The following is a 288,358-nucleotide window of genomic DNA, read 5'->3' as shown; positions in this document are numbered from 1 at the left end:
GCTGCTATACCCAAGTCCCATGAAGTAAGAGTAAAGCATTCTTGATATGCATGTAAAAATGGTAGCTCTCAAGAAAGAAATAGAACTATAGAAAAAATGTTATAGGAAAAAACAAAATGACAATTTATGATTGGAAAAAGATACACACTGGAAATTGAAAAATTCACTAAGAAGGATCTATAGCACACTGGAGATAATAGAGACAGTACCTAGTGTCTTTAAAATATAGATCAATACAAATCATTTAACCTGAAAAAAACAAAGTTTGGAACATATTGGAAAGAGACTCAGAGATTTATAAGATAATAGCAAAAGACCAAATGTGCATGCGGGCATCAGAGTCCCAGAAGAGAAAGAGATTAGGATGGAAAAAATATATTTCATGAAATGATGTCTGAAAACTCCCCAAATTTGGTGAAAGACATAACCCAATGGATAAAGGAAGCTCATCAAATGTCAAATAAATTAAACTCAAAGAAACCACACCCAGGTATATCACGATTGAACTCCTGAAAATCAAATATAAGGAGAAATCTTAAAAGCAGACCAAAAACTGACACCTACTACATGGAGAGAAATGAAGATTTGGAGATTTCTCCTCAGTCACCAAGGAGATTTCTTTAAAAAATAAAATAAATAAAATTTAAAAAATAAAATATAAAAAATAAATAAAATTACACCCAAAAGAAAGATGAAAATTTAAAATAACAATATGACGTACAGACAAGGATCTGTAACAAATGGAATTCCATATATTGCTTTGGGAATACAAAATGGTACATTCACTGTGGAAAATAATCACTTTGACAAATTCATCATAAAATCTGTGCATATATATGACCTGGTAATCCCAGTGTTAGTTATTTACACTAGGGAAATGAAAACATGCTTTTACAAAACCATATACTCAAGAGCATAGTAGTATTACTTATCACTCCCAACTGGAAACAAAACAAATGTCCTTCAGTAGATTAATGGATAAACAAAATTTGGTACATTCATACAATGGAGTGCTACTCCATATAGCAATAAAGAGGAACAAACTATTGATATATACAACAACATAGATGTCAAATAAGCCAGACTTAAAAGGTTACTTACTGTAGGTTTTCATTCTGGAAAAAAAATCTCTAATGATAAAAAAAGATCAATGGTTTCTAGGGGTAAGAGTTGCAGGTAAAATTTGAAGTCAAAAGACCCGTGAAGCAAATTTTTTGTTTGAAAGAACTATTTTGTATCTGGATTGTATTGGTGGTTACCTGACTCTATACTTTCATTAAATTTCATAGAACTCAACAACAAAAGTGTGAATTTTTAGTACATGAATTAAAAAAAAAATTAAAATAAAATGTTAGTCATTAATACTAGATATCAGCTTTTACCCACTAATGTCACACCAGGGCCTTTTCTCATACTTGATTATATTCCTGTGGAACTCTAAACTCATTGGGTGGCCATGCTCAGTAAAGAAGTTTTATAAACACTGCATCTCTACATATCAGAGAGTGGAGCCATTTAAAAAAAGCTCCCTCATAAGGCTCACATGCCTGAGTTTGGAGGAATAAAGCTTGACTCTTCAGCATAACAGCATGGACATTTCCAATCTATTTCTAATCTGCTATAATCTAGAGCATGCCAGAATGCAATGGTTATTAACATGCTGTTGTTAAACTATTTAAAACTTCTGTAACAATGGGCAAATACCATCTGCTCCTAACTCTGCAAGTGTTCATCATCACCTGTCACCTGACTACTTCTCCAGATCTCCTTGCAATCCAGCAACTAAGAAGTTAACTAACGTCTGACACAGTAAGGACTAAAGACTGCTCCAGCAGAAAGGCTGAGTCTACTGTGAGCAGTGCCCAAGCCAAGCCAGGTGTTAATTACTTTCATAATGACTCCTGGCTCAACCTCTGTCCGATGTATCGTAAAGGTCCTAAAGCATGATAGATAGTTCTTTTTATATTGAGCAGTCTTTTCTACTGGACATGGTGCAGAATAATGTTAAGAGATGAAGCAAGTTGAGGTCATAATCTGCTATAATCCTGAAACACCATTCTCTCTGTAACAGTTCAGTTATGGTAGTGTCCTGAAAGGAGAGAAAGGTGCCCAGCAAAGTCTGATTACTCCTCTGTCAAATGCATTACTATGCTGAGGATGACTGCCTTATTCTTTGTCTTCAGTCCACACACCCATCAAGTATTCAGCTAATGCCTACTGAGTGAACTAATTGAAAAATATTGAATAGAAATATCTGTACTTTTGAAAATACAAAAATATTTTAATAGAGACATTTATAAGTAGCAGAAACACATTGATCACTCAAAGTACGCAAATATATAATATTTTATTATATATACTATATATTATACAGACAAATAAGTTTGTCGTGCTACTAAGAAAAATTATTCAGCACATTATTTTTTAGTCTGTATCCTAAATCTGCTTTAGTAGAATAAAAGTTGTCATACAAGAGAATTTTACAAATATATTTTCATGATCACCTGTGGTGTTTATATACAGAAAAATCTATTTGTTGTTTAGGATTCTTTTAACAGCTTTGTATAACTGATACACAAAGAACTGCATATATTTAATATGTACAATTTGATGAATTTGGGCATTTGCAAATACCCACAATACTATCATTAGAATCAAGGTAATAGACATAGCCAACATTTTCCGAAGTTTTCTTGTGTCCTTTGCTGTTTTTTTTGGGGGGGGGGGCGGATTTCATCTTGTATGTGTGGTAAGGATACTTAACATGGGGATCTACACTCTTAAATTTTAAACTGTACAATATTGCTAACTGTATTGCTAACTGTAAGCACTATGTTGTACAGAAGACCTCTAGAATTTAGTCATCTAGTGTAACTGAAACTTTAAAACCATTAGAATTTTAAATGAATGCTCAATTTATTTGTTACAAATTCAAAAATTTAATTTTCTTTGAGCCTGGAGTGTACTGTGCATGTAGTATTCTATTTATAAATCTAGTAAATTTTAACAGTTAATTTCAATAGTGGTCCTTGGTTAATATTTGTCAGTTCAAGTTAAATGAACTAAAGCCCCTTAATTAATTGTTTCCATTTATAACTAATTTACATTTCCTCCAACCTGACTTGCCAAGCGAAATCTGTCAATATTAAAAAAGAAAAAAAATCACATTAAGTCTCATAAATTAAATCAACTGTAAAATTCAAATTCTCCCATCATTCTAATATCATTTAAAAATTTAGTACAATTCTTATACACCTTTCAACTAAATGTCACAAACTTAAAAATCAGTCAGAGTTTACAATGGAGCAGTAAAGCTAATTTATTAGACATTTTGTTAGGCCCATTTATCTCATCCATTTTAAATGCCAAATATATGCAAATTATTCCCAGACTTAGGGTAGAATCATTAATGCCAAGATTTTTAAGATTTTATTAACTACATTTACTTCTAATACTTTCCCTGGTTTGACATTCATTCACCCCCTAAGCAAAAGTTGTAATCATTTCAAATAAATTGATGTCACCATCCTAACAATTGGGAGCTATCATCTTAATTTGGCTGACTGCATGTAATAGCCATATATATTCAGCAAAGTAATGAGGTTAAATAAAGGGTTTTTATCCAGAGATTCTATGACCCATCAGTGTTTGCCTCTATAGTTGCTATGAAAACATAAGATTTAATTTTAGATTCTTCAAGGGAGTTTGTTCCACAACTCATCTTCTTATTCAATTTTTGCCATAATCTGATTCTTTTATCTGATTTTTTAAAACAAAAATCTGTGACCTCCTACTCATAATGTTGAAAACTTCTTTCATCCATTCTCTAAACACAGCCAAATATGGTACTGGCATAATGATGGACATATAAACAAAGAAATAGAATTGAGGGTCAAAAACTCATACATCTGTGGTCAAGATATTTTTAACAAGGATGCCAAACCATGCAATGGAAAGAGCAGTCTTTTCAACAAACTGTGTGAGGAAAATTAGGTAATCATATGTAAAAGAATGAAGGTGTATTCCCTACTTCACATCATTTTTAAAAACTAGCTCAACTTAATCAATAACATAAATGAAAACAGAGGCATAAATCTTTGTAACCTTGGATTATTCAATAGTTTCTTTTGACATCACCAAAAGCACAAGCCACCAAAAGAAAAATAAATAAAGTAGATTTCGTCAAAATGTAAAACTTTTGTGCTTCAAGGAATACTATCAAGAAAGTGAAAAGACAACAAAATGGATGACAATTATAACATTTGCAAATCATATACCTTATAAAGTACTTGAATCTAGAGTATAAAAAGAATACAACTCAATAATAAAAAGCAATTAACCCAATTAAAAAGTGGACAAAGAATTTGAATAGTCATTCTTCTCAAAGAAGATATACAAACAGTTAGTGAATATATGAAAAGATGCTTGACATTATTAGGCATTAGGGAAATGCAAACTGAAACCACTATGAGATACCATGGTACTATGAGGTACCATGAGATACCACCAGATACACCTGCAGCACTGGTTTTAATCAAAATGACATACATTTAGTGTTGGTGAAGATATGGAGGAATTAGAACGCTTCACCATTGCTGGTAAGAATGTAAAATTGTGCAGCTACCTTGGTTTGACAGTTCCTCCAAAAGTTAAACATTGGGGTTACCATATAACCCAATGACTCCATTCCTAAGTATATACCCAAGAGACTGAAAAATATGTGTCCACACAAAAATGTATACACATATGTTCTTAGCAAAATTACTCTTAAAAAGCAAAAATGTAGAAACAATCCAAATGTCCATTAACAGATGAATGAATAAAGCAAAATGTGGTAAATCCATGAAACACAATAATATTTGGCAATAAAAAAGAAATGTTGATGCATGTTATAGCACAGGTGAACCTTGAAAACTTCATGCTAGTAGAAAAAAGCCATGCAAAAAGCTATATATTGAATTTATATTTATATAAATTTATATGAAATGTCCAGAATAGGGAAATCCATGGAGACAGCAATTAGATTTTTGATTGCCAGAGATATGCTGAGAAGGTGGGGTATTTACTCCTCATGGGTTACAGAGGGTCTTTTTGGGTGATGGAATGTTCTGGATTTAGATAGTGGTGATGGTTATAAAACTTTGTGAATATAAGGGGAAAAAAAACACTGAATTATACACTTTAAAGGGGTGGATTTTATGGCATGTGAACTATATATTTCCATGATAAAAGGGAAAAAAACCCATAAACTAAACTGAAGAAGTTTGAAGACAAAAGGATAAGAGAAGCCAACACTGCTTGAGTGGTTCAAGTAGACCAGGAACAGAGTTATCCATGGCAAAAGGTAACTATTACACTTGCTCTACTTTTTGGAAGCACTGAGCTTCAGCATAATGGAAATGGAAATTTCTAGCTAAATATGTATCCCTCTGGCTGTCTGTACAAAGGAAACTTAGGTCCAAAGCAATTTTAAGTTCAGCAGACTACAGTTAACACTGAAATTTGGCCATTTGGAAGCAAACTGCTGTGACTTTAAAAATACTTTTGTGGGAGTGATTTGTAATTATACCCAAACATATTGTCATCAAGCCAGAGAAGAACTATAACACCTTATAACCTAAAGGTTAAGTTCAAGTTATACCATAAATATTAAAGTACTTTCATTTTTTTCCTGTGCACTAGTGCAGGCTTTACTTATTTTTTGGCACTTCAATGACCTAAATTATAGTAACTGTTTTGTTCCAGTTGTCAAAGATATGCCTTTATGTCTATCTTCACTGAAATGTATTTAGACAATACAGTATTTCCACTAGCCACAATGTTAATTATATTTTTGTCTTCATGTAAATGTGGTTTGTAGACTTTTAATCAAACAGAATATTTTATCCTTATCTTAAAACTGGAATCTTAAGTTCAAACAACTACAAGAAACATGCATATACTAGTAAGGTTAAAAGAGAGATAGAGAAAGAGAGAGTAGGCAGAAGTTAAAGGTAGAGAATGATGAGGTCTGTGATGGAAGGGAGAACTCAGGCCCATCCAGGGGAATTCCTTTACCCAGGTGCAGCTAAGTAAAATAAATTTTGCCTAGTATAACCAGATTTCCATTTTTTATTTTTAGGAAGGAGAAGAGGAAGTCCAGAATTATAGTGTTTTCAATGAGAAATCTGTTTGTTTTTTAACATTGGATACAGCTTTTGGAAACTGAGCTAAGAACCATAACTGTCACATCTTATTTTTTATTTCAAAAAATATTTATTTTATTTAAGGCTCTTATCCTTTCTGAGAGAAAACTGGTATTTGTCTCTGGTGCTCCAGATTCTAGATTACCATATTTCTGTATTAGACTTCAAAGACCTCTGGTCATATTGCTATATCATTCAAAGCTAAGTCATCTAACTCTAGATGACTGCTCAATTGTTTACCAGAGCAGCATCAGCCTTTATATTTCCTGTGTGATTAAATTTACCTGAACAAGATACTGTCAATTGGCTGTTATACTTTAAAGTTAATTCCTTTTTTTTTTAATTTATTTTTTTATGGCAAGAGCTTAGAATATTTAAGAAGTAAATTGTTACTATCACTCTGAATTTCCGACTAACCAGTAATTCCCCTCTGGAAGTCTATGAAGTATCCCAAAATCAAAATGTATAAAGAATAATTAATGTCTTCATCATCATGTTCCCCATTTCCGTTTGACTCAACATACCTCATAACCCTCTTTAACTTGCCTTACCCACAGTGCTGTTAGGTCCCATTTAATCAGCATGGTGAAATAGTTCTCATGTATACCATTGTCAGCAGTATCACAATCCATGTTTTTTTTTTTAACCTTATATGTGAACAATTATAATAACCTTCAAAATCTTCTTTCTAACCCCTATCCAGCTATCTACTTTAGGAAGACCAATACTCCTGAATCATTATGCCAATTGGTTGACTCTCCTACTCTAAAAATTCAAGGAGTCTTCTTGTTCATAAAACAATTAAATTCTGTACGAAGGGGAGAAACACATTCTATGGGTGTGGATAATAAAATAACCTTTGAAGTCTAACAAATATGGGTTCAAATTCTGGTTTCACATTTACTAGAATACCTTTATTGAGATACATCCCATAATCTCAAGCTCCTTAACTATAAATATACACTTAACACCTCTCAGAAGAGGTGTTGTAAGCATCAAGTGACATAACCTCTGTGAAATAGTTAACACATTTCTGGTTCTTTGAACTGTGCTTCCAGTAAGAAACCAGATCTCGAATTGTCGCTTATTCCTTGGCTTGGTAGGGATGAGAGTCAGTTTTCTGGTTCCAGGGCACAGAGGTCAGATGAACAAATGTCTACTGAAGACAAACCAACAAGATTCTGTATAATGTGGAATTCATCAGTGCAACAATGTGGATGTCACTCCTCACTTCATTTGGCAAACCTGAAAAACCACAAAGCAGTGCCCTCTTGCTCTGAGCATGCTTCCAAATCATGTTCCAGAGGAGATAACTCTTTTGTGTAACCTGTTCACCTGGGAAGCAAACATTTTAAAAGCAGAAATGGGGCACCTGGCTGGCTCAGTCAGTTAAGCATCTCCTTTCAACTCAGGTCATGATCTCGGGGTCTAGGATGGAGCCCCACGTCGGGCTCCCTGCTCAGCAGGGAGCCTGCTTCTCTCTCTCCTCTCCACTTATGCTCTCTCTCACTATCACTGTCTCTCTCTCGCTCTCAAATAAATAAATAAATAAATCTTAAAAAATAAAGTAGGAATGGGGCGCCTGGGTGGCTCAGTGGGTTAAAGCCTCTGCCTTCGGCTCAGGTCATGATCTCAGGGTCCTGGGATCGAGCCCCGCATCGGGCTCTCTGCTCAGCAGGGAGCCTGCTTCCCCCTCTCTGTCTGCCTGCCTCTCTGCCTACTTGTGATCTCTGTCTGTCAAATAAATAAATAAAATCTTAAAAAAAAATAAAGTAGGAATAACTTCATAAGGACACTAACAAGAACAAAGCAAATAATAAATATGTCGTTAGAAGATGGAGTCCTGGAATGTTGGCAAAGATTGTTGAGTTTAGCCTTTTTCCAATTTCTTAGTCTTTTATCTCTACTACACATTAAACTTACTACTTCACAACTTTTTCCCGAGTTTGCCCAACATATGGATGAAAAACTAAAATAGCAGTTTCTATGTTGGAAACTTTCAGTAGGTGTTGGAATCTGCATTTGCATTTGCTGCACCAACAGTTTAAGATTACTTTTCCACATTTCTTTGCTGGCAAACAAATGCCGTGTGGTAATAATAATGTCAGATAATGTCTCATTGTTAATGTCCCTTGTATTATGTTATGGTGCAAGTAGAAGTTATGTTCTGTTCTCTTGCTCTGAGAAATATGCTGAATAGCCTGCCTGACTTTAGAGGAAGATGCCATGGCAGAAGACAAATGTGCATCTCTTTCAGCTTTCATAAGAAAACTAGCCAAGCTTTTACAGATGTAGATTGTGGTCATGTGACAGAACAATGATTATCAGGTCCTGTTGCCTGCCTTAAGCTGGGTTTCCTAGAAACAGACCCTGAGAAAAGAACTATGCATAAATGGATTATTGGGGGAGGGGTGCTCTTGGATGTTACAAGGAAGTAAGAAAGGTAAGACTGGGCAGACTATAAAGCTGACTTGAACTTCTGTTGCAACCAAGGATTTAGCCAATTCTATGGAGAGCTCTGAGGCTGGGATAGTATTGTCCCAAGTTAAGAAAATGTGGCTGGACCTTTGTATCTTTGCACTATCAGCAAGGGTACCTCCTGAAATAACCTATAGCCCCGACTGAAGCAGCTCCTTATGCCTGAGGGAAATTCCCAGTAAAGGATAGTGTTGTATCAGGTGTTAATATTTCCAGAGGTTGGCGGGGGGGGGGGGGGGGGGGGGGGGGGGGGGGGCGGGGAATGAGTGTGTCATCTCTGAAGAAGAGATCTGGAAGTTACTGTAAGTTCCCAGAGAAATTATACCATATGTTTACAGACTCATTGGGTCTTGTCTACTGAGCTAACCAGTCATGAAACTTGATCACATTACAGAAGGAATGAAGTTAACCAGCTTGTTTTACTGCTCAGAGCACCACTTAATCTAGTTAAATTATACAATTCAGTGAGAGAAGAAAAACATGAAGAAAATGAAACTCTTGGGGCGCCTGGGTGGCTCAGTGGGTTAAAGCCTCTGCCTTTGGCTCAGGTCATGGTCTCAGGGTCCTGGGATCAAGCCCCGGTGGGGCTCTCTGCTCAGCAGGGAGCCTGCTTCCTCCTCTCTCTCTGCCTGCCTCTCTGCCTACTTGTGATCTCTGTCAAATAAATAAATAAAATCTTAAAAAAAAAAAGAAAATGAAACTCTTGAATTTTTTATGGACATAAGGTGTTAGGGAGTAGCATCGGTCTTACTTTAGGTAGTCTAAATACAACTTTGTTTGATAAAACAAACAATCAATATGAATTAATCCAAAGTGCTTAGGCCTCACTTCAGTGTGGGGACTGATTTCAATATTTTGCTCACCAGTATTGCAGTATCAACCCTAATTTGAAGCACGTAAATAAATAAGATTGCTCTTACAACATATGATTATTTCAGATTTTGGTAACCAGTTTCTTTGCATGAAAGAATCTTACAGATGAGTGTTCTCAGGAATAGCACATGTGAGGGGCAGGAAGCTGGATTTCTCACAAGTAGAAGTTATACTTCAATGTAGTTGTAGCAAAGGCTTTGGCTGATACCAAGAGAAGCTTGTGGCTGAGATGCTATACAGAAATGTATTGAATTTAGTCAGAGGAGTAGGCCACATGCACCGACTAGCTATCATGTATGGACTGTCCTCAGCAAGAAAGTGTAACTTTGAATGAGGTAGTTCCTTTAAGCCATAGACAATTTCTATGGATGGACTCAGCTGTGAGCCATCAGTATGCAATGCTTCTAGCAGCTGAGGAAATGAGTTCCTTAGACTTGGAAGAGGAATCTAGATAAAACAGAGTAGCATCTGCTAGAATCACACTTGTATCACTTGGATCTACTTTTTTTCCTTCACCTTCTTAAGGAAAGGTTGAAGGTTGGTTGACTGATTTTCCTGGAGAAACTTGCAAGAATGTTAGTGATACTGGTGCTTTGGCTGGTACCAATCACTCTCTCTTCTGTTCTTTTTAGGTCCCCCTCAACTTTAGCTAGCACTTCTGCTGCCCGAGGTGGCTTTCTAGGTGAGAAAATTCAAATCTTCAATGACTAAAATGAATGAGCCCCTGCTCATAATCAGTACCTATACATAATCAGTACCCTATACAATTTTACCAATTTATACCTATACCTATACTTAATCAGTACCCTATACAATTTTACCATCAAAATTTGTTAGGCAAGAATAAGAGATGTTCAGGTAGATGCCCTAGGTGGAAAAAAAAAAAAAAAGTGTCCTTTGATCTCTTGGGAAACAGCTCAAATAAATTAGGTGGCATCCATAGCTTCTAGTTTGAGGAAACTCTTGCTATGTTCCTTAATGAAATCATTCCAACTCTGAGAACAAGGAATACTAGATTTGCAAAGAATTGAAGACCTAGAATTGAAAGGGTAGGAAACACAAATTCCTTACATGGTTCTCTAGGAGTGATGCTACCTGGAATATATTAGATAATGTCTATCAGAGGATGAAATCACATAGTAATTTAAACAAGAGTAAAAATAACTCTAAATAATATAGGACAGACATAGAAAACTGTCACTACCTGTAGGTATAATGCCTTTTCTCAAATACTGATGCCTGGAAATCTATCCTGAGGTCACAGAGACTAAGAAATCTGGAGGTTACTTAAATCCTTAAGTAAATATAGCATATAAATAAGTACTATGTGCTCAAGACTGGTTAACTGATATTGCTTTTCTACAGCTATTTTCCTATCTACTAAAGATAAGAATAGTAACTCACTTCATGATACTACTTTAAAATTGGGCTTCTTATTTAAGTAGCCTTATACAAAGCACTTGAAAGTAGAACCATTCAAATATACCCTGGGGCTTTAGAGGAAAAATATCTTTAAGAGTCTTTATGGATATTCTGGTTATGCATTGTTGCATAATAAACCATCTTAAAACTTTGTTGGGTTAAAATGAAATTTTTTTGGGGTACCTGGGTGGCTCAGTTGGTTAGGTGTCTGCCTTTAGCTCAGGTCATGGTCCCTGGATCCTGGGATTGAACCCCACATCAGACTCCTTGCTCAGCAGGGAGCCTGCTTCTCCCTCTGCTCCTCCTCCAACTTGTGCTCTCTTTCTCTCTCTCTCTCATATAAATAAATAAAATCTTTTAAAAAATGATAATTTATTATTATATGTCATGTTTATGAGGATTGACTGGGCCCAGCAGGGTGGTTCTCATTTGTGTCTGTTTTTCATTTCACACAGTTGCAATCACATAACAGATGAAGCTGTGGTCATCTGAAAAGTAGACTAGGCTGAAGGTCCAAGAGGGTGCACTCACATGGCTGTCTGCTTTTGCTGGAGGTCTGTGAGCTTAACTGGAGTTGTTGTCCAGAGATCCTACACACTGTCTCTTTATGAACTTGTGTTTCTAACAGTGGGGCAGATATGTTCCAAGAGGGGGTGTTCCAAGAGGCAGGGAGCTGAAGCTGTCAGTCTTCTTAAGGGATTTGAAAAAACTGCATTGTTCACTTCATTCAATTCTTTTGCTCAAAGGAGTTTTAGGGTCTGCCCAGATATCACAGAAGATAGAGAATTAAACTCCATCTCTTAATAGGAAACAGTAAATTTACATCACCGGAGACCATGTGAATACAATCAGCAATAATCATTTAATTCAATAAAATCTGTGACAAATGGTACTTACTTAAATTTCATGAGCTACTTTCATGCAAGAAGCAAATTTCAGGACATTTGCAATCTGTTTGCACAGAGAAACACTTTTCTGGTATGGATTTTGACATATTTCACAAGAATCATCAAATTAATTGGTAGATAATTGAAAATGTTGTCATCTAAGAATTCAATTTTTTTTAAAGATTTTATTTAGTTATTTGACAGAGAAAAATCACAAGTAGGCAGAGAGGCAGGCAGAGGGAGAGGAGGAAACAGGCTCCCCACTGAGCAGAGAGCCTGATGCAGGACTCAATCCCAGGACCCTGAGATCCTGACCTGAGCCGAAGGCAGAGGCTTTAACCCACTGAGCCACCCAGGCGCCCATCATCTAAGAATTTAAAGAGCTATACTTTCCTTTAAAATCAGTGTATTTCAGTAGAGGCTCCATATTTAGATCTTTTCCCTGTGAAATGTTCTCTGAAAGAAGCTAGGGCCTGAAATGACCATGAGAGGCAAAAGGCTACATAAGCTGAATAAATCACTCAATGAGTAGAGGATGCAAAAGTGCTGTTATCTTAGAGAAAACACATAGATCATTACCAAAGCAGCACATTGTGGTTAGGAAAGTAGGCTTTGCAGTCATTCAGAATTGGTTTTGAATCTCTGTATGCCCTGAGACAATTCCCTCTTTTGAAAAATATGTATATTACTTCAACATATCCTGGCAAGCAATAAATGACACGATTTTTCTTATTTACAACTTTTATTTGTAGGATAGGAAAAAATCACCACTCCAAAATGTTTCTCTTTGGCATGTGGATTATCTTATGCTAATTACTTTTAAGAAACAGAAGGCTCAGGAAGAACTTTTGACCCTTCCACATAACTGCCTAAAATAATTTAGATGGAGGATCTGCTCCAGGAAAGGTGCTATCAGATTATGATCGTTTATCAGAAACTAAATGTCATAAACAGGGAGGAACTTAGCAAAGGCTGTTTATAAAAGAAATTCCTCTCTATGTCCCATTATTTTTGAATGTCCAGGCAAAACATTTGTTTACCAAATTTTTACTCTTTTGCATCTTCCTATGAATTGCTTTCACTCTCTTTGAAGTCCCAGACCACTATTCCCTTCTCCATAGTTCAAGATAACATACCTCATTTTGCCTGTCCTTAGAATCTCTCATATTTATGTGGATTCCCTATATATGCATAATTATATGTTATTTACTCCAGTTAATCAAATGTATCTCATCTCAATTTAATTCTTAGACCAGCCAGAAGAATCTTGGATAGTCTAGAAAATTTTTTCCTTCCAGACACATTATAATGCTTTTTTCAAAAATTATGTTTTCCATCATCTTTAGTGAAGAAGTAGTTCACTCATACACAGAACACCATTTTATCTATTCCTTATGTGCCTTTTTAAGCAGTTTCCTTGTGAAAACCATTTTTGTGGTTCTATAAATAGACGTCTATTTCTAAAGAGTTTATTTTAAAATGGAGAGTATAACATCATTGCATTTCTCTAACTAAAGCTAATATACTTATGAGATAACACATCCTATATTCTCTTTATTTTCAACACTGCAATACTTCTTAAGGCAGGACTCACAAGTACCTTGTAGATATTAGACCTTATATAAATATTTATTAATTTAATAGATTTTTAATACAATAACATTCATCACATCAAATTGTACACTTTAAGTGACCATTTTGTTTCTTCTAGTGAAGGACAGAATTATGCTGCTAAAAGAGTCATTACATCTGAATCATTTTAATATCTTCTAATAATTCAAAGTTAATTTAATCTATGTCATTAAATTACCTTAATGGTTTCAGTCACTAATTGCCTCACCCCTGTTCTGCTGTCATTCCTTAGCATTATCAATCAGGTATCTGACCTTACACTCAGACAGAAATAACACTTGCTAAAATTGTGACTGGCATGTCTTAGTGCTAATGAGGGTTCCATAGCCCTTTGGGGACAGACAAATTTCAGTTCTTATTACTGATGAAACCAATCCTATAGTGGTCTGGCAAACTATATTTTGGTTTGAAATAAGAATCAATGGTTGTATTTATATAAGTATTAGCAAAATCTCTTTCAGCACACGGCAGGCAGACTAAGCTTTAAGAAAATCCTCTCCTAAGAAAACTTGGTACAAAATTAATAAGGTGAATTTCAATAGCAGCATATGAATAATCCTACATTCAGATTCAAAATAAATCCTACAAGACGATTTAAAAAGAGATCCTTTTTAAGATCAACTCATAGGAAAAAATTACACAGAAATTTAGCTACAGTCAAGATGTTATCAACACATTCAAAATTGAATTCTTAGGCCATACACCAAGAAATAGACCCTTGCTTGCCCAGCTTTTAAAAACTTAAGAATGCTAACAACTTTATATCTTTATAATTTTATAATCATATTTTATATAATATATGTAATATGTAATAATATGTAATATATAAATAATAATATAAATTATATGCAAAAATTATATATTTGCATGTGTTATATATAATATATAATAAAATATATAATTATGTTTATAATTATAATTTTATTAATTAAACTTTATAACCTTATAATTTCATGAATATAGACACATAAACTTATGCAAAGGAAAACAAATGAGGATGATAAAGCCAGCAGTAGGAGGGTTTCCTTTCTGGCCCTGATAGAATAGTTGATATCTGACCTGCCATGCTGCCAAAAACAACCAATTCACCTGACTATACACATGGCCCTTGAACAACACAGGCTTAGGGGTGTTGAACCCTGCACATATAGCTTTGACCCCCCCAAAATGTAACTACTAATAACTTACTTGTGATTGGAAGTCTTACTGGTAACCCAAAGAGTCTATTAACACATATTTTGTATGTTATATGTACCACATACTGTATTCTTATAATAAAGAAGTTAGAGAAGATAAAACATTATTAAGAAAACCATAAGAGAAAATATAGTTATAGTATTATATGATATTTATTGTAAAATTGCACATAAGTACACCCATGCAATTCATATCTGTGCTGTTCAAGCATCAGTTATATATATTTGTGATACCATTTGAGTGTTTGAAGGCACTGGACTGTGATCAACACTAACGTCCTTGAGAGAAGAGACAAGCAATAGGTGATCCACATTCATTCTGGCTTTTTCCCTCAAGATGTTTTTCAAAACTATGGTGCAAGGAATTAGAACACAGACTAGAATATAGACTGAGCATAGAAGTCTTTCAAGGCATTTGGGGGCAGGTTACTACAGAAGAGAGACCTGTAGAAAAGGAGCCCGGAATATTTCCCAAAAAAAATATTTACTTCAGTTCTTTGGATGACTCCCACCTGCACATGCACAGGAAAAGGCTTCAGAAGGCTTAGCAGGGAACAACCCCTGGGAAACTGGAGAGATGAAATAGATTTCAGAGATCTCAGCAGGATGGGGAAATACTGAAATTTGGATATAGCTAGATGGGGAGACCTTGGTGAACAATCTGGACTTCCAACTGAGGTTCCAATGGAAAAAGTAATGCTCTCCAAGTAAAACCACCACCTAGGGGAATAAAGTCTATTGTGAAAGCACCAGGTGAAAAGCAAAAGTTATAATCTTGTACATTGAGCACTGAACACAGCAGCAAAATGTCCTTGACCATGGGGTCTAAGGAAGTTAGGTTGGGGTCTTTTAAGGAAGTATCTTATTGTGGCTAGTGTGGTTTACAATACATTTTTTGGCTTTCCAGAAGGGGAAATAAGACTTAGTACTATTGGCTTTTATGAAGATGGTGCCTAAATTTAAGAAGGAAGCCCCTGGGGACGCCTGGGTGGCTCAGTTGGTTAAGCAGCTGCCTTCAGCTCAGGTCATGATCCCAGCGTCCCGGGATCGAGTCCCACATCGGGCTCCTTGCTCATCAGGGAGCCTGCTTCTCCCTCTGCCTCTGCCTGCCATTCTGTCTGCCTGTGCTTGCTCTCTCTCCCTCTCTCTCTCTCTGACAAATAAATAAATAAAATCTTAAAAAAAAGAAGGAAGCCCCTGTCCCTCCCAAAGCCTAAGCCAAAGCAAAGGCTTCTGAAAGGCATCCACGGGCACAAAAAAAGAAGATCCACACGTCATCTATGTTCCAATGACCCAAGACTCTGCAGCTCCAAAGGAAGCCCAAATATCCCTGAAAGAGCACCCCCAGGAGAAATACGCTTGATCACTATGCCATCATCAAGTTCCCCCTGACTACTGAGTCAGCCATGAAGAAAATAGAAGACAGCAACACACTTGTGTTCGTGTGGATCCAGTTAAGACCAACAAGCACCAGATCAAATGGGCTGTGAAGAAGCTCTGTGATTTTGATGTGGCCAAGGTCAACACCTTGATCAGGCCTGATGGAGAGAAGAAGGCATGTGTTCGACTGGCTTCTGACTATGATGCTTTGGATGTTGCCAACAAAATTGGGATCATCTAAACTGAGTCTAGCTGGTTAAATCTAAATATAAATTTTTTTCACCATAAAAAAAAAGACAGTGCTATTGGTCAGTTCAGAGAGAACTTAAGGTTTTGCAAGCATTTTGATTGAGGCAAGGTTTGAGGGGCAAGTGGTTAGGATTTCAGAAAAATAGTACATTATTCTAATAGGGTACAAAGGATAGATTAATTAGAGACCTTTTTGTAAATTTTCCCCCAGGTTGACAGTCACCTTAGTCATTTCTCTTCTGGTGGGCAGGGAACCTGAGGCAGGGGGAGGAGGAATTGGAATATCTAATAAGGTTGGGGTTCATTGTCTCCTTCATTGTTCTTTTGGGCTGGGGTGACGACATCTGAGGCACTGGTGTACTTGGGGGTAGTGGAGGCCAGCCTAGGGTCAGGGGGCAATGTAGCCTTCCAAAATGGACACCCGTGAAAGGCAGGAGTGGATGGATGGTGTTAGATTCTGAGCACATATGCTACAGACCTGGCTTTATGTTAGAATTACACATAAGAGCTTTACTGGTAGTGGTCTGTAACTGAGTTTTATGAGGACACCATCCATAATGTATACAAATTCTGGGAAAATTGATGAGTTCATTGTAACGACATTTTTGTGGATGGCAGTTTTATAATCTTGAAATTGCTTCATTAAAATTATAGTGGGATCATTAGCACACAAACCTGCCAGCCAGATGAGTCTGATTTGGTTACATTGGGAGGGCCATTCTGCCTGGGATATAATTTGAGGCATAATATAAGGAGGGAGCAATTTATTTAAGCATCATTCCCATTTTCATCATTTAATGTAGAGGGAGGTGAGCTCTGGTACAGCATCCACACCCAGTGATACTGTGGCTGAAATCCTTCTCATAGAGCCTGCCAACACCAGCCATCCTGCAGTCCAGTTATATACAGGCTGAGCTCCTTCCAGCACATCTTCTGGGACTGGGTTAAGCCTGAGGGGTCTACTAGCAACTTTATTAATCCAGGTTGTATACAATAACAGTAATAGCCACAACAAAGAATGATATTTGCATTTGACTAGCTTGCAAGGGCTACCTTCAGAGTTTGTAGCTGGATACTGACTAAGGGAGGAATGTGGTTGCTTCAGGGAACAGGAGCATTTGGTAGGAATCTGGCAGCACCTACTCATAGTGACACTGGATTCTGGGATTTTTTTTTTTTTTTTTTTTTTTTGTATAGGGGAGAAAAAGTAATTTTCCCTCTACCCTTCAGGCTCTTGGCTGAGACACCCTAGTAAGAAAAAGACAGATTAACAGAAGAAAAACAAGTCTAATAACTTATATACTTCCTGTACAAATGAGAGATACCAAGAAAAACTCCACAAAATGGCTCATGCCACCACTTCCAATACCATCTCCAGCTAAAGACCAAAGATGTTGGGATTGGGAACCAGTTATGGGAGGTTTCTAGGAAAAACACCATAAATGAGTATATGGTTATACAGATTTAAGTCTCTCCCTTCCCCATTGATGATAGTTCCCAAAGATTTAGTCATCTTTGTTGGGTCTGCAGCTCCGGGAATGCAAGAGTAACAATAAAAATGGCCACTGGGCCGTCATCTTCCAGGCCACCCTCTTCCTTAACCCATGACTCTCTCACCCGAAGGATGTATGCCGAGGACACATCACCATAAGTAACCCAATACCTATGCAAGAAACAGGAATATCAGGACTCCCCCCAACCTTCCAATCCCCGAATACCTTACCTTATATGGCTGTGAACCTATGCCCAGTCTTAACCCAGATAAAAGACCCACTCAACCCCCTCCCAGCGCTACTTCCGGGACTCTCCTCTCCAGAGTCGCGGAACCTCGCCCGTCAGCCCCTTTAATAAATCTTGCCTTGCGCCTATTTCGCCTGGTGTTGTGTTTATCTTGCCTGTAAAACCTTACAATCTTCCTCTTCCTAGTACAGAGAGGAAGACACCCTTACAAATGGAGATTTCCTTCATAAATGTAAATTTCTCTTACAAAAAGGTAACTTCTAGTCAAGTTTTCAGAGCTCCTCCTGTGTCTGCTGTTTCTTCAAAATAAGCCTAAATAGTCCTTATGCCAAAGGGGCATATTTTGGGGTGGCAAATTCTGCTCACCTTCAGTGGATTTCATTTCTTAATGTGATTGACATCCTCCACTAGGCAGAGGACCTCTTTTTCACCCTCTCTGAGATCCACATAGTTCCACTAATGGGTTCTGAGGCTAGAATTCCAAACTCTTGCAAAATTTTTTGATGAACTTGGTTTAATTAACCAGGCTTTATAATCCAGATAGTGAGGCAGAGCTGGTTGCTTAGCAGGCCATTGTCTGAGCCAATACAATCTGTATAATCATGATCTCTAAGCAATTTGGAAGCTGTTTGTCTTCCCCTTGAGCCATTATAAAGGGGTCATACTGCACAAAGACACAAGTCATAAAAGATGTGGTTTTGGAATATAGATGAGGTTCAGTGGGTTGAAGTCCAGAGACAATGACCAAGAAAGAATTCTTGAGATATCTTTGGTGCAAAAGTTAGTTTATTAAAGCATGGTGACTGGACCTGTGGGCAGAAACAGCTGCTACATGGGATTGTGAGGGGTTATATACTATGTGAGCTGATTATGTACTATGGGGTTGGAGGAATAGTTGGAAGCTTCTTGGAGGAACATTACACTTTGGCTTGCTTCAATATCTGTCAATAGGCTACAGATTATAAGGACATTTAATTGTATTTACATTCCCTTCTGGAAGCTAGGCCATTGATAGAAACACTTTGTTCTTGTAAATTGCTAAGACTTTTGTAAACTGAGGGAGATTCATGTCCAGCAAATTGTGATCTCTATAAATGAACTATTTGTTTTTCCTTTAGGGCAGCCAGAAGTGCCTGAGGAATGTCACCTATATCCCATTGGCTGAGGGGTGGGGGGTAAGTATCAGCTTCTGCCTGTCTTCAGCTAGCCTTCTTCTCCCTCATCACTAAATATCTGTTGCAGTAGTTTCCTTTTAATGTTATGTTGAATTACAACAAATTCAGTGGCTTAAAAATACCAAATTTACGGTAATCTGCTCTGGTTTGCTTTCGGGAGCTTTTGTTCCCTGAGCGCTTTCCGTAGCGTTCTGGAGGACAGGAATGAAGATGGCAGCTTCCCAGTCTCTGGTCCGGAAGAGCCGAGAGCCCGGGACCCCACTCCTCAGTGCGCCCTCAGAGAACAGCGCCCAATTACTCCCGTCTCCCTGCCCTCCGGCCGCATTCTGAGCTGACCGAGCCTGCGACCGGTTCAAGGTCACCATAGAAAATAATGACACATTAGAGTCACTCTGTGAAACTGCTGAAGTGGGGATCCAGGGAAGCTACTGGTCACTGGATGCATCTGACTTCTGTGTACTACAAAAACTGAGCACTGAAGAGGCTGCCTGTGTACAAGCGCTGGCAGGAGGAAACTGTCCACACTGTAGGAGTGGACCCTGATAAAGCCTAATGTGCTGCAGGAGCTTGCAAAAAAAAAAAAAAAAAAAAACATCAGAACCATGAATGTGAGTTTCTGTTTCCTGTATTTATCTCTATCACTCTGCACTGACAAAGCTTTATACCTTGCCATCTGACAAAGGAAGAGCATTTAGAAGTTTTAAATCCCTTTTTGTAATCATGAGTGGATTTGGAGCTGAGATACAATAAATTAAAAACTATCACAAGCAAAAAAAAAAAAAAAAAAAAAAATACCAAATTTACTATCTTACAGTTCTGTAGGTCCGAAGTCCTAAAATCAACAGGGCTAATATGCTAAGCAGTGAACACAGCAACAAAAGGTCCCTGAACGTGGGATCTAAGCAGGTTCAAAATCAAAATCAAAAGCAATTAACAGGGCTGTGTTCCTTCTGGAGTCTCTAGGAGATAATCCATTTTCTCACCTTTTCCAGTGTCTAGAGGCTCTCTTCATTCCTTGGCTCAAGATCCACTTCTGTCAACACCAATTTCTGTTTTTGCCTTGACATCTTTTAATGTGCCTCTAACTCAACTGCTCTGCTCTGGTAGGACACTTGTGATTATGATGGAGATATCTGGATAACCCAGGATAATCACCTTATCTCAATATCCTCAATTGATTCACATCTACAAGGTCTTTAGCTTATTCATATATGTATAGGTTCTGGAGAGCAGGACAGCAGGATATGAACTTTGCAGGCTGGTGGGGGGAGCATCATTCAGCCTGCCACACCCTGTAAGTCAAACAGTCATAAGAGACACAAATGATAGTGTAACATAACAATTAGCAGGTCCTAAGTGTGGCAACATGAGGGTATACCTCTAGGATCTCCCTTCAAGAAAGAACTTACAAGATGGGCCCTTAGCTGGTAGCCTTTAGTTCCATCTTCTCTACAGCCATAACAGAAATAACATTTTGAGCAAATGTGAGGCTCCTCCTGGATGACCTCCAGACAATGAGCACAGGGAGGATCCCAGAGCCTGGCCATTTCTGCCCAATGCAAAGTTCTTCTATCAGGCATTGTTTTTCCTGATTCCGTTTTCTGCTGGCTGACAGTGCCAGATCTGCACCACAGTCCAGATTTCCTTGTCCTCTTCTGATTCTCCCTCTTTCTTTTCAGAGATGTCAGATCTACATCACAATCTGAGGGCTTTTCCTGAACCACTTTGTATTCTTCCTCCATTATCTTTTCCAGGCATAGCCCCATCCCTACATTCTTCACCGCATCTCTGTGTCTTCTTGCTCAGCTGACAAAAATCAGTGTAGTAGGAGCTCCTGATAGACCCCTGGACTTCATGTGGTTTAGAAGAAGGTGAAGGAACAGAAACTTCTAGAATGGAAGAATCTGGTAGAACTTCATGGGGGGACACATTGCATGTGTATGTAGAGGCTGAGAGAAGATGAAGCAATTTTGGTGGAGGAGCACAAGAAAAAGTGGGGAAAACAAGGTATTCTGAGAAAACAGGAAATAGGACCTTCCTGAGGAGTTCCATTGCTGAAAGTTAGAAGTGGATAGGCTTTACAAGTAACTGTTATGGGAGTCCTGATACCAGTGTCCAAGATGTGATAGACATCTTGGACTGTGAGCATCATTACGGCATCATCCTATGGTCCAATACATTTATTTTTTTGTATGTATTGCAACCTTTGATTTTGTTAATTCAAAAGAGGAAGCATACCTGTTTGTTTTTAGGCAAAAGTGATTCAACCTTTTTCTTAGCTATTACCTTGACTGGAGAACATTATATAATGTCCTTTGAACTCCCTTCTCTACGGAATCTTAGACGGAGACTTCATTGTGTGGTTATATATTTCCCTCTAACAGGGCACAGGTAAAACTTTTTTTTTTTTCATCTCTTTTCACTGAAGTAAGACCATAGCCAATCTAACCTGTAGGGCTTTAAACTGTGAGGGGGAAAAAAAAATCTCACTGGGCTAAGAATTCATTTCTTGGATATTCCTTTTAAATTCAGGAGTTAGGTTCACAGCTATGTTATAGATGTGGAGGAAATGGACACTTTTGTTTGAGTCTGAGCTTTCCTATTCATGGATTCTTCTCAGACTATATTTTCAAACCAGTATATTCCCTGCAGTAAAGCATCCTTTTTAATTGCTTTTTACTTTGTATTAATATCAAATGTTTGTGTTCTATCATCCCCTGCAAGCATGACCAACCCCCAAAAATGTAAAATTATCTTCTCACCCCAATAATTCTTACTGCTAGTGAAAAAGAGAAGGAATTCAGGGGCAAGCCGGAGAAGTCTTGGTGAGTTACAGATTTCATTTTAACCTTAAGAACAAGCCTGAAAATTATTCTCCAAGTGGATAAATTGAGTCCCAAAATAGTAACACACTTGTGCTGACAGATGGAGCTACGGATAGAGGAATGTGTACAGCAATTGCTGCTTGGAGCACTTCCATCTGTCACCAGGTCTCTGCTCTGTCTGTATAATCAAAACGACTCTGTCCACTAACAGGCAACTGCACATGCTTTCTTCATTCATTTTGCTATGATCTGGACCAAATTGTTCACAAGGATCTCTGAAGCAATAATAATTAAACTATAGCTAGAGGGTTCTACCTATATGGTACTAAAATGTTATCATTTAAAGACACCACCACCTCTTGTGGTTTTCCCCAGACAACACATCTAGGAAACAAGGAAGCAGATGAGTGGAATGAGAAAGGGAAGGGGAAGGAGAGAAAAATTTCCCATTCAAGTGTCAAGAAACTTGCTTTCTTTCCTTAAAACAAAACAAAACAAACAAACAAAAACAAAGTAGTTTCCTCATTCTCTTCCTCTCTATAGAATAAAGAGTAGCCATATGCATGTTAAGACCTCATTTATTGTTTTGGTTTATAGGCAGCAGAGTAAATATGAACCCAGAGTCTGAATCCAGACTATGTCAATCCAAGAACTTCTCCACCACCAGCACTGGGAACTTGGGCAAATTTCTGAACGCTTCTGTGCATCATTTTTTTACTCGTGTAAAAATAAGGGTTAATAAGCAGAATTATCCCCTTGGTTTGATGACAGTTAATATACATGTAAAGCTCTCAAAGCAGTGCCTGGCACATGATAAGTTCTGACAAACCTAGCCTGTTGCCACCAGTGCAGACCTGTTTGGGCCCACAGCTTTCCCAGGACTTGACATAAACACAGCAGAAGCTTCTAGTCCCTGTAACCTCAGGTCACTCCCCGTGACCACAACAGAGAATCTCCAGCCTTTCTGACCACAGGCCCCTATTGTGGCCAGTTAATCAGCAGCGTCCAGCAGCTCTGCTTTCTTCATACAAGATTTTCATGGCCTTCTGACCTTGAAACACCTATTTCATTTCTCCTGCCTGGAACTTCATCCCCAGGGTCTAAACTCTCTCTCCAGGCTCCAAAGTAAAACTGCTCCACTCAGCACTCAGGCTTTTTAACCCCTTGGTATTTATTTACTTATTTTAAAACTAAATAAAGTGTTAGCTTTTATTCTTTGAAGATCTATGGTGAAAAAAATTATTAGAATCAACAAAATTAAGAGTAACTGGAATAGGTAGGTTTGAGTTTCTCACCTGGGAAACACTGATCACAACAAGTAGGTGGTGGAGAAAACACCAAGATATCTGTGCAGTTCTCAATCTATTGAATTATATATAACTGAATAAACCCTATAGTAGTGTTTTGTATTTAAGAAATATTTTTAGAGGCTCCTGGTGGCTCAGTGGGTTAAGCCTCTGCCTTCAGCTCAGGTTGTGGTCTTGGGGTCCTGGGATCAAGCCCTGCATCAGGCTCTCATTTCAGCAGGGAGCCTGCTTCCCCCTCTCTCTCTGCCTGCCTCTCTGCCTACTTGTGATCTCTGTCTGTCAAATAAATAAATAAAATCTTTAAAAAAAAAAAAGAAATATTTTTAGAAATAAATTTGGTTTATTTATAATGTGTATTAGATTTATTTCAAGAAATTTTTTTTAAGACGTATTTATTTATTTACTTATTTGAGAGAGAAAGAGTGCAAACTGGGGAGGGCAAGAGGCAGAAGGAGAGAGACAATCTCAAGCAGACTCCACACTGAGCACAGAGCCCAACTCGGGGCTCAATCCCACAACCCTGGGATCATAACCTGAGCCAAAATCAAAAGTCAGACAATTAAAAGATTGTATCACTCAGGTGCCCCAAGAAAACATCTTAGAAGAAGCATTCCCACTGATTTCTTCCAATGAATATCAGATGTATTTTTTAATATTTGAGTTTTGATCACCTGTAATTTCTTTTAATGAATCAAATGCAATTTTTTCTTATTTTTATAAATGGCTAGTTACATATACAAGTGTTAATAATTGATTAAATTCATGTTTCACCAATTATTTAAAATATCGGTCTTTATATGTAAAATTTTCATATAGTCATATAATGGTGAGAAGTCTCTCTTTGTTCCATTGATTTGTTTCTGTTTCTTCTTTCCAAGTATCTTCATTAATGTAAAATTTTAATATACTTTAATATCTAATCAAACCAGGGCCCTGTGCCTATGACTGCTTATTTTCAGAGCAATTTTGGACATTATTGAATGATTCTTTTTACAAAAAATTCTACCTTCAACGTCATTTCCTGAAATCCCACAAAGCAAATAATCCTCTATAGTCACTTTAATTGGGATGGCTTGAATTTCTAGGCCAATCTATGGAAAATTACATCTTTACAAAAGAGAATTTTCTATTCTCTGATCGAATACGTTTCCCAGTGATTTCCACAATTCAGTAAAAACACCATTTAAGGGGCACCTGGTGGCTCAGTCAGTTGAGTCTGCCTTCTGCTCAGGTTGTGATCCGGGAGTTCCAGGATCAAGTCCTATGTTGGGCTCAATGGGTCTGCTACTCTCTCAGCCTCTGCCCCTCACCCTGCTCATGCTCTCTCTCACCCACTCTCTCTCTCAAATAAATAAATAAACTCTTAAAAAAAATGCCATTTAACTGCAGCCAAAGCAGGACTTCCCTGTGTCCAACTCTGTTTGTGTTTGGGGATGAAATGAGCAACAAGAGCCTGGAAATCCACCTACCTATGAGATGCATTCTGTGAAGATGAAGTTGGTCAAGGACTTCTCTAGGGTTGGCAAAATAACTAATGAAAGTGGATTGAGAAATATTTCAAAGACAAATTGTGGTATAGGAAGACATGGTTTCTCTTCGTGTGTGAAGCAGTAACTCATTCCCATCCCTAAAGTGTGGGGAGCTCCTCCCTTCACAGTTGGTTTGAATGTCACTGAATTATCCACACTTTGCCACTTGATTCCAATTAAGAACAAAATGCTGTTGTCAAGAGGCTGCATGTGGCTTGCCTGGGCAGGCAGCTTGAGGCCATGGAACTGTTCCTAATGGATTGGCCACTAAGGAATTAAGCTGATGCCCTGGCCAGCAATAACTCTATTCTCTAACAAGCTAAGCCAACCAGCCATAAGTATCTTCTATCTAATTTTCTTCTCATTATTTTGATACCACCTAGAATTTTCTAAAATAAGATGAATGCTGAACTCCTTTGATCCATATTCATGTTCATTCAGAAATGTAAAGGTCAGTAGATTCAGGAGGATGCACTGAAACATTTTTTAAATGTCACTCATCGGAATTAGAAAAGCAACACATGCTTATTTTAATAATTTAAACAATAATTTGAACAATGCCTTAATAATGAAGAAACATCTGAATTAATGCCAGCCCTCTGAAGTAAGCATTACTATATACTTGATTCAGATGCCAAAAACATATAAACATATATGAAAATTTGTGGATTTTCTGTGGATTTTATGGGGCAACTGTCTGGTTTCTCACCTCTGAACCCTTCATTTTTGCACACAACTGAGGCAACCACCTTTATCCACTGCAGTGCTAGGCCAACACCTTAATAGAACATTCAACATGAAGTCTTTTATGGCATTTTCAGAGTACTGAGGAAAGGTATACATTCTCTTCTTTAAAAGAAATGACACAGTTGGGGCACCTGAGTGGCTCAGTCAGTTAAGCAGCTGCCTCTTGATTTCATCTCAGGTCATGATCTTGGGGTCCTAAGATCAAGCCCAGCATGGGGCTTCACACTCAGTCTTGAATCTGCTTGAAGATTCTCTCCCTCTGTGCCTCCCCCTGTTGTCTCTCCCTCTCAAATAAATAATTTTTAAAAAAAGAAAGAAAGAAAAAAAAAAAAAAAACACGGTCAATCAACAACAGCCTTTCTTATTGTAGAATCATTATTTTCCCTCCAGGTTGGGAAAGTACTGCAGAAAAGCAAAGGTATAATCCCTGCTAGTTAGAAAACTAAGACCCCCTCTTGCTCCTTCCTTCTAGAAGTCCAGGTGCAGTATTTCTGAAGTTTGACTTGATTCTTTCCACCCACAAGAACCCATGACATTTATTGTCTCTCCCTACCATTTGACATTTGTTCTCAGTCTTTTGGAACTGCCTGCATTATCAATTTTAATGTTATTTACTATTCTGCATATCTTGTCTCTTTAACTAGCATACAAATTCCCTGAGAAAAAGGACTTTGTATTTTATTTCCTTATATCTATCACAAAGTCCAACATGCCATTAGGATCATAACAGACACTCGATTAAAAAGATACATACAAGTAAATGGTCTCAAAGTTTTACACATACACAGGTACACAGCTAGGTTTGAGTCCCACTTTGGCCAATTATGAGCTGTGGAATGTTGACAATTTCCTCCTGGATAATATTGGGATAAAATACCCACTTCAAAGAATTGTTGTCAAAGCTAAATATTACATTTACTACTTGTTATATAAATGTGAGGCACAAATAGTGTTGATAAATATTTGTTGAAAAAATACAGAGATCCTGGTTTGTAATTATTAATATAAAAAGAGAATGAGATTTGAAAGTGATTTTAGAGATTATCTATCCTAACCTTCTTTTAGAGACAAGAAAACACACAGAAGTGATGTGTTTCAAGACTATTCAACCAGGCTATTACTATACAAATTCAAAAAAATTTTGTTAAAGCCTTACACCTTCAAGTGCAAGCATTCTTAGGATAATTAATATGCTTCAAGGAAATCTTTTATTCATAATTAACCTATAGTTGATGATTATAATCACTTTAGTAATCTCTCTGGTTAAAAAAGAATACCTTTGTCTTAAACTGTTACATAAATACATAAAGCTAGGAAATATGAAGTTACCTGATAGTGAGTTGAAAACTGTGTTCTCATAACATCTAATTTATGCAGATTTAAACATGTATACTGTGAAATCAGCCGTATCTACCTGATGTTGAGGAAGAAATACACGAACCGGATTAACAATGCCCTATAGAATACCCAGCTCCTCGTTATATAATAATTACATAACTCATTATAATACTGAAGTGAAAAAAAAAATGAAGAAAACTAGTGTCCATTTCTTCTGAATTTGAGGCTGACAGCCCTAGGCAAGGCATGCCGGCCAAGTATGGAGATGCTAGGCCCATTGAAGGAGGGGCAACTGTCCACCCATCTTGACAATTATCTTCATTCTCTTGCTTACCCTGTATTTAAATCTGTATGATTAAAGTACAAGCCTGTCAATGGGAAAGGGGGGGCCAGAAGTTCTGACAACCTTGCTCTCAACCAGCCAGCAGTGATGGTGCATGCCACTGTTCCTGTCAGCAATGTCACATTTACCAAGAGAAAGGGTAAGAAAACTGCACTTTAAATACCAAGCTCAGAAATCATTAGGCATCAGCCCATTTTAATAAAGAATAAGCATGCTTTTTCCAAGGAAAAACAAAGCCTTCATCTTGGAATTTGCATTTTAAAACTCTAATGGGATCTTTATAGGGAATCTGTTACAACACCTCATAATGCTGGCTTCTGAAATAAGACAGAATGGAGTTACTGAGACAATCACTACCATGTGAATAACCTTGCATAAACCAACTCTTCCTGGGCAGTTAGGCTGTATTCTTCAAACCCGTACACTTTGAACACAAGAGGCATAAATGCAGTTAAAAACCTCAGTGGGTTAAAGCCTCTGCCTTCCGCTCAGGGGGATCGAGCCCCACATCAGACTCTCTGCTCATCGGGGAGCCTGCTTCCTCCTCTCTCTCTCTGCCTGCCTCTCTGCCTACCTGTGATCTCTGTCTGTCAAATAAATAAATAAAATGTTTAAAACAAAAACAAAAACAAAAACAAAAAACCTCCAAAGGATAACATTTAGGAAGAGTCTCCCAACCAAAATTTGCTTCCTACCCTAGCTTCCTGCTGCATGGCTATGGAATCTTTTTGCCTTTTCTTTTCTTTGTTTTCATAATTGAACTTGAGTATACCCGAGTGATCTTTGGAGAAGAAAAAAATCCAACTGTTGAACTGGAACTGGACTAAGGATATGAATAACTGATAGTCCATCTACTTCTCTCCCCTACCCCTTTTTTGAAAGACAGGGCAGTTAAGGAAGCACTTAGTGGGCCTGGCAAGGAAGTAATGGTTTCCCAGACGGGAGAAACAGCTTCTGAAAAGAGTCACTGACAACCAACCCCGCAGTCCAGTGTTGCCCTATTTGGCTCACAATTTCTCTCAGACCTGTTGATAATACTTATTTTCCTTCTATAGAAGAGTCTTCTTTTCTGTGTTGAACTGAGGATGAAATGATCTCAAAAAAGTGGATAAAGGCAGCTGTCCTGTGTTTCAGCACCATGATTTCACCTTCCAAAAACAGGTGGTAGTTACTAACTGCAGCAATCTCTCTTTCTTTAGCCAGAGACAAATCTGAAGTTCAACAGCATAGACTTTCCTTCATTCTGAATTTGACAGATTTATTACATAAGCAGGTAATCTTCCCTGTTGTAGTTAGAGGCATAAATATCCAGATGCTGACATTGTGAGACTTCCAAGTCAGAAGCTTAAGGGGTTATTTCTTATGGAAATAGCAGCACACCCCTTCCTTTCTGCATTTCACTCAATATGAATTATTTATAAGTATAAAATACTGAGATTTATTTTTCAACATGAACACACACACACACAAAGAGGGAGGAGAATGTATTCATAAACCGTTGAATTTACATATTTACAAATAGCTTGAGATCTCAAAGGATTCTTAAGTGAGAAAAACAAGACAATTTTAACATGTTTTTTTTACGGAATCTTTCTACAGAAACTTCTGGGCAGCTCATCGGTGTAAACAGATTCACAGAGGAAATTAGTTCTTTGTACCAGAAGTGAGATCAGACAAGTGTCAGAAAGCATGGCAGGGCTTTTCATGTTTGTGTGGATGAAAGAAATAGAAAAAAAAAGAGTGTCTGAATCCTGTCACTCACTGTTAAGCCAAATTCTTCTTTTTCCAGTTATTTTATAGGGTTTTGGTACAGGTCACATGAAAAATTCCTCCTGAGTTCCTGCCTCAATACTTCTGGAGCTGTGCCTGGCAATGTGTTCCACAAGGGCCTCTGATAATTTTGGTGCAGTGGACCCCTGGACCAAATTCTCAACACCTCAATTGGCTAGGAAGAGCTTGAGACTTGGGTGCTATTTGCCACAATCTTTATTTTAACAAGACCTTCCCAGAGCTTAACACAGATGGCACATTTTGGCAAAAGCCAGGATCAGATCCAACTAAAGTGAGGGGTACCAGCATCACAAAGTTCTCTGCTGGTTGCAGGGCCAGCAGTGGTAATGGTGCTGGCGTTGGCTGGGGGGAAGGTGCATCACTGATGACCGTGATTGTGAACTGAAACTCCTCCTACCTCTCAACACTCTGTCACTCTGGCCAATGGCACACGTTGCCTTATGGGTAGAAATGCTTACATTGGTATAAAAATCCTTTATAAATGGAATTCTGCAAAGCACTGTAAAGCTGTCTTAGACTTTGTGCCACTGAAGTGCCAAGGTCAAGGGATCAAACCTTAAAGTTTCAATATCTGATAATTCAGAAGTCAATCAGAAATGAATTTAGCATATTAAACGCCTGGGAAATTTATCTTGTAAAGTAGCAGGACCAACTTGCCTGGAGAGATTAAAGAGTTGAGATGCACTTATTTCTAGGCTTTAAGATTCACTTTACAGACTTCTATTCGCTGCTTAGGCAGTGACCACCCTTCGAAGGAGATGCCACTTACCTAAAGTTTTCCTTCATTCTGGCTTCTTTGAGCCATTTCTTTCCAAGATGCTTGTATTCCTAACCTGGCCACCATGAAACTCTACGAGGGATCTGAAATAAGCCGATGAAGATTAACATTAGAATTTCTCTGCCTGGATTATTTCTTCTTAAACAGAAGCAAACAAGGTGGTCAAGAAGGTAGGTGGCACAGTCAATTAATGGCATTTCTGTCTTTGAGTTTTGTATTTAGGGTAAAAGTGAAATGGTATCCCCATGAGAAAAATTTAGAGGAACATCATCTTTAGGTCATGGCTGTCTTATTAGGGGGGCACTTGAAAAATTCAAAAACCTGTTTAGCAAAGTACGACGAGAACAATGGATGTCACTGTTCAAGAGCTGTGTGCAGCTGTGTGGAAGGTAAGGAATAATTGATACAGGTTTTGTTTTGTGGTTAAATGGGACTTTCTCTCCTCTCCCTACAGTTTTATTTCCTGAATAAGAGTCAATATATAAGGTAGTGGGAAAAAAAGACCAATTAAATTATTTAATGCTTTAATAGACTAAATGCGCGTTGGGTTCTTACTACGAGCCAAGGGACTTTTCTAAGGACTGATTGTATCAGTGAAGAAAGCAAGAAAGAAGATATTCCTGCTTTTGTGAAATTTACATGTTAGTATAAGGATACAAAAAATACACATAGCAGGTACATGCTATGCTATGTGAGAATGTGGTTAAGTACTATGGAAAAAAATACAGCATAGTTATGGAGACTCCATTTAAGCAATAGTGTCTTTTGACATTCTCTGTCAGGTACCGTGTTATATATAAGAGATCCAACAGAGTCCTGATCTCCAAGGAGTGAGAGCCCCATGTTGTGACTATCACACTCCAGTGCTGGCCAAGAAAAGGACTTGTGGATTGCCACTCAGGTTTACCTGGCCATGGAGCATATTCCTCATAGACCATGGCACTACTTCTCACTGGGCTCTATAGTTCATCTCAATACAGTGTTCCAGGCAGTCTCCACTGATGAATCAGAGCTGGCCCGCAAAGGGAACCAGTAATGGTATGAAATTAGACATGTAACCCAACTATACTTCAGTCCAGCTTGCTCCTCTTTAAAGGAAGTGAGACAATGTTTTGAAAAGTTCTTACTAGTTCTGAAATATAGTACTTCTCAGGGAGCATATAATATCTACCAAATGAATTGTAAAGAAACTATCTAACATAGGACATCAGAATAAGGAAAAAAAAAATCCTCATTTGCAGTTATAAAATTAGATTATCTCCTATCACTGTTGTTCCTATAATCTGTTTTCTAGAATATTCCTGCAAGATATTCCATGGAAGATGTCTAAATTTTATCTCTTAAGGTTCCACACAGCACTTTAGTACATAAATGCTCAGGAAAAAAACAAAAACAAAAACAAAAACAAAAATAAAACTGTGCTTATTCTTGTTCTTCAACTGGGTTTCATGAATACAACATAGATAAGGTAAGATGTGATTAAAAAGAGGACATCAGGAAAAATCAAAGTACAACCTGAAGATTCACTAAAGACATCTGGGAATAAAGACTTAGAAAGCAGAACAGCAGAGAAGATGTAATGTTTCACCCTCATAGCATTGTCATAGTCTGACCCCGTAAGGCTAATACTTCGGGTTTTTTTTCATGTTTCACTGATGAGTTTTTATTAAAATTGTACCTTGTTCTCATACGTAAATTTAAAAAATTTTCTCTTCTCTTAGTATCCATGTTGTTATCTTTTAATAATACCTATAAAAGCTTTCCTACAATTATTTTGTTACATATTAAATATTCTCCTAAAATCTTGTAATTTCTCTCCTATCTCTCTGTCCTAGATTCATGCCTTGCCATCACTACCACTTTTTATGCATCTTTAATCCTTTATTCCAGAGAAGCATTAAGACCAAAAAAGATTTTCCTAGATCCACCATTTTAAAAAAAAGATTTAAAAAGGAAAAGCCAATGGCAATATTTGATATGATATCGAAGATTCTTGCTAATGAGTCTTCCCTATAGTGGTACACATTTTTAGGTTAAAAAATAGAGTGGAAGGGGCACCTGGGTGACTCAGGCCATTAAATGACTACCTTCAGCTCAGGTCATGATCCTAGGGTCCTGGGATTAAGCCCCACTTCAGGCTCCCTGCTTAGCAGGGGGCCTGCTTCTCCCTCTCCCTCTGCCACTTGTCCTGCTCTCTTTCAGTCAAATAAATAAATAAAATCTTTAAAAAAGATCAGACTGGAGAATAACTTCCACTTCAGGTCAAGATGTACTAACTGTGACTAGATTTATCCTCCTGCCTAAACCAACTAAAAAACTGGACAAAATATATAAAGCAATGGTTTAAAATATTGGTATGGGGCAAAGTAGGACAGGGGTCACTGAGGGGAAACAGAGATGTTCTATAACTGCTCCAAATTACTGTCAAGTCATAGCATGGGGTTGAAGGGTGATGGGATCTCAGCATAGTGGTTTCCCTGAGTTGAACAGGTGGAATAAGCAATCAAAGGAGATGAAGGTGCTAAGAATCTGCCAGTGAGAGTGCCTGAAAAGGAGAGAACTGCACAGAGAGGTCCCGGGGTCTTCAGTTTTCCCTTCAGTTTTCAGTTGAGTATGATTAAGTCCATGCCTGTGAGTGAAACCTCCTGTGGGCAGACAAAGAGCCACTCATAAGGATTAGGTGAAACAAGATCCAGAGATCACATCTGCTGGAAGAGTTAGCATCCCCATCAACCAGAGTGGGACAACTTCGCAATTCTCAGTGCATGAGCTAAAGTGCTCAGTAAAGTAATGACCAAGCATTGGGGTAAAATTAGCTCCTGGATAAAGGCAGTTCTAATCCCACCTGACAAATCCTTTAAAGCAAAATATTAAGTTATTTGCATGTAGCTTAATTGCAGAAGAGTTAATGAAGAGCAGAAAAATATTTATAGTAGTACAAAATTATCCAGCAAAGAATAAGGTAAATTTAACAATGTCCACAATCCAATAAAAAATTCAAGGTACACAGAGTAAGAGGAGAAAAGTCAATCAAAAATGATCCAAAAATGATGGGTGTGAGAATTAGAAAAGGACATTAAACGTTATAATAATTAGGGGCACCTGGGTGGTTTAGTAGGTTAAGCTGACTTCAGCTCAGGTCATGATCTCATGGTCCTGGGATCAAGCTGGAGCTGGGCTCCCCACTGAGTGGGGAGTCTGCTTGTCCCTCTCATTCTCCCTCTGCCCATCCCCCTGCTCATGTTCTCCCTCCCTCCCTCTCTCTTAAATAAATAAATAAATAAATAAAATCTTTACAAAAAAGCCATAATAATTGTATGTTATATGTTAAAGAAAGTAGATAAATTATGGGATATATTAAATAGAGACCTAGAATATTTTTGAATATTTTTATTTTGAGTTAATTTTAAGTTTATATACAGTTGTAAAAAATAACACAGTGAGATCCCATAGAAATTTTATCCTATTTACCCCAATGGTAACATATTGCAAAACTATAGTAAAATATCATAACCAGGACATTTGAGATTAATGTAGTCAAGTCTATCACCACAGGGTTATAACAGCATGTTATAGGCACCTGTTATAGTCACACCCATTTACCTCCCAATACACCCTCTTTTAGTCCTAGTAATATCTGTTCTTCATATCTTTAATCCCATATTTCAAGAGTGTTATATCAACAGAATTATATAGTTTTAACCTTTTAAAATTGGCTTTTCTCACCAAACCTAATTCTCTCAAGATTATCCAGGCTGTTGCTTATATCATTAGTTCATTCACCATCATTATATCATTAGTTCATTCCTTTTCTTCCTTTTCATTGCTGAGTAGTGTTCCATGGTATGATTGTTAGAACAACTTAACCACTCATCACTGAGGAACATCTCTGTTGTTTCCAGTTTGGGGTTATTATGAATAAAACTGCTACAAACATTCATGTAAGAATTTTGTGTGACTATAAGTTTTCATTTTTCTGAGTTAGATGACTGGCAGTGCACTTACAGCTTCAGATGACCCAGCTGCCAGTTGTATGTTTAGTTATTTTAAAAACCTCCAAACTGCTTCCTAAAGAGGCAGTGCCATATTACATTTCTACTAGCAATAGATGAGTGACCCGGTTCCTTCACAACCTTATCAACTTTTGGAGTATTGATAGGAAATGTATATCAATTTGGAGAGAAAATCTTTGCCGTGTTGAGTCTTCCAATCTATGAACATGGTACATCTCTTCATTTATTTAGATCTTTGATTTCTTTCATCATGATTTTATATTTTTCAAGATTCAAATCCTGTACATGTTTTATTAGATGTACACCTATGTATTTCATTTTTTGTGTGATTGTAAATGGTATTTTAATTTTAATCTTAGTTCATTGTTAAAATATAGAAATAAAATCCTGTAAATTTGCTGAAATTAACAGTTCTAAGAAAGGAGTTCTAGGATTTTTTTTGACAATTCCTTCAGATTTTCTATATAGAAAATCATGACATCTTGAAATAGAGACAGTTTTATTTCTTCCTTTCTGATCTATATGCCTTCTCCCCCAATTTCTTTTCTTGCTTTATTTCACTGGATAGAACTTCCAGCCTCATGATGAATAAGAGTGGTGAAAGCAGACACCATAATTTCTTTTCCAATCTTAGGGAAAAAGTATCAGTTTTTCATCTTTAAGTACAATCTTCTCCATAGGTTATTTATAGACTTTTTATCAGTTGAGGAAATTCCTCTCTATTCCTATTTTTCTGAGACTCTTTATCATGAAGGTGTACAATTTTGTGGAATACTTTTCTTACATCAATTGATATATCACATAGTTTTTCCTCATTCGAGTGTTAAAATGGCTTCTTACACTGATTGGCTTCCAAACACTGAACCAGGCTTGCATTATCCTAACAAACCTTAGTTTGCCATGCTGTTTTATTCTATTTTATATATTTCTCAGTTTTACTTGCTTAAATTTTGTTGAGGATTTTTCTGTCTTTTATTCATGATGTATGTTATGGTTGTCTTTTTGTAAGGCATTTCATTTTGGGGGGTAATACTGGCTTCATAAAATAAATATTCATTCCCTTTCTATTTTCTGAAAGAGATTGTGTAGAGCTGGTGTTAATTCTTCTTTAAAAATTAAATAGAATTCTCCAATGAAACCATCAAGGTTTTGAGGTTTCTTTTTCTTGAAGTTTATTTTTATTTTTAATCCACTTTCCTTAATATTTATAGAGATACTCAAATTATTTCATTTTTAATGAGTTGTGATAGTTTGTATTTTTTAAGGAATTGTTTCATTTCATCTAAATTACCAAATTGACATGTACTTAACTGTTTGTAATAATCCCTTATACCTAGAAAATGTAATAACCACAAATTAATACTAGAAAAGTAGAGACTAATAAGAATACATCGTCAAAGTCCCTGAACAAACATTACACCAAAGAAGATCATTGGGTGGCAAAAAAAACCCACATGAAAAATGATGTTCAAAATTCTCAGTCATTAAGAAAATGCAAATTTAAATCACAGGGAGGCAGCATTTAACCCTCAGCAGCTGGCTAAAATCAAAAAGACTGACTACACAAAGCATTGGTAAGAATATGTCGGAGCTTAAGAGTGGGAATGCTCATTTACTCCTACTGAAATTGTAAGATGGTACAACTACTTTGGAAAACAGTTTGGCAGTTCCTTATAAATTTGAACATTTATCTATCATTGACCCAACCATTTTACTTCTAGATACTCATCCATTAGAAATGAAAGCATGTCTCCACACAGAATATTGCACACAAATATTCATAGCAGCTTTTTGTGAAGCAACCCAAATATCCATCAATAGAAGAATGGATAAGCACAGTGTGATATGTATCTACACACTGGAACACTACTCACACACAAAAAATCCACTATTGGTCCATACATTAACACAAATGCATTTCAAGTTAATTATGCCGTGTAAAAGAAGCTAGTTTTTAAAAAGTACATAGTGTATAATATCATTTATATAGTGTTCTAAAATCCAAATTAATCTCTACAGACTGAAAATACCTCAATGATGGTTTGTGGATGATGGCAGTGGGTGGGGGAGATTAGGGATGGAGGGATTACAAAAAGATACAAGAAATTTAGGGTGATGACTATGCTCATTAACTTGACTGTAATAATTATTTCCTCTGTGTGAAAATATTAAATTAAATTTTGTCAAACTGTACACTTTTTAAAATTTTTTAGAGAGAGTGTATGTATGTAAGTGGTGGTGAGGGGTGGAGGGGAGAAGGGGCAGGTGGAGAGGAAGAGAGAGAATATGAAGCCAGCTCCATGCCCAGCACAGAGCCCCATGTGGGGCTTTATCCCAGGACCCTGAGATCATGACCCAAGCCAAAATCAAGAGTTAGAAGCTCAATTGACTGAGCCTCTCAGGCGCCCCAAACTGTACACTTTTAATATGTACAATTTATAACATTTTAATTATACCTCAATATAGCTATTAAAAACACTAGAAATAAAGAAGAGTACTTCAGGAAGTTTACATTAATTTGTACTAGTAGCTGTTCATAGCCAGATTCTTTTCTTCATGGAAAATTTGTGTAAATTTGGAGCTTCAAAAGTTATCAATTAAAAAAACAAATAAAATGCAAGTATTCATCCCTAAAGATTAACACTCTAATCGTCCTAAGATGAAACATCATGTAAGTAACACCTACAAGAGAGGCTGGTCATACTTTCATTGAGTATTGTGATATTGTGATATTTGTTTGTGGGTCTTTTTTTTTTTTTTAACTTGGATAACAGCAAGATACAAACATGAGGATGGAGGGTCTTGACGAAAATTTTTACTGAAGATGATATTTTTATAGTCTGGCATCAGACTTTGACGCATGTATTCTCTGTCAGCAACTTAACAAAGTTGGTAACATTCTTAAAACACCATGAGTGCCTTGTCAATCAGTGTTTCAAAGTATAGGGAAGGCTGAAAGATTTCGGAGAAGATAAAAGAAAATGCAACTGAACTTGTGAAAGCAGCATTATCACATTTTTATTTCAAAGATCAACTATGAAAAAAAAAGCTAGTCTTTATCCAAAGGGTTCTATTAACTAGCTTTCAAAATGATATATATATATATATTTTTTTTTTTTTTAAGATTTTATTTATTTATTTGACAGACAGAGATCACAAGTAGGCAGAGAAGCAGACAGATAGAGAGAGGTGGAAGCAGGCTCCCTGCAGAGTACAGAGCCTGATGTGGGGCTCGATCCCAGGACACTAGGACCATGACCTGAGCTGAAGGCAGAGGCTTTAACCCACTGAGCCACCCAGGTGCCCCAAAATGATATATATTTTTAAATAGCCCATAAAACTTCTACCTTTAAAGGCTGATGGGGAGTCCATCTTACATTTCTATAGAGAATATTTTTCCTTTAAAAGGAAAGTTCTTTTGAAATTAGATATCATATTGTTAACTGAAAATATGAATACGTATTTTGAGTACCCAAAAAATAAATAATAGAAGAAAAGCCCTGTTAGCCAAGCTCAATACTATTCATGCATTTGAGGACAGACTTTAAACTAAAGTTCTTTGGAATCATGTAGAATAAGTGATTTCCTCTGTCAAACTGACGCCATATTCTCCCACAGTGCATTTCACTGGCTGTACATTAAAGCTGACTAATAAATGTCTTCCCTTCAGTTATTAGCAACTTCACTTTCTTCCACAAAGATTTTCATATTTCCCTAAATCACTGCCCTCACCTAACGGCTCCATCTCTTCCATATCCAGATGGTCTTTGTATTGGGCTGGAGGAATACAACCCCAGCAAATTAAATGAATCTTAGTTCCTGAAGAAGTGATTTTATGCATATCAGGACTCCCATAATCCTTTCTCAAGATGTTAGCCCTCTTCATACATCAATGATTCAGTGGGATTCTCAGTTTTTTAAATCTATGTAAACAAAACAAAACAAGGGGTGCCCAGCTAGCTCAGTTGTTAGAGCACTAGACTCTTGATCTTGGGGTTGTGAATTCGAGCCCTATGCTGGGGTAGAGATGAATTAAAACAAAACAAAACAAAAAGAAAAGCAAAAAAAAAAAAAAAAACCCTCTCTAACATTTGATAGCTCCTTGCCCTAAGGCAACATTTCTTAAAGTATACGCTAATCATCTACATCAGACTTGATCATTTCTAATCACAATATGCTGATTTCTAGATCTATCACTAGTCTCAAAGTCATTGCCTATTTTTAAGTAGGATGGAGGTGATTATTGGGCATGCTCAAGTCTATTGTCCTAGGAAGCTGAATTCATTTTCTCACATTCTCACTCCCACCTGATTCTACTGTTGGCCACAATTACTAAGGGCATTTTAATGTCAGAGAGACCACTGTGCAGTTCGGTGCCAAGGGTATTAATTCAATTGAAAACGAAACTTGAGAGGGGCCCTTGGGTGGCTCAGTGGGTTAAGCATCCAACTCTTGATCTCAGTTCAGGTTCTTGGTCTCTCAGGGTAATGAGTTCAAGACCCACATTGGGCTCCATGCTGGTCATGAAGTTTACTTAAAAAAATAAATAAATAAAATGTGGCAGCAGGAAGGGAATCCATAGTTCTTAACATAGTTTTGAATGAAGTAAAACAAGAACATGATTCTTTAATGTCCATCACATTTTTTTTAAAGATTTGATGTATTTATTTGACAGACAGAAATCACAAATAGGCAGAAAGGCAGGCAGAGAGAGAGGAAGGGAAGCAGGCTCCCCACCAAGCAGAGAGCCCTATGCGGGGCTCGATCCCAGCTGGGATCATGACCTGAGCCGAAGGCAGAGGCTTTAACCCACTGAGCCACCCAGATGCCCCAAGTCCATCACATTTTTGAATGTGCTCCAGGTAAGTATGAAATGATAGTAAGACAGTGCTGGACTATGAGTTGTCTCATGTATGAACTGGATAATGCTATAGCAAAGGGAAGAAAATGTGATAATGAGTGGAAAGATAGTTTAGAATACTTTAAGACTTCCAAAATGACACATTTTCGAAGAGTGAGATTTTAAAATGTCCTTTTCACTTTCTTATTCCAAAGATTAATTTTTAATCTTCATATTCATTTTTTTAACACAAATTCTGTTTCATTCATACAAATGGCAGGTCTCTGCACTCAGCCACTGTAGTTAACAAAAGCTTGGACTATGGATCAAGATTATGACTCAGTCTCAGCTTTTCCACTTAAAACTATATGAACTTTGGCTTTTTATTTCAACCAGTCTAGTTCTAACTTTTCACAATAGTAAAATAAGGGTGTATATTATTTCCTAGAGTCATGGTAAGGACGAGGTATGTTACTATAGAAAAGCAACTACAACAGCCCTTGGTATTGTAGACACTCATTCACTCTTAATTCCTTGTAGAGCTGTTGTCTCCTCCTTTGTGCAGCATCCTGTAATGACAATGGAGAGAAGCACTTCATGACTGCTATTTTTTATCTTATATGAAAATCTGTAGTTGTGAACTAGATTTCAAAAGATAAACTGAAATAATGGCTTTTCTCTCCTCCTGATAATGATACTGAATATGCTGAGATCACAAAACTGTGCTTGACTATTGGTTGCTTCATGAATAAGAACCCAGTGAATGATGGTGTCTCTTTAACTTGTGTTATATATTCCAGGATCACAATTAGAGCTGAGGTTGAATATTTTAATTGGAGAATTTGGAGCTATTCTAGACGCTCTCTGATATTTAGTGAATAAAGATACATTAAGAAATGTTATGGGTTTAATTCATGCCCCTACAGTGCCCAATTTCAAACTCAACCCAGAAATCAAAGTTTATTATTTATATCATAATTCTCATACTTGATACCTAGAAGAAATAGCTTTTCTTCCACTGAATAGGGAAAAGAATAATTTTTCTTTTAAGTATCCATGGTCCAAAAACTTTAGGCCTTGGCTAGACATGATATAAGGATGTACCATTTGGAAAGTGATTATACTAATTTAATTTTGTAAGCACCAGGTAAAATTTATCCTCTGCTTGTTAGGTGCATTCATTTTTTTTGCAAATTGAGCAACCCCCCCTTAAAAAAAACAAACATAAAGGAAGCAGTAATCGCCTTTCCAACTTAAACATGAGGAGTCCTTACACCACCACTTTACGGTATTAACCAGCTTTGCTTTAAAAAAAACAAAATACAAATGTACATTACTGGCTTTCATCATAGCACTACCTCCATCTCCTTTTTTTTTTTTTTTTTTTAGGATTTTATTTACATATTTGACAGAGAGAAAGTACAAGCAGGGAGGGGCAGAGGGAAAGGGAGAAGCAGGCTCCACACAAGGCAAGGAGCCCAAAGTGATCCTAGGACCCTGGGATCATGACAGCTGCTCAGTTGATTGAGCCACTTAGGGGCCCTACTACCTCCATCTTCTGAAATACTTTACCTCAAGTTCTGACAATTTCATGTCCCTTTTCTATTAATGTTTTACTTTTCATTAGCCTCTTAAACACAATGCCTTGGCCAAATGTCATGACCATCACCTCTTTACACTGATGCCAGGTAAAATAATGTTTAAGAATTAGCAAAATGAATATCACTCCCTAAAGTTAATATATTATTCTAGCTTTTTAGTGCTTCTCCAATGTCTGATAGAGATACTAAAGTTTTGTCAATGTTTTGTCTTATTTATTATACAAGTCATGGGTCAATGACTTGTATAATACAAGTATAATATAATATATTATATGTAATATATAATATAATACATTATATAATATAATGTATAATTATAATATAAAATCACACACAAATCAACCTGAAATCATTACAAAATAAACTTGAAATATTTTGATAAACTAAGTACGTAAAATGTAAGAATCACCCTGGATAGTTTTATTATTTACATGGTAATCTACTATTATTTACATGGAAATCTACAGAAAAAAAACACAGCAAGCCTGGGCTGCTATCTTTCAAAGAGGTTGCTTTCAAGGTTGGCTGTTAGCTAACTCTTGGCTAGCTTCTGGAACTTTCCCTAACTGATAGGGTTGTTTTCTTATGCTTGTACATACAACATGATTTATCATTAACATTTCCTGCAAGTCTGGAATTTTGCTAGTTGCTAGTAGAGAATATGGTATATGTGACCTGCCTCAACTGGGCTTCTCTGGGCAGAAAAATCATACACACACACACACACACACACACACACACACTGCTGCATTTTTGCTACTAGAGGCTAGAGGGAGAATGTGCTCTGTGTAACTGCTTATAGGAAAGAGAGAACATGGGAAGGTGAATGTGCTTTGAACCACACAACTCCTGTATTCTTTTCTCTTACAGAACCAGCTGTGTCTGTGTACTGTGTTGATGTAATTTTTACCTCCTTGCTGACTTCTGACTTTTTTCTAGCAAATCACTGAACACATGGGTAGTCTTGGAGACCCCCTAAAAGAGTCACCTAATTATATAAAATACTAATTAGTATGAAATAAAATAGTAAAAGTTGCCTTTTTCAAACCCTCCAGAAACAACTTCTCTTTTCTCATAGCACATATGTTACTTCGCTGCTTAAAAATCTGTCATCACTATGCACTGTGTTTAAGATCCTAATTCTTCATAAACATCTACCAGTTTCCTCCCCAAACTCCTCTCAATTCCCTTGTTCCCTTGCTCTCTAGAATTTGGCCATGTTCTCCACCCTAGAAGAGAATCATGCATTATATCCAGTCACCAAATGGACCTGCTTCTCTCCTCCATGCTCCTAATGCCATTACAAATCCATTGCTTGGCCATAGCTCCTAAAAATCACTTAATCTGAGGCACAGAAATGTGGGCATTGGATAATCTCCAAATTTGGTACTTTCTTCATAATTATTTATGAGCCATTAGATGCCTGAAACTAAGTTTAGCTGGTAATTCCTTTATAAACCATTTCAGTGGGTATGCTGTTTGCCAAAATTTCAGCATACACAGTTCTTATCCCTTAAGATGTGTTGACTAAAAATAAGGTCACCTTTGACTACCTATGACTGAAACTACAAGGATATTTATTACAACTTACCTACCAAGAGCTCTGGGTAGGCAACTTCCAGGTCTGCTCAGGAGCTGTGCAGTATCAGACCACTGAAGTGACATTTCTGCATTTCTCTTAGGCTTCCCCTTTTAGCTGCAATCTGGCAGCTGCTATCACAGACATCACACAACTAACTGTATTCACACAGAAATCAGGGGTTAGGTGATGTGTTGGTAGTAAAATAGATTTTTCTTCACAGGCTGGCTCTCTCTTTTATCAGAAAGCGGAATGTTTCCCACAAAAGAACAGCTGGCTTCTCTTATAATGCATTACTGGCCAGAAGTAGTTGGCATGCCATCCCCTATAGCAATCCTGGTGAAAATAAATAGAAGTCACAAGACCGCCTCAGACCAATCATAACTTGATCCCAGTGACGGCCGGAAAGACTTCAGCAAGTTGCTACTAAATGAAGCAGGAATTAGTTAGCAGTAACTATTGGATAAGTCAGTGGTTAATCTAGAGTACTAATTAGAACACAGATCTGGAGGGCCAACCACCTATTTCCGCTTTAGTTAAGTCTCACGTGGAACCCGAGAACCTACATTTCTAATGACTTCCTACGTGACACTGCTGCTGCTGCTGCTTTGATAGGCAAACGTCAGCCTCTACCACACAACTCCATGGGTTCCAGTTGTGGTCAAGTGTTATCAAGTTATTTACACAGTTAGGTAAGGATTAGTGCTGATATCATGTACTGATATAGACAAGGTTTACACTTTGATCTCCCATACTAACGTAGACAAGAGTTAGTACTAGCCCACCAATCAGAGTAAGAATATAAATTGCATCAATTCCAGTTGTCATAGTTTTAAAATCAATTTTGTGATGTGCTTCATCATGTCAAACATATAAGGCAATAAACTATAAAAAAACACACTCTTTCTTTGTGCAAAACAAATCAACTCTTTAAGTCAAAATATTGGCCAGTCCAGATTATTCAAAATAATAGGAATTCTCTTACGAAATTTAAATGTTACATAGTATTGTATTTTTCTCCAAACACCTGAATGTATAAAAATGGGAAGGTTAAAAATGTTTTACATTTTCTAAAAATATTACATCTTAGGAAATAGAATCTTGACATGGGTTAATGTCAAACCAAATAGAGGGCTAGAAAATTAGCCTGTTGAACACACTTTTATTGGTGGAGATTAAGAAAATTGACATAATCATGTTGAAGAGACTGCAGAACATATGCAAAAAAGAATGATTTGAATACATTACATAGAATAACTTTTGAACTACAGTAGGCAGATATGAATGTAGCAGGTAACGTTATTGAAAAGTGTCTATTGGTACCATATGCTATCAATATGGACTTGTTGATTTATTATGTATCTAGGGTGGCAATAACGTCCTGTTATATGTTTGTAAACAATATATAGAGGCAAAAACTTTATCCACATGAAGTGTCTAAGCAATAAAGAAAGGTACAAGGAAAGGGATATTTCAATGGCCATAAGCCCAAACACTATGATAAAGAGTTTGCACATGGCCTGAAGTAGATGGGAAAGACTCCACAGAGGAAAGTTCTGTCTCAGGTTATTCATCATAAAGGGAAAAGAAAGGAATTTTAAGTTAGGATAACAGAGGGGGTTAAGAATATTAAAAAAAAAAAAGTTGGAGAATAAGGAGGAAGTTTGATTCTAGGGTGAGAATTATAAACAATTAAGAAGTATACTGGCTTTTGAACTCATTGCTTTATCCTGGTGACCTTCAAATGTGAATAAATAAGCCTAGGACAAAAACTGATTCAACTAAGCATTTTCACAGGGTAGATTTCTGAGGTTAGGATTTCAAGATTAAAGAACTACTGAGTGTAAAAATAAGTTCTATATAAAATAGAGAAATACTTTGCCATGCCATAAGGGATAATCTTATAAACACACATCACATTTTACGTGTATGAGGAGCCAAAAAGGCCCATCTGTGCTTCAGATATTATTTAACCATCTAGAAAGAACTCAGGCTCTCCCTGAGCCTTATATTTGGATCAACACTTATGATCTCATATAACTAATTGCTCTTTTGTCTTGGGTACTTTCATCTTTCTCTTGATAATCCCCATATTTTTGTTAATTTTTACTAGCACTTCCTACACATTGCCCGTATTCTTTATGTAAGAAATCTGGGCTAATATCATAAAGTTGCTTTAAATGTTATTTCAAAGAAAAGAATTTTTGGAAGAGTACAGTGAGGGGAAAATGCTTTCTCTTTTTACTTCATGCACCTCTGTTTTACTCAAAAATTTTAACAAGCATTTACCATTTTTGATAAATGTTTAAACTAATAACTTTTTATTGTGGTAAAATATGCATAGCATAAATTTATCATGTAACGAATTTCAATGTACAATTCGATGGCATTAAGTACATTCACTTTGTTGTGCAGTCATCATGCTTACACATCCAGAACATTCTCATCATCCCAAACTGAAACCCATTAAACAATAACCCCGCTCCCTTCTCTTCTCAGCAACTAGATACCATTATTCTATTTTCTGTCTGTATGAATTTGACCACTCAAGGTATCATAAGTGAAATCATACACCATTTGTCTTTTTTTGTCTGCTTTATTTCACTTAGCATAGTAGTTTCAATATTCATCCATGTTGGAGCATGTTGCAGAATTCTATTCTTTTTTAAGGCTGAATATTCCACCATATGTCTATACTACATTTTGTTTATTCATTTCTCCATCAGTCCATTCATCCATGCAAGCAACACCTGGGTTGCTTCCACTTTTTGACCATTACGAATAACACTGCTATGAAATGGGTGTTCACAAAATGTTTGTGTTCTTGCTTTCCATTCTTTTGAGTGTATATCCAGAAGTGGAACTTCTGGATCCTATGGTAATTCTACGTTTAAGTTTTTGAGGAAGCTCCATACTGTTTTCCATAGCAGCTGTACCATTTGACGTCCCCACCAGCTAGGCGTAAAGTTCCAGTTATCCCACATCCTCACCAATATTAGCTATTTTCTGGTGTTTTTTTTTGTTTGTTTGTTTTTATCAGTAGCCATCCTAATGGAAGTGAAGTGGCATCTCATTGTGGCTTTGATTTGTATTTCATTAACAATTCGTGAAGTTGAGCATCTTCTCATGGGCTCATAGGGCCATTTTGTATATCTTCTTTGGAGAACTTTCTATTCAAATTCTTTGCTTATTTTAAAATTGGATTGTTAGCTATTTTGTTGGGTTTCATCCTTTTGCATGTGGCTATTTGTTGACAAAATACTCTTGGCACCCTTGTCAAAAATCATTTGACCATGTATGCAGAAGTTTATTTCTGCACTTTCTATCCTATTCCATTGGTCTATTGGTATATCTTTATGTCATTACCACACTGATTTGATTACGGTAGGTTTGTAGTAAATTTTAAAAACAAGAAGTTTGAGTTCTCTTAGTTTGTCCTTTTTGAAGCTAGCTTTGGAAAGTATATATTTCTGCCACTTTGCTATTTGTTTTCAATATACCTTATAGCTCTCTTGTCCTTCATTTCCTGCATTACTTTCTTCTTAGAATTTATCTGATGTTTTTATAGTGAAATTTTTAAGTTCCCTTCACATTTTCCTTTTAAGTATATTCTCTCGCTATTTTCTTTGTGGTCACATCAGGGATTACACTCCTATTTGGATTTACCGCAGCTTGATTTCAACCACATACACAAACTCTGCTCCTTCACAGCTCTGTCAGTTACTCTTTCTGTAACTGATGTCATAAAATTCTACCTTTATGCTTTGTGTGTCCAAAGCATATAATAATAATCTTTAATGCATCTGTCCTTTAAATCATGCAGGAAACAAAAAGTCAAATTACAAAAACCAAGATTATAATAACACTAATTGACTCTAATATTTACGCTGAGGATAAATCTAAGCATCATTTATAAGTTTTCTAATTTAGAAAATGTTGGTATGAATATATATATTAACAATTAAATATAAGATGGCAGCTGGATCTTATAGCTATTTATACATTTAGTGTTTCACTTGAAGTTATACATGTAATAGAAAAACATTAAATTTTATTTACAGTATTTCCATAGAACATATTTTTATATAAATAATGGTTGGGCAAATCACTCTATTAAGGTAAATTGATATATTTTAGTTTTAAATCTCTTCTTACAGGGTAATTGATTTTTGTGCTTAAATTTCAAGATTAAGACCTGCAAAATGTTTTCAATTCTGTGATAAATGTTTTCAATATGTTTTGAGGTCTTAAGAGCAAATAATAGAAAAATATATTAAATAATAGTCATGAGGAAAGCAGAAACACTGAAATACATAACATATTAGAGCTCGAGCTCAGAAGGACAGTTCTGCCTCAGGCCAAAGTATTTCCACCTAAAATAAGCAGTTTGTTGTGTTTTTTTTTTTTTTTTAAAGAAGCTCTAGTTTTAATTTACTTGCACCTGTTAAAAAGCCAAAAAGCTTTGTTTCACAGTCTTTTCACTGTACTTTAAAACACAACAGTATCTATAGCTTAAAGTGTTTTTATAGACTTCTGGTTGAAATACATTTATTTAAACCATTTTTATTTTAGCAAACTGCATGGTTTATGACAAAGTAGAGAACTGAGTCCTAATTTTTATTCAAGCATTCCTTACATGAGTAGAATTGGAAGTGAACTATAAAATAAAATCCTAATCCAGGATGAAAATATGAAAGGAAAAAGAAAAATATATATATACATTTTTGAAGGGAAATGAAAACAGAAATGATTCTATCACTAAATCAAAATTTAAAAAATCAAAAAGCATCTAAAAGTTAAATAATTTTCATACATAGTATTCAAATCATATTAAGATTGTTAATTTTAAAAATTCTTATATTCAAAAAAGAGAGCAAAATATTAGTGGCACATAGCAAAGATTATTACCCAGACCCACACTTAAATATAATAAGTGGTGTGCCAGCCACAACCACAACTGTTTTCTACAGCTGAGAATTTTGCATGAAGGGAGAAATGCATAAATGCGGTTAAGGTTCTGGGACCAAATTCCACCATGAGTTAGGGAGGTTTCCACACACATCCAAGCGATTCTCTGGACACCAGCTAGATAGCTTATAATTCAACTCAATTCTGACACTATCTAATTGAAAATAGCATCAGGTCCCAAAGGCTAAGGTCTCAGTCCTACAAGACTGCCCCCCACTTCAGACAGGAGTCACAAATCCTGGTTATAAACTGTGCTTGTTTTTTTGTTTTGTTTTGTTTTGTTTGTTTGTTTTTTAATGGAGGTTTCATTACATAGACATGATTGCTTAAATCATTGGCCAATGGTGATTGATTCAATCTCTAGCCTTCTCCCCTCCCTGGAAGTCAGGGCATGGGACTAAAAATTTCTACCCTCTATCAAAATGTTGATTCTCCTAGTAACCAAAAGGTGTGTTACAAAGTCACCTCATTAACATAACAATAAGCACCTCCCCCACTTTCAAAATTGCAAGGGTTTTAGGAGCTCTGTGAGGGAAATGGAACAAAGACCAACTATGTATTCCTTATTATAAACCACAATATCACAGTGTTACTGGGTAGTAATTAAGAGCAATTAGCCGGAGCTATTGGCAAGTGTGGGCCTTTTTTGCTCTAAGACCTCAATCAAATTTCTTAACCATTTTGTGATTTAGCTTTCTTGTTTGTCAAATAAACTTAACAATAGCACCTCAAAGGTGCTAAAGGTATTGAGAATTCATTAGTCAATATTTGTAACATACTTAGGTGCGTAGTATACATATTCATGTTTTAAAAATGTAATTTGTAGTGATGATGACGATGATGTTGATGATGTCTGAGGTAGGGGAGAAACACTTAAGAATGGAAGGGTATACGATGTTACAGGTTAAATTGTGTCCCCTAAAAATTTACATATTGAAGTCCTAACTCCTGCATGTCAGAATGTGACCTTATATGGAAATAGGATCATTGCAGATAAAATGAATTCATTTGATAAGTCACGCTGGTGTAGGGTTGGACCTACTCCAGTATGACTGGTATCCTTTTAAAAAGGAGAAATGTGGACAGAGACATGTACACAGGAGAATGCCATGTAAAGATGAAGGAAGACATTGGGTACTATTCTGTAAGCCAAGTCATGCGAATTATTCATAGCAAACCACCAGAACCTGGGAGAGTCATGAAACAGATTCTCTCCCGCAGACCCTAGAGTCACCAACTTTCCAACACGTTGATCTTAGACTTTTAGCTTCCAAAACTGAGAGAGGAAATTTCTGTTGTTTAAGCCATCTAGTTTGTAGTACTTTGTTATGGCAGTTCTATTAAACTAATGTGCTGGTATGTTACTGGTAATATATAAATCCATCCATATTCTTGATTTTCTGAAGTAAGGGTACAGGGAACAAAAGGAAAAATCTCCCTGCTGTATCCACCTGTGTTTTTACTGTTTGGTAAATTGTTATACACACCATGTTGTTTCATGAACCTCATAGAGCTGTTGAGAGGGTCTCTAAGAGAACCCTTGAAAGAGACTGTGATTACCAGGAGGAAATGAAGATTGGCCTTTATCTACTGGCTGAAATCCTGAAGGACTGCAGAAACACATCCACCACTTGAAGCTGCTATGGACACAGCAGTAGGTGTGAGCCCTTCTGAGAAGCCAGTAACACTTTCTGGAGTTTGAGATTGCATATGAGCTCTAGACCCTTGCCTCTTTCTGTGGCGAACGCCCTGGTATTTTACTACTTTGACGTGTTTTTAGAGAGGCAATGTATTAAAATGTTTAAGGAAAGCTGGCTCTGGGATCAGATTCCCCCACGTTGAAACTAGAGATGTTACTTTGGGCAAGATACTTAACATAAATTTCCACATTTTGCTTAAGTGGGGATTATAATGATTGCACTTCTTTTAAATTTTTGGAGAAATTAAATATAATGTAATGTGTAGGATAGTGTCTGCATATAGGAAGCATTCAATAAATATTAATTATTATTATTATTCTGTAATATAATTTTTAAACATGTCTGTATTCAATAAAATGTGAAAAGAATCTCACAGCCAAAACTTAGTCAAATAATTCTCATGTAGATCTTTTGTGTTCAACATGATGGCTGAGTAGAAATACAGTCTCGTGGCAGAAGATATAGGATCTGCATAGTTTCAAAAGAGGTAAGAAAATTCTCCTCAAAACCTCCTCCTCACTTCATCATACCCATTTTTTTTCCTAATATGATCTGGAGTCAGATCAAGGAGTTGGGACTGAACAGTGAACAATCAGGGAAGCAGAGTTATCCTTAGGGAAATGCCAACAGTACTTAATTATGGAAGAGCCTTAAGAGATAGTTTATAAGGAATTTGAGTCTTAGAATCCCATACCATGTCACAGTAGAGAGGAAAGTAGAAAGAGACCCAGATTGAGTATGTTCCTTGTATTTACAGAGCACAGAAAGCACTTTTTAGAGAGGAGTTATAACAATTAAAGCTTACAAATCTTCCACAAATGAAGTCCAAACCATAAGTCCACAAACATCAAGTACCAAGGAAGACAAACTACTATACATGAGAGCTAACAAATATAAAATGATGTTCTTATTTCTTCAAGGATCACAGATATTGGAATTGCCAAGTTCAGCTATGGGTGCATATATTATGGAAATAAATGATTCAAAGATAAGCATGCAAAGGAGATCATCAAGAATATAATAAGAGTAGTTATTTAAAAATAGAATCTAGGGGTGCCTGGGTGGCTCAGTGGGTTGAGGCCTCTGCCTTCAGCTCAGGTCATGATCCCAGGGTCCTGGGATCGAGCCCCGCATCAAGCTCTCTGCTCAGTGGGGAGCCTGCTTCCTCCTCTCTCTCTCTCTGCCTGCCTCTCTGTCTACTTGTGATCTCTGTCTGCCAAATAAATAAATAAAATCTTTTTAAAAAATAAAAATAAATAAAAATAGAATCTAGTGAAACAAAAAATTAAATTTTGAATTAAAAAATTCAATAGATAGCCTAAATATCAGCTTAGAAATAGTTGAAACATTTAGTGAATTAGAAAATATAGAATTAGAAGATGTATCAGAAATTATACAGAAAGACAAATTCTGGATGATTTCTCTTATATGTGGGACCTAACATCCCACCCCCTCAAAAAAATAAGCACATAGAGAGAACAGATTGAAGATTGCTAGAAGCAGGCTGTGGGGGTGGGAGAAATAGGTTAAGGGGAGCAAAAGGTAAAAGAAAAAAAAACTTTTAGTCGATGCAATAGAAAGCTTAGGAAAAGGAAAAATTAGCTACTGAGAACACACAGCAAATGTGATACTTAGTGGTGTAAAAGTAGTATTCCCACAAAGATAGGTGTCAGATGGTATTATCTTCGACCTCTTGCTATTCCGGGGACTACTTAAAGAGTTGCTAAATCAATAAATTTGATATAAAAAGGATTATAAAGTTTGAAAGAAAAGGTTCAATTGAAATTGAGTTGAACTCCAATTCAATACAGTTATTTATTAACAATATCATTGTCTAGACAGAAAATGCAAGAAAATCATATGAGAAATTATTCATAAGTATTAGACTAATAAGTGAGATTAAAAAACAACACCAACAACACCCAGGACCCCATTCATCAATGACACACACAAAAATTCTAAAGTACTTAGGCATAAATTTCAAAAACATAAAAGATATAAAGAAAATTATAAAAGTTTATTGAAAAACTAAAAGAAGACCAAAAGAAATGGAAAGACATTTCTGAATGAGGTTTGTTATTGTATAGATTTTCCCTCAAATTAATCTATAAATTCAATTCAATCTTAATCAAAATTTTAATGTAATTTTTTGGGTAGAACTTGATGAATTTGTTTTAAGGTTCATGATTAGGGACTACTTAGAAGGGCAGATAAGAAAATAATAATATCAGTTGCCTCTCAAGGGAGAACTAAATCATTGACTATAGGAGGAACACTTATTTAGTTATTCTTTACCCTCCTGTGTTTTTGTATATAATATCATGTATATTTGTTCTCTAGACAACAAACTAAATAAAATTAACTATAGGCTGTGTGTGGGGCAAATCTATTTTTAAAAAAAAAAACAAGACTTTTTAACAAAATGTAATAATGGCAAATAGGAAAATATATAACAAATAAACCCATAATTAAAGGTTTTGGTATTGAGGCAGAAATAGTTGAATACATCAGTTGAGCAGAATTGAGAGCTAAAAACAGAGTCGTTTGTATATGGTGATTCTCATTATGATAGAGGTGGCATTTTAAATCAATGGGTAAAAGAATGGACTATTAAATAAGTATTGAGCCTCTCAGTTCCCTCTCTGTAAAACGAAGATAGTGACTTCATAGGATTCTTGGGAGAATTAGTTCAAATAATGCAAAAAAAAAAAAAAAAAGAAATTTTGGAAAAATAAATTAAAAAAAAAAAAAAAAAAAAAAAAAATGAAATGACAGAGAATGCATCACATACAAAGTCAAGAAAATGGCAAATGTAAATAAATCTTAAAAGATATGGAGGATAGACTGAGAATTAGGTACATATATCCAAGAGCAGTTTCATAAGAAAAGAAAAGAGAATATTTGAAAAGAGAAGTAATATTTGAAAAGATAAAAAATGCAAATATTCTAAACTGATGAAAACACAAATATATGTATGTGATAACTACACACTCATGATGATAAATCCTGAAACTAATGACATAAACATTGGAAAAGAACAATTGGAAACTAATTAAACTTTTAATTTGCAGATGATATAATTACCTACATAAACCTCCTAAAATCTACAAGTTCTTAAAATAGTAAATTTTATTTTTAAAGGTGGCTAAATATAGGATAAATATGTAAAGATTAATTACATTTCTAAATTCCAGCAATAAACAGAAATTTTATTTTATTTTATTCTATTTATTTTTAGAGAGGGAGAGAGAGCAGGTAGGGTGGGGCAGAGGGAGAGGGAGAAAAAGAATCTTAAGCAGGCTCCATGCCCAGGGCAAGTCTGATGCCAATCTCTGCCTCACAAACCCGAGATTGTGACCTGAGCTGAAATCAAGTTGGACGCTAACAGACTGAACTACCCAGGCACCCCAGCAAAGAGAAATTTTTAAAAAGATCCCATTCATAACAAAAATAAATGAAATGAAATGAATCAAAGAATTCATCAAATAGGCATCATTTATATCAAGAAAGTCATATAATTTTATTTAAATATATTTAAGAGACTCAAACAAATAGATATTTTATTAGGTAGAATGATTTTTCAATTCTTCTTAATTTGCCCTAAGCAATATAATTTCAATAAAAACTCAAATGCATTTTATGCAAAACCTGACAAAAATATTTGAAAATGTATTTGGAAAAATAAAGGGCAAAATATACTCAAAGCAATCCTAAAAAATAAAGATAAGAAAATACAGCTTTCTCTACCAGACATAAAAACGTATAAAGCCATTATAATTGATAGAGTTAATTTTGGTGCAGGGACTCAGAGTCCAGGAAAGGAATTACAATATAAGATAAAGATAGCATTAAAGATCATTAAGAAATGAGTAATTATTCAATACATGAAAAGTAGATAATAGGATGCACCATAGAAAAATACATAAAGGATATGAAACATATCTTATGTAGAGGAATAAATACATATGGCTGACATATGAAAAGATGTTCAATCTCATTAGTGATCTAAGAAATGCAAGTAAAGATCACAGTGGGATGCTCTCTCACATCCATTAGCCTGACAAATACTTAGGAACCTGACAAACATCAAATGTTGCTATGGATATGGAGCAACAAGAGCAACATATGCTCTTGTGGAAGTTGTAACTGGTACAACCACTTTGGCAAACAGCTTACTTTCCATTTTGTGGAAAATGTAAAGAGAGACGTATCCATAACCCAGTAAATTCCTGTCTTAAAGAAACCCCTGCATATTGTACACCATGAGAAGGGTACAAGAATATCCAAATGTTTAGGGGAGATAAAAGTCCATCTACTGGAAAAAGAGACAAGTCAATTTTTGTATAATCACCATGTAGTATTATACAGCAGTGAAAAAAAAAATGAGTCTCATTTCCAAATGACTGAGATGAATTTTAGAAATATCAAATTGAGTTTAAAATATTAGGCCTGGAAGACAACATATGAATTTCACAAAACATATACACACAAAAAAACCTGATTATTGTATTGTTAAGCATAATTACATATGTGCTAAAATTATTTTTTAAAACAGGGAACTAATAAACATAAAATCAAAATATTAGTTACATGTAAGAAAGAGCCAAGGGAGTGAGATGAGGATCCCACACAGAGATGAAAGTTGTTATTCAAGCATATTGATTATATACTTATGACTTACAAGGAAGAAAAAAAAGCCTCTCATTTAAGAAAACTGCATATTGAAATCCCATTCCTAAACATAGAAAATAGAGTTAGTATTTGGTCCTTATTAGGCACTCTGGGAATCTCAGCCAAATGTTACAAAAACAAGAAACCATCCTATAAAGTGGATATATCTGACCAGTCTCATTCTGTTATAAGGCATAATAATATAGAAATACCAAAACATTCAGGGAAAAAATTCTTTCCTTCCCAGAAAACCAACTTAAAATCATAGCATTTTCCTAGTGATTTGGTTGACTTTCTAATTGGAGGCCATATGGTTTTAAATGGCAGTTAGTTTTGTCAAAGTGTGCTGGTGCAAGGCTGGCATTATGAAGGATTACTTGAGGATATGTACATTGTGATGAAAGACAAATAGAAAAACATGTGGTGACTCACTGGGTTGGCCAGAAACATCTGTCACTGAAATAATAGAATGTGGGGAGATGGAATTCCTCCAGAGTTAAAATTAAAATTTTCTATGGTCTTAAACAGGAATGTGTTTAGAATACAGTTGAAATGTCAGTCTTTTTTGAACAAATTTATTTAACCTATTAATCATTTCTGATTCAAGATCAGTATTAAAAACTTGGATTTCAGGGAGAGAAAGGAAACAAGGGTCTAAGTATATATGTGTTGAAGACACTGGTTGATCCAACTTCCTTGTATTTCTCTCATAGTTGAGGTCAATTTCTTCTTCCTCTGTTATTGCTTAGAAAATCATCGGGGATTGTCCCTTATCTACCAGGTCGGGGATCATGGTTTTCCTTCTGCCAAAAAAAATATTTATTTTAAATCACTTAGTGAACATCTAGGCAGATATTTTGTTAGGCAAATAAAACAATAAAAAGTATTATTAGTCTCAAAAAAATGCACAAAATTTTTAACAGTCAACAGTAACCATAATATGGAACAACAGTTTCTTTTTAATATAAATTCCTAAAATTAAGATTAAATTATTGAAAGCTGGATACCTTACAGGCGGTGGGTTTCTTACCCATAAAACAACACTTAGAAGTCATCCCACTTTATAGATAAGGTAACCCAAGCTCAGAAAGATAAACAACCTGTGTTCAAAGAGTTTATGAGTATAAAAATGTGTTTCAAACCTTATTTCAAGACCCATGGTATTTGTTCCAAAATTTAGAATGGTTGTCTACTTTACACGTGCTTACCCAACATAAGCCTCTGTAGGACTCATTTCCAACTCTGCTCATTTTCTGTTCATTTCATTTATTTGTTCCATAAATACATATTCAGCACTTTCTCTCTGTAAGGTCTCCATGTCATGGATTGAGTTAGAGAACCAAAAATTATAGTCTTTAGGGTTAGAGAGTAATTCTGGCTAATCACTGGAAAATTGCTAAGGAGGGAGACACCTGTACATATAGTTACCCAGAGACAACAGGCCATGGCTGCCCAGCAGATGTCAGAGGACTGGAAGCAGGTATTCTCCAGGCAATGCAATCAACTTGAATAATGGCTGTATATACCAATAAGCAATAACTAACTACTAAGGGCAGAGGGATAAGGAAGTTAGAAAGGTTGGGTTTGGAATCAGAGCTCTGTCATTCACGAGCTGTGCAAACTTGGGCAGTTTGCTGAAACTTCCTATGTTTGTTTCCTCAACTGCAAAGCAGGAAAATAATAATAACCAACTTCTTGTAAAAATTAGATGAAAACATATAAAGTGCCAAACATACAGAAGATACTCAAACACAACATTTACTACTATCATTTTCATTGTACTTAAACTTTCCCATCACATACACCAAACTTACTCTGATAGAGAAAGGCATCATCTATTAATTTAAAAGGACAAAAAATCACAATAAATTGCTACCAGTTTAGAATTTTCATTTTGGAATTTAACTATAAATAAATGTTTCTTGAAAATTAGTTCTCTTTTAGAAGCTGAAAAGCACAATAAGCACATTCAAAGTGGGTTATTGTCTTTTAAAAAGTGTAAGAGCTCAACTAAGTTGGATTTTGTTTCATTCTGCTGTCATCAGTCAGGTCCCATACATGGCTCACCTCCAAATTGAGGCCTCTCTCTTTCCTCTCGCCAGAAATCCTCACAATTGGTTTCTCATTGAAATCATCTGCAGAAGTTTAAAACCTACTGTTGTCTAGTTCCTCCTTCCCAGATATTCTAATTAAATTGTCTGAGATGAAGGCTCAACATCAGGATTTTTAAAGCTCCCCAAGCAATTCTATGTGCAGTCAGGGTTGAGGGTCACTGCCTTGCCCATCCCTAAATAGCTTCATGATACACCTACCACTGACTAATTAAAATTCGATCTGTGGGTTGGAGTAGAAGAGAAAATTAATGAACCATGTAATATGGCTGAGGGAATTACCAGAATGAAGCACAGAAAGAGAGAGCAAAAAATGAATGCAAGATTAACAAACATGGAGGATAAAATGACGGGATCAACGTGCTCTGTGTTTCAGAACAAGAAAGAAAAGATAGTAAGTAGGTATCAATATGGCTAAGACTTGTTAATTCTTTTTTTTTTTTTTTTTTAAAGATTTTATTTGTTTATTTGACAGAGAGAGATCACAAGTAGACAGAGAGGCAGGCAGAGGGGGGGGGGAAGCAGGCTCCCTGCTGAGCAGAGAGCCCGATGCGGGACTCGATCCCAGGACCCTGAGATCATGACCTGAGCCGAAGGCAGTGGCTTAACCCACTGAGCCACCCAGGCGCCCCGACTTGTTAATTCTTGAAAGGAGAATAAAACCCCTCAATTTGGAGAAGCACATCAACTTGGAAGGGGGGAGGTGCTCAAGAGGACAGGATTTGGCATCCTGAGATACATTTATATCCAAGAGGGGTCAATATCTAGATAATAAATGGAATATATTTGTAATTTAGTTATGAATGAATGATATACCACTAAATTCAGTAATAAAAATGGTAATAACATCTGTGACAGACACTTCATTAGATACTTATGTTTTCATATCTAGTAAAAACACTATGATAAATTCATTATAATTCCCATTTAAAGTTGACAACACTGAGATTAAGAAACATTAAATATTATAGAGGTTATAGAAGTTCAACATGGCAGAGGCATCATTTAAGCCTGGGAATATCTGGCTCCTGCAGCAAATGAACCAAAGAATTAACTTCACGCTGAGTCAGGGAATGGATAATGTCCTTTGGGAGACCATTGGTCACATGAATCAAAGAGAAATTGTATTTTCTCATTAAGTCATCCACGCAACTCTTTGGAAAGCGGCAAGCTTCCACTCTTCTTGTCATATATGCTAATCTCATATATGATGGCTTAGAAGTTCTTTTATGGCAGAACACACATTAGGCAGATAATATCAGGATAGAGTAAAATTAGGATTGCATATTTTACTCTGCATATTTATTAGAAAGTTACATACCATTCAGGAAACACACGTGGGCTTTATTATGATTTTTTGGCAATTCTTGCAAGGAAGGTGACATGTAATAAAATGTTCTCATTTTAATACATCAAAAAGAATTGAAAGTAAAGTGTGAATAAATAATCTCAACAAAAAAAATACAAGAAAATAATTCAAAACATTACAGGGAGGCTGTCTGTTAGGTTGTAGAAGTGGATGTGAGGATGGTTTTATTTAGTTTTGAGAATCCACTGCATCTAGACTCTGCATTTTTGTAGTCCTGAGAACTGGATTGCATGCATAAATGTTTTTGCATGTGTTAAAATAAGTCCATGTGTTGGAATTTCCTGTTGATAGCGATAGCTAATAACGTGTGCATCCAGAACAAACAGATCAACCACAAACTATTGTAAGCGTAAAAACTTTGCCCTAGTAGCTTAGCTATCTGTGAGATTTCTCTCACAACAAAACTCTTTCTCCCTCATTTCCTTGGGTATGGAGGCAACCTAGAGCTCTTCCTGCCTCTTCATCACCTGTCCCAAGGCTGCTGCACTACACAGCCTGATTTGGAGAAGGAGGGCCACTACTCACATTTGAGTTGTGCTCCAGAGGTGCCCTTTATATATAAACCATGATGTGAAGGTCCTTTTTGGGATTGTGCCACCTAGTAGCCCTAACCTGGCCACCTGCTTACCTCCCCAGCCTCTTCTGGTACCACACTGGCTTGTCAAACATTTGCCATATTGGCCTCCTTTTAGTTGTCCAAACATGCCATACTTACTCTTCCCCATAGGCTCTGCACTTAAGCTCCCTCCCTCATTCATTCAACAAACACTTTATTTTTTTTTTCAGTTTTTAGTTTTTTACTAGAATTCAACATCCATTCTTTATTAACATATAATGTATTATTTGCCCCAGGGGTACAAGTCTGTGATTCATCAGTGTTACACAATTCACAGCATTCACCATAGTCCATACCCTCCCCAACATCCATCACCCAGCCACCCCATCACTCCCACCCCCTCCCCTCCAGCAACCCTCAGTTTGTTTCCTGAGATTAAGAGTCTCTTATGGGGGGCACCTGGGTGGCTCAGTGGTTAAAGCCTCTGCCTTCAGCTCAGGTCATGATCCCAGGGTCCTGGGATCAAGCCCCACATCGGGCTCTCTGTTCAGCAGGGAGCCTGCCTCCTCCTCCTCTCTCTCTCTGCCTGCCTCTCTGCCTACTTGTGATCTGTCTGTCAAATAAAAAAAAAAAAAAAAGAAGAAACCTTTAAAAAAATTAAAAAATTTAAAAAAAAAAGAGTCTCTTATGGTGTGCCTCCATCTCTGGTTTCATTTTGTTTCATTTTTCCCTCCCTTCCCATATGATCCTCTGTCTTATTTTTCAAATTCCTCATATCAGAGAGATCATATGATAATTGTCATTCTCTGATTGACTTATTTCACTTAATGATACACTCTAGTTTCATCGATGTCATTGCAAATGGCAAGATTTCAGTTTTTTGATGGCTGCATAGTATTATATTTATATATATATATATATATAAAATATATACACATATATCTCACAGATACTATATATATGGTGTGTGTGTATGCATATGCATATATATATATATATATATATATATATATATATAATCACATCTTCCTTATCCATTCATCTTCAACAAACATTTTTAAAGTGATTTTATTATGTTTTATTCTGTGCTGAGTTGTAGTACAATAACCAGGCACTGACAAGTTTGAGAAGAATTATTATTCATTTCTTGCTTGCATGGTAGAAGTATCATCACCATGGAAAAGCAGAATACTTCAAATAAAATTAAACATCACTCATAGCATAGAATGGAACACTGTGTACTTTTATATTTTCACCTGTGTCCACTGAAAAAGAAAGAGCATATATGATCATTAGAACTCTGAGTCTTTAGTAACAGAAATCCATCTTAAACTGGTTTGGCAGAAAAGTGTCGTGGTGAAATGCTCAGATAACTGGGAAACCCAGAGACCATATCTGAGACCCAATAAGACCCAGAAGTCCAAACATTACATTCTGAACTTTCCTCTTCCTCTTCTTTCCTTTTTAATCTATGAATTGCCCTTTGGGTGACCTTCTCTTTTCCTCTTGCATTATTCCTTTCTGCTTCAGGCAAGCTTTTGTGGGATTTTTGTTTTGTTTTGTTTTGTTTTTTGGAAGTTGTGATCTGCATCTTCAGAGACTTCGACCCAGAAAGAAGAGAGAGGCTGTCTGTCAGCAAGCATCTATCACATGTATGGCTAGACTGCTTGGTTCAATCACTGAGTGAAGGGGGATAGGATACCATTCTTAACCAGGCCAAGGCCACATGCCTACACCCCTGAACTAGAGGCTGACAGTTCTTTCAGAAAAACTAAGGTAGAACATGAGGGGCTTCCTTTTAGAAAGTGGACGTTTTATCAAGAGTAGGAAAAGGAAAATGTGTACTGGATAATGAAAACTGCAGCTACCTGTCCTTATTCTGATTACCCTCAAGAAAGAATCTAAGACAAGGCCTTGGGTACGGATTGTGCCAGGAAACACAAATGAGGAAACGTAGAAATGAAGGGAGATGAAGGGAGAAAAGCCGTAAAGAATAAATTAATAACCAGTTTCCTGGTAATGTGATTAAGGCTTCATCCCACTTAGAACTCTCCAGAGACCTACTGGAGTATACCTGAGAACTGGCCTCCAGCAGAAAGTGGGTGTGTTTATTCACTGATGACCATTCCCCTTTGAGTGAAGTTTGTGCTGGAAAGGTGTTAACTCTTCTTACTTTCAGTGGAACAAGAAAGGTCTCAGGAAGACAAACAGGAGACAGGTGGGCCCTGCGGTGAGCAGCTGTTGCATACCAGGAATGGTGTTGCAGGCAGCCACAGGGATATGAGACAAAGTATCAGCAGTGCCCACTGTGCTACCACAAATCAATACAACATAGAAAGAAACATTCAAACTAGAGCAGGGTGTGTGAAAATTTTAAATTTGCAATAAGATACGGGAAAACCAAAATGAGAAATTCTTAATGTTTTTCTTTTGGGGCCCTCAGGAAAAAATAAATTTTCTTCTCTGTCCATTCTTTAAGAAAATAAGAAATAAACTAGTCTCCTCTAATATCTAATCTATAGGCTACCACTGTGACATCCCTCAGTCTCCTGTGGTAAGCAAGGTCCACTGTGGGAGGAGAAAGGACTCACATAGAAACAATTTCTCAAGGTGCCTTCTTATTTCCTCCATGCTCTGGGCATTTGAAGTTATTGCAGTTTGCGTGTGTCTGGCTAAGAGATCTACAGATAATATTATTAACTAAATTGACACTCAAAAAATGGAAAGTGATTTACGGAGTTTGCTTTTTTGCTTTTCCAAAAGAACATCAGATGGATGATCACGATTATAATATTGTAACATAAGAGAGCAAGGAAATGCAGAGGTGAGAATCCTCTGGAGTAAGAGAACATATGCTATCATACATATGATTTCATTCCCATGTAATTTATTTAAACTTATATTAAATGTGGTAGATTTTGAACTAGATTTGAACTAGGTAGATTTTGTGGATGATTGAAAAAAAAAAGGTGTGAATTTCACCGTTGCTCATGGCACTATTCTGTTTACATATATTTACTAAGTCAGATTTTCCAACCAGTTCAAACCAGTTTTAACTTCCTAATTTTTTGACCCTTAATTCTGTTGCCACTGAGAGAAGGCTTTTTAAAATCTCCCATTAAGTTTGTGGAAGAATGTGTGTGTGTGTGTGTGTGTGTGTGTGTGTGTGTGTGTGTATTCAGATTTTTGGCACATGGCTTAAAATATGATCTGATCCCTACCACTTCTGACATGAAAATTAATTCATCTATTTGACTTCAAACATGCTAAATAAATCATGATATATAATTATATTTATTTTTTCATTTAATTCTATTTCAAAATGATCTGATCCATTCTAGTAGATGGATACAGAGAATTCTCATAAAAAAGAATGCTTCATCTTGGTAAACAAATTTCCTATAAATAGATGTTCTCAATGTATTTTTGTATGTAATATAATTGTTGATTCATCAAGTCTCAGTAGCAGGTTTAAAATATTCAACAAAATGAAAAAGTTTCAAAGCACTTAAAGAATTATTTGTGCATATTAAACTTACAATTTGAAAAGAACATGAGAATATAGCTTCTAGAAAGAAATAAAAAGCAGAAGTGAGAGGGAACAGGTAGTAAGGAAAATACATTGGAGGATAAATAATTATCTTCTAATTTTCCCCCAAATATATTCAAAGTTGTTTAGCTTCAGCATAAAGAAAAATCATTTTGCATTTTAAATTTGAAAACCTAGAAAAGAAAACATATTTCTTTTTCTATACAAAATATTCGATTATTCCAAATGCAGGTGTTCATTAACTATAAGGCAAGACTAAATAGGCATTTAATGGAATCGTGATGACACAGAACTGACACTCAATAAGCATTAGTTGAGTAAAAGAAGAGCCAGAATGAAAATAATCTAATGGCTGTAGTAAATAAAAATTGTTTGTAGTAAAATCCAGAAGTATCTGACTACATTTCGGTGAAAGTTCAAAATTTTAAATGTATGTCTAATATTTGGACAAATGTTTATCATCATTCATGGATAGGAACAGTGATACTTCCAGTTTCTTTTTTTAAAGATATATATATATATATATATATACATACATACATACATATATATATAGCACATGCGCACAAAGTGGGGAGGAGCACAGGAAGAGAGAGAATCCCAAGCAGACTCCAGGGAGCAGGGAGTCCAAAGTGGGGATCAATCCTATGACATTGAGATCATGACCTGAGCTGAAATCAAGAGTTAGATGCTCAACTGACTGAGCCACCCAGGCACAACATCACTTCCAGTTTTGACATTCTACTCCATATTCTTCAAATCATCAACATGTCTGTAAAATTATTGTACTTGGACATCCCAAATACATTTTACAAACTATTTTATTGTATAAAAAATATTTATTTGGATACCCCCAATATTTGTTTTTAAAGGTTGATCATTGCTTGAATGTCAAGAACAAAATTGTAAGCCCCTTAGTAGAAATATAGATGAATATGTGTTACATCTTAAGTAGAGAAAGATTTTTTTAAGCAGGACACAAAAAACATTGACTAAATGGAAAAGAGCAATTGTTTGTGTTAAAATTAACTTCTGTTCATTGAAAATGCTTTAAAGAAAATAAAAACACAGTTTATAAACTTGTACACACAACCAAGAAAGAAATAACTCTAAGAGCTCCAATACTCAATTTAAAAAGCATAGATGGCCCAATAGAAAGGAAAGATACCTTGGAAAACAGTCTTTTCAACAAATGCCATTGGCAAAATTGGACAGACGCATAGGGAAGAATGAAACTGGACCACTTTCTTACACCATACACAAAAATAAATTCAAAATGGATGAAACACCTAAATATGAAACAGGAATCCATCAAAATCTTAAAGGGAACACACACAGCAACCTCTTTGACCTTGGCCACAGCAACCTCTTGCTAGACAAGTCTCCAGAGGCAAGAGAAAAAAAGCAAAAATGAACCATCAGGACTTCATCAGGACAAAAAGCTTCTGCACAGCAAAGAAAACCATCAACAAAACTAAAAGGCAGGCTGTGAAATGGGAGAAGACATTCACAAAGACATACCAGATAAAGGGCTAGTATCCAAAATCTATAAAGAACTTACCAAACTCAACATCCAATAAAAGAGAAAATCCAGTCAAGAAATGGGAAGAAGATATGAACAAATATTTTTCCAAATAAGACATACAAATGGCTAACAGACACATGAAAAAATGCTCAATATCACTTGACATCAGGGAAATATGAATTAAAACCATGATGAGATACCACCTCACACCAGTCAGAATGGCTAAAACTAACAACTCAGGAAACAGATGTTGACGATGATGTGGAGAAAGGGGAACCCTCTTACAGTGTTGGTGGGAACGGCTGGTGCAACCACTCTGGAAAACAGTATGGAGGTTCCTCAAGAAGTTGAAAATAGAGCTACCCTATGACCCAGCAATTACACTATAGGTATTTTTTCAAAGGATACGAAATAGTTATTGAAGGGCCCCTGCACCCCAATATTTATAACAGCAATGTCCACAATAACCAAACTATGGAAAGAGCCCAAATGTCCATTGACTGATGAATGGATATAGAAGATGTGGGGTGTGTGTGTGTGTGTGTGTGTTTATATTTATATATAAAATGGAATGTATAATGTGTGTGTATATATACACACACACATATATATACATATATAATGGAATATTATTGAGCCTTCAAAAATAATGAAATCTTGCTATTTGCAAGGGCATGGTGGAACTAGAGGGTATTATACTAAGTGAAATAAGTCAGTCAGAGACAAACAAATACCAAATGATTTCACTCATATGTGGAATTTAAGAAAGAAAATGATGAACATATGGGAAGAGAAGGTAAAATAAAATAAGATAAAAACAGAGAAGGAGACAAACCATTAGAGATGCTGAACTCTAGAAAACTGAGGTTTACTGCAAGGGTGGTGGGTGAGAGAATAGGTTAACAGCGTGATGGGCATTAAGGAGAGCACATGATGGAATGAGCACTGGGTGTTATACGCAAATGATGAATCACTAAATTTTACCCCTGAAAATAATAATACACTATGTATTAACTAAATTGAATTTTAATTTTTTTAAAAAATAAAAAATGTAAAATAAAATAAATAATTTCAGGAAAAAAAATCATCCCATTATGCCAAGAAACAAATGAATGGATTTTTAACAACATTAGTGGAAAAAAGACAATATAATTGCAATGATGTGTAGTCATTTTACCAGGTACAAGTCCATGCCATCCGACTGGCAAATTTTAAGTCTGAAAAAACACAAAATTTTAATAGGATTTTGAAACACAGGCTCTACTCTGCATTGCTATTAGAAGTGCTAATTGGTGCCAGCACTTTGGAAAACATGGCACCATTATCTCCTGAAGTTTCACATTCATATATCTGAGGCCCGGCAATTTCACTTTTAGGAATATCCCAAAAGAAACTCTTGCACAAGAACAACAAGAGTCAATAAGAGAATATTGATAATAACACTGTTCATGTTGGCAAAAAAACCTGCAGAAAACAAAAGTGTGCACTGAAAGAGGGTGAGTGAATAAACTATTCTTAAAATGGGATACTACAGAATGGTCACAATTAATGAAATATAACAATATGCAACAACATGGAGGAATCTGGGAAAAATAAAAGTGGATAAAAAATAAATGAATCCCAAAAGATCAAAAGATTTCATACCACATACCATTTTCATAAATTAACAGGTAAAATAGATATGCTTACTTTCTTAAGGAGTGTGTATAGATGCAATCAGACTAGACAAAAATGGAAGCAAAGTGATGATGAAAATGACACCCATGGTGATGTTTGTATCAGATGGGGGAAGGCAGGATGAATTAGAGGGTTACATGTAAATTACATCAAGATCTCTGCTTCTATTTGAATGATGGGCTTAAGGATGCTGACTACGTAAATAAAAAGGGGCCATGTAGTGACCAAACAAAGAGAGGGTATCATGACCATGGAATATATGATTACCCAATTCCGTGCACCTCATTCCAAAGAAGAACAAGAAATCAACGTTATGGTCCTTGTAGGGGTGGAAGAGACTAAATCTCTCAACAAAGAAATGGAGTAGCCATTCCAAACTGAGGGCAATGTGGGCTGCTAAGGATGGCTCTTCCAGATTCTCTGTAGTAATATGACCAGACAGCCTTTTGTTCAGTATCGGTGATGTACCAGCCATGCGAATGCACATATTTACATCCATTGTCTCATTCAATCCTTGTTATTAGATATATTTTCCCTTGGACAGAGAAGAAAACTGATGTTCAAAGAGTTTATTGTGTCTAAGGATCCAGCCCAATGTAGCAGAGTTAGCATCAGAGGGACAGACAGGCAGAGCAGGGGTCTTATAAAGAGATCGCTGAAAACAAACAAACAAACAAAAAGACAAAGAAAAAGACAGAGTCCCAGCTGGAGACAGAAGGCATTTTCAGCTGAGACTGTGGCTCGAACTTGATAAATGGGATACTAACAGAATTATGGGCAAGGAAACCAACAGGAGATGTGCCGGGGCCAGCCTCGGCAGGTCCAGGTGTCCCCGAAGGAGGGACGGTGTCGGCGAGAGGAATGAGAGAGCCACACAGCGAGTTCTGGTCAGTAGTCAGGCATCTCCATCTTTATTCTGATTTTAGAGCTTCTTATATAGGCAGTTAACTTGGGGTAGGGGGTTACATTCGTGCAAAGGACATTAAAGGACTCAAGCACTCATCAGATAATTTCTCTTTGTTCAGCACATATTATTCTAGTTAAGCTATAATGGGTACAGACTGGCGCCTGGATTGGGGGACAGGGTCTTGCTTCTTGAGTAATCATGTCCCTCAGAAAGCCATGGGAGGTAGCACAAATATGTGCCTTTTGGTAACTTACTCTGGGGTCTGCAGGAAAACAGGATTTAGGTTAATGGAAAACGAGAAGCTTTAGGGATAAACTAGATAGTCAAGAACTATAGGAAAGCAAGAGATAGGTTAATGGAAAACGAGAAGCTTTCTGAAGAAACTAAGTATATAGGAGAGAAGTAGGAACAAGAAGTCATCACCTTTGCAGGAGGCAGGGTGTGTTTTAATGGCTCGGCTTGTGAAAGCCTTGGACACACGTCAGCCCAGGGAGGAAACCGTCTGTTGCGTCTGTTGCGGTACACATCCAAAGTTCTCCATTGTCCTAGGTACAGAATACTTCATCTCCTTGAAGTTGCTCGGGCCCATAAGCCTGAGAGATGTTTGCAGCAGATTAGCAAAGGGCTCTTTATTTGAGAGAGATAAGGGGATCAGAGGAAAGGGCAAGAGGCTATCAGACCCTGCTTATCTACAGGGCTATCCTGCCTTCAGCAGGATTAGGTCTGCATAAGTTCAAACCTTAACCTAGTGGGGCCATGCCCTCCACCAAGCCTCATGGCTCCCAACAGGGATGTTAAGTTTCTCTGGCCTAGCAAGCTCTCCCCCTGGGAGTGGGGAGAGAGAGAAACTCTGACAAGAGTAGGAGCCTTGGAAGGGTGGGACCATCTGACTGGCATTGTAGTCAAAGAGAGACAGCTCCCACAGCAGGCACAGACCTCTCCCGCAGCATCTCCTATTAGCTGAACATAACATGAAGCAAGGTCCAGAGATCTGGATCCAGCAGTATATAGATGTCAGTCCCCTTGGGGCCCTGGTCTTGAGAGATCTCAGGAAGAGGGGAGAGCAAATGGAGAGGAACAGCACAAGCACCTTTACAAAGCGGCCATATAGACCATATTTTGAGATTCCTTTTTTGATGACTATGACAAACACATAATGTTTGTCCAGAAGTCAGTCATTGGTGGATCAAGCTTGTTCCCTTTCTTTCTCCCAGGCACACACAAAGAGCATGGTCTATTACTTGAAAATACATACTCAGTTCATAACACATATTTAAGCAATATTTTCCCTTTTACTTTTAATCCTGATCCTAAAGATCTCTACCCCTTCTTAAGTTCTCCTATCATCCTATTACTAGACAACTATATGATGATTTACAGCATTGCACTAAAAAAGGGAAGACTAACCTGTGACAAAACATCATTGGTGTATTTTAATTTAGGCATTTATTTTATGCTTTGGGGGGGAGTAATTGATATGAAATTGGAAAATACTTTGCAGCTTTTGTAGCCATTTGGTTGAATAATGATCATTTATATGAAAAGGCATCATATTTTTCCATTTTTGGGTGCAGTCCTGCTCTGTCATTTCTTTCTTTTCCACCTCTTGATGACATCTCCAGTGGATCCTTAGTTTCTGGTCACTTCAGGTTATAGTTATCTTCCTTTTGTGATTATGCCACTTTTCAGATACAAAAAGGTGCATTCATCTAAATCAAAACTTTCTTTGCACATTCAGTTCAGCCTGGTAGAGGGCAGAGGCAGTGGAATATTCTGAGCGAGGAGATGGGAGCAGTCTGCCTGACATGAGGGCAGTAATGAAATGAATTGAAGGACTATCACCGTCCGTAGGCAAATTTAAACAATGTCAGCAAAATAGTCCTCCCCCACAAAAAATCTTTTATATAATCCAACTTGTAAACAATTTCCAAGGCTACTGTTGAATATTAAGAATATCATCTAAGTTTCAAATGAGCACATTTATCTTACTTTCCCTTTAATAAATGTGGTATTCTACACTGAGGCTAATTTTGGGAACTTCCAGTAATGGAGTTGACCCTAAACACACACCATTAGCCACACATTAATTTCAAGAGTAAGTTAGCAAAGTCTCTGAATCATTCAAACTTGATAAGGCACAGTTCATGTTACCAGCCTCTACATACTCTTGGATGTACACAGGATGTAACAAACTGTAAAATGGTGAGCAAGCAGTGATGCTGTATACAGTTTATCCTTTCTGAGTTATTTTTTTCTGATGTGAAGTTTTAGATGAAGCTAATCAGCCACAAATTTGCAAAACAACCGGAATCAAACTTGAACAATGTACAATGAATGATAAACTGGGCTTTAAAACTGCTCATTGTAGAGAATGTCATTGACTATGCATAAATAAAATGTAAGGAAATAGACTTTATATAGTGAAAAAAAAATAAAAATTTAAGGAATACTATGAGAAATGACAGAAAACAACGACTTGTAATGCCAGAGACAATAAAAAGACGGTATTTGAATGTTCTGATCATTTTCACCAAGAGCCACACTTTTTAAAATAAGTGAATCAAGTAAAGCTATTTAGCCATTTACTTTGACTTTTGCAGAAGAAATAAATTTCAAAATTTCTTCCAAATATAACAGAAGTCTGTGTTAAATTTTCTGTTGAAGATATTTTAGTGGAGATATTTCAACTGTACAGCTATTTCATTGCCTCTAGAATCGACTCAAGAAATAAAGATCTAAATAGTGTTGCAATTTCTGGAATTTATTATGAAATGATATTTTTATGAATTTCTGCCAAACTTAACCTTATGTTTAAGACTTTGGTTAACTATATTTAGATCTGTTGCCACATGTGAAAGAAACATTTCACAATTAAAATGAATAAAATTTTTCATCAATCAGATATGAGCATATCAATGCAAAGAACAAATTTAACAGTCACAGGACTATGTGGAGAAAACAGATTATATTATTCATGGTCGTGGTAGATTAATATATTGGTATAGGTTTTTTCTTTTAAAAGTATAACAATGCAATTTATAAGTATCAATCCATTACATTTTCCTCTTTTTACCTTAACACTTATGTTATTTTTTAAATATTAACTTTATTTAATATTATTAAATTAAATTAATTAAATTAAATATTATTAAATATTTAATAAATTAAATATTTAAAAATATTTAATTTAAATATTTAAATATTTAATAAATTAATATTTAACTTTATTTTCATTTTAAATTTCTTTTAATCTTTTACTGACATGAGTGTGTGTGTATATACACACACACACACACACACACACACACACACACACACACACACACATATATGAAGTTCAATTAAAGAAAATTTCCACCATCTGTATTTCTTTTCTTGCCATAATAATTTTTTCAAGATGATTACTGAAAGTAATCTTTTCATATAAAGGATGGTTTTAAAAAATATGATCTGGCCCAAGTGTTAGTATGCCAGTTACATCACAGACAAGAGTGTGTCTTTCCTCTCAAGAATTATTCCTCCTTGCTGTTTCTTCTTCCATCCTTTTATTTCTAGTTCCTCCAAGGGGTGAGAAAGAGGGTTAAAGAAAAGGGCCAAACATCACTGTCTGGATACCTGTACTGCAGTTGGAGTCCCTGCTTGATGTCTGATGTCTTCTGGAAAACAATGGTGTTTTATGGGCTCCAGGACTTGGTTTCCTCGAGGAGACCCTCTGGGAGCTCTACTCTGGAAAATTCCCTGATGTGGCTGATGTGATTTTACCACTATCCCATCTTGGCTTGTATTTGGAAATACATCCTACAGACTTGCAGAGTGGCATCTCCTTATGCTGGCAGACCACTCTTGGGGAAGAAACCAGCTGTGTTTTATTGTGTCCATCAAACCCAAGGAAAACCCACCAATTCTTGCCATTCCAATCAGCAGGAACAAGGGCTGCCTAAAAGTTACCCACTCCTCTCCTACTTAACAGAATTCTCCAAAGCATCAGGTATGTGTCTTGCTGTTCATGCACACCCCAACCCAAGGATGTGCCCTAAATTCCACACACAGCATGTTTCCACATGACTGTCCCAATGGGCAGAGGTGATTTCCTATGGCATGAGTTTCTATGTGGAGTGCAATCCTCGTCTCCCATTCTTGCTTGCAATTCCAGTCTTGCTCAGTGTTTTATTGTTAGTTCTGTTGTTGGTTTTAGCTTTGAGACCTTAGCACTCAGAAGTGCAGAAAAGTCCCTTCCACAGGGACAATAATGGCAGTCTGGACTCAAGCAGACTTGCAGGTTTTTCTAGGGAAGAATGGAGAAATCCTACTTTCATTATTTCTATTTTGTCTATGAAATAAAAGATGAGACTATGAGAGGTACAAGAGAAGATAGAAAGGGAAAAATAAAATAAGACAAAAACAGAGAGGGAGGCAAACCATAAAAGACTCTTAACTACAGGGAACAAACTGAGGGTTGCTGGAGGGGAAGTGGGTGGGGGGGTGGGATAACTGGGTGATGGGCATTAAGGAGGGCACGTGGTATAATGAGCACTGGGTGTTGTGTGCAACTGATGAATCACTAAACTACGTCTGAAACTAATAATACAGTATGTGTTAACTAAATTGAATTTAAATAAACATTTCTAAAAAAATAAAAAATTTAAAAAAATAAAATGTGTAATACATTTACACATAAAATGTGTAAAAATGGGAGAGCAAGCTAATATGCAAGAACACATCTAATTATATAAATTGTTGAGCATTTACTATATACAAAATACTACCCGTCAGGGAGGGAGCACACAGGCTGAAGGATGACAAAGATAAACCAACATTGTCTGTGTAGATGGGTTGATCATTCATGTAACCATATATGGAATTCCTGAGATTTTTCACTCAAATTATCTCCAGACACTTCATTTTTGAAATTAGAAAGATAGAACACACTGAGGACAATAAAATTAAGTTTTAGTGCTCACTTTCAATAACATAATGTTCTTTATCCTTCAATAATAATATGGGTTCTTAGATACCTCTCTATATACATATATATGTGTGTGTGTGTGTGTGTGTGTGTGTGTGTGTGTGTGTGTGTCTTTATATATTTGCATAAGTTTATGTTATACATTTATTTATTCCTGTATGCATATTTATATATGGTTCTCCTACACTATATTTAAAAATTAAAGTTCCAGGGGCACCTGGTTGGCTCAGTGGGTTAAGCTAGCAACTCTTGATTTCCGCTCAGGTCATGATCTCAGGGTCGGAGTTTGAGCTTATCAGGCTCTGAGCTGGGCGTGGAGCCTGCTTGAGATTCTCTCTTTCTCCCTCTGCCCCTCCCAACTCTCCACCTCACTCATGCACACGTGCACATGCTCTCTGTTTCTCTCTAAAAAAACTTAAAAATAAATAAAAAATTAAAATTAAAGCCTCCAATATGTTTTAAGGAACATATCACATAGCTTAAAAACAGAAGTTAAATGAATCTCAGGTAGATAATTTGAAGAAAAGGCTCTAGTTTTTCAAGTCCAAAGGATAATATTCACATAGACCTTCCATTCTGCTACCTCAGAGGTATTTACAGGACACATCATGATCTCTTCCTAAACAAAGCCCTTCGCCTCCGCTATTTTTAGTTCCCTAATTCTCCTTCCAGTTGCTCAGTCCACAGCTTGACACATCTTTAGAAATGATCCCTTGGTGGGCTTAGTATATTCTGTAAGGGAGCAAAAAAGGCCTTTGCTTTCTTGTTTCATGTGTGAGATTCCCACATCTCACCTCCGAGCAAAGAACAACCACTTTGCGTGCTTTCAATGCACATGATAGTCAGTGTTGTCCTCATTTGCTTTTCATTAACCATCAGCATGGCATGTTTTTGAAAGGAGAGCTATCTTATTTTCACACACTAGGAAGGATACACAGAACTTTGATGTTGCTTTCTTTTTTTTTTTTTAAAGATTTTATTTATTTATTTGACAGAGATCACAAGTAGGCAGAGAGGCAGGCAGAGAGAGAGAGAGGAGGAAGCAGGCTCCCCGCTAAGCAGAGAGCCCGATGTGGGGCTCAATCCCAGGACCCTGGGACCATGACCAAAGCCAAAGGCAGAGGCTTTAACCCACTGAGCCACCCAGGTGCCCCTTGATGTTGCTTTCTTAAGTGACAAACGTGACTGTTATAGAAAGGCTATTTGTTCTTGGTTGACTTCCTTTGGTTTACAGGGAAAATTTTCCTCTGTGAGTCATCTAAAATGCCCCACACATTACTTTCGTTTGACATCTCATGTAAAAGACTGTAATTCCCATTTTCACAGAGGAAAAATTTGTAGAACAGTTTCCTAAGGGTACAGCAGTTTGCTTGTAAACCTCCTACTGACAGGTATGCTTTCTTTTACAGTGGGCAGGAACATTATCACAATTGCTTGTGGTTTCTCTTTCTAAAATTGTCTGTTATGTGTGTCCCCAAACAGGAATAAATAGAAATGAGAGAACCGATCTTCCTTTAAGGAAGGAAGGCAACCAGAGCTATTCAGTTGAAAGGAATGATATAATGTATGGCAGAATGAAGAAGTGGTGTCAGGGGGAAAGGCTGAGGAAACAAGTGTAAGAATATGGGCCCAGAAAGCATAAAAAGGGGTATTGCTTCCTGGAGGCATTTAGGAGGAAAATGGAGCCATGACCTTCCACCAGATGGCCTTGCTTTGCCACTTGCTTTGAAGCAAGGGGCTAGTCAGTGGGCAATTTGAAAGGGAAATGCCAGAGAAGAATTGTGTCAGCCTGGCTGGTGTGGATCAACTACCACCCCAACATCCATGTCTCCATGTGATTCCCAGAACCTACCTTCAGGGATTGAGCTCTGGTCCTGGATGATATAGTAAAAAAAACCCAAAGATGAAAATCTACTTCTAATGTTTTAGATCTTGATTTGAGAGGTGGCTGGAGAGCTGTATATATTTGTCAAAACTCATTAAATTTTACCCTTGAAAGGAGTGCATTCTTATTTGTGTATTAGAAATGCAATAAAGGTAATGTCAAACCTATTAACTATAAAAATAACAGATTTTATGGAACATTTTTGTAATACAGTGCTATTTTATGACTTTTTATGAAGATATTATTTCACCTTTAGAGTGGAAAAGAGTTGCTTGAAAAAGTATGCCTGAAAAATGTACCATATTCCTGATGTAATCTAGAGTGATAAAATTATCTCTTCTGGTAATTAAAAAGGTTTAATATTAAGAACTTTTTAAAAAGCAAAACTAAAGTTTGACTCTAGTTTTGGTATTACCATTGAAGTTACTTTCTGACTTTTTCTTTCCCCATTCATAAAATGGGAATCTTATCTGTTTTACTAAGATCACAAGGTGGTTGTGAATATAACAAAAAATAATGTGTTATGAAACAACTTTATTAAGTGACTTATAAATGTTGAAGTTTAAGTTTGTAACCCATTTAATGCTCTACTTAGTCTCAAAGTCCTTCCTTATTGTAGGCTGGATCTTATCCACATTGTAGCCTCCAACAGCTATCATAACACGGTGAGCATTCACGAGGTGCTTAATAAATATTTGTTGATTGAATAAATTAGTGTAAGTGAGTATCAGCTATTACCAGAGGTTATAGCAGGCCCAAAAGGAAATACACATATTCATCAAATAAAGATCCAATGTGAAAAAAAATAACACATATTCATATAATTAATAGGGTAATTAGTCCTCCGAAGGAATGCCACTTAAACAACAACAAAAATTCATTAGCATGGAAAGGACCTGGAACTTCTTGGTTCTTTGGTAGGGAAATAATCTTTAGAGGAAAAATGTAATAATATAAGAGGAAAGAGGATTGAGTTACCCAAAATGAAAATCGATTATAAAGACCAGAATGACCATTCACTTGTTCAATACTAGAGATAAATCTCTCTCTCTCTCTCTTTCTCCATACATACACATACACTTATTTTCTCTGTATCTCTGAATCTGTATATTTTCTTTGTATCTTTGAATAATACTGAGAAACATGGACAGGAAAAAGCACTTAATTGAGAAAGTATTAGTAAACTATTGATTTAAAACCTTTTTGATTCGCCAGGGTCTTCAAATCTCATATAAATATTGTCAATAGGTTTTTTTTTTACAAAAAGAACCTCAAGAAAAAAGAAATTATCTTTCATTTCCATTAAAAAACAAAGCATCTGGGTGCCTGGGTGGCTCAGTTGGTTAAGCATCTGCCTTCGGCTCATGTCATGATCCCGGGGTTCTGGGATTGAGTCCCACATCAGGCTTCCTGCTCAGTGGGGAGCCTGCTTCTTCTTCCACCTACCACTCCCCCTGCTTGTGCTCTCTTTCTTTCTCTATCAAATAAATAAAGAAAATCTTTTTTAAAAAAGCGTCTTTTTCTTTTTCTGGGAAAGAAGGAAGTCCTTCTGGGACAGAAGGAACATTTCTCTTATACCTAATGTGTCCAGATATTGGGATCCCTTGCTAAGGAAGAGCTGAGGGCTTGCTGGATGTAGGTGAAGTAATCCCTGTTCTCCTGTGAGGACATTAGATTCAGAGAATGGCTTCCTTGAAGCCACCAGATAGATTTCTACCAAGGAACTTATGAGGGTTTAGAAACCACAGAAGAGTGTTCTGGCATACAGTAACAAATTCCAGGAGTCCATAAACTCCTTTATTTAGTGTATTTCCTAAACTTGAAAAAGTGTTATAATCACTCTAAATATTGCTATACCCAGAGCAGTCACTCATTATGTCCTACATTTGGTGCAGCCAATTAGTAAACCTAACCCATTATGCCCAGTGGGGACTCCAGGGCTAAAATTATTTCTTAAAGCATGTGATGAGGTTTCTATATCTTTTCAATCTTTGTAAAGCTGATTTATTTTTCTCACTAAAGATCAATTTACCTGGTTGCCCTATTAATTTGGAGGAACCCTTAGATATATCTGCCTTTAAAAGTACATAAAACTGTGTTTTATGATAGGTTGCATTATATCAATAAAAAAATGTTCCGGGGCACCTGGGTGGCTCAGTTAGTTAAGCGGCTGCCTTCGGCTAGGGTCGTGATCCCAGGGTCCTGGGATAGAGCCCCGCATTGGGCTCCCTGCTCTGCGGAGAGCCTGCTTCTCCCTCCCCTCTGCCTGCCTGTCTGCTTACTTGTGCTCTCTCTCTCTCTCTCTCTCTCTCTCTCTGTCAAACAAATAAACAAACAAACAAAAAAAATCTTAAAAAAAAAAAATTCCCAAAACCAGTGGGAACATTTATCCATTTCCTCTGATTTTTTTTCTACATAAACTGAGGAATGCCCTTATTACCAAGAAGATCTAGCAGCAATTGTCCATGGTTAGCTGTGATATGAGCAAAAGTTTTATGTGGAGTACAAATCTTTGCATCCTGGTCTTCTAATAATTGACTGCAGGGTGAAAAGTTTTATCACTGTTATCTCAACAGACTACCATCTGTGCTGGAAGTTTTTTTTATATTGGTCAGCAGGTTGTGCTCCCGAGACAACCTATTTATGTCAGCACAAATGTTAGGAATATCTCAGACAGCTATTGAAAATCTGAAACTGTATGCAAGATGAGGCTATGTCATTTGGTCTATAACCCACCTGCCTCATGGAAATTATCTTCCTTTATCTTCTTGTCCTTTAGTCATAGAAGGCAGTTTTGAGGCTCTGGTATCATTTCTTTGTCAGAAAAGAAACTAAATCTGGGATTTAACAGGTTGTTCTCTGAAGCAAACCTGCATTGTAAATTAGGGAATGAAAGTGGTTTACAAATATGCTAGAGCTGACACAGGCCTTTTGGGTCCCCATCAAGGACATTGGGCTTAAACATAAAAGCCTGAATTGAATGAATTCTCTAGACTTCTATTCCCAAGTATCCTGCTATTCATGGAGATTAACTCAGGTATTTTGTAAAAACATTCTAGCATGATCACTCAGAGGACATTTTAAAGTGTCAAGTGTGGTGATTTACAAGCACTTTTCACTTGAAGTCTCCTTTTCATCCCCCTCCTCCAACAAGAGACAAATGGCAGAAAAAAATGCGTATTGGGCATGTGGTTATCTCTTGGGAGTAAATTTAGTTTGGTTAAATGTTCATGAAGCTGAAAGTGTCACAAAATGAAATGCATTTACAAATTAGGTTGGAAATCTTTCAAGGATAGAGTTTGGGCAAAGGCTTCTCACACCTCCTGATTTGAATAAATTGGGAAAATCTGCATGGGCTCACAAATGTCATATAAGAACAGTATATTATACTCTTCTTTTCTGTGGAGTCCATATTTCTTTACAGTGGACTATGTGAATTTCAGAGTGGACAACACAACCTTCTACCTTGAGTGGCCGAGAATAATACTCTCACTCAAATTTCCATCTGAAGACTTTAACTGCTTAAAAGGTAATATCTCATTAATTTCCTTTGAAGGGGAAACCATTTAAAGGAATTTGAGGGATGTCTATTGTGATAATTTTGGAGGGGGAGAGATGAGGAATCAGCATTGTGTTGACTGTTCCTTGAGACTCTTATTGTCTCCACAGTCCCTTCTAGTTGATTCTTCTTGTGCTGGATATTCTGATAGTAACCCCAGCCTCATCTTCAGCCTCACAGAAATGCCTGTACACTCTCTCATCCTGTCACTGACCACTAGGCTGTACAGTCCAGAAACATCATGACATATAAGGTGACTTATTTTCTTATGTCCACTGTTTACCAGGTGCCAGAAAGTAGGTATTTCACCTAACCACTTTGATATTCAGTCTTCTCATTCATTCCTTTGTTCCTTTATCTATTAAACACATAGTCATTGAGTGTCTACTCCAGGCCAGGTACAGTGTTAGGTAGTTACAATAAAACAGTTTCTCTAAATAGATTGTAGTCGCTGGCCCCCAAGATGGCCAATTTCTTCCCTCCCCATATGTTCAATCCTTTTTCTTATTGTAAGCAAAAGTTGATTTCCCCTCCTTTTATTTTAGGTAAGGGACTGATTTGACCAATCAAATACAATGGACTTGATATGATGCCAGTTTCCAGGACGGCTTTGGGGGACCACAGGTTTCCACTTCCTGTCTCTTGGAACACTTGCTTGTGTGGAATCCTGAGCTCACTGTGCAAGAATTCCAACTATCCTGAAACTGCCCTCTGTGAAGAAGCCCAAAGCTAGCCATGTGGAGAAGAAATGGGTAGAGAGAGAGGGGGGAAGGCAGTTCAGGCTTGGTCAGTCTCTCACAGTTCCAGCCCCAGCACCCTATTATATGATGTCTTAAAAATAAGTCCAGTCTCACTTGACATTTAACTTTAATTATGAAAAGGACCCAGGTGTCAGTTTCCCAGTACAGCCCATCAATTCTCCAAACTACAGAGAATAAGAACAAATAGGTCTTCAAAGCAACTAAGCTTTAGGATGGTATTTACCTAACAATAGATATGGAATACATACTCACTGCCATCCCGGAGCCTAAAGTTTTAAGCAAACAGAAGACGACTGAGCAAATGATCACAAAATGAGTATAAAGTTACCCTGCAATTAATGTCATTGAGGGAAGGTATATGGGGCTGTATATATAAGAGGGAAGCAGAACCACATTTGGGGTCAGGGAAAACTTCCATGGGCAGTGATGTTGGGTTGCAATCCAAAAAAGGTATTATGTAACTGAGCAAGGAGAAGAGGATCTTATTTGTATGAGGATAGTGTTGTATGCAAAGGGAGTGCTGTGTGCAATGGCCCTGACTCGGGGAAGACCATGATGTATTCACTGGGCTGGAAGATGGCCAATGTAGCTAGCTAGCAATGAGTGCCAGATGATAAAGTTAGCAGGAAAGGGTAGACCAATCATGCCCCACCTTCCACAGAGTTAGGAATGTTTCTGAAGCATCTGACTGATTTTAATGGGAAAGTAATAAAATCAGTTTGGTCATTCATTGAAAAGTATACTTCCCCAGAAGGATTGCTGCTTGCCTCAAGTGTTATAACATATGGAAACACTTTATAAAACCAAAAGCATTATTAAAATGGAAAACATTGTAATTAATTATTACAAAAAATAATGATGACAGAAAAATTTTAGTGAGTTCACAAAGAAAAAAGCCAATCCAGAGGATTTTGATCAGTACATTTTCAAGAAATATTCACAGTGAAGGAAAAATCTAATATTAACCTAATGGAGTATGTGGTTAAAATCTATTACAGGAAAAGTAAAGCAAAACTACAAGTAAAACAGTTTAATAATATTTTCTATTTGGTATGGTATGATCAAGGAATTAGAAGTCAGAAATTGTGGTTTTTCATGTCAACAATTACCCATGTGACCTTGGGCCAGTCTTTAAACTCTATAGACATCAGTTTCCCATCTGAAATAAAGAGATTATATTAACTGATATTTTTCCAGCTCTATGATTCAAATTATATCTACTGTCTATAAATTTATTACATGTCTAAGAATGTGTGAACATATAAAGAGAAAACTCTTGTATTACATATTTTAGAATCTCTTACAAATCTTAAGTCAAAACTGTATATTTATGACAGTCTTTGCAATAGTTTATCACTCATAAACTGTTTCTTTCAAAGACTAACTGTCCTTAGCAAAGTTACCAAGTACTTTGTTCTTTATTTTTTAAGGAAACACATAAGAACAATTGATCACTCTGAGTCTTATTAGAATAAAATGTTAATGCAGTTTATAAAAGGTTGGTTATTTCTGCTGAAACTAACTAATTGTCACATTCTGGGGTTAATTAAAAAAACTTTAAAATAATCTATTGTTTTATATCTACTATTTGCAAATCTCATACAAACTCTTTACAGATCTTTTTGTGAAGGGAGATGAGAGTTAACAAGCTACATTATGTAGCTTAAAATTTTGTGCCTTTATAATATCCCCAGTTTAGGTGAAATTTCTGGCTCACAGAACTCCACCATTAGAATTTACATGAATATGTATGAATAAATAGAAATGAATTTCTGTAGCACCGTCTATGTTCAAGTCTGCTAGCTAGATGAAAGTGGGATACATACGAATAATACTTGGTCTTTGTCTCAAGTAATTTGTAGTTCACTTAAAAAGCAAATACCCACACAAATAAGTATACAGTAAATTTGATGGTATTATACCATGAAAAGAATGAAGTGGATTTCCCAGCAAGATAGCATATTAATGACAGACTTCCAAAGACTATTTCCCACTTATCACTTCTGAGTAATATCTTTAGGCTAAAAGAGCAGAGATGAAATTAAAGGAAGTTATCAAAGGGGAAAAAACAATATATCAAGGTGGTTTTTAAAAATATGTTTTGTGTTCATACACAAGTAGGTTAGTTTTCCCACTTAATATCCCTGATAATAGGAGTCAAGATGGCGGAGAAGTAGCAGGCTGAGACTACTTCAGGTAGCGGGAGATCAGCTAGATAGCTTATCTAAAGATTGCAGACACCTACAGATCCAACAGGAGATCGAAGAGAAGAACTGCAATTCTAGAAACAGAAAATCAACCACTTTCTGAAAGGTAGGACTGGCGGAGAAGTGAATTCAAAGCGATGGGAAGATAGACCGCGGGGGGAGGGGCCGGCTCCCGGCAAGCGGCAGAGCAACGGAGCACAAAATCGGGACTTTTAAAAGTCTGTTCCGCTGAGGGACATCGCTCCAGAGGCTTAACCGGGGTGAAGCCCGCGCGGGGTCAGCGTGGCCTCAGGTCACCAGGGTCACAGAAGGATCGGGGGTGTCTGAGTGTCGCAGAGCTTACAGGTATTAGAACAGGGAAGCTGGCTACAGAGAAGAGCCAAGGAGTGAGCTCTAAACTCCGGGTTACCTTGAACCGGTCGCAGGCTCGGTCAGCTCGGAGCGCGGCCGGAGGCCAGGGTGAAGGGAGTAATTAGGCGCTGTTCTCTGAGGGCGCACTGAGGAGTGGGGCCCTGGGCTCTCGGCTGCTCCGGGCCGGAGAGTGGGAGGCCGCCATCTTCCTGTCCTCCGGAACTCTACGGAAAGCGCTCAGGGAACAAAAGCTCCCAAAAGCAAACCCAAGCGGATTACTCAGCCCGGCCCCTGGTAAGGGCGGTGCAACTCCGCCTGGGGCAAAGACACTTGAGAATCACTACAACAGGCCCCTCCCCCAGAAGAGCAACAAGAAATCCAGCCAGGACCAAGTTCACCTACCAAGGAGTGCAGTTTCAATACCAAGGAGAGCAGCAGAATTCCAGAGGAGGAGAAAGCAAAGCCAGAGCTCATGGCTTTCTCCCCATGATTCTTTAGCCTTGCAGTTAATTTTTTTTTTCTTTTTCAATTTTTTTCTCTTCTTCTGCTAAATTTTTTAAACTTTTACCCATTTCTTTTTTAACGTTTTTTAACTAGTTTATCTAATATATTTTTTCCTTTTTATATTTTTTCTTTATTCATTTTCTTCTTTAAATTGTTTCATTTTTTTTTTCTTTCTGCACCTCTTTTTATCCCCTTTCTCCCACCCTCATGATTTGGGATCTCTTCTGATTTGATTAAAGCATATTTTCCTGGGGTTGTTGCAACCCTTCTAGTATTTTACTTGCTCCTTCATATACTCTTACCTGGACAAAATGACAAGGCGGAAAAATTCACCACAAAAAAAAGAACAAGAGGCAGTACCAAAGGCTAGGGACCTAATCAATACAGACATTGGTAATATGTCAGATCTAGAGTTCAGAATGACGATTCTCAAGGTTCTAGCCGGGCTCGAAAAAGGCATGGAAGATATTAGAGAAACCCTCTCGGGAGACATAAAAGCCCTTTCTGGAGAAATAAAAGAACTAAAATCTAACCAAGTTGAAATCAAAAAAGCTATTAATGAGGTGCAATCAAAAATAGAGGCTCTCACTGCTAGGATAAATGAGGCAGAAGAAAGAATTAGCGATATAGAAGACCAAATGACAGAGAATAAAGAAGCTGAGCAAAAGAGGGACAAACGGCTACTGGACCACGAGGGGAGAATTCGAGAGATAAGTGACACCATAAGACGAAACAACATTAGAATAATTGGGATTCCAGAAGAAGAGGAAACAGAGAGGGGAGCAGAAGGTATATTGGAGAGAATTATTGGAGAGAATTTCCCCAATATGGCAAAGGGAACAAGCATCAAAATCCAGGAGGTTCAGAGAACCCCCCTCAAAATCAATAAGAATAGGTCCAAAACCCGTCACCTAGTAGTAAAATTTACAAGTCTTAGTGACAAAGAGAAGATCCTGAAAGCATCCCGGGAAAAGAAGTCTGTAACATACAATGGTAAAAATATTAGATTGGCATCAGACTTATCCACAGAGACCTGGCAGGCCAGAAAGAGCTGGCATGATATATTCAGAGCACTAAACGAGAAAAACATGCAGCCAAGAATACTATATCCAGCTAGGCTATCATTGAAAATAGAAGGAGAGATTAAAAGCTTCTAGGACAAACAAAAACTGAAAGAATTTGCAAACACCAAACCAGCTCTACAGGAAATATTGAAAGGGGTCCTCTAAGCAAAGAGAGACCCTAAAAGTAGTAGATCAGAAAGGAACAGAGACAATATACAATAACAGTCACCTTACAGGCAATACAATGGCACTCAATACATATCTCTCAATAGTTACCCTGAATGTGAATGGGCTAAATGCCCCAATCAAAAGACACAGGGTATCAGAATGGATAAGAAAACAAAACCCATCTATATGTTGCCTACAAGAAACTCATTTTAAACCCGAAGACACCTCCAGATTTAAAGTGAGGGGGTGGAAAAGAATTTACCATGCTAATGGACATCAGAAGAAAGCAGGAGTGGCAATCCTTATATCAGATCAATTAGATTTTAAGCCAAAGACTATAATAAGAGATGAGGAAGGACACTATATCATACTCAAAGGATCTGTCCAACAAGAAGATCTAACAATTTTAAATATCTATGCCCCTAATGTGGGAGCAGCCAACTATACAAACCAGTTAATAACAAAATCAAAGAAACACATCAACAATAATACAATAATCGTAGGGGACTTTAACACTCCCCTCACTGAAATGGACAGATCATCCAAGCAAAAGATCAACAAGGAAATAAAGGCCTTAAATGACACACTGGACCAGATGGACATCACAGATATATTCAGAACATTTCATCCCAAAGCAACAGAATACACATTCTTCTCTAGTGCACATGGAACATTCTCCAGAATAGATCACATCCTCGGTCCTAAATCAGGTCTCAACCAGTATCAAAAGATTGGGATCATTCCCTGCATATTTTCAGACCACAACGCTCTGAAGCTAGAACTCAATCACAAGAGGAAATTTGGAAAGAACCCAAATACATGGAGACTAAACAGCATCCTTCTAAAGAATGAATGGGTCAACCAGGAAATTAAAGAAGAATTGAAAAAATTCATGGAAACAAATGATAATGAAAACACAACGGTTCAAAATCTGTGGGACACAACAAAGGCAGTCCTGAGAGGAAAATATATAGCGGTACAAGCCTTTCTCAAGAAACAAGAAAGGTCTCAGGTACACAACCTAACCCTACACCTAAAAGAGCTAGAGAAAGAACAAGAAAGAAACCCTAAACCCAGCAGGAGAAGAGAAATCATAAAGATCAGAGCAGAAATCAATGAAATAGAAACCAAAAAAACAATAGAACAAATCAACGAAACTAGGAGCTGGTTCTTTGAAAGAATTAATAAGATTGATAAACCCCTGGCCAGACTTATCAAAAAGAAAAGAGAAAGGACCCAAATAAATAAAATCATGAATGAAAGAGGAGAGATCACAACTAACACCAAAGAAATACAGACAATTATAAGAACATACTATGAGCAACTCTACGCCAGCAAATTTGACAATCTGGAAGAAATGGATGCATTCCTAGAGACATATAAACTACCACAACTGAACCATGAAGAAAGAGAAAGCCTGAACAGACCCATAACCAGTAAGGAGATTGAAACAGTCATCAAAAATCTCCAAACAAACAAAAGCCCAGGGCCAGACGGCTTCCCGGGGGAATTCTACCAAACATTTAAAGAAGAACGAATTCCTATTCTCCTGAAACTGTTCCAAAAGATAGAAATGGAAGGAAAACTTCCAAACTCATTTTATGAGGCCAGCATCACCTTGATCCCAAAACCAGACAAGGATCCCATCAAAAAAGAGAACTACAGACCAATATCCTTGATGAACACAGATGCAAAAATTCTCACCAAAATACTAGCCAATAGGATTCAATGGTACATTAAAAGGATTATTCACCACGACCAAGGGGGATTTATTTCAGGGCTGCAAGGTTGGTTCAACATCCGCAAATCAATCAATGTGATACAACACATTAATAAAAGAAAGAACAAGAACCATATGATACTCTCAATAGATGCTGAGAAAGCATTTGACAAAGTACAGCATCCCTTCCTGATCAAAACTCTTCAAAGTGTAGGGATAGAGGACACATACCTCAATATTATCAAAGCCATCTATGAAAAACCCACCGCAAATATCATTCTCAATGGAGAAAAACTGAAAGCTTTTCCACTAAGGTCAGGAACACGGCAGGGATGTCCATTATCACCACTACTATTCAACATAGTACTAGAAGTTCTAGCCTCAGCAATCAGACAACAAAAGGAAATTAAAGGCATCCAAATCGGCAAAGAAGAAGTCAAACTATCACTCTTCGCAGATGATATGATACTATATGTGGAAAACCCAAAAGACTCCACTCCAAAACTGCCAAAACTTGTACAGGAATTCAGTAAGGTGTCAGGATATAAAATCAATGCACAGAAATCAGTTGCATTTCTCTACACCAACAACAAAACAGAAGAAAGAGAAATTAAGGAGTCAATCCCATTTACAATTGCACCCAAAACTATAAAATACCTAGGAATAAATCTAACCAAAGAGACTAAGAATCTATACTCATAAAACTATAAAGTACTCATGAAAGAAATTGAGGAAGACACAAAGAAATGGAAAAATGTTCCATGCTCCTGGATTGGAAGAATAAATATTGTGAAAATGTCTATGCTACCTAAAGCAATCTACACATTTAATGCAATTCCTATCAAAGTATCATCCATTTTTTTCAAAGAAATGGAACAAATAATCCTAAAATTTATATGGAACCAGAAAAGACCTTGAATAGCCAAAGGAATATTGAAAAAGAAAGCCAAAGTTGGTGGCATCACAATTCCAGACTTCAAGCTCTATTACAAAGCTGTCATCATCAAGACAGCATGGTACTGGCACAAAAACAGACACATAGATCAATGGAACAGAATAGAGAGCCTAGAAATAGTCCTTCAACTCTATGGTCAACTAATCTTTGACAAAGCAGGAAAGAATGTCCAATGGAAAAAAGACAGCCTCTTCAACAAATGGTGTTGGGAAAATTGGACAGCCACATGCAGAAAAATGAAATTGGATCATTTCCTTACACCACACACGAAAATAGACTCAAAATGGATGAAGGATCTCAATGTGAGAAAGGAATCCATCAAAATCCTTGAGGAGAACACAGGCAGCAACCTCTTCGACCTCAGCCGCAGCAACATCTTCCTAGGAACATCGCCAAAGGCAAGGGAAGCAAGGGCAAAAATGAACTATTGGGATTTTATCAAGATCAAAAGCTTTTGCACAGCAAAGGAAACAGTTAACAAAACCAAAAGACTAAGTGACAGAATGGGAGAAGATATTTGCAAATGACATATCAGATAAAGGGCTAGTGTCCAAAATCTATAAAGAACTTAGCAAACTCAACACCCAAAGAACAAATAATCCAATCAAGAAATGGGCAGAGGACATGAACAGACATTTCTACAAAGAAGACATCCAGATGGCCAACAGACACATGAAAAAGTGCTCCATATCACTCGGCATCAGGGAAATACAAATCAAAACCACAATGAGATATCACCTCACACCAGTCAGAATGGCTAAAATTAACAAGTCAGGAAATGACAGATGCTGGCGAGGATGCAGAGAAAGGGGAGCCCTCCTACACTGTTGGTGGGAATGCAAGCTGGTGCAACCACTCTGGAAAACAGCATGGAGGTTCCTCAAAATGTTGAAAATAGAACTGCCCTATGACCCAGCAATTGCACTACTGGGTATCTATCCTAAAGATACAAACGTAGTGATTCGAAGGGGCACATGCACTCGAATGTTTATAGCAGCAATGTCTACAATAGGCAAACTATGGAAAGAACCTAGATGTCCATCAACAGATGAATGGATAAAGAAGATGTGGTATATATACACAATGGAATACTATGCAGCCATCAAAAGAAATGAAATCTTGCCATTTGCGACGACGTGGATGGAACTAGAGGGTATCATGCTTAGTGAAATAAGTCAATCAGAGAAAGACAACTATCATATGATCTCCCTGATATGAGGGAGAGAAGATGCAACATGGGGGGTTAAGCGGGTAGGAGAAGAATAAATGAAACAAGATGGGATTGGGAGGGAGACAAACCATAAGTGACTCTTAATCTCATGAAACAAACTGAGGGTTGGTGGGGGGAGGGGGGTTGGGAGAGAGGGGGTGGGGTTATGGACATTGGGGAGGGTATGTGCTCTGGTGAGTGCTGTGAAATGTGTAAACCTGGCGATTCACAGACCTGTACCCCTGGGGATAAAAATATATTATATGTTTAAAAATAAAATAAAATTAAATTAAATTAAAAATATATCCCTGATAATAATAGCAGGTCATGTAAATAGTCTATGTCTGACTCCACATCTGTAAAATGTGAATGATGGATATCTTCCTCACTGCGTTTTTGGGAGGTAGTTTTATTAAGAAAATAGCTACATCACAGATACCACAATGCCTGGAACATAGTAAGTACTACATAGATCTTACCTACCAGGATGCTAATATTGGTAAAATTTCTAACTGATAAGAATTAACAGATGCTGGTGTCTGCAAGGCAGTTGCAACAGTACACATACATGGTCACTGTTTTCATATCTCAGGCAATACATAAAGAAGCATGTTGTACAAGCAAGCCCAGGGACGCAAAATACCTCTTGAAATAGAGTCTCACAGGTAAATCATGAAAGAGTGAAGATTGTGTTCCAGATCTCCACTTTACTGACAAGGTAAAATTTTTCTCCCACTAGTTGTAGAACAACTTCTCTGATACTCAGTCTCTTCACAGGAATTCTACTTTTCTCCGATGAAAGCTTTCTCTCAGATATCAGATTGAGAGTACGTACAAAGACCTGCTAACATGTTATAGAGCTACCCTTTCACAGAGATTCCCTTTATAAAGGACCCCAAAATTCTAAACAAAATGAGCAAATCTTTTGTAGGCACCAGTTACTGAGTGAATAATGACTTTTCCATGCTGAGAGGAACGCAGATTTTCCTTCACATACAGAAAATTATGTCTATTTATCTATGACTAAAGTCAAACTTCCTTTGAGACATTTGTTTACAATATCTGAAAAGTTAACTGTCAATATAAAGTATGGAAACTATAGAAGCTAATTGATGTATAATTAACATATGAAAGTGTCTTGTTAATAAATATTCATTGATCATGCTCTTGTCATTGCGTGAATTCTTAGTTGAAGGGACATAATTATGCAAATAGCACAGGTTCCCAGGTTCTAAAACCAGTCTAAAACTAGAAATTCATGAACCTTCTGACATTTTGATTTATTGCACGTATTTTATATCACTGTTTAGGTGAAATCCAAAAAGCTGTACAACAAGGTGCTGTATTTCATATCTCTCTGCTTTTTTTTTTAAAGATCTTATTTATTTATTTGACAGAGAGAGAGAGAGAGAGAGAGAGAGATCACAAATAGGCAGAGAGGCAGGGGGAAGCAGGCTCCCACAAAGCAGAGAGCCCAACGAAGGGCTCGATCCCAGGACCCCGAGATCATGACCTGAGCTGAAGGCAGAGGCTTAACTCACTGAGCCACCCAGGTGCCCCTCTCTCTGCTTTTTAATGTAAGTGGATTCTCAAAAAGCCTAATTCTTTATAAAAATGAGATAGGGGCACTTAGGTGGCTCAGTCGGTTAAGCATCTGCCTTCCACTCAGGTCATGATCCTGGGGTCCTGGGATGAGTCCTGCACCCAGCTTCCTACACAACAGGGAGTCTGCTTCTCCCTCTCCTTATCCTTCTTTCCTTCCCCCACTCATGTTTGCACTCACTCTCTCTCTCTCAAATAAAAAAAAAAATAACATGTTTTTTAAAAATGAGAACTACACACTCAAATGCCAGAGAGAAGATATAAATGGGTGTCATGCATGCTAAGTCATTGATCTGGTGTAGAACCAATAATTGAGTATGAGTGCACACAGAGCTGCATATAAATGGGCACAATGATTGTTAACCTAATGGTTGTGACAGTAGAAAAAAAATCCATTATTTATCTATTCCCTAATAGTTAGCTGGCACTGATGTCAGCTGTTTTGCATACATTTGTTCTCCACTTTACTAACCACGTGGAGAGGCAGATATGACCTAGAAAGGAACTGAGGGTGAGAGAAATTAGTGAACTCCCCCCAAATCACACAGCTAATGGGTTGCATATCTATGACTCAAACCCAGGGTCTGAGTTAGTCTCGGCTGCTGTAACACACGATCAGCTGAGTGGGTTAAATAACAAAAGTGCATTTCTCACAGTTTTGGAAGGTGGTAGGTAGGTCCAAGATCAAGACAATGGCAGATTCAATTCCTGATGAGGACCCTCTTCCGGGTTTGCAGACAATCTCCTTCTCACTAGTTGTCCCAGGACAGGAGAGAGAATGAGAGAAAGAGAGAGCACTTGGTATCACTTCCTACAAGGACACCAATCCCATTCATGAGGGCTCTATGAGCTAATTACCTTCCAGAGGCCCCACCTCCAAATATGATCACATTGGGGATTAGGGCTCCAACATATGAATTTGGGGGAGAGGGGACACATTTATTCCGTAGCATCTAGTTTGAGTAATTCCATAGTCTGTCTCCTTCTCATTCTGCTATCCCTCCTCATTATTCCCGTCTTTAACTACTTTGGTTATAAAAGAACAATTACATACTTTTTCATTTATAAAATATAAATTTCTTGCATGTTGCATTATCATTTGAAATCTTAATGGTAAGGTTTCACCTTGCTGTATTTTTAAAAGGTCAGGAATGATTTTCTTGTGTCTAGAAACAATGCTAATGTTGACGTTAAGAATCTGCCTCACATTCCTGGTTAACTTTCAGTCCTTTGTATCTTATCTGATGAAAGAAAGGCAGGAAAGCCATTGGGTGAGACTTAGCTTTGTTCAAGACAGAGCTAGAGCAGTAATTACATAATGTCTCATCTCAAATAAGACAACAATTTCAAATATATCATGTCAAGGTTTAAAATTTTTTTCTTCTAATGTGGTTTGTTTTGCAATACAATTGACATATAACATTGTATTTGTTTTAGGTATACAATATAATGATTTGATATGTGTATACACTGAGAATTGCCACTACAAGTCTAGTTAACACCCATCACCACACATAGTTAATTTTGCGTGTGTGTGATGAGGATTCTTAAGGTTTACTATCTTTACTTAGAAATGGTGTAATATAAAATTGTTAACTTGAGTCATCATGCTATGACTTCCTCATGCCCATTACATCCCCAGGATTTATTTATCTTATAACTGGAATTTTCTACCTTTTGGTGGTTGCTATTTCTGAGACAAGATTGAAAGTGGACTAAATAAAAATTGTGTGCTGACAGGTGAGAGCAATTTAGTAATGGTGTCAGGGTAATTATAGGAAAGCAAAGCCTGTCTAGGGTAAGACAATAGTAGTAATCACAAGACTCCAAGAGGGGGCCATCATGATGTTTCATGGCTGCTGCATGAACCATGAGGAACCATATTTCCTGTGAACCTTGCTGTTGGCTCTACCTAAGTCTGTCCTGGAGCCTGATTCTTTGGGTGCTATGTTTTCTTCTTTAATCCAAGCTGATTTTCACTCTTTCAGTCCAGAATAGATATTTATCTTTCAATACTGATTCCGATTGTTGAGGTTATGGATCATTGCTATTTTATTGCCCTATACTTTCTAACGCGTATTCCATATTTTATTTGATTCTTTTAGAGATCAGAAAAAATACAGAAAATCCTTGTGAAGGAATAGTTGACCAGCAGTAATGAGCGTAAAATCAATTTTCAATCAGCACTCCTAAAAAATAACTGTGTTTACATTTGTTCACATTAGTTGCCATTTCTTACTTCCTCAGGTCTCCCATTTGCATCATTGAGTAATAAATTTACGTTTTAGGTAATATTTGTGTAAACAAAATTATTCATATATTTCAACCAAAACAGTTTTCTAGATTGTTTTATTCAAAAAAAATCAAAATGTTGATGGAAAAGAAGAAAGAGTGGAAACTCACAAGGGATGATGCTTTGTTTATTAGTCCAGAGTGGTATGACTCAAGAGCCATTATGGTGTATTTTGTCAATAACTCCAATGTGAAAGACTTCTGAATAGCACAGACAATTGTTACTCATGATGGTACCTTGTGTATTTAGTAGCACTTTCCAAATCTCAGGTGGCTGAAGCAACATTTGGGGGAATTCTAAGAAGAGTTATAATCCAAGTCCCATTCTGAAGGTGTTGAAAAAAAATGGACTAAAGCAAATCTGTTTTCTGCATCAATGAGTCATAATTGATTTTAAATTCAATTTGTTCTTTTTAGGTCCAGCTTGCAGTACTGAAATGTGTAAGGTATCTGGTGTGCCCACATGCTGAGCAGAACTGAGGGTTCTGATGGGCAGTTCCTCTTGTTGTGTTCGGTGTCAGCAGGCAAACTGTGCACCATGAACTTCTCAATGCCACCAACACCATCACTGTTTTAACATCAACAAAAACTAAAAGATAGGACCCTGCGTGTTTTCCATTGCAGAGGAAAGCTAAAATTGCCCCCTTTTTTTCTGTTATATGCCCTCACTTTCTTTTCTGTTCTCTATTTTCTCAAATGTTTGATGTGAAAAATAAATTCTAATGGTAGGACTTCCAGGAGCTGAAGAAATGAAACAAATCTTGTTATCAAGATGTCCATCTAATTGGAAATGTGGCAGAAACCTAAAGTCCCAATTCTTTAACTCCAAGATTCAGGACCAGGAAATGTAAACCTAACTATTTTTTTGTTACAAGCTTCTGAGATGGACTCATTTTTTCCCCATAATATATTGTACTTATTTTTTCCCATAATATATTGTACTCCTCTTTGTATTTATATACATACCAGTACTGATTTCTTTAATACTAATCCACTTTCTTTTGAAAATTTGTTTCAAGATGCTTATTTATCATTTGGATTCCTGTGTTAAAGCTACTTTCCCCATTTTCATTAGCATGTGCTATATATTCTCTAACAACTAAAGAACGTATATAGAGGTCCCATTATTCTGAAATCTATCATTTACTTTGCATGTTTCAGAAAACACTCCTATTATCAGTTTTCCAGAAAAAAAATAATAATGTTTGGTATTCTCATTCTCCCTTTTATGTCAATCTACTCCATCTTCATAAGAAGCATATTTGGAGTTTGACTCCATTCCAGAACATTCTAATTCACAGCTGAAAAGCACCTTCAAGTATTTGCTATTTCTATTACTGGTTGTGGTCTGTTTTATGTTCTATATACTTTGTATTCCTCCTAAAGGAAGTCCTAATGTGTTATCTGTGTCCTAAGGAATTGGAATTGAGTTCAAGAAATTTTTAAATCAGCTGTCTTGGCAAGAGATATAAATTTTACACAGTAATTTCCCATTCCTCTCATGGATTAACTTAGATTCCTTCAACTATCAATAGCAGAAAGATTACTTGTGCTAAACCAATCTTCATGCTATAGTGCAAGCAATTCACATTTTCCAATGGCACCTTATCTTCCTCCTCTATCTAGTGCTCTCACCAATAGTTTCAAAGAAAGTCAAAATCCTAGAGAAGAAAAACCTTTGAGTTTTTACCAAAGCAATCACCTTCATTTGAAACCGTTCGTTGAGACCCCACCTCTTTTTCTTTGAAGGTAAACTGGAACATGTTCCCTATTTTTTTTTTTCATATCACTTTAATATTTTATTCCAGTAATGCATGGACATGGCATCAACAATCCATAGGGTAAAATGATGGTCCCAAAACCCATACCTCTTGATACCCAAGGCAAATACTTCAAATTATTTTACAGTTTTTCCAATACTTCCTCAATATTTTAAATGATAGGATCGTCTTCTAACCCTTGATTCCTTGATCCCAAATATCAGGCCATGATTTGTAACTCAAGACACTGTGGATGAAGTGTCATCCCCTCTCTACGTCATCAACCTTTTCCCCTCTCCCATAGTTCCATCCCATGTTATGTTTGAGGACATGCATCAATAGCTTTCTTCCATCTCCTGGAATTTATTGTTTGCATATAAAATATATAACACTATTATAAAACATGATGTCATTTTATATACATGACTGCATATATTTCTTCTCATATTACAATAATTTCTCTCAAGGAGAAATTAGAATATTGGTCCACCTGACATTGAGAATTATCAAGAAATTGTTTTCAAGACAGTATTCAGTATTTTCTTTTTTTTTTTTTTTTAGTACCAGCAAAGTATTTGTTTAATTTTTATAGCCTTTATTTTTTTAAAATTTCTTTTCAGTCTTCCTGCATTCATTGTTTGTGCACCACACCCAGTGCTCCATGCTATATGTGCCCTCCATAATATCCACCACCAGGCTCACCCAACCCTCCACCCTCTCCCCTCCAAAACCCTCAGTTTGTTTCCCAGAGTCCACAGTCTCGCATGGTTTGTCTCCCCCTCCAATTTCACCCAACTCCCTTCTCCTCTCCAGCTCCCCATGTCCTCCATGTTATTCCTTATGCTCCACAAATAAGCGAAACCATATGATAATTGACTCTCTCTGCTTCACTTATTTCACTCAGCATAATCTCTTCCAGTCTTGTCCATGTTGATACAAAAGTTGTGTATTCACCCTTTCTGATGTAGGCATAATACTCCGTAGTATATTTGGACCACATCTTCCTTATCCCTTCGTCCTTTGAAGGGCATCTTGGTTCTTTCCACAGTTTGGCAACTGTGACCACTGCTGCTGTGAACATGTTCCCTATTTTAAAAAAGATTGTCCTGTTTGTTTTTTGGGCTGTCTTCCAAAAGGGCAGTTTGTTCTCCAATGCCTCCTTGGTTCATTTCTTTCTTCTTAGCCTGGCAGGGGATGGTATAATCATCTCCACTGCCTCACCTCCACTTTGTAGAGAACTGGTTTCCTGCACTCCTATCCTCTTGTTTGTTGCTTTCATTTTCCCAATTCCAATATGTCTGACATCCTTGAACATTCCAGGTCCTTGCACAATTACTTGCCTTTACAGAGGTTGTTTTCTCTGACAAGAATGCTCCTACTGTCCATCCTTCCCCCAGTTTAATCACCTGAATGCCACTTCCTCAGAGATGCTTTATTGTCTCTTTCTGGTAGAATTCATTGTTACTTTTCCCACCTAACTCTCTGTCTGCAACCTGGTTTGAAGCCTAACACATTGTATTGTGATGCAACTGCTTTCCTGGCTTTTTCCTCTTTAGTCTGGGAAGGGCAGTGGGAAAGAGGTACACTGAAGGACCCCATTCTGCACGCCTGCCTGTGTCCACATTGTATTAGACAGGGTTCTCCAGAGAAACAGAACCAGTAGGATGTCCATATATATAGAAGAGAATTATTCCAAGGAATTTGCTTATATGATTGTGGAGGCTAACAAGTCCAAACTCCACAGGGTGGACCAGCAGGTTTGTGGAGACCCACAAAGAGCCAATGTTGCAGGTCCAATTTGGAGGCCTCTTGCTAGGAAGAAGTCCATCTTTTTCTATTTAGGTCTTCCATTGATTTGATGAGGTCTACCTACATTATGGAAGGCAATCTTCTTTATTCGGAATCCACTGATTTAAATGTTAATCTCATCCAAAAATACCCTCACAGGAAATAGCCAGAATGCTAGACCACAATATCTACAATGGTCCAGCCAAGTTGACACAAAAATTAACCATCAAACAGATTATTTTTTAAAGATTTTATTTATTTATTCAAGAGAGAGGGGGGGAAAATGAGTGAGGGAAGGAGCAGAGGGAGAGGGACAAGCAGGCTCCATGCTGACCGTAGAGCTGGACTTGGGGCTCAATCCCAGGACTCTGAGATCATGACCTGAGCCGAAATCAAGACTTGGATGATTAACCAACTGAGCCACTCAGGTGCCCTCATCACACAGATTATTTATATCTGTTCATGCACAGCCCTGGCATCTTTCTGTGTGCCCCAATCCCCTCTTCCTTTAAGGACATCAGATTGGATTAGAATATACCCTAATGGCCTTATTTTGCCCAATGAGCTCTTGAACAGTCCTATATCCTGGTCACAATGATCCTAAGGTGGGTAGAACTATCTGACATACTGAACAATAGCTTCTAAGTGTTCACATCACCCTGTCTTCTGTTTGGGAAACCCATACCCAGAAGCAAGTGCAGCCTCAAGTATAGGGACATGAAATGGTTAAATATTAAAGTCCCTGCCACTTCCAGAGGATTGCAAGATCATTTTCACCTTTCCAGGTTGGAAATAGTCTTCCTGCTATAAAAGAATAAATACTTTGGCATTTCCACAGGATCCAGAGAATGCCCAGACTACGTTGAAAGGCACACAAATTAAGGACACACCAGGTACTAATTAAGGAGGAAATAAAAGGCTGTGTGAAAATAATATCACATAGCATTATAATGGCACAGAGTCTCATTCCAGAATTTGGGTTGAGTCATTCTTAAGAAGGCACATTAAGAAAGCCTTCTACTTGTCATTCTATGTCACATGCAGATGCTGGTACTGGTGAGACCAGGCAAGATTCTTCACCAGTGGGAGCAACACCATGTAGACTTCATGCTGCCCCTCACAAAATCACATGCACCCATGCACACCCATATACACCTTCAAAAAAGTTTGCCTTTTAAAGTCTTATATCTATGTGGTACACAGATCACCAAACAGCCGTCCAGATGTGGTGAATCTTGAAGGATCACCCCATTAAAGAACATTGCTTGTAAGGGGACTTCAAAGTCACATACTCTCATTCCCTCATTTTGCACATGATTAAACTGGGAAGAACATATGAGGTCACCTGAGGCCACACAGCTTTCTTTAATTACCTTTCCTAATGCGACTAAGACACATTATAAAATACAGTAAAGTTCATATTTACCATAAGATCTCCGGACTTTGCATGTAGGTTTCTGGGGGGGGAAAAAGGAAAAGGAGAGAAAACTATGTGTAAAATCAGATATGTTAATGGTGTCCTCCGGAGTCCAGAACCGAAGAGTTTTCTGTTTTGTTTTGTTTTGTTTTGTTTTGTTTTGTTTTGTTTTACAAAATGCCCTAGGTACATGGGAAGGAGTTTATGACAATGATATGATAATGTAGAGTAGTTAAACCATCAAAACCTTTTCTTTGAGCAGAAAAACAGGTACAGCTCATTTCTCAAGCAATCCAGACCTCTCTGCTGCTATTTATCCATACAAAGTTATTTCATCCTAATTCAAATCAATTGATCCTCCTCAGTCATGAGCTTTGAGGGGAAGAGAATTTACAAACAGGAACTTGCTTCCTGGGGTTTGGGGGAAAATCAGTGGCAGTTAGGAAGCCCACTGCCAGCAAAGGCACCCATCACAGACACTTGAAGTGTAGGCTGTAACGAGGTCCTGGAGGGGTTTAAAGAATACTCTTCTCTGCTCCTACTCGGAAAAAGATGATCTCTAATAATAATCTTTGTTGTATTTAGCATTTGTTAAGCCTTTTAGTAAATGTCAGGCACTGTGGGAAATTTCATGCAGCATCTCATTGAGTCTTCACGGAACTCCTATGAAGCAGCCACAGGGAAATTAAAACCCATGTCAAGAGGTTGGCAGTGGGAAACAATGACTCAGAAAAGAAAAGAAAAAGATAAGCTTGTTACAGCTGAAGCCATGTAACTAGCTGATTTGAGAAAAGGGTTCCATGAACATTATAAAGAAGAAAGAACACTCCGTTCTCTATGAGTCAAAGGATTCACAAGCAATGAGAGTTGCAAGGCATCCTGTTATCTATGACTAGGAAGAGACATTTCATGAAAGTCTGTTATCCATATCAAAGTGGCCATTTTCAGACCTGTCATGAAAAGTCAAACTGTCCTGCCAACCCCCATGCACCTGTTAAAAATGTGTAACATATTAAGCTGATTTTTTTTATCCCTTTTTTATCACCATTTCTGTCTTACAAGGGCTCCTCTTTCTTGTGTGTTATTAAGATCATGTTAGTTTCTGAAGTCTGGTTCATTAGTTTTTATGTCCTCAGTTCTTTGGAAAACATATGATTACATAAATTATTCAAGCTCGTTTTCGTTTTTATACCAATAGCAGCATTCTCTTACAACTTTCCTCATCAGGAGCAGAAACCCTTTCCCCCTCTATCATATTATTTTATGATACAATTACTCTGTATATTAGTATTTACTAAGTTTCTTTCTCTAGATGTTGTCTCATCTTTCAACAAAAGATGTTTCAATGCTTCTAGGAAGTAGGGTTTCAAATGTCTAGAAAGTGTGGTTTAGGAAAGTTTCTTTCTTCCTTTCTTCCTCTCTTTCTCTTCCTTCCTTTCTCTCTCTCTCTCTCTCTTCCTTCCTCTCCTCTTTCTTTCTTTCTTTTCCTTTCCCTCCTCTCCCCTCCCCCTTCCCTCCCCTCCCCTCCCCTCCCCTCCCCTCTCCTCTCCTCTCCTTTCCTTTTGTCTCCTCTCCTTTCCTTTCATCTTTCCTTCTTTCTCCTCTAGTGGAAATACTTGTATTTAAACCTTTCATACTATCTTTCTTCTTTTTTCGTACATAATCTTTCACTCTCTGATTTGTCCTAGTATGCTCTGACCCCCCATCTGTTAACGGTCAAATACTCAATGATCTTATTTTACTTCCCCTTCACTTAACTTCTACTCCTATTTTTTACTTGCATTCATTCCACTTCTTCAGAACAAATAATGTTTATTTGCCTGTTTCCCATTCCTGTTGCCATTCTTATTTTAGTCATAATTGTACAACTAAATGCATTAAATGTCTGCCATCAATCTTTTGCTCAAGTTTCTCTGTTTATCTCTTAGTATAAGATGAAACTTATCATATGGAATGCTCAGGAAAGGTCTGTGTTTCATATCCCATGAGTTATTGCATATTTAAAACTGCTCTTCTGTGGCCTCCATATTTAAAATATAGCTTGGCAGAGAGGTTCATTTTTGCCCCATGATCTCTTTCTTTGAAAGAGTTTCTTGAAAATTTTGCTTTATTGTCCCCTTGCTCTACATTCAGTTCTTATGAAGTCAAATGCCAGCTTAATTTTCTGACTTTTGTAGCTTGATTTTTTTTTTTTTTTTTTTTTTGTCTGAAGATTCTGGGATTAAAAAAATAGTCCTTGAAGAATAACAGTTTTGCTAAAAGTCTTAGAGATTATTGCTAAGCCAATTTTCTCAAATGGATTCTTTCAATAACCTATTTCCAAAAAACGTTTTACTGGAGTATAATTTTGGATATTGGTTCTGATGGATTTTTTTATATGCTCGCTTACTTTTCTTCTTCAAGGACTCCAATTTCATGTATGTTGGAATATCTTTTCCTGGCTTCTTTCATAACTACTTCTCTGACTTTTTTTGTTCCTCTTTTTATCTACTTTTCATTCTCTTGGCTCTTTTCCTATCTTTCCTCAATATGTCTTATTAAATTTTTCTTGGAATCTCTTTCCCTTTGAGCATAGTGTTTCTGAGATAGTTTGTTTTCTTTTATTCTTTTCTCAAAGTTCTTCCCTACAGCCTCATTAAGAACACTCTGAAGCAAAGGGAAATATAAAATGAAGGTAATCAGATTGCAAAGAAATAGAGGGCTTCAAAAATTGCCTTTAAAGTATTTTATTATTATGAATTTTGTCTAAAATATGACACAAACACCTTACTAATACCTCTGCAAGGATGCATAAAGGCCCATCAGTGTAAGGCTTCCTGAAGCCTAAGATTTACTAACATCACAGTAATTCCACTTCTGGTAACAAATGGACACCAACAGCATACAAAGTACTTTGCATACATTATCACCCCTGATAATTTTATCCAATATCTACAGAGCAATTCTTTAGGATAAGCAGTGTTTTTAATGCTCATTTGATGATGAGGGAAATAAGACAATAAGTGGAAAATTCTAGACTAGAATGTAGTCTTCCATCACTGGAGGTCTGTGTCTTCAGCCACTTGCCTTTGATGCCCCTCTGAATTACACACTGAGTACCCCCACTATATCCAAGTGCATTTCATTCAGTTGTTTCTGTCCAATTTGCTTCTAACTTCACTTCCCTTCTGTCAATCTCTTCTTTAAAATCCTTTTTAAACACATGCATTGCACTACCTCTTTGAAGTCTCTGGTCCTAGTTCAGTTTCCTGCTTACTCATTCTGTTGCAAGTCCTTAAACAAGAAACACACAGGGCTTTCCCTACAGCCCTTGTAGCCATGGTATATGTCTCTAGCACACTCACCACAGAGCTTTAGAAAATGATGAGAACAGCATTAACACTATGAGCAATTTGGCATCTCTCCCCCTCTTGAACCTCCTGGCTTACTGACCACCCCCTATCTATGAGTATAAAGAATTAAAGAAGAGAGAGGACGGGGCTCAAGGATGACCACTAAGATGTTATCTTGAACTTGTGGGTAACCGGGTAACTGTGGTATCATTTTCTGAGAGGTAGAAGGTTGGTTGTTTGTGGTTTGGGAATCTTTAGTGACAGCAGGCCTCTCTTTAAAATGGAAGCATCAAAAATGGAGCTCAAAGTTAAGACAGGTATCTCGGAAGAATGAACACACAACAAGATTTGATTTCATGCCTATTGGATAAAAAAAATTGTTGAATTTTAATGCCTTTAATAATCCTAGCAACTCAATTTTTCTTTAACCTGGGAGAATATGGCAACAGTTTTAATAATGAGACTTTAACCAATATATTTATTTGTAGATACAGACATTTATTTGATCATAGTTTGTTTTGGTTTATTTGTTTGTCTGCCTTTCAAACTAGGACATGAACTCCATAGGGAAATGAATCATGACTTCCTTGTTCACTGATATATCCACAGTACCAATTGTGATGTATTTGCACATATTAGGCACTGGTAAACTCATATTGAATGACAGAATAAGACAATAACTTCAGCTATGAAATGCTGTAATGAATATAAAATATTTATCAAAAATGGATTGGATTCTGGATTAATTTAATATTGATATCAGTAAGCACTTTTATTACTGAAATTAACATTTAAATTAAAAAGTTCATCCCCAGCAATGAAGTGATCATTCTTTGCTACATCTCCCTGTCCAATTACTTACCAATGCACCACCAGAGCAGCTGCTGAATTGCTTGGTGTCTACAGTAATTCTGAAAATTCCTGTTTCTTTGCACATGGCTTCAGTTTTCATTTCTTGGGCTGTAGATGTGAAGAACAATAAGATAGCAAATTGTTTTCACTGAATCCTGGTGATGGCAGAATCTTTGGCACACAGATATTAATTAAACCACCTCCAGTCTGCTTGAGGATTTTGCTCCAGAAAGAATGAGTTGCATTGAAAAGACGTCAAAAATCCACAACATCTGCAGCACCATTGCTATGTTTCTATGGGAAACACTTGTGCATAGAGGAAATATAGCCCTTCTGGTACATTAATACAATAGCTTATGAAGTCTCCCAGGAAATGTATAGGCTATTGTCAGATGCCATGTTTCCCTTTTCCAGAACTTCTAGAAATATCTGGAATATGCAAATATATATTTTAGTTCTATTTTTTAAATTACAATAAATTCTATAGTTATATTTTTAAAGTTTAGTTATATTTTTCAAATTACAATAAATTCTACAGAAATAACCTCCTGTGGCAGGCTGAATAATAGCTCTAACGATTTTCTTGTTCTAATCCCCAGAATCTATGAATAAGTTACTATATGTGTCAAAAAGGACTTTACGGATGTGAATTAGCTAAGGAAATAATCTTGAGATGGAAAGATTATTCTAGATTATCTGGGTGGGCTCAAAGTGTAATCACTGGATTCTCATGAGAGAGAGGGAGGAAAGTCAAAGGAAGGAGAGGGTGATGTGACAGCGAAAGTAGAAACAGGAGTCACCCAGCCACAGATCAAGGAAAACTGGCAGCTTCCAGTGGTATATGGTAGGGAGTGGTATATAGTGGGAAGAAATAGGAAATGGATTCAGATTCTCCCCCTGGATCCTCCAGAAAGACAAGCCTTGCTGACACCATGTTTTTAGCCTCATGAGAATCTTATCACACTTCTGACCTTCAAAAGGCATTGAGTCTAAAACCTAACTAATGTCAGATGTGGGATATGGGAAGGGGGAACAAAGGCATAGAGAAGAAAGAAGAATTGCTAGACACTTCTTATTCTGTGTCATCTTGGTTTGCTGTGCTTGTTGACTAAGCTTCGTCTTAATTTGCTGCTTCCCAGGGGCCTCCTGCTTAGTGCGCCTGAAGCAGGAAGAAACTGAGCCACACACAGGTCATGTTTCCACTAGTGGCAACCACTAATCTTGGGGTAGGGATCAGACAGTTCCTCAGTTTTAAAATTAAACTGAATGGTTAATTAGTCTGTATGTCTGAGGAGCAGAATTTGATCATCCTATAAAATAGATTCATAGTCTTCCACTTACCATTTTTTAAATTTTTGCATTAAAATAATGTTTATTGGTGCCTTCTGATTAACAAAGTAATATCACTCCAAAGTTTAGAATGCACAGATCAACACATAGAAGAAAATAGATTTTCTATGTCCCTGTATCCAGGAATAACTATTGTTATTTTTATAGAAATCAATCTAGTTTTTTTTTAAACTAGTTTCATATTTTTTGCTTAGAAATTAACAGCAGTTTTCCTACTTGGATATAATAAGCTGAAGAGATTCTCATTCCCACTCTAAGGACAGCAACAAAAACACACAGAAAGTGAGTTTATGGCTTTCTTTGAACCTATCAGAGATCTGAGGTCCCTCAGGGATGAACTGGCCTGAAATCCAGGTAGACAGAGGTACCCAGGAAAAAGACAGGGAGAAAGCAGTTGTTTACCTACAAGACACATGTAGGAAAAAATCAGCTAGAATAGTTAGGCATTGATGGAGGTCATGTGGGGTTTGACAACAGAGTGTACAACCCCTGGCACTGTAGGTCAATTGAGAGTTCTTGTGCCTTATAGGATTTTTCGCCATGGATCCCACAAAAATGTTTTGTGAGGGTCCTGGGAACATATCCTTGTGGAACAGGCCTGGGTGAGAACAGCAGCTGCTACAGAAGGAACATTAAATGGGTCCACTTCTCTCCCCATCTACTCTAAGGAACAAAAACCTTAATGCTGGGACAGGGAAGTAGGGAGGAGGCCAAACCCAATATCACCTTTAGGAGACTGTTGAAGCCCATTGCAGCTGGGGAAGTGAGCAGAAAAAGTTTCTACCCTGGGGAAGGAGCAGGAATACCTTGGCCTGTACAGAACTATAGCTGGGGGAGGCAGCAAGGAGAAAGTCACATCCAAGAGGTCCAGGGACACAACATGTGCTTTAGTCTGAAGTTTAGCGAGAACTAAAAGAACACGATAGACCACTCCCCACCATATACCAGCAGAACAGCAAGTGCAGAGTAACAGGTAACAGAGGAATGCTGCTTGTGCAACGGCCAGAGCCTTGAGACACATCCAACATACGTAAGGAGACTCTAAGGGTGAAGGTGGGACAGACACTGAATGAAACCTTCTGGCAAACCAGCCCACATCCTAAACATACTTCATCCTAGGGTTGTGAAGACTATGGTTCTCCAGAAAGGGAAGCAGGCAGAGGAAGGGGCCAGAGTCTGCCATACAGGGCCAACTCCCCTTCACCTGACAAGAAGTTCTCTCACAGAACTTCCAGGAATATAAGAATCTGGCCTCCTAAGCATTGTGAAGATACTTCAATCAAATAGGGCAATACAACCTGTTCTATTTAACAGCCTCTTAAACAACTTACCATCAGAACACAGGGTTTGTAAACTTCTGTTGGTACACTTGCCACAGGTCCCACAAATGGTATGGGTGTACCTGGGTGAAATGGCACTTGCCTCATGTCCTTCAGCATTTTAGACATGGAGGGGAAAGATCTCCCAGCTTCTAATTTCTTGGTTCTTTTTCTGTGCTTTTCCTACAACACCATGCACTCTCCCATAATTCACTTCAACTATTTTCAACGTCAGTAGAGAAGTATTATTGAATTTCAGTAAAGATTCATACAGACTTCGGATATTAGAATCACCCCCAGAAACTTCTATAAAATGCTGATGGCTGGGCACCATGTCCAAAGATTCTAATTTAGTGCATCTTCATGGAGCTTAAGTTTTGATAGACAGACAGGAGGAAAGCACACTAACTCAAAGATCATTGTTTAACCATGTTCAAGACCAATCTTCTACAGGTGTAAGTTAATGTGTTCAGGTATTTACTGACAAAGTGGAAAGTGGATTGAGAGTTGTGTTGTTGAGTTTATCAATATCACCAATGCTGCTGCAGGCATAAGGGAGGGATACCAAGAGGCTACCAGAAAGAGTTGCCATAGATGGGTTCTCTGGGTACTTCTTCCCATTTCATTGCTATTCCCGAGTTCATTATTGACCCTTGATTTCCTGACTCCTTAAGAAGCTGAATAAACCTTATATCCCACTTCTCCTCTTCTATACCTATACCTTGCAAGCTAAGTAGGTCTTCGCTTAATGCCAACTGAGGCAGATCTTGGTCATTGTCAAGCATTCAGGAATCATGCAGGTCCTACACAATATTCTTAAAATTCTATGACTACCATTGAATCTTGGATATGAAACTTCTGAGTCCTTACATTCTAGCTTCTCAGACTTGTTCCAGAAATCTGAACCAAACCAAATGATTTCTGACTCTGTTTTAAGACCAGATTAAAAGTACAGTACCTGGCACCCACCCACACCCTCAGGAGCTCAAATTCTGATGGCCACCATCCAGAACCATATGCCTAATGACACCTCCCTCTTCCTGCTCCCATAATTGGTAGAAACCGACATTTTGGAGAGCAGTGCCATGGCACCAGAGTTGAGAAGCCTGGCGAAGCTAAGAAATTGAAAAGGAAAATTTTAGTCAAACTACTGTTTTGGAGAGTTCCATGATGCCATATTCTCCATCTGCTTTTTTTTTTTTAATCTAAATTTCCCAACTGTTTATGTTAACATAATACATAAAAAGTTAGAAACAACCTCCGTTAATTTTTTTGAAACATCCTGGCTTAGTTGTTTTGCAGTGTGCTGTAATCATTGCAATTGCAAAACACAAGAATGTTCTCCTATGTTTTGTAAATTAAGTCTCTGAGTCTCAGGGGTGCCTGGGTGGCTCAGTCAGTTAAGCATCTGGTCATGATCCCAGGGTCTTGGGATAGAATCCTGCATGGGGCTCCTTGCCTAGCAGAGAGCCTGCTTCTCCCTCTCCCTCTGCCTGCTGCTCCTCCTTCTTGTGCTCTCTCTTTCTCTGTCAAATAAAAAATAACATATTTAAAAAAAAAGACTCCGAGTCTCAGTAATCAAGAAAATTTTAGGACTTTGAATGCACACAGATATTTTCCTTGTTTCTTAACAAGTACTATACCCTAATGTGTGACGTATAAATTACAGACTGAACCACTTCTCTGCAACAGTGATTTCTTCCTTGATACTTTAATTTTTTCCCCTTATTTTTAAGTGGGGAAATATATTATCATGCCTGTCACGTATCTTGGAAGAAAAACCTCAATGTTTTCAGTGGTGGGTACAGTCAGTACAGATAGTTATGAGGACATGAAGAAACTCACAGGAGAAGGGAAGGAAAGGGAGAGGGAAATATTATGTTGCTTACTTCTTGGATTTGGCTTTGTTTTTGTACCCAACCTGAGAATGAATTGCGAAGTACAAGCTTTAGCGGGCCAAATCCTACATAGGGTAGAGGGAAAGCCAGCACAATGCAGTAAGTGTGCTCCTAGATTCAGGAGCAATTTCAGTAACTTTCTTCTGCCTGTTGGCTGAGATCTTTCCCCTAGATCTCTGCACGTTTAGCTCTTTCTGGCCTGGTATAAACTTAAATGTTCCCTTTTAAGAAATATGTTCCCCAACCATTCAGTCCAAAGTTACCTTATTGTACATAATGTATATTGTGCCTTGTCATCTAAAATATCTCATTTTGTCTGCTTCCTCTCTCAGAATAGAAACTCCATGGGAGCAAGCAGGAATCTTGCTGTGCTGGTTTAGCTTGATTATGCCTATCCCCTACAATTGTACCTGGGTCACAGGACCTGCTCATTGGTATTTATCAAATGATGAGATTGTGAGGAGTCAGAGGAGAGGAGTGAAAGGAAGTTAACAGGTACAAGTCTGTAATAGAAAGTGTGGGACCAGAGACAACCTGGGGATTCTTGTAATAGCAGATTGTGTTTAAGAAACAAAGATAATGGCATGTCACTGCATTTGAGGTGCATTTTCCTGCTTCCCGCTTCAGCCCAGCAGAACAACTGATTGTGGTAGGCAGACTGACAGCCCCTCAAATTCATTCGTGCCCCAGTCCCCAAAATGCCTGTGACTATGTTAGCTTACATTGGGCAAAGCAACCTGACGGATGTGATGAGCTTGAAGACCGAGTTAAGGAAATTATCCTGGATTATCCAGATGGCCCAGTCTAATGGTGTGAGTCCTTGAAAGTGACCAGAAGAGTATGTCAGAGACATAACATATAAGAAGGATGTGACTCACCAGCCCTGGCTTTAAGATAGAGAGAGAGAGCCATGATCCATGAAATATGGCAGCCTCTAGAATTGGGAACAGCATTGGGTTTACAGCCAGAAGAGAAAGGGGCACATTGGCTCCATAACAATAAAGAACTGAATTGTACCAACAACCTGGATGGCCAGCAAATAGATTCTCCCCCAGAACCTCCAGGACAGAATGAAGCCTGAAGACACTTCAATTCTAGCCTAATGAGACAGTAACTAATTTCTAACTGCCAGTACTGTAAGATAATATCTTTTTTGTTATTTTAGGCTGCTAAGTGTGTAGTAATTTGTTATAGCTGCAGTAAAAACTGATCACAGAAGCCCTAGATCAGAAAAACAGAGTAGAGTGAAATGCAAGTAAAATCAGCGTAAGGTGTGGTGATGGTGAATGCACACTTGAGCCCTCACTCTGCCTGCCTGATGAGTCTTGTGATCGGCAGTTATAGATACAGTGAAGCTGATCTTTCAGAGACCTGCTCCAACAAAATAGTCCAAAATCATTTTATTCAAGACCTACTGTAAAGTATTAAAAGCCTTTAAAAAGTGTCCCAGAATGTTTCCTTAGTGGCAAAGTCATGATATTGCATCTCTATTCCACTGTGGCTAAGACGGCTTTGTATCAGTCTCTCTTTCCTTGCCTCCCTCTCACTTCCCCTCTCTTCCTCCTTTCCTCCCCTTTTTTTTTTTTTTTTTTTGTCTCTACTTATCCCTAATTGCCATTGATCATGGACACTTAGAAGGCAATCGTTTTCTTTCTTTAGTGGAGACAGTATAATCTTGAGAAAAATTTCTAAATTTGTCTATAGGTTCTATACTAATTACCCTATGGAATATACCAGATGATAATATTAAAACAATATTTTCTTTTTCTTTTTTAAACTAAACATTTTTTTTCATTTTTGTGTAATTGTCCTTTCACATGCAGTTGTAAGAAAGAAAAGAGAGTTAGCCTAATATACTCTTTATCAGATTGTTTGTTTACACCTTCACACCCTCTAGAGCTTCTTGGGTGAAGTCAGAAACCAGCCCCCAAATACACAGAAAAAAGAGAGACTGAGGAAAGTAGCAGACCATTCCAAATTGGTATATGACAGGTTTAATAAGCAAAGGAACTTACTTACAAAGCTTATCTTGCATGGCTGCAAAGTGAGTAGCTTTTCAAACTGGTCTCCAGAATCCTAAAAGTTTATATTGAGGTCTTAATGGGGTCCAGGCACATGTCTGTCCAGTTGGCCTCAACAACACATAATCTCAACACTAGGTCTCCGGGGCACCTTCTAGCACAAGGAAGACAAAGTGCCATGTACATCTCAAGGATATGGAGGGGATGGGAGCTTCCGATTGCCTGGGTCCAGTTGGCAGGTCACCCAACAGACAGAAGCTCTCCATGACTTCCTCCAACACCAATTTACCCAAATGATAACATGTTGCAAAATCTAGCATGCAATATGACAACTAAGATACTGAAATATGTACAGGCAAGATCCACAATATTTCCATAACCACAAGGATCTCTCACGTTGTCATTTTATATGTACACCCACTTCCTTCCTGCTCCCAGCCCCTCTATGGCAACTGCTTTGTTTTTCTATAATTTTGTCATTTCAAGTATATTATATAAACACAATCATATGAAAATGTAACATTGAAATTTCTTTTTTTACACAGCATAATTCTCTGGAGAGTCATCTAGGTTGTTGCCTATACTAATAGTTTGTTCTTTTTTTAATTTATGAATAGTATTCCATGTTATGGATGTACCTTTTAATCATTCACCCACTAAAGGACACTTGTATTGTTTCTAGTTTTTGTTATTGTGAATAATCCTGCTATAAACATTCAAATAAAGATGCTGTATGAACATAAAATTTCATCTGCCTCTGAGATAAATACTCAGGAGTGAAATTCCTGGGTCATGTGGCTCCTAGAATATTTAGCTTTTTAAGAAACTGTCAAACTGCTTCCAGAGTGATCTTTACATTTTCCATTCCCACCAGCAATGGATAAATGATGAATGATTCATTTTCTCTGCATCCTCACCAGGACTTAGTCTTATCAGTATATTTTATTTTAGCCATTCTGATAGGTATACAGTGAAATGGCATTGTGGTTTTAATTTACATTTCTCTAATGGATAATAAAGTTTAACATCTTTTCGTGTGTTTGTCATCAGCAAATCCTGTGCATTGAAATGTTTATGTCTTTTGTCCAAGTTCTAGCAAGATTTTGTTTGTTGGTTGGTTTTTTAAGATTTTATTTATTTATTTGAGAGAGAGAGAGAGCAAGTGGGGGCAGGGGCAGAGGGAGAGGGAGAAGCAGACTCTCCACTGAGTGCAGAGCCTGATGCAGTGCTTGATCCTAGGACCCTGAGATCAGGACCTGAGCTGAAAGCAGACTGACTGAGCTACACCACTATCTCTGTTTGTTCCTTTGTTTGTTTATAGTTGACTTTTGGGAGGTTTTAAAAATATATTCTAGGTACTAATCTTTTGTCAGATATCTGTCTTGCAAATATTTTCTCTCAATGTAGAGCTTGTCTGCATTCTCTTACCAGGGTTTTCTCAGAGCAAAAGATTTTAAATTCAATGTGATTTTTCAAATTTTCTCTTTATAGATTGTGCTTTTCCAAGTCTAAGAACTTCTGCCTAACCATAGATCCCAAATATTTAGTCCTATGTTTTGCACTAAAAGTGTTATTGTTTTATATTTTACATGTCAGTCTGAGATTCATTATAGGTTGATTTTTGTATATGGTATAAGACCTAGTCAAGGTCCATTCTTTTTTAACATAGGAATGTCCAATTTTTCCGGCACTATTTGTTGAAAAGGCTGTCTTTCCTCCATTAAATTCTTTTACAAATTTGTTAAAAATCAATTGCACATACTTGTGTGGGTCTATTTCTGGTTTCTCTATTCTGTTCCATTGATCTATCTATTCTTTCCCCCATACAAACACAGCTTTAATTAGAGTAACAACATGTTAAGTCTTGAATTCAAGTAGATTTATTTTTACTAAAAACAATTTAAGCCATCCCAGTTCCTTTGCCTTTCTTTGTAAGATTTTACAATAATCTTGTCTATATTTGTCTGTATATACAAAAAAACACGACAAAAACAAAAAAAAATAAAAATAAAAAACTAGCTGAGATTTTTACAAGAACAGTGTTAAACCTAAATACCAATTTGGGGAAAACTGACATTTTTACCATTTTGAAACTTCTAATTCAAGAGCACAGTATGTGTCTTAATTTATTTATAGTTTCTCTGATTTCTCTTTTCAGTATTTTGAATTTTTAGCTATAAGAGCTGTATATGTTTCATTAGATTTACAGCTAAGTGTTCTATTTCCTGTGTAAATTTAAATGGCATTGCATTTTTAATTTTGATGTTTATGTTCTCATTACTAGTATATAGAAATTGATTTCTGCATGTTGACCTTGTATTTTGCAATCCAGAAATTTTTAAGCTCTTGGCTCTGCAGAGTCAATTACATATTCTGAAGGCAGGAGCACTTTTATTTCTTCCTTTCCATTGTGTATGATTTTATTTCCTTTTTATGCCTATTACACTGGCCAGAACTTCCAGCATGTATAGTGGAATAGAGCTCATCACACCTGTCAGGTTGCTTTGCCCAATGTAAGCTAACATAGTTACAGGCATTTTGGGGACTGGGGAATGAATGAATTTGAGGGGCTCTCTGTCTGCCTATGAAAAGCTTACCTTGTTTCTAGCCCTAGGAGAAATAATTTAGTCTTTCACTATATATATAAGTACAATGTTAGCTGTAGGGTTTTGGTAGATGTTTTTAATCAAGTTGAGGAAGTTCCTATTTTTCTGAGTTTTCCTTATCATAAATGGTTGTTCAATTTTATTTGATACTTTTTCTGCACTCATTGATCTGATCTTTTTTTTTTTTTTTTTAATCGGTTAACATGGTGGTTTACATTGGTTTTCAAATACTGAACTACCCTTGGATCCCTGAAATAAACCCAAGTTGGTCATGGGTGTGTGATTTTGGTAAGGATTTTTGAATCTATATTCATGAATAATGCTTGTACATAGTTTTTTTTCTTTTTTTTTTTTTTAAAGATTTTGTTTATTTATTCGACAGGGAGATCACAAGTAGGCAGAGAGGCAGGCAGAGAGAGGAAGAAGCAGGCTCCCCACTGAGCAGAGAGCCTGATGTGGGGCTTGATCCTAGGACCCTGGGATCATGACCCGGGCTGAAGGCAGAGGCTTTAACCCATTGAGCCTCCCAGGTGCCCCCATAGTTTTCTTTTCATCTCTCTAGTTTTGCTATCAAAGAATATGGACGTCAAAAAATAAGTTGGAGGAGTGTCTGGTTACGTTACCTCAGTTGGTTAAGGTTACAACTCTTGGTCTCAGCTCCACTCTTGATTTCAGCTCAGGTGTTGATCTCAGGGTTGAGAGTTCAAACACTATGTTGGGCTCCATGCTGGGTGTGGAGCATACTTAAAACAAATAAATGAATAAATAAATGAATGAATGAATAAATAAATAAATATTCACTTCTCTTCTATTTTTTGGAAGAGACTGCATTGAACTGGTGTTAATTTTTTCTATAAGTAGTCACAGAATTCTCCAGAATTCTCCAGTGAAACCATATAAGTCTGGAGAATGTTTTAGGAAGGGTTTTCTTCTATTGCAAATGTCCTTAATAGTTATAGGGCTCTTCAAATGATTTGTTTCATTCGGTCACTTGAGATGGTGTCTTAGTTTCCTAGGGCTTCTATAACAAAATGCCACTAACTGAGTGGCTTTGAACAGAAATGTATTGTCATAGAGTTCCAGAAGCTAGACCTCCAAAATTAAGATGTTGGAAGAGTCCCTTTGAAACTTGTCAGAGAAGGATCCTTTCTTGATTTTTCTAGTTTCTGATAGCGCCTTAGGGTCCTTTCTTACGGAAGTGTAATTCCAATCTCTGCTTCCCTCGTCACGCGGCTTTCTCCCTGTGTCTCTTCATATCATCTTCACTCCGTGTGTGTGTGTGTGTGTCCAAATTTCCCATTTTTATAAGGACATCTGTCATATTGGATTAGGGCCCACCCCAGTGACCTCATCTTAACTTGTAAATCTACAATGGCTCTGTTTCTCAATGTAATCACATTCTGAAGTACTGGGGATTAGGAATTCAACAATTTTTTTTTTTTTTTTGAGATCACAATTCAGGACATAAGAAATAGTTTGTATTTTTCAAGGAATTGATCCTTTTCATCTGAGATGTCAAATTTATGTGTACAGAGTTGTTCATAGTATTCTCTTACTTACCTTTTGATGACTGCAGGATCTGTGGTGACACCCCTTATTTAATGACTAATTTAGTGATTTGTACCTTCTTGGCTTTTTGTTCATCTTGATAAAAGTTGGCCAATTTCACTGATCTTTTTAGAGGCATATCTGTTTCACTCAATTTTTGTTTTTCTGTTACAATTTCTTTGATTTCTGCTTCTGTCTTTATTATTTCCACCCTTGTTTTGTTTGTTTGTTTGTTTTTTAAACATTTTATTTATTTATTTGACAATAGAGACCATAAGGAGGCAGAGAGGCAGAGAGAGGGGGGGTAAGCAAGTTCCCTGCTGAGCAGAGAGCCTGATGCTGGGCTCGATCTGAGGACCATGAGATCACGACCTGAGCAGAAGGCAGAGGCTTAACCCACTGCGCCACCCAGGTGCCCCTGTTTTTTATTTTTTATCAAGGTTTATTCTGTTCGTCTTTTTGCTAAGTGCTTGAGGTGGGACCTTAGATTATTGATCTGGGAGTTTTTCACTTTCTAGTATGTACATTTACTGTGATAAATTTCCTCATCTGGCTAATTATGTTCCACGTATTGTGATAATGTTGTATTTTCAACTTCATCGAATTCATTGTGTTTTAAATTTTTTTTGAGACTTCTTCTTTGACCCATGGATTATTTATAATTGTGTTATTTAGTTTTTAGGTTTGGAATATCTTTCTTTTATTTTTCTGTTCTTGATTTCTCTTCTATTGCAGTTGGGGAACACATGGATATGATTTCAATTCTTTTAAATTTGTTGATGTTTGCTTTGTGCTCCAGGTTATAGTCTATCTTGGCATCGGTTCCATAGATTCTTAAAAAAATATATATGTATTCTACTACTTTTAGGTGCAATGTTCTGTAAGTTCCATTAGATCCTATTGATTTATGATGCCATTAAGCCCTTCTATATCCTTGATGATTTTCTGTCTAGCTTATCAATTGTTAAGAAGGAGCAGTTGAAGTCTGCAACTGTAGTTGAGGATTTGCCTCTTTCTCCATTCTGCTCTATTACTTTGTTGCTTCACATGTTTTACAGGTCTGTTGTTTGACATGTACATATTTAGGGTTGCTATGCCTTCTTGTGGGTTAAGCTTTCTTATCCCTATATAATCTCCCACTCTTTCTCTGGCAATTTTCTTTGTTCTAATGTCTACTGTATCTAATGTTAATAGGGTCACTAATGCTTTCTCTTGAGTAATATTTGCATGGTATATCTTTTTTTCTACATTTTTACTCTCAACCTTCTTATGTAGTCATATTTGAATTCCTTATAGACAGGGTATAATTGGGTGAGTTTTTAATCTAGTCTGCCATTTTTTGTCTTTTATTTTTTGTGTTTAGACCATTTATATTTAATGTAATCATCAATATATTAGGACTTAAAAGTGACATTTTATGAGGGTTTTTTTTTGTTTGTTTGTTTTCTTTTTTTCTTTTGTGTGCCTTACTGTGGTTGCTTAACATTCTTATTATTTTAATTTTATTCATCCATAATGTTTTGAGCATATTTATTTACATAGCTTTTCTTAATGATTTCTCTATCTATTGCATGATATATGCATAACTTATCATAGTCTCCTGGTGTTGTCAATTTACCAGTTTGAGTAAAATGTAGAAATCTAAGATCTCATATGTCCCTTTATCTTCTTTCCTTTATAATATAATTGTCTGAAATGTTTTCTCTATGTTTAGAAACACATCTGACAAGGGTGCCTGGGTGGCTCAGTGGGTCAAGCATCTGATTCTTGATTATGGCTCAGGTCAGGATCTCACAGTTGTTGAATCAAGCCCCATGTCAGGCTCCATGCTCAAGTGGGGAGTCTCTCTCTCTCTCTGTCCCTCCCCACCACTTGCACACCCTCTTATTATCTCTCTCTAAAATAAATAAATAAATCTTTATTTTTCTTAAAGAGGCACATCTGACAATGTTTATAATTTTTGCTTTAACTGTCAAATATAATTTGGAAAATTCAAGAAGAGAAAAAAATTCTTGTGTATTTACCGTATTACTGTTTATTGTGTTCTTTCTTCCTGATGTTCTAAGATCCCTTCCTTATAATGTCCTTGGCATTTAGAGAACCTTCTTCAGCCCTGCTTTCAGGGTAAATCTATTGGTGACTGATTATCTTATTTTTCATTCATCTGAGAATGCTCTGATTCATTTTAATTTTTGAAGAATATTTTCACTGGATAATGGATATTTTGTTGAGATTTGTTTTCCTCAGCATTTGTTCTGGGAAGGTGAAACTTCTGACTCTCCACTCTGCCTCCTCTTACACTCCCCCAGTGCAGAATAGAAGAGGCCTCATTACTGCTGTGCTGCAGGAAAATATAGGCTTCATTGATACCAAGGCTACAAATGGCTGGCTCCCTACTTAGTCTTCAAGGACACCAGCTAGGCTTGGGGGGGTGTGCTTCTTTAGAGCCTAGACATAGTAGAATCTGGGTTCCCCACTTGTCTTTTGATGGTTTAGGTAAGGTGGGACTACGGGAATTTTTCTTTGGTGTTCTGACATAGCATAGCCATTACTGTCTGTAAATTTTCTGTCTTGTTAGATTGTCTTTTTTCTGGTCCTATAGCTAGAAAGAGGAGGTTCTTCCTGTCTGCACCCATTGACATTTCCAGTTTGCCAGCTTCTTCAGCCCCAAGGCTGGGATCTGTGTGGCAAAAAGAAAACCCAGTAAATCACTGCAATCTCAATCCTTGTGTCCCAAGGTCCCTAGCTTGTCTGCCTTCTTCTGTGTACCTTCTTGTTTTCTCATATTTGTTTTGTAATCTCCAGTTTTTAGTTGCCCAGGAGGAATAGGGCAAAATACAAATACTCCACAAATACTCCACAAACTCCATTTGTGGAAGTTCTATGGTTTTCTTTTATATAAATATATAACATGTATGTTTCATGTAATGAAAAAGGATCAGAGTCAGTAGTACCCTCTTAAGAGTCATTTGCTACGACGAAATGTCTTTCTTCTTAAAACAAATGTCATTTTTGCTCAAGGAAATACTGCAGCAGGCACTGAGAAATTTTTGTTACAGAACTTCCTCCCAGGGCCTGGGTGCTGATCTCTGATGGATGGCTACTGTCAGGGCTTTTGAGATCTGTGCACACAAGCTTCTAACAAGCAAGGCATAAGTGAGTCACAATTAAGCAAAATGAGTTAGATGAATTGTGAGAACCCGAAACAGGAAAGAGAGTCTACGTAAAAGGAAAATAGTTGGGGGATCAAGGAGAGCATTGCATTGCCCGGAGTTATCAGCCACTACATTGCGGAAGGTAACAAAAAACTCCCCAGATCTAGAGAAGCAGCCAGAGGACTGGTGCGCGACCAGTGGGGAATATGGACATTGCCAGTACAGCGTGAATGTGGGAAAGTGGGTGAACAACTTCGGGGCTGAGACCTGTTATACCCTAGAGGTAGAGGGAAGGAGACGCTATCGCGGGGCGGGGAGAGAGAAATTCTGTCGGAGTCACCTCTGCTAGGCTCCAGGAGAGGCAAGAAAAGCTCAGAGGGAGCCTGCAGCAACCTTGCCTGGGGCTTCAGTGGAGAGAGGCAGGACAGGAGCAAGGCAAAGAACTGCAGTTTTGGCCCTGCGCTCCAGCCAGATCTGAGGGGCGACCGGGAGGGACCTTCCAGCGGTCGCGGCGCGCAGCGCTTCCCGGCCGGGGCGGAGCGTGTCTCGACAGCGGTCCCAGCTTGCGCGCCTTTGTCCCCGCGCGCGCCCGTCCGTGCGCTCCGGGAACCAGATCCTCGCGCCACAGACTTCCGTCCTTCGCCCGCGCTTTCCGCCTCTTCTCTGCGCGCCCATCGACAATGGATGGCAACTCCCTTCTCTCCGTACCCAGGTAAGACCTGCTCTCCCCGTAGCCCCACCCAGTCGCCCTCAAACTCCGCCGTGCGCCTCGGGTGACTCTCGAGCTTTCGGGGCGTTAGGGTCTACACTTGGTAGGGTCTGGCCACCCTAGGGACCAGTGACCCCTGTCCACTGCCCCACAGGGCGCGGAGCTGGGTGCGGCCTGCGCGCCGGGGAAACTCGGGGTTGGGGTACAGCTCCCGCCAGCCTCTGGGGCCGGGGCCGGGGTCTGCTCTCCGCGGTGGGAGCCAGGAACCGCACTTTCCGTGGACGCAGCCTGCACGGGGTTCGCGCCTTGAGGGGAGATCCGCTTCAAGGTAAGGATGAGAATAGGAGGGAGCAAGACTCGGGCAAAGTACCCCCATCCCTGTCCATCTGGATCTGAGCGAGTGTCCGCCGTTGCCGGGGTGGCAAGTGGTTGGGGAGAAGGGCGGGGGAGTGGGGTGGTGAAATTGCCCCTAATCCCCGACGACACCTAGGCTGAGCCCCATTTGAGACCTGGGACAGCAGGACCTGGGCCGCTCCAGTCCCACCCGCTCCCATATCCTAGACAACTCTGCACTGGCCGAGCGCGTTCCCTGCCTCCGTCCCAGCCTGGGGTCCACACGGGGTAATTCAGGGACGCCACCTTCGTCTCAAACCAGGTGGGAGCAGCGCGTTTCCCCGGTTTGCGTCTCCTTCTCCCCGCTTTGCCCCCGTCCCGCGCTCCTTCACACTCAGTCCTTTGTGAATTTGAGAAACTGAGATTTTTCTATTTCAACCCCCCACAAAACGTTTAGGGGGTAAATTGAGGTTGTAGCACCGATTGTGTTCCCTCAGCTGGTAGGTGGCTTTTGTGTTCTTTGTGCAGTTCAGAGGGTCCACCCAAAGAGCGGGAAATGTTGAAGACCTATGGGTGCGGGGGTCTGGCTCCTGCCCTCACAGCCCCACCTCTGCTGGGCGAGGGGCTTCCTGTTGCTCATGCTGTCATCCCTTCCTTCCCCCTTTCCTCAAGCTCCCATCTAGGCAGCTTCCCGCCGAGATCATCAGGCACAGGAATAAACAGTTTTCAGCTCGCTTTCTTGGAGAGCAGCAAAACCCAACATCCGCAGGCTAGGGCACACATGTAGCTGATACTATATTGCCAAGTAGCCAAGATGGGGGTGAGAGTGGAGTGGAGGTGGCAGAGGAGGACGAAACTGCTTTTCAAGCGCGTTGAAGGCTGCCATCTAGAGACTTGAAGTATTTATATTCTGTAATGAAATAGAGCTTTCCCAGCTCCACAGGCAATTTCCTCTTTAAGCATCCCTTCTCTGTGGGGGTAGCAAAGGGTTCTGAAAAGGCCCCTGGTGGTTTCTATGCCTGGCCTGAAGCTGCTCTCCCGTGCAAAATCTCTAACCCTGGGCCAGACACCGTTAAACTACCACGAAGTCTTTCCACTCTGCCCTAATGCCTGATAAGGACAATAAGAATTGCAGGAAGCTTTTTGTTTTGGTGTGTGTGTGTGTGTGTGTGTGTGTTTTGGTTTAAAATTTAAAAAAATATTGTCACTGATTTTTAGGTAAAAGTGTGGGACACTTTGAAAGAAAGCCCACTGGGGCTTTACTTTCTATTCTACTGCCTAAGATCTTTGGAACTGAAATGGTAAACTGTGATTCCAGCCTTCCCATAGAGACATCCCTCTAAGATACGACCTCGCTTGTCTTACACACAGGTTTGCAGATGCCTGCGGGCGGTGCCTGAGTCAGGACTATATTCCTATTCAAAAACTGGGACATTTTCTAAAATATTAAAAAATTTCTAAAATATTAAAATTCATTATGCCAATAATTCCTTAAAATTATTTGTATTGCATTTGAGTAAAAATGATTTTATAAAGAGTTGACCAACTGCTATGATATTGCTGTGTCTTGTAGTATCCTATTAAAATATTAATATAGGTTTAATAGCAGCTGCAACAAATTGAATTTAAATAGTATTGTTTGTTTACCAGAACACATCACATTTCCACAAATCAGTGTAGTAATTCAGCTATTTTATTAACATCTTTTCTTATATAAGACATATTCAGTTAAAGCTTATAGAATAGTTAATTTGATCCTCTATTTCAGTGAATACAAGAAACATGATATTTTATTGGAAACCAGAAGTATTGATATGCAAAAAAATAAACTGGAATTACCAAACATTGTGTGGAAATATATTAGTCATACCACTTGTCCAAGGAACTTTGAACTTAAGGAATTGATGACTGGGAACTTTTACAGGTTTTTTTCAAGAAACTGGCAATGATCAGGAAAAATCAAGTTGTTGTCCATCAATATTTGTGCTAAATCTGAATATTTTCAGTATCTAACATAATTGTCAGTGATTATAAATCAGTTTCTCTTAAGAATTATAAAGCAGTTGAAGACATTCTGTTTAATACTTGGGTAGGAAAAACAAAATGATTTAGTAATACATTGAGCTAATTATAGAATTTTTCATGTGTTGGCTTTTACAGTTTCTTAACATTTTCAGTGAATCAAAGATATAGATGAAATTTTATTCAAGCAGTGCTCTGCAGTGATGGATCTCAAAATTGTTTTTGATTCATACAGTTTAGATACTTGAAGCATTTATTAAAAAAAAGGAATTGTTTGTGTTTTAAGCTGTTGTATTATATTACTTCTGTGAAAGCTCCAATTAGTTGCTAATATTTTCATTTTTAAATGCACAATAAGCTATGTGGATTATAGTAGAGAGTTCTTTCAGTCAAAGTTGGAGGGTGTTTCCAGACATGGGGCTGAGCTATGGAAAGACAAAATGTTCCCATGTTAGTTGCATTATAGATCCAGAAGCCAAGTGTGTCCCGACTAGTACTCAAGTTCAAGAAGATAACATAAAAAAGGGGGAAATTTTTTTAGTTATCTATTTTACAAAAAGTTTATTTGATTTGCTGAGGTCACACAAGTAGCTATTTTGAAAGTAAAAGAATATCTAAAGACTCTCACCCAGCATGTTTTGTTTCTGTAGTTCATGGTGCTACAATACAATAGCTACCCCTGAAAAAGGGTAAGTCTCAATTATATAGGTAACTGTTGTGTATAAAATAAGGTTTATATTTTATGAAGTATTAGTTTATTAAATTGTTTGATCATCACATCCTGGTGGGTTAATATGATGGATATAATTATCTCTACTTCTTACTTGAAAAATTTGAAGCAAAAGGAAATTAAATGAGGAAAATAATTAGATTTAGAAAGTCACACAACAGTAGCAGAGCTGGGTCATCTACAGAGTTCTTCTGGCTTCAGGTGAGGCTTTCTTTCTTATACTGACTGAAAATCCACACTTCCTTCCAAAAGAGATTTTGGTGCACAGTTTGGACAAACACTGGTATCTTTAGAACACATCGGGGCAGCCTAAAAGCAAGATCATCTTTTAAAATCAACAAATACTAAAAATACCATTTTTGTAAACAGAAATAATTTGTCAACTTTGTTAAATATCTAAGGTTTAATTTGAAGTTTAAGAAAGGGGCTGTCTCATTTCCTAAATCACTTGCATTTTTATACTTTTTTGTTTTGTTTTGCCTACTGGATTTTATTTTAGTAATTTAGTTTTTAATATGACACTTTGAGAAAATTATCAAAGTTGAACTTTTGAGAAAATAAAATATTTTGATATAGATTTCCTGTGAATTTATTTTAACGAACCTAAGATTAACCTAGCAACATTTCACCAAAATCTCAATGTTTTTCCTCTAAGAATGCTAGTTCTAGGGAAAAAGAAAAAAAAAACTGGATTTCCTTTCTTTTTAATGGAGCAAACAACCCAATACTGTAAACTAGACAGACTATGGTCTTCTGTCAACAAGTTTTTATTGAAAGGTTATCTGTTTTCAGATTCATACGAAAGGAAATATTCAAGAGTGTTACACTTCTGTGTATGAAATTCATACGAAAGGAAATATTCAAGAGTATTACACTTCTGTATCCTATTTATCTGAAACTCTCAGAAAAGATTAATCTATCACTCTTAACAAATAGAGGAGAAGGGACAAATAACAGATAATGTCTTAAGTATGAACCACAACCATTCTCTATCCTGAAAGTCGTGCTCTCTTCAAAAAGCAGCTCTGACTTGACCACATTCTCCAACTCAGAATTCATAAGGAAATGTGGCCCAAGAGGTGCTGTCTCCTACAAAGAAAGAAAGTGGAAATTAGTCCTGGTGCCAAGGACTCTGAGATCCACATTGCCTCAGGGTAACAGGTATCTGGAGAAGAGACAGAAACTCTGAAGGCATTCTGGTCTCTCTCTCCATGTGGTTCCTGTGGTAAAATATGTATCTGATATCAAATACTCAATTTTTAAATGAAATGTTAGAGCTTGTCTCATTCACAAGGGGTTGGCTTTGTCTGGTACTAGTCATTTTAATGGGGTTTTATTATGTGCATGAGAGTCAACAGCTACAGAGACTTGTAAAGTGAGAAGGAAGAAATAGTGATGTATTTGATGGCAGGAGACCTGGGGTTTAGTCCTGGTCTGAAAGTGATGGCTGTGAGTGTCTCAGCATGTTGCTCGACTCCTCTGTCATCTCTTAGATGTCATAACATATACCCCGAATATTCTGCTCTTCTAGGTCCCTTTTACTTCTAACTTGTACTGCTATAGGCTTTATTGTAGCAGTGACCTTCAGTTGCGCATGATACAGATGAACATCTCATTCTTCTGAAAGAGACACATGAAATTAAGGCATTTGAAAGAACAGAAGCAACACTCCACCCATCCAATTGAAAACCCAGCTTAGAGAATGGGTTGGCTTATTTTTAATTGTCCTGCCATAGGGAGAGGAGCATAATGTTCACAGAAAGTACAATAAAATCTTATTTTTTGTAAAAACACAGTACAGTATCTTGGTTTTACTACTTAGCAGTTTGCCCACACTGGGGCAAACTGGAAGACTTGAGATAGCGTGTATGAAGTATAAGTAGCAGTGAACTTTTAGCTGTTTCTGCTTATCATACTTGATAAACTCCTCCAAATTCAACTGTTTCATGATAGATTTTTAAAATCAGTGCTGGTGAATAGCCCACATAACTCAGACACGAAGCACACTTTAGCTGACCTTGGAATAGCTACTGTGGCTTCCTCTTGGTTCCCATCTTTTTTCTCCTAACCTAAGTCTTCATGTTGAAAGTTGTTTCTCATAGATAGGCTTTTGTATCTTACTTTTTAAAAATCCCATCTGACAATCTCTTTCTTTTAATTGGTGTGTTTAGACCATTCACATTTATTATGGTTCTAGAAAGTCTGGATTAAAATTCACCAACTGACTAGTTATTTTCTGTTTGTGTTATCTGTTATTTGTTTCTTTTTTCCTCTTTTCTGCCTTCCGTTGGGTTGAGAATTTTTTAATGATTCCTTTTATCTTTATTAATTCATTTGTTTATACTTTTTTTTTTAATTTGTGATAACCTTATGGTTTAGAATTTATAGGGGTGTCTGGGTGGATTAATTGGTTAAGTGTCCGACTCTTGATTTCTACTTGGGTCATGATCTCAGGGTCATGGGATCAAGCCCCACATTGGGCTCTGTGTTGAGCATGGAGTCTGCTTGGACTCTCTCTCCTCTATCCCTCTCCTCCATGCTTTCTCTATCTCTCTGTAAATTAAATAAATAAATCTTTAAAAAAAAGAATTTATGTATATCATTACTAGCTTTCATTACTTACCTTCACATTAAAACATACCACTTCATACCCAGTGTAAATCTCCTACAGGTATATATCCAAATTCTCTTCATGCTATTGTCATATATTTTGTTTTTGTGCATGCTTAAACACTATTTATTGCTACTATGTTTGCTTTACAAGTAAGATATTTCTTAGAGTAATTGGAAATAAGAAAATAATAAATTTCATTTTACCCTCATGTATTCCATTTCTGACACTTTATCTGTGTAGAGCCAAGCTTCTGTCCAAAAAAACTTCCTTTAACCTCTCCTATAAGGAATGTCTGCTGGCAATGAATTTTCTGTTTTTGTTTGCCTGAGAAAGGCTATTTTTCCTTTACTTTTTGAATCATATTGTTTGGACTATAGCTGTCTGTGTTGACAAGATATTTTTTATTTCATTGTTTTAGAGCTATCACTCCATTGCCTTTTGGTTTTTATGGTTTGTGCTAAGAAACTGTTTTCATTTTTATTTTTGCTCCTCTCTATGTTACATGATTTTTTTCCCTGCCTGCCTTCAAAATTTTCTTTTTAATCTTTTATTTAGAACAATTTAAATGTAATTTGCCAAGGTGTGTGTGTGTGTGTGTGTGTGTGTGTGTGTGTGTTGTATTTATCCTACATGGTATTCTATGAGCTTCTTAGGATCTGTGGTTTAGTGTCTGTTAACTCTGAAAAAAAAATAATCCATGATCTCTTAATATGTTTCCTACCCTGTTCTTTTTCTCTCTTTTCCTTCAAGAATTCCAATTGTGCATATATCAGAATACAGTTCTTAAATACTCACTTCCATTTTTGTTTAGTTAGTTGCTTTTTTATTCTATTTTTTCTCCTTTTATTTCAGTTTAAGTAATTTGTATTGGCCAACTTCAAGTTCATTGATTCTTTCCTGAGCTAACTTGATTCTACTGAAGAATTTATTAGAGGCTTTCTTCATTCCATTACAGTGGTTTCCATTTCTAACATGTCCATTTGATTTTGCTTATAGTTTTATGTCTCTACAGAAATTACCCATGTCAGCTTGCATACAGTGTACTTTTTCTATCAGAGTCCTTAAACTAATAATCATTTTGAATTCTTTGTCAGATAGTTTGAACATTGGTGACAGAGTCAAGTCTGGTTCTGTTGGTTCTTTGTCCCTTGAAAGTGGTTTTTGTTTTGTTTTGTTTTGTTTTGTTTTGTTTTAATTTCCTCATTGCCTTTTAACATGTCTTATAACTTTTTATTAAAAGTCTGGTATCATGTATAGGTTAATAGAATTTCCTTCAGTGGAAACTGGAAGTCAGTGCAATTATTTTTTCCCATTTTAAAGATGAAGAAATTTAGGCTTAGAAAAGCTAAATGACTTGTCCAAGATGATTCAACTAGTGAGAGACAGAGTCAGAAATTGAACACTGCTTTTCAAATTCCAGTATTTGAAGGTTGCCAAACTACATCATTGTCCTTTTCTGTTTCCTAATACATGCACCTTCCTACTCTGGAGGCCTTCAAGACACTTATTCATGCCACATGGCTTCATGTATTTCAGGTATTTTTGAACTTCTATTCTAAGAAAGTTACGGAGGCATATATATATAATGGTGAATAAGAAATGATTCTTGCCCTCCATGACCATAGTATATAATTTCAACATGCATTTCTTTTGTTAAATGTTTTTTGATTCAATTTTTCTCAAACTATGGTCCCTAAATCAAAAGCAACTGTGAAGACAGGTGGATGTTGCAAGAGATTTTGACACAACAACAAGAAAGCAGTGGAAACCCAGCACATGACTGCCAATAGAGTCAAGCACATGAATGAAAAAAGTTTGTATCTGTTCCCAAAGAGGTGTAAGAATCCAGGCACTGAAAACTCTACCTGCATATCAAGCCACACTCTGTAGGAAATAGAAGAGATGACATATTAGACCTATGGTTTGAGAGAATTTCTCTCTAAAGAAATAATATGCAGACCAGTGTGCTTCTTTTTATTCCTTTAATTTAAAATACATATTGCATGGCCAAATTATTGAAATAGTTAACAGAACTTCTTAGAGTAGCCATGGTTTTAGAAGTACAAGTTAGTTTAAAAAAATAAAGGTATTATATTAGTTTTTCTATTTTGCTTTAACAAATTATTGTAAAATTAGTGGCTTAGATCAACATAAATTTATTATCTTACAATTCTCTACATTGGAAGTCTGCTATGGGTCTCACTGGAATAAAATCAAGATCTTCCTAGGTCTGTATTTTTTTCTGGAGACTTTATGGAGGGATTTGTTTTCTTGCCTTTTCCAACTTTCAAAGGCTGCTTGTAACATTTTCTTGATGACACCTTTCCTCCATCTTCAAAGGCAGCAATGGTGGCTTGTGTTCTTACATCACATCTTTCTGGCTTCTGACCTCTTGTTCTGCCTCCCTTTGGCACTTGTAAAAATTATAAAATTGTAAAAATTACATTGGATCCTTCCAGATGATTCAGGATAATCTCCCTACATCAAGGTCAGCTGATTAATAACCTTAATTCCATCTTGAAACTTGATTCTACTTTGCCATATAACAACATATGCACATGTGCTGGGGATTTGAAAATGGAATCTTTGGGGGTCACCATAGGCATTAATTTAACTAAAAAATTCATCATGCTGGCTCTGAAATGGCACTTGAGACTCTACTAAGAGTACCCTTTCTCTCTCTCTCTCCCTTTCTCTTTTTCTCTCTCTCCTCCTTTTTCTTAAATAAAAGGGAAAAGTGACAGGATGATTTGTTTCTCCACTGCTATATTTGAGTCATTCATTGTAGCTGAACTGACATAATGACCCAGTTCCTGAAGTTCGTTTAAGAACATAAGACCAGAGGGCACCTGGGTGGCTCAGTTGGTTAAGGATTAGACTCTTGGTTTTGGCTCAGGTCATGATCTCAGGGTGTGAGATAGAGCCCCATGTTAGCTCCATGCTTAGCAGGAAGTCTGTCTGGGATTCTCTCTCTCCCTCTGCCCCTCCCCCTGCTTGTACTCTGTCTCTCAGAAAAATTTAAAGAAATAAAATCTTTAAAAAAAAAATGACCATGAAAACAATTCAGAGTAGAATTGGAGATCTTAAAGAATTCACTCTTTGGTGCATCTGTTTGTTGCAATGGTCATTAATGGTTTTCAGCAAATATTTCTAGCTATGTTCCTAAGCATGGGGTAAGATTCCAGTTGCTCATGTCTTTGGTGCAAACTATGGCAATATGACTTGCTTGGGCCAATGGTAAGTATGTAGAAGGGACATGTGTCTTTTCCAAATGGAAGTGTTAAAGAGGGCATTTATGATTGCTTCATTTCTCCTGCTTTCTGCCATGGTGAATAACAGATTTCACATAGTGCATGCTCCACCAGCCCGAGTTTTAGAGTGACCACAGCTTGAAGAAGAGCTCTCAGCCAATCCATGATAAATACGTAACATGAGCAGGACATAGACCTTTGAGATTTTAATTCTCCGGGATTTTGGAGTTGTTTGAAACTGCAGTAAAACCTAGCACATTTTGCGTGATCTAACAGAATTCTCTCTTTGCTTTGGACTTCCAAAGATCCTCATCACTAACATGCAGTGATATGAAGATGGGATTGGAGAAAGGGAGAGATGGAACTCACCTCAACTAGTTGAAGCAGTCAGGAAGCAGGCCCTATGCACCAGCTCCAGATAATAACAATGAATACTGTGGCCTGCAGGTCTCTCCTCCTGAGGACATGGAGTGTGAATGGGAAATCATACTCATCCTGATGTCAATTCACACCTTGCCCATTTCACAGTCCCCCAGAGCTGCTGCTATTTATGATATAATGGCATACCATAAGCACATTTAACCCATGCAAATTCAATGCCATACGTTCATTTTCCTTTTTTTAAAATATTTCATTCTCCAGCTCTTTCTCATTATTAAAAACATGATAAGCTTATATTTATTTCTATTTTTATTACATATTATATATTTCTATATAGTACATACACACACAAATAATGTTATAAGACTTTTTTGCAAAAGTCAACATGCCATAATTTATAAATTTCTTAAGGAATTTTTAAAGGTTATTTTGACTCCACGCCATTTTCAAGATAGGCAATCACATTAGACCTTATAACTTAGAAGCATTAGACGCTTCTAATTCTGCACAGTGATTCTGGTAGCATGTCAACAGAAGAAGAAGAAGACTAGTGACAATTATTTATCAGACACTCACTTCTGACAACTTCAAGATTCTGAGATAGGGTAAGACTGAGTTCCTGTCCTCCTTACATGTCATACTGGGGGCAGGTGGCATTGCAGATGGAGGCAGACATACTGGGAGATAGCTACTGAGCACATGTTAACTCTAGTTTCTTCTCATTTCCTAAGAGACTGCTCTCTGCCTAACCAAGCTGATCAGTTCTCTTATTTAATTGAGATTGACAGATGACCCCTAACTTCTTTAAACAACTGTTTAAAAACAACTTCTTAAAACAATTTGTTCCCTAATAATAAATTTACCTATAAAATATGTTTTTCGAAAGACCAAGTGTTTTCTTTCTGTGCTGGAGAGGTGGGAACCTATCAAACATGGGATATTAGAACTACAAAGAACTTCTGTAAAGGTCATCTTGTTCAACGCCCTTCCTTTACAGATAAAGAAATTGAAATCACAAAAAGTTAAATGAATTACTCAAATCATACAAATATTTAGAGATGGGGTGAGTAATAAAACCCTGACCTCCTGATTCTTATACTTCCCATTGCATGGGATTTATTTAAAATAATCCTAACAATAAGCTCCAAAACACAGAAGCTCTTGGCATTTTCTGGTGCAGCAGAATTTGTCTATCACCCACATCTAAATATCTTCTCTACTTTCCTCAAGAAATAGAATATCTATAGAACAGCCCATGTCTGAAGCCCACTTCAGCTGCCAGAAAGCCCAGAAACAAATCCAAAGTTCACTTATAACAACCATGTAGGAGTTTATTACCTGAATATCTGTGCTGTTTTTAACCATGATACTGATCTTTTGCTATAATTTCTCTTTTTTAAATATTTTATTTATTTATTTGACAGGGAGAGAGAAAGCACAAGAAGGGGGAGCAGTAGAGGGAGAGGGAGAAGCAGGTTTCCCCCTAAGCAGGGAACCCCATGCAGGGCTCTATCCTGGGATCATGACCTGAGCCGAAGGCAGACACATAACCATTTGAGCCACCCAGGTGCCCCATGATCTTTTGTTATAATTTCTATTTTCTTTAGCCTTGAGTTTTAACTTACATTTTACCATTTTACTGTATATATCTTTTCTGTTAGCTGTTACAAATTCCTAGTGGAACAAGATGGAATATCCATTATTAAATGACTCAAATAATCAATCATTTTCTTTATAAACAATGCAAAAAAGTAATTTTCCTTTGTATTGGAGGAATTAAATTGATCTGTGGCAAATTGGAATTCATATAAAATAATGGTCTATTCATATTTAATTAGACTTTTAGACTTTCTTTAATGATAGTCTGATTGTATCTGAAAAGTTAGAAGCAGTTTCTTTAAAATGATTATCAGATTTTTTAAAAAAGATTTTATGGGGCGCCTGGGTGGCTCAGTGGGTTAAAGCCTCTGCCTTCGGCTCAGGTCATGATCCCAGGGTCCTGGGATCGAGCCCCGCAACGGGCTCTCTGCTCAGCAGGGATCCTGCTTCCTCCTCTCTCTCTCTCTAACTGCCTCTCTGTCTACTTGTGATCTCTGTCAAATGAATAAATAAAAAAATCTTTAAAAAAAAATAAAAAAGATTTTATTTGTTTATTTGATGGAGAGATAGAGAGCACAGTAGGCAGAGTGGCAGGCAGAGGGAGACGAAGAAGCAGGCTCTCCACTGAGCAGGAAACCTGATGCAGGACTCAATCCCAGGACCCTGGGATCATGACGTGAGCTGAAGCCAGCTTCTTAACAGACTGAGCCACCCAGATGCCCAAAGATTATTAGATTATTAACGTTAAAGTAAAGCCAACTCTTTTGGAAAAAACATATAATAAAATAGAATGCTAAAGTTTTGTGAGATATATTTTTAATTATTTATTATATTATACATAAATTTTAAAAAGTATGTGTGTATATAATGGATATCAATTTGTGTCAAATATTTGTGCCCTTTTTAGTTTGTAAATTTTACATTTCAGCATACTTCAAGTATTAAAATATACTAAATAAAAGGAGAGGAATTTTAAAATATTTAATTTTGCTTCCATAGATGCTAGGAGAATTGATAATTTTTTGTCTGTGTACTTTAGTACTAGCATAAGTTAAGCAATACACTTAATTGTTTTTTGTCCTAAAAATCTGTAATTTTTAACATAATAATAACATAAGAGTGCAATAAGTAACTCTTGATAGATTATGCCTATGAGTAGATTTATTCATTCATGTATAGTTTGAGTAGCCGGTACTTCCACTTAATTTATACAGACACATAAAGAATGTATCTCATTTATTTAAACAACAACAAATTCAAGTAAAAAATAAAGGACCAGTTGAAGTCATTTTTGCATTATGAAATCTTGGCCCCTCCTGATGTGCTCATTACTGGCTCATGCACTCAGTATAACCTGAAGATTTTTAATTTCTACTTTTTTTTTTTCTGAGTGAATTAACAGTGCTTCAAAATAGCAATTAAAAAGGTACATACACTTCACCTCTCTGATTATCAACAGGTCAGTGAGCTGACCTGGCATTCTTTTAAACCATTAGTCTTCTTTTCTTGCAAAGGTGACAAAAAGGTGGTGACTTCATTGTAGCCTTGTTAGAAAATGAGCTATAGTTTCATCATATGAATCACTATTAAAGAAGTATCCAAAAAGGTGATTCAGTATCCAGAGAACATGTTATCCAGAGAAGCTGTCATCCCGGACTTAATCACACCAGCCCTTGTGGATCATAGTCATTCTTCATGAAGAAAACATATCATGATACAAAATATTAACAATGGCACTTTTCTCAGTTTTTCCACTGGGTCTGAGATATTTTCCATAGGATGGATAAGGGCATATATAAAGAGGGAGGCAGAAAATGTGGAGATCTAATCCAAGTTTTAACCTTGAAGATTTTATGTGACTGGTATGGTTGTTTGGGAGAGGGGGAAAAAAAATAGTTGGGAGGACTTACTTGCTTTACTTGAGAGGAGAAAATGAAACCTAGTGACTTGAATGCCATCTTCATCATGTGAGGATGACAGGAACCTGAAAAAGGGCAAATGAAGTAAATTCACTACAAAGAAGAGTAAATGTCATTAAATAATGAAGACAATTAATGTATTTGACTAGAAATTTATCTGAAAAATCATAAGATTTATAAAAATTAGTTCACTTTATCAATATTTTTAAAAATAACAAGAGTTGTGTAATAAGACAACAATGGATTAGGTGTTGATTGGGTTGGACTATCATAATTTCCCTTCAAAATTGTCTGTTAACATGTCACTTTTGTCCAGAATATCATAAACAGTGTTAGTACTATATTCAGCAGCCTCATCCATTTTGCCAATGCTCCCTTTAATTCTTTGATTCTCAAGTCAGTCTCTTGTGAAAATATTTGTCACTTTATCCCACTCATTGATTTTCTCTTCTTCCAATGTTAACTGATCTCACTCTACCAGTTGCTCATTTGCAGATGGTTTGACATGTGATAAAGAGTTCTCCAATATCATTTTCTTCTCCTTTCTGATCCCTGCATCCTTTGCAAGATTTATTTCAATTGATTAGCATTTGATTTAGATAAAAGTCATAGTCTTTGAACTCATCAACAGAAAACAGCCATCAAAGGTGTTGATGCAATGCACAGAGAAAAACACTCAAGTGGAAAGGATCTTCACTGGAGACTGATTGTTATCTGTCGGTTTGCTTTCTTACACAATTTTGAAGCTTCAGGGACTGGCTCATGAATAACTAGGACACCTGCTCTTTGGGGGGATAAGTTCCAAAGACTTTAAGTTTACCAGATTTTCTCCAGAGAATGGCACTGCTGAAAATCTTTTCTATTTTCACAAACATTGTCGGCAGATGAGCAAATTATCTAATGAAGTCATGCAGGTACAATTGAATATTTCAAAAACTCAATCTTCTGGAATCTTCACTGTAGTTAAGATTACAGAAGTCTTTGTGTTTCCAAAATATCTCATAATTATTAGTCATTTTTAATGGGTAGGTAGTAATTTAGATTGAATGTATGAGAAGGCATCAAGGAAGGTGAATAAATTAAATATACATTTTACCTGATAATTCTTGAGCTAAGTTTACCTATGAGTGCAGAGAACATAGATGTTAATATCTCAAAGGGGAGACCAGGAAAGTCCATGTAAGGGAAGGGGAACTGAGTCTAGGACCCTGGATCCAAACATTTATTACCTTACAAATATGCAAAGGTTTAGAATATGTTGAAAAAGAACACGTAAAAAATATTCATTGTCCCATCAAAGTATCCTTGACTGGTATACAAAAGTCTACTCTTAACCAAATAAATGTATCAAAGCATTTGATTGAGAGGGTTCACATAGTTCTAAGATCATTTGAATATCCTTGTTGTTGAGAAGATGTACATTCCACAACATTGCACAACTCCTGCTTCTCAGCCCAAAATGCCACTGACAACATCACCTCTCAGATTCATTCAAAACACTGAACTAAGCTGGAATTACTCCTCTTTAATCTGTATTTTGGATCACTTCTTTCTTCCTCACAGGGATGAAGGTTTCATATTAAAGCCCTTACCTGGCAGCTGGAGATAGCACCCAGATCTCCCAGTTTCTATAGGAAGGAAAGAGCCTCACTTCTGTAGGCACCTTTGCTCTAAGTTATAAAACTGTCTCCTACCATGAAGATATGGGAAAGTTTACTTTTCCTTTGCTAATTCCAACTAACACCACAACCACCTCTGCTCTTAAAAACTGTCCTACTCTTTGTTTGAAGGAAGTTGAATTTAGACTACATTCTCTTCTTTTGCCCTATATAAAGTCTTCCTTACCTGGTTAACTTTGGTATAATTTTTGCTTTGACATTATGTTTAGAAATCTGGACTATGTCCAAGTTGGTTAGCAAGACAGTGGTGGGAGAGCTCAGACCTGGGGTTCCCACAATCTAGACTAGAATACTGATTCCACTGCTCCACAAGGCAGTTGGTGGACTATTGGTACAATAACTGGGAAGTTGTTCTAATGGGTGATTGACCCTAAACATCAGCACTGGTTAAATTCACTAGATAATTACTGCATTTTCCCTGTTGCTTGGTTTTAGTGCAAAGTCATGGATGAAATGAACCTGTGAGTGTGATGTCCATTCTGCTGTATTATTCCTGACTTTCTGCAAACATATCAGTCATAATTAGCTTCACTGAACTTGGCATGCTGTTTTGCCCCTGGCATTTCCACATCAGTCTTGTGCATTCCGAAGCAGGGGAATACAGCTTAATGAATGGCAACATTATTGAAACTTTGGTTCCTTGTTTTTCTTGGTAACTTTACTTTCAAGAATCATAATTATTCAACTTAAATAAAACAACTACTGAGCTTCTGTGGCCATCCAAATAATCCATGAAAATATTGCAGCCGAGGTGTTCATTTTCAAGACTCTCCAAAGAAGGCTTTCCTAGCAATTGTAAAGTAGTCCAACTCTTCCAAATTCCAGTGGTCCCAGTGGGCTATCTCTGCCTTTAAGAACATGTACTGCTCTCTTTCTTCCATTGCCTTTCCACCAAAATGATTTCTCTTTACTCCTGTATTAATAGGCCAAAGCTATAGAAACACCTGTAAGGAGGCAAATAGACTCTGAATCCCTCTGAAAGTAATTTCTATAAAAAACAAATAAGAAAGGGAAATAACAGGTGTTCCCTTGCTAATTATCCAGCTTCTTCATTCTATTCTTGTCGAGTCCTGCTCCCTCTGAGCCTGTGAGTGGAGAACCCTGAAATATTCAGATGCATATTTAATCTTTCAGATCATTTGGATATCTCATCTCCATGGTATTCAATACACAACTCTTTGGGAACATTTAATTTACTTTGGGTACTGTGTAGACAGTGCTTTGTAGTGGAAAAAAATCCTAAGGCATGGAATTGGAAGACCTGGGCGTAAGATGTTCTTCAATGTGCTGTGTGATTTTCGCCAACTTATTTAACTATCCTGAAATTGTGTTTCTTGACCTAATTCTTGACCTAATTCTCATTGCTTGTGTGCAAAGAAAACCAAACAACCTACGTGAAAATAGTCAACTTCATCAGAGTAATATTCAAGTATTATTTTCCTTAATCTTTTGCATGTTCTACTTTTATATATTATTTTTTTGTTTGTTTGTTTGTTCCTCTCCATCAATGCAACATAAATGCCATGAAGGCAGGGCTTTTGATTTTATTCCTGTAGCGTCTTGACTGCTTCATACAATGCTTGGTGCTCAGTAGCTCTTTATTGAAGGAAATTAAAAAAAAAAAAAACGTGTCTGCAGATTTCTATTTAGTTTTATGATTGCTTAGAAAGGCTTATGTTCCATTCTGTCCTTTCTGCTTGTAAAATGGCTATTAGAACTTAACACATTGTTAGAAAGGAATGTCATTTTGATTGAGCATTTCAGGAAAAATTAAATGCTTGTGTGTTTCTCCAACATCTTGCCTAAGAAAATGAGAAGCTCAGAGGTAAGTCTGAATTGGTGGGTCAAAATGATTGGGATATATAACTGACTATTTATTGACACTAGCCCTAACTCTTGTAGTTTTTTTGGAGATGTAAACTTCATTCATCTACAGGGGGAAAGAATTGAGCCCTTTAGGCAATCCTACAGTACACATCAAGAACACTGATATAAGTAAGGTTTCCTTGTGGTTGCTGTTTGTAGGTCTGTCACAGGTCAGGATGTAATTACATTTGAGACATGCACATCAGATTCTCTGAGAAATCAAAACGTAGACACTGTGATACATATTATGGTATACATAAAAGACAGTAGTCTTATCTCGAAACCGGTGTTGAAGAGGAAAGAAAAAGTCTTGTTCTCTTAGTTGGCATATTTTAGCTTAAATCTTTCAAAAAGGAAGACCTTTCTAAGCCGGATGATCCCCTGTCTAGGACACATTCATTTCACTTTGCTGAGAACCAGTCTAATAAGCTGGACGGTCTGTTGCTTTCTCTCCCTGAGCTATAATTAACGGCAGCTCCTAAACTTTGAGCCTTTGTTTTCCCTCTTTGCCTGTGCTGCATAGCTATTTGATTGCCTGTTTGCAACTATAACTTGCCATTAAATATTAAATCACAGGATTTGTCTCAGAAATATATTTATTGTACTTTGAACACTTTGGAAATAAGAGAGTGAGTGTTTCAAGGTGCCAAGCAGCCTGGAAATCTCTTTACATAATCTCCGTAGTTGGATTTGCTGACTGCTCTTGGCTCACTTTTCTCAGTGGCATCTAATGAGGCAACAGCCTCAACCTGCTGTGACAATGGTTATATTGTCCTAATAATGATGAAACACGTTCATCTGCTCAGCCTCAGTAAAATTCCGTGATCCGTGTCCCCTAGAAAGGATGAAATGTGACTTCCAAGAACAAGTCAAGGTGTCTTGAATCTTGGCTATTTGGGAATCTATGGAGTTATACAATCTGAAATGCATATTTGTATGCATTTTATGGTCTTTTTACTGGGTGGCCTTTTAGGTTGCTGTAATTCATATGTGACATAATACTTGAGATTTTCATTAAAAAGAGTTGCATATAGATTCTGACTAATCATTTGTGTTCTGACTGCTCTGTTCTCATTTCTAGCTTTAGAAAGCAATTGTCAAATTCTGTCTCAGAGATAGGTACCGCAGAATAAGTGACAAGAGTATTCATTGCTGACTTTCCAACAGAGATGCTGGTCTTAGTTCTAGGCCTCGATTTCACCTCCCAAAAGCAGAAGGATTGGGCAAATTTAGCTTTAAAGATGAAATAAGAAAAATGTATCCTTTAAACTTCAATAATTGAGATTAATCTAGATGAAAAAATACTATTGGGACAGTTCAATGATGCCTCATGGTATCTGGTAGAGGCACTTGGAATCAGGAATATGATTTACACAAAAAAGGAAGAATGTTGCTATACCATTAAAAATGATTTTTTAGGTGGGTAACCTTATAAATGGATAGTTGGCTTAAAAATAATTTATCTAAAATTGTGCAAAGATATAGTTTACCAGTAATATCAATTATTCCAATTTCTTATTTTTTTAGTTGCATGAACCCCTGAGAAAAGAGTAGATGTTTGATTCTTTCCTTGATGTCTGCATCTCATTCTAAAACCTGATCATTTTTAAATTGCTTTTTTAAAAAAATTAAACCAGAGTACAGTGATAGAAAAATTGATCATTCTACCTGTCACTCTAACATATTGGATTGTGCTACTCAACTTCCATTAGGGTAAACAATGCATTGTGGAGAAAGCAATTTAGATCTGGTAAGGAGATAGCATGCATCCTATCTGAATTCTGTATGTGAGTCACTTACTTAAGCTTTTTCTACAAAATGAAATCTATACACACAATGACAACATATTGTTATAATGAATTTATAACACAGAAATAGAATATTCAATGATTATCAGTAAATTCAGTTATTGTGTTTTCTGTGCCTTGGCATTTTGATATATTGTGTAGAGGTAAACTTGCTTTAAAGTATGCCTGCTTTCCTAGAAAAAGATTGTATGCTATATTTATCTATATATGAAGACCATATTTTTCAAACTTTCCAAACTTTTCAGCACTTAACCTGCCAAATATGTGTTTTTGAAGTACAGTTCTGTAAATGATTTGAAATCAGGTCCATCCTGAAAAATGTAAGTCACATCAGCTGTATATCAATCTTCATAAAAAATGAAGATGGTTTTGTTTAACTTCTATGGGGTGACATATAATAAGCATTATAGCCATCATTGTTTCTGCTTTTGCTATGGTGTGCTGCTCTTGCATGGAATGTCTGAGTGACTAGATATCACTTTAGGTCACTTAATTATCTACTCCCTTCTCCATCCCACTGCTTCTCATTCTTCATGAAAAGCTTTTCAGGAAATGGGTTAATTGTTTTTAACCTGCATTTTTCTCATCCTTAAAACCTGTTGGTACTATTTTCCTCTCTCTGTGTCCTTCCCCACACCATCAGATAAATTTGAAAGGCCTATGAGTTCTAATTCCAGGAATATAACAAAGTTATTCATCAATCCTCTTGCTGAAAATGACCGAATTTTAATACAACTATTTAAAATTTACTAAGAGAATTTATAGGTTGATATCATCATAAGATTTTATTAGCTAAATATCACCAGGCCATCAAAGAAAAACGAAATCTTAAAAGTAGCTAGAAAAAAAGATACATTACCTTTAAAAGCTAACAATTAGATTGAGAGCTGATATCAAAAAAGCAACAATGGGAACCAAAGATAATGAGGTGATATCTTCACAATATGAGGGAAAGAGTTGCCAGTTTAGAAATCTATGCTTTGTGAAAATATCTTGCAAGAATAAATAAAGATATTTTCTCACAGGCAGAAACTGGGAGTGTTACTAAGTAAAATTATGAAGGAATTTGTACATATCAGTAATTACATTAAAAGTAAATGGACTAAATGCTCCAGAGAAAATGCAAAGCTTAGCATTTGGATTTTGCAAAATCAAAGAAAATAAGACATATTTAAAACATAAAATACTAAAAGAATGGGAAAAAATACACAATTAAGTAGCTAACCCAAGAAAATTGATGTTGCTTTATCAAACAAAATAACCTTTAAAACTAAAGAGCATTGCTGGAAGTTAACTATGTCGCTGCATGATGAAAAGGGTTGAATAATCAGCAAGGCCTACCTGCATTTTAAATTTGTATTCATATAACAAAGTATCCTTAAAATTAAAACAAAAAATGGACAGAAATACAAAATAATTTATCCCAAAAATATCAGTATGTACTTAGAAGATCTATCATAATCAACTTAACTTAATGTTCATACCTAGACTATGAGAACCCAAACCTGCATATGACATATAACATTTACAGAAATTGGCCACATACCTGGATTACAAAGCAATTTGTCATACCAAAGATCATTGTTATCCACATCATGGTATCTGAGTAAAATGCAATTCTACTACAAGTCAGTAATGAAAAGATAAATTGAAATTGTCCATATAAATAGAAATAAAATCAATAGAATTATAATGAAAATTAGAAAGTCTTTGAATTGAAGGATAATAAACATACCACATTTCAATGCAGGTAAAGCCATCGTAAGAGAAAAATTCATGTCCTTAAAGACATACATTTAAAAAACGGGAAAGCCTAAAGATGATAGTAAATATTGATCTCTTGAGATTTTAAAAAGGAACAACAAAATAACCTCAAAGAAAGTAAATAATAATGAGATCTGAAATTATATGATCAAAAATAAACATAGATTCTAAATCAAAAGATGGTTCTTTCAAAAGGCAAAAATCCCCGACACATTTAATTTAAAAAGGGGATAGGTGAAGCACAAAACCACGATTTTAGGAATGACAAAAAAAAAAAAAAAATGAACAACAACAACAAAAAAAACTACAGATACTATAGACAAAATTATAGTAATAGTACAAAACATTATGTCAATATATATATATATATACATATATATATACATACACACATATATATACATACACATACATACAACTAGGATTAAAATGGCAATTTTAAATAAAAACAGAACCCACCAAAGTAACTGAAGAAGAAATAGGAACCAGGATAAACATTAGAAATACTGATTTTAGGTAAAACCCTGCCAACAAGAGAGCTCCATTCCCAGATGGCCTTACTAGAATAGTTAATTCCTGTACCACCTGAGCTCTTCCATCAAATAGAGGAGAAATACCCTAAATCTCTTTTATGAAACTGACATAACCTTGATACCAATCTGACAAGGGAAGAAAGGAAATACAGTCAATCTCATTCATGATCACAGAGGGAAAAAGAGTTTCCAACCAAATTTCTAGCAAGCTAGGTCCCACAACATATAAAAAGGATAATATATTTGTAATCAAATTGAGTTGATCTCTGGATTTAATATTACCAATCAATTATAATTCATCAAATTAACAATCTAAAGGAAGAGAGTGATATGGTTATATAAATTATTGTAAAAAGACTTTTGATAAAATGCAACATTTTTTTATGATTGATAGGATAAAAACACTAGGAAAATATAAAAAGACAAAAACTTCCTTAATAAAGAACTACAGGAAGCATAATACATAGTGGTGTAACTTTAAGGAATTTTGCATTACTCTATTCAACATTTCACTGAAGATCCTAGCCAATACAGAAAGACAATAATGAGAGACCAAAAGAAAAAATTGTGGCAAAGAAGAAACCAAAATTCTCAGCATTTGCAGTTTATTTGCTTATGTGCACGGAAGACCCAAAATAGCTGAAGATTAATTATTAGAATTAATAAATTAGCTTAACATGCTTGCTGAACATAAATCAAAGCACACACATAAGGTACATTTTTTTTCATATGAGCTACAAGCAAAAAGTGAAATTTAAAAAGGAAATTTTTATGCTATCAATAAATTGGATTTTTTTTAGGACTAAGTCTAAAGAAAGCAGACAAAAACCTTGCCAGAGAAAATTATAACCTTTAGTGAATGGCATAAATTGGAGGTCTTATATGACCACATATGGTGCTACCCATGCCCCCACATCAGGTATCTCCTGTTTTTATAGCTCTGATATCTTACTGCCTTAGTCTTCTCTGGCATCTTTATCCACACAATAAATTTCTTGAATTCTTTTCATGTACTGCTAACTACCAGCCATGGAGTTGCAAAGATAATTTCACTGTCTCCTTATACATCTGTTATATATCTGATGCTCTTATAAATCTGATGTATAATATATAGATATACATCATATCTGATGTATAAGATATAGATATATTATTGTTTTTTCATAGTTATAGTGACTTTCTAGCTTTTGAGATTTGAGGTATTAACATACTAACTTCATTTGAAAAAAAAAAGAACTAGAGCATACCTACAGTTAAGCATTGTACAGAAACTTGATTACAAGGCATTCAATTTCCATAAAAATCAGTTGCCCTACATTTCTCTTACTATTAATCTTAATAGTAAAATATTAAACTTAAGAAGCACAAAATGCTCCTGACCTATAGATACCCAAAAACTAAGTTAGGAGGCTCTGAAATTCTTATCTACAAGATGTGGGTTACCTTTTGATGCATCAAAGATGTGAAGGCCAATCACACATCCAGCACATTACTCAAAACAGAGGCTATCTGAAAATATGCGTGCAATCTTTGAACCCTTTTCTGAGGTTTTTTCGTTTTGTTTTGAATTATTAACAACCTCATCATCTAGCTACTTCTGTTCTTTTTAAGGACAGCCTTCTTGAGTGTGCCTTTCTCCTTGAATGACACTAAATCTTCTATTTCTTTTTTTTCCCCACCCTGTTCCTCTCCTGCCTCCTCTCCAAATCTGCTGGTATTTGTAACTTCTTTATTGTGGGTGTGGTCCTCTCCATCAGCCATGTGGGTAGTTGAACCAAGCTCACCTACCAGCCTCTCTGCTGCCTTGTCCACCAGGAGACACTCCCAGGAATCCAGGTTGGTTGTGGGGTGTGGGGTCCAGGGCATGTATGCAGACAAGTCATAATCAGGGCCTCCTCTTTCATTCCAGCATCCCGTGGGTCCCCTGGGCTCCCAGCTCTCAGAGTTTGAGCCTGATTGCAGGCTTTCTGGTTTGCAACACTATTTCTGCCAAACTCCAAACTGCAGTGCATGTTGTCTCTTTCTTACCATCAAATTTTACCCTTTCTGTGTCCCATCCTTTTGGAGTCCTGCTCCCTCTTTCCATTTAAATGACTCTAAGGCATTTGCAGCGACTCTAGCATCCACATTTGCTAGGTGGCAGAAATTTTTGATTAAGTCGGAGCTTTCCTCATTCCTGAAATCACAAAAGAAGGTTTTTTTTCTATTCCATTTTCATGAGGCCTGGAGCTGGCAATGTGTTTGGCTGAAGCACCCATCTCCCCTTAGGACTGGTCATCCAAGCTGGTGCAACAGCCAGAGACATCCCCTCGGGTGTACCCTCACCTCTTGTCTGCAGTTTTCTTCTCTGGGCCCAAAGGTCCCCATAAAATGGGAGCAACAGAAAGAAAAACAGTTCTTAAGGAAGTTAGCATGTGACCAAAGCAAGTCGTACTACGTGAAGACAGCCGGGCACCTGAGAGAGAGCATAGGCCAAGGTTCATCTAGGTTTGCATCTCAAACTGTGCCACTTAATTAACTGTGTAACTCTGAGAAAATTCTAAACCTCTGAATCTTAGTCTTATGGAGATAATAGGCTAACAGCCCCTCCCACTATCCTGAGCTGTGAGGCTATGAAGTGACAAAGGTAAAAGGTCCTGTCATAATGACAGGGGTAGAGTGAATGTCAGTCAAGTGGATCTGCTACTATTGGCTGAGATTTTCTCCCTTCAACAGCAGCAAATCATGAGAAGTAACCAGTATTGGGGCACCTGGGTGGCTCAGTTGTTAAGCGTCTGCCTTTGGCTTGGGTCATGATCCCAGGGTCCTGGGATCAAGCCCTGCATTGGGCTCTCTGCTGGGAGCCTGCTTCTCCCTCTCCCGCTCCCCCTGCTTGTGTTTCCTCTCTCACTGTGTCTCTCTCTGTCAAATAAATAAATAAAATCTTTAAAAAAACAAAAAAAAGAAAGAAAGAAAGAAAGAAAAGAAAAGTAACCAGTATTGGTCTCATTTGACAGATGAGGAAACTGAGGCTCAGGGAGATGAAATAACTTTCCTAAGCTCAAATTAGTAAGAGTGACATTTGGTACCCAAACTCAGGTCTTCTGACTTCCACCACATAGTCATATTTTCTCTGTATCACATAGCACAAGAAGTTTTTCAGTTTGGGCATATTTATATTAACTGTTTGTCTTCTCATCTGGCTTATTTGTTTAACGTGTGGGTGTTGTCACACCTCTTCATTTATTGTGGTGGTTTCAAATACTGCAATTATAATTTACATGAGTTTCATCTTGACAAAAACCATGATATTGCCCTTATGGTTTATTTGGATTATTTCTAGCTATCTGATAGTTTCATTAACATTTGTATTTCAGGACTGTAGACCATCAGAGACAAAAGCATGAGGTGAGAACTGAGAGCCTGGCTTTACTTTTATCTGACAAAGACAAATCGCTAAGATTTTAAGCAGTGCCGTTTATTGGCCCTACCATATTTACTGAGCACTGACTAATTATAGGTGTTGTGCTAAGCACATTCTGAGGTTCAGTAGTGAATTCGATGTTCTTTCTCACCTCAAGAGCTAAATAACAAATTGGGAAAGAAACTAGCAATTTTAATTAAACCTGAACTAAACTGTAGAACCCCTGTTTATTTGATGCAAAAATACAGATGCACCTTATAATGGAAATTGATACATATTAATTTGATGGGTGAAGATTTGTTTCCTGAATCATGATTTCCACAGATGTCGTATCATGAAAGACCAACAAAGAGCCCTGCATTTGTGCAGTGTATTGCCTGTGGGGTGTGTGGAGATTCATAACAAATAATAAACAGTAAAGAAATACGTTCTGTGGAATGTTAGAAGATGATACTGATACTGAGAAGAACAGAGCAGGATAGGAAAGATCAGAAGCCAGGGACAAGGAGGTCTGGTGGCAGTTATAAACAGGATAGTCAGGGGAAGCCACATCCAGAAGAGGCCTTGGAGAAAGACCTGAGGGAGGTGAGGAAGGGAAGTGTGCAGGTCTCTGGGCAAAGAGCATTCCAGGCTAGGGAAGGCACTCAGACAGCAAAGCAAGCCGAGGGAGACCAGGAGAGCATGAAGGACATGAGGTCCCAGAGCTGACAGGGAGATCAGGCACTAGGGCCTTACAGCCCACGGCAATGACTTATGGCTTTCTTGGAAATAAACTGCAGTAATACTGCAAAGTTTTGAGCACAGAAGTGACCTAGAATAACATTTTGTGTTCACCCGTGTTCATTTAACAGAGCAACATTTTCCTGCACCTTTTTCTTGGGGGGGTGGGGGGGGAAGAAGAGACATTATCGTAATGTCTGCATACTAAATTCAGCAGTGTATCTGCTGGTGAACATATTATTTGTTTTCAGCTTTTTCTATTATTTTTCTGAGTTGAATATCTCAGAACATACTTCATCTTGCTATCCGTGCCCTAGAACAGATTCCCGTAAAGGGCATTTCTGGGTGACAGGTGTGCATGGATAAAAAAAAAAAACTTGAAAAGCATGTGCAGATTGTTTTCCTTCACAGTCATTTCAATTTACATATTCCCAGAAGCAACATGCATTATATCACACATTGTTGTTGTTGTTTTTTTCAAAGATATTATTTATTTAAGAGAGAGCACACAGGGGGAGGGGTTGAGAGACAGAGGGAGAGGGAGAAACAGACTCCCCACTGAGCGGGGAGCCTGACCTGTGGCTCACTGCAGGGCTCCATCCCAGGACCGCAAGATCATGACCTGAGCTGAAAGCATATACTTAAGTGACTGCACCACCCAGACACCCCTTCATATAATTGAATTTAAATATAAATGTCCGGGGTGGCCTGGGTGGCACAGTGGGTTAAGCATCCACCTTTGGCTCGGGTCATGATCCCAGGGTCCTGGGATTGAGCTATGCGTTGGGCTCGTTGCTCAGCAGAAAGTTTGCTTCTCCTTCTCCGTCTGCCCTCCCCCTGCTAATGTTCTCTCTCTTGCTCTCTCTCATTCTCTCAAATAAATAAAGTCTTAAGATATATATATATCCAGCATGCATGGTTCAAATCTGGATCCCACCCCCCTAGTAGCAGTTCTTTAATTCAGATCCATGATGTGATGTTTGTGATAACTGAAGCAGGGTTCCATGGAAGCCTAACTTCCAGTATCTCCAGAAGAAAGGGTTTCCCAAGCAAATGAAGAGGGCAGACAGAAACACAGAGGGAAAATATAAAATGCCTTAGAAAAATTACTCCTATATATTTATTACAGTAATCTTATTAAATTTTTTTTCAACTAAAGTGGCATTTTGGCAAGGCAGCTACTTTTCCCTAGAAACACTTTCAAATCAAAAATTTTCAACAATATCAGATGAGTCTTTTGTGAGCTTTGTGACTTTGCTTCGATTTTCTGGATATTTTCCCATGTTGATAAATATAAAAGTTTATAAATATAGAGACTGTGTCTGAATGGGTCACATCTTTGTACAGAATTGAATGAATTCTGTGTTTTCTTGGATTTTAAAAAAGCCTTAATTATTCTTCATTTTATAATCTTGTGATAATAGTCAAGAGCCAGCGTAAGTATGAAAATCTTTATATATTTTCAAAACCCACATCTGAGAACAGGAAAGAGAAATGTCACTGTAAGAAGTATTTATGCATTTATTCAAAAGGATTGTATATGTTTAATTTAATATAAAAAAATGTACTGAGGGCTGCCTGGATGGCACAGTTGGTTAGGCCTCCAACTCTTAGTTTCAGCTCAGCTCGTGATCTCAGGGTCATGAGATTGAGCCCTGCATTGGGTTCCATGCTGAGCAGGGAGTCTGCTTCAGACTCTTTCTCTCTTCCTCTGCCCCTCCCTGTTGAGCTCGTTGTCTTTCTGTCTCTAAAATAATAAATAAACCTTTTTTTAGAAGTGCCAGAACTCCAACAGGGAAATTATTATGAATAAATTAGTTTATAGGGGTTAATGTGATATCATTTCTCAATTTATTTTTTTTAAGATTTTATTTATTTATTTGATAGAGACAGAGATCACAAGTAGGCAGAGAGGCAGGCAGAGAGAGAGAGAGAGGAAGGGAAGCAGGCTCCCTGATCGATGCAGGGCTCGATCCCAGGACCCTGGGATCATGACCTGAGCCGAAGGCAGAGGCTTTAACCCACTGAGTCACCCAGGCACCCCTCATTTCTCAATTTAATATAACCCTATGCCAACATCACATTACTGGTTTACAAGAATAATCCTATTTAACCACCAGAACAGTTCTGTGACAAAGCTTCTATTATAATCTGCATTTTACAGATGAGGAAACCAAGGCTTAGAGATGTTTCAGTAACGTGTCCTTTTCTTTTTTTCAGAGAGGGAGGAGGTATGTGGGAGGGACAGAAAAACTCTTAAATAGGCTCCACGCCCAGACCAGAGCCTCATGCAAGGATCAATGTCACAATCCTGTGGTCATGATCTGAGCTGAAATCAAGAGTCAGACACTCAGCTGCCAGCCATCCAGGAACCCCTCCAGCTCCATCCAGGGAGTAAGTGGTAGAGTGGAAACATGAATCTGGGTTTCTCAAATGCCAAAGCATTGGGCTGTGGCTGCATTAGAACTCATTTGTATGTCCTGATCATAGAAGCAAAGGATTAGATGGAATATGAGAGATCATAGTGCAGAAGAACATGGTAGAGTGCTAAGAGAACCAGGTGAAATCTTAGATCAGTTATTTACAAGTAATATAACCTTGGATCTACTATGTTAACCTCTAATTCTTTACTTCTCATCTATAAAAGGGGTATAATTAAAAGACAAGTAAAATATTTCTTAGAGTTCTAAGCACCCACTATATATTAAATGATAATAATTGTTGTTAAAAGTAACATAGAGAAGATTTTATAAAAACACTTGGCCAGGTGGTTTGGTGGAAGAACAGAAATCCTTGGGAGCTGAGGTGGTTCCTGTACCATACATTCTGAATGTATCTGAAAAGTCTAGATATAGTAGAATGCAGTGACATACATAAAGTGTTTTGATGATGGAAACAATAGACACTTAACACCTTTTTTTTTTTTTTTTTAGAAACAACACTTAGGGATAAATACTTCAGTAGGAAGCATCTACTAATCTTCATGGATAAATACATATTCATCCAACCCTAAATTAGCAACAGTGATGTGTATGATGTGTATTTTTTGCCTTACATTAAAATAGTCTTTTTGCAAACACCATTTGCACAATATTTGCCTTGCAAAATTTCCTTATAACCCTCATTATCAAAAAGAAAAAAAGAAGCTAAGTAAGTCATCATACTGTTTTGCTTGATCCTCTTTTCTGAACAGGAAGATATAATTTTAAAATGATTTCTTGGGGTCTTGGTGGAGCTTGAGATTGTGAAACAGCTTTTTAAGGTCCATAGCTAATAAACCCTATATTAATGATTAGATTCATGAGGACATTACTTGCTGTCACCTCTTCTTAGAAATAATATGTGGACTTGCAAAGCATAGCATCTGACACACATATATTAATTTTCTATTTTATATATATATTACCTATCTATATCTGTAGCTATATTTCTATTTCTCTATCATCTATATATATTACATAATATATACAGATATAATATTCAGTAATACTGTATTCAACAGTATATGCCTTTTCTTTTTTTTAAAGATTTTATTTATTTATTTGACAGAGAGAGATCACAAGTAGGCAGAGAGGCAGTCAGGGGTGGGGGGAAGCAGGCTCCCCGCTGAGCAGAGAACCCAATGCAGAGCTCGATCCCAGGACGCTGAGATCATGACTTGAGCTGAAGGCAGAGGCTTAACCCATTGAGCCACCCAGGTGCCCCTGCCATTTCTTATATAAAGAAGTTGTTTGTCTTTTCTATTGTAATCTACTTATTTTGCACAGTATCTACATATGATGAGATTTATGTTTCACTGGATATATCTGACAGATTTTAGAGTTGTCAGAATAAAAAGTCTCTATTGAGTAATTTTCTATTTAATTTCTCAGGATAAAAGACTTCAGCCTAACTAGTATTAAATTAGAGAAATCACTAGCCATTGGTGTACAAATTGTATCCCAAATGTATTAACTATGCTATAGTCATGTGTCTTTTTTCTTTGTTTTTATTTAAAACATTTTATTTATTTATTTGAGAGAGAGAATGTGTGCACAGGTTTGCCTGTGGGAGAGAGAAAGAGAGAGAGAGGGAGAGTGAGCACAGCAGGGGGAAAAGCAGACTCCTTGTTGAGCAGGGATTCCCAACACTGGGCTTGATCTCAGAACTCTGGGATCATGACCTGAGCCAAAAGCAGACACTTAACCAACTGAGCCACCCAGGCCCCCCTGTTTATTTTATTTATTTATTTTTTTAATAATCAAAATTAAGTTAGAGTATATCTAATTTGAAGCCACTATTTTTGCTAAGAAGAAGTTACTTGTTTTATGATTAATAATGAATGACCTGTTTATATTCTGCTTATTATCATTTGCTAGTACCCAGACTTAGGTCTTCAACTACAGTTTCACTGATTTGAAGGCAAAAATGATAGTGAAATGTATCAACTATCTTTTCTTAAAAAGAAATATTCTTCATTCCTAAATAATCTATCATAGTTTTTTGTTACATTGTTAAATGTCCTTTATTTGAAGAATTATGGTGAAAGCAGAGGTAGGGATTTATTTTTAAAGTTCTTATTGGGAATACAAGGATGGTCGCTTCATAACTTATTGCTGTTTTTATTGTTATTTCACTGGTCCAGGAGATGGGAAAATCTGAAATTCACCATTCTATAGTTACTAAGTTGCCTTTATTTTTTTATTTTTATTTTTTTTAAGATTTCATTTATTTATTTGACAGAGATCACAAATAGGCAGAGAGGCAGGCAGAGAGAGAGGAAGGGAAGCAGGCTCCCTGCTGAGCAGAGAGCCCAATGTGGGGCTCAATCCCAGGGCCCTGGGATCATGACCTGAGCTGAAGGCAGAGGCTATAACCCACTGAAGCCACCCAGGTGCCCACTAAGTTGCCTTTAAATATTGAGACAGGACATTCAACAGTGTTTCCAAGTATTTTCAAAATTTGGATAGTTCTTCCCTCTGAAAAGCTTACTGAAGTCTTAAAAAAATAATGAGGACCATTTAGGTCTGCCGCTGATGAACTGGGGACATATTTAATTTGTATGGGTGGCATGATAAGAAAATCATGCTCTGAAATCTCCAACCTAGAAAAGAAAAATACGAGTATAGAAGAAAAAGAAAGAAAGAAAGAAAGAAAAAGAAAGAAAGAAAGAAAGACAGGAGGAAGGGAGAGAGGAAGGGGAAGGAAGGAAGGAAGAAAGGATGGAAGGAAGGAAGGAAGGAAATGAAAGAAAGAAGGGACTTCATACCTAGGAGATAAAACCAGAGAACGAGCAGAAGAATATAAGAGCACACATTGTAAACAAAAACTTTTGCACCAAACACTTGCTAAAAATGCAAGACAGATTTTATTTGAGTTACTGCAGTAGGGGAGAAAGACATCAGTATAGAATATTGAGCCCAGCTCCACATACAACAGGGACAAATGGGGACTTAAGCCACTAGTCAGAGTGAGGGGGTCAGTGAAGTAATTGGAAATACAGAGTAGGGAGATTCTTGCCAAAATGGCCTAATAAATATTCTTGCTAAAGGTCAACTAAAGATGTAGCTATAAAGGGTGAGGCATGAGGACAGATGTCAGGGGTAGAGAGATTCTTGCTTAACTAACTTAGCAGGATTCCTTGCTGAAAACTGGGCTCAGTGGGTCAAGGAGAGGGCTGCAGTTCAAGGTCAAGATCTAATTGAAAAGACACTTGGGGGAGCCTGACTAGAGTTTGGTCAAGGAGAGAGCCTTTGTTAACAGACTGGTCAGAAGGTGAAGGTAATCTTCACTGATTTGTTAGTTGCATGTATCACCCAGAGCTCATCACATCATGTGACCTCCTTAATGTCCATCATTGAACCCCCAAAACCTAATGATGTACTGTATCTTGGCTAATTGAATTTAAAGAAAAAGGAAAAAATGATTTTTTTTTAAAAAAAAGAAGATGAAAGCAAGAGAAAAAAAAATCATGTGATTTTAAAAACAAATCGGTTTTCGAAAGATTGACCTAAACCTCTGAGCTTTGAGTAACAAGTTAATCCATTTGGGTGAGAGTAAAATAAGGACATCCACTTGAGCACACTTTCACTCTGAACCACAAATTGTGTTTTAAAGTCTTCTAAATTCTTAGTTGGTATGCCATTAAATTGAATTTAATGAGACCATCTCAGTTCCTTTTTAAAGATCTCTTCTGATAGATGCAAGCCTTTATTTTTCTTCCAGTGTTGAGACAAAAGGATTTAGTATAAAACTCACGAGTAAATATCCTTAATAGGAGAGAGATAAGCAAAGGAATGGAAATTGCTACATTTTACTGCAAACATTCTATAAGTGAGCAGGAGATAAGAACAAATCTTACCTTTAAGAATCTGCTAAATTTATTTTAACTTTACACTGTTTACTTGAAATTTGAGCGACAATAGCAGCAGGATCCCTTTTCATTAGAACTATCCTGGGAAACTCTTTAAATGATCTCCTCAGATGTGGCTTATCTCACCATCTGTCACCACTGCAGAAAATTGAGCATTGAATTCAAACACTCTTTTCTGCCTGATCTGTTAATGTCCACCAGGATGCTCAGAAAGATAAGAACAAACAATATGAATAAGTACTAATTCAGCATCCACCCCTGCCTGGTGCTGTTCTCCATCCTCCTAACAGGTCTCTGTTCTTTCAGTATTGACAGCCTAAAGGGGAGGTAAACAAATACTAAAAAATTATATGCCATTTGACAAGTGCTGTAACAGGACATGGTACAGAGTGCTGTTGGAACACATGAGAAGAGTGCCCGTCCCATTTCTTGGGTAAGGGTAAGGTTGGGAATAGGAGGAGTGGTAAGAGTGTGAGTGTGTTTGTGTTTGCGTGAGGCACTGGTGAAATGTTGGAGAGAAATAGTGGCCTCCTCAGGGAGGAGGGAGGTGCAAAAGGTGATTTACAAATGGAAAAGGTAGAGTAGGCATTATTCAGGAGGAAGGAGGGGGCCTGGGAGGGTTGTTCTTCAAAGAAGAAACACCATGTGCCAAAGATTTAAGGGCCAACGGGAATGTGTATTTAATTTAACATGTCAGATAAATGATTCTCAAAGTTGAACAGACATGTGAATCCCCCAGGTTGAATGTTAAAATGCAGATTCTGATTCAGTAATTCTAGGGAGAGACCTGAATTCCTGGGTATATAACCAGCTCCTAAGAGATAGCAATGCTGTTGGTTCACAGACCAAACTTTGAGCAGCAGCATACAGACAACGTGATTTCCCGTAACAGGACACTTCTCTCTCTGGAGAAGTCACTGACTATTCCCTAAGCCATTGTCACTACTGATGGTGACCTACTTATTCGCACTGCATGAATCCTTGATGATTGCCCTGTGGGGATAACTCAGCACCTCATTCACATAAGATATTTTCTGTAAGGGAGCCTACCTCTCCGTCCCATAGTATTGTTAAAGTCACTACTTCAAACTCTACTTTTGTACCTTCTTTTCCACCTCGATCTACCTCTTCATTGAAACACATTTAGCAGTTTCACCATGAAACCGGCTGGAAAGGATGTGCTTAAGAAATATTGTCAACATTTGTCAAAATCAAAGAAAATGTCCTGGGGAAGAACTTGCAGCCTTCCTCATTAGGAGCAACTTATAAAGCTGTACTGTATCTTGACAGCAATTCTTTTAATGCCAATTTGTACTCATTTTAATAAATGCATGAGTCTCATCTTGCTGTCTTTGCCTCATCCTGTAGCAGTCAATGTTCTGCTTCTCCAGAGACCAAGGAGAGCATCTTTGCAAATACTCCAAAAATTCCATCTCCCTCCCAAAGGCATGGGAACAGATTGGGCTGCATTATCGAGTTACTTACTGGGAACTCACACCCATGTCACATGGTCCAAAAGAGAATCCTCTCTATGTATAGTTTTGTATATTAGGCGTCACCAAATTGATTTTAATGTGTTTCTGGGGACTAGAAGTTGCTTTCGCTTTGAATATTGGTGCAGTGGTACTGTGTCAGCTTTATCAGCTAATGCACTGATTTTACTCCCACTAATATGAGACTACTACCCTGTTTAATTTTCATAATAGATAAAATAAATAAATTAATTCGTAAATAAATGCACACATAGATGCAGATATATATTTAAAATCACTTTCTGTATTAGTGCTATACAAAATTAGCATTAGGACTAAGGAGTGAAACTTACAGGCAAGCAACACTTTCAAGGTCCTTCCTCACCTTCATTTCCAGCTGGGATCTCAGAGTCATCTCAAAGGCAGTTGGGCTCTCATATCAAGGTATATGTGGGTAGACTTGTCATTTCGTCCTTCCACTAGACTAACACAGCAGTCCTTAAACTTTTTTTTATGCAGAGATTACCATAGCACCTTGTCTACTTGCAGTCATATACAACGTGCTTTATGGGGAAACAAGGAATTTCCATGGGAGATCTTTTACTTTTTTCTGTGTTCCCATTAACCCTTGCTTTGGACCTAGATAACTCTCCCCAAGGTAGATGTCATTCCCCTCTAGAGCAATCAGAGATTGGTGAAGCTCTTTTCCTACACTGTTTTATATCAGATCTGTCTCAACCTCACTTCTCAGTCACTTCCTTCTCACTCTTAAGGTTGTGAACCCTGTAAAGAAAAATGTGAGATGTCCTAACCCTGGAAAATATTATTTTCTTAACTCATGAGCCAAGTTATTGCAGACCCAAGTTAGCTTGGTCTATGGGCTTACCTTCCACACCTACCAATAATAAATGTTTGGCATTTGGGTAAAAGCTGAGCTGTCCTCAGGCCAGGAAAGCATTCACAGGGCATCTGGATTTGGGTGTGAGGGATAGTCACATTTAAGTGTCAGTTCAAAGTGACCGGCCCCACATTGTGAGACACCCATAAAAATAAGGCCATGGGCTCTCCATGATGTTTTGCAAGTGATTTCTTGTGCCAGAAAGGACCACAGACTTTACTCTCAACATTCATTTAAAAATGAAGGGACAGACCCAGAGAGCAGGAAGCAGAGGCCTAGGAATCTGGAGCCAAGTACAAGCCTCCTTTCCTTTTTCCTTTCACGGCCTTTTCCTAGTTAAGCAAGGATTAACATGAGTGCGCTCCTTTCACTTAAATTAGCTCACTCTAGTCCTCAAGGTAGCAATTACTCAGAAAATAATAAAGAAAATTTAAAGTAAAACAGATTTTGTGTGAATTAATCTGTGTAATTTTTAGCCAAACTGTGATCTGTTACATACACCATCCGCAGTCATTTAAAAAAAACATTCATAATAATTAATAATGTAAAAACTAATAGACTACATTTATGTATTTCTGACTTGTGTTTAATTCCAGTGGAATGAAAAGGGACTAATTTAGAACTTAAAACATGAGGGTTATATATTAGAAATGCATTAACTAATCTATTTGCTGTTTCTTTTAAGAGAAAATTGTTAAATGTTGGCTTGATAATTATGTAAAGAATTATTAGATCATATTCCAAAAAATGTATTTTGAAGAGTTGTTCATATTCTATGTGGTCAAGAACAACAAAAATAAAATGTGTAGACTTCGGATACCCATACCTTTTTAAAAAAAAATTCTTAGTATTCATGTTTTCAGAAGAGAGATATTTAGAAATCCATTAAATCCAGAGGGCTTTTTGTATTATAATTCAACCAAATTCAAAATCTCCCAGCCATATCATGAAAAGTAGGATTGGCAATGATTTCAACTAGACATAGGGAGAAGGGAGATAAGTCTAGAGTTTTGGAGACAGAGAAGTTAAAGTAATGCTTCCAGCCAGAGAGATCTAAAGAGATGATGTGCCTTTTTGTAAAGCCCACATTCTTTTCATGGTAGTGCCCTGTCTCCTGATCAAAATTATGTTAATGTGGCATTCAAAAAGCATTATTTGGCTTTTAAAACTGCTTGCTTAAGAAAAACTAGCAGGGCTGGAAGTCAGACAGATGCACCTGTCCATGTAAGCCGTGAGAAGTCACTGGATTACAGTGTCCTGTTCCCAAGAGAATAGCTCACATTGGTTCCACCAATAACGGGAGCAAAGCCAACAGAAACAGTGTCAGCAGGATTTGCAGTTTCTGTGCACTCTGAAAAGCAGGCTTTTGCTAAACCACATCGTGTTTCTTCTCTTCTGAATATGGAGGTGTCTCACCAGAATGTGTTCTCTTTTGTGTTTTGGGCACCAACAGCAATTTGGAGTCACCACTGATGTACGAGGTGTCAGCGGCACAGGAGGGCATTGCCAGCGGGAGCTTGAGAGGTGGCCTGGGGAGCTCCATCACAGCCTGTAAGAAGGTAACCTTGCCCTGTTGAACTTGACTGCTAGTGTAGTTTGACTCTCCAAGTACTTCTTCTAAAGCAGAAAACAATAACAACAACATCAAACACTGGAGTAAGCCACAGTATGCTTGGCGGGTTAACCTCTGATGCTACTAAAAATGTAACTCATTAGAATGATCAGAAAAGTCGAGCAATTCAGATAGGTAGGACTTGAAAACTATAAGCCTCTGTTGCAGGTCCACCAAAGCTTCCACCTCTTCCCTTCACAAACTTGGCCATGGGTAACAGCTTCTCATTTCCTTTCAGAAACATCTTCCCAGGCTTTGAGTGGCTCACCTTATAGGAGACACCTAGGTCTGTACCTAAGAAACACTCTTGGCTATTCTTCTTCTGATACTTTCTTAAAGAGAAGCGTGTGCTTGGCTTATTTTATTACAAGACACAGAGTTACATTTCCTAGAATATAGACTTTAGAACTAATAGACAAGTCTTGCTTTAACACACTTGCTGAAAGTTGTCATTTGAACAATATAAATTCATCTACTTTGTTTTTCCAGTCAATCCAACCTAAGGCCCAGAAACTTAAAACGTCTGCTTTCCCACCCATAGCTTTTGTTACTATTTGCTGCAGAATTCCAGAGGAAGATGTGTTTAATCTCATCTAACCTTAGATGAAATCACACTGCATTATTTCATTAATTACTTTAAAAAGGTTAACTGATTAAAAATACTCATAATCATGGGGTATATCAAGACAAATTCTCTTACTGAACATATTATATAGTGTGTGTATATATGTATGAGTGTGTATGTAATTATGTATACATATTGTAACATTATGTATGCATAAGTATATTAATTGACTGATTACTATACCAAGTTAAGCAGTCTTATTTATCCTCTGCTTGTGTGGTGTTTATATCATTTTCAAGTACCAAAGAAAATGAAACACACATATCTGTGTTAGAGAAGATATGCTGATTATAGAAAAGTAGCATTAAACATAATTTTACAAAAGTATTTGCATGCATACGTTCATAGCCAGATATAAAAATAAACTGGTCTAATCAGTTCAAGGCTCTAATGTTCATGTGTTGTATGATCTATTATTCGTTCTTCTCTAATAAAATTCTTGTAGTAGAGTCAGTGCTATAAATGTTCATTTTTAATGCAGAAAACTGAGGTAGTATAATTCAAAATGATTTTGAGTTACTTATGTAAGAGAGCTAAAACTGCAGGTCTTCAAGCCTTGGGGTATGTTCTATTCAGCTCTGTAACTCTAAATGATAGTCTTCATCAGATGCTACACATTTCCCAAAGGTAAATGATTTTTCATTTATTTTAATTTTTAAATAACTCCATTTCTATTGATTAGAGTCCATGTGGTATTTAAATTAAGGATTGAAACCAGACTGCTTGAATTTGACATCCAGTTTAATCATTACTAGTTGTGTTATCTTGAGCAAATTATCTTATCTCGTCATGCCTCAATTTGCTCATCTGAAAAAAGGAGGTAACAGGTGAGGATTCAGTGAGCTGATAGATGTGAAATGTTTAGAACGGTGCCTGGCTTACCATAAGCACTCAAAATGAAGACTATCTATGTGTAACATTATTCTATAGCATAATTTTTCAATAAGTACATGGTGCCAGAAAATAATTCAATATACGTATTGCCATGCTGAGACAGTTAGCATTTTATGCTCTGTTACCTTGGCTACATTTTTTTTTCCCCCTGGGAAAAAAAAGTAATCATATTCACTTCTTAAAAATCATGTCTGGAAGCTACTGAATAGAGCTCTTTGTGGCTAATGTCTATTCAAAAAATAAAAACCCAAATGTAATCATTTATTTTATATATATATATATATATATAAACCTGTGTGTATATATTTATGTATGTGTGTGTGTGTGTGTGTGTGTGTGTGTATGAATTTAAGGTTTCAAATATAATCATACTCTTACCACAACTGTTTCTAGAACCGTTAGCAGGTTAAACCATATGAAGCTTTCTTTTTACATATTAAAAATGATCAATTATAGGCAATTTCATATGGCCTCGTACATATACATTCAAAATTCTGTTAGATCTTGGGGAGACATACAAGAATGCATGTATATTTATAGGCTAGTTATAGTCTATTATAGAGATAATACTGGTTTCTCATGTGAAAAGTCAAATAGTCATTAATATGTGAGATAACTAGATAGTAATATCTGAAGATAGTCTCAATTATGGGAAAATGAGTATTGTGAGCATTCATAGTGAAGAACAGAGAGAAACTCTGGACCTGAAACAGACAACAACAGTCTTCAGAAAGAGAATTGGATCTTAATTTGGGCTTCCAAGTATGATCGAGATTTGAATGAGTGAATTAGGTTGATTATCCAACCTAATTTAGGAAGGGTTGCTACAAATTAATGCAGAAGTTAACACCTTTGTGTCCTGGAGTATTTTTCTAATGTTCAGAAGTACATTCCTTTCCTTTTAAATGTTCTCTTAAGCTTACATAATAATTGCATTTAAAGAAAGTTTAGTAGTCTTATGTGCCATATGTTATCTTCCACGTGGCTCTGATTGTTTTCCTACCCCTCAAAAGAGTAGTTCATTATTGTTTCCTTTTTTTATATCTGGAACAGAGGCCCTCATTAACAAGACACTGAATATCGAATGAGTTCATGCTTTTATTTTATTATTATATATTACTGCAAACTGATTTAAGTGATCATTGATCAATTTGAAAAAACAAATCTTGTTAATCACGGATAGTGGGCCTGGGCAAGTGAGAATCTATAAATGCACATATAGTGTGTACTCGAAGAGACAAAAGACAAGGAGAGCTCTATCTTAGAAATAGCAAGGCTGTCCAGCTGAATCACCACAGATCACAGTCAATCAACCTTCAGTAAGAGTACCATGGATAATTGAAATCTATTGGTAATTCCCCAGACTAATTTTATGTAATAGCCTCATCTTCTTCCCCATCAAACCTTCTTATCAGAACTGACATATTGCTAAATTAACTGGTGGATGAAATAAAACAAGGGTCTGGAAGATAATGCACTAGTTGGATAATCAGCCTCTGAAAAATTGCAGATTGACTGAGTTTCTCTCCTGTGTATCACATTGAATCTCCAAGGGTTTCAGGAATCCCACCCATGTGCAGTTGCTTCAGTTCCTCTTTGCTGTTGGGGAAATACAGTTGCCGGGAACCACAGCTGTGAAAAAGCCATGGCATCAAGAAAAAGATTTGGGTGGACTTATTTGAAGAAGGAACTCCTCAAGGGACTGCCTTTCCCCAGAGCTAAGATGACTATACCACCTAGCCATAGTTTACATATATTGTCCTTGCATTTTGTTAATAGACCCCCTTTTGCTGTCAGAAATGCCACAATAAGTTATAGGAGTCTATAGAATGAGCTCAAGCTTCAGAACGATCCTTTCTCAGTCTTCTTCCCTTCCTCTAAATGCTAGGAAAGTTATCAGATAAATTCTCACTGAGGTAGTAGTGATTGTGTAGGTTAATATAGTTGTGACAAAATGAAACCTGTTTTTACTTAATTCTGCTACTGCTGAACTAGTTCTGTTGCCCCCTCCTTTAACTTCCATTGGTAATTAATCCTATTGAACCCGGACTTGAATTCAGAATTCTCCAAGTCTTGAAGGTCCAAGCAGACACCATCAATCCATCCAAGTTGGAATGTGAGATCTCCTCTAGGTCACACTAATTTACTGAGCTCCGAACTCAAAGAAAGTCTTAATGTGTGCAATGTGATGGTCCAAAAATCATGTGTTTAAAAGGTTGGGATTTCAAAAGAAAGAGAAAGAGTAGCTGGTGGGGAGTGAATACTAGAGCCCTGTGTGCTACCTCTTGAATCTTATCTCACATAGATGTTGTCTGATGTTACTTCTTCTCATAGGACTAGTCCTTCCTATAAGACCAATACGATCACTATTGTTAAACTGAAATAGGGATTTTTCATTAAATGAGTTAAATGATAAAAAATGTTATAATTTTATATGTGTTAGACACAAAATGAAAAAAGCCTTTGTATTCTCTTTATAAAAATCAAAACCTCATCTCTAGGAGGCAGTAGGATGCCACATTAAAAAAAAAAAATGGACCTAGAATCCAAAGATCTGAGTTAGATTGCAGATTTCTCTTTTACTGTGTGATCTTAGGCTAGTGACATAACTTCTCTGACTCAGATGTCTTAGGGTTGGTGTGATGTTTATATACAAAAGAGTTTGGGGGGTGGCGCCTGGGTGGCTCAGTGGGTTAAAGCCTCTGCCTTCGGCTCAGGTCATGATCCCAGCGTCCTGGGATCGAGCCCCACATCGGGCTCTCTGCTCAGCGGGGAGCCTGCTTCCCCCTCTCTCTCTGCCTGCCTATCTATCTACTTGTGATCTTTATCAAATAAATAAAATCTTAAAAAAAAAAGGGTTTGGGTAAGTTCTTTTAAAAAAATAGATTTATTTATTTGAGAGAGAGAAAACATGTATGTGTGATTTGGGGGAGGTGCAGAGGGAGAGGGAGGGAGAATCTTCAAGTAGACTCCCCACTGAGCACAGAGCCTAATGCAGGGCTCGATCTTTTGACCCATGATATGAGATCATAACCTGAGCCAAAACCAAGAGTTGGATGCTTAATGGACCGAGCCACCCAGGTGCCCTGCTTTGTATAAATTCTCCGTACACATTGCTGATGCTCAGTAAATATTAGCTGATTCCAAATAAATAATCTTTACACAGGGCAGTATTTATTTATCTAGAATTTAAAAGCTAATCTGAGGTAGCATGCACTATCCTCTCATTATGTTGAATCTCTGTTAGATTTTCTTCTGCTTTGAAAGCATCACACTCGATGTCACATTTTCATAGTAACTGGACATTTTCAGTCCTTGCTTCACTTCATGGGACTGAAGATTTGCTCTTTAGGGTATCATGGAATCAAGTCTCTGAATAGGATTCACATGATGAAAGAATTGTTGGGGAAAAATCAACCCCCAAATATCCTTCTCTTTTTATGTCATGTTAATTAAATCCACATTAAAGCTGGACCTACCAAAGGCAGCAGAGGGAAAAGACTTGAGTTTCCCAGAGGTGGAGTTTGATCTTCATAAGATACCTGATATTCTCTTTGAAGTTTCAAGAACATTCTTTGCCATGACAGGCCTCCTTTAAACTGAATTAAATTTGTTGTCAATAGTGGCACAGAAACCTCTGAAGTATTGTCGGAATGGATATACCTGGATGCTCCTTCTTACTCTGTAAAATGCACTTTCATCTAAGCTCATATCGTCTTGATGGCATGTAATTAACAAAACCAATTCAAATAATGCGTGTCGGCACAGACATATAAATTGGGAGGCTTTCTGGGGATCTGATCTCTATCTCCAAAGACATTTTTATTAGTCAGAATTGTATTGCTCTGGGCCAAACGCCCCATTAATACTTCTAGGAAACACATGATAGAAAATAGCTGTAATATTCTGTTTCTAGAAGCTGATTCCTTACACGAAGGAAGGACTTTTTAAAAAATGTAAATACATAAATAAAATTTAGAAAATCAGCATAATTGGGCATATTCACTTTCTATAGAAGGAGGATACCAGGCTTTTCATCCTGGAGTATGAAGTGCTCACAGCTTTATAAACACTCTCTTCTGATCAAGCAACCTGGCTGTGGTCTTCAGATCCAGCTCCTTATACCACAATGGCCTAGTTAAGTTCTGTCAAATGGCTAGGTGTCTTGTTTTATCATCATTCTACAGGAGTAATCAGAGGCATTGAAGAAATAGGGAGTTCTTAAAGAAAATATATGTAGAATTGTCTTCCTAAAAGTGATATTTGAAGAGAGCTCATTTATAAAGTCGTAAAAAGAATTCCTTAGAGCAAAGGGAGACTGGAATCTGGAATGCCAGGAGGGGCACAGTTGAGATGGGTAGGGGAGTGGGGAGGGGAGAGGCCGAACCTGTATCCATGCAGTGGGAGGAGACACATGTGGAAGTCAAGATCAGGACTCCCTGGCAGTGAGAGTTAACAGGACCATGAGCTCTGTCTATTTAAGCCAGAATATCCATGAGTGGTGGTACCACTGAGGTCACTGGGAAGATGAGCGAGGGGACTAAGTAGCAAAAGAAGTCCTTGCATTCAGATTCAGCCAGCCACAAGATTCCCTGACCACCTAAGGAAACTTCTTTAGGCACTGACCACACTGACATCTGGGAAGTCACAGTTGCAGAGACCAGAACGCAGCTAAGGAGGGCTGTGGCGGGACGGATTTCCTCTGTCTTCAGCAAAAACAGGCCCGAATCTTGCACTTCTCTTGGCATGAGAGCAGCCCGATTCACACTGAGATGGAGGGGTGGGGCTTCATGTACTACACACGCGAGTTCCTTCTTTGGAAAATGTCAATTCAGTAATCCTCTGTGGGAGACTTTGTGTAAAACTATCAATTATGGCTTATGTTGTAGTTTGAATGTGATTTAGCTTCTCATTCCTACGTTGGAAGACGTCTGTTCACCTCGCTCTGCCTCCAGCAATTGCTCTGCTGTGCTTGAGATCCCAATAGGCTAGTCTTCTGTCCTCTACAACTTGTTCCTTGAGCATCCTTTTTGCTATGTGTGAAGAACTCCTGGAAGGAGCTTGCAGTGCCTTTTTCTTTTCTTTTCTTTTCTTTTATTTTCTTCTCTCTTCTTTTCTTTTCTCTTTTTCTTTTGCTTTTTTTTAACCAAAAAGTAGGACTCTGAAAACCCAAAATAGCTTAGAGCATTTTGTGGAGTTGAGGATGACGCTGCATGGTGGGAACTAGGCAAGTGATCTTTTTTTTTTCCTGAATTCTTGCAGTTTCCCCAAACCTTTATAGTATATATTAAATATCCCTAGTTAAAGGGGTCTAAAGTTTTTAAAAAAAAACTCATATAGCATTCAAAAGTCTCCTTCTTTCTATTTTGGGGTGTTTAAAAAAACACCTGCCATCCCTGCTCCCTACCACTTACCTTAAGGGTTACCCTCCTTCCAGTCTCCCAGATAAGCAGCCCTCTTGATTTTGGAGTCTGGAGTAAATGGTGCATTCCCCACCAGCCCTAAGAGCTTCTGCTTTTCCTGTGTCCTGCCAGGTTTGCTATTCTGATTGAAATGCCCAATTGTCACTTCCGCTAGTGTCAGAGAAGGAAAAAAGGATATGGCCTGGATAAATTTGAACCTTTGGCTCATGAATGCTGAGAATGAGCCCCCTCATTTCTGTGTCCATATTTAGGAGACTTATCTCTGCGTTTCAAAAATGAGACCCACCCTGAAAGACCCTTGTGAGGGCTCATACTCTCCAGGATGAAGAGCATCCTGTCTTCCTTAGCAAATTATGTGTCTTCCTTAGCAAATTATGTGTCCATCTGCTTGCATCTTAGAAGGTTGACGTGTCCAGTAGCTTCTTCCAAGCAAGAGAAGAGTCAAGAAATGAGAATTGCCCCTTTCTTATAATTGCCAAAGGCCAAAGGCATGCATCCATCCTCAAATAATACATGACCATTAAATCCACTGTCCCTTTGACAGTTGGTAAATTTTGCATTACCTATGCTTTGGAAGCCTATACAAAACAATCCAAAATTAATGATAAGCCTTGATGCATGTCATAGTTTCTGACAGGTATGTTTTTCTTAAATTTTGCTTCTCCTAACATTAAAAATCACATTCCCCTTTCTGATCGTATCAACATTACTGCATTATACTGCTTCTAAGTAGCAATTAAATAGCAATCAGCTTTCCTCTATTTATACATCTAACTTTATTCTGTTTAAAACATTGCTGACCATTCATAAATTATACTATATTTGCATTTCCTGAGCCTATCTGTTTCTGTAATTCTTGCATTTTGTACTTGAGACTCAAACTCAGTTATCACTTTTATACAGAAAATGCTCTGATCAACTTTCAAAGCATTCTTCAGCCAGCTGACATCTGTGTGATGTGGCAGAAGTAAACAAGTATGGCTTGATATTTCTGAATTGTCCTCCATGCTCTTAGAGCATTCTGTGACTCCACAGAGATACAATGTGGTTTCTAGGAAACAAGTAATTGTGTAGCCCAAGAAAAGCAGGGAGATATCCATAACTGTCCCTGAGGCTCTGTCTAGTTCACTTCTTGCCACATTAGGATGCACTCTGGCCCAGGTCAACACACAGAGTCTCTAAATTACATACACGAGGACATGAATTTCGAAGAAGAGACCCCTTTTTGTTCATGAAAAAAATCTCCATTTTAGACTCAGACAGGTCCATCCATTTGTGACATTTGTCAGAGATGGACACTCCATAAATCAATTGGTTCCTTGTGTATATATCAGAGGCAAGTTTAGTTAGACCAGGTACCTATTGCTAGAAGCAATAGGGTAATGACTCTCCTGCTATAAAAATACAGTTTATCTAGAGATACGTTTATGATGAGGTAGGACAATGTTGCCTTCTTTCCTATCTCGGGGTACTGCCTCCCACCTCCTGCATAGTAAAGACAGAGAAGGAGGTACAGATCTTGTGCTTATCATTTCCTTTTTCAACCTTCCCAACCAACTATGATCTGGTGCTTTCTAGGCATTCCCTTCCTCAATAATGGAGGATTGTTTTATTCCAGGTCCTGAAAGACTCCCTTATATTCCAATGCTTTAAAAATATTTGTTGACCAAGAATTAGAGGCTGCTGACCAACCAAAAGCCTGTATTTGGGGTCTTAGATGCACAGTGGACTGAAGTTGAGTGTGCTCAGAATTGCGTGTGGGGAGTACAGGCTTATAAAGGCAAAAGCCACCAGGTCATGTAAATCATTTTGAAGGAATTGTGATTGGTGCTGACGAAGTTAAACTGACTGACTAATGTAGAATTGGCCACTTAGCCAATAGATGTTTCATTATTTCAGTCCAAAGCAGAAGGATGTATTTCAGGAGGTGGTCCAGTCAATATAGACAAAAAGTCAGAAGTTCATGGTGTTCCCAGAATCGAAACAAGAGAGGGCATAGCATAGGCCCTACTTCCTCCATGCTCTCGCCACCTTATTTTGAAAAGATGCTCTTAGCAATGCTTAGTTCACTTCGGAATCGTCTTTCACGTCATCAGTTACATGATTTCCAAAATGGCAGCAGTTGTCAGTGTTAAGAGGCAAGAACGCTTCACATTCAACCAGCAGATAATCGTATTACAGACTATGTCCAAGGAATAATCAAACATGCCTTGGATAACAGTTTCTCCTATTTGTCAAAAGACACTAAGCAGACAAGAACTCAGGCAGCTAGCCACTAGAATCATCATTAAAAGGAAAATGTTATCTTAACATTTAATGAAACCTTGAGAGAAACTAAGACTAAACTACTGAGTTTTCTATGCTAGTTTCTTTTTTTTTCTTTCACACAATTTGATTTTCAGTTTGTATACTGTCTCCTCTTAGATTCTCCGTGTGCTTTAAGTAAGCATTATAGTTTCCCCATGAAAAAATGCAAAAACAATTATTTTCCACGGTGGAAACAAAAGATTTCAGAATTCTCAGAAAGTTTGCTAAAGCATAGATTAAATTAACATGAAATTACATGTGTAAAATTATACAGAATCTTCTGACCTCATGTGTGTGTGTGGTGTGTGTGTTTGTGTGGTGTGTGTGGAGGGGGGCCTTTAAGCTATTATAAAAATTTAAGTTAGCAGTTAAATGGTGTTTAAGCCAGTGAGTAAGCATTCCAAAATTATAATGAAATAATTTTATGGAATCTTAGAGTGTGTCAAGACAGTAAAGACCACGTGGCCAAGCTCAGCACTGGATTTCTTTTCAGTGAAAGCTGAAAGGCTCTTTCTCATCACTTCTACCCTGCTTACTCTGCGCAACCATGATCGTGTATCTGCTGTTTGTCCAGTACAAGCAGCACACTCCTGCTTTGAGCCTTTGTTTTTGCTGATGTTCTCTGCCTGGGCTGCTTTTCCCCCAGACGGCCGTGTGCCTCATTTCATTCAGCTCTCTGCTCAGCGTCACCCTCACCAAGGACTGCCAGGAAATACTTTCCCACATAGCATCCCTTACTTCATGATCCGTTTCTCTGGCTTTATTCGTCTTCACATTGCTTTTCATTCCCTTCCTCAATTTCTCTCTCTTTCTGTAAAATTTATTTGACTATGGTCTGCCTTCCCCCAACAGCATGAGAACAACATGGTGACTGTTTTGTCTTTATTCTTGCTTTGTTCACCCCCAATTGCCCGGATAATTAAGCAGCACCTAGTAGATCCAGCAGAAGCGCCCCTCCTCCATGTCCTTGGCAGCATTATTTACAGCAACCAAGATACGGAAGCAACTGAAGTGTGCATCCGTGGATGAATGGGTAAAGAAGAGGTAGCATATATACACAATGGGATACTCCTTACCTATAGAAAGGAATGAAATCTTACCTTTCACAACCACATGGATGGACCTTGACAGTATCAGGCTACGTGAATAAATCAGACACAGAGACAAATACTAACAATGCTGTATCTCGGATAATTGTACTATACACTTCATGTACATAGCAAACAGAGAGAGACATAAATGTTGAATATCTATGTATATACTTTAGAAGAGTTTAACAGATATAATATCTTATTATGACATCACTTCCTGGACTGCCAGGTCTACACACTCTTAATTGGCTTCCCCATTATATATAAGCATTTTATGAAAAAAATTTAAATAACAAAACAACAAATCAAGACTTAAAACCCCTCAAAGCCAGTATGTACTCCACAAGTAGTTGTGAAATGAACAAGTGAATGAATGAAAACTTATGGTGGGTGACATTACCTTTCTCTTAGAGATGGCATCCAAAGTTAGCATCAAATATAGTCTAGGGGCATCTGGGTGGCTTAGCTGATTAAGCGTCTGCCTTCTGCTCAGGTCATGATCTCAGGGTCCTGGGATCCAACCCTGCTTCAGACTCCCTGCTCAGCGGGGAATCTGCTTCTTCCTCCCCCTCTAACCCCTTAACCTGCTTGCTCTCTCTCAAATCAATAAATAAAATATTTTTTAAAAACTTAAAAATAGGTAGTCGAATTTATGCGTATGGTTTTATGAATATGGTTTGCACCAAGATAGAATCTAAATTAAGATTTTAATTTTAGAAGAAACTTAAAAAGGAAGAAAAATCATATCTTTACAAATTAAAAGGAAAATAAGCTGAGACGGAATAGCACTACGAACCTGGTAGAACATTTAAAATGAACTGAGGGGCGCCTGGGTGGCTCAGTGGCTTAAGCCTCTGCCTTCAGCTCAGGTCATGATCTCAGGGTCCTGGGATCGAGTCCCGCATTGGGCTCTCTGCTCAGCAGGGAGCCTGCTTCCCCTTCTCTCTCTGCCTGCCTCCCTGCCTACTTGTGATCTCTCTCTCTCTCTCTCAAATAAATAAATTTAAAAAATAAATAAATAAATAAAATGAACTGAAAGCAGAAAATGACAACATCAGATACTGTTGAGGATATGGAGCAGTTGGGGCTCTCATACCTTGCTGGTGGAATGGAAAGTGGTAAATCCAGGTTAGAAACCAGTTTATCTGTTTCTTTTTTTTTAATTCTTTATTTAAATTCAGTTTAGTTAGCATATACTGTATTATTAGTTTCCGGGATAGAGTATAGTGATTCATCAGTTTCAGATAACACCAGTGGTCATTACATCAAGTGCCCTCCTTAATGCCCATCACCCAATTAGACCAGTCCCCCACCGACCTCCCCTCCAGCAACCTTATTTGTTCCCTGTAGTTAAGAGGTTCCCATGGTTTGCCTCAATCTCCGTTTTCATCTTATTTTATTTTTCCTTCCCTTTCCCTGCGTTCATCTGTTTTGCTTCTTAAATTCCACGCACGAGTGAAATCATGTGGTATTTGTCTTTCTCTGACTGACTTATAAAATTATCATATTACCTATTAACTTCATTCTTAGGTACTTATCCACGGCAAGACAAAACCTTAATTTCTGACAAAAATCACTAGGCATATGTTTATAGCAGCTTTATTGATATTAACCAAAACATAAAAACAACCCGAATGGTCTTCACCTGGTAAATGGGTTTTATAAAAAATGTGTCTACATCCATAAAGTGAAACACCACCCCACAATAAAAGAAGGAAGAAAAAAATGCTAAACACACAACAATGTTGATGACTGTCAAACACATTAGGCCAAGTGAAAGAAACAGGTCACAAAAAGGTACATGCTACATGATTCCACCTACATGACATTCTAAAAAAGGCAACATTTAGGGGATAGAAATCAAATCAGTGGCTTCCAGGGACTGGGACTTAGGAAGCATTTGACTACAAGGAGCAGGAAGGAATTTGGGGAGATGGTGGAGCTGAACCGTTGTTCTTCATCTAGTCTAGGATGGTGGTGACACAATGATGTGTGTTTTTTAAAACTCATAGAACTTTACAGGGCACCTGGGTGGCTCAGTTGGTTAAGCATCTACCTTCCACTCAGGTCGTGATCCCAGGGTCCTGGCATCGAGCCCCACACTGGCTTCCTGCTCAGCGGGGAGTCTACTTCTCCCTCTCCCACTCCCCCTACTTGTGTTCCCTCTCTCTCTTCCTCTCTCTGTTAAATAAATAAATAAAATCTTAAAAATTAATTAAAAAAAAACTTCAGAGAACTTTACACCAAAAGGGGGTGAATTGTGTGGGATCATGATATCTCCATGAAGGGTTACCTCCAGTAGAGATGCCATTAATTATACCACAGAGCACAGAGTTGACAGCATCTATGAGCAGCTGCCTTCATCTTAATCAGCTCTTTGCCATCTCTCCCACTTACTATGCAAATCTGATGGACCTGCTCACACTATAGCCTTCTTCTCTAAGAAACATTTAATTAAGTTTCTTAGAGTCTAGAACACCAGTGGGGCCTGGAGATTCTTCTCGGAATGATGCCATGGCTCTTCCAATGGGCTTCTCTTGCTCCCTTTATTTTATAGCTCTTGCTTTTTCTTTCTTCTGTGAAAATTGTGTGTCACATTTGTAAGAATGATTTCTTTGAACCGGAGTTTCCAAAACTTTTTTTGTATTACAACTTCTTTTAAAAATAGTGTTTGTTTGAAATTGTTGAGTGAGCAGATGACCAGGGTTCCTTACCCTGGAACGGTCACCCAAGCCCCTGTTTACATTGATGTCTTAAAATTCCAGCACCCTTAACTTCTCTGAGTCTCCTTGTTTGGAGGGGCAGATGAATCTCTGCTTTTGAAGAAAAATGAATCCATTTTTCTGATGGTATTATTCAGTTAATTTTAAGCAGCATTCCATCATTAATCACAATGCATACATTAGGAAATTTCCTCTCTTAAAAGCCTTGGGGCTGCTTTACATCTTTATACTTACAATTATCAGAAAATGAAATTTGATAATGTTTTGATAGCAGAGCACTACAAAAATGCAGATCATGCTCTAATTTAAAATTCTTTGTTACCTTGGCATAAAAACCTTAAGAGAAATGAAAGCCTTGCAGAAACATAAAATATCATTGTGTGCCTAGATTTAACTCTCAAATTTTCTTTGTATTGAATAAATCACTCACAGGTTTTCTTTCTGAAACACAATCACTGGAAAAGAAAATTCCAAATATACATTACATCAAATACAAAATGTTCTGGTGCCAAACAACAGTTTCTTAGTATCAGCTATATGTCAAGAGATAAGTGTGGAACACAAATTGAGTAAGATACTCATGCACCCACATCAAAATTGGAAGGAAAAGGCACACATGCACATTCTAAAATTCTGGTAGAAATATCGTTTTCATTATAGAGATTTCACCAGAAGAGGGAAACACTTGCTATGGGGAGAGGAGCCTTGGTTCAATTAGTTCTTGATGGTTGGGGAAGAACATTGATGGAAAAAATTTGGGGGGGGGGGCAGATGAAAAGATATGAGGAAAACCCCATGCATCATAAAGACTGTGCTTTTTAGTAAACTGGTGGACTCTAGCAGGATATGTGCAGGAAAATAATTGGAGACAAAGCTTGGAAAATAGCTAAATTGGGTATAGGGAGCTTGATAAATGTCCATGAAATGATTAACAGGTGGGAGCTGAATTAGGATCTGTCTATATGTATTTATATATATTTAAATTCAATTAGCCAACATATAGTACACCATTAGTTTCAGGTGTAGAGTTCAGGATTTAAGGCATTGCTTCAATGTGTCCAGGTTACTAAGAGTTTATTTCTCCTTCCCCATTTCGTGTCAAAATAAATTTATGTGAGCTGGATCTCTCTATAAGAAAGAGAAATTACTGAAAAATAGAGCAGACAGATCTTTCTTTATTGTTTAGAACACCCGTTCATTTTTACGAGAATATGTGTAATTATTACTTCAAGTTTGTGAACACACAGAATATTTATTATTAGCTCTTCATCTGAAATATATAAACCTGCATCTAAAAATAGCAGATAAATAAATGAGCTATGGAGAACCTGGTGAGTTTTTCTCTTTTCCCCCTCAGAAAGTGACTCTCTCAGCAGGGAGGTCATATTCACAAGGCTTCAAAATCATTAGATTTTCAAGTACGTATTCTTCCTTCTAGCATTCCTGCGTCTCTAATTGTTTGTCTAAAAGCTCTTCACAGGTTAAAATTGCCTAACATATGATGCTAGTGGTTTATTGAAGGCTGAATTTTTATTCTCTTTGCTTATTTGGCCTTTCATATATCTGGGAGAGGAGGAGGCGGGGGGAGGGCAAGCAGGAGGAGGAGGGGGAGAGTTACATGCTGCTTAGTGTAGAAGTTACATGCCTTCAGATCACATGAATTAATTTCTTACAAAAACTGAGGCTGGAAGCTAGTGAGTGATTTAACCAAACAGTAGGCTTGGAACTGGGACTCAAACCTCCTTATCACCCAGAAAGAGCCCTGAGAGAGATGAATAAACGCATAGACTGGGATTCCTTAAAACACAAGGACAAGAAATTATGTATTTTACCAACTTGCAAAGGAGCACCAGCAAATGGGGGCTTTGGATTTGGAGAGCCCGTCTCAAATCCTAGTTCACCACTAACTAGGTAAATTATTGACTCCTCTAAGCCCAAGAAAAGAGAATAATCATTGTTATGATAGCTAATGTTTATTGAGAACTTGTTATCTTTAAGCACATTACATATATGTCTAGAGGTTTAATTCAGGTAGTATATATATTAGGGCCGTAGTCCAGAACATTCTCAGTAAATGTAGTATTATTTAGTCAATAGTTAAAGAATATAGGTATTATCTCTATTAATGAAATGTATAAGGCAACTTTATTTTCATTATTAACATAATCGAGTGAACTATTTCTTTAATTATGATGAATAAAATTCAATTTTAAGGTTACATAGTGAGTGAATACTTTCATCAAACAAAGCTCCTTCAAAATATTTCTTCTAAGGCATTGAAAGATTTAGGTTTAATTTTTAAATGCGACTTCTTTTCTCGGACATTTCTCTTTCCTCTGAAGCAAAGATGTACCATAGGAAAGACACTCGGTATCCCAGGGATATGGAATAGCCAAACAGGAAGTCTTTCTAGCATTTTCCACTGAGTAAGCAGATCCAAAAAGCTGTTTATTTTCCTCATGGCTAGGATAGGACAGAACAAGTTCTTTGCATATTTTCGGTTATTATTTACTTTAAAAATAGGTGCAGAAATACTCTTAAAGTAGAAGACTTGACAGATTCATTGTTCTGCCCTCATTTCTCTGTTGAAGAAGTTAAATGCAGGAGAAATCCGGCAAGTTAGCCACCTCTGGTCACATCAGCCTCGTCATGAGGCAGTGTGTATCACAGCTGTGGGCATCTCACAGTGGGAGGTGTCAAGCTGAGGCCTTTGGGTGTCTCCATCTCTGCCTCTCAGTGTTTCACCAGGAAAACATGCCAACCCAGCTACCACTTACTGAAAGACCTGAGTGACTTGTGTCTGAACTCTGTCCTGTTCCTGAGGCTGACCTTGGACAAAAATAGTTCATATGCTCTGATAAATGACAGTTACTTTCATTTGTTGACATATTTTGTTACAACCATAATTCTATGTTCTTTGAACATATAGAAAGCAGAAGATGCCCAGTGCCTACTTTTTGAGGAGTGAGCTTTGAAATGACTAAGAAGTGATTATAGTCGCAGTGTTTATTATACTGCAGAGTGAAGTATTATTAACTGGTATGTTCATTTGATGTCTCTCTTTTAAGTCTCTGACGTTCTTATGGTTCAGAGTGAATGAAAGCTTTATTCTAAAGCCATGGGTGTTGTAAATTTTAAAGATCACAGAAAGGCAAAGAGCAGAAGCATGACAATATGGATTTCTTTCAGTGTTAACACAAATAGATATAAAGCCATGTTTTGTTTTGTTTTGAGAAATTCTAATACTGATAATACTGACCAAGTGGATTAATTTAAATATTATAATTTACATCACAAAATGTTTCTTCTCCTTAAAGAAAAATGTTACCTTAGAATGTCACTCATGGAAAATAGCCTTAAAATGGAGATCCATGGGGACCTGCATGGCTCAGTTGGTGTCTGACTCTTGATTTCAGCTCAGATCATTATCGAACCTCACTTTTGGTTACACACTAGGCATGGAGCCTGCTTAAGATTCTCTCTCTCCCTCTACCTCTACACTTCCTGCTCATGCTCTCTATCTCTTAAAAAAAAAAAAAAAAAAGGAAGTCCATGAGAAGGTATAGTTATAGTAATAAAAATGAGATGTGCATAATGTTTGGGAAACATACCCCAAATTAAAATCATTTTGTATGGGTTATGGAGGACTGCATAATTAAATTATTTCACCTAAAAACCTTGGTATTTTCAAAACCAAATCCAAAGCCAGTTTCTGAGCAACTTGGGGAAAAAACTCAAATCTCTCTGAGTCTCAAGATTTTCACCTTCAAAATAACAATTTCTGAGAATATCCTTATCTTTAAAATAACTCCTACCTTGTAGCATTGCAATAAGGATTAAATTAAAAGGTAAAAAAAAAAAAAAAAGAAAGAAAGGAAGAAAAGTTTAGCACATTTTCCAGCACATTCTAAGCATATAAGAAAAAAATCATAGCTATAACTATTAATACTACAAAATGCAGAACGAAAATCACACCTTAGATTAGAATATTTGCTAACGACAACTTGTCTTCACAGATCTGAAATGCTTTCAAATCCACTAATTTCAAGTGAAAGCATTCAATTTTCTATTTTCCTTTGTAGTTCATTTCAAATAGCGATAGTGAAAAGCACGTATTGAGAGGATAACCTGCTATCTGCATGCCACAATGTAAGACACCCTGAATATTCAATGATCCCACCAGGTGAGTATTATTTTCTCCATCTGCAGGTGTGGAAGCTGAAATCAGAATTGAAGTTAGCTGCCCAAGGTTATTCTACCATTAATTACTAAGCTAGGATTTCAGCTTGGACCACTCATACCCATGTTCAACTCTATTCCATACTGGAAGAGAAAGTGATTAGCAGTGAGGAGTGGGGTGGACCAAGAGCCTTTTTCTACTTTAAATAAAGTGAGTCTAGATCAATAGTTCTCAATTTGGGGGGAGGAGGGGATTGAAATTCCCTTACACTCTAAGAAAATTATTGAGGACCTTGAGAAGCTTTTGTTTATAGGGGTTATACTTTCTGACATTTTTCAAATTATCAATTAAAGCTAAGAAAGGTTTTTTAAAATTATTCACATTAAAATAATAATAATTTTTATTTTAAAAATACTTTGAAAATAATAATAAACACATTACGTTAACATGCATATTTTTAAGTCTTTATTTAAATTCCAGTTAGCATACAAAGTAATATAAGTTTTAGATGTAAATATAGTTATTCAGCACTTCTGTTTAACACCTGGTGTTCATCAGGACAGATGCACTCCTTCATCCCCATCACCTATTTCACCCATTCCCCCCATCCCCACTCCTCTGACAAGCATCACTTTACTCTCTGTAAATAAGAATCTATGTCTGATTTCTCCCTCTTTCTCTTTCCCCTCTTTGTTCATTTGTTTTATTTGTTAAATTCTACATATGAGTGAAATCATATGACTTATTTCACTTAGTATTATACTCTCTAGTTCCATCCATGTCACTGCAAATGGCAAGATTTCAATCTTTTTTAGGGCTGTGTAATATTCCATACTATATAGACACACCACATTGTCTTTATTTTCAAAAATGGCTAAAATCAACAAGGCAGGAATTAATATGCATGTTTTTTATGTAAAATAAAAGTGTTATTTTAAAAAAAAACTTTTAGTGAGAAGAGTGATTTCATTTTAGAATTTAGCAAATCTCCTTAATATCTCACTTGACATGAGACAGCCAGACTTTGCTGTTGGCTTCTGCATGCGGCCAGTTGTGCCCTTACACTGTCGTGGGTCCTGAAGAACTCCATGGGAACCTTAAGAGACAATGATGGTGAAATAGACAAATAAAGTCTTCCTGTTATTATAAATATAGTTTGATGGCTGGCCTCCTTGGAAGATCTCAGAGACCCCTGGGGGCCCAGCCTGCGCTTTAAAAACCACAGTTTAGGTAAAATGTGCAAGAGAACTGAGAAGCTCTGTTGTCAGCTTTAGTCCACAGTCATAGCCTAAGTTCATCATTCGAAATTACCTGCTTGTCCACTGCATGCCTCTTTGTATTCTTCTAGAAAAGGACAATGGAAATCTGTCATCTCTAGTAATAATAAACATTGAGTGGGAAAAGATTTAAAGGTAGTAATATTTCTCAGCAAAAATAAAAAAGAAGTATTATGGAAAGATGTATGAGAATTATATTTGGTTAACTCACACAGACAAAAATACACACGTTTTTATCTATACAGTGTAACAATCCTTTGTTATACAGATGGAATGTAATTTGAAGTGTCATTCTATTTTTGTGGCAATAACCAAACTGATTAAATCTATTCTATTGCTTAAGTGAAGGTAGTGAGTCAAATATTAGCAGACGTGTACCCTAATAAAGTAGAGGGCACCGGGGGAGCGTTGGAAATCTCGCATAAGTTGGGAAAAATCTTATACACTGTTTGGGTAGTGTTAAGACACATTAGAATTTGAATTGTTTGGTTATTCATGAGATTGCAACTTCAAAATGTCTTGTCACAGAAATAAAATGTTTCTTCCTTGCTTTAAAATCCAAGCCCAGAAACCAGTCATTTGTTAATCATATTTGGGTTTTTTTGATTCATGAATTCAAATTTGTTTTGCTTTACTGTGCTGTTTCAACATGGAAAATGACTGTCATGATGCACTTTACTTATTCTTAATAATTTTTGAACTTAACAAAGTACGTTAGGTATTCTGTAAGAGTTGAACCCTATTAAAAAACAAAAAAGAATTGAACCCCGTTTCACAGACATGTTAGCAAAGCTGAAGCTGAAACCATATCATTTCAGTAGCAATACTGCACCAAAAGGAAAAATACTACATTTTTTAAGATTGAAAATATTCCCAGAGTGCACCAACACTACCACTAAAATGAACTTTGATCCCCATTGTCAACTGAACCGTACCCCAAAATAATCATTTGAAGTTTCCACAGGTTGGACATCATTGAAGTTTCCAGATATTGGATTTGATGACAGAAGGAACATCAGTATTAACATCGACGTATTCCTCTAAAACCAACAACTGGCTGAATATTTCACACATTCTAGAGGTGCTTTTATCACGTAAGTTTTTTTCCAGTATCCAGATGCTCTGAAGTGAAGAAAACACCTACAGGTCCTTCAGAAAACAGCTGCTTGTTGAACTAGAAAATCTGGCCGTGTAACACTAAGAAGGTTTTCTCGATTCCCTCCAGGTTCTTTGCAGCAACAGCCTGCTCGAGTCTACAGACTACTGGCTACAGAATCAGAGGACTCCCTGCCAGATCGGTTTTGTGGAAGACAAGTCTGAAAACTGTGCTTCTGTAAGTAAACACAACTCTCTCAGGGTATAATTTGAGAAAGCAGGGAGTCCAGTGCATGTGCTCATGCTAAAGATGGAAGTTTCATAATTAATTAAATACAAGGTTAGGAAAGTATCGTTTTGAAAATGCATAACGGGTTTATATGGACCATTAACAAAATGGCATGCTGAGCTCTTGTCTCTACTCTCATTTTGCTCATTTCAACGGGTAAATTAACCTGATCAATTCTCTGAAAAGGAAAAACAATGTTTATATTTTCAAAACTGACTGAGAAAGAGATTCAGAACTAGAACTGGATGATGAGAAATAAGAGACCATTCAAGTGCTTTCTTGGATTCTTTTCAATATATTTTATAATTGCTGCTAGTAGGTTATTTTCCAACATGAATATTGTATAGAAATTTTCTACCATTCTTATAAGTTATAGTCATTATCTGAAAACCTTTTCAACACAAGAACTATGAAGCCATGAATTTTAATATACAGGAGCTGAGGTGTACATACAAAACCTTCCTTTTCAAGGCATGTTCTTATAAACAAATGTTTATAAGAAATAAATATTCTTATAAACAAAATTATTATCTTAATATATGGGTACATATTCTTGATAGGAGAAATCAATAATATGATTTATTTTTCCTGTTGAAAGATGCTCCTTCCTGTATGTTCTACGAAGTCATATATTTCATTTTAATTGAAATCACCTAGCCCTTATGGGGTCATAATTACAGAGACTGGGGTACAGCATTTCCAAAGTGGAAAGAAATGTAATTCTCATGACTAAACTGGAACTTCAGCTCTGAGCTATTCTTGGAGGTAAGTTGAATGCCAGCATTTCTGTTAAAAGAAAAAAAAATAAAACAAAAAAAGAAGGAAGCTGAAAATGGGATGAAGAAGCTTTTTATATAAAATAGGCAGAACCAGTACTGGCAGACAGAGGATGTAAGCATTTCACACTGCAGAATCTCATCGTGCAAGGAAAGCAGAGTCAATTCAACAGACTTATTTCAATCTCTGTTTGAGCAAATGATTTTAATCCCACTACTTCTAGAATGTTTAATCCTTTATCCAGATAACTGGTTGCTGTCCAGAAGTCTTTGGGGAAAACAAAAGGGATTAGGTGGCAGGTAATTTAATAGTGATAACCTCCTTTACAAATTCACTTCTGAGGTCAGTTAGAAAACGCAGGCATCTGTGGATACAGGTTTCTAATCACACAGTTGTCCATTGTAAGAGGAAGAGAAATGGAGGGTAGAATCTTTCCAGCTATATTCTGGAAAAAACTGTCATCTGAGCAGCTCCTGTATTAAGAAGTGTCCCACTTGGAGGAGCACCTTGGGTGGCTCAGTCCATTAAACATCAGACTCTTGATTTCCTCTCAGGTGGTGATCTCAGAGTTTTGAGATGGAGCCCTGAGTTGAGCTCCACACTCAGCTGGGAGTCTGCTTGAGATTCTCTTCCCCTGCCCCCTCAATTAAATAAATAAATAAAACCTTTAAAAAATGAAGGCTTCCATTTGGAGAAAGTATGAAATTTGGGGCACTAAAAATTGTGCAGTGGAAGGTGAAGAGGTCTTCTTGAATCTTTACATTTTTGGAATCTGGACTAAAGATCTGCAATTAGAAATGCTAAATTTATAGCCAGATTAAAGATTACCATTGGATCTCCCTAAGTGAAGAGAATTCTCCTCCCACTCCCCACCAGTCCCAGTGGATTCAAATTTGGGCTTAAAACCATATGACTTCCTTCGTTAATTCTCTGTCCCTTTATAGTGTCAGATGACAATAGTGAGGTTGAGCTGATTCATCTTGCCTTTACAGTTCTTTCTATTCTTTCCAAAAGGGAAAAAACCCAAACACTAATAAAAGGTATACTGGAAATTTCGTTTGCCCACATGTTATAAAAGTTACCCATGACTCTAAGGCTAAAAGAAATCTTGAAATCCCTATCTTGAAGTCCTAAATTGTCCCAATCTCTCAAAAGTATCCTTTAGTTCCTTTTTCTTAAAGTGTGAATCCTTTCTTTCTTCCTGACTTGGCACAGATTTCTAGGATGAAAAGAGGAAACAGAGTCCAGAGCTGAAGGGAAGCAATTCTAGAGGGAAAACAGAGGTGAACCATGGAGATATCTAATCAGGACCAGGACCTTTTAATCAAAACAATACATAGGAGTGACCAAAATGGTCAGGATTTGGGAGTGGGATGGGGTTTTTTTTAGGGTTTTATTAATTCATGTACTTTATTGCCTTTCAAAAACAAGTTTTCCATGGCAGGATGGAAATGAAAGGTATAATTTAAGGGAAAAATTACTGTACTTTAAAATCATGTCTTCGTTCAAGTTTCATTTAAAAATTCAGTTTAATAAAATCATCCCAAAGCAAAATCTCTTTTCAAATAACCAGAACAGAATCTGAGAAACCTGTAGCAATGTTGGCTCATATTTTATCACTTTGTACTCTGTTCATAGCTCTATGTTAATCATTGCTTCTTTAACTGATTTCTTCCCGATCAAAATTAGCAGCCAACTTTTTCAGATCCAACTTCTATTGGCTTAGGATCCAACATACTGAAGTCCAAGTGTCTGGACTTGCAGTTTCTTAGAACTCAGAACCTCAGCATACCAACACTTTCTGAATTCAAGACTTCCACTTAAAATTTTTATTGAGGGACAAACTCAGACTTGGAAAACCTTCAGAGTGTGGTGCGCATGGGTCAGTATGACTGTTATGAGTTCTTTTTTTCTTTTTCCTTTTTTTTTTTTAGTTACTATTTCAATAGAGAACTGCATTCATTTCACAGCTAAAATGAAGAGCCTTAATGAAGAGTAGTTTGAAGCAGTCAGATACACCAAACAGGAACAGCTTGCCAGGAAGTCTGGCTCAAGCAGCCCCCTAGAGGTCACCCTTGAAAGTTTTTCACTAGGTATCAATTATAAACAATTTGTTTTCCTTTTTTTTTTCTTTTTAAGATTTTATTTATTTATTCGACAGACAGAGATCACAAGTAGGCAGAGAGGCAGGCAGAGAGAGAGAAGAAAGCAGGCTCCCTCCTGAGCAGAGAGCCCGATTCAGGGCTCGATCCCAGAACCCTGGGATCATGACCTGAGCGGAAGGCAGAGGCTTTAACCCACTGAGCCACCGAGGAGCCCCTGCTTATGTTTTCCTAAATAGAATTCTCCTCTCAAACTATATAATTTCATTTTCTTTCTGATTTGTCTTCCCGGAAAAAAAAAATACAGCAACCTTAACCTTCAGAGTCTTCTTTTTAACCTGATTTTTAAAACGATTTTATGTTTTTATTAGAGAGAGAAAAAGCAGGGGAAGGGGAAGAGGGGGAGGGAGAGAGACAAAACAACCCCGAGCTGAGTGTGGAGCCCAACGCTGGATTCCATTTCACAACCTCAAGATCATGATCTGAGCCAAAATCAGGAGTTGGATGCTTAGCCGACTGAGCCATCCAGGTGACCCTAACCTGATTATTTAAATGAAGGAAATGTGGAGGAGGTTAATGGAATTGGAAGCCAATTTCCAAACCCAACAGCTGAGACATTATCTTAATAGAGGTCCTTAACACAAGGAGTAGGAATTGGACTTTTCAAGTCTCTTGACTTTTTTTTTTTTTAATTTAAAACTAATTTAGTTACTTTTAAATCTGTTATTACCCTTTGCTATTTACTCACATTTAATTTTCTTTTTTATTTTTCAGAAATCTTTTTTGTTTTAATGCTTCATTAAAATTACCTTGACAATTTACATTATTTCTATTTATAGCTACTGTCAGTATCTTTCCTTACTGGTCATTTTAAGACTTGGCTATCATCCTGCAATAAATTACACCCTCCAGTGTACATCTTAATTGACGAATCACAGTATTTGAAAATGTGTTACATTTGCCTTCAATTCTTAAATAAACAAATTAAATTATCAGGCAGGCTTCAACATTCCACACATGATATTGCAAAACTATGAAGATATTTGACAGCTGTTTAGTGAGCTTCTGATGTCAATGCAACCCAGTGGCAAAAATGACAAAATGGCATCTTGGATGACTGTTCTTTATTCTATATTATTTCTGAAAATATTTCTATACCAAGTCTATTATGAAATTTAAAAAAGGTAAGTTAAGGAAGAGATAAATACTCTACTTGATATGCTGATCTATGGAAAAATCTAGACTTCCATGATTCAGGAAAAATATAATAGAACAATGAAAGGACATTTTACATTATCTAGTCCAGGTGTTTACCAAGCTTTCTAGCAACTTTAATGTTTTTTCCTTTAAAAATCAGGTTTGGAACTTATTTTTTAAATTCTTTAATTTTAGACTTATAGAAAAATTGCAGGAATTCCTAGAATTCCCAGATTCCCCACATACTAACATTTTACTGCCTTTGCTTATCCTTCCCTTTGTGTGTGTATATGCATCTATATGTAAGTGTCCATATAGGATTTTTTTTTTTTTTCTAAAACTTTTGAGAAGGATCTGCAGACACGATGACCCTTTACCCCTATGTACTTCAGTGTGGAATATAAATATTTAAAACCAGGATTGAACCCAGAGCTGCAGAAACCCTTGTTCAGGCTCATAATTTGGTACCAACTGCACAATAATGTTCTTTAAATATTTATTCAACAATGTTCAAGGAGAAGTTAATGCCGCCCCCGTAAAAGTGAAAAATCAAATGCTGACAGTGAAGTCAGGCAGCCTGAGCAGCACAAATGCCCTGTATTTAAGGGAACCCACTCTCAGGAGGCAGTGTAGGGACTGTCAGGGGTCACTTGCCCACCTGAAAGGGAGCTCTCGACCCTCAGCCCTGGTAGATTATTCCTGCCAACTTCATCCAGGACTGCTCTTGAGCAGAAGTTCTGGTAAGTTACATTTTGTCTATGCTGATTTCCAGGTGTTTTGGTATCCACCCTCCACCCATGATTGATCCAGAAGAACTTTTTGGAGACTTGCTTCTTAATCCAGCCCTAGATGAAACAGAGAAAACAAGGCAGCTCGGGGTACAGTTGAGCAGATGCTCACAGCTGGTCTGTGTGACCTCACCTGGCCCTGGGTAGTAGTTCCTGAGGCTTTCTGGGAAATCCACGAGTCCCAGAGAAAAGTTTTGATCTCAATGAAAGAAGTTCCACTAAACTTGACCAAGCCTCTAGAAGTCCATGAATAAGAAAGAACACTTTATGGTAAAGCATGACACAAAGGGGTGATAGATAAAAGAACCACCACCAAAGCAACCAGGAGTCTCTAAATCTGTAAGGTCACACATGGGAAACTGACACCTAGAAACATGATAAATTGAACTGAGGTAGAGTTTTGTTTGTTTGTTTGTTTTAAAGATTTATTTATTTGTTTACTTGAATCAGAGATCAGAGATCTCTGAGAATCAGAGATCACAAGCAAACATAGAGGCAGGCAGGGAGAGAGAGAGGAGGAAGCAGGCTCCTTGCTGAGCAGAGAGCCCAATGCAGGGCTCCATCCCAGGACCCTGAGATCATGACCCGAGCCGAAGGCAGAGGCTTTAACCCACTGAGCCACCCAGGTGCCCCTGAGGTAGAGCTTCTGATACAACTTGGGGTCTACACCTACAGTGTGTGACCAAACAGTACAGTAGTAATATGGGTGTAGATGTTAGACCTAGTCTGTACATTTATCAAGGCCATGGATCCAAACTAAGAGGGAGTTTTTACAAGTTTATTTGAATCGAAAATTGAGTTCGTATTCTATCGCTATGTTGTAGGTAAAATGCTGCACAATAAAAATTAAGATCCTTGATTTTCTTTAGTGGCTCAAGGAATTAACGGTGTATATTTAAACATTAGTTAAACAGGTGGAGTAAGACTTCCAATAATTCATAATATGAAAAGGGATGAAAAGGGAAATCTAGGTGGTTATTTGTATGACTATTTAAGCTCAATGCAACTCCAGAAACCCATTTTTAAATGCTTACACTTCAGTAAACAATAGAAACAAAATGAAAAACAAAGTAACAAGTGTGTGTGTGTGTGTGTGTGTGTGTGTGTGTGTCTGGATAGTCTCAAGGTGTTAGTCTCAATGCATAAAGAATGATAAAGAAGGGCCAGAATTCATTATGAAAAAGTGAAATATCCGATATCAAAGTCGGCAAAAAGCCAAACATAAGAAATTCACTGAAAGGGCGCCTGGGTGGCTCATTGGATTAAGCATCTGCCTTTGGCTCAGGCCATGATCCCAGGGTCTTGTCATCCAGCCCCACACTGGTTCCCTGCTCAGCGGGGAGTCTGCTTCTCCCTCTTCTTCTGCACTTCTCCCCAGCTTGTGCTCGCTCTCTCAAATAAATAAATAAAATCTCAAAAAAGTTCACAGAATAATACAATTGTTAATTTAGACTTGAAAAAATAATTAACTGCTCTAATAACCAAGGATAATCAACTATAACTATTATAGAACTTGTTTCCAATAAGCTGGTTAAGATTGTAAAATTATTACATCCAGTGTTGATGTAAGCACAGTTAAGAGGGCCCCCTCAACAGCCAATATATGGAGTGGAAATTGACAAAGTTAGTAAAATATTTCTGAAGAAAAGCTTTGTAATGTGTACTATCCAAAACATTTTAAATATTTATGACTATCAATCCACTTCTGGAAATATATTCTAAAGAAATGACCAGAGTTAAATGGGGACTGATTTAAAATGCAGCCAACTTGCAAGGTAATGAATCCGGCACAACACACCAGACTGATTTAGAACATGGACTCTGGAGTCAGGCTGCTTTGATTTGAATCCCACCCCCCCTTTCTAGCTGTATAATCTCAAGCAAGCTGTTTAGTCTCTCTGTGTCTCAGATTTCTCATTTGTCAAAAGGAGATGTTATAGTACTTGTGGATTGTAAGGATTAGATGCATTAACATGTCTAAAATTTTAGAATGGTGCCTGCACATAGTAAACATGACTAGGTATTCAATGAACTCAACAACATGTGATGGCAAAAAATAGAAAAATCTTGCATGCCCCATAATATAGGAATGGTTAAATAAATGCTGGACATTTATACCGTGAAGATTAATGCATTCTTTACAAAGGTTTGTAAATAAAAATATTTCAACACATGGAAAGAAAGTCTCATGATATAATTATGTATAAAAAAGGACTCCAAAATTGTTGGGTGAAGGAAAGAGGGAAGTCAAGAATAAGTACTATGGTTTGGGCTTGAGCTCCTTGATGGATGGAGGTTTCATTGACTGTAATGGTGGAGCAAGTTGGGGTGGGAGGAGGAGGATGGTGCTGAATGTCTTTCAGTCATCCAAGTGGAAATGTCAAGCTGGTAGTTGGGTGTACAACTTAGTGTTGTTGGCAAGATCAGATTGAGAGATAAGAGTTGAGGGTCTTCACAGGGACCCTCAGAGAGTAGAGAAGATCAGTCAAACGAGAGAGGGTGTGTAAGTAGAAAAAAGGGTTTGCAACTGATCATAGGGTATTCTGATAAGTGCTCAAATGGTGATCCCCATGTCCCAGGGTCCCCCCCAAAAGCCAGAGATTATTATTTCAGCATGTAAACCTGAGTTTCAAATACAAAATGGAGCATTTTATGTATCCTGATATTTTTGTGCTTAAAGTATAGTCCGATGAATAAACCTGAGTGTACTTTTAAACCTTGGTATTCATGCCATTTCTTAACTGTTTCTTTAAAATTCATTTTGACAGAAGAATGCATTATTAAAATAGCTTAGAATAGCTTTGAGTTTCAAGTTTCATACAATTCCTGCTATTATAGCAATTTTCCTCAGAGTGGAAAGCCTATCAATCAAGAAAAACTGAAAACAATAAACAATGTTCCTCATTAAATACCTTTCAGCTTCAAGAATATTGACTATATAATTTCTATTTCTTTTTAGTAGAATTGTTTGTTTGGATCAACATGTCTTTCTTAATCAGTTCTTCCAGAATCCCAAGAAAACTAGTTAGAAGTAATAGCATTTTTTTTTTTTTTACAACTTAGAGTATCAAGTTTAAAAAAAAAAGAATTTTTTTAAAAAGATTTTATTTATTAATTTGACAGAGGCACAGTGAGAGAGGGAACACAAGCAAGGGGAGTGGGAGAGGGAGAAGCAGGCCTCCCGCTGAGCAGGGAGCCCCATGTGGGACTGGATCGTAGGACCCTGTGATCATGACCTGAGCTGAAGGCAGACACTTAATGACTGAGCCACACAGGTGCCCCAAGAAGAAGAAATTTAAAAAGTGGGCCTCACTAATAACTACGGTAGGATGTCTGCTCTTTAGGTCAGAGCCTCTGGAATACTATTTCTCTCTTTTGTAACCATATAAGCTCAACCTTTAGGTTTATTAGGAAATATGAAAGTGCTAAGAGAAGAATTTCTGCCCTTCCGTATTTGAATATTACTCTCTTATTAAGACCAGAGACAGCCCTTTCCTTACATTTCAGACAGTACCAAGCACAATGGCTGGTCCATAAAATCTGTCATGATGAAATTGGGTCAGATAACCTCAAGGCATTCAGTGTTCTTTCCAGAAACATCTGAAGGGGCCAGAAGGGATGAAGGAAGGTTTGCCCCTTGCTAACTTGTGCCTTAGGTTTAGTTTAAAACAATACTTCAGCAGAAAACCTAAGTCAATAGTGGCTCTGATAGTTTTACGAGGCACGCAGGGATGATTTCTTCTTAAGCAGGATCAATCAACTTTGACCCTAGTGGTGGATTAGGCTGAATGATTCTTTGTTGTCGGGGAGCTTTTTTGTGCATATGAGGGTATTTAACAGCATCCCTGGCCTCCATCCAGTAGGTACCAGTAACATCTACTCTCCAATTGTAACAACCAAAAATGCCTCCAGATGTTACCGATCTCTCCTGGCTGGGGTGGTGGATGAAGGGCAAAATCTAACCTGGTTGCAATTGCTGCTCTAAAGTTTCTCCAACTTCAACCCCTAGTCTCTCCTAAAGTATCTGCTATTCATAGGCTTCAACTTGAGCTGCCCTCATGCCTGCAGAGCCATGGAGGGAAAGCAAAACCTCCACTACTCCCAAATGATCCTCACTCACCTATAACCTGCCCCCCAACATCGGCCATATGCACTGGGAGGGAGGACTGAAAAGGAAAATTCACGGGACAGTCAAAACCAGCTCAAAATACCTACCTGTGGGTCAAGGTCCATTAATTTATGGCTGCTGCCTCTACCACACATAGATTCCAGTATCACTGGAACATCCCAGGCAACCAATCTTTAGATAGAGGTGTAGTACATTTATTTATAACATATTTTCCTTCTTTTATCAAATACAATGCAGTTACATAACAGATAACTAGAAAGCAAAAAGAAAGAATAGCGCCCTAATTCTGATGCCTAATGGATCAACTCTTGGTACCCAGATTATTTCTTTCTACCCTTTCCACCACAAACCAAAAAGAACAAGCATGTCAGCCCATCTCAGTTCCAAATGAGAATATATAATATATATATTGAAGGTCTCATTTTTAAGAGAACTCAGAAATTCTGTTATCTACATGAAATCTGATTTCTAAAAATTGAGCAGTTATAAAATTTTCTTTCAACATTGTATGAACAAAACAGAGCACATTTATTGGGTAGAATGAGCTGGTAGGACTCATTTCTGACAGCTGCCATTTCATCTGGTGAGCACCTGTTGTGTCACTCTTGTTACCTGCCAGTTTTCATTTGCATTTGAATTCAGGACTTCCTTCACTAAACAATCCCTCACGTGCTCTCCAGCTCAAAAATTGTTAGTGTAGGACCAAGTACATTATTGCAACCCTCTTTCTCATTACCTAAATTAGCTTGTCCAGGTTTTTACCACTCTCCATGAATAGACAACACCATCTTCTGTACTCTCTGAAAGATGAGTACTCTCTCTAAAAGATGATTTGGAAAATAAAGTCTTGACTAATCCGGAAAATAAAGGACAGTGGACATCAATTATGTCAACTTATTTCCTTTATTCATATGTGTGCATATAGCTACATATATTCATGTATGCATATACATATAATGTATACTATATATTATATATATATTTTATAATATTATGTAGAATATATTTCTGTTGAAAGTGTTGTTCTAGTACATAAACTATCCCCTTCACGAAGACTCAACCAAAAGAGTGGTCCAAAAGAAAAAAATTAATCCAATAGGTATATTTGGGCCCAAGCATCCACTTTGAGACCCTTCACCATCTGCCCTGTCCAAATTTGTCTTTTGATCAGCCCTCACTCCCAGCTACCGTCTTTCCCCAAGTTCATTGGAATACTTGCCATTCTTCAAACATCAGTTTCCCTTTGCCCATACTATTTCCCTGTGCTAGACTACCCTGGAGCCAGCCTCTTGCCTCAAAAATTCTTACAGACTTTTTTAGTCCAACTATGTTGGACTAAACATTTCAACTTTTAAGCATTGCTTATTCATGACAACTTGGGAAAAAAATATTGCATTCTTCTTTCAGATTAATTCCTGGGAAACTCACTGTAATTTCCTGCATTCCTTACTTTATTAGGGACCGACAGCTAGTTTGTCAATTACTTTAATATTTCATTCCTTCAAAATCGCTTTGTCTTAAAAGAACAAGTGGTCATTGTTCTTAATAAAAGTACTATTTACTGCTGTGCTGTTATTACTTATATATACTTTTCCATTCTTACATATACTTATGTTACTCCAAATCTTCCTTAAAACGCACATATTAAGACAAGCAAGACACTTTCCTAGCCCCTCTCTGCGTTGAAACCATCCTGTCATATATTCCATGATCACCAAACTTAAAAACTAATAAAAAGTGTACTATCTCTGCTGCCTGTCTACTACCTGGCTGTCTCACCATTCTGTTGAAATTGCTCTTATCAATGTCACCAAATCCACTGATGTATTTTCACTATTTATATTACTGAGCAGAACGCACTGAGCTCATCCCACCACCCAGATTCTGAAAACTAGCTCTTTTCTCCATGGCTTCAGGAACATTTTTCTTCTAATTGTTTTCCTGCCTCTGGGGTCATTACTTCTTTGTTTTATTCCTGAACTTTTGCTCTCCACCACCTGGCACTTTGTGGTGGTGTTTTCCAAAGGCCTGTGCAAAAGCCCGGTCCCTTCTTGATGACTGCTTTCACTGCTTTCACATTCATCCATACCTCATGACTTTAGCCAAATCTATATGCCAGTGACGCTATCTGTGTACTATAGAATTATTTCTAGCTACTTGCTGGAATCACCCAACTGAACATCTCAGAAATAACCCAAATTCAGTATAACTAGAGTTAAGTATCTAAAAATATGTTCTGCCCTCCAAATTTTCAATTTCCATTGATGGTTTTGTAACCTACACATTTCTCATGCTATGCTCCTTAGAATCACACTCATCTTGTGTTTCTCCTTTACTTTTCATTTCTAATTGGTTACCAAAATCTGTTTTGATTTTTCAAGTCTGTGCATTTCCATTCTCAGTGTCACTAGTTTATTGCCTAATGCCCCACATATTTCTTCTAAAGATTTAAGCATGCAAAAATCAAAAGCAAACACAGTGGTGGGGGGTGGAGGGGCAAAAAACACCCTGGTATCTTTTTCTCCTGAAATCTTTTGCAGCAACAAATTCCTAGATTTATTTTAAGGTTCTGGTGGTAGGAATAAATTACATCCCCAGTCCCCACTACCACCCTCAGCATCACAGAATACCTCCAGGGGCTGGTGAATCAATTCAGTGTCTAATTCAAGACCATGGCTCTAGTTTGCAATTGGACTGAATATGAATTCCAAAGAAGCTGATTCACCATCACTCTCCTGATTTTTAAAGTGCTACACTAAATCACAGGCCAGTGAAGAAACACTTTGACATTGGCAAACTTTGACATTGGAAACACAGTATTTATTTGCCAGAGCCTACTGGTAGCACCAAAATATAATATTAACTGGAACACATATTTATACCACATGCTAAGCAAACAGAATGCACTGGTGTTCTCCTATTATGTCAAACTAAGTAGTTAAGCTTCCATTTGCGATGTTGTAGAACCCAATGGTTGGAATAAACCTAAGAAGATATATTGCCCATCCCTCTCACTTTTCAGGAGAGAAGAAAAAATTGCACTGAGAAGAAGGGATTACTCAGGGCTATGGAGTGAATTAGTAGCAAGGCCACGTCTAAACCCCAAATCCACCAGCTCTCAGTGCAATGAGTTTAGTTTTTCAATATTATGGTAGGTCCCAATCTCTGTAAAATATTATTATATCAAAATGTCATAAAAAGTATAATTTCTTCATTATAGGATTGGCATAAGAGATTTGCATTAGTAATCCAAGCTGAAGACCTTAAATTAGTATTATTGAGAAGTTCTAAGATATTTAGCTTTTTTGGTTGTTTTTAGTAAATTTAAGATTGTCACATGTTTAAATATAAATTACTGTCAGTTATATCTGACATAGCTGGTTATATCATCATTCATAGGTATGAATGTCATTAAGATCTCATCTCAAGTGGCAATCGCCTACGCTTACTCATCCATCTGGCATTTATTGGGTCTTACTAGGTGCAGACTACTCTACCAGACCCTCTGAGGGGTATGGAAATACTAGCAAAGAATCTCTGCATCTTAAGAAGCTCAGAAAATTGGACATTTTAGATAATACAGCAACTCTGAATACTGATCCCCTTCCTCTCCTGGGCTTGTTTTGTTGTTATTTGATTTTTTAAATTTGTTTTTGATTAGGCCAGGTTGCTTTAGTGAAATCTATTTCCCCATTACAGTGTGAAACCTTGGGTGTCACTCCTCAGAGATGCACAGCCTTGGACCTAGGCACAGTCACCTAGGATGACATTGGTCTTAGCAAGTCTCTTTTTGACTGTCTTCTTCTGATCTTTCTTCTAAGTTGCCTGCTTCATTTGATATTATACCCCTGCCTGTTTGACTTTACTATTTTACCAGCTGACGGCTCTGTTGCTTTTAACAATGCTCTAAAGCTTACATTGCTCAGCCGTCTGATCCAATTAAATTTAGGCAAGCATAATTTTTGAGACCGGTTTTGAGTTTTACTCTGACCCCATGAGGGATCTTCTTAGCTATGTCTTTTCCTGGTTCCCTCTAGTAAACTGGCTGGCCTACAGTTTAGCTTGCTGCTTTTAGTTAAGAGGAGCTCCTGTTTTTGAGAGTGCCCTTGTCTTGAACTTCCACAGATTCCATTTCAGATAATCTCTGTTCCTTTGGGGAGAGCTTCTGAGCTCTCCTTTTTCACAGACTACATTTCCTCCAGGGTACAAACTCTCTGAGTCGATATTCTAAGTACTGGGTAGGGCAGTAGCCTCTAGAGCTCTCAGTCCGGGGTGCCCCTTGACCCTCGGTTCTACAAGCAGGCTGAGTGAGGGTGGTCACGGCCCCAGTATTATCAGTCTATCAGCTCTGGGGTAGCCTCTGAGTGGGGCCCAGATGGAGGAAAGGAGCCCCTGACTTCTTGGCTTTACTCCCCGAGAATTTAACCTCTTCAATTCAGAGTTAGGCGGGTTGAGAAATGCTGGCCATCTCTGACTCTCGGTAAGAGACAGTAACCCTTGTTTGGGAGGGGAAGGGGAACCTAAATGGCCCTGTCAGTTTGAACTGGGCGAAGGGAGGCAGGGAAAGAAGAAAGTGAGCTGTGGTTTAAATGGGTTAAATGCTACAGACTCTCCCTGTTCTGAGTGTTAGATCTTCTTAAAAAAATATTTATTTTCTATATGTCCTGAGGACAATTTCTTGAGAATTAAGATGTTTGCTTTTATGGGTTTTGCCATCTGTTTCACTGGGGAGTTGGTCCCTGGAGTTCCCCATGCTGTCATCCCTGACCTGAAACTCACTGTGGCTTCTTTTTCTAGCCCATGTTACTCTATACCATGAAGGCTGGTAACCCAAGCAGAGTCTCTAACTCTAGAGTCAGGAGCTTCTGGTCTCCAGTTAAAAGTAGCTTAATATCCTTTCACAATCAGACTTATTGAAGGTAGAGTTGATATTGTCCCTGAAGAAGAGCATCCCATTTTTAAAAATTTATTTATTTGTATTTTATTTGTATTTTATTATTTTGTTAGTGAAGCATAGTCAACACACAATGTGACGTTAGCTTCAGGTGTACAGCTTAGTGATGCGACAACTGTATACAAGTTCGCCACAGGTGGAGCTACCATCTGAGAGCATTTTATTTTTGTGTAAAGTTAACAATGAGTGCTTGTCAAGAGAGAGCAAGATTTTCCTCGGGGTGGTGGGGGGTGGTGGGAATGGGAGTTTCCTGTAATACATGGAGTCCAACTTCAGAAGACACTTTTGTTTATTTTATCCTGAAAACATTTAACAGGGGTCATTCGATGTCCAGAGCAGCCATTAAAAACTTGTTAAATAACATTGATTTTTTTGTTTAATTTTAAGGAATATAATTTCAAAGTGAACCCACAAAATAAACATTGTTAAAATGTTCCCCTAGATATTACATGACTTGATTTGCCATCTAGTTGTTGGCTGGAAGATGATTAAACGTTAAATGAGATCTGGCAAATAATGATAAATGTCAAATAGCTAAAACTGAGTCATTCTCTGTAGTACTAATTGCACAGAAGGCCCAGTTGTCTATTTATGCCACCATTTGTTCCTATATAATTGTTTTACCAACCTACAAGACTTTAGTCATGTATTCTTGAAAGACACTAGAATTTTTTTTTCTAACCAGAAATTCATGGATAGATTTATCTATAGCAAAGATAATTCTCTGTCTCTGCATTTTTTTAATCTAGGAGCATTGATAATAATATGAGGTAGGTGCAGGCTAAAAAGCTGATCAGAAAATTAAGGCTTGGACTTCATTTATCACCCCAAATTCCCAAGTCACCTGGTCAATGTGAGCTCAAAAGTTTCTTTCAGTTTTAAGACTCTTTTCAAATGCTTATTCATTGTTCTTGACAAGGAAGTATTGGAAAAAAGGGATATGTTGCTCAATTAGTGAGAGCAGCATAATGTTTCTGCCTTTATTTTATCTTACTTTTTTATTTTACACTGACCTTCACCATGGTATTCTGTTAACTTAGCAGATTTGCTGTTGCTATGATGCTTCATCTCTGAAAACACATTCTGTCTGAATGACCTAAGAGGCAAAAGAAATAGGGATATATTTTTGGTTTACCTTAGTAACTGCAAAAGGAATTCATCAATCAAAGCCACACACTTCAAGCTATTCTTACAACAACTCCATTTTATTGACTATTTTTCTTCCTTCAGTAGGCTTGTCAGCGAAGATACCCTTTTTCCTCTGTCCGTCATAACCCTTTCTGACTCGTCTTCCAGGCAGTGATCCCTTTGGTCTAAAGAGAAGTGATTTGAAAGGAGAAAAGCACAGAATTGGACTGAAGCCCTGTTCATGTGCCTGGAAACTGAAGGAGGAATTAATTTGTTTAAGCAAAGTCTACTTGGGTTATAGTTTTGAAAGCACTTTTCAAAATTAATCAAGGGTGAACATTTTAGAGATTGCCTAAAACAAAGCTTCACATTTAAGATGGTACAGAAATAATGGATTCCTATGGTACATGAAAATTTATGTCAGCTCATTCGTTTGAAAACAAGACCAACCAAAAACTTGGCTAACCTACAATAAACAATATTTATGTAGGAATATATAAAAATGTGAAATGAATGGACCTGATGTTTTCTTAGTGTATTGATAATGATGGGAAAAATTCATGCAGGTGTTAAGCTACTTTTGAATTTGTGTAGTCATTTATTTACCTTCCTATTTGTAGGGCTACTCTGTTATGAATATCATGTTTTGCTTAACATTTTAAAAAAAATTATATTGGGGGTGTGTGGGTGACTCAGTCGATTAAGTCTCTGCCTTTGGCTCAGGTCATGATCTCAGGGTCCTGGGATCAAACCCCGTGTCCCGCTCAGTGCTCAGGGTGAGTCTGCTTCTTCCTCTCCCTCCACCCCTCCCCCCTACTCATGCATGCTCACTTGCTTTCTTTCTCTCTCCCCACCATCCACTCAAATAAATAAATAAAATTTTTTAAAAAATTAATACTAATTATCAATGTCAATTAATAACACACCCTGCCCTTACAAGATGAAATGAGCAGGGTTTTGCCAGCCAATCCTTTGAGAGGCAGGTGAAAGAAGGTTTCCTAGCCGGTGTTGCATTCTATAGTCTACATCTGGTGGCAACCATGTATTAAGGTGGTAAGACACTGTGTATTGTTTTAGGGCTTAGACGTGTGTAGGAGAAATGAAAAAAGGCAGTAAATCTAAACACTGCTTTCTTTTTCCTGTGAAGAAATAAATTTCCTATAATAATGATAGAATTAAATTTGCTACCTATACTGAGTTCTGTGCAAAGTAATGAGCTTTTTCATAAGTGTTCAGAGATGGGATGAACACAGAGACACAACATCATAAAGGTGATTCAGGCATCTGGTAAATGACCTCTACAGGCTCTTCCATTCTAGACTTACATGACTTGGTGAAACTTTTCAATAAAAAAAGGACGGATATTTATCAAATACTTCTGGTCTGCCAGGCAGCTCTGCTAAGAACATTACGTGGATTCATTAATTCATATAACATTTCTACAGAGTAGGGAGTATTATTTTCTCCAGGCGAGGCTGACGTGGGTGGTGTATCTGAGTCACACAGCCGGTAAAAGGTAGAGCCAGGAATAAGACACAGGCAATCAAACCAAGAGTCTTTTCTTCCAGCACTTTCTGCATAGTCTCCGTACTGTTTTAAGCCATTTCTAGCCCTCTAATTTCATGGCAACTGAACAATCTGTCTGTTGCATTTTATACAAAAACGGAGGGCTTCTGAAAGTGAATATTTAATGATTCCATAAATTTGCATCTGTTTTATTCCTACTATCTTAGATTCCTATCTAACAGTTTTTCTGCTCACTTATCCCCAGTTAGTAATGAGAACTTTATAATACTTAAATTTAAAAAGTTTTTCCACTAGTAATACTATTTCCCTGAGTTTTTACAGTCACTTTATGAAGTATCCAGAATAGGTATTGTTATGGAAGAGATGCACATGGGTGTTAAAAAGTTTAATGCTAGTCCAGGATCATGAAGTGATGGAGTTGGTGCCTCAAACCAGATTTTCTAATTACATTTGCCCACCAGCCTCTTCTTGGCCATGTCTTTTGCTGACTAAAGGATTAATTGGGAAAGTAAAGTCTTATGATTTCATAAGTTTGATTTTCTAGAGCAGTAGTTGGCAAAATACAGTCTGGTTCACTTCCTGTTTTGTAAATAAGGTTTTATGGAGTCACAGTCACACCCATGCACTTAGGTATATTCTATGGCTGTTCACCACCACAGTAGAGTTGAGTAAATGCAAACAAAAACCTTATGGCCTGCACACCTAAAATATTTAATATGTGTCCCGTTATAGAAAAAGTTTGCCAACGTGTATGCTAGAACAAAGAACTAACTCTTTGAAAGATAAATACTATTTCTCTGCCTTATTGTTTAGTATGGATAAAAACAAGACTATGACTGTTCTATTTAAAGAAACTCCCAGGTCTTCTTTGCATCAAGTATTTGAAGGAATTTATTTTCCACCATCAAGACTTTAATTGTCTAATCTCTGCTTCTCATTGCATAAAGCCATGATATGATTTGGAATCTTTATCAACGTGACTTTTCCTAATAATTTCCCACAGAATTTTTTATTCTTGTTTCATGTTAGTCATGTCTTTTTGTTTTACCTCTTAGCTTCTCCTTTTTTGCCCCCCTTAGCTTCTTCTAACTTAACTACTCAAAGTGTCCTAAGAAATTACACGTTCCATAGCATTTTCCCTGACTTACATCTGAGAATTAGACAGAGATATACTGAGTTTTCTTTTTTCAGTGAAGAGTAATTGGGCATCTTTGGGAAGAACAATATTGCTTCCTGCATAAACCTAGACTTTGTTTTTCTCAAAGCTGTAATTACTAACAGTATTTTTAGTCCTGTAAGCCATAATTTGCCATCCCATTTTACTGTAGCTTGTTAATCACAACCTACCAAAAATTGCAAAAGCCATGCTTTCAGTCACTGAAAAATCTTTGATGTGTGATTTGCAATTCAGAGAGAGAATCAAACACTGGTCAGCTCTTTAGAAAGGGAAAGTAAGTCCTTGATAATTCAAAGGGGGTTGGGATCAGATGATATGTTTCTTCATTTATGGGCCTCACATTTCAGGAACTTAACAGGGCTATACACCTGAGCTCAAACTAAGTCACTATTAATTTTGAAAAGCAGACACATCTGTGTATACCAGAAAACAATGTGATAAAAAGTTATTACACACATGACACAAGAGAAAAACATAGGTATTATAAAAATTCTTTCATTTTTGAAATCCATTTTTTTATAATATCCTGTAATTTTAATTTACTTCCATAATTATGGTCTTCCTTCCTCAATAGGCCTTGTGCTACTCCCTGGAACTACAATGGTGACTGGACACAGTCTCTACTTTTGGACCCAAAATTTTCTTGGCTTTGAAATAAGATGACCTCATCTTTTCTGTGATAACATTGGTTATCTCATGCTGAACAGAAATTCGATTGGCAGGAATGCATGTTGAGAGAGACTGAGAGAGAGAGATGTAAGGAGAAGAAAGGAGAGAAGGAAGAAAAGTAAGGAAGGAAAAGAAGGCAGACAGGCTGAAAAAAAGAGTCATATGCAATCAAGGGAATACTTCTGATGACTTCAATAATTCAAGATTAATTTTTCCATGCATTTAATATAAAGTACACATAATGGTTAGATTATATCAGTTAAGTCCCATTACAGAACAGTTTTGTCTTTAAATACACTTTTTAATTATGGTATATATTTATAATAACTTTTGAATTGCTTACACCTCTTTTCAAATTATCAAAAAATGCAACTTACCTTGCTTGGCTTAAGGTCATAGGGACACATGATAGAAACTTTGACCTTGAGGTTAATTTCCAGAAGCTTATCTTTGTTCTCGTGTATGGGACTTTTTGCAAACTGAACACTGAAATGGCTTTGATATTTTTTTAAAAATTTTGTCTCATATTTCACAGAGTGGTCGTATCCTACATTAACCATAGGGAGTCATTGGGAATGATTCTTTGGTCTTCCTCACAGCATCATAGCTCTGGTAATTTCTGATTCAAAGTCTTTGATTATATGCTCTAAAAAAAAGATATTAAATGATAACAGGAATAGCTGCTAAAGTAACTTTTAGCAAACTTATTCACAGAGGGGCTGAAACATGTAAGTCTTCAGTCCACAATGTCCTGAGGGCAGTAGTTTTGTCCCTTAGCAGATAGAGTGGAGTGACCAGGTGGCCAGTTGTTAAAGAGTTCACAGTGCACCAGAAAGTATGTGATTGCTGATGTGCTGCTTCAGTTTGGAGAGAACTGTGGTACAGCTGAAAATATGGGCAACACACTCACATGTGAAGATCTCTGGAGGGTCAGGCTTTTGTTTATGTGACCATGTTTTAGTTCTTTCGGTATATTAAGCAGTACATTAATAATGCATTTTTTTTCAAGACCACCCATCTAATAATTCTAGGCATGCTCCCTTGGTAGTCATACTTCTGAGTCAAATGAATCAGAGTAGGAAAAATTCCCACATTCCCTTAACCCCTATGTAGCACCTATATATTCACACATCTGCATACAGTAAACACTTTATTTGGACTGGTTGCCTAGTATATTAGAAGGCACACAGTAACTTTTGGGAACCTCAATGCCATTGGTCTTGCTTTATCACCCTGAGTATCTGGAGCTGTATGAGCAATCATTTAAAGAGAAGACCTTATCCCAATTCACTAACTCATGTAGGGCATTTCCTACCAGACCAGGACTCTTCTCTCATCACAAGGAAGGAAAGACGATTGTTTGCCACAAATAAGGTGTTAGATGATGAGTTAATTATTCTGCCCCTCTGAGCTAGTTTTATTATATAAAAAATAAACTTTTACTAGATTTTCTCAAAATTCTTTTCCATCTCTAACAGTCCATGATTCTCCAATTATCTGTTCCAGTTAATATGGATGCACAGCCAATCGTCCAAAAACTTAGTAGCATTAAACAAATTTTCAATATGCTCATAAATTCTGTGGGTCAAGAATTCAGACAGGGCACTGTTTCTACCCTGTACTGTCTGGGCTGGGACTCAGCAGGAAGACTAGAAGTCTGGCTCCACTAGGCATCAAATAAGTTGGCCAGAAGGCTGCAGACTAGAATCATCCAAAAGTTCACTTATTCACATGTCTAACATCTGGGCTGGAAGACTCAAACAGCTGTGATCTCAAACAGTTGGGCCTTGCTGTACATATTTCTTTTTTTCAGTGTGGTGTTTTTTATCTCTCTGTTTCTCCAAGTGACTTTTCCAGGATGAGGTTTTCAGAGTAGTCAGACTTGTTACATGGTGGCTCAGGATTCCCAAGTCATATATCCTAGGAGCCAGATGGAAGCTGTAATATCTTTTTTGGCCTTTCTTCGTGTATCACCAGGGTCGCTTCTCCTGTAGACATGGGCTAAAAAATAATAAAAGATTAAAAAAAGATAAAAGGTGGGGCGCCTGGGTGGCTCAGGGGGTTGAGCCTCTGCCTTTGGCTCAGGTCATGATCTCAGGGTCCTGGGATCGAGTCCCACATCGGGCTCTCTGCTTGGCGGGGAGCCTGCTTCCTCCTCTCTCTCTGTCTGCCTCTCTGCCTGCTTGTGATTTCTGTCTGTCAAATAAATAAATTATCTTTAAAAAAAAAAAAGATAAAAGGTAAAAAAGGAAGAAATGACCCCACCATTGACTGGAGGAATGTTTGTGTTCTGCTGTAAAAAAGAGGATGTAAAGTGATATATATTGGTGTAACTACCTCTGGAAATTACAGTATCATGTCATGCAAAAGTAACTTTTTAGTATGTTTAATCTAGTATAGATAGAAGTAATATGCCATAGTTTCCACTTTCTTGAATTCTCATACTATGCTGACTATGAGTGACTCACTTCAGCCTTAAGGACATACAAAAGACTAAGAGTGAAGGGATGGAAAAATATATTCCAAGTAAATGGTAAACAAAGGGAAAAAGGGATAGCTATACTTAAATATTTTTTAAAAGAGAATTTAAGTTAAAATTAGTCACAAGAGTCAAAGAAGGTCATTATCTAAATGATAAAGAAGTTAATTCATCAAGGAGATATAACAAGTCTAAATATTTATGCACCCAACATTAGAGAACCTAGATATATAAAGCTAATACCTATTGAACTAAAAGTAGAAATAAACAACAATACAGTAATAGGTGGGAATTTAATACTCCACCCTCAACAATGGATAGATCATCCAGACAGAGGATCAATAAGAAAACAACAGATTTGAAGGACTACATCACCACACTGAGAGCAACAAGAAGATCTGCAAGATTGTGCAGGGCTACCTCCTCAAGGATGGCAAACTGATCAAGAACAATGCTTCCACTGATTACATCTGTCTGACAAGAACATTAACCCTCTGGGTGGCTTCGTCCACTATGATGAAGTGACCAATGACTGTCATGCTGTAAGGCTGTGTGCTGGGAACCAAGAAGTGACTGCTTGCTCTCTGCAAGTTCTCAGCAGGCCCTGGAGAAGATCAACCTTAAGTTCTTTGATACCACCTCCAAGCTTGGCATGGCCAATTCCAGACCATGGAGAAAGAGAAAGCATTCATGGGACCACTTAAGAAAGAATGGATTACAGAGAAGGAGTTTAATGCCCGCAGCAAATTGTGCAGCTGGTAGAATCTCAATAAAAATTATTTTCAAGTGGGAAAAAAAATAAAAGAAAACAACAGATTTGTAAAACACCGTAGACCAAATGGGTCTAACAAACATATACAGAACATTCCATCCAACAGCAGCAGAACACATATTTCTCAAGTGCAAATGCAACATTTTCTAGGATAGATACATATGTTAGGCCATAAAACAAGTTGTAGCAAGTTCAAGAAGATAGCAATTATATGAATTATCTTTCCTGACTACAATGGTATGAAACTAGAAATCAGTTAAAACAGGAAAGCTGGAAAAATCACAAATACAAGTAAATTAAATAACATAAATCTGAACAACTAATGGATCAAAGAAGAAATCAAGAGAGAAATGAAAAAAGTATTTGGGACAAACAAAAATGGAAAAACAAAACTTGTGGTATACAGCAAAAAAAAAAAATTCTGAGAGGAAAGTTTATAATTATAAATAATTGTATCGGGAACAAAGAAAGATTTCAAATAAACAGCCTAACTTTACATCTCAAGGAACTAGAAAAAGAACAAACTAAGCCCGAAGTTAGAGAAAGAGGAAATAATAAAGATTAGAGCAGAAATAAATGATAAGGAAAATAGGAACGCAATAAAAACAATTAACAAAACTGAGGGTTGATTATTTGAAATAAAGATAAAAAGTTTACAAATATTTAGATAGAGGTAACCAGGGGGAAAAAAAGAAAGGAGCCAAATAAATAAAATTAGAAGTGAAAGAAAAGACATTACAACTGAAATCATAGAAATATGAAGGATCAGAAGACACTACTATGAGTAATTTTATATCAACAAATTGAAGAAATGGACAAATTCCTAGAAACATATCACCTACCAAGAATAAATTATGAAAAAATAGAAGACTTGAACAGACCAGTAATGAGTAAGGAGTTTGAATCAGTAATCAAAAATCTTCCAACACAAAATCTTTTGCCTTTTACCAAAAACCTTCCAACACAGAAAAGCCCAGGAATAAATGGTTTCCCTGGTGAATTCTACTAAGCATTTAAAGACTTGATGTCAACCCCTCTCAAACTTTACCAAAAATTTGAAGAGGAGGGAACACTCTCAAATTCAATTTCTAAGGCTAGGATTCAACTGATACAAAAGCCAAATAAAGATACTACATGGAAAGAAAATTACAGACGAATTCCCTGATGAATATGGATGCAAAAATTGTCCAAAAAATACTAGAAAATGAAATTGAGCAGCACACCAAAAAGTTCATACAACATGATCAAGTGGGGTTCATCCCTGAGATCCAAGATGGTCCAACACAACCAAACCAATGATTGTGATACATAACATTAATAGAATGAAAGATAAATATCATATGATTAACTCAATAGATGCAGAAAATGCATTTGAAAAAATTCAACATTCTTTCATGATAAAAACTCTCAAGAAATTGGGCATTGAAGGAATGTATTTGTATGTAATTAAAGCCATATACTGCAAGTTCCCAGCTAACATCATACTCAGTGGTGAAAGTTTGAAAACTTTTCCTCTAAGATCAAGAATAAGTCAAGGGTGCCTATTCTCACCACTCCTATTCAACATAGTACTAGAAGTCCTAGCCAGAGTAATCAGATGAGAAAAAGACATAAAAGAATTTCAAATTAGAAAAAAAAAAGTAAATGTGTCTGTTTACAGATGGCATGATATTATATATAGAAAGCCTTAAAGTCTTTACCAAAAATTGTTAGAACTAATAAACAAAACCAGTAAATTCGTGGAATTCAAAATCAACATACAAAAATCAGTTGCATTTTTATATACTAGTAATGAACTATCAGAAAAAGAAATAAAGGAAACAATCCCATTCACAGTAGCATCAAAAATAACACAATACTTTGTAATAAATTTAATCAAGGAGGTGAAAGGTCTATACTGAAAAATATAAGGCACTGATGAAAGAAATTGAAGAAGACACAAATAAATAGAAAGATATCTCATGTTCATTAGTTAGAAGAACTGATATTGTTAAAATAGCCATACTGCCCAATGCCATCTATGGATTCAGTGCAATTCCTATCAAAATTCCAAAGGCATTTTTCATACAAATAGAAAGAACTGTCCTAAAATTCATGCAGAACCACAAAAAGCCCCTAATAACCAATGCAAATATGAAAAAATGAAGAATAAAGCTAGAGGTATCACACATCCTGTTTTTAAACTATATTAAAAAAAAAAAAACTAGTAATCAAAAGAGTATGGTATTGGCACAAAAACAAAAACCAAGACAAATGCAACAGAATAGACAGCCCAGAAATAAACCACACATAAGTGGTAAACTAATAGTTGACAAAGGAGCCAAGAATATATGATGGGGAAAACAGAGCCTCTTCAGTAAATGTGTTGGAAAACAGCATATCCACATCCAAAAGGATGAAATTGCACCCCTGTCTTACGCTATTCACAAAATTAATTTGAAGTGGATTAAAAACTTAAACATAAGACCTGAAATATAAAACTCATAGAAAAAAATGGAAAAAGCTTCTGGACATTGATCTTGGAAATGATTTTTTTGATATGATACCTAAAGCACAAGCAAAAAAAGCAAAAATGAATAAATGGGACTACATCAAACTAAAAAGCTTCTCACAGCAAAATAAATGATCAACAAAATGAAAAGGCAGCCTAAAAACTAGGAGGAAATATTTTCAAATCGCATCTGTTAAGAGGTTAATAACCAAAATATATCAAGAACTCATACAACTCAATAGCAAGAAAAGCAAATAATCTGGTTTAAAAAATGGGCAAAGGACCTAAAGAGACATTTATCAAAAGAATACATACAAATGGCCATCAAATATATGAAAGGGTGCTCATTATCATTCCTCATCAGGGGAAATCAAAACAGTGATGAGAAATTAACATACACCTGTCAGAATGTCTATAATTGAAAAGACAAAATATTGCAAGTGTTGGTGAGGGTGGGAGAAAAGGGAATCTATGTATTCTGTTGGTAGGAATGTAAATTGTCAGTCACTATATAAAACAGTATGGAGGTTCCTCAAAAACTTAAACACAGAACTACCATATGACCCAATAATCCCACTCTGGGTGTATATTCAAAGGAAATGAAATCAGTACCTTGAAGAGATACCTGCACCTCATGTTCATTGCAGCATTATTTATAATAGTCAAGACATGGAAACAATCTGTGCATCCATCTACAGATGAATGGATAAAGAAAAAAAATATATATATGATATGTAATGTATACAATATATAACATGCATATATACATATGTATATATACACACACATGTGGCATATACATATACCACATATATGAATATACACATGTATACACACACACATACACAATAGACTATTTTTCAGCCAAAAAAGTAAATTTTTTCATTTGCAACAACATAGATGAAACTTGAAGGCATTATACTAAGTGAAATAAGTCAGAGAAAGACAAAAACTGTATGATCTCGTTTATAGGTAAGATCAACAGCAACAAAATATAGAAACAGAATACATTGGTAGTTGCCAGAGGTAAGTAGGTATAGGAAATAGATTAAGGTAGTCAAAGAATACAAACTTTATTTTCTCAGGATCTAATGTACAGCATGGTGAATATAGTTAACAATACTGTAAAAGGGCAAAAATACTGTTTTATATAACAATACCGTATTATATAATAATACCGTATTATATAATAATATAGTACTGTATTATATAACTGGAAGTTGCTAATCTCTTCTGAAAACACCCTCACAGACACATCCAGAAATAATGTTTAACTTGCTATCATGGCTCAGTCGAGTTGACCATAAAATTAACCATCACACTGCTGTTGAAGTTTCCTTGGCTACTTAGCTTATGAAATTCCTTCCTATATTTAGGGCATTTATTAATGTTTTAATTCTTTTAGAAACTGAAAAAGACAGATAGGTACTCACTCTCCAGCTAGCACATGGGTGTGTGACTTAAGCTTGGCCAATAATCTGCTCTTGTTCCCAACTGGGACAGGAAGTGGGGACAGTTCAGAACTCATGCCCTGCTGGTGGCACTCAATATGAAGTGGCAACAGTGCAAGTCACAGCTGACTCCTGTGACAGTGGCAGTAGCACCTAATCAATCTTCCAGTGGTCTGATCTGGAGTGGATCCAGCCGCTTAGTTTCTTGTGGCTTCTGTATGTTTTCCAAGCTTGACTCGTTGGAACTGCTTCCTTCTGGTCCTGTAAGTTACTCAATATCCATGCAGTAGATTTCTTTTCCATTTGCATCTGCCAAAATCCACTTCAGTTTCTTATAAACAAGAATTCCGTTCATTATAGTAATGAAACATTAAATTATTTTAAATACATTTAATAAATGTCAATGGAGCACTTTCTATATATCAAGTACAATGCAAGGAGCCGGCAATCTAATGGTGAATACAGATCAGAATATTCCCAGAACGAGGTGGCTTCATGGGTCCCACATCATTTTGGCACCCAGCTCTCTCTCTTCCATCCAGCTACTTCTCTTGAAAGGGAGACTCTGGGGTTCCTAGACTGACGAGGCTTGGACAGTACATAGCACTTAAGGAAACCTACTCATAAGACAGAAATGAACTCTTAACGTTGAAAACCATTTTTTTAAAACTGAAGATTTCAAGAGATAGGTTGAATGGAAGACAATTGCTGTAGAGATTCAAATTTCTAGGCCAGGAGGAAAAGCAAAAGAAATATCCCAAACTGCTAATTTTGGAAAACAAAAACATTCAATAGCAAGAAGATAGATGTAGGAAAGTGAACAGGAGAATGGCAAGCTTCTGAAGAAGAGAAAGGAATGTTAAGGAAATGAAAGGAAAATGCTAAATAATTTAAAAGAAAATGATTACTTGAACTTAAAAAAAAAAAAGACTTGAGTCTGCAGATTGAAATGGTTCACCAAGTAGCTGGAAAGATTAATGAAAATCAAAATAGCAAAGTAAGGGCATGGGGACTGAATTCTTCCATTAAAAAAAAGAGAATGAAAAGAAAAGGGGAAAAAAAAAAAGAAGAACAGAAGTGATCCATGAGCTTCATCAAGGAAACACATTCCAATTTTAGGCTTCTTAGTAATAAGAAAACACCTATATTACTGACATGGATGCAGGAAAAGAATGTTCTCCCGTACTGCTGAGGACATCTAAATTATTCCAACGTGTTTAAATAAGAAACTGAAACATTTGTTAAAATTTAAATGACATGTGTGCCCTTCAACACAGAAATCCCACTTTTGGTATGAATCCGTTAAAGTAACTGAAAATGAGAATCTATATATGGCATTCTTCATAGTGACAACAACAGAAATAAACAAACCAACAAACCTGGAAGTAAAACGACTCCCTTTAATAAGAGAGCAGTTGGATGAATTACACTCTGTTGGCCCAGAGGACAGAATGCAGTTAGTATAAAGAAGGCCCTGGTACTGTGTCACAACACTTGGAGGGATTACCAAAATACACCAATGAACGGAAGAAGTCAAATATAAAGAAAGATATATAATATGATCTCATTTTTATAAAACAATGTCCACATCCCCAGTATATATATATATACATATATATACATACATATATATATATACGTATATATACATATGTATATATTTATATATACACACATAAACACATGTACACACATGAATACGTATATCAGGTTCTTTATCATAGATCTGGGTGTGGAAGGAATAGGGATTTCACATGGAAATGACAAATAAAGGAGTAGGGCAAATAAAGTAAAAAGCAAAAGACTAAAAGATCACACTTTCCCTCAGTAATCCTCTGAAATATATTCTCACATCCTGTGGATGAAAAGCCCATCATGTATTATATTATAATCCTATTTATTGAAAACTACAGTGTGTGTATGCAAAATTAGAACAAATATATAGAGATATATGGGTGTCCATGTGAAAGGCATGTTGTAACACACATAGTAAAATTCTATTCTCACAAATAAAATCCTCGCACTTATGCGTATATGCGCGTATATGTTGATAGAGTTATATATCTAGATAGATATAGATGGGTTGGAGAGAGATATGGAAGGACATACCTTACGCTGTTAACATTTATTACTTCACTGGAGATCCATTTTGTCTTTACTTATTTTTTGTTTCACTTATTTGCCTTTGGTCATGCTTCTGCCCCTGCCTAGAATTCTCTTACCTTTTTTTTTTTTTCATCTAAATAATGTTCTCCTACTTTTCATGCTACAGTTTAAAAACATAATCACATCTCCGCTGGAAACTACTTTTCAGGTTTAGCTTTTTCCCATCACCTTCTCTGACCTGAAATAACCTTTACCTCCCCTGTGATCCCACCTCCCTTCATTAGTACCTTGGCTGCTAATATATCACCCTGAAGGGGAGCTGAGAGAATATCAACCTTTCCCCATCTCCAGAGTGCCTTGTAGACATGACTTACCTAGCTTTATTTAATTTGTTCTAAAAATGTTTTTATTTTTTTACAGATAGTATGGCCACTAGGTTTGATATTTACATTTAAGGAGAATCCTAATGCATCTTTGAAGGAAAGGACTATCAGAGTTCCATGTTTTAAGACCAGAACTCACCACTTCATAGCTGTTTGGTGATTAATTTTCATCAAAAATGAAACTCTGTAATATTAAAATCCAAAGGAATAAAAACACAAAATACCTGAAGTGAGAGTAAATGTTTGAAACTAAATAATAATAAAGATGTTTTAAGGGTAACTGAAGAACCAGTGCTGATCTACTTTAACCTCCTTTAGTTAACATTTTCAAAGTGTGTTTGGTCCCTAAGACAAATGCAAATTTCTATCTCCTTATATATTTAACAACTGAAGCCAAAATTTGTGACTATACATGTGTATTTGTAAGAAATTCATATGAATCCCCTGAATATCCCTGAGCATCGTGGTCTTTTTTTTTAAGATTTTATTTATTTATTTGACAGACAGAGATCACAAGTAGGCAGAGAGGCAGGCAGAGAGAGGAGGAAGCAGGCTCCCTGCTTAGCAGAGAGCACGATGAGAAGCTCGATCCCAGGACCCTGGGATTATGACCTGAGCTGAGGGCAGAGGCTTTAACCCACTGAGCCACCCAGGTGCCCCAGTGGTCTCCTGTTATTTTAAGTGCAAAAGTCTTTTTCAAATGAGGTCTCACCTGTCCCCCAGTATATAAAGAGAAAATAGAAATGTCGAAATGCTTATTTGAAGTCCTAGGGCCCTGATTGGAATCAAACTCACTCACAGCTCTGAACTAGAGACCCTTGAAAACCTGACCAAATGACAATGTGTCTCTCTAACCAGCTGTCTGTCTGATATCTGGCTGACTCAGCCCTCAAGAGGGCCTGTCAATCACAGAGTCAAGATGATTGTGCTAGAGCATATGAAACCTCAGCTTTCCCAGATTTCTAGCTCCACATGTGTAGTTCATAGTTTAATGCTTTGCAAATTGCAAGCTCGATATTGATCTTTATCAATTTTATTTCATTGTATGATTTTAAGAAAAAATCATTTTTGACTGTGATTGGAAGCACCCACTAGTATTTCCAACAGGTATCCGTGAGTCTCTTGATTTAAATTACTTGGCGTCAGTAGTATACAAATAAAAAAGTCAAATACTCCTGCCATTCAGTTTTTTTATGGTTAGGCTGAAAGAGAGAGGCAAAAGAGCCAATGTCCTCAATGAAAAAAGCCAAGATTGTTGGGTCTTTCAACACATACTCAGTGGTTTGTGCTTTTCAAGTCATGTCCATGGTGCTGAATTTTCACGTCAGGTAAAGGACGATCCTGAATATGTTTTGCATTAAGGAGTAAACACAATGAAGGAGGACAGATGAATGAAGAAGTGAAAGGAAGCTAATAGACAGGATAGTATGTCAAAAACACATTAATAGCCTCTGAAGTATTACCGCTTCGGTCTACTGGCTTTGTTTAAAGGGGTGCTAAAAACAATGGGTGAATTTTAAGAGATTATCTGCTCCAGTAAGTTTGTGCTATGAGAATTTATTATAGAAGAGCGAATGCTCCTATTGCTGCAAACAGCTCGACTAGCTGAGCAATGTGTTCCCTCTCTTGTGGATACTGAAATGAGTGTGATTTGTCACCATCTGAGCAATTTGCAACCTGAAACTGTGTGCTCATCCCAGCCCTGGGCTCTGTCTCCACTGCCCCCACACAGCAGGGCCTCCAGGCCCTGCCAACTCTTTTGCTCTCTCTTCTCTCCAGAAGGTGAAGGGGAGCTTTGCATCTGCGGATTCAAACAGCTTGACTCTAACTTGAAAGGAGACAGAAGGTAATTGGATAACCTTTTGAAAAGAGGATAAACTTCAAAGAGGCACAAATTACCATTTTATAGAAAATGAATTACTTTGTGTCACTATGAGACCGACTGGCAGAGAGAGACAAGAAGGGGAGGTGCAGGAAGGGTGTAGCTGTGGCTGAGGATGAGGTCAGACATGGACCCTGGCATCGCCAACCTTTGAAGTTTCTGAACGCAGACGTATTTCAGCTGTAGTATAGATCACATTTTATTGGGAAATGAGATAGAGGCAAATCCAAGGGAAAACGTGAGGAAAAATAAACAAGAACCACTTGGAGCTTCTCTGGCTCTTATTCGATTGTCTAATCATCAGAAAAAGTGAAGCATACCTCTTTCCTTCTTTCTGGGACTTCTACAGTTTCAGTTATGCTCTTGGCCTCTGAAGGTGTATTTAAGTTCCACTGTGAATGATGCCCTTCCAGCCTGAACCACAGGGGCCCCATGGGATCCATGCCATCTGAAGATTTACTCCACTCTTCCTTAACCCCTCCAATGTGAATCATTCCAACTCAACCCTGCACAAACAATTCTCGCTCCTCCAACCTCCCTGCTCCCCACTTTGGTGGGTGACAGCTATCCGTTGTTCATGCCTCAGTGTCTATTTTTCCCTGAAATGTTTCTGGAACCTTGAGGGCTGGAACTGTGTCTTGGACACCCAGGTATCCTGACACTTAGTTGACTCATGATAAAGGCTTTGTTGAAGGCAGGCAGGGAAGCCATCTTTACAGCCTGAGGTTGGTTTGCTCAGTGGCAGATTCATCTCAGTGTCTCCTGAGGCAGCTTTGCTATCCGTCCAAATGATGTGGTTTTTGGAATATAGGAGAGGTTTGGTGGGGTGGAGTCCAGAGCCAAAGACCAAGAAAGAATTCTTGAGACATCTTTGGTGCAAAATGGTAGTTTATTAAAGCACAGGGACAGGACCATTGGGCAGAAAGAGTCGCTGCCCTGAGGTTGTGAGGGGTGGCTGATTATATACCATGGGGCTAGGGAAGGTAAGGAAATATGGAGGTCTTCATGTTAAAGAAGATTCACAGGATCCTGGAGGCCTTGCCATCATCAAGGTAAGTTTGTTTTCCCTCTAGCAAGGCATCAACATGAAGACAGTTGGGAGCTTCCTGGAGGAACATTACACTCTACCTGCTTCAAGTATCTGTCAATGGACTGCAGACTATAAGGACATTTAATTGTATCTACATTTCCTTCTGGAAGCTAGGTTATTGGCAGAAATGCTTTGTTCTTGTAGATTGTTAAGACGTTTGTAAACTTCGGGAGGCTCAGGTCCTGTAGGATTGTGATCTCTACAAGTTAACTATTTGTTTTTCCCTTCCTTAGCTTTAGGGCAGCCAGGAGTATGGAGGAATGTCTTATATATCCCAAGGGGGTGAGGGAGCATTGTGAGGTGTCAGCTTCTGCTTTGTCCTCAGCTTGCCTTCTGTCCTCTCATCACAAAGAGCACAGCTTCTTCAAATCAACATACTACCTCACTTCAGAAAACTGTTACAATAACCCTGCAATTCTACCTTGATTAGAAGGTAAATGGCACTCCCTAGAGTTATAATGGTGCACACTTGCACAACCAAAGGAAGCAGTCATAAGTTGAGTGGGAAACCAAAGCCTGGGGCAAAAACGGGGAGAGAGGGAGACAGAATGAAATAACTGAACAGAATTCTCCTTCAACGTCATTGCTTCTTTCAGCTGTTACTCTCCTCTGTACTTTCACTTATAAACAAACTTTTGACAGGGATTAGGCTTGTCTTTTCAGCCCTCAGAACTCCATGGAAACTACTCTTACCAAGAGTATGGAGGACCATTGAGAGCCTTCTCCCATCCTTATCTCTCTTGACCTCTCATCAACATTGATGTCTCCTTCGCTGAATTAAGTGTCTGTCAAGGACTGTGAAGGAGCTGAGATTTTGCCCTGGGTTCAAGCTAATAATCTAGCCTGTTACTCTTAGGCTAATGCGGAGAAAAGACATGACAGTGCTGGGTTAGAGCAAAAGGACTTTACTCCTCAAACCCAGCAGTGGTCAGAGTCATTATGCTTCTATCAGATTCTCTTGCCTTCCAAGAACCACAGGGCCAACACTGGTGGATCCCAGGTATAGGTTATGCGCAGTGTGCATTTGCAGCACAACCAAAGATGATGAGCTTGGAAAAACCACTGCTTTTATAGTGAGCCATAAACGAGCCTATTCTTTTGTCGGTAAGGAGGGGAAACATTGCCTCACCATGTAAAAGCTTTTGAGTTTGACATAGTCCCATTTGTTGGCTTTTGCTCTTGTTTGTGTTTTTGGCATCAAGTCCACAAAAATCATTGCTAAGACCAGTATTGAGTTTTTTCCCTGTTTTTTTTTTCTAGAATTTTTTATGGTACAAAGTATTGTGTGGCAAGTCTTTGATACATTTTGAGTTAATTTTTATGAGTAATATGAGATAGAGATCGATTTCCTTGTTCTGCATGTGCTTCTCCAGTTTTCCCAGAGCAATTTGTTGAAGAGACTGTCCTAACCCCATTGGGTATTCTTGACTCTTGTTGAATAATAGTTGGCTAAAATACCAGGATTTAATTTTGGGCTCTCTGTTCTGTTCTATTGATTATGTGTCTATTCTCGTGCCAATGCCATACTGCTTTTATTACTATGCTTTTATAGTATAGCTTGAAATCAGGAAGGGAAGAACCACAAAGATCTTGAATAGCCAAAGCCATCTTGAGAAAAAACACCTCGTCCTTATCCTTTTTGCAAACTCAGGGATAGGAAATGACCCTGCTAAAGATTAGTCAGGGCCTTGTGTTTTTGGCATACCCAGCAGGAATGTACAAGGATGCTCAGGGCTCCTGGTGGATTGCCTCTGCCAGTGCTGTCTTCTCTCAAGTTTCACAGCACCATATTTTCCGTGATTTCCATCTACTTCTCTGACTATCCATGTCCTTTGTCAGTTCTCTTACTCTTCCCCCATGTCAGAATCTGAACAGTTCTGTTTCCTCCTTTCTTCTTCTTCGACATTCTCTTTCCCTTCATGATCTCATTCTTAATTAAAATCTGTATCAGGGAACACAGACCCAAATGCTCAAGGGGTAAGGCAGGTAATGTAATGAGTGATGCACAGGAATAAAGCCAGCATCTGCCAGAAATAAGATCATCTGTCATTCATTTTTACTAAACAGAGGCAAAAATACCTAAAGTAATACAAACATGATTGACACTGAAAATAATTTTAACTATATATTGTAAAAATAGAAACATCCTATTATTACAGTTTTATATGGTAACTCATTAGAACTCGATCTGAAACTAAAAATCTGAAAGCTTTTCTTCTACACAAGATGTCAAAGGCAGGTTTTATATTTTAATCTGCAATGTGTAACACTAAGTTCAGCCGTGAGTCCTCTGGTTGAGTGTGATACTTCCTTTTGTTACTTTCCGTAATAGAAAGCAACTAGTCTTAAATGCAGGTACTACCAAGGCTGAATAGATTCATGCTTCTTATATTTAAGGTAGTTTATGTGGGAAAGAGAGAATTATGGTATCCTGATATTATCATTTTTAGATTAGTTATGGTTCTCTATTTCAGTAATCTCCACTGGCAGCTTTTTCTTCACAATTTTAATATCAAAAGAAAAATATTAAGAGAGAAAAATATTAAGAGAGAAAAATTAAGCAATGTTAATTAATTTTACTTGCAATTTAACCAGAGACCAGAGAAAGCTTCTTAAACCTCAACCTTCAAAGCCACAGTGTGGGTAATATGGTTCAGTCTTATTTGGAAAACTGAATTTAGCATACAAAAGTGGAGTAGGTTACTTCTTCCCAGATGACATCTCCAAATGCATAATTTTAGGATTATTGGACCCATGAAGGCATGCATTCTGATAGCTATTCAGCAGTTAGATGAGTTGAACTGGTAACTAAAGTGGCCAGAACTTTAATGCAATGATGGATGATACATGAATAAGTTGATGTTTTTCAACAGTTGAAATCCTTTTCAGCATTTTGTGATACTGAAAGCACCAGCACTGTGCAGTATTTCATGTCCATGCATCCTGCAGTTTTACCTTGACTCAGGCATATTGAGTTCATAGGAGCATATTAAGTTCATGTAGTTATTGGCATGTCCATAACATTGTCTAGTTTTACCTTTTTAACCAAAACAGGCAAAACCAGTTTATAATGAACCACATGCACTAAAATTGTACATTCTTGAAAAATGTTGCCACTGTATACGTTAGTCGCATAATGAATCTGACTTTAACACCAACCAGAGCAGCACTACTACCTCTTATTAATTTTAATGAGTTGACAATAAACTATTTGACCTCTCTCACGAAACAAGGTAAGACATTTCCTGACATTATGCCATCAGGAGCGCCATATCCAAAAGTTGAGTTAAAGCAGAATTATCATCAACACCAGGCACAAATATAATTAATGGGATAGTACTACATAGAACAATGATAGATTGTGGATAGATGGATGGATAAATAGATGGAAACCAATCTGTGCTTTTGACAGATGGCACAAATAATTTTCCATGTAAATTATACAGTAAAATTTCAGCAGTAGCTTCAACATGCCAAACAACATTATTTCCAACTAGAATTTTGTTTGTAAAAGCTTGTTTCTGTTCAGAGCACATGATTCCTGCAGCACTCAGTAGATATTATTTAATAAATATGCCATCTGTAAAAACAATTGTTCAGATAAGTTATTTTCCCTAATGCACAACTAATTCTGCAAAAGCATCACATATTTCACTCAAATCCAAAACAAATGCTTTTAAAATTTCAGTCCTTTTTTACAGATCACGAATTGATTCATCATAAATTTTTTCTTTATACCGGTAGAGTTCTTGATAGTGGATTCTTTCATAATGGTATTGTATGATTATTTCTTTTAAAGAAAGATATACTTTGTATATTAAGCATGTGGACCCAGTACTCACTGCCACAAAGTCATGGGATGGGCTCTCTAAACTTTTCTTAAAGCTCACAGTCTTGGCGTTTTTATTTTCTCATTTTTAGTGAAGAGATGGGTTCAGAGACCTATTTTTCTACTGTTAAAAAAAATACTATGCAAAACACAATGACAGATGACACTTACATTAGACCTCAGTGTTCACCATGCACTAGGAGGTGCATCGCCACTTCCTAGGTAAAGACTGGAGAACAGCGGAGTAAGCCACTTGAAAGGGTCCACAGAATTGTTGCCATATAGAAATGAAGGCTTATTATCTCAGAGCTTTTATAAAGAAAATTCAGTTAATTTCTTTTATAAAGAAATCCAGATTTTTATATGTGAAATCATCCAATTTTTTTTTCATTTTTATTTAAATTTAATTTAGTTACCATATCGTGTGTTATTAGTTTCAGGAGTAGAATTTAGTGATTCATCAGTTGCATACAACATCCAGTGCTCATTCCATCATGTGGCCTCCTTTTTAATGCCCATCACTCAGTTACCCCATTCCCCCACCCACCTCCTCTCCAACAGCCCTCAGTTTGTTTCTTAGAGTTAAAAGTCTGTTATGGTTTGCCTTCCTCTCTGTTTTCATCTTATTTTATTATGTAACGTTACCTTGATTTCACTCAAGACACTATTCATTCCACACTGAACACATTTCTAGGCTGCAAATTGGCTATTTTTGGACTCTGAGTGCCAGGTTGCAACCTCCGAAAGGGATCTAGAAGGTACTGGATCTATGCATCACTCATTCATCACCCCTGCATCAGGTCCAGTAAGGCTGCAGTCCAGGGTTCATCACTACCAGATCCATTCGTTTTTCAAGGAAAACAAGTATGTGTTTGGTTTGGTTTGGTTTGGTTAGAAGTGGCCACAGCTAATGCTGCCTTCCAAGGAAATGCATTCCCTGGATATTCTGAATATAAATACTTCAGCTTAAATATCACAGCTCTACCATCAAGCAAAAATCCTTGTTTGAGCCAATATTGTAACCTTTTACTTACCAGGTCACAGGTAAAATTGAGAGTCCAACCCATAGTAATAACAGTAGTAGTAGTAGTAGTAGTAGTAGTGTTAATAATTACTAGTAGTAATAATAATAATAATACAGTAATAAAGTAATAATAAAGTAAATAATAAATGATGTATATAAATAAATAAAATAATAGTAAAGTAATAAAGCTAGTTGACTTAAGCTTTCCGGCTATCCCTAGGTATGCATACCTTCAGCCAGCAGTACCTTCCACCTTGCCTATTGCTTAATCCCCATATTTTGTTGTCATGGAGGAAGACTAACAGTAAGAAAAGAATATCCACACTTCCTATATTTGAAGCACACATATGGAGATATGGAGAACTGGGTTTTTTTTAAATCCCAAGTTTTTATTTAAATTCTAGTTAGTTGACATATAATATAATATTAGTTTCAGGTGTAGGATTTAGTGATTCATCATTACATACAAAATCTTCAAGAATCGTCCAAGGTTGGCCCCAAATCCAGTGTGATTCATGGAACTTTTGTCACCAACTTCGACATGTGTTCTGCTCCTAGAGATGACGCCAGCACATTCCCCTCTCATGGGCTGCTTTTGGTAATGCCTCTTCTTCTCATGGTACTTTCTCAGTCACCCACCACACTCAGAGTATCTGAGTTCTCTCACCCTTTCCCTGGGGGACACCTCTTCGATCCTGTGCCACCCATCTTGGCAGCTACTTCACGTTCTTTGTGGATTTATCCAAACCACCAACTGAACCTGACATTAGATACCTCTTGAGGAGAAAAATCCTCAACAACCTTCATGGCTTCAGCAACAAATATATTAAAGCCCTGGAAGTAAATATCACATAGAGTAGTGTTTAGAATAAGTCATTTTGCAATGAAAACCATTAGTTAAGGTTTCTCTAGCCCCTGATAACAAGGTCTGAAGTTCTGGTTCTGCAAGATAAGTAAGTTCTAGAGATCTGCTGAACAACATAGTGCCTGTAATTAACGATGCTGTATTGTGCACTTAAAATTTTGTTAAGAATGTGGATCTCATGGTAAGTGTTCTCACCACAATAAAAAAATAAAAATAAACAAAATCATTAGTTCAGAGCAGTCCATCACTGATAGATCTATACAATCTTAAGCTATGGCAGATGTTAACATTTCCCTTCACCCCACTCCATGCCCCCAAAAATGCATCCTGCGGGAAGAAACATTCTAAGGAATATCCTGGAACGTGAAACATCCCTATAGAAATAGATTGGACATGTCCAGGTCCATCTCCATTGAATGTAGATTAGAAGAAACATATAAATATTGGAAATTGTACCGGGAATAACTATCTTTCAAACATTATTAAAATTCTGAATTCAATAACAAACCTGAAAAACTGTTTTAGGTCCTATTTTTTAACCCACTTAACTTGGAAGCCCCAGAATGCCTGTGAACATCTTGATACATGTGGACTAACATTTCTTTTTGGTAGGACAACTTCCAAGTTCTCCTTGTACTCTGAATTCATGACAAAGGCTCTGGTTCCACACTAAAGTCCCTGGTGTCCAGCTCTTATTATAACCAGTAAGCTATAAATGAAAAGATTTGGAGCCCAGATTAGAAATGGGCTCTGAACCAAACCACAGCAGATTCCTTCAAATGTGATTGACCTTGGTCCCTAAGTATGGGGTCCTTATTTCAATGAGGACACACTGGATCCAGCAAAATAGACAAGCATACTGGAATTTAATCTTCACTCTTATACACGGTATTTGCCTGACTTTGCAGGATTTACTTAACCTATTTAAGTCCCAATTCTTCAGCTAGAAAACAGAAACCACAATAACCACATCTTTGGGTGTCCAGAGGACAAATTAAGTAATGCATAGCACAGTGCCTAACACTCACTAACACAACCAGTATATGTTATTACAACCTCTACCATCCCTTCTAGACCTTGGGTCTTTGGGTTGATATTTTTATGTCCCTTGGTGACTTTTATTTTATTTATTTATTTTTTTTTCTCTTGATGACTTTTAGCATAGAGTTTTACACATTGTGGTTACCTTTCCTGTGTCTTGGTTTCCTGGCAATAATTAGAGTAATTGCTGCACAAGATTGCTATGAAGAGTAAGTAAAATAATGACACAAAGTGTTTTGAATGGTGTTTGACTCAATAAATGTTAGTTACTGTCTTCATTCTCACTCAATAGTCATCTTTGAATCCAAACTCATTAATTTTACTTATTTATCTGCAGCAGCTTCCTCCTGCTTTTATTAATGTTTCCCCTCTCATGAAATTCTAACTCCTCTGTGGTGAAGACTCATTTGTAAAGTCAGATTATGAAGAAAAATAGATTATATATATATATTGGTGTTGTTCCTGTGAAAAATGGTGGAGGAGGGGAGAAAGAGAATCTGAACATAATACTGGCTCACATCTTCTACAACGGATTGGCCCAGGTAGAGAAAGCAAATTGCCATTGCTAACTGAAAATAAGAAATCCACAAAGATCACATTCAAGACATAGTTTTGTACTCTACTCATCTGAGTGCTAAAAAGCTGCTTAGGCACCTCAGCTAAAAGCTGTTTAGCTATTTAATTTTTTAGGCTGTATAGCTGAATATCTCATTACTGGTTGCAAAAGCCATGGAGGCAGAGAGCAGTGAACTGTGTGATTAAATTAAAATTCTATATTTTAGTCATAACTTGGAAATTTTAACATGACACAATCTGACAAGATGTGAGAAAGACGTATGTAAATCTACACACGACATCAGAACATTTCCTACCCAACAAAAGTACAGCTACCAAATGATTTGGGAGGAATTTTCTAAAGAAAAATGTGTTTCTAAGGTAATTCAAGAACGAAAAGTTCTACATGCCAAATCCAAAGAATGGATATTTATGTTAATACTATTTTATTCTTTTCTTCTCATTTGGTTTACTTTATCTGAAATAAATTTGTCTCAGATCTGCTCATTTCTTGCCTGGTATGTGCAGAGTTCTGCCTGCCAAAATATCACCTCCCGTTTTTTTGTTTTTGTTTTTTTTTTTTTTTGTCCACTTTAAACCCACTGAAAACTTTTATTTACCCGTGTCTAAATAATGATTCTTTCCCTGTTTAGTTTGATGTAATTAGGCAAAAAATATTCAAGATTACTGTTTTTGTTTTATTTGTACATGTTTATGGCTTAAACAACAGAAATTTAGTTTTTCACAGTTCGAGAGGCTAGAAAGTTGAACATTAAGTTCCAACAGGGTTTCGGTTCTGGTGAGAACTCTCTCCCTGATTTGCAGACTTCTTGCAATGCCCACACACAGTGTAAAGAGATCTCTTTTTTCCTCCCATATATATATTCTTTTTTCTCTACACAAATCATAGTATTTTGTATACAATGTCTTGTTTCTTGCTTTCTACACTTACTATAACATGGAGTCCCTTCAATATTGGTACCTACTGAACTATCTCATTTCTTTCCAATACTAACATTGCATAGCATTCCATTTGAAAATAACATGTTTTTATTGAACCAATCTTCTGTTGATGGACAGTAATTTCAAATCTAATTTTTATATAGAATTATAAGTGATTTCAATTCCATTTTACAATATTTTATAATTTAAAAAATATTTTTAGCCCAGAAACATTTTTTCTAATCCAATACTAATGGGCATTATTTCTGGTTATAACAATACAATCAATTTGTGTGTGTGTGTGTGTGTGTGTGTGTGTGTGTGTGCACGCACGCGCATGTGTGTGTGTGTGTGTGCACACGCGCGTGTGCCCACACACCCATCTGTGGTGAGAACACTTAACGTGTACCTTCTTAGCAAATTTCAAGTATATAATACAATACTGTTAACTATATTCACATTATTGTACAATAGATCTGCAGAACTTTTTCAACTTTCATAACTGAAGTCTTATACCTTAATATCTCCCCCAGGTCCTTTTCCCCACAGCCCCTATAAACCACCATTCTACAATCTGGTTCTATGAGTTTGACTATTTTAGATACCTCATATAACTGAGATTATGCGGTATCTGTCTTTGTATCTGTCTTATTTTGCTTATCACAATGTCCTAAAAGTTCATCCACATTATTGCAAATGGCAAGATTCCCTTCCTTTTTATGGCTGAAATGCCACATTTCTTTACAATTCACCCATAAATGGACATTTAGATTGTTTTTCTATCTTGCAATTGTGAATAATGATGATGATGCAGTGAACATAGAAGTGCAGATATTCTTTGAGATTTTTATTTCCTTTAGATATGTATTCAGAATTGGGATCATTGTATCATAAGGGAGCTCTGTTTTTAGCTTTTGAGGACACTCCATATTGCTTCCATAAGGGCTATGCCAATTTACATTCCCACCAACAGTGTAAGAGGTCTCCCTTTTCTATATCCTTGCCAACACTCATCTTTTTTATTTTTGATAAGAGCAGTTCTATCATGTATGAGGTAATACCTCATTGTTATTCTGATTTGTGTTTCTCTGATAATCAATGAAGTTCAGCAAAAACCTGTATTGCTTTGGCCATTTGTATTTTGAGATCTATTTAGGTTTTTTAGTTGATTTTCATCTAAAGTCTGTAACAGTCCGGTTATATTCTTCTGCATGTGGATATACAGTTTTCCGAACACTATCAAAGACACTATCCTTTCCCCCATTGTGTCTTCTTGGCACCCTCATCAAATGTCAGTTAACTTTAGATGCATGCATTTATTTCGTGCTCTCTGTTTTCTTCCATTGGTCTATATGTCTGTTTTGATGCCAGTGTCATACGTCTTGATTACTTTAGCTTTGTAATATATTTTAAAATCAGGAAATGTGAAGCCACCGACTTTGCTCTTCTTTCTCGTATTGCTTTTTCTACTCAGCGTCTTTTGTGGTTCCGTGTGAATTTAAGACTTTTTTTTCTATTTATGTGAAGAATGCCACTGGGATTTTGATAGAGATTACATTGAATCTGTAGATCACTTTGGGTAGTATAAACATTTTAATAATATTAATTTCTAAACCTTAAATCCTTGAAAATAAGATATCTTTCTATTTATCTGTATCTTTAATTTTCTTCATCAGTGTTTTATAGCTTTTAGTGTACAAGTTTTTCACATGATTGGTTATGTGTATTTCTAAGTATTCTGTTATTTCTCCTACTACAGCAAACGGGATTTTTAAAAATTCCTTTTAAAATATTTTGTTATTTGTATAGAGAAACATAATTGATTTTGTGTATTGATTTTGTATCCTACAACTTTATTGAATTCACTCATTAGTTGTAACAGTTTTGCTGTTGAACCTTTAGGAAGTTCTCCATATGTGACTATGTCAATTGAAAACAGATCATTTTACTTCTTCTTTTACAATTTGAATGCCTTTTATTTCATTTTCTTATCTCATTGCGCTAGTAAGGATTTCTAGTACTATGTTAAATAAAAGTGTTGAGGATGGGCATTGTTGTCTTGTACTGGATTATAAAAGGAAGATTTCAGGTTTTCCCCATTGATTATGGTATTAACTGTGGGCTTTTGTGTATGCTCTTTATTGTGTTGAGATATCTTTCTCTTCTACCTCTTCTGTTGAGAGTTTTAATCATGAATGGATGTAAAACTTTGTCAAATAACTTTGTGTGTCTGTTGAGATGATCATGTTTTTTGTTTTTTTGGTTTTTGTTTTTGTTTTTTTTCCCTTTCAATATGCCAACTTGGGGAATGGGAGAAGCAGGTAAAATGTTCCTGACAACTTTCTATGCAGCCATCCTTGGTTTGGGGGCTCCACAGAGGGGCTGCATCTTCTTAATTATACTCAAGAGTTCTTTCAGGGCTATTTTCATTATTGAGCGGTTATTAAATGGTTGTTTTGGTGCGGGGCAAGGTCTAGGATCTCCTAGTCTGCCATATTATTGATATCATTCCTGGTATTATTTCTTTTTTTTTTTAAAGATTTTATTTATTTATTTGACAGGGACAGATCACAAATAGGCAGAGAGGCAGGCAGAGAGAGAGAGAGAGAGGGAAGCAGGCTCCCCGCTGAGCAGAGTGCCCAATGCGGGACTCGATCCCAGGACCCTGAGATCATGACCTGAGCCGAAGGCAGTGGCTTAACCCACTGAGCCACCCAGGTGCCCGGTATTATTTCTTTTAAATATTAAAGTAAATTTTGTCACTGAGTCACAATTTTAGAAGATCAGCAATGAATTGTCATCCCTCGTGGAGTGAAAAGAAATGTGGTGAGATTTTCTGTTGCCTTTTTTTTTAAACTTCAATTCATGTTAAATAATTCCCTGTTATAGATTTTTACCAGATAGAGACCATGAATTCTGTGTTGAATAAGGATCTTAAAAAATGTATTCAGTGATTTCCACACAAATGAGTGTGTTCATTTTCTTAAAATCACTTGAACTTAATGGAGATTTTAGACACATCTTTTTGATACTGTTAAATCTGTTCATTTACTTTTCAGACTCTTCTCTCATAGGTCAGGCATGGTGATTTAGTGTTTCAAACAACAAACTGTAACATCACAGCTGTCTTCAAATTTCTTTTTTTACTACCTATTAACTGTGTGACCATGGGAAATTAATTCTCTGCCCCTGAATATTTTCATCTATAAATAAGTGTAGAATTAGTGCCACATTTATATGGTTGTTATGAGGTGAGCTAAATTATGTATAAGCACTTAACATTGACCTCAATAAATTTTGAAGACTATTACTGCTCTTACTATAATAATCAGCATAGATAGCACTAAAATAAGTAAACCATACTCACTGAAGGAAGGAATCCTTTGTTCTCTATTTGCTTATCCTGCATAACACCTAGTAGGGAGCCTTAACTATGGAGTGTGCTACCTATTAGTCTATACTGATAAGATAAAATTCATCACCAAGTCCATATATTAGCATCTGAACAGATACTTTTTGCTGTATTTTAAGTTTCACATCACCTGAAAACTAGAATTGGAGAATAAGGTACCAAATTCTTAAACCACATCTTGAAATTGACCTTTCAGATTCTATTTTTCAGGAGGAGAAATTTCTTTTCTGTTCCTCTGTCTCTCTCTTTCCCGTGTTATAACAATCTTTGTAGTCACTGGCTGGAATATTTACCCAACACATGCACTTTCCCCTTTCTTCTGCAAGACCATGACTGCATTTCAGCCTTACCACTTGCAGAAATCCATTTAGAAAATGTTGTGGAGACCATTTTTCACAAGCACATGAAACCACTACAAAGGTGAATAATCAGAGAATGAAAAATGTTACAGCCACTCTGGAAGACAGTTCGGCAGCTTCATAGAAGCTAAACGTCCACTTATCACCCAATTCAGTAATTTCACTCCTAGGTATTTGCCTGAGTGGAATGAAACCCGTCAGCGGTGACTCAGTAAGCAGGTGAATGGAGGGGCACCAGGGTGGCTTGGTGGCTTGGTTCAGCATCTGACCCTTGGTTTCATCTCAGGTCGTGATCTCAGGGTCTTGAGATCAGCTGTGGCAGGCTCCTTGCTCCACGGGGAGTCTGCTTGAGATTCTCCCCCTCTGCCTCTCCCCCTCCCCCTATTCACACATTTCTCTTTCTCTCTCTCTAAATAAATAAAATCTTAAAAAAAAAAAAAGGTTAATGGACATACAAACAATAGAACCCTGCACACCGAGGAGGAGGAACAAACAACAGATGCACACAACATGGAAAAACCTCAGATGCATTTTGTCAAGTGGAAGAACTCAGTCTGAAACAGTTACATACTATACAAATTCCACATATGTGACATTTAGGAGAAGGCAAAACTATAAGGGCAGATAACAGGTGGATGATTACAGGGATACAGGGGGGAGAGGTTCTGCCTATAAAGGGAGCAGCGAAAGGTAATTCTTTGGGGTGTTGAAATTATTCTGTTTCCTGTGGGACTTAGTGGAATCTCTGCATGTATAAAACCCTGTAGGACTGTACACCCCCAAAACTGGGCTTTATTGTATTTAAATTTTACTATATACAATTTTAAAAAATGAAAGTGAATAAGTAAACACTTATAATAAGGAGTTCATGAACTACTAAAAAAAAGACCCTTTTAGCTATTAACATGACTAGTACAATGCTACGTAACAGCAGTTAAGAACAAATGTTTAGGGGAACACAGGACTTCAGAAAACCTGCAAATGAAGGCATTGAAGAAGACAGTGTATTAGTTGAGGTCTGAATGGATGCATGGAGGAGGAGTGGGAGCACAAGGCCCCTCCCCCCTAGTGTTAAAGGTGTGAGCAGAGGTGTGGAAGAAAACAAGTCCTGGGTATGTTCAGGCAATTTCACTGGTCTCATTTGGCTGGAATTTAAGGAGCAGAATTACAAGTGCATCAAGGTGGGAGTGCCTACCTTACCTGGGGGCGGTGAGGATTAAATGACATTATGCGATACCCTTGAACACACACATATGCAGCCAATCAAAGAAAAAAATCCCCTTCCATACCAGCCACAGGAAGGGTGAAGGGGATTCTGCCCATTCATACATCAGAAGCTACATCAGATAATTGGCTTAAAAGCACACTTGTCAATACTTCATAAGCAGACTTTCATTTACTGTATTTACTCACTGGAAATAAGATGCCCTCTGTCTCATGCCCATATGTAATACTTCCTGAAGAGCAAAGATATTATTTTTTTTGATTCTTTGCTTTTGCTCCTTGTTCATATTTAAAATAAAAAAAATACTTTAAAATGCTCCCAGGTCTGAAGGAATGAGAATTGCTAGCTTAGTGCCTAGGGAAAGCAGGTCTTGCCAGACCATGCTAAAGTTAATTACAACATTGCTTCCAATATAATCTGGCAGGAAGCAGTAGTCCAAAATAATACAGATTTGGGCCAAAATAGAGCATTTGATATAGCTAATTCAAGCCCTCTCTATCTTCATCTATGACCTGGTCATTCTTCATTAATTTAGCAGCTACTTACTGAACATTTGTGGTGCCAGGCACTTTGACAGATGTTGGGTACACACTGATAGACAGCATTCCTACTTTACATGAATCTACCTTCTAACTGGGAAAAAAAAAAAAGGAAATAATTCAGCTAAACTTATGCAGAGTGTGATAACTGCCATGATGAACTGCTTGGTGCCATAAGAGATGGTAGCAGGATGATTGTATGAGATCATTTTGAGGAGGTAGCTCTTAAGAAGTCAGAGTGATGAGAGGAAAAAAATGCACTCCCATGTCTGACCCTCATCCCATCCTCCTTCAAGACTGAATGTGGAGGTCAGGTATGCAAAAAACAAAAATCCATCCTGTGGACAGCATCAGAAGTATCTCATCAAACTCACATTGCCTGTTTCTCACACCTGGGGGCTCTAGGCTGTTGAAGATCCTGGCAACAATGTGCCCAAAGGAACTAGAGTAGCAATTTGGAATCTTGGGGTCTCTAAGAACTATGCTTAAGTCCTTAAATATTACTGTTGGAATTTTCAAGAGACAGAGGTTTGCCATAAAGCACAGCTTTCAAGAGAGTAATGGATTTAAGATGGTAGCCTCATCTCCATCCCTGAATGCCATCAGCTGTCATCAGAGTGCACATAGCTCTCCCTGAAGAAAGGCTCCCCAGCTCTTATCAGCCTCTGAGCTGGCTGAGATTCTGCTGTCACCACTATTAATCCTCTCTACCCTCCAGGTATAAGAGAACCAATGCCATAGCAATGAATCTTACCCAGTCAGGGGGAAAAAATCCCAGGAGCTGGTAGATGGTGCTATTAACTGCTTGAACTTTCTTAGTCATACTATTACCTTGTTTCCATTCTTTTGTTGTTTTCTGTTACTTTTTGTTTTTAGTTTCAGGTGTAGTATTTAGTGATTCATCACTTATATATAACACCCAGTATTCATCACAACAGTGCCCTTCTTAATATTTATTTAACACTTTCCCCTACCCACCTTACCTCTAGTAACCCTCTGTTTGTTCTCTGTACTTAGGAGTCTGTTTCTTGGTTTTCCCCTCCATGTTCATTTGTTTTGTTTCTTAAATTCCACATATGAGTGAAATCATATGGTATTTGTCTTTCTTTGACTGACTTATTTTGCTTAGCCTAATACACACTAGCTCCATCCATATCATTACAAATCTTGCAAATGGCAAGTTTTCTTTCTTTTTGGTGGCTGATTAATATTCTATTGTGTATGTAAACCATATCTTCTTTAACTATTAATCAGTCAATGGACATTTGGGCCGTTTCCATAATTTGGCTATTGTTGATAATACTGCTGTGAACATTAGGGTGCATGTAGCCCTTCAGATCAGTATTTTTTATCCTTTGGGTAAATACTTTGTAGTGCAATTGCTGTACCATAGGGTAGTTCTATTTTTAATGTTTTGAGAAACATCTATACTGTTTTCCAGAGTAGTTGCACCAGTATGCATTCCCACCAACAATATAAAAGTGTTCCCTTTTTCTGCATCCTCACCAACAACTATTGTTTTCTGTGTTGTTAATTTTAGCCATTCTGACAGGTGTGAGGTGATATCTCATTATAGTTTTGATTTGTATTTCCTTGATGATGAGTGATGTCAAACATCTTTTCATGTGTCTGTTGGCCACCTGTATGTCTTCTTTGGAGAAATGTTGATTCATGTCTTCTGCCCATTTCTTAATTGGGTTATTTGGTTTTTGGGTGTTGAGTTTTTTTAAGTTCTTTATAGATTTTGGGTACCAGTGCTTTATCAGATATATCATTTGCAAATATCTTTTTCCATTCAGTAGATTGCCTTTTAGTTTTGTTGATTATTTCTTTCACTGTGCAGAAGCTTTTTATCTTGATGAAGTCCCAATAGTTTATTTTTGCTTTTGATTCCCTTTGCTTCAGGAGACCTATTGCTATAGCAGGGCCTTAAGATAGAGTTATTCATTGAAACTTTGTGTCAAGAAGAGCTGGAAGTCTAAACTCTCCCTAAGCAGACGTATGAGGCCACCATCCCTTCCTTTTCAGCAAGAAGTTTTTTCATTTCACTCTTAGCACTTCACACATTAGGTGGAGCATAGAATACTCAGCCAATGATTCTTCAATAAGCCAATGGTTTTGAAGGTTTATCCCATAGTGACACTAAGCCAGTCTCCAGAGAAAGATAAGGGCAAATCACAGTATTAAAAACTGGGTATAAGTGAAAGTCCAAGTGCTAAGTGATAAGACACTACTCCCAACTCTTATACCACCAAGATTCCAAAATGCTGAGGTCAGACTTTTAACTCCAATGCCCCCAAGCAATAAGTTGAAGAATTTCTCTTTGGATAAACAGATTGATTGCAAGGAGGGGAACATTTACATACTGATAACAAGGGATTCTTCCAAGGATATGGCTGAGCCCCCATTCAATCAACCAATAAAGAAATCCATTAGTTAACAAACACTCAGTGGCTTCCAATCTGACTTTTAGTTCATCATTCCTAAATATAAATATGCAATTAAAGACAAAAACTTGAAAAAAACCTCTAACATAAAAGATAAAAATAAAACAAAAAGGACTCAAAAGAAATAAAGATACAGGGAACAAAAGTAATTCCTCCACAAATAAATATCTACGATGTTTACTATCAGAGAAATAAGTAAGACAATGCGTCCATAAAATAAGAATAGGACTTATGGGGTGCCTGGGTGGCTCAGTGGGTTAGGCCGCTGCCTTCCGCTCGGGTCATGATCCCAGGGTCCTGGGTTCAAGCCCCGCGTCGGGCTTTCTGCTCAGCGGGGAGTCTGCTTCCTCCTCTCTCTCTGCCTGCCTCTCTGCCTACTTGTGATTTCTCTCTGTCAAATAAATAAAATCTTTAAAAAAAAAAAAAAGGATAGGACTTATTCTTTTAAGCGATTATAAAAGGGAATGGAGTTTGAAATTGTGAGTGCTAAAATTTTTAAATTCCATAGACATATTGGCATATAAATTCAAGAGCATCTTTCAGAAAGCATAACAAGAAAATGCAAGCAGAGAGGAAATAGTAAAAAAAAAAATCTGGGGCGCCTGGGTGGCTCAGTGGTTAAAGCCTCTGCCTTCAGCTCAGGTCATGATCTCAGGGTCCTGGGATTGAGTCCTGCATCTGGCTCTTTGCTCAGCAGGGAGCCTGCCTCCTCCTCCTCTCTCTCTCTCTGCCTGCCTCTCTGCCTACTTGTGATCTGTCTGTCAAATAAATTTTTAAAAAAATCTTAAAAAAAATCTGAGGACCAATTCAAGAAATCCAGTATCTAACTAATATAAGTGACAGAATGAAAACAGAAAATGGAGGAGACAAAATGATAAAAAACATAATAAAACTTTTCAGATTTGAAAGAGTGTTTTGCTTAATAAAACTCAGAAAATAGGCCAAAACTAGTAGGGGAAATCCATAGTAAGTCTTAACATCATGAAATTTTATAATGCCAGGGATAAAGAGGATTATAAAAGCTTTTAATAAGAAAAATTATCCATTAACACAAGGAAAAGAATCAGAACAGCATATCACTGTTTGACAGCATTGCTGGAAGCTGAAAGACATTAGAGTAATGTCTTTAAATTTTTCAGTGGCAGGATTTTCAACCTAGAATTCTATACCCAGTCAACCTATCAATCAAAAGTGAGGATTAAAATAAGTCTTTTCCAAAAGGAGTGATACCTAAAGCTGTCTTCCATGAACCCTAAGAAATCTACTTGACAAATGTGCACATTCAAAACAAGAGTAAATAAGGAAATAAGACATTGGATATTAAAAGCAGAAGATCCAAATAGGTGAGGCTGGAAAGTCCCAGGAAGACAGCTGTGGATGAAACCTGAAGGACAACCAACCTGTACGAGACTAGAGGGTAAGGGACTCAATAAAACCTCTCTAGGTTAAAGGGGGAAACAAGTAAGTAAAAGTCCCATTGTTTTTAATTATATGAAAAGCAATTTTGTAAATCTATTAGAATTTTTAAGAAGATTACTAACTGTAAAACAGAAAACCAATCAGAAAAAATAGGTTTAAGAACTAGATTTTGTTGTATGAGAGTCAACCACAATGTTTCAGTGGTATCCAAAAATATACTTCACCTGGGTCTTCAGGTTGTCATGGGGTTCCCAATTTGGGCTTGGCTGAGTCTGGCTTGAGTTACGTCTGCTAAGACCTCATTGGCCAAAGCAGGTCACACAGCCATATTCAAAGTTAATGGGCAGAGAAGTAGATTCTTTCTATGGAGTTGGTAAAAGATGAATATTTGTGGAACAGTGATTCAATCTACTATGTAAGGCAAGAATTGAGTCCAGTATGAGTAAGTTTTATTGAAAAAGGAAAATCACAGTAAACAACGTGGCCCCTACTGATCAATAATTACTAGATTACAATATGGCAAACATGAAATATTGATTTGTCAAAAATTGTGATATAAAAATATGGAGAAGAGAGAGTGGAGAGAGAGTGGAGTGGGGATTAACAGTCTAAGAGTGCTAAAACCTCATCTACTTAAGGATACAGTGTCTAATATTTGAAATCAGTATAGCACTATCCTTGAAGAAATTGAAGAAGGAATTTAAGGGGGGGGCAGGGTAGATGACAGATATTTTTCAGTAAAAGACTACTAAACTGTGTATGTATTTTAAAGAGTTAAAAAATGTTAAATATATATTGGTAAGCATATAGAGAAGTAATAATAACCATAAAGTAAAAATATTCATTGAGGATTTCCTGTGCTAGGCTTTATAAGCTCTGTGTCTTAAACCCTTCCAAAAATCTGACAAGATGTGTACTGTTGTCTCCTTGTCTTATGGATGAAGATATGGAACCTTTTAAGAGATTGCTCAGGTGGACAAGAGCTGGGATTTGAGTCCAGATCTCAACTACAGTCCTACACTCCCATTCCTGGCTTTTGCTGTGTCAAGACTTCAGCAAGGAAATGGTAGCGCATGATAGAGAATTTGAAGTTCAGGAATAACAAGGAGGGAGTAGATGAGGAGATGAGATGGAAGAAAAGGAATGAAAAGCACAGGGTGATGGCAAAGGGGTAAATACTCCCTACACACACACACACACACACACACACACACCATCTTCACCAAAAAGTATTTACATATTCTACTAAACTCAAAGGGCTGATGTGAATAATTTTTTTGTGTGTGAAAACCAAAGAAATGACTGAGTTCATACCGGAATTGATCTCTAGTAAACTGGCCAACCTTGTAGAAATCTATAGAGGATGCTCCACTTTTTTGCCAGTGAATTGAGACATTAAAGGTAATTGAAGGAGATTTAAGGGGCACCTATCCTCAGCTGACAATGAGGCAAAAATAAGATACAGCTTTAATTATCTTCCTTTTGTTTCCCAGTGCTTAAAATGGAAAGCACAGAATCCTATCAAGACAGTGGAACCTTCATCTACCATTTTTCCAGCTTTCTCTTCCAGTGTATCTACGTTTCCACTTTGTTTCCTAGATTAATTTATTCAGAGCTCTCCATCTGGCCTCTCTAAACCTCCATGTCTCAAAGCCCACCCTCTTTTCTTGTCTAGATTTCATTATCATTTTAGCTTGTACCTCTGTTGTACCATCCATTCCTCTCTGTCTTCATTTACAATGGTCTGATTTCTGATAAATAAACACTTTAGTGTTTACTTACCAGAACATAAGGAAGTGAAGGATCTCAACCGTCTTACTATTGTATATCTATACTTATTCCAACAAGCATAGAAGAGCTGTCCACTAAGTTTTCTTTAAATGAATAAATGAGTGAATAAAATGAGTAAAGTACATGCGGGAAGGGAGAGAGGGAGGGAGAGAGAGGAAAGAAGGAAGGAAGGCAGACAGGCTAGCTTTGGAATTTTGCATGCTTTCTTTACCTGGGATTCAGTTTCCTTTCAGATGAAATGAAAGAGTTGAATGGGATTTTTTTTTTTAAGATTTATTTATTTATTTTGAAAGAGAGAGAGTGACCAGAAAGGGGCAGAGGGAGAGGGAGAGAGAGAATACTGAACAGACTCTGTGCTGAGTATGGAACCTGATGTGGGGCTGGGACCCACATGACCCTGAGATCATGACCTGAGCTGAAGGCAGAGGCTTAACCCACTGAGCCACCCCGGTGCCCCAAAACACATTTTCTTATATGTACTTGCACGTACATTTTAGAAGTAATTTGTTTTGGTTGTTCTCTTATTATTTACTCCTAGTGAAATAAAAATTTGACAAAGCTATTTGAAACCCAAGAATGTTTCTTTTGTATTACTCTGCTTCCCTTTCATGTGGTAAATATTAGCTGGCTACAGATGTGCTATGATGAGGTTTGGCATTACAAAGAAATGGTCTTCATGGCCTCATGGCCCAAGCTGGCCCTGGCCCTGTCTAGGCAGTGCTGTCTCTCTTTGCACAGAAAGAGGTCTTTTGGAGGCTTTCCAAAAGCTACAAATATGCAATTCACAGTATTCTTCAGTTGAAAGCTGGAATTGTTAACCTCATACGGGAAACTGTAATGATATTTATTTTTTAGTTTTCCCTCTTTTTCTGTAAATGATGAGATCAGATTAATGGGCATTTTCATGATTGAAGTCAGAAACATTGAAACATGAAGTTTAAAAAAGAAAAACAAAACAAAACAACAGCTCCCTGCCTTATTCCTGTCCATGTTTTTTGGAGTGGTTAGAGAGTATGAAGTGTTTGCAGAGTTCCTGAGTCACCTATTTCTTTTGAATACTTGATTTCATAATCAGAATTGAAGGTTTATTTGCCATATTACTTACCAGCTTGAGTTAAAATGAATTAGCCCTTTCTCCAGAAGTCGTTACCTAAAACGAATAAAGTTTAAGGAAGCAAACTGGATAAAGAAGCCTGAAATCAAGATATATATAGTTTTACGAAGACACACACACACACACACACACACACACACACACACACTCGCTATATTCATTATGCAGAAAGTCCTTTGAAACATGGATATTTTAGTAATTAGTCAGAATCATTGTCAGAGGAAACAAATATGAAAGACTAGTCTTTATCCTTTTACTGTGATAGATGTTCTCTCTCATATTTTCTGTTTCTCTTTCATTATTTGACTATCTAATTATTTATTCATGATGTGCAAACTATAGTCTTCTAAATTCCAATTTTCAAAGGCATAAGTTTAATAGTCATTTAATTGAAAAGCAAGTTTTTTTTTCAATTCCAACAAACAATTTTTTCCTGTGGATTTTTTTATTATGTTGCTAGTCACCATACAGCACATCATTAGTTTTTGATGTAGTGTTCCATGATTCACTGTTTGCATATAATATCCAGTGCCCCATGCAATCCGTGGAAAAGCAAGTTACTTCTGAGGACTTGCCAATCCATTAGGATATTGTATCTAAAGGGCCCTCAGGATCCAAGCTATGGGGACAGTAATTGGGACACAGGCCTTGAGCTAATGGCTTCATATGTAGACCTAGAGCATGCCAAAAAGAATGAGACCAGTGACGTGGAAGGAACAACTGTTTTCTGGTGCCATTCATCAATGTAGACAGTTGGTCTAGATCTGTTCAAAGGAACAAAAGTTCCTTTCCTGCCTTACTGGCAGGAGGACTGCCAGACTGGAGGACTAACTTCTTTAGGGAGTCGCTCCACTTCCCTGCATTACATCACCCATTATGTGTGCTTAGAAGTTGCTTTTGAATGTTATGTTTCCACCATTTTTATCTATACTGGTGGACTACAGCATGAATTATTGGGGATACATAAAGTGTTTGTTCAAGTATACCTCAGGCATACTGGAGAGGTAAAGTTTGAAGTTATTGATGGGTTTGGCTGTCAAAAATATGAGATGTGCTAGTTAAATGTCTAGTTTAGATCAGTTATTTGCATTTTAAAATTAGATTCACTACCATTTATTCCTAGTAATTTTCATCACTTAAATTGTTTTTCATCTACTCTAAAATAATTGAGCTACTCAGACCACAAACATGCGTATCTACACTTTTACATTTTTGTGTGTAAATGTATATGACTTTAAGAAGTGGATAAAGGTCATAACTGGAAGTTTACTTGATTTTATTACTTTAAAGGTGAAAAATCAGAAATAACCTTTAATGAAAGCTTAATTGAAATGTTAAAACATAAATTTCTACAAATTTTTTGTTTTCCAATTTTATTTAAATCTAGTTCACTAACATGTAGTGTAATATCAGTTTCAGGAGTAGAATTTAATGATTCTTTGCTCTTATGCAACACCCAGTGCTGATCATAAGCACCCTCCTAATACCCATCACCTATTTAGCCCATCCCTGCCCACCTACCTCCATCAACCCTCAGTTTGTTCTCTACTATTAAGAGTCTGCTATGATTTGTTTCTCTCTCTCTCTCTCTCTCTCTCTCTCTCCCTCTTTAAAGATTTTTATTTATTTATTTGAGAGATAGAGAGAGAAAGAGAGAGAGCATGAGAAGGGAGTGGTCAGAGGGATAAGCAAACTCCCTGCTGAGCATTGACCCACCCCCACCCCCACCACCCCCACCACCCCGGACTCCATCCCGGGACTCCCGGATCATGACCTGAGCCAAAAGCATTTGCTTAACCAACTGAGCCACCCAGGTGTCCCAACCTTATCTCTCTCTCTCTCTCTCTCTTTTATTTTTCCTCTTTCCATTATGTTTATCTGTTTTGCTTCTTATATTTCACATATGAGTGAAATCATATGGTATTTGTTTTTCTCTGCTGACTTATTTCACTTAGAATAATATGCTCTAGCTCCATCCACATCATTGCAAATGGCAAGATTTCATTCTTTTGACTGACTTAGTAATATTCCATTGTGTATGTATATCACATCTTCTTTATCCATTCTTCAATTCGTGGACATTTGGGCTCTCTCCATAGTTTAACTATTGTTGATAATGCTGCTATAAACATCAGGATGATGTAACCTTCAAATCTGTATTTTTGTATCCTTTGGGTATATACTCAGTAGTGCAGTTTCTGGGTCATAGGATGGTTCTATTTTTAACCTTTTGAGGAACCTCCATACTGTTTCCCAGAGTGGTTGTACACATTTGCATTCTCACCAACAGTGCAAAAGCATTCCCCTTTCTCTGCACCCTTGAACATCTTTTATTTCCTGTGTTTTTCATTTTAGCCATTCTGACAGGTGTGAGGTGGTATCTCATCATGGTTTTAACTTGTAGTTCCCTGATTATGAATGGTTGAGCACCAAGAGCACCAGCAGGAGGGGTAGGGAGAGGGATAGAGAATCTCAAGTAGGTTCCATACAGAGCACAGAACTAAACATGGGGCTCAGTCTCACAACCCTAAGACCATGATCTGAGCCAAAACCAAGAGCTGGATGCTTAACCAACTGTGCTGCACAGGTGCCCTTGATAAGTTCTACATTTTGGATACTAACTTTTTATCAGATATGTCATTTGTAAATATCTTCTCTGATTTTGTAGGTTACCTTTTAGTTTTGTTGATGGTTTCCTTCCTTGTGCAGAAGTTTTTTTTCTTGATGAGGTCCCAATGGATTCATTTTTGCTTTTGTTTCCCTTGCCTCTGGAGATGGATCAAGTAAGAGTTGCTATGGCCAATGTCAAGGAGGTTACTGCCTGTGTTTAGCTCTAGGACTTTGATGGTTTTCTGTCACATACTTAGGTCTCTCATCCATTTTTAATTTATTTTTATGAAAAATTCTATGCCAGCAAACTGGGCACTCTGGAAGAAAATGATAAATTCCTAGAAACATACAAATAACCAAAACAGGAAGAAATAGAAAATTTAGCAGACCCATAACCAGCAAATAAATTGAACCAGTAATAAAACTCTCCCAACAGGGGCTCCTGGGTAGCTTAGTCAGTTAAGTGGCTACCTTTGGCTCAGGCCATGATCCCAAGCTTCTGAGATCAAGCTTCTCATTATCAGGCTCCCTGCTCAGTGGGGAGCCTGCTTCCTCTTCTCCCTCTGCCTGCTGCTCCCCCTGCTTTGGTCTTTCTCTCCATTTGTCAAATAAATCAATAAAATCTTTTAAAAAAATCTTCCCAAAAAAGAACCAGCTGGCTTCCCAGGAGAATTCTACCAGACATTTAAAGAAGAGTTAATACCTATTCTTCTCAAATTGTTCCAAAAAATAGAAATGGAAGGAGAACTCCCAGACTCATTCCCAGCATTTCCTTGATTCCAAAACCAGACAAAGACTCACTAAAAAAGAAAATTACAAACCAATATCCCTGATGAACATGGATGCAAAATTCTCAAAAGATACTAGCAAACTGGGTACCTGGGTGGCTCAGTGGGTTAAAGCCTCTGCCTTCAGCTCAGGTCATGATCCCAGGGTCCTGGGATCGAGTCCCACATCGGGCTCTCTGCTCAATGGAAAACCTGTTTCTCCATCTCTCTGCCTGCCTCTCTGCCTACTTGTGATCTCTGTCTGTCAAATAAATAAATAAAACCTTAAAAAAATTTCTTAAAAAAAAAAAGATACTAGCAAACCAAATCCAATAATACCTTAAAAGAATTGCTCACCATGATCAGGTGGAATGTTTCCTGGGCTGCAAGAGTGGTTCAATATTGACAAATCAATCAACATGATACACCACATTAATAGAAGAAAGGATAAGAACCATATGATCCTCTCAACTGATGCAGAAAAAGCATTTGATGAAATACAGCATCTATAAACTGAGGGTTTTGGAGGGGAGGGGAGTGGGGGGTTAGGTGAGCCTGGTGGTAGGTACTAAGGAGAGCACATATTGCATGGAGCACTGGGTGTGGTGCATAAACAATGACTCTTGGAACACGGAAAAAATAAAGTTAAGTTAAAAAATAAAAATAAAATATTTAGAATTTAAAACAAAATTATTTATTTAGTTGAAAGAGTGGGAGAAATTGCATTTGAGCAGAGGGAGGGGCAGAAGGGGAGGAAGAGAGAATGCTCAAACAGACTCCTTGCTGAGCACTGAAACTAAGAATCGGGTGCTCAACCAACTGATCATCCAGGTGCCCATACAGCATCCATTCTTGATTTAAAAAAAAAAATTCTCAACAAGTAGGAATAGATGAGATGTATCTCAACATCATAAAGGCCATATATGAAAGATCCACAGCTAATATCATCCTCATTGGGGAAAAACTGAGAGCTTTACCTCTATGGTCAGGAAGAAGACAGGGATGTCCACTCTCACTGAAGTCTTAACCTCAGCAATAGGACAACAAAAAGAAATATAAGGCATCTAAATTGACAAGAAATAAGTCAAACTTTCACTCTTTACAGATATGATATTCTATATAGAAAACCCCAAAGACTCAACCAAAAAAATTGCTAGAACTATTATTTGAAATCAGCAAAGTCATAGGATATAAAATCAACAAACAGAGATCTGTTGCATTTCTATACACCAATAATGAAGCACCAGAAAAAGAAATCAAGAAATCAATCCCATTTATAATTGCACCAAAACCAGTAAGATACCTAGGAATAAACCTAACCAAAGAAGTAAAAGATCTTTACTCTGGAAACTATAAAACACTCATGAAAGAAACTGAAGAGAACACAAAAAAATGGAAAAACATTCCATGTTGATAGACTGGAAGAACAAGCATTGTTAAAATGTCTATACTACCCAAAACAATCTACACATTTAATTCAATCCCTATCAAAATACCACCAGCACTTCTCACAGAACCAGAACCCAAGCAATCTTAAAATTTGTTTGGAACCACAAAAGACCCCAAATAGCCAAAGCAATCCTGAAAAAGAAAAGCAAGGATGGAGGTTTCACAATTCCAGACTTGAAGCTCTTTTACAAAGTTGTAGTCATCAAGACGGTATGATAATGTCATAAAAACAGACACATAAATCAACAGAATAGAATAGAAAACACCCATATGGACCCACAACTATATGATCAACTAATATTTGACAAAACAGGAAAGAATATCCAGTGGAAAAAAAAGACACTCTCTTCAAAAACGATGTTGGGAAAACTGAACAGCAATATGCAGAAGTATGAAACTTGACCACTTTCTTGTACCATACACAAAAATTTCTAAAAAGTTTTGAGGCACCTGGGTGGCTCATTCAGTTGTAGTGTATGCTTTTGGCTCAGGTCATGAACCCTTGATCCCAGGATCCTGAGATTGAGTCACCCATCAAGCTCCCTGCTCAGCAGAAAGTCTGTTTCTCCCTCTCCCTCTGCCTGCCAGTTCACTTGCTTGTGCAATCTCTCTCTCTGTGTCAAATAAATAAATAAAATCTTTAAAAACAATTTCTACAAGGGCGCCTGGGTGGCTCAGTGGGTTGAGCCGCTACCTTCAGCTCAGGTCATGGTCTCAGGGTCCTGGGATCGAGTCCCGCATCGGGTTCTCTGCTCGGCAGGGAGCCTGCTTCCCTTCCTCTCTCTCTGTCTGCCTCTCTGCCTACTTGTGATCTCTGTCTGTCAAATAAATAAATAAATAAAATCTTTAAAAAAAAAAAACAATTTCTACAAAATTTAAAACCGTGCAATATTTACAGTCAATTTATCAAATCTATAGTAGCATTTGGTTCTTTTTTTTGGAGGGGGGAGCTCTTATGCCGTAGTCAAAGATGAGTTGCTTCATCATATGTGGAGGAGGATTTTTGCCAATTTAACTGATAAGCTTTTCCACACTGCTTAAAAAGTGCATTCCTAGCTGATATTTTTAAATGTTAAAGTAAAACTAATCCATATATCCTTTTATATACTGTATTAAGAAATTGAAATCATGCATTGGATCCTAGTGGTTGATTTGTACACATAAAAGTATTTACTCGTTCTGATTCAAGATCTTTTTTCTAATGAGAGTCTCTGCTCTGTCTAGGTCTGTAAGTTCTCACAAATAGCACTATTCATATTTAGTAATTTATATGATAATGATTAGACAGTGGTTGAGGTTTTTAACTTGCCTACAGTTCTGCTTTAAATTACTTTTTACTTCTATATATGCACTTGCCTCCCTCTTTCATGTCTATTGGAATCATCCACTGGTTTTATGGGTGTGATACCAGGCAACACTCATACCCATGGTGTACATTTAGATGAAATACATCATAACTACTTCTGGGAACAAGAGGGAAGATATTTCTTTTTTTTTTTTTAAGATTTTATTTATTTATTTGACAGACAGAGATCACAAGTAGGCAGAGAGGCAGGCAGAGAGAGAGGGGGAAGCAGGCTCCCTGCTGAACAGAAAGCCCGATGTGGGACTCGATCCCAGGACCCTGGGATCATGACCTGAGCTGAAAGCAGAGGCTTTAACCCACTGAGGCACCCAGGTGCCTGGGAAGGTATTTCTTAATTAAATATTTGATAGCCTTAAAAAGCAAGGTGTCGCTCTATACTTATATATACCCCAAACATAAACAATAAAATTTAGAAAACATAACTTAATGTTTTTAATCAATAAATAATGTTTACATAATTAAATGGGAACTAAGATTTATACCAAGTAAGTAAGATCTGGGTAGATGTGGGGGTAGTTACATGAAAGGACCAAATTTTAATTGCTTTACATTCTCAGAAATAGCTGCATTTTATATATATTCCATGTCAAATTATTTAGACTGGGCCTTATGAAATTGCCATTTTTGTGTGAACAAAGAGTAATAACTTCAAATAATTCACTCTTTAGACAATAACCCAGAAATCAATAAAATGGCATCCAACTTTCCCTGATGTTCTTTAATTTGTATTTCACTTAGTCTTCATAGAAATTCTGCACAGTATTTTATGATACCCTCTTAGACTAGGATCTAGTAAGCACAGATCCAGGCTTTGAAGCTCAGCTTGACTATAGGCAAAGAACAGCCTCCTGCCTCTTGCGCACTATCATACCTCAAAGATGAGAGAATGTTCCAGGCATGTAAGGGGAGCACATTCTCCCAAGAGCCAGCTGAAGAGTTTAAAGAGTCCATATGGATAAGTCATTTATTGTGTCTAGAATTTACTCCATTGTTCTAGGGTGAAACTTACAGAACTTTAAGTTCTGAACAATGATGTGTTCTGTCCATGGAAAAATGGGATTATTTTAGAATATTCAAAAACTAGGTGGTTTTGATCACATAGCTTTCTTGCTTCTCCACTTCTTTGCTGTTAGTTCTTTTATCCTCATCATTCATTCTTTGGGGGTCTGGGTTATTCACAGGTTCTATGGTTCAGGAATAGCCCCGTTTTCTCTGCCATGCTTTCATTTGAGCATACTTACCCAGATTAAGCAGAGTTAAAGGTTTGAATTGAAACAATCCAAGAGAGTGGTAAAAGTTTACTTAAAAAAAAAAAAGAGTGTGAATACAATGAGTTTTGAAGGATGATATGTATAGGATTATCATTTTTGACTTCATAATGGGAAAGCATTTCATGTTCTAGTCATGAGTGATTTAGGATCAGCAAACAAATCATCTCGATATCACCTCCTGAGGTCCAGCTCATCTATTGGAAGACATGAATCCTCTGCCTACTTCTCCCTGCTCAGTACATGCTCCAGAAAAAGATTTTCCCTATTATACTTGTTAGTGGATTGCTGTGGCTCCCCAAAATTTGGCTTACTTGCTGTAGTCAAAATGAAGAATTGAAAAGTCATCTTGATTCAAAAAGAAACAAAGATCAGCTGATGAATAAAAGGCCCCTTGCCATCATCCATGACATCTGAAATAATTTAGCTGCTTGATATTTGAACCACATTTGACTTTTCTTTGTCTGCACTATCCCAGAGCATGACTCCTGAGAGTTCAGAAACATATCTCAGCTCTTTATGTATTAGAAATCTAAATAACTTCAGTGAGAGAAAAAGTAAGCAAAGTGGAACCAAGTCTATCATACGTATTCCTTTTCCCTTCAATTTAAGATAAAAAACAAGGTAAAACTCCCAGATAAATTGTCTTCCAAGGGAAATTTGACTCATCTCTGCCCCCACCATCCTTGGGCATCATTTTTCCATAATACTATCCTTTTCAATGGGAGAAGATGACAGGAGAAAACTCTCACCAGTAAGGAGACGAAAGATGACAAAATTATAGTCAAAAAGATTTTGTGTGTGTGTGTGCACTTGTGTGTGCACACTCACACAAGGGCCAGTGAGGAGATGAGTGGTAGGATGGGTGAAATAGGTGAAGGGGATTAAAATGTACAAACTTCTAGATACAAAGTAAGTCACAGAGGTGAAAATTACAACATAGGGGATATGATCAATAATATTGCAATAAGTTGGAGGGTGACAGATGGTGACTGCACTTAGCATGATGAGCATAGAGTCCTGTGCAGAATTATCAAATCAAAGTGTTGTAAAAAATTACATCAGTCACCAAAAACCACATATTGAGCGACTCTGATTATCTGAAATGTCCAAAATAGGCCAATGTGTAGAGACAGAAAGATGAATGAGTGCCTAGGGCTAGGGAGAGGGTTTTTGGAGAGAAATGGAAGACTGACTGCTTATAAATACATTTTCTTTTGTGGATGAAGAAATATTCTAACATTGATTGTGGCAGTGGTTGCACAATCCTGTGCATGTATTAAAAACCATTGAAGTATACTTTAAATGAGTAAGTCACATGGCATGTGAATTATATCTCAGTAAAACACATCTTTAAAATGGCAGTTTAAAATAAATATAGTGTGTTCTTTAACTGGTAAATGTATATCAGATTTTATATATAAGTACACTCTTTTGTTCCAAAAGAAAAGTCTTTAGAAACAACAAAAATAGGGGAAAATAATTTCCCTGAGTAGCATACTTCTCCTTTATTTTTTTAGGTTAGTGATAAAATTGGCTAGATGTATGGCAAGTTAAAATATCTGGCATTGTTTAGAAATTTTGATACCTTTTACAGAGTCTCTTATCACAAACTGCTCAAACAGCTACCCTCGAAACAGCAATTTGAAGATATTTTTAAAAATATTGACAGTTTAAAAAGCAGAGAGATTTGACAGTCTCCAGTGTGGGTAAAACTTTGCATTTCATTTTGTGTGATTACTGCAATCACGTTAAAGCAGTAATAACTGAACACAAACACAGTTATCCTTCCAAACGTCAATTGTGTTCCAAAAATGCCTGACAGCGCTATGGCATAGCAACAGGGATGCATAAACTGCCATTTTAGTTGTCATTAGTCTAAAATACTGATCGGGGAAAATGTCATATCCTTTCAAAGATAATTTTGGCCCAGGGTCCTGAACCTAATAGGAGCCTGTGGATTGGGGTAAAAAAAGAGGCAATTTTTTTTTTTCAGAAGATTTGTGGATCAGCATTTTAATACCACCAAATGAAGAGATCCCATCCTCTCCGCATGGCCAGATGGCTGCATTGTTAGAAGCTGCCAGAGGAAAGGATTGGTTTTCTTCTAAGATAAAACTTAAGTATATATTTGGTAATAGTAAACATTCAAATGCCCCAATTTGAAAGGCAATTTGACATCATGCTTTTTGTTAACAGTTTCTCCTTTCTTTCTTTCGTTCTTTCTTTCTTTCTTTCCTCTTTCTTTCTATTTACTTAGTTTTATTTTTTCAGTGTTCCAAGATTCATTGTTTATGCACCACACCTAGTGCTCCATGCAATACGTGTTCTCCTTAGTATCCACCACCAGACTCACCTAACCCCCCACCCCTCTCCTGTCCAAAACCCTCATTTTGTTCCTCAGAGTCCACAGTCTTTCATGGTTCGTCTTCCTCTCCGATTTCTCCCAATTCATTCTTCTTTCCTTCTCCTAATGCCCTCCATGTTTTTCCTTATGCTCCACAAGTAAGTGAAACCATATGATAATTCACTCTCTCTGCTTGATTTATTTCATTTCCTAAACAGGATCTCCATATAGGATGATTGTCTTCATGGGTGTTAGCTGATTTCAGGAGAGATGAGAAAGTACACAGCAAAAGTCAGAGGCCCCACACTCTGGGCTAACAGCCTGCTGACATACAACCTCTGGCACCGAGATGTGCCCCTCCTTGACCCATAATGCAACAGCATTTCTCAACTATCTCATTAATTATCTGAAGAGTCCATGAAAAAATAAAACTGCCCAGCATAATGGGAGTTTGCCCTTGGCAATCATCATCGGTTCTTTGTGGTTTCAATTCAAAATGTCAGCCCTGCATTTTGTACATGACATAGGGTATTTCTTCTGTCAGACACTTTTTTGTCTGACTTAAAATGGCTTTTGTCTGACTTCTACAATAAATACATAATATCCAAAACCATTTTTAAGTGTAATTAACTCACAAAAGATGCTACCAATTACAACCCACTTTAAATTACTTATTTTTATTTTACTTAATTTTTTATTTATTTTTTACTTATTACTATTTTACTTACTTTTTCTTACTTATTTTTCTTACTCCATTTTAATGTTAACCTTTTCCTCATAGTGGCTTGCACCAAAATATATCCCTTTTTAAAGATTTATTTGTTTGAGACAAAGAAAGAGTCAGCGCTTGGGGGAAGGGGCAGAAGGAGAAGGAGAGAATCTCAAGCAGACTCCATGCTGAGCACGGAGACTGAGGCAGGCTTGACCTCAGGACCCTGAGATCATGACCTGAGCTGAAATCAAGAGTCAGATGCCGAGCCAACCTTGTCATCCAGGCACACCTGCATCAGAATGTATCTTAAATCATTATTTACTGAAATTTCATAGTGAAATATTACTTTTAAACATGCCCACATGGTTCTCTATTTATGAAAAGGGGCGGATAGTGAAATAAATAATTGGTATTATTTGGCTAAATAATCCATAATGGTAAGCAGAGAAAACAGCATATCACACATGGACATTAAAACGGTCAGGATGTACAAGTAACTTTTGAAGACTATTGTATTAGATTGCTTGAAAGCAAAAATCATAAAGTGGCATCATTTTCTCAGTGACACTTGTTCCTCCAACATTTTATTTTAAAACTGTAATAATGACAAAAGAGAGGCATTTATATTTGAAAGGTACATACAGCCACAAAATTGGCTTTGTTAAGTAGGCAAGAAAAGAGGTGTCTGTGTTCTCACAGCGATGATATGTGTTTCCATCTACCTCGGCTGTGTATGTCTGCAGATGGTCTAAACAAGGACATGTGCAGACACAACATGAAATGTAGTTTATGTGAAGAGAAAGGAACCTCCATTGCAAGAAAAGTATTTATACCTTTTTACATGTATTTATCACCAATTATGGTTCTCAACTTTTGCTTTTATCTGGTTTTTAGCAAATCCTTATCCATGGAACTAAAAAGCCAATCTAAGCACTTTAAACAGTACCAACTGATGGATTAACATTAGCTCCGTTAATTCTATAACTTCTCTATCTACTCCCTTATATCCTTATTGGAAGAAACCTTTTATTGACAGCATCGGAACTGACAACATAAATAAGGAAAATAATTATTACAGGGGTGATGTCCCTAATAACTGAGACAGTGCTTCCACTCCATGCATGCATATGCATTTATCAACATTTATTGAGCACCTGCCAAGTACCAGGCTTTGCTAAACACTAAGCTATCAGGGCCTGCCTTCATGAATAAAAAATCTAGTGTAGGCTGAAGGGAAATAAACTATGTTTAAGAGATTATTAAATAAATGCAGATACTTAAAAAAATTTCCCTGGATCATTTGTTATATTTGGATTTGCCCCTTCAGGCATTTTACACATAACCCAATAGCATCACTCCAGACTGAGATGAAGAGTCAACACAGAGAAGTTACATCTTATTCCCAACTGGCTGGTATCTCTGACATATAGCGTCAACCTCCCCACTCGAGGAGTTCTCTCCAGACCCTGAAGGACCTGTTTTGACACACATAGAACCATAATGCAAAATCTCCCAGACTTTAATATTTTAGTCACATAGAACACTCACCCTAAGCCTGCAGAGGATTATTTTCAACTTCTGTTAGTGAAAGTTTCCTTACAACTGGCTGCAATAACACAGGGAGCAGCCTCACTTGTTGGGAGGGAAATTCTAACCCTCAGGTCTTTCTCAACTTTCATGGCACAGGGAGCATAGCATAAAATGATGATGTCTTCTTTACTCCAACTCTTCTTTACTCCAACTCTTTGAATTATGCCCAGAATCTTCACAGTATAGAAAGAAAGGCATATTGCTCACAAACTTTGGCCTCACTTCTGGAATTTCTCTAGGACGTGACTCTTGCCTTGGACTTCACGGCCTCTGTGTCCTCCTCCTCTTTACCTTGTGCTTAACCCAGAGCCTCTTACTGTCACTCATCAGGGGCTGATCAGGAGGAAGTCATCTGTTCATTGCTCGGACCATTTTAAATGTGTCCTGCCCGCTCACCTTGAATCCAGCCTTCCTTTCAATGCTGTTTGTGATTGACCCCCTTCTCCCACCTTCATCTCCAGCACGTAGGCCTGTCACTTCTGTAATACTTAATAATGTGCTTCATAGATTTGAGAAATGTGTTCTAACTCCAGACCATAACTCCCTGAGAGTAAGAACAGTACCTCATATTGCTTGTCTTCTCAGAACCCAGCGTCAAAACCATACCCGTTGGAAACACAGAGCTCTATGCCCTCTCCTCAACTTGCACAAATCTCCTACCCCACACCCTACCATTCTTCAGCTCTTCTGGACACAAACTTGTCACATTCTCCATTTGGAGTTCAGTGTTAATGGATGCCTAAATGTCAGTAAAGGTCCCAAGGTCACAGAAAGTGAACATACGAAGAGATCAACACCATTACATGGACCACTTTAGCATGATGTGGATTTACTATAAAACCATCAAAGCTGAAAACTCAGGGCTCCGTAGGACCTCACATGGTTACATGTTTTTGTGAAATTTTCAAAAGGAAGACATGGTAATTAAAATTATCTCCTTCCAATCAGATTCCTACTACGTCTTGTTATGTTAAGAATCATTGGAGTGACCACAAATGTGTGGGGTCGGACATAAGGCAAATTGAGTGGGGGTGTATTTACATGAGATAAATTTATGTGGCTTGATAGATTTAGTGTATAGTTAAGCAATTGCTAGCCATGCACATGTAGTAATGGCTCTCAGGAATATTTTTACCATTGACAGTGGAACTCAGTCAGACATTGAGACATGAAGGTATCATGTCAGAGATGGTTTCACAATATAAGGTATGTCCTACTGTTTCCAACATTAGAAATATGTAGATAGTGGAGAGAAAACAAGATTTATGTGCTGGCAGCTAGTCTGTGGAGAATTCTTTCAGTCATCAGACGTATGAACTTATAATACAAGACTAGGTCTCACTGATGCCTAGTCAACAGAGAAGTTCTCAACTGGAGGAAATTTATTTGAAAGCGTTGAAAATCATAATTGCACCATGCATTTTTTTCCTTTTTTAATGGGAATCAAACAAAAGAGAATTTATTCAAATTCTCATGTTTGTAGAGCACAAACTTATAATAGTATTATAAATAGTGAGTACACCTAGAACAACTCACACATGAAAGAAATTTTAGAGTGGTTTCCCACTGAATTTGACAACAACTTGGAATATGTATAAGAAATTATCAGTAAAAGTTTGTGAAGCTGAAAAAAAATCAATGAACAAAGAATGGAGGAAGGAGCAGAGGGAGAGATTATTCAAGCAGATTCCTCCTATGCGTGGACCCCGACTTGGGGCTTGATCTCACAACCCATAAGATCAAGATCTGAGCCAAAATCAAGAGTTGGAGGCTTAACTGACCAAGCCATCCAGGTACCCCTTGCTGTTCCTTTTCTTTTTTTCTTTTTTCTTTTTTTAAAAATATTTTATTTATTTATTGGACAGAGAGAGATCACAAGTAGGCAGAGAGGCAGACAGAGAGAGAGGGAGGGGGGAAGCAGGCTCCCCACGGACCAGAGAACCCAATGCAGGGCTCGATCCTAGGACCCTGAGATCACGACCTGAGCCAAAGGCAGAGGCTTAACCCACTGAGCCACCCAGGTGCCCCTGTTGCTCCTTTTCTTAAAAAAGTTCTTCCAACAGGATGGGACTGGAAGAGATTATGCTAAGTGAAATAAGTCAAGAAGTGAAAGTCAGTTATCTTATTTCACTTATTTGATGAACATAAGGTATAGCATGGAAGACATTAGGAGAAGAAGGGTAAAATGAAAGGGGGGGGATTGAAGGGGGAGGTGAACCATGAGAGACTGTGGACTTTGAGAAACAAACAGAGGCTTTTGGTGGGGGGGTAAGGAGATGGGTTAACCCAGTGATGAGTATTAAGGGGGTCAGGTATTGCATGGAGCACTGAGTGTTATTCACAAACAATGAATCTTGGAACACTACATCAAAAACTGATGATGTACTGTATGGTGACTAACATAATACAATAAAACGAATGAATGAATGAATCTCAAGAAAGAATAAAGTGGAAAATATATTGGACATACAGAAAGTGGAGGCAAAATTTTCAATGGAAATTTTATAATAAAGAGTAATTTGGAAAGGAAAAAAAAGTTCTTCCCAAATTGTATGTCCATCAGGCCCTTAAAACCTGGATCATCCTCTATCACCAAGGTATGGAAAGATACATGTGTCAAGTATAAGAAAGTTATTGGTTTATGTCTGACTTTGTTCTAGTCTTGGCCCAGCTAGCAAGTGTGGAGGGTTTCATCCAAACATAGGCAGAATTTCACACCGCAGCCCAGGATGAAAAAAAAGGAAGTTCATCTTCAGAGAACAAAAGATAGTATCAGAGGGCAGAGAACTAGTTACTATAGATGCTTTTCCTTGGTCTCTGTGTTATCTTCTCCCACTGTGATAGAAGATAAGAGTCTTGCAGTGCCAGGTCAAGGTAATACACCTTTCTTTAAGATGAATGGAAAACTGCCAAATCACTTCAGTAAAAGCAGTCCCAACTGCATGTTATTCAAAGCCCCTGAGTACAAACAGATATTGAACCAGTTTTCCAAGGGCAAAGTTCCAGTTATTATATGAATATTCACAAACTGCTCTAAACCAGGAACTCCTTCCAAGCACCATCTCCTATTCATGCCTCTCTTTGTGCTGTCCCTGAAGGAGCTCATGCCTGGTTCCAATTTAGTCATACTGTTAACCCAATGGAGGAGAACTTCTGAGTTAAGAGTGTGGATGGTAGTTTGTTCCCCTTCTTCCCCCAAATGCCCATCAGGTTATTCTTAACAAGCAGATACTGTACCCTAGAGATGCTGCAAGGATATTGTGAGTTCAGAAATCTAGAAAACCTATAAAACGGTAGTGAGCTTTACACTATAGCACCGTACAACTATTGTAGTTCTTAAAGACTTACCCCAAATCTTTCAATTATGTTTTTTTCAATTATGTAAAAAAGAGAAAGGATAGATTCTGAGAAACTATAACCCAAACAACTGAAGTCAGAAGGCCCCGTATGCTTCCAAGCATCTATGTAAGTCCAAACATCTAAGTATTCAGATAATTAATGCTATCAGTTTTATATGGGCAAATTAAATTGTTGAGAGTAAAAAACCTAAATCACTATGTGCACCTGAAACTGATGTAACATCGTGTGCCAACCCCACTCAATAAATAAATAAATAAACAAATAAGATTCCAATTAAATTAATTTATTTATTTAAGGGAAAAGAAAAAGAATATATCTCACCTCTTTATGTTTTAAGTTTTCTTCTACCCATTTCCATGCAAATGTCCTTAGCAGATTTTTTTTCTATGCTCTGTGAGATTTAAACTGCAACAATTCTCTTCTTGTTGTTCTGAGTTATATTTTAAGATTGTTGCTACTGGTTTCACAGTCTAACATATTCAGACATTTATTTAGGATGGCTAAAAAGAGGCAAACTATACAACAGGTTTAACTCAATGAATGAAAACTATGAAATAAAGAGAAAGCTTCTTATCATGTACTGGATTAAAAATGAGAGGAGAAAGTGGGGGAAGGAGAAAAAAAGATAAATGAAGAGAATTGTCCATTGCAGTTAAAAACAGAAGTTTAGAATTTTGCAGGTCTTTTCTCCATTTCATGAGATTCGATAACCCCTTGTTAAGTGTGAAGACTTGTTGTGACTTGCATTGAGTTGAATACATAAAGATGGTTTTGTTAGACCATGAATGGAAGATGAGATCGGGTGAATTGTGCCTAGGGTGTTAGGGGTTTGCACAGAAACCCCAAGGTACAGTAACTGTTTTTGTGCCAGGCCAACTGTACAAAATGTGCAGGGTTCTCAAATCATTTGCCAGAAATGGATTCTATGCTTTCTTTGAAAAGAACTGCCAGGTTTTTCACTTACTTTGTTGTTTTGGGGCTTTTTCCCAGGTTTGCTTCGTGAACCTGGATGTGAACAAGGATGCTTGCAGCACAGAGCACCTGCAGCAGGTAACACTAGGAGCAAAAGCTCTCTGGGAGCTCGGGACAAAAGCTGGCTGCACCGACCAGAGAACCGACAGGACTTCATCTATAAATGGCTCTCATTCAGTTGGAGAGTCTTTAGTAGGATAGTCTCTTCAAAACCCATTTTCTGACCCTTCCCCTGCCACCTCCCATGCAGGTTGCCTTCCTTATACTTGTGAAACTTGCTTCCCCAAGATGGCTTCTCTCCAAAGAGGAGCTTTCCCCTGCCTACAGGGCCTGATAGTGGCTTTCTCTGCCCCCACCTCCTCTGTTTTCAAACACCCTGCCTGAGATGATGTTTCCAAGTTTTTCCCAAACCCTCTTGATATCAGCCAGCCCTTCTCTGAGGCTCTCAGGTCTTCTCCTTCCTGCTGCTTTGATCAAATTTTTGTCTCTAGCTTTGGTTTCTACACTCTAACTACAGTCCTACATTCAACTGGGACTTGGACTCCTTGCATTCTGCAGCAGCTACATATTCCAACCGTATCCAAGTTTGGGAAGATCCTGTTGTAAACCCTTGACAACACACAAGAACTTAAAGGGCCCCTCAGTCCTCTGAGCTAGAGCCAATTGGGGGGTCAATAGAAAGAATTAATTTGCATGATATGGTGATCCATTCATAACCAAAGCTGAAGATGGTTTGACTTCACTATTTGGTATAATACAGTGGTGTAACAGACACCATTTGCAGCTTGACAATCAGAACAGTAGGCCTGTGATTACTCAGTTATCCCTGTGATGTTTTTTCTTAACAATGCTGCACCTGGGTTTGAAGCTTCTCAAACCCACTTGCCCATACAGATTATCCATTATAGATTTCCACAGAGCTTCAAGTGTCATTCATCTGTGTAGTCCTGGAGGAATTTTTGGGAAAAAAAAATTTATACATATGATTTCATTTAATGGACTTACGGTACAGACAGAGTCTGTCAAAGAGACAGCAGGAGAGACCAGAGCAAGTTGGCATCTTGAGGACTCTGTGTTTGAAGATTTATATGAGCGATTTGAGACAATCTTCTGCTATGGTTAAGAGTAGAAATTTGGCACTTATTTAGCTGTATGAGCTTGTGTAAACTAATCTCTGGACCTCAGGCTACTTACGTATAAAAAGAAATTAATAATGGTATCTAATCCATGTGGGGGTGTTGTGGAGATTAAGTGTACTGAGATGTAACATGTATACAATACTTCGCGTAGCACCTAGTGCACAGAGTAAAATCAATATTGGAAATTATTTTGTTATTGATATTATTATTGACTGTTAGAACAGATGATTATTAATCAACAAATCTCTTATTACAAGAGTTAAAAGAAAAAGTGTTTTAGAAAACCCCTACAATATATACCTGTGTTGTGACATTAATTATTAAATACCTACTTTGGAAAATTTAGAACTGAAAGAGTTTTTAAAGCTTTATGTTTAAGTAATTTTCTATTCCAATCTAAACTTTTATGCTTCAATTTCACACAGTCTCTTCTAGTAATAATCTTAGTGGATTAAGTAATCTATTGTTTGCATAAGTTATGTATTATTTTTGCAAGTAAATAGTTTTGGAGTAGGGTTTTCGAGGTGAAAAGAAGTCATCTAAACTAACTTATTTCTTCCACTACAGAAATTGGTCAATGTTTCACCAGATCTTCCAAAACTCATCAGCTCCATGAACGTCCAACGGCCAAAAGAAAATGAAATTGTCCTTCTAAGTGGGTTAACATCTGGAAATCTCCAGGCAGATTTTGAAGTTTCACAGGTAAGAGATGTAAGCTCTTTGTCACAGCTGGCACGACTAATCGACCAAGAACATGAGGGTAAGAGGATGAAGAAAAGAACTCGAGGAGCAAAGAGATGGGGGCAGGAGGAGCACTGAGGAGTATGTCTAACAGTGCTAAGTTTATTCAAAGCATTAAGGCCATATATATAGTGATATTACAATAGGAGAAGCAATACACCTGTGTCTAGTTAAACAACCACGAGATCCCAGAATAAGTTTCACAAGTAACTATAAGCAGACCTCGTGACGCCAAACGGCTGATGCCAGTACAATTGTTCTGTATTGATACAGCAAACCTGAAAGTAATTTATGGGCTGTACTAGGGAATCAAGGACCAGCCATGAACTTATGACCCCGACCAAATTGTTCTCATTTGTTTAGCAAGCGTGTGGGAAGTCACGTAGGTGAGCGCACAACACATAGCACAGACCCTTTCTCAGTGCTACTCAACTTTTCCCGTCCTAAACCTTTTGTTAGGTTATTCGGACTTTAAAGGAGGCACAAGTCAGGGCGTGGTTTGGTCCTAGTCTCAAGCCTTATTGCGGCCTCCCACAGCTCTTAATAAAATATTCATTAGTAATAAATTATTTATGGTCAGCTCTTGACACAAGTCAGTATGAACGTCATACTGCTACACATAAGCTCCCATAGCATAGAACTCCAAAATCTCTTTGCAGTCAAGAACAGTCTTCATATGTGTTTCTTTTAAATATGTACTCAGAGTTTGATAGACACAGGAATGAATGTCTTCCCTTACCTCAACTGCTAACATTTATTATCTTCTCAAGTACATGATGCTAACTTGCACTTAAACTAGAGCCAACAGAGTGGGCATTGACTGGTTAGCTTGGTTTTCTTCAAATCTATTAGAGAATCAAAAACAGACTTGTCTTCTGTTTCATAAACAATATCAAAATTCTAATTCATACTATAAGTTCCCAGAATCCTAGCATTTCTTCATTCTTCTTATATTTATTTCTTAGGATATACCAAATGAGCCAGGCAAAGAAATACAGGATAGCAACTTTATGGCTATTAAGTGAGTTTCCTAGAAAGAGTAAGGTGATTGAGTGAGTCCTTAAAGAGTTAGTTTTCCTTAAAAAGCAAAACTCTTAGAAGAAATGAACATTACTAGAAATAAAGCAGGAAATCAGATACTGTTATTCTCATTCAGTGCACTGATGTTCATTGTTATTAGATAAATCATTATAGCATTCTTTATTTGAAGACAAGGTTTTACAACTATAAATTTAGTCAACTTACAGAAACAAATATGATTTCTAAAGGCATACTGTATCAAAGATCGTGGATATCCCCAAATAAGACATGCTGACAGGGACAGATAACATAGCTACAGATTAAAATGATGAATGTTTGTTTCCTTCAGTTGTTCTTTCTTGGGTTTTAGTTTTTACTGTAAAATTTTAAAATATTCTCTTAGTCTTTAGTCCTTCAAAATTTCAAAAAACTCAGAAATCCACCCACAATTTCTTGCATCTAGTCCAGATGCTTTGTAAAAATCTGCACACAACTTAATACAATAGAAAAGGGGCACCTGGGTGGTGCAGTCAGTTAAGCTTCCAACTCTTGGTTTCAGCTCAGGCCGTGATCTCCTTGTGGTGATCTTGGTGTCATGAGATAAGTCCGGTGTCTGTCCATACTCAGTGAAGAGTCTGCTTAGGATTTTCTCTCCCTCTCCCTCTGCCCGTCCTGTCCTGCTCATGCTCTCTTTCTCTCTCTAAAATAAATAAATAAATCTTAAAAAAAAAAAAAAAAAAAAAAGACTGGAACAAAATTTCTCCTGGTCAATCTAATAACACATTTTCTTAGTGAAAAAATTAGTCACCTGAAAAGAGAAAACAGAAGAGGTTCTAAGTGCCCTCTCTTTATATTGGACAAAACTATCATGACCAAAAGTAATTTTCGAATCTTAGTTTTAACAGTATTTTTGCACCAGGCCTATTAGGATTTGTAATTAAACATGACAGAAAACTGGATTATATACAAAAGGATTATACCATCTCATGTAACTAAACAGTATAGTGGGTAGATTATTACCAGGACATGAACAGTGTATTCAGGACATGGATCCCCTTGGGACCTCTTCCAGCTTTCTCTCTCTTTATCCACTATCAGACAGTCCATTTCCAGGAGGTAGCACTGTCCCTTTGTGTTCAGTGAATGTCTCCTCCAGGTGGCTTACAGCAAAGGTCTAACTGTGTTTTATTGACTCTCATGTGTCATGTGCCCATTTCTGAACCAATCACTATGACCTGAGGATTGCAGTGTTCCAGTTGGCGAGACTGGATCACATGATCACCTCAGAGTTTGAGGTCAATTAACTCCGTGTAAACCACTGGGGCTGTGAGTAAACCAGAAAATGGTGCCACACAGAGGATGTAAATCGGAAGAATGTTGAATGATGTTGTGTCACAAAAGCAACACAGATGTTAATTGGGGTCAGGGAAAGTCAAAATTCCCAGGGCTCATTAAATATCATCCATTAAAAACATACTTAATTTTGCATAATTTTCCTAAGAGCTGTCCAGAATTGCCTGTGAGCTGTACACACACTCTCTTTCTCTCTCTCTTTTTTTAACATATAATGTATTATTTGCTTCAGGGGTACTGGTCTGTGATTCATCAGTCTTACACATTTCACAGCACTCACCATAACACATATCCTCCCCAATGTCCATCACCCAGCCGCCACATCCCTCCTACCCCCTCCAGCAACCCTCAGTTTGTTTCCTGAGATTAAGAGTATCTTATGGTTTGTCTCCCTCCCGATCCCATCTTGTTTTATTTTTTCCCTCCCTATCCCCCACAACCCCTTGCCTTGCCTCTCAAATTCCTCATATCAGAGAGATCATATGATAATTTTCTTTCTCTGATTGACTTATTTCATTTAGCATAATAGCCTCTAGTTCCCATCCATGTTATTGCAAATGGCCAGATTTCTTTTTTTTTTTTTTTTTTTTTTGGATGGGTGCATTTTATTCTTCTCTATCTGAGTCCCTCTTGCTTCCTGCACACCATTTCACTCTTCCTCAGTCTTCCAAAGGCCTACCTCATTTTCTAGATACCACAGTCCATGGCTATCCTGCCAGGAGAATTAGTTACCTGTTAATCCACAAGTAGTCATGGAGATATTGGCACAGGCACTTGAGCTGGGTTAAGTGGGGGGAGTCTAAATCAGTTCCCAGGCGTAGCTATTGTTCCCAGTGACTCTGTGAAGAATGGAATCAACAAGCCACTTGGCACCTTTGAGGCAGAAAATTGCAATCCCAAAGATTTTCAGTACTCCGGATAGCAAGTTACCTTGCTTCTCTCAACTATAGTTTCCTATTCTATAAAAAGGAGATTAAAAAAATACCTTTTCTCCATTCTCAGAGACTAAACATAGTGATTTAATAAAATAATAAGAAGGCACCTCAAGGACTATTCAAATGCAGTGTTTTCTTTCCATGTCCAAAAAATTGAAGAAAGGCGAAGTAGAAAGAAAATGTTATTTAAAGCAAAATAAGGGGTACCTGTGTGGGTCAGTCTGTTAAGCGTCTGACTCTCGATTTCAGCTCAGGTCATGATCTCATGGTCATGAGATTGAGTGTCACGTGGGGCTTTGCGTTGGGCATGGAGCCGGCTTAAGATTTTTTCTCTCCTTCTCCCTCTGCTCTTCCCCCCTTCTATCCCAAATCAATCAATCAATCAGTCAGTCAATCAAAATAAGATACCAGGGTGGACTACTATGCACAGTAAGATAATCATCCATTAACAATCTGACCAGGCTCCTTTGGGGAAGAGAAATAGAATACTGCCACAAGGATAACATGACTCCAGAGGAATTTCTTTATTTATGAACAGTTTTCTCTTTATTTATTCATGCCTTCATCTTTCCAGTTCACAAATGACCCTATTGCTCTTTTATATTCCCACATTACTTGACAATTAAATTGTACAACTGAAAAAATGTAAGAAAATACTTATAATATACCTTATTCATTCATATGTAAATATTATAAACAGTAAATATTGGTTGAATGAATGAATATATTGTATATTATAAGTGTTCATCACTTTTCTAGGTGTTGAGGATACAGTGGTAAATAAGCTGGACATCTTGCTTTTAGGGAGCAGCTTACATAGTCTGACATTCTCTTTGACCTTATTTATTATGGATATTATTAAATTTATATAAACTCATGCACAACTATCCATACTTACGTGTTGCAAAAGACTAATGAATAGAGGGGTGCCTGGGTGACTCAGTTGGTTAAGGGTCCCACACTTGATTTCAGCTCAGGTCATGATGTCTCAGGGTTGTGAGATCAAGCCCTGCGTCCAGCTCTGTGCTGAGTATGAAGCCTGCTTAGGATTCTCTCTCTCTCTCTTCCTCTGTTCGTCTCCTGCCATGCTCTCTCTCTCTCTCTCTCTCTCTCTCTCTCTCGACTAATGAATATATACCAGTGAGCATTAAATGAGAAGTTGGCATGACAGTTACATTTTCCTTCCTCCAACCATCCTTTATAGAGCCTTAGGATAAGTCTCTAAAATATCTTAAGAAAAATCGTCATGACAAGAGCCAATAGTCAAGTAAAATATTAAGTGGAAAATGCAAATAAGATTAATTACTTTTCTACAGAGGAAAATTTTTTCTGAGATGCATATTATGTGTAATAATAAGATCTACTCCCGGGCATGCATGAGTTCAAGGAGGTCCAGGTGCAAACCACTCTCCTTTCCAAATTGCACATTGATTAGACCAGGAAGCCATGGGGTAAATTGGAAGGAACACAGAAATTGGAGTCCAACAGGCCTAGATTGCAATGCTGGCTCTTCCACTTTATATTTGTGTAGTCTTGAAAGGATCAGTTAGCCTTTTTGTGCCTGATGTCTCCTCCGTAAAAGAGTAATGGCACCACCAACCTCACAGAAATAATGTTTATATTAAAGGTAATAGGATAGTCAAAGCACCTAATAGATGACAATAAACATTATATAATTATACCTGCCATTATTTTATAGGATGCATATCGTTTGGCCCTCATTTACCTAAGACTCCTAGGATGTTTACTTTCAAGAAGAGAGTTAAGAAAATATATTTTCTGTCTATGAATGCAATAGCCATAGAACATTGCACATGTACTACAATCCTTTCTCTAAGTTTATTTTGAGGTATTACTTAACAATTCATGTTGATGTACTAATACCTCTTTTGATTCCTGCCACAATATATAAAACTTATGTTATATATATTTAATCTAAATGGTATGAAATGGCCAATATGGAACCATTTTTACCTATAAATATAGTAACTTCATTTGGTTCCACTTTATAATTATTGGTATTCATGCCTGTCCACTGACAGTATTTTGTGCCCCATCTTCCGGTCCCCACCCCCCATCAATTTATGTTTGGATCTCCCAGCATACCTTGCATATAATAGACACCCAAAAAGTATCTTGTAAATTTCAGGTTAGTTTAGTATCTCTGAATTCAGTAGAAATAAAATTAATCAAGCCAGCCACTGTTACTCTACAGCAGTAGTTCCTCATCATTGTGGGGGATCTCATACCCTTTGTGAATTTCATAAAAGCTACAGACCAGTGGTTCTCAAATATTTATACATGTAGGAATCACCAAAAGATTTTTCTTGAGAACGCAAATTCTGATTTACTGGATCTGAGGTGGCTCCCGAGATTGTAGATTTCTAACCAGCTGCCAAGCGATGCCAAGGCTGCTAGTCTACAACCTATACTTTGGAAAGTAAGGTTATGAACCCCTTCTTTGAAAAACAGACCTAATTACATAATCACATGGGTCAATTCTATTTCTGAGCCCCCTGGACCCCTTAGAGAATGACTGGAATGACTGGATTTTACATTTTATAATTACTCTAATTATAATATTCAACCCAAAAGATTAATAAATGATATTTATATAAGAAAAAGGTATACTACTTTCAGACATACAATATGGATGTCTATGTGTCTGTATTTCTCTGAATGTACACATACTTACCCCTTACACACACACGTATTCAGACTCAAGGATTCCAAACTGGCAAGCTAACTAGGATTAGACCCAGTGAACTCTAACTGCAGATAAGCATATGATTTAAATAATCCTTTTTATAAGACACACATTTATACATAAACTACTTCCTCCAAACATTTCAAATTCCACCTTGATATAAATTTATTTAGGTTTCTCCTCACCACTAACTCCCATTTCCATTCAAAGAATTTTCTGTTAAAAATTACTGTGAATCGGGGAGCCTGGGTAGCTCAGTGGGTTAAAGCCTCAACCTTCGGCTCAGGTCATGATCTCAGAGTCCTGGGATCGAGCCCCGCATCGGGCTCTCTGCTCAGCGGGGAGCCTGCTTCCCTCTCTCTCTCTCTCTCTCTCTGCCTATCTCTCTGCCTACTTGTGATCTCTGTCTGTCAAATAAATAAACAAAATCTTTAAAAAAAAATACTGGACCTTGTTGTCTCAAAAAACCTTAAAAAAAATTACTGTGAATCAGCATAAAAATAAAAATAAAAATCCCAATGCACAGATATGTTTGTAATTTACTAGTCTTCTGTGCAGGAGCAATTGAAATTTTTTGCTATTCTAATGAACAACAATATGGATAGCAAAAAGTGTGTAGTGGAGAATAAGTATATGGTCTGTCAGGGTGCCTGGGTGGCTCACTGGGTTAAAGACTCTGCCTTCGGCTCAGGTCAAGATCCCAGGGTCCTGGGATAGAGCCCGCATCAGGCTTTCTGATCAGCAGGGAGCCTGCTTCCTCCTCTCTCTCTGCCTGCTTCTCTGCCTACTTGTGATCTCTGTCTGTCAAATAAATAAATAAAATCTTAAAAAAAAAAAAAGGATATAGTCTGTCGCCCTAGAACAGAAGAAAATTAATAGGTCTCACAGGGACACCATCCAATAATTTAAGCCTCCTCATCACTGCTTTCTTCATATGCTGGCCTTTTCAAGATAATCAGTGCTCTTCCAGTGAATTTCTTTATACTTCATTGTGTCTGCTTCTTCAGATGAGCAACACACATTATAAATTCTAACTGTAGTTAATAGAAACACTGAAATACGGACACAGACTTTTCTGAACATCACCAAGGCAGAAAAGGATCTTGGTGACCAAGACAGCCTTAACATTCCCCTCAGCTTGACTAGACTTCCGGCTGTCTTCTCCTAGACTGGAAGCACTGACACCCCCTTTTCTCAGAACATTTACTCTAGAAAACATGGTTAGGAATCTTTGCCCCTTTGAGATGTAAACCATTTGAAAAGCCTCATCCCAGGTTTATAGGCCAGGAGTGTCTTTTTCTTTTTTCTTTTCTTTTTCTTTTTTTGTTTTTTTAAGTGTTGATTCTTTTTTTTTTTTTAAGATTTTATTTATTTATTTGACAGACAGAGATCACAAGTAGGCAGAGAGGCAGGCAGAGAGAGGTGGGGAAGCACGCTCCCTGCTGAGCAGACACCCCCGGGGGAGCTCGATCCCAAGACCCTGGGATCATGACCTGAGCCCAAAGCAGAAGCTCAAACCACTGAGCCACCCAGGCGCCCTAGGAGTGTCTTTTTCAAAGACCTGAGAACCATCTCTGAAGTAAGATCATCAAAGAAGGTAATGTCCCTTTCTCTGTGGAAGGATGGGAGCCTAAGGTCAGCAGGAGCCTGACTCCAAGTTCCAAAACCACTTCCTCCCATGCAGATAAGCCAATCAGCAAGTCCAGATGGCCTGCAGCTGTCTGACACCAGCTCTTTTTTTTTTTTTTTTTTGACAGGTTAACTTTTATTGTGTAGTTGAGGAAACAAAGGCATTAAAAAAAAATCTAATATACAGAATGAAAGTCACAGAATAGGTCAGGGCAAAAACAAACACTTGTGCTTTTTAAGGTTTCCAATATAGTGGTAGAGAGAGACCACAAAACCATTTTACAAATATACAGACTTTACTATGTTGGGATTCGATAACTTTGAGGTTTTTGTTCCAACATTCTGACATAAAGAAAGATTTGTATTAACTAAGTCAACTAGAAAAATTTTTATGTAATTTCTAAGAAATTCTGTTTTTTTGAAGTTCTGTAACACCAACATCTTGTATCCATTATTTTTTTTTTATTTCTTTTCAGTGTAACAGAATTCATTGTTTATGCACCACACCCAGTGCTCCATGCAATACGTGCCCTCCTTAATACCCACCACCTGGCTCCCCCAACCTCCCACCCCCCACCCCTTCAAAACCCTCAGGTTGTTTTTCAGAGTCCATAGTCTCTCATGGTTCATCTCTCCTTCCAAATTCCCTCAACTCCCTTCTCTTGTCCATCTCCCCATACATGACACCAGCTCTTAAAAAGCCCGTGGGCCTTTTGTTTCAGTGGAGTTGTGATCCAGCTCAGTTCTGGTCCTTTTTCCTAATTTAAGAGCTTTGAAGAAAATCTTCCTTAACCTGTTTAACTTTGCCCGGTGCCACTTTTGCTTTGGCAGGAGACAACAAAAATATGTGATGCAACTGGTGTAGTTTCCCGAAGTCAGACTTTCTCCTGGGTACCTTGTGTGCTTTATTTTCCTATTTATTTATGCTATTTATTTTGAATAGCACTTGAATTTTTTTCAAGCAATGCATCCATCGAAGCCCAGAAGATATTCCAAGTATTTTAAATGTCCCCCATTCCTTGTAACAAGAAAGACTGGTGGAAGAAGAAAGGTCAGAACTGATAGTTTTTTATTCTCTCTTTCAATAAATACGTTTTTTCCTCTCTACATTCAGTGCCCTTGGCTGCCAGATATCTGCTTGGTCCAGTGTGCAAGAGGGAACAGGGCAAACAGTACCAACTGCATCATCTTTGAAATCAACAAATTTTTGATCGGTCTGGAACTGGTGCAGGAGCGCCAGCTCCTTCTGGAAACAAGTATCTTAAAAGTGGAGGATGACACCAACTGCTCCCTGTCTTCAATCGAGGAGGACTTTCTCACCGCCTCTGAGCACTTGGAGGAGGAAAACGAGGTGGAAGACTACAGGAGCGGTGAGAACTGCCCCATGAAACAAATGCGCATTAGTCACCCTCTAAAAATGACTGGAATTTCAGGAAAGTTTCAGGCCATGTCGGTTTGGCTGACACACCATAATCTTCACTTACAGAGTTTAAGGAGGACAGGAGGATAACAGACCATGAGTGAGCTGCCGACTCAAGCACTTGGACCCAATGGTTGGATGGCTCCATTTCCCTAAAGATGCCTTGGGGATGCTGAAGGACATCCTCCTGCCTGCCAAGAGACTAAGACTATCACAGGGAGGAAAGTTATCTTCCCTGAGACTTCCATAAAGCTACCATTAGCTGATGCCAACTTAAACTGGCCTAATTCTTGCACTGCCTCTTAGAGGCTGGGAAGCCTGGTTTGGTTACCTAGTCCTTCTGAGCCCCAGTTTCTTTATCCAGTATTTCGGAGTATAATAGTGCCTCTTAGCACTGCTTAACACTTACTCTATTCAGCTATATATGTATTTATAATATTTACCTGTTATTTATGGTAAGGACAGAAGGAAATAAGGCAGGAGAGTACTTAGCCCTTAGCCTTTATTCAGTTTTGAATGACAGATTCAAAGAGCTCAGTGAACGATGTGTTCTTCTTCCCCACTCTTAGCCACAGAGGAAGGGATCCTGTCGATGCTGTTGTCAGTCCCTGGGACAAGTCCTACCCAAACTTCAGAGCAAATTTTTGCAGCAAAGCTTACTGTGGAGGTTGCTGTAAACATTCTCCCTCCTCCTTCCATGTGTACTGGGAAGCTCTGAGATGCAACTGTCTGGGTTACTTTTCCCATGGAGCCATGGGGAAACATAATTAAGGGCATCTGGGTGGCTCAGTCAGTTAAGCGTCTGCCTCCAGCTCAGGCCATGATCTCAGGGTCCTGAAATCAAGCCCCCAAATCGGTCGGCTTGTCCCTTTCCCTCTGCCCCTCCTTCACCCCCCTCGTGCTCTTTCTCCCTCTGCTCTCTCTCTCTCTCTCTCTCTCTCAAATAAATAAATAAAAATCTTTAAAGAAAGAAAGAAAGGATCGGCACTCAGCTCCCACTGCCATCTTCTCCCACTCTAGTGCGGACATTTATATCTCACATCGAAAGACATTTTGTTGAGTGTGGTTCTATAATGAAATTCAAAAACATTTTCGGATTCATTTGTTTTTCTAAATTCTGTTTATTTGGGGGGCGGGGAACCACCCCTAGTGCTATAAGGCATTTTAAAAAAGTAATTGTTACTTTTCTTGAAAAAAATAAGGCATTTTTAAAAAGTAATCTCATGAGATCCTGCTATCCAAAAAGTAATGGTGGGCCCTCATTTTGTCTTCAATAGGTTATGAGAATATAAATGTCTCAGCTAATGTTTTGGAAAGTAAAAGACCAAAGGAAGCCACTCTGCAGGAATGGAATAACAACAAGGAAAAGTTGTTTTATGCTCTGGAAGACAAATATATTGGCAAATACCATCCGATGACGAAGGCAGAAGGATCGGTGGAAAAAGTAGAAGACACCCTTTTGCAGAGTCTTGGTGCATCACCCAAGCCATTGGAATGGAAAGGTGAAGCTGTGCAGAATAAGAGCCTAGCCACAAATTATTATTATTTAGAAAATGTTAAAGGTCATGTGGAAAAATCACAGGCACCATATATTCCTGGGGATGCTTACTTCTCCAGGATGGTTAAGAACGGTGGGCCTCCCATATATAGCACCCTCACTAAGCATGACAACAGCTTGGATCCAAGGGACTGTGAAGATGGCACAAACTCCTTTCCTCCCAAACAGGACGGAGAAGCCACTACTGGCGAGTATGCTACAAATTTAGCAGAATCCGTGCTGCAAGATGCATTTATTCGGTTGTCCCAGTCTCAGCCTACACCTCCCCAAGATTCCACAGTCAGTGTTTCTGTCGGAAATGCTCTGCTACCCAGTGGCTGTTCCACAAAAGGTATGGTGGTCCCTCAGTCATGGAACAAGCTCCCCAAAATTGTCATTGTTCAGAGTCCAGATGGCAGTGATGCTGCCCCTGAGGCAGGCATCCCCTCATGGTCTGAGGTGGAGGTCTCCGTTGAAACCTCAGGTGTCCTCTCTGGAGAGAACTCCAGCAGACACCCTCAGAGTGCTCTAGAAGTTGCACTGGCTTGCGCGGCCACTGTGATTGGAACCATTTCCAGTCCTCAGGCCACAGAAAGGCTCAAAATGGAGCAAGAATCTTTGGTTTCGACCCCTTCAGTGGGAGGCCATGAACCACTGCAAGCTCAAATATCCCAGGTACTCAAGGAGCCTTCCATCAGTGAATACTCCTTTCCATCTGCTCTGTGTGGCATGACTCAGGTGGCGAGTGCCGTTGCTGTGTGTGGCCTGGGTGAAACAGGAGAGGCGAAGGCTCCGAGTGGCCTCTCGTGTGCAGCTGAGGCCTGTACAGCCGTCCCCCCGCTCTGCAGTCTGGCGACAGCGGGGAGCCTGGAGCTGGGAAATGAGGCCATAGCTTGGGCATTGCTCAAGGAGGCTGCTCTGGTTTTAACAAGGCCTGGTCCCTGCAGCAGCGTTGGAGACCTCATGGAATCCATGAGCAAGAGAATCATAGAAACTGCTTCAAAGCCTCAGGTCTTTGAAAATGTCAGCTCAGAAAATGTCCTCAGGGATGATCTGGCACAGACCCTGTCCAGTGTTATCCTGAAGCATTCCATTGATGAAGCTCACCAGAAAAACAAAATACTTGATCACAATGACAGCAGGCATTCACCTGAAACCCTCGACACCTTGATGGAAAGTGCCAGTCAGCTGCTCTTCCGTGTGATATGCTTTACATTCAAGAAGATGAGTCATTTTGTACAGCTTGGGGAATGCCCCGCTGTCCTCGCTAATGAGGCCATCAGCTGTACGGAAGCAGAATTAGGCTACCGGCCACCTGACCAGGCTGGCAGTCTAGCCTGGACCAAAGCCATTGAGTATTCCAGCAGCTATCCACTTAGCAATCCACGCAGCGCTAGTCTTGTGATCAATGATCTTGCAGATGATGTGTGTCCAAAGCAAGATAGCAAGGGCCCAGTGAAGCCAGGCCTCTTCCAGAACCCCATGCTGCAATCTCAGTGGCCCTGTAGACCCAGAGAGCCTCATTCTTCAACTGCTAAAACACCCCCCAGAGAAATATATCAAAAAGCAATGGCAGGAGAAGATCCACACGACCCTCATCAGATGCGCAGGTACAGTGAGAATGAGTACGGAGCCGCTTCGGAGGGAGAGTGGACACTGGCAGTGGGCAAGGGCAGCAGAGGTTCCCAGGATGCAGAGGACAGCACCAGTGCAAACGCCCAGGAGAAGTATAATTGTGCCTCCCCTCTAAACAATGAAATTCAAGTGAACTTGTCATTGTCAGGGAATGACTTGCTGCTTCCTGCTCAACCTGTGCTACAGGCAAAACATGCAGATATATACTGCATTACAGACTTCGCGGAAGAATTAGCAGAGATGATTGTCTCCATGGCAACTGAAATCGCAGCAATTTGCCTTGACAACTCAAATGGAAAACAACCCTGGTTCTGTGCGTGGAAGAGAGGGAATGAGTTTCCGGTTTCCCCGAACGTATCCTGCCGGTCCTTGAAGAGGAAGAAGGAAAGCCAGACCAGTGGGGCCGCAGTGAGGAAGCACAAGCCACCAAGACTCAGCGAGATCAAGAGGAAAACCGATGAGCACCCGGAGCTTAAGGAGAAGCTGATGAACAGGGTCATGGATGAGTCAATGAACCTTGAGGACGTCCCGGATTCTGTCAGTATTTTTGCAAACGAAGTGGCAGCCAAGATCATGAACCTAACAGAGTTCTCCATGGTGGACGGCGTCTGGCAAGCCCAGAGCCATCCCCGGAACCGGTTACTCAGTGGAGACAGGTGGAACCGGCCGAAGGCCTCCAGCTGTGAAAGCATCCCAGAGGAGGACTCGAACACCCAGGCTTATGTAAACAGCCTGGGTTTAATGAGTACCCTAAGTCAGCCAGTTAGCAGGGCCAGCTCTGTCTCCAAGCAGTCCAGCTGTGAGAGCATCACTGAGGAGTTTTCCAGGTTCATGGTAAACCAGATGGAAAATGAAGGAAGAGGGTTTGAGTTACTGCTGGATTACTATGCGGGCAAGAACGCCAGCAGCATCCTGAACTCGGCCATGCAACAGGCATGCCGTAAAAATGACCATCTCAGTGTGAGGCCAAGCTGTCCCTCTAAGCAGTCCAGCACCGAGAGCATAACGGAGGAGTTTTATAGGTACATGCTGAGGGACATTGAAAGAGAAAGCAGGGACAGCACCTCCTCCAGACGAAGCAGCCAGGATTGGACCGTTGGCTTACTGTCACCTTCTCTGCGATCCCCATTGTGTTACAGACAGTCGTCCATGCCAGATAGCAGATCCCTGGGGGCCAGGCTGACAGTGAATGCACCCATCAAAGCCAACTCTTTAGATGGCTTCGCTCAAAACAGCCAGCAAGATTTCCTAAGTGTACATCCAGTCAGTAGCGCTTCCTCCTCAGGTCTCTGCAAATCTGACTCTTGCTTGTATTGGAGAGGTGGAACGGACCAGATCACCAACATGTTAATTCACGAGACGTGGGCAAACTCAATCAAAGCCCTCATGCAGAAGAACAAAATTATAGTGGATGATGCCAAGGCAGCTGAGGTTGATCCTGCCTCTGGTGGCTCTCCCATGCAAGTGGAGAAATGTGCAAACAGACCAGCTTCAAGCAGAGTGCAAAGTGGGCCAAGTCTTCTTGTTCAGGAGCCCATTGATAACCAAAGGAAAGGCTCCGTTACTGAAAGCAAACAGCCCTCAGTGTTGTCTCAGAGCAAAGCTGCTCCTCTTACAAACCACAACAGTTTAGATTCTTTTAAAAAGGAAACTTCTTCGTGCTATGGGACGATGCCTGTAAACCGCACCAGGAGGTCACTTTGCTCAAGAGAAGTGCCTTTAATTCACATCGAAACGGATCAGAGAGAAGAGTGTGTTGGAGAAACTGAACATTCCCCCTCTGAAACCAGGCCCCTACAAGAAGCAGAGGAGCATTTGAAAGATGAAAATGTCCCAGATGTGATGAAGGGAGGAGACACTACCGGGAGTGCCTGCCAAAACCCCAGGTGAGTGAATGACCCCTTAGACTAGATAGGGTGTTTGGGACTGGAGTTTGCCTCTTAATTAGTATTTATTCTAAATCCTAGGGGCTTCACTGATGCAAGAACTGAAATCCTGAGACAATAAATGACATTCATGGGTTAATAGACATTTACAATAGAAAGTTGGAAGTAATTTTTTAAAATTTCTTAAACAAATTGTGTTCATCTATATAATGGAGGAAATAGAGTTTTATTTTCTCCATGAAAATTAATATCCCATACTATGTTACCTCTTAAAATTAAGTCTTGAAAATTTTCAAGCAAAAAGGAAAATTACATCAACTAATTTGAAAAAAACCCTAAATTTTAATTTTAATATTGGAATGTGACATTAAATACTTTGGTATCATTTTTCTCTATCATCTGTTAAGTTTTTCTGTTTTGTTTTGTTCTAAAAATCTTTGCAAGGACACCATGCCCCACAAATGCTGGACCTTTAGACGCTTGGTCCAATCATGGCAGTGTTACAAAGTAAAATTAGAATTTTGCTATTTCAATAGTTCCTTTCCAGAAAATTGTAGTGTAGGTGACAATTCATTCTGAATCTGAGACAAAGAAATTATTTCATTCCAGGTGCTTAAGGAAGAGTCCATCCTTTTACATCTCCCCTTTTCTGTAGACATTCATAATATTCTTAAATATGAGACCATTGTACCATTTAAAAATTTATTATTGAAGTTTAGTTGACATACTATATTAGTTTCAAGTGTACAGCACAGTGATTGAACAGTTCTACTATATGTTACTCAGTGCTAATGTAGTCATCCATCGGTCACCATACATTATTATAGTATTACTGACTATAATCCCTATGCTATACTTTTCATCTCCATGCTTATTTGTTTTATACTTTTTTTTGTCTCTAGCTTCATAAGACAGAAAAAAAAACAGAAATTAAGCTACTACCATTGGAAAACATAAGTTGGAGAAATAGCCTATGTAGTCTTTTCAGGGACATATGTCTATTGTACAAAGAACCCATTATTTAGGTGCAATAAACTAGGTGAACACAGTCTTTATCAAATTTCAACTGTTCTAGAAAATCCTTAATACTTCCCCACCCTACCAGGGAAGCAGATGGGTGCTCCCTATCACTATAGGGCATCATTACAAGGTATGGGTGGTGGTGGTGGTCCAGGTGCATGTGAGTATTTCTTTCTTAGCCACTTAGTACTGAGAACTTTCCAATTGACTTAAATCTTGGAAGAATTCGAGGGGGAGGGGACTAGAAAACTTACAAGCAAAAGAACATAAAGTTTAAAAAAATGAAATACAGGCCAAGCTGACCAAAACACGTTCAGTAATTCTCCAGCTTTAGACAATACTTATCAAAGTCTTACAGAAGTACCATACCTCACTTTAGTACTCACCACCTCCAGGAAGTAGAGAAACTCCAGAAACAAGTTTTTTAAAGTGATCAGAGTTGAAGAAACAAAATAACCAAATGTGAGATATATGAAAATGGAAAAGTTTTATTTTAAAGATTTTATTTATTTATTTGACAGAGAGAGATCACAAGTAGGCAGAGAGGCAGGCAGAGAGAGAAGGGGGGGAAGCAGGCTCCCTGCTCAGCAGAAAGTCCGACGTGGGGCTCGATCCCAGGACCCCGGGACCATGACCTGAGCTGAAAGCAGAGGCTTTATCCCACTGAGCCACCCAGGCACCCTGGAAAAGTTTTATTTTAGATTCCAGGTGTCTGACATAGCATCTTCTTCAATGTCATCATAAACCAGCCAAGATATTTAGCCAAAGAAAGTTACCTTGTTAGGGAGCATTTTGAACAAGTAGTTCAACAAGATTCATGGCTACAGGCTCAAATCAAATACTGATTGCCTCTGAAATGAAATAATATTCATTATGCAATTTTGAGTGGAATGTCACTAATATTATGCTTAAAATATATACAACCTAGACACTTCCAAAAAATTGAGGAAATGTGCATAAATGAAGCCTCCCACTGATTTAGATTCATATTCCATATAAGGACCCAAACACATATTCTTTCTACTCATAATATAGACTTCTGATGCGGTTTTCCAACAACCAAAGAAAAAAGAATACAGAATCATCAGTCTTAGAAATTCAAGAGCTGACTCTGTTTCCAAAACATAACATTGAATATATTTTTCTTTGTGAAGCAGTATATGGAATTATTGAATGCCACTAACTAACCTTGAGCAAGTTCCCTAATCTCTCTATGTCAGTTTACTCGCCGATAGGGATAAAGCTTTTAACTCAGAGCCTCATCCATTAGAAGTATTCAATAAATGTTTACTTTATGGTTGTTGTTGTTGTTCAGAGTTAGGGTATATGATTGCCTTTGTTTTAAGAGATGTTTTTTCCCAAGAGAAACCTGTTATGAACAGTGTGAAAATTTTATTAAAACGTAAGTACTAAGATTTACAAGGAGGGAATTAGTTATATTTAGATCACGTTTTCTAAGCTCAAGGTTGTTATTGGGGATTTGGTATGTCAAAATACAGTACTCAGTACTCTGTGAAATAGTTCCTGACTACTTACACATGGAAGGAAGTTACACAGACACTCTTGATTCTGTTTGGCCATAGGGAGATGTCATGTCCTGAAGATATTTCTAGGCTACTCTTTGAAGGACATTTTCACAATTTTGTCAAAAACTTCATAAAAACCCAACATACTGAAATAAAATCACTTTCTTAATTTTCTTTTATTTGAAAAAAGAATAACAATTTCAGAATTCATTATGGAAGCCATGTTCAAATGGAAATAGCTATTGTATTTGAAGCTGCCACATTTGTCCAGATATCTGAATAACCCCTCAATTATAAAGAAGGTAAATGATTTAGGATAGCCCAATTCTTGATTTCTGGAAAAAAGAGTATCCTATTGGTAGGCAATAATATGTTTTTAACTCAGCTGCCCTCTCTGAGATTATTGAAGAGCAATTATATAACTTTTTGACAATTTGATATCACAAGTTATAAACACCAAGCTGAGAATTCTGAGCATTCGTATGTTGTCCTCATTGGCATAATCTGGTTTTTTAAAGTGTATTTTATGTTGTGTTTTGATTTCTATTTGCTTCAAGAAAACAATTATTCATCCAACAAATATTTGCACGTCCATCCTGTGATACACACTGCCCTTGGGGCTAAATAAACAGTAGAGAAGAGGGATTTAGTACCTGCTGTCATAGCTCCTACACACCCAGTGGGAGACAAGACAATATGCATGGGAAGACCCTTTGGGAAGAGATTATTACAGTGTGTTAGGAGAGGAAAATAAAAGGAATAATGTGATGCAGAGCAACTGGTTGGGGAATGCAGTTACTTAAGATAGAATGTGGGCATTTGGATGAGACCTAGGACAAGAGAGTGTGCCAACCATGTAAAGAATTGAAGTGGAAGGGGCGCCTGGGTGGCTCAGTCGGTTAAGCCTCTGTTTTGGGCTCAGGTCATGATCCCAGGGTCCTGGGATCGAGCCCCGAGTTGGGCTCTCTGCTCAGTGGGGTGCCTGCTTTCCCCTCTCTTTCTGCCCATCTCTCTGCCTACTTGTGATCTCTGTCTGTCAAATAAATAAATAAAATCTTAAAAAAAAAAAGGAATTGAAGTGGAAGATGTACATTTGTGTTTCAAACAGTACTGGTGTTCTATCTAGCCTAAAAAAATCCTCCCACCACAGATCACCTAGAAATCCCACATTAAATATTGTAAATATCCCTTTTGAATACAGAGCTGCCTTAACAGTATTAAATAAATAATGATAATGAAAATCTTGGAGGCAGAAGATGAAGGATATAGAAATGAAAGTAGTAAACAAAAGTAGTAATTCTGCACTTGCTCTTGAGGACTTTCCAGTCTCCCTAACCTACAAGTTCACTTTCTAAAAGCTAGTGAAAAGTGGGAAATAAGACTGTGGGTCCATGAATGGTGAAGACTTAGAAATGACACCAACCTCCAATTCTTGAAGTGTTATGCCCTCAGAAAAAAGTACAAACAGTAAAAAGGTTCACTCACCAGAAAAGGAGTTGATAAGAACAGTTATCTTTTGGGGTTACGGCTCTAGATAGAAGGGGGAAATTCCTCCAAGAATTTATACCACAGCTTCCCTAATGTATATGTGAGGTTTTAATTTACACCATCTGTGTGGTCCAGAAAACCCCAAGTTGGTAAATTAATAAAGCAATTTCAGGTTAACAACACTGTGAGATCTTGGCAGAGACAACAATAAATCTCTGGGTATTTAAGCCCAAGTCTCAAAAGCTTTCAATAGATAAAGCTTTATCAAATAAGCGGTCAGAACCTCAAATCACAAGATACACAAGGAATCAAAGCACTGTGAGCAAGACTCAGTACAAATACCAAATAGTAGGATTAGCCCTAATAAGGATTTCAGATATATGAATTATTAGATACAGAATATAAAATAAATATTTTTCAAATATTTTTTAAAATAAGGTATATAAACTAGGAACAAAGAATAAACTACAATTAAAATAGAATGAGGCAGGCTTAAAAATTAGTTAAATACTACAAGAGATGATAAATATAATCACTGAAATTAAAATGTCTATTATAAAAAATAATTACTAAGAAATAAAACCATTGAAATAAGGCTTTAATGGCATACTTGCAGAGAGAACTATAGAAAAAGATAAATGTGTAAGGAACTTTGTTTCCATTCATGATGGAATAACTAAAGCTAAGTTTACTCTGCTTCTGTAAACAACCAGAAAAATGGGGAATATATATGAAACAATTGTTGTCAGACTTTGTACAACAAGAAGCCCTTTGAAAGAGGGAAACAGACATGGTGACCCTGATAATTGCCCAAAAGCTCTGCCTAAATTCTTTTCAGGCAATAGTGCAAAGTGAACAAACCTAAGCAGAGCTCAGCAGGCACTTTCAGTTAAGAAGTCAGAGATTAGGGGGTGCTACACAGAGAAAGAACTCCAGTAGCCTACAGAGGGATCCCCCTGAGCCTGTTGCTGAATGTTAAACCGTGCATATATAGATGAAACCCCATGAAGCCAAAGAGCTGTACGCTGAAGAATTCCACAGGTTCACAGGGGACCTGGAGAAGTTTATTTCCAACCAGAGTAGAGAATCCATGTGAAACTCATGTAACATTTATCAGAGACCCTAAGAGTGCATCACATTATAGATTTAAGGCTAAATTACCCTTAAAAAATAAAAGCTAATCTAAACTTGCTCTAAAAAAAACTTGAAAATAAGCATTGAAAAGATCAAACTGAACTGAAACTCTAGTTTAATCTAGAGTGAGTCTAACACACTTTAAAGAAATACAGCAAAATCCAGCATAAATTTACAACATAAGATCCAATTAAAAAATGTTTCACATATACCATAAAAGATCCTGAACTCTAGGAAACAAACTGAGGGTTGCTAAAAGGGAGGTGGGTGAGGGGAAGAGATAACTAGGGATGGGCATTAAGGAGGGCACCTGATATAATGAGCACTGGGTGTTATAGGCAACTGATGAATCGTTAAATTCTACTTCTGAAACTAATAAAAAAAAGTGTTAAAATTTGAAATAAAAAAAAACAAAGCAGAAAAATGTCACTCATAACCAATAGGATAATCAGCCAATATAAATATATTCAGGAAGTAGAAAGATGATGAAATTAGCAAAGACTTTAAATGGTTATTACAAATGTGCTCCAATATTTGAAGGTACACATGAATATATAATTTGGTGAAAATTATAAACTCACAAATCATGAATTACAGTGAATCCTAAGCAAGATAAACAAAAAGAAAACCACATCAAGGCACATCATAATCAAATTATTATAAACCAAAGACAAAGAAATAGTCCTAAAAGCAGCTCAGAGGAAAAAACAAGTTACACACTGAGGAACATAATAAAGATTTCAGGTTTCTCATCAGAAAAAAAATGAAAGTTAAAGGATGAAGAATGACACCTTTCCTGTGCAGAAGGAAAAAACTGCCAACTCAGTAGTCTTCACTTACAAAAAAAAAAAAAAGCTATCAAAGATAAGAAGACTCAATATTGTCAAGATGTCAGTTTTTCCTAACTTGATTTATAAATTTAGTGCAATCCCATCAAAACTCCAGCTTGTGAGTTTTGTGGATATGAATAAAATGATCCCAAAGTTTATGAAAAACTATTAAAGGAGAATAGCCAGGACAATATTAAAGAAGAACAAAGTCAGACTGCCACTACCTGTCTTCAACAGTTACTATAAAGCTACAGTTATCAAGACAGTGTGACATTGGCAAAAGAATGATGAATGGGTCAATGGAACAGAATAGAAATCCCAGAACTAGATCCACACAAATATAGTTAATTGATTTTTGGTAAAGAATCGAAGGCAATACAATGGAAAAAGGATAGTCTTTTCAAGAAATACTGGTGGAACAGCTTGATACTCACAAGCCAAAAAATAAGTCTAGAAACAAAACTTAACGGTCTTCAAAAAATTAACTCAAAATGGATTCTATATCTAAGTGTAAAATTTGATAAAACTATAAAACCCTAGGAGATGACATATGAGAACATTCAGGTGACCTTGGGTTTGGCAATGACCTTTTAGATAAAATATCAAAGACATGATTCATGAGAAACATAATTGATAAACTGGACTTTACTAAAATTAAAAACTGTTGCTCCCTGAGAGACAGTTGTCAACCAGACCAGAAGACAAGCTGAAGACTGGGATAAAATACTCCCCAAAATATATCTGATATAGGACTATTTTCCAAAATATATAAAGAACTCTTAAAAATACTCCATAATAAGAAAACAAACAACCTGACTTTAAAAGTGGGCAAAAGGCTTCAACAGACACCTCATCAAAGAAGATATACAGAAGACAAGCACATGAAAAGATGCTCAATATCACATGTTTTTAGGCAATTTCAAATTGAAACAACCAAGAGATGCCACTACACACCTACTAGAACGGCCAAAATAATTTAAAAAATATATATTGGCAACACAAGATGCTGAGAAAAATGTGGAACAATAGGAATTCATATTTATTGCTGGTAGGAATGCAGGGATGGCAAACCACTTTGAAAGACAGTTTGGCAGCTTCTTACAAAAATAAGCATGCACTTATCATATGATCCAAAAGTCATCCCCTTAGGTATTTATCAAAATGAGTGGAAAATCTATGTCTACATGAAACATCAGCCCACAGGATTTTATAGCAGCTTTACTCATAATTGACATAACTTGGAAACAACCAAGATTTCCTCTAGTAGGTTAATGAAGAAATAAACACTGCTACGTCCAGGCAACAGAAAGTTATTCAGCAATAAAAATAAGTGAGCTATTAAGCCATGAAAAAACATGGAGGAAACCCAAATGCATATTATTAAGGGAAAAAAGCCAATCCAAAATGTTTCATACTGTATGATTCCAAGTGTATGACCTTCAGGGGAAAGGCAGCAAAAAGATCAGTGGTCGCCAGAGGTTAGGAGGGAAGGAAAGATGACCAGATGGAACCCAGAAGGTTTTTAGAACAATAAAACCATTCTGTGTGATACTAAAATGGTGAATACCTGTCATTATAAATTTGTCCAAATCCATAAAATGCAGAGCACCAAAGTGAAACCTAATGTAAACTATGGATTTGGGGTGTTACATTGATTGTAACAAATACATCACTCTGTTGCAAGATGTTGATAGTGGAGGCTGTGCATGTGTGGCGCCAGTGGCACATAGGAACTCTCTGTTCTCTCCACTAAATTTTAGAACCTAAAGCAGCTCTAAAAAGTAAATAAACAAATAAATAAAGCCTACTGAAAGTTTTTAAAATAAGAGCAACGTAGTAACTTCATAAACAAACAAAATCCCCTAGAGAACATGTCACTAGGAGATCTGCACAAAAGGAAGTGCTAATGGAAGTCATTAGGCTCAAGGAAAACGATACTGATGGGATCTTGGACTACGCAAAGGAACCAAGAATTCCACAAATACTAAGTATGTGGGTAAATACAAAACACTTTTTCTATGTTTAAATTTTCTTTAAAATATAATTATTTAAAAGAAAAAGTGTTTTATGATATACGTAGAACTAAAATATATGTTGGTTATGATGCAAAGGATGGGAAGGAGAAATGGAAGTATACTGTTGTAAAAATCTTCCATTCTGTATGACTTGGTTATGTAATCTAAGGTGGACTAAGAAATTGGATGCATACTATAAACCCTGGAATGACTACTAAAAATATAAGACAAAGATCTATGCTAATAAACTAATAGGGGAGATAAAGTGGGTTGCTAAAAATACTTCAGTTAATCTGGAGAAATGCAGGAAAAGAGGAGAATAGAAACAAAGGACAGATGACACTAATAGTAAATAATTATCAAGGTGATATTTAAACACAATCCTATTGATAACTGCACTAATTCTTAATGGTCTAAACACTTCAGTTAGAAAAAAAATTAAAATAAAAAAATAAACACTTCAGTTAAAAGAGAGATTGTCAGACTGAGTATAAAAGCAAACCTCTACTATAACACTCTATAAGAAATGTGCTTCAAATATAAAGACATATATAGGTAAAAAATAAAAGAATGGAAAAAGAAATATCAAATGTGAAATAAGATAGGATAAAAAGAAATATGAAGTAGCTATATTAATATCAGACTGAGTAGATTTCAAAACATGGAATTTTAACAGGGATAAAGAGGGATATTTTATAATGATAGAGGGCCTGGTTCAGTAAGAAAACAGTAATTGTAAATATGTAATCACCTAAATAACAAAAATTCAAACTACATGAAACAAAATCTGATAGAGCCAGAGCTGGAAGACTGGAAGGCAAAATAGACAAATCCACAATCAGAGTTGGAAAGTTTTGCACCCTTCTATCAGTAACTAGCAGAATAGTAGAGAGAAACTGGATAATGATATTTAAGATTTGAATGTTTTCAGTCAAGTTGACCTAATTAACATTTATTAAACCTTCCACCAACAGTAGCAGTAAATACATTTTTTTCAAGTGTACTTGAAACATTAACCAGGGTAGACCATGAGACCACAAAATAAGTCTTGATAAATTGAAAAAATAACCTAGGATATCATGGAGCATTTTCTCTGATCACAGTGAAATTAAACACAATCAAAACATCTAGGAAATCTTCCCAAATATTTGGAAATTAGCAACACACTTCTTTTTTTTTTTTTTTTTTTTATAAACATATAATATATTTTTATCCCCAGGGGTACAGGTCTGTGAATCGCCAGGTTTACACACTTCACAGCACTCACCATAGCACATACCCTCCGCAATGTCCATAACCCCAACCCCTTCTCCCAACCCCCCCTCCCCCCAGCAACCCTCAGTTTGTTTTGTGAGATTAAGAGTCACTTATGGTCTGTCTCCCTCCCAATCCCATCTTGTTTCATTTATTCTTCTCCTACCCCCTTAACCCCCCATGTTGCATCTCCACTTCCTCATATCACGGAGATCATATGATAGTTGTCTTTCTCTGATTGACTTATTTCGCTAAGCATGATACCCTCTAGTTCCATCCACATCGTCGCAAATGGCAAGATTTCATTTCTTTTGATGGCTGCATAGTATTCTATTGGCAACACACTTCTAAAGTACCCATTGTTCAAATAAAAAATCACAAGGGAAATTAAGATAAACTTTAAAGTTAATGAAAATGGGGATGCCTGGGTAGCTCAGTCAGTTAAGCATCTGCCTCTTGCGTAGGTCATGATCCCAGGGTCCTGGGATGGAGCCCCATATCTGACTCCCTGTTCTGTGGAGAGCCTGTTTCTCCCTCTCTCTCTCCTCCTGTTCGTGCTCTCTCTCTGGATCACTCTTTCTCTCAAATAAATAAATAAATAAAATCTTTTTTTTTTTTAAGTGAATGAAAACAAAAACACAATATATCAAAATTTGCAGGGATTTTTTTTTAAAAGAAGAATTGTCTAACATCAGCAATCTGAACTTCCACCTTAAGAAACTAAGAAAAGATGGTCAAATTAAATCCAAGGTAATATAAGGAAAGAAGTAATAAAAATAAGAGCAAAGATCAACAATTAAAGAAATAGAAAAGAATAGAGAAAAATCAGTGAAACAAAGGGTTTTTTAGTTGAAATATTAGTGAATAAAGACACGTTTATGCATTTAAAGTTAAAATAAAATATTTAAAATGTGCATGTTTAACAAAAACAAGTTGAAATGGATAAGAGACCTAAATGTGAGACAGAAAACATCAAAATCCTAGAGAACACAGGCAGAAACCTCTTGGACCTCAGCAGTAACAACCTCCTATAAATATGTCTCCAGAGACAAGGGGAAAAAAAAAAAAAAAGCAAAAATGAACTATTGGGACTTTATCAAAGAGCTTCTGCACAGTGAAGGAAACAATCAACAAAGTTAAAAAGCAGCCTATGGAATGGGAGAAGATATTTACAAACAACATACCTGATAAAAGGTTAATATCCAAAATCTATAAAGAACTTAACAAATCCAACACCCAAGAAACAAATAATTCAGCTAAGAAATGAGCAGAAGACATAGACACTTTTCCAAAGAAGATACCCAGATGAGTAACACACATGAAAAGATACTCAACATCAGTCATCATCATGGAAATACAAATCCAAACCATGATGAGATACCATCTCACACCTGTCAGAATGGCTAAAATGAGCAAAACAAGAAACAACAGTTTTCTTCAGAATGCAGAGAAAGGGGAACCCTCTTGCCCTGTTGGTGGAATGCAAGCTGGCACAGCCACTCTAAAGAAGGTATGGAGGTTCTTTGAAACGTTAAAAATAGAACTAGCCTACAATCCAGCAACTGAACCACTAGGTATTTACCCAAAGGATATAAAAATACAGATTCCAAGGGTACACGCACCTTGATGTTTATAATAGCATTATCAACATTAGCCAAACTATGGAGAGAGTTCATATCCATCAACTGATGAATGGATAAAGAAGATGTGGCATATATATATACAGACAATGGAATATTGCTCAGCCATCAGAAAGAATGAAATCTTGCCATTTGCACTGACATGGATGGAATGAGGTGGTATTATGCTGAACGAAATAAGTCAGAGAAAGAAAAATACCATATGATTTTGCTCATATGTGGAATTTAAGAAACAAGACAGGTGAATATATGGGAAGGAGGGGAAAAGGAAAAGAAAAGGAAAAAAACTATGAGAGACTTTTAAAGACAGAGAACAAAGTGAGGGTTGATTGAGGGAGGTGGGCAGGGATGGGTTAGATGGGTGATGGGTATGAAAAAGGGCACTTGTTGTGATGAGCACTGGGTGTTGTATGTAAATGATGAATCACTGAATTCTACTCCAGAAACCAATATTGCCCTGTAAGTCAACTAACTAAAATTTAAATTAAAAAAAAATGTGTGTATATGTTTGTTATGATTTCCCTCTTCAATGAACTTTTTATAACTGAACAACTGGATGACCCATTGGAAAGAGGGTTTTTACTGTAGTTCTATATTTTTTTTATTGTTACCTCCTACCTATGGAAAGAGATTTCTATTTTCCATTTACAGTGATGATTCAAAATTTCTTTATTAAAATAAACATTTAGGTTACCTAAACCAGTTTTTACAATATTTACAAAATACAGGGGGAATTCAGGTATGGCAAAAATCGTGACAGTGGTTTGCTGGTAAATTAAGTTGGGGGAATGTTAGGCTAGATCATTTCTGAGGTCCTGGCTAACTCAGAAATTCTACAATTGAATTTGATATCATTTGAGAAAACGGTCCTCTGAAGCTCTGTATGTGAACTGTGAAATCAGAAGTGGAAAAAGGCCATCTACATATATCTGCATAACACATCTGTGCATTATTCATAAATAAATGAGCAAAGCTATCCATTTATCTCAAAAGAAAATGAAAACCAGTGTTTTAGATCATCATTATTCATTTTGAATTCCCGGTTATGTGACACAGAATATGAGATTTACTGTAAATAGACCATGAAATTAGATAAAATAAAATATGCCGACAGACTCATTTTTAACCTGAATATCCAATGTCAATCACTGAGATTTAACTTCTGCTTTAGTGAGAAATACCCTGGAATGAGTTTTTCTCATAATGTAAGGTTCTAGTTTAGTAAAGAATTAGTCTGGGAAATTTCTTTTTACCTGAGCAAACAGATGGTTGTAGAAGCCTCTCCTTTTTGCTCAGTACTTGGCTTATTTACCTCTTCAGGGGGATTATTTGTGTTTTCAATAAACTTTTCTTTCATTTGAATTTAACTAAATTCACCCAATGTGTTTTTGGTTGAAGCCGTTCTCTCACTTTCTCCCTGCTCAATTTGGAAATATCTCAACATTTTAGAAAGGAAAATCAAGCTTATTAAGGACTTTTTTTTTTCACCAAGTGTTAGTCACACAGAATGCTAGAAACAGCCATACCTTATTACTGTATCTATCCAGAACACTGTGGGAAGGATTCTTAGAAGCCAGGCTCCAAAGCTTTTGTGAAATTTTCTAGGTAACCAGTTCACATATCAAAAAGGAAAATTTTCATCAAACCCCAAAATTTATACATTTGAAAACTCCACTTTCTATATTAGAACTAATTTAAAAAATTTTTAAGTATAACCATTTTTGGAGAAAGGATAATGGTACTAATCCTAAGACTGAAGAGAATTACATAGAATTTTCTGCAGCCAATATATTATTTTTAATGAAGGAGACTGAGTGCCTTGGATTGCATCCCCTGGGAACAGACCTTAAGAGGGAGAGTTTCAGGTTGATAATCTGGTAGGATGTGCTCTCCAGAGATATGTGTGCATACATCCGTAAGTAGGTAGGAAAGGCAGGATTGTGTAGAGAGAAGGTTCCCCTAAATATGCTTGCAACTGAGGCTTCAGCACATCCTATAGGAAGCCCTGAAGAGTAAATGGTCTGTCAGGTTTAGTGCCAAGTGAGTCAAGAACTGGCCTTTTATGTCTTTGTATCACCTGGTTGTTGGGATGTTCACTGAGAGAGGGTATGACCTTGGCCAGACAACTCTCTGCCGCTGGTTATTCCCAGTGTGCACTGTCAATAGCCAATATTCTCTGCAGTCAGTGCGGAATGGCCCAGAAAAGCATTCTAGTATCCACTACACCAGGTTGTCGCATTTTTTGTTGTCGCTTCAGAGATACACTCTTACTTTTTGCTTGCGTTATTAAGGTGCTTCTCTCCTATACTATTAATTTTGATGACTGTCAAGTGTCAGGAGAAAGGTTGCATGAATATGTTCATATTTCTGTACATTTGGCTTTCTGAACAAAGAGTGTTGGCACCTGGATCAAAGGATGATTGAATACTAACCCTAAAGATAGAGATTTTTAGAGAGATACAGATTTATGTTTCTGAAGCTACTTGTTTATCATCTAGGGTGGTATAGTAGAGACCATTTCCTTCTCTCTTCAGGGAACATTTGGATTTGTTTATAAGTGATCTCTCTCGCTCTCTTTCACTTTCTATCAGTCTGTCTCTCTCTTTCTCTCTCCTTTCTCTCCCTCCCTGGTGAAGAGATAAAATTTAAAATCATATGGTATTTGTCTTTCTCTGTTTGACTTATTTCACTTAACATAATACCGCGTAGTTCCATCCATGCTGTCTGTCACAAATGGCAAGATTGTAGTTTTTTAATGACTAAGTAGTATTCCATTATATATATTTATTATATATACTTTTTTTAAGATTCTCTTTTTTTAAGTTTTTTTTTTTATTTATTTGAGAGAAAGAGAGATCACAAGTAGACAGAGAGGTAGGCAGAGAGAGAGAAGAGGAAGCAGGCTCTCTGCTCAGCAGAGAGCCTGATGTGGGGCTCGATCCCAGGACCCTGAGATCATAACCTGAGCTTAAGGCAGAGACTTAACCCACTGAGCCACCCAGGCACCCCTATTTATTATATATTCTTTATCCACTCATCTACTGATGGACATTGAGGTTCTTTCCATATCTTGGTTATTGTTAATAGAGCCGAAATAAATAGGCATGTGTATGTCCTTTCAAATTAGTGTTTTTGGTTGGAGGAGATAAATTCCTAGAAATGGAATTTCTGGATCATATGAAAGAGGAGAAATAGTTGGGGCTCAACTGTTGGGAGGCCAATACAATATAGCCTAGGAGTAATGATGCAATGGCCATGAGTCTCAAAACTAGAGGTCTAATGTCTGGTACTAACTTTTGCTGCACCTTGGACAAATCATATAACCTCACCAGGCTTCTGCATCCTGATCTACAGGAAATCTCTGAAGTTCCTTCCAAATCTAAGTTCAAGCAATTTAGAAGGATCTAAATTAAGATAATTTCATGAGCAGAGAGACAGAAAGGTCAATGGAAATAAAAAACACAGGAAGAGGATGGGAGGGCAATCAGAATTCGCTTAAGATATGTTGATTTCAAAATGTTAATGAGACAGATTGAATATTTTCAGAAGACCGGCTGAAAAGAGAGCCCCAGAAGCAGGAAGAGAGGCCCTGGCTGGAGTTCAGATTTAGAAGCTATTTCCATAGACAGGAGAGTAGATGAAATTGTTAGGGGCAGACTGGAAAAGAGGGCAGGGATGGAGATAACAGCCCTGAGAGGCAAGCAGGTTCTTAGCAAAGCATGACCAGAGAACCAGAAAGTCCTGGGAGGCTAGGGACCAAAACAAAGGCTGCAAGGAGAAACGCCTGTCAGATCAAGGGTTAAATGCTTTGGAGAGCAACTTAACCTAAAAAAGCACTCATCTGGAAAGGCGGTGCTGATATAAATCAGAGGTTTCAGAGGGAGAGGATGGTTTAAAAGGGTAGCTTCAAATGCAAAATGTGTTCAGAGGCATTTGCAAGCAATTTGACTCTGTAAACCTCCAGAACCTGGTGGGTGTTTTTCTTCCAACATGGTCCACATGCCATTTGCATTAAAATTACCTGGCGTGGTTGTTCAGAATGCAGGTTTCTTGGTCTCCTGCAAAACCAAAGATTCATAATCTGTGGAGAGGAGGCTCTGGGTCTCTTCATTAGAAACACCACTATTTATGCTTATGTGTGCAGCCCAGGGTGCTTCAATGTGTTTTTGAAATGAATGGAGGGATTCAGTAGAAAGACATAAAATGAAGGTTGGGGAAACTGATGGACAGCAATCTTGAAAAGGCAAAATGGGACCTAGGGACCAGGAGAAGGAATAACCTGGAAGAAAGACTCCATCCATCTCTAAGGATATCATGTTCCTTGTGGCAGAGACTCATGCTCAACAGAGCAGCCAGCAAGGTCTCCATGAAAAGTTCTGTCTTATGTCTCTACTCTTGGTAATGATATCTTGCCATCTACAGTGACAGTCTTGATGCCAGAGAGGTAACAGGGGCTGAAGTCTCGGCAGAAGGCAGAGCCCCTGATGAGTTCCCCAACCTTTCCGGCAGCAGTGGGGAGAGCACGGACAGCTGGTCCCAGCTTGCCAATGAGGAGGACAATCCAGACGACACGAGTAGCTTCCTGCAGTTCAGTGAGCGATCCATAAGGTACCTGCTCTTGACTTTCCAGGGAAATAGGTCTCAACACAGATTCTCAAATACTTTATAAATGGTTCTCTACAAAGGGTCCCTAACAGAGCAAGAAGGAGAGCTCCCACTAAGTCAGGGTGCTTGCCTGTCATGATTTATGCTGAGAGGTTTCCTAATATCCAGTTGTGCCTTTAATTACCTTGGCCAAGGTTAAGAGTCAGCTGTATTCTTTTCTCTGCAAGCCCCAGCTAGTGCATTCAGTAACAACTGGGAAATTTTAAATAAGAGCTGCTGTTACACCTGGTGTGTTTGATACTTTCTCTCTGGTTCATTTGTATTTCAGATGCAACCCAGGCTGGGTTTACATGAGGCAAGTGTTTCCACATTGTGTTGTGTTGTTTGGCCTAATTGTTTCTCCCCTTTCTCTCCCCTGCCCTGTGTATTGTTGACTCTGAGAACACAAGAGAGAAGTTAATGAAAGATCAGATTTGAAAGGACCCAAGCCCATCAAGAGACATAAACTAAACACTGTCCCTCTGTGAGGTGGAAATGAAAACAATCTCCACATTTCTGCCTTATTTGATACTGGACAAAATCTGCAGATTTTCCAGAAAGGCCAGTGGGAAAATGGGATTCAAATGCATCTGGGTGTAATGGGTGTAATGGCTCTTTGGTGGTCTTATTTCTGGCAGTTCATTCTGCTTAGACCTAGAAAAAATTCATAGTGTTAAATACTTGGTCTAAAATCCCCCCAAACTAGTGGGAAATATTACAATATGGAGATAAAAAAACAAAAAGAATTTAAGTCTCTAGACTTAGCAGAAGTTTATACAGTTAATTGCCTTCAGCACAATGTTTGAGTCATCACATTTCAATCAGTGACTATATTCAATGCCCCACATGAAACCCAAAGCAATTGAAGGAGTCCAGTTTGTTACTCATGGTAGTCCCCAGGGAAGACTGTCCCATTACACAACACACTGGCACTCACCCTTTGGAAACCTGACTTGGAAGAGACATCACTGGGAGGTAGTGGGAATATGAGGAAACTCAATGGGTTTGCTGAAATTGGAGGCATTCCATTCTGCAAGTACAGACAGAGCCTAAAAATTGGCTCAAGTCTACTATGTTTCAGCAACTAAGTTCCAAGCTAGTAACTAGACCATATGTCGATTGTGTAACCTATGAAAATGATTCAGCAGCCCTCCTTCTCCATGATACACAAGGTATCAGGTGCTGCTTCTCATAGATTTTACGATAAAGGAGATAATAAAACTTTGACATTGCACATCTTCATATTTGTAAATTCTGCAGTCCCACAGGAAAACAATCAGCCAGGTGCATATTCTGTGGAATGTCCCTCAGAAAAATCCCTTGAATGGAAAAAGGAGAACATGTGTCTACTGGTTTCTGTCAGAAGTGAAAAAGCAGACAAGTGAGCATTCTGATATCTCCCCAGCCAGCATTCTCAGAAGTATGTCAGTCTCCATGGGTATGCCAAAGAGTCTCTTGCTGATAAGCATCCTCACTGTAACTAGAATGAGGAAGACAAAAGTCATGCTGATTGTCACCCACTAGGTGTGGCTCAGTAGGTCTGACACGAGTGCAGAAATTCAAAAACAGTGATGATGATGATTATGATGAGGACGACAATTATGATTGGCTGGAGCCAAAACTGTCTTTTGTTATGTCTTCCCCTAATTTGTCCAGAAATAAATATTAATTTAGGAGTCCCCCAACAATATTCTTCTGGGGACCAAAAGAAGGACTTCTTAGAAAGAAAGATGGAACATCAGTGTTGGCCGTGTGGTCAGGTGGTGGAGACAGGCATTAATATGTAAACTTTTGCTTTGTCAGCAATGGCAACAGTAGTGCCACTAGCAGTCTTGGCACTATGGACCTGGACATTTATCAGGAAAGCATGCCATCTTCTCCCATGATTAAGTAAGTAGCCACTGAGATGCAGTGATTGTGAGACCACTACTCTAATTTCATCTGGAAATCCATTTTGATCATTCAGATTGTACCCAACCACTGAATCATCATGTCTATACTGCCGTGGATCCGTGTCACTGGAGCAAAAACTGGGGCTTAGAATAGTCCTAGCTAGCACCACTGTTTTCTCGATATCAAATCTAACCCCTCTGACAGAATCATCCCAGAAAAAGTTGATCCATATAATCAGAAATGATATGTCATTTTACTTAATTAGACACAGAGAAGCAAAAATCCTTTTAAATCATACCATGCCAACCAACAAATACTATTTTTCAATAGAATATAATGTGAATGGTTTTCCTGTACTTGTAGACACTGGGGTAATCATTACTAAATGTGTCTAATACCAAATGTGCCACAAGGAAGATATGTCATTGCCACACAGTGACTCTGCTTCCCAAGACCTTGGTCCTTCCAAAAGACCAAGGGGAAATAAAGAGCACTTAGAGAAGCGCAACATAATAAATAACACAAAATACAGGTCAGGAAAGGAGGACAACATGAAGTCAGGGCTACATCCAGAATTTGTGATTATTCTGGAAAAGTAAATGAATTGAAATCTATTTTTGACCATTATGACTTAGCTTATTACTATTTGGAATTCTCTGAAATCTCAGAAAGATAAAAATGAAAGATAAGACGAAAGCTGCTCCCTGATCTACTTCCTCAGTTACTCTCTCTAGCTCAGTCATTTTTGCTTCACTATGTAATCAGGTATCTTGCCTGTGGGAGTATTCCTCAGGGAGTGAAGGAATCAGTCCTTCATTTTTCCTTACTGCCATTATTCACAAGTAGAGATGAATGTACACATGACCTTGGGTTTGTTTTGTTTCATTTTTTAAAAGGAGAACCAAAATGCAAACAAAATTATTTTGGGGTACATTTATTTTTATCCTTCAGGAAACATTTGCTTTGCTACTTTTTTCCATCTTTCTCCAGGGTTAGAGCCTAGGAACCTATACACGTAGATGCATTCAGGGAAAACAAAAACGGCCACCACCCATATCAGCATCCTGAAGTTCATCAATGGCAGGAACTGTCCCTACTATATGTCATTTCACTTATATCACTTGCAAGGATCCTTGGGAAATTGGCAATTCTTCTAAAAGTAATTCTGTATGCATGGCAGAACAGCTAAACTCTCTCTCAACATCAGGAATACAATGGAATTTACAGCCAGTAAATCTTAGCAGTAATAGAAAATATAAGAGAGAATACTCTCTCATAAAAATACACATTTTAAAGAGCTCTGTGTCCTAATTTCCAGCCCGTACAAAAATATAGGACAACCACAAGCTTCCCAAGATGGTCAACTCCTTTCAGCTGTTGGGACATATGCTCTCCTTTTGGAAGCAGTTACTGAGTCCTGCCATTACATCAAGGCTTCCTTACAAGTACTCACTGTATGAAAACACCTCAAACATCGGACATGAATGTATCTAATGAAATACTTCAGTTATGTCTCTATAGTTCTTTATCACCTCCAACCTACTCATCCTCCCAATTAAAAAAGAAAAATTTCAATTTTAATTGAGATATTTTGTTGTACAATTTAGGTTCTGCAGCTCATTGGATGTTTTTTTTTTTCCCCTTATTCCAGATCAAGGAACCACAAACATTAGAAAAAAATATTGGAAAAATAGACTAAATGCAAATCATTGTGTTAGGATGACAATATATGATCCTTTAAATGACAAGTAAAATACAGAAGAAGGATAAGTCCCCAAATAAGATCTAGTTGTCTACAAGATATTTCCTTGATTGTTCAAACCAGTGAAAGTTTATGGAAGAGAAGTTGAGAAGAAGAGAAAGATGCAGTTCTTAGTCTCCCACACCCATTATCCCAACTAAAACTACATAGTTTATCTGGCCCTTTTTAAGGTCCTCTATTTATTGCAGACCCAATGATTCTTTGTAATACCCACATTGATATTTCCCCAGTGTTACTTCCCTCTATGAAAATGATAAATCTAGAATGAACTTCAGAAGTTTTTAGGTCAATAAGATCCATTGCCTCATCGTCCATTTGCAGCTTATTCTTCCTAAACATTACCAACCATATACTGTTGTTTTCTCCCAAAGTGAATTAGTAGAAGAAAAGGAGATTCTTAAAGGACAGTCAGAAAACGTAGAGGGTAAGCCACATTCCCATAATTTTGACACACAATTTGCCTGTGATCTCCCCATGGAAAACGTGGTAAATCTGGGCTTGTGTCTGTGTTCAGAAGGTGCCTCTGGAGTGCCGGTGGAAGCGGCCAGCCCCCAGGGGAGCCTGCTGGTGATCAACTTTGACCTGGAGCCAGAGTGTCCTGATGCTGAACTTCGAGCCACGCTGCAGTGGATAGCTGCATCTGAACTTGGGATCCCCACCATCTATTTTAAGAAATCTCAGGAAAACAGAATCGAAAAGGTACCCCATCCTGTGTTGGGATGTGAATAAGTTGTGCTTTTATTACTCATTAAATTCCCAGTCAATTCATTTAAATTTGAACTATTTGTCCTTTTCACCTAAAAATTGTGACTAGAACTTTGAAACCTTCCACCTGCATCAATATAACCATGATAACTGTTTCTTTGATCCTCAGTTGGTCTCAGCTCATTGGTGACAATGAGAAAGTGAAGTGAGGAGATGGGAACTTTCTCAGAGTCTGGTGTTTTATTTCTGTGTTTGTTTTTGTTTTGATGTTTCCTTGCTCTGCAACCAACCTCCTCATCCCACTCATTTAAATAGATAGATGGGAAAGGCTTGATAGATATGAGAAACTAAAGTGAGGCCATACTAATATTTAAAACAGACTGTGGCATGGTGTCAGTGGGAGGCATGTGTAATCCCCTACTACATAGGTTTGCTTTAGACAGACTTCCTCATTGTCACTCACCACTTACCAGAAACATAAAGTCGGGGAATAGATCCCTTGCCAACCTCTAAATTAACAGCAACTATCGCTCTAACTCCCAATCTCTAAAACTGCCCACGAACTGTTCTAGAAAGTTAATTATTAAGATTTAAGCACAAATCCACCTGCCAATGTCTTCAAGCTCAACTTCCCATAATTTAAAAGTGTGCTCCTTCTAAAGATGTTTAAATCAATAATAATGTTGTTGTGTGAGTTTCCTATTGCTGTGTACCAAACTGCCACAAATTTTCTAGGTTAAAACAAGACCAACTAGCTATGTTGCCAGAAGCTGGGTGAACTCTAATTTGCTCTCTGCTTAAGGATTCACAAGGCAGAAATTAAGATGGCAGCCTGGCTGGGAACTTGTCTGAAAACTGTGGGGAAAAACAAGCTTCTAAGTTTGTTCAGGTTGTTGTCTTAATTCAGTGCCTTGTGGTTGTAGGACTGATGATCCATTTCTTTGCTGTGCCCCTTCTAGAAACTTCCAGCATTCCTTGTCATATGGGCCCCTCCATGTTCTCATGCAGTCAATCTCTCTTACTTCTTCTGCCACCAACCAGAGAAATGGTTTTTAAAGGGTTTATGCAATGAAATTAGGTTCACCAGATAGTCTCCCTTTTGATTAACACATTATTAATTAAAGAATCCCTTTTACCATGTACTTAATAAGGGCACAATTTTCTCATCCTAGTCATGATAATGAGGATTAGGGCAGAAATTTTGGGAGCTGTTTTAGGATCCTACCTATCACTGCCACAGTGCATTTTGTAATGTCTTATTGTCACAAAGTTTTAACCACATATACATTATACTTCTTCCTCAGTAACTCATCAATAACCCCCACTCGTCAATAGCCATTGGATATTATCATCCTTTTTTAATTAGCAGGTCAGGACTTAGAGAGGCCGGCCCATGAGAGAGTCCTCAGGTAGTGATGGCTGAGCCTGGTACTGGAAACTTCTCAGTAGTGTCTCTCTCAGGTTAAATTGTCTTGGAGTTATGATCTGGATTTTTTTTTAAATATGTAATTGTGTTTTAATTCTCATTGTCAAAATCTAGTGGCCTGTGATGAAAAATCCTTTACCATGTTGCTCACGCACATAGAAATTAGAACAGCTTCCCCATTTCTGCATCACCAGCCAATGGCATTAGCTACCGGAAAAATTCAGAAGGAGACCTAATGTATACTGCCCTCTCCCACACCAGCCTCTCTCTCCAACCAGTAACTTACATTTCTCTTTGTGTCTAAGACTTCCTACCATTCCATACCACCTGAAACTAGATACTATGCTATACTTGTCATAGCTTTGTTGGCAAGGTAATGAGAGGTTCACTATTTGATAAATTCTCCTTTCACCTCACCACCCAGCCCGCTCACTGCAAAGAGTGGAGTGAAGGAACACTCTACATTGGATTCCTCCTTCTCATACACAATCCTGATGGCTCTCTGTCATGGGGAGGAGAACAAGAACATTCTCAGGCAAAGTGCATCCTCAAATTCCTGGAAAAATGAAAGACAGGCTTGTTTCCAATTTTATCTCCAGAGCATTATTTGGTACATTTTTGGATGGTCTTTTAATGATGTACATTTTTATATGATCCACCATTTCAAAGAAACAATGTAGTAGTCTCTATGAATATATGTCTCATAAATCCTTATCAGGTGAAAAGACAAATGGTGTGTCACTAACTTGATTACTAACTTGATTATGTAAATTAGGCCCTGACTTGATATTTATTTATCCTCACTACTTTTCAATTCTTAGAGGGATACCTGCCTTTTGCTCATAGCAGTTTGTCTGAGAGAATAAATGCTTCACTGGTGTTATCAAGAAAAACACGAAGTAATGTTTTACTCATTCAATGTGTCATCAGGTCAAGGAGCATATTTCTAAGTACTGTAACATTAAGGACTAAATATTCTAATATTTTTCAGAGTCATCCTAAGTTCCTAAGTTCTCTACATAGGGTGTCTTCTCCATAAATGGGCACTATTTGTTATCTGAGATGAAACTGGTCAAATAAAGCAAACCCATAAGCAACATGCTGACATCCTTTCTTTTATCAATGCTGTATCTGGAAACCTCTTTCTGATTGTCTTTTCTTGATTAATTAAGTAGGTATTCAAGTGTGGAAGAGATATTGGGGCCTCCCATGAGACTGTGTCATATGTAAAGGCAGCACTGTTTCACGTGCTCCTTCTCAGTTTGGAAAGGATGAAAGAAGCATCTCTTTTAAGTTTGGAAATGTCATTTTCCCACCACCACCCAAGTATTAAACATCACTCACAGATCTATGCCCTGAGTCCCCATTTGTGTGAATTCTGCATTTTTAAAATATATCAATTTTGTTAACAATTTTCACACTAGGCGTTCCACACTCATCAACCCACCTGCCTTATGACAATACAAGCATGAGCTAAAGGGGAGAGGGTCTCATGAGTAAATAGTGAAGCAACTTATCTTTCCCACCACCTACCTAGGAGTTGAAGGGCACTTAATTAAAGTCAGCTTATAATGAATTTCAGTGCCATTTCAACTCAAAAGGCAAATTCCAAACAGTTTTAGCGCCCAATGGAGTGTCACTCTTTTCTGGTAAAATGACTTTCATTTTAAAGCTTTCTCTTTAATGGTGTTTTTTTTTTTTACTCATTAAAATGTTATGTTCACTTGAAAGTCATACACTCAGAACACTCATCAAGTGTTTCTCAAGCATGTACAACACACCAGGCACTATTCTAGGTCCCGGGAATATAGGAAACAAAAGAGACAAACTTCCGACCCATGGAGTTTCATTCTAGTTCAGGAGAGACCCACAGTAGGGTGGATACAAACTAGGATAAACTCAGATTCTAAAGAGAAATCTTGAAATGTGATGGAAACTTATTTTAGAAATGGGAGATGATAAACACATGGAAAATGGGATTTATTACACCTCCACTATGAGCCAAATGCACAGAATTACCTGGGACAATCATTTACAATTCATATGCCTAGACCCTTCCTTGGCCCTGATCACTTCCAGCGGGGCCCAGAAATACACATTTTTTAACAACTTCCCTCAAGTGAAGTCACTTTGATGAGTACTAAAGTTTGAGACCTCCTCCCATAAGAAATATCCTGAAAGAGTGGCAGAATTTGATGTACAATTTAAGTATTTAGTATTTAGTATTAGTATTTAGTATTAGTATTAGTATTAGTATTATATGTAGTATTTAGTATTAGTATTTAAGTATATAGCATTTAGTATTCTAAATTCCAGGGCAAAAATTGCTGAGAATCCTAATGCCTGATGATCTAAAACAGTTTGTAAATATCGTTCACAATGGCTGACAGTAGATGCAACTGATGAATCACTAAATTCTACCCCTGAAACTAATAATGCCGTGTATGTTAATTAAATTGAATTTAAATCAAGAATTTTTTTTAAAAATTTGTTCTACTTAAAGTGAACAAAATCATGAAGATAATTTTTTTTTAAGTAACATAAATTGGCCAATTATTCTGTCTTTTGGATACAAGGTATCATTGTCCTCTAGCTCCCTTTCTAAATCTAATGAGCTTCTGTGAGCTGGAATGGCCTGATGACTGACTTCACTGTAAATCAGTGCCTTTCTCATCTTTATGCACTTGAGAATTACTTCCTTTTCTAGGAGGCAATACAAAGAGCAGAGGAAAGAGAGGAAACAGTTGTATGCATACCTCCCCAAGAAAGTGAGGATCCAAAGAGATGTGACCTCACTGCTAATTTCTCATTCCATTCTACATGAAAAGTGGTGGAAGGACAATAAGAAAAAAAAGGAAGGAAAAATATACTGTCTTAACTTAGACAACCTTAACAAAATACCATAGACTGAGCTGCTTATACAAGACATTTACTGCTCACAGTTCTGCAAGCTGCGAAGTCCAAGATCAAGGTACAAGCAGATTCCATTCCTGGTGAGGGCCCTCTCCTTCCCTCTGTCATCATACGGTAGAAAGAAAGGCAGAGCTCTGGTGTCTCTTCCTTTTCTTATAAGGTCATAAATCTTATCACAGGAGCCCCATCCTCATGACCTCATCTAAACCTAACTATCACCCAAAGGCCCCACCTTGCAATACTATCACATTGGGGTTTGGGGTTTCAATACATGAATTTGGTGGAGAACACTGACATTAAGTGCATAATAGATACTAAATCTCCTCCTTTATAAATATAAGAAATTGTCTTGAATTGAACCCTTTAGTCAAGGTTCTCAAATTCAGTGTGCACCAGAATCACCTGGGGAGATTTATAGGCCCAGATGCTCTGGCCAATTAAATCAGAATCTCCTCTTGGTATGAAGCCCAGGCATTGGAGTTTACTAAAGGTCTCTGGTGGTTCCAGGGTACAGCCAACACTGATAATCACAGCTCTACAGGCTATAATTGCAGGAGCAATATAAAACCAACTCACTTGTGCTTAATAAAATGGAATTCTGCCCTGGAGCAAAAGAAGGTAGTTGCTTTCAGAAATCCAAGCTGTTTTTTTAAAAATCTCATAGCTTGCAAACAACTTCCATAGATTCTAACATAGGATTTTTGTAAACAATTTATCTAATTTAGTAAATGTGTCTGTGAATATAAAAGTCCTCTACCATGTGACACTTGTCTTTAATGAGTCTGTCAATGATGTACCATCACAGGATGTAAATCCTTCTGGCTTCCTAAGACAAAATATTTGCTCAAGAAAATGCCAATTGTTATCTATAGAAAGGGAACCTAATTATTATTGACTATGAAATGGCAGGAAATGAAAATATTTGATTTTTAATTTTCAATGCATTGGAATAAAAAAACTCAGATCCTTGACATACTGAAGCTGATTCTAAAATTACCAGAGCAAACATATGGTCAGGCAAAATGAAAGATCTAGGGCCAGCTGCTAAATTGAATATGGTTTGGAAGCCTATAGTAACAAACTGGGAGTGTCTTTCTTGGCTTCTTCACAACCTTAGCTTCAATTTTTATTTAGAAATTTGTTGTAGTCATGGAAGAAAAGAAAGTATAAGACCTTCTTGCTCATCAGACCCACAGATGTTTCAAGGTCTTGATGTCTGAGATTAAGTCATCACAGCCTCAGAGTAGGCTATATTTAGTGGGGCTGGATCATTTTTAAAAGCTGCTTTATTGGGATATCAGACTGAATTTAGAAATCATGAGACAGATCCTAGCCTGTTACCATTTCACAAACTACTGGCAGATGGCTACCTGGTGGGGCATTTTGACAACTTTTGGTCAGTCAACATCATCCTGTAGTCATCCCCACAATGGGAGATCCTCTTTCAGCAAGTCCTAAATAAATGGAAAGATGCTTGTAATTGAGCTTCTAAAGAGGTCTAGACTGAGAGCCTTCTGGGAAACGCTTAGCGAATATTGACATCTGCCCCAGAGTTTTGATTGTCTTTTAGAGAAGTGACTCAGGGATAGAAGTTGGGAACAAAATGGTAGCCCAGTGAGCCAGACTTTACAGGGGGAAAAAAAAAAAAGGAGCTGAGGTTAATTTTATATTTCTGTGTATTTTATGATGACTGCATCTTTGTAAGACATGTTAAGGGAGAAGAGACAACCTCCAGGGATGGGCCTGGCCTAAGGTTATTTATGACCCTGAAATCGTGAAGAGATGTCACCAACCTATGAATCTCTCACAATGAGACCTCAGAAACTTGCTCTTCAAGCTTTGTCCACTGGTAACACCTACTTTCTAGACTTCCAATAAGAGCTGGAAAAGTATGATTTGTCAAATCATGCAAAGACATCCTAGACTTTCTCTTTTTTCTCTGATGCTTCATGTTTTTATCATTTGTCTGACAGAAAACGTGCCTCAGATCATTCATACATGCCAAGATATAAGTAATAGCTCACAAAGTTATTTTTATGCATCTCCATAAATTACTAATAGTTGCTAGGAATGTTCCCCTATCTGAAGGTATTTGTCTTTTTTGCAAAGTCTTAACACAAAACATTAAGCTCTCTAAAATTTCAAGAATCTGATAGACAAGAAGCTATGCAAAAGTTGCAAAGTCCCAAACAGGTAGTAGTCTCTGAAATTCTATCACTAAGAGCAAGGGAGCTGAATGGAGCTAACATTCCATTGCTGTTCTAGTAAACAGTGAAGAGAGGTCCTGGCTATCCTACCCCGCAATACACATGACACTGTCAGTCACAATGCAATAAGACAGATGCCCCATGACCAGCTTTTACTGTCTTGTTGCCCACAGCCATTTTCCCAATCTAGGCTCTGTTCAGCTTCAGCTTACAACCACTTTTGTGGAAAAGCCTATCAATAGAAAATTATTGACTAAACAGCCTCAAGATATGCATATTTAAGTTACATATGTGTAAATTAAAACTTAAGAATGAATACTTAGATGAGGTTAATCCTCAATGGTTCTGGATGCCATCCCATATTTCAAATAGTCTTCTTGCTCATTTAAAATGTATTTGAGTCACATTTGATCATTTGTTCCTTCTCTCATTTGGCCAATTTTATTGAACACCTATCAGGTACAGGCACAAGATAGTAAGACAGGGCTTAGGTATTGTCCTTCCCTGGGGAATTATTATCTATAACCTAGTTGCTATTGACCTCCTATCTGTTTCTTTTTTTACATCACCCCATGGGCTCACGCCCATGAGTTCATCTCTCAAGACCTCAATTTTTCATTTGTCAATGCTGGCTTCACAGTGTTGTTGACAGAATTAAATGAGATTATATGCACAAATGTACTTCCTACAGGTTTTGGCCCTTAGTAATTGTCACTTTTCTTTAAAAGTGTCTGCCTAAGGAGTATGGAGAGGTCTTCACTTTGGGCTTCATCTCACAGTGTCATGAAACGAACCATCTACAGTAATTTCCCACCTTCCAACACTTCAGCTCACAATTCACCTGCAGCCAAAAACATTATCTCTAAATTGTGGTACCAGTTGAAGCTGGTACCAACAACTGGGACAAATCTAGGGTGTTTCTCCAATCTTTCCTTTTCCTTTTATAATGGAAAGTCAATGTCTCTTGAAATGTAGTGACGGGGGAAGAGATTTTTCAAGATGGAGGAAGGAGCCAGTAAGTGACTGCACTCTAAAGTTTAGCATTTGATTTATTTACCCTAAATGTATACATCCAATGAGAGATCATTTGAGACAGGTGGAAAGTCCTGGGAGCTATGCTGTACAGTCCTGTCTGAAAGAGTCCAACCCAGAGAAAAGCAGACCTGAGGAAACTCTTGAAATATCTAAAAGACAGACTCTTGAAAGAAGAATTCCATCTAGTCTCTGGCAATCAATGGATGACAACTGCTCTGAAGGAGAAAATTCCAGCTCACTTGAAAGAACTTTCTAACAATCTGAATTGTCTAAAAAGAAAATAGACTGTCCTGGAAAATAGTTTCCTGTCACTAGAGATTAAAAATATAGCCTTGAGAGCTTTTGGCTTTGGAAGAATGATTGAATGAGATGACTTTAAAGCTCATTTGTGATACCTGAGTCCTAATTCTGTGCTTTATTTTAGTTTTTAGATGTCGTGCGGCTGGTTCAGCAGAAGTCCTGGAAAGTGGGAGATATCTTTCACGCAGTTGTTCAGTATTGCAAAGTGCATGAGGAGCAGAAGGAAGGGACCCCAAGTCTCTTTGACTGGCTCTTGGAACTGGGATAAGATAGCTATGCCCTTAGAGTATCCCTTTCCTTTATTCCAGCTTAGATTACAGTGGTTTGCTCTAAATGCTCTAAACTTTCTCAAAACATCCATCACATTGGCAGAGCTATAAAAAATCTGCTATTCAAGTCTATGGCACATAGAATAAATCTGAGGAAAAGTAATAGGTCTGTACAAATCAATACAACCTATGAACGAGTTCAAAAGAGCTTGTATTAGAATGTCTGGAAAAACAAAAATTTTAATGGGCCCTAAACTAAAAGCTTACAACTAGGCCCAAAATCCAGGAAAGCTGTTCTTAAATATTTTTAATAATATAAAATGGTGTGTAATGTCTCCAACTATGTGATTCAACTGGAAGTCAAGTCACTAGTCAATATAATTTTGTAAACTATGATGTAACCTTTATTTTACTTTTTCGAGCTGATTATGGGGCTCTCAGCCCAGATCAACATTTAAGATATGGGTGAGAAATTTCCAGAATTTTGATACAAGGGATTTTCACTATCAGACCAGTATCAGTGGATATTAACAGAAATGCAAGAGTATTATTGACGTCCTCTACTGAGGTGATTTCATTTTTTCACTGCAACTCACTGATAAATGCTCAGCACCTCCCCAGCAATATCTGTGTTTCCAGCTAACCAGAAAACTCTTGGTTTTCAGTCGAGAGAGAGAAAGAATGAAGGTTGTCTTGTTTCCATCTCTGTATTACTTGCATAACATGTTCGCAGAATTCTTACCATAAGAAAAAACTTTCTTACCAAAAAAAAAACAAAAAAACAGTCTTTTGAGATAAAATCTGCTTGTGTGTTAAATTATATAAGATATAAACTTTCATTTTATTTTTATTGTAAATTATGAAGAAATTATTATCTTAATATATTGAGTTATCTTAGAGGTTCATAAAATATGAGGGGATTATAGTCTTAAGTGTCATATCTTGACATGCAAGATCAGTACTTTTATTATAAATGTGTTGGTTCTAGTATGGTAGACCTTACCTGGGTGACATTTTTGATGACAGACAAAGGATTTGACATAACCCGTTAGGATGATACACTCTTCCTGATTCAAAGATATTGACATTTAATTGGGGAAGAAGAAAACCTTATCATATTTAATTTGTTTAAATAACAGGGATTTACTCTTCTGAAAAATAAAAAGTATCTAACTTCTCTTCTCCCTTCAACTAAATGAGACACCCTGGCTTTTATTTTCTTGACCAAAGAAGGTATTTACTAAGATTCCCTGAAATACCATGTTTTACTCTATTTTTTAAAATTGTGAAGTAATTTTAAGTGTGAAAAAGGCCCCATGCCGTCAATGCTGGCCTTATGTGTCATCCACATCTTGAACTGTCAAGAAAGCTTCCTTGTAAGCCTTACTTCCCTCTTCACCACATACCGAGGAATCCTCCTCAGTACTCACTAGACACTTATTATGTTACTAGTCCAAATTTAGGATATGTGTTTAATTTGTCACATTAACAAGATGTCAAATTTTAAAATATATCCATTATCTCAAGCTGAAAGTTCTTTGTGCTACTAAATGGAAAAGGATCTATTTATTTTTAAACAATCCCAGAATATTATGTGTAGACGTTTGTTGTGCTCAAATGAATGTTTACTTACCCTAAAAAGCACAAATACTGGATTGTAATCGTGTGATAAAGTTATATACATGTTGTACCTAATGTTGCAAACTAATCAATAAATTTTTGTTCCCGCATTGTCGATCCTTTTTTTTTCTCCCCAAGTCGTAAGTGCCTCATAGAACACAAGAGCCACAGTATGATCAGATGAAGGAAGATTATCTTTTAGACAAGATTTACTGTTACACTTTCAACTTTCAAATAAGCCAATGTTCTTTGACTAAATTAGTTGGCATCAGTGATATTCATGTAAATTAACATTTCTCAACCTTGGCACAATTGACATTTGGGGCTAAATAATTCTCTGTTGCAGGGGGTTGTACTGAGACTTCTAGAATGTTAGGAACACCCCTAGCCCTTATCCAGTAGATGCCAGTAACCACTTCCTCCTGTCATGACAACAAAAGATGGGTCTCCCAACATTGCCAAACATCCGTGGTTGACAAATTCACCACCAGTTAGGGGCTGCTCGTATAAATACATGCACTGAAGGAGCAGAGCCTGAGTCTCTAGAAGGTGTTAGGGTAAAGGAAGGGGAGCCTGTAGTCTCTAGTCTAGGGAATCCCAGTAGGAACCTGACAACCATGCATTCCCCTCTCGCCTTCCCATGGCCCATGAGCTGTGGCTTTTACGGCAAGTCTGGGGAATGGAAGAAAGAAGCACAAGGCAAACAGGGCTTGGACAAAAACTGACCTAGACTCCAGTAAACTAGAGGTAAAATTGTCAGGCTTAGAGGTAAATGGGTCAGTGCTCTTTGAATTCAGGAAATAGATTAGTAGAATTTGTGCAAATAAAGCTCTGAGACTTCTGAGCACTTTATATTATTCACTAATAAGAAGGCATAAATCTGCCATGTAAAGGATTGTCCAATCAGCCACAGGGTAATGTCGAATAATGTCGAATAAAATAAACTCTGGACATTGGCAAAGAGAGATTTTATTTGACAGGATTATAATAAGGGGAAAGGGGTTGTTGCAATGGTCACAGAGGTAATGGTAACAGAGTGCTCCCACTGGGAAACCTGCCAGCATCTCAGGGCCAAGCAAAGAGGGTTTTATTTTACTGTGAGAGTAAACAAGAAAGAGCCAGGTTTGGACAGTGGGATGGACCAGCCGAGCTGGTGGAAGCAGCGAGGTGGCTTGGAGGAACAGTAGGGGAGAGCCCCTTGCATCCTGAGCTCAACCTGTTTTTAGGAGGGGCTTCTTCCTTTTTTTTTTTTTTAAAGATTGATTGATTGATTTGATAGAAAGAGAGATTGAGAGGGATGGATGGAGGTAGTAGCAGAGAGAGAGTCTTCAGCAGACTTTGTGCTGAGTGTGAATCTGACGAAAGCTCAATCTCACAACCCTGAGATCATGACCCTGAAATCATGACCTCAGCTGAAACCAGTATTTGGTCACTTAACCAACTGAGCCACCCATGCACCCCCTCAGGAGGGGCTGCTTAAATAGGGTTGTAGGCTGGAGCAGGCTGAGGACAGGTCAACATTCAGGGTCCTGGAGAAAGGACAGAAGCACCTTAATTTGGGTGAACTGAATTTGTGAACAAGCCCCTTGCTCCAGTTGGTCCGTGGGTGTGAGCCATTCAGCTAATCATTTATGAGGCAAAGAATGGGTATTTGCGGGGTTCCCTATCTGAGGCAAATAAGGGGGACATCCAGGAGTCCAAGTTTCAGAGCTTAGCTCTTAGGAACCATCCAGAGGCAAGACCCAAAAACAAGCCTCTTTTCGGGACCTACAGGGTTTGAGCAAGCCAGGCCTCCTGACAACCTTCCCACCCCTGGCTTCTAGCGTGTTAAGTGGAATTCCTGCATCTCTGGGCATGGATCATAGTGACCACCGTAAGCTCCTTGAGGGCAGAGCCACCATTGACTCCATGGCTCCCACCCCAGTCCGCACACAAAGCCTCACCCACTGGGAAAGCTAGTAGGCTGTAACTGGCTTCCAACTAACGATATTTACACTACTCCCAGAAACACAATTCTACCAAAATCTTCTTAGCTTACCAGAGACTGCTACCTGCTCTAATAAGCTTCTTGAGATTTTTTTTTTTTTTTATGAAATTGCTTTTGGATGTAAGCAAGTGAAACTTTCTATTAAAAACTACCTTTCATTTTAGTTGCATAAGAGCATTTGATCGCAGAACGGAGAATGTTTTCATGGCATTGGGATGCATTTAAATTATATTCAGGACATTATCAGCAGGACTTTGAGGCCAGTTGAGTATAGACACCTTTGAATACAGTGGACAGGGCAAAAAGCATCTGAGTTTCCCTTCCATCAGCAAAAACTGTGCTTGAGAAAAGCCAACAAAATGCAGTCCACTGACGGCTAAAAATCCTTCAACGATCTAAACTTTCCATTTCCTGTAATAGTTCCCTTAAAATGCTCCCCCTCATTAAATCCCCATATCCAGTTTCATACGCTTCTTTTCAGTTTTTACATCTCCTTCCTGTTTCCTCCCGATCTGTCCTTCAGAGATGGCCTTTTGTTAAATTCTTATCAACAGTCATTTATTTGCCTTTGGAAGGTTCTCACTGCTTTGTTGAACTCTGTCCCATTTACTGCTTCAGTCTCTGCTGTGCCTGTTTCTGGCCAGAATGTGGCAGGGACTCCAGATTCTACCACGATGCTCGAAGCACCACAGAACCCAGGTGCAGAGATGGTTTTCTGGCAGATTGTGTGGTCCCAGGGATGAACACCTGGCCCAAGACTTTTTTTTTTTTAATTTTTTTATAGAAGTGGAGTTGACATACAAGGTTGTATTAGTTTCGGGTGCACTACATAACGATTTGACAACTCTGTCCATTACTCAATGCCCCCTACAATGAGTACAGCTACCACCGGTCATTCTACAGTGTTATTACACTATTTCTGACTACTCCCTATTCTGTAGTTCTCATCCTCATGATTTAGTTAGTTTAGAACTCGCAGTTTGTACCTCATAATTCCCTTCACCTATTCTGCCCATTCCTCCCTTTGGCAACCACCAGTTTGTTTTCTGTATTTATGAACCTGTTTCTGCTTGGGATTTTTTGTTTTGTTTTGGTTTTGGTTTTGGTTTTGGTTTGGTTTTGGTTTTGGTTTTGGTTTTGGTTCCACACATATAAGTGAACTCATATGGTATTTGTCCTTCTCAGGCTGTCACTCAGCATGGTTCACTCAGCATGGTTCCCTCTTGGTCCATCCATGCTGCCACAAATGGCACAATCACGTTCTTTTCAATGACTGAGTAATATTCCATCATCACAATCTCTTCCACCAATGCACTACAATCTCTTTACCCATTCATCTATCAATGAATGCTTAGATTGCTTCCATATCTTGGCTATTAGAAGTAATGCTCCTGTAATAAACACAGAGGTGCATATATCTTCTAGAATTAGTGATTTCATTTTCTTTATGTAAATGCCCAAGAGTGGAATTCCTGTATCATATGGTATTGCTATTGTTAATTTTTTGAGGAATTGTCCAGACTTTTCTATAGCGACTGTGCCAATTTACATTCCCACCAACAGTGGGCGAGGTTTCCCTTTTCTCCACATCCTTGTCAACACCAGTTATTTCTTGTTGTTGTTGTTGTTGTTTTCTACTAGTCTGACCCAAATCTTTATAAACACAAAACACACCCCTCTTTTGCCACATCACAAATAATAGCATGCAACACAGATAAGGTAGGAGAGTTTTGCTTCTTAGGGAGGAAAACAGAATGAATCGCCATTTGTTGAAATCAAATGATAGTGGTTAAAACCAGAACAGTTTCTAGTTTTGAGTGTACTGGATTCTTCATGGCCGTGTTTGTCATGTGTGAAGGGTCCTCTGACCTACTCTTTCAAGTAACAAGCCAATTATCTTAAGGCTAGCAATATGATTTATAGTGATAAAGGCAGTAGGCCTCATGTCAGCCTTTTACCAAAGCCTTAGAAATCTCTAGTAAAGACTTCTTCAATTAGATCAGTGTCTCCTTCTTCCTTCATTCAACATCTGGATCATCTTTTAAAATGTAAGTGCAAGGATCTATAGACAAAGCAGTCATTTCCAGTCTCAGGTACGTGTGCCCTCCAGCCCCTAAACTTTTTCTTTATTCTGAAACATTTTGATTTGTTTTTAATGTAACAGATAAAAGTATGCAGATAGGGGCACACGGGCTCAGTGGGTTAAGCCTCTGCCTTTGGCTCAGGTCATGATCTCAGGGTCCTGGGATCAAGTCCCGCATCCGGCTCTCTGCTCGGCAGGGAGCCTGCTTCCTCCTCTCTCTCTCTGCCTGCCTCTCTGCCTACTTGTGATCTCTCTCTGTCAAATAAATAAAATCTTTTAAAAAAAAAGTATGCAAGTAATATGATATACGAAATCACTTCCAGCTGCAACCTTCTACACATTGCTGTTTCGCAGAGAGAATAGAAAAGGTGGTATTCCCAGGAGGAGCAAAGGGGTTCTTCTCTGGAATTCTGTGTCTCAGGAAAATAAAGATTTGAACAGGCCTCTTATTAAACATCAAGCAGCAGGTTGTCCCTTGGTTTCCTCGATGTTGGGAGCAAGATGCAGAGAAATCAGATTTGAGCAATTTTGGATAAAGAGGTGAGAGTACTCAGAAAGACAAAGAAAAATGTAGTTACAATTCTGAGCATTGGTATAGGCTCTTTCGAAAATCTAAGGAAAACTCCACGTATGTAAAATTCAGGGATTACATGTACGGTTTCAGGAGGATTGTTCGTGCCATTTTCAGAATCCTGCTCTAGACTCTACAGTCTCTAAAACTCTACAACACATTTGCTATCACCTTCCAGATCCTTCCTCTAGAATCTGATCTATTGTAGTACCAAAAGGATCCTCAGTATCTATTTGTTTAAAGAAAACCCCCTCTGGGAGCTCATGTATTATTTGCCCCAGGGGTACAGGTCTGTGAATCATCAGGCTTACACATTTCACAGCACTCACCATAGCACATCCCTCCCCAATGTCCATAACTCAACCACCCCCTCCATACAAAAGAATACTATTTTAAAGGTATTTTTTGTGTAGAATATGTCCTAGTCAAGGAAGGAAGGAAGGAGAAGAAGGGAGAAAGGAAGGGAGGAAGGAGAGAAGGAAGGAAGGAGGAAAGGAAGGAAGGAAGGTAGGAGAGGCAAATGAATGAAGGAAGGGAGGGAGAAAGAAAGAAGTGAAGGAGGAAAGAAACCTATGTAACTCTTCTTTTTTTTTTAAGATTTTATTTATTTATTTGACAGAGAGACACAGTGAAAGAGGGAACACAGGCAGGGGGAGTGGAAGAGGGAGAAGCAGGCTTCCCGTTGAGCAGGGAACCCGATGTGGGGCTTGATCCTAAGACCCTGGGATCATGATCTGAACCAAAGGCGACGCTTAATGACTAAACTACCCAAGTGCCCCCGCCTTGTAACTCTTCAAAGAATATATAATACTTTTAAAGTAGGAAAATTCTAACTCTAGCAGAAGTATGGAGTTGAGTTTATATAACATATGTCATGGCTAATGCATGACAAGATAAATGTCCACATTTGCTACTTTATGCTTCATTCGAAGTCTTGGGTCCCCTTCATGACTCCTTAATTTTTTGAGAACTCTCCAAACTATTTTCTATCATGACTGCACTGATTTACGTCCCACCAACAGTATGTGAGGCTTCCCTTTTCTCCACATACTTGTAAACACTGGTTATTTCTTGTCTTTTTTTTTTTTTTTAATACAAGTCTGACCCAATTCTTTATAAACACAAAACAGGTTTCCATGCAACAACAAGACCTTCTTCTAGTTCCTTTTCAACTGCCAGGGGATGAGGTTCTGATGTCTGTCCCCCAATCAAACCATATGCATTTTTTCCTTTGTCAAAATTTGCTGAAAACAAAGATAACCATTCAAACCATCTGCCAGTCCAAGCAGATTAAATGTATTATTTTTAATTTAAAATGTACCCAGAAAAGGAACATCATTCAGCCACAAAAAGAAGGAAATCCTACCATTTGCAACAACATGGTAGAAACTTGAGGGCCTTGTATTAAGTGAAATAGATCAGGGAAAGACAAATACTGTATGATCTCACTTGTATGTGGACTCTTTAAAAAAAAAAAAAAAATGCCGATAGGTGTCTGGGTTGCTCAGTCGGTTAAGCATCCAACTTGATTTCAGCTCAGGTCATGACTCAGGGTCCTGAGATTGAGACCCAAGTCGGGCTCTGCACTCAGTATGGAGTCTGCTTGAGATTCTCTCTCTCCCTTTCCTTCTGCCCCTCCCCTGTTCTCTCTTTTTCTCTCAAATAGACCTTTAAAAAAATAAGATAACAGGGGAAAAAAAAGATCAGATTTGTGGTTACCAGATAGGGAGGTTGAAAGGAGGGGGTTACTGGAGGAAGGGGGCCAAAAGGTGCATAATTCCAGTTATAAGATAAGTAAGTACTAGAGAAGGAATCTCCAGCATGACGACCATAGCTAATACTGCTGTAGGATATCCAGGAAGGTTGTTGAGAAAGTAGATGCCAAGAGTTCACATCAAAAGGAACAACATCCTCGCCTTTTTTGTACCTAAGAAGATGGATGATAACTAAGCTTATGTGATAATCATTTCACAATATATGTAATTTGAATCATCATGCTCTACACCTTAAGCTTGTACTGTTGTTAGTCAACCGTCACTTAATAAAACTGGGGGAGAGGGCAGAGATCACTGAAAGAAATGCACCAATAACAATGGTTAAGAATAATATAATGAAAAAAGAAGAAATCTCTAGAGATATACTTTAATGAGGAAGAATAAGAATTATATATAATTAACAGAATAATTGTTTCTACATAAGTACCTTGTCTAGGCATGAAGACTTGAAAAGAAATTGCACTTACATAATTTTACTAATAATTTGTATAATGTAATTAGCTAAAAAATAGTGGAGACAGCAAATGGCTTTTGTAGTAAGTTATTAATTGTAAGTATAATGAACAACAATAAAAGTTTATGTTGTTATTAAAAATAACAACAATGGTTAAGTAGTAAATTTCATATTATTTCTTTTTACCATAAAAAAAGCCGTTCAAAAAGGCACCAATTACATCAGAGTTACCATAGATACCTCTGAAGAAATAGGAAGCTGTAGGTTCTTATGCCCTTAACAATGTGTGACTGTCTGGGTAAGCATTTCTTGACAGTCCAGTAACCAATTTACAGAAAAGATAGCTAAGAAAAGAAGTTCAGTAGAATGCCTGGCATTCTGACAGGCATTCTTATTTGGCCTTTTCGTTCCCTGAACATTTATGAGACCAGGCATGACAAGCACCATTTAAGATGACCCAGGAAAATGTGACAGAGAACAGACCGTGTGCTTGGCATTTTAGAATTTCCATTCTAGTGAGGGATACAGATGATAAACCATAACAAAAGTACAATATAGGAAATAAGTTTAATTGAGCATAGAGCAGTAGTGAATAGTACTGGGGGAAAAAAAGCAGGGTGAAGTGGAAGAGGGCAGGGCAGTGTTCATTTGGATCATGGTTAACCCCAGTAGTTCCAAGTTTCTCTCTAGGTAAATCCGACAGTTTTTGAGGAAGTCAAAAATTGTCACTTGAAATGGCCCCGACCACTTGTTAGTCAATATAAACATGTGATTTGGGGTCCTAAGGTAGAAGGCATCTGCAATGCAATATCCAAAACTGAGAGAGCGGCATTGGCTTGTTACCATGGCAACATTGACACGTGCCTCCAGCAGCAATGGTGGGAACAGAGTTGAAGAGT

General features: G+C 37.6%; 1 protein-coding gene across 1 annotated transcript; it reads left to right on the top strand.

The window, feature by feature from the left end:
* The first annotated feature begins 111,847 nt into the window (after positions 1–111,847).
* Positions 111,848–278,968, top strand: LOC111144481 (SPHK1 interactor, AKAP domain containing). Its single transcript, XM_022498784.1, has 12 exons — positions 111,848–111,944; positions 146,739–146,844; positions 166,643–166,750; positions 234,925–234,984; positions 236,613–236,747; positions 245,545–245,800; positions 247,128–250,908; positions 266,238–266,423; positions 268,263–268,349; positions 270,486–270,538; positions 270,629–270,813; positions 278,825–278,968. Exons 1-12 carry the CDS (start codon positions 111,913–111,915, stop codon positions 278,966–278,968), a joined length of 5,133 nt encoding a protein of 1,710 aa, XP_022354492.1. The 5' UTR covers positions 111,848–111,912.
* The last annotated feature ends 9,390 nt before the right edge of the window (positions 278,969–288,358 follow it).

This window comes from Enhydra lutris, unplaced genomic scaffold (assembly GCF_002288905.1).
Source record: "Enhydra lutris kenyoni isolate GAN:26980312 unplaced genomic scaffold, ASM228890v2 scaffoldscaffold1, whole genome shotgun sequence".
NCBI lineage: Eukaryota > Metazoa > Chordata > Mammalia > Carnivora > Mustelidae > Enhydra > Enhydra lutris.
This window is presented reverse-complemented; position numbering and strand designations above follow the sequence as displayed.

Excerpts from the sequence above, each read along its gene's own strand:
- LOC111144481 (XM_022498784.1), top strand. The coding sequence starts at position 111,913 with ATGGATGGCAACTCCCTTCTCTCCGTACCCAG. Across the intron at positions 146,845-166,642 it reads CCATCACAGCCTGTAAGAAG|GTTCTTTGCAGCAACAGCCT; the intron begins GTAACCTTGCCC and ends GATTCCCTCCAG. Across the intron at positions 236,748-245,544 it reads CAGATTTTGAAGTTTCACAG|TGCCCTTGGCTGCCAGATAT; the intron begins GTAAGAGATGTA and ends CTCTACATTCAG.